The 249,440-nt window shown below is 47.2% G+C and overlaps 1 protein-coding gene across 12 annotated transcripts; it reads right to left on the minus strand.

Annotated features, from left to right (window-relative positions):
* Positions 1–4,632: 4,632 nt before the first annotated feature.
* plekha5 (pleckstrin homology domain containing, family A member 5) lies at positions 4,633–171,666 on the minus strand. 12 transcript variants are annotated; one of them, XM_061252978.1, is made up of 29 exons: positions 171,538–171,666; positions 171,355–171,431; positions 170,143–170,200; positions 67,710–67,793; positions 56,907–57,039; positions 56,181–56,285; positions 53,807–53,879; positions 48,685–48,785; positions 47,329–47,444; positions 44,739–45,266; positions 40,958–41,432; positions 39,576–39,659; positions 36,511–36,630; positions 35,076–35,129; positions 33,142–33,222; positions 28,853–28,915; positions 26,675–26,755; positions 25,723–25,872; positions 23,028–23,129; positions 20,605–20,716; positions 20,451–20,491; positions 18,579–18,696; positions 17,859–17,974; positions 14,682–14,891; positions 13,249–13,404; positions 9,274–9,407; positions 8,888–9,030; positions 7,485–7,578; positions 4,633–5,786 (listed from the first exon to the last, which is right to left on the minus strand). In XM_061252978.1, exons 1-28 carry the CDS (start codon positions 171,627–171,629, stop codon positions 7,493–7,495), a joined length of 3,693 nt encoding a protein of 1,230 aa, XP_061108962.1. In that variant the 5' UTR covers positions 171,630–171,666; the 3' UTR covers positions 4,633–5,786; positions 7,485–7,492. The 12 variants fall into 12 exon arrangements, with proteins under 12 accessions (XP_061108962.1, XP_061108961.1, XP_061108966.1 ...); XM_061252977.1 differs by having other exon boundaries at positions 39,576–39,662; XM_061252982.1 differs by lacking the exon at positions 33,142–33,222.
* Between the last annotated feature and the right edge of the window lie 77,774 nt (positions 171,667–249,440).

A 249,440-nucleotide genomic window follows, 5' to 3' on the forward strand; every position in this document is an offset into this window, starting at 1 on the left:
ACAATCATCGGAGACAATAACACAACCAATGTTTATACTCCTCAGCAATCATTTGGAATGCACCCAGGCAATTGGTGGGTTGAAAACCATTACAAAGTGTAATGAAATAGATTTCCCTTTTGGCAGCCGGATTGCTTCACTGAACAACAAGTATTAGCTCATTATTCCTGTAAGCCATAGCTCTCATATTAAACAAAGGCCTCAGAAAATACTGTGGTAGCATAGCAGCTTTCTTCCACAATCACAACAATGTGCCATGGTTGTATGTAGGATTCAGGATTATCCGTCCATTCATAAACCGTGGGACCGTTGTTAGCAAATGCAAACTCCACACAGAAAGGCCCTCAGTACCTTCTTGCTGTGAGGTGACTGAGTGCTGGCTCCATACATGATTATTTATAAGGTACATTATCTAATAAAATGTCTGATCCTGAGAAGACCCACCCCCCCCCCTCCCAGGGAAAAATCAAGAAATAAAAATGATGTTGTTGTCTACCCATCACATAATGTGACGGTTGCATCAGAGGGTGTGAGATTCTGCATACATGGGCTCATGTGGTAGCAGCAGAGAATGGGATGAGCCACTCAGATGAGTGAATCTGCACAGAACTTTGCAACAGAGCTTGACCTTGGCTGCAGGCCCTCGGCTCCATGGGAAACGTAGTGGAGGACCACAGAGCAGGTCAATGACATCCCAGATTTTCATCCTCATACTTTATCCATTGCACCAGAAACTGCCAATGTCAGAGCGAGCCCTATTTACACGAGCAAAGAAACAAGTCCACACTAATGGGCTTGTAACAGGAGGGTCAACTACGTCTTGAGGTCGAAGTACAGTTTACCCTAAATGATGGCCTGTTTCTGAATTTAATCAGGTAGTTCAGTGTCCAGTGTAAGCCTACAGTATGCAGTAAAGTTGAATGTCCTGCTCATTACAGTGAGATGTCCTCCTTCTCGCTCTCTTCCTCTTCCATCTCTGACTCCGACTATAGAGGCTTGATTCTTGCAACCTTCAAGGAGTCTCTCCTTGCCCCCCACTCACTTCCCAACCCATTCAAACACAGGCTTTTACTCACAGCACTGAGCGGGGCGGGGAAAAAAAAACCAAAACGTAAATTCGGAAATGGCACCTTGACAAATATCCCAGCTGCCTCACGATGTGCGATGCCCAGGGCAAGCTTCACAGCCAGTCGCTGCGCTGAGCTGACACCCTCGTGACTCTGCAGGCTGTGTTATCAGAGCGTGTTGGAACTTCATCATCTCTGAGATCCCTCTGCTCTGATGCTCAGTCAGATGCACACAGAACAGGGGCGGGCCCCATCGCCCTCTGAGCGCACGATCATACGAGCACTGCGGAGGACCAGGGGCAATTCCGTTCTCACAGAAAACGTCATACTACAAACATAGATATTAAGTGTGCTTTCACTGTTGGCAACAGGGCTTCCATTCGCAACTATCCATCCATGTTTGCATATTGATTACTGAACGCAAACAAAAATAAAATGGCAGTCTGTACACATGCTTGTGTGTATATACGGTACAATTGTGTGCGCGTATGCACTGTGTATATATTATGGATGTATACTATCTTAATCCCCACATATATACAGATTCATTAATAGCAATAAACATCTCAGGTTCTAAACAGTTAATCATCATCTGTAGCACGCTGTATATGGTAGGTAGGCTCTTACTGTACATACTGTATGCAAACCCAGGTTATAATGAAGCAGGAAATTATGCCTGAAAAATGAAAGCCATGACAGCCCTGAGGAAGAGGGAAAATACCCATTGGGATGCTAATATTAATACCCAGGGTCTCCAGAGTCGGGTTAACATCATTCCCACTGCAGCTGTTATCACATGGATTCTGTGTGCCAGTGTCTCACAGATATAAATTAATGTTTATATCTATATACATGAACATGGGAGTGCTGTACTTTCAATCAGCTCCTCAGAAGTCCGGGGGCAGGAACACACTGAAAGAGATACAGTATAGGGAGAGATGAACATGCATTGGATGTGTTTTTAGAGTGACAGATCCGTTGCCATGTACACAGCATCTCCGTTCCCCTCCTGTGGTTCTGTCCCAGAAAGTGGACCCAGGAGGGGTTCTGATTGGGTGCAGGGGTCATACCATGTCGGGCTGAAGGGGAAGAGGTGGTGGGCTGAGAGTTTATGCACCCGACAGATGAAAACAAGGCAAACTCATCAGAGCAGAAGAAAAAAAGTGGAATGACTGATGTTATTTCCCCTCATTGCAGTTCAATAAACAGCTGGCACTGGCTAAAATGGGCTCATTAAAAACCGCTATGAAAACGAGCTTGTTACGCGACACTCCTCAGAACTCCCCGGGAGTATTTTACTCAGGCTTCCAAGAGAGGCGGACACTGTTTAGAGAACAAAAGATCAAGCTGGAGGGCCAAACTGCAGTCACCCGCTCCATTCCTCCGATTGCCCTCTTCGGTCCTCAGTGACTGCCTCTCCACACACCGTGATATCGATCCCTATTCTCTCGGCTTTCAGCAAAAGGCCGAGTATTGATGAGAAGGCACTTGAATCAAGGGGTCTTGGATCCTGAGTACCTCCGGGGCTCTGAGGCCAGACTTGGGTCCTTACCACTGGATCAGATAATCACAGATCTGACACGAGGGGATCAATGAGACTGCTCACCTGAGAGAACCGGGTAACTGTTGCTGGGAACACAAGGGACCAGCCTTTATCCTTCAGTAGCACTGTTCCATGTATACACTTGTGCAAGAGTTTGGCAATGAACCAATCAGTCACCGCAGAGATTATAAAGTGACAGTATATACATACGTATGTATACACCACATACACAGTATGTAACATCCTTACGGGATATTAAAACACTTTTAGTAAAAACGCTGATGCGTAGGCTATGCCCCCCTCCTTACTTTAAATGAGTTGACTTCTTCAGAGAATGTTTTTTCTTAATTATGGCTTTGATTCCGCTGCCGGTTCCCTGGAGTGCAGTTTGTCAGCCGCTGCCTCCATCCCACTCCAGCTGCGGAGAGAAATGCCTCTACAGGGAAACTAGCACAGCCAAGAAACAGCACACCACTAAGGTGAGCCGCACGGCTACCGACACACTCAGCAGTGCTGAGGGAAATCACACAGCTACAGACGCTCAACAGCACTGCAGAGAGAAACCACAGTGCTACAGACACACTCAACAATACTGCGGAGAGAAACCACTGCTACTGACACTAAACAATACTGCAGAGAAACCACACTACTACAGACGCTCAACAGCAGTGCAGAGAAACCACACTGCTACTGACGCTCAACAGCACTGCAGAGAGAAACCACACTGCTACAGAACTCAACAATACTGCGGAGAGAAACCACTGCTACTGACACTAAACAATACTGCAGAGAAACCACACTACTACAGACGCTCAACAGCAGTGCAGAGAAACCACACTGCTACTGACACACTCAGCAGTGCTGAGAAACCACACTGCTACTGACGCTCAACAGCACTGCAGAGAAACCACACTGTTACTGACACTCAACAGCACTGCAGAGAGAAACCACACTGCTACTGACACACTCCACAGCCCTGCAGAGAAGCAACACTGCTACTGACACACTCAACAGACACACTCAATTGCCATTTATGTAACACAGTGCAATTACCACACCTCTGCTAAAGTAAGCATCACTGCAAAACATTTTTGGTCTTCCCTTTTTTTCCTCAAGTAGAAGAGCCTGTTCCAAGTTGCTGTTTGCTTGACAAGTAAAATGTTCTTATTCCACTGGCAGTCTTACCTCATTGGCAATATTTTGTCTTGTTTAGCAAAAAAGTAAAAGAAATAGGATTTTAAGTGTCAATACAAGTACTGAAAGACGTAAGATTTCTGGGTTTTTGCACGGCACAGTGGCTTTGCTGCAGTCTAATGCCATTTGGCAGACTGGCTCCCTGTGCATATTATCTCCTTGAAGAGTAGTTTTTTAGGAAAAACTAAAACTTACACCTTAAAGGGTATGACTATCGGGCCATCCCGATAAACTGAAAGAAACTGGGAAACCAGCTCAATTAGAGAAACCATGCTACTATGGAGAAAAAGTGCTCAGGGAAACCAGGCCATTATGGAGATAACTGTGGGAGCCTGTCCAGTGTGTATCAGTGCTCCATATCGCCATTCCCTCCCCCCCACCCAATTAGTGCATCCTGCTTTTTATCAAGTGCAAGGACAATTCTCCATCGCCTACGCACACAAACAGCACCTGTGTAGCTGTCGGTTGGGAAAGCGTGCTGAGAAACTTTAATAAAAGGACACACAGTACAACCCCTCACAAGATCAGACATAAAAACATAGTTTTTCGCCCACATAGTGTGTATGCAAGGTGCACTGTTGTCATGTCACCTTGGCATATCTATTTTCCTTCATAGTAGTTTGCGTTGGGATGTGAAGGAACAGCACGGCAGTTCAAATCTCAGTCTTCCAAAGGCTACGGTAAAGACAGATACTGTGGTCTCAGCGGGCTTGACCTCAGCCAAAGGACAGGGGACAACCAGACACAACAAGAGGAGAGATAAACACAAACATTGACTGTATGTGACCTTAAGCTCTTGGACACAAAAATAACTTCACAACAGCAGAGTAAGAACATCAACATTTATTTAACATGATATAAAACAGATGAGATATGAACATTTTGCATATTAACTCTAATAAGTAGCATCTTATAGTTATATCAGCTCTGCTCATTGTATGGTATACAGTATATACACAATGAACTCTTTGTAATTACATTTGTACACTAAACCACAGTCCTGGATTAACAAAACCTGCTTATTGCTTTATACATGTGCTACTCTTCTCCAAGCCTCCAAACCAGCCAACAAACAGAACCAAACCTTATCTTCTCTTTTTAAATAGATCTCAGCAATAGAAAACAAAATATAGAAGCAGATTTAAAGCCAGAACATTCATGTGTGTGTCGGCAACAGTGCGGCAGGAACTGCAGACGACCCGACGTATAAATAATTACAACCCAAAAAATATTACAAATCTGTCCATCTGCAGCAATAAAGTGGCACCTTATTGAATTAGAAATCAACTATATATTTATATTTTTTTCATATAAAAACAAATATGGTTTGTACACTGAATTGCTAAAAACGAGAAGTGTAATGTAAAAGGTGAGCAGTAAAATCAGAACGAAAATTTATTTGTTTAAAAAAAAAAAAAGAAGGAAAACACTGACTGAACTAAAATAAGCAGCAAGACTAAGAAATCCCAGGCAGAATATCTGTGCTCCTGAATGGTTACTATAAAACTGCTTGTGTCTCTCTGCGTACGCATGTGGGTGGGTGTGTGTTTTTGGGTGCCTCAAAGGTCTCCGCGGGGGGTGAAGGTCCACTCTGGTGCTTGTATGTACACCTGTACAGCCTTCATTCTTCACAAGCGTGTTAAACTCACGGGCACCTGAGGCTTCTCACCAAGGCCCACGTCCAAAGAATGAAAGAAACTAATAATAATAATAATAATATCATCATCAATTGTGATAACAATTTCAATAATATGAAGAAATAACTAGTGTCCTCTGTTGTCTCATGGCGTGGAGGAAGTGATGTCACAGTTTGAGGCATGAGGGTGGCGGAGCTTGGGTCCAGAGTGTGTATCCCACAGTGCACCGCTGCGCGCTCGCCGTCTGCGCAGCCAGTCCCGGGCGCCTGCGCAGGAGACCCGCGTCATGCGTCTCCGTCCCCACCCCTCCTCAGGTGTAGGTCTTCACCGAGGCCAGGGCTTGGGCTGCGGGTGTGGAGCAGACGGCAACAATGTGAGCGCAGGGGTCGGGTAGGGTCATGTTTACGGTTAGGGGCGGACAACGTTTGAGGAGAGCCACGAGGTCGGCTGGTTTTTGTTTGCCCCATAAACATCAACAACCATTTACCCAAATGGACCCAAGAAACTTGGCAAAAGGTTATTTAACTGTGGAATCAACTGATGTATAAGTGCTGACATGAAAACTAACAGACCCTATGGCTCTCAGAGACCAGGGTTAGTCACCCAGCATTGCCTCAGTACATGAAGAATATCTGAGCATAATCTCAGAATGATGCCCTGAAACATCTTTCTAGATCCTTCTGCTGGGTCTTTGACATCAGATGCACATAAATGTGTTACACTGAAAGCCAGTAATCAGATGCAGCAATCAGATTTGAAATATCAAAGATCGTCCTCCTAAAACAGGCAAAAAACATTTGGAAATATAACACTTTTAACAGAACTATCAGAGAGAAAACTAGTATAAAACCATAGCATAAACTTGCCATTGACTGATATTGATGAGTGCGTTTAGAGAGTTTAAGTTAGCTGCAGCTTTAAGCTTCCAGCGAACTCCAGCAGTGAGGCAGTGGAAATGCATCTCTGCTGCTCAACAGGAGTTATGATCTATGCTCACAGCCCCACTGTGTGATAAATGCAGATCCCAGCAAATAAAGAGATCAAAAACCCAGAGAGAAGGATATACTATAGACTCAGGGAGGTTTGTAGTTAAAAGTTAAGGGGGCGGGCTTGTAACCAGGAGGTTGCAGGTTTGACTCCTTGACCGTTGTGTGTTGAAAGACGGATTAAAGTTCTGGATGATCATCTCTGTTTGCCAAATAAAGCATCACCTTTTGCCAAATAAATAGGGGGTGTCCTCTCCTGTAGCCTAGTGGCTAATGCACATGACTGGGACCTGGAAGGTTGGTGGTTCGAGCCCCAGTGTCGCCACAATGAAATCAGTGCTGCTGTTGGGCTCCTGACCCCACATTGCTCCAGGGGGGAATATCCCCTGCTTAGTCTAATCAACTGTAAGTCGCTTTGGATAAAAACGTCAGCTAAATAACTGAAATGTAATAAAGTGCTCCTTCCAGTCTGTAGTTGGTACCCACCACAGTGGTGGAACGGTGAAATGGCAGGCTCGTTAGCCACGTGTCGCTGTGCATAAGTGAGAAAGCCATTTCCCACTGGAGCGTGCTGGTGGGTGATGTTCTGCGGAGGCAGCAGAAGAGGCGTATTGATTGTAAATCCTCCTTAAAAGCCTTCAGAGGCGCTGGAATGTAGCTATTCCATTTAGAAATGCGCCCGCGGTTAAACGGCTCAATGCTGCACTGCAGATGTGCTAAGAGGCGAAATGTAACAAAAGGCGATAATGTGATCTCCACTACTATGCTTCTGCTCAGCACTAAAAACCTAACACCTTACATTGGTTTAGCAGAAGCGCTTCTCTAAGCTGGCTTCCATAGCCTACAGTTCACACAACTGGATTTTCACTGAAACTGACGAGGTTGAAGCACGCCATTTTGGGAATTTGAACCTGCAACCTCAGGTTAAGAGTCCAGTCCCTTAACGGGCACAACCTGACATGGCCACCTGGTGCATGTTTGAGGCTGGTCTGACGTGTGCAGCAGGCCTATTCGGGAGACGACAGGGCGAAGAGTGGAGTTTAAGAGAGGCTCTTACTCTGGCCACTACACACACATGAAGTGAGATCCGTCTGCGAGCTGTGGGGGTGGAGATGGGGAGGTCGGGGACTGAGGTGGAGTGGACAGGTTCACTGCAAACAACAGCGCAACACAAACAAACACACACACACACACACAAACATGAATAAATCAATACAATTCCAGAAGCAGCAACAAACAAGACAGAGAAATGGTACGGCAGAGCAGGGCAGGGGGCGGGACTGTGGAGCACTCTGTGGACCCGATTGGCCTGAAACGGAACTGAGTGGAACGGAGGCGCGATTAGGGGCGGGGCTCTGCGACATCACTTTTCTCAAAGCACAGAAGAAAAAAATCTAACGATAAATCAGTTTAGTGAGAGATTCACACCCACGCTTTAAGATCAGGTTAATGCTAGCAAATTAGCCATTACCACAATTACCTTACACTTAAAAAAGAAACATATAAAAACGGATTGGATTGACTCTTGGAAGTTACTGAAGGGCAGGTTTTCTGATGTATGCAGCAGACAGAATGTTCGGCGGCAGATGGCTGAGTGAGGGAAATCGGTGGTCCGTGTCTGAACTCTCCAGAATCACACAGGGCTCGCATAACATCGCACATCATCTACACTGCTGCCTTGGCAGCAGATCGCACGCCAAACATGCAGGCAGGCTGGCACAGGTTTTCAGGGGCAGAATTCCTGCCCTATTCACTCTCTCCGAGGGAGAGAAGGGAGCTCTTTCCACATTAGCTATCCGGATAAAAAAAACATGAATGGGTATTAGGTGAACTTCGGGGTGTTCAGGGGATTTTGAGGGTGTCGGGAGGGGGTTCCAGATAGAGAGCAAAGTGGGCTTGCCCAAGTGTTCAGAGAAGATGGGATTTATTGGGATAAAAGAGCGGAAATTAAATCTGTAAAGCCAAATGAATCTTAGCCTGGTTAATGACGCATTCATGTGGGGGAGCTTATGCCAATTTCTCTGCTTTTTTATGGAAGAAAATCTTCTAAATCTTACACAGGAAGCCAAAATGCTTTCTGATCACAGCAGGTAAGAATGGAATATATTAGTTTGCTATTAAGCAGAAATTTCATCCTAGTTATCCAAATAAGCCTCTTTTCTAAAGCAAGAAATACAGAATACATACATACAACAATAAACAGATTTTCTCTTATTACCAATCCATTAGAAATAAACACCCCTAAGTACCACAGCACCACAGCACAGACTATAGAGAGACTCCAGTCTGAATGCTGTACTCCCTGCTGATGTAGCTCTCTGTTTCGTTCTCCCCTCCTCCCCTTCTCTCACTCTCTCCCTCCCTCCCTCTCCCTCTCTCTCCCTCCCTCTCTCTCTCCCTCTCCCTCCCTCCCTCTCTCCCTCCCTCCCTCCCTCCCTCGCCTTCTCTCGCCCTTCTTACCCGCCACCAGCTTGCTGCGTTTGGACGCCTCGGCCGCCAGCTCGTAGGAGATGTTGATGATCTTCTCCTGCGGGGCGACCGGGCTCTCCTCTTCTGCGTCCCCCTGTGGGCTCAGAGCCGCTGTGGGGACCACGCTCTGCATGCTGGGACACACGGTGCACGTGCTCAGAACATACATTCATACATGTACACCGACGCACATGTACATATACATGCACACGCACTCTCACACGCATACTCTCACACGCCCTCGTACACATGCCCTCACACACGTACGCACACACGTACGCACACACATGTACGCACACACATGTACACACAGGGCGAGTCTGTGGATTTTGGTAAATCAGGGCTGTGATTTGTTCAGACCAGCTGGGTGAGTTTACCTGTTTTTGGCAATCAGAGCTTTGATTCGATCCACTTTCTTCTGCTTGTCAGCCTCCTCCTCCGGGCTCAGAGCCTCCTCTGGCTCCAACTCCACGTAGCGCTCTGGGATGACAACCTTCTCTGGCTTAGACAGCTGTCGGGAGAATGAAAGAGGAGCGCAAGCAGGTTTTGTGTGAAAAAAAAAAAAAAAGCTAGAGCGAGATGGTCAATAAGTGCATGAATGAGGAGAGCTCAAGTAGGTTTTTGGTGTGAAGGCGTGTATCTCGTCCTCTTCACCTCAGCTGATGTACGGTAAGCGTCTGACACAAAATGGCTGTCATGCATCACCCATGAGGGAGCTACACATTGGTGGAGGTTGAAGTGAGTTTCCCTCTCATCACTGTAAAGCGCTTTGAGTCGCCGGCCGGTGAGAAACAGAGGGAGACGGTGAACGAGTGAGAGAATGAGCCGGGTTCTGGTCTCCGACACAGACGCTCTTGCAGCAGAACCTGGCACAGCTGGATTACACTGTCATACCCGGGCACTGGGTACTGTGAGTAATGGCTTTACAGATGAAGGCCAGATCTGCTGGAGCCGAGCACCACTCCACTCCGACAGAGCCCACTCTCTAACAGACCATTAATTACATTTATATTTACATACTTAATCATAACTGTCTCAGGGAGCTTCAAAATGGCCATAAACACATCCTTAACATCAAATATAGATCAGGCTAACTGTATCAGAGAATGTGCTCCGTACAGGGGGAAAAAAAATCCATTTTGAAAAAAAGAAAGGAAAAATGAAAGAAAATTAATATATACGGAAATGCCACAGAAGATACATGTAGAGCCAAACCAGGGCAGTGACTCATACCGCTGCCCACCGACATGAGAAGAGCACATTTCTCGGTCAGCTTTAGCCAGTCTGGACTGCCTGCCAATAAAAGGTGCTGCAGAGGAACACGCTATGCTCAGAGAGACTCCCTGGAACAGATAGTCCTCAAATGGCTGCTTGACAAGTGCTAAAACTACACGGTTCCAACCGAACAGAATAAATTACTATAACAAAGACAAAAACATCAAGCATCAGTACAAAAGAAATAAAAAAAAGCACACAAGCAAATTAGAGTTATCAGTCCCTGGGCAGGAATTGTACTCTGGCACAATATTTTGCCAGAGGAAAGGATCCCTGATAAATGGACATCTTAAATGTCAGACAGCGCTGCATAGAACGAGCTGGATATCCACAGAGAACAGGCTGTGTACTCCTGTTAGCCAAGAGAAGTGGAACAATGGGTCGGTTCCAGTTTGGCCGCTCTGAATACGGCCAGATAAGGGACACATACTACCCTAAATTCTGAAGACTGGACCATCATTTCCACTACTGCCCGAGCCAAACCGCAAGAAACTTGGCTTGGCAACAGCGGATGACTTGGCCACGCTAGTACAGCCTATTTAGATCCTAAGTAAGAGTGTCTGAGTGCCTTGGGAGTTCAGGGGATAGAGCCCGAGGGAGCCTATGAGTGAGTGTGAAGTGCGCGGATTAAGATCAAGTTCCACACAAACACTATTTCATCTGTGTCAGCATGAATATTTAATAAAGCCCTAAAAACGCTTGAAGGCGGGAGGAAGCCATTCAGCCAAGCAAGGTTTCCCATTTTCCTGCATCTACCGCTATGTCGAATCAGTTCTTGAATAGTCCAACGGTTCTTGGCTACACACCTGTTAGATCCTGTAAAAGCTGATACCGGGTATCCATGAAATAATAGCATGAGGCTGTACCAATACAAAGGTGAACAGAACATCAATCACAGATAAATATTCGGGACAATTCCAAAAATAAGCCATACTGTATGCAACTAGCTCATCACTGTGAATGGATGGAAAACACAAGACGATAAACCCAGGGGAGAATGTCTGCCATCCTCACCCTCGTCATCCTCACTCATAGACTGCCTGGGTAAATGTCTCAGATCACCAATGAGAGTTATAAGGTCATATAAACAGGCAAAGACACCTTCAACTGTCAACTAGGGGGTGTCAACCTCAGGCTTCACCACTACAAGACACGATTTTGATTCTTGAGGCAATGGGTCAATATTTGGCAATATTGCAAATTGTACTATAACACGGTCAAAGACAATCCAATATAATAAGAACCAGTCAATATATGATCCAGCTAACACAATCCTGTAAAAATAACTTTTGATGTCACGTTTAGCAGAAGAAAAAAAGGGCACTAGCACAAGTGATATGGTCGAGTGATGTTGGCAGTCTTGCTAGAGAACAAACTGGCATAAGATTATGGACATTTAAATAATATCTCAGATTTCTTGCTCTGATTCAAACTGATACGGATAGATTCTTGCACGTTGTATTGACTGGAACGGATTGTTCCCGGTAACGCAGTGACAGTTAGTGACAGTTGGGGGTGTAATGACACATTGATCCAGATCATTGCTTTGTTAAAAACCCTTAACTGTCACTACATTACAAGCTGTGTGTGGGACAGGAGTCTAGTGCAGTCTGTAGGACAGCTGCCTCTCTGGCCTGACAGTATGGGAGTCCTCCCTTACATATGGAGGCTTCTGAGCTGCGATGCCTTCTCTATCTGTTATCCTCTCCGCTTTCCACCTGTCTGAATACAGCCGAAATCACAAAGGGAGGGCGGGCCCGCCTGCTCTCCTTTTCATAAGAAGAAGAATGAAAAAGAAAGAATGCAATCTGAATAATTTACCCACGGGAACAGCTAGTCTTTTTTACTTTTTTACAATAGCGTAAATCCCAAAGCTACAGTCGACTGTCGGTAATAGAATGTTTAATTGGAAATCAATGTGGTGACTCACTCTGAAATTTCAGCCGGAGTGAAAAGTCTATATTTGCACTCTCCTGCCCGTGCTAGCTTTATTTCGCTAACAGTCTCATTTCCCCGCGGCGGTGGCAGGCGGTAAGTCACAGGTAAGTACGGTGTGCCAGGGAGCACAGGCATGCGCAGGGTAATTACTGAGCACGGTCCGTGGCGCGATACTATGATTACATATCGATCTCCCGGCGTTCTCGCCGCCCTAACTTTAGCGCTGGCAGAGGATGTGGAGAGCGGTCGGGCAGCGCGCCACGCGGCCGTATATACCGCGGTACGAGGTTGTTATTACTCTGCTCTCGCCTCGCCCGTCACGGAGCCTGGGCAGGGGCAAGCACTGCCCCGAGCCCCTCTCCCCGGTCACAGACCCCAACACACCACGCTCACGTTCTTCTTCAAGAAACACTTTCTTCCACTTTCACATTTGTGCTTATGAAAGTGGTGTATTAAAGGGCGAGTTGGGGGGGGGGGGGGGAGAATGCGATGAGCTTTGCTAAATAGAGCATTAAGAGCAGTGAGAGGAGGGGCAGTGGGTTTACGCGCGGGACATGTTTCACAGCGTTTAATCGCGGAATAAAAGCCGCTCGACTGCAGGGAGCTGCCGGAGACATCGCCCCGTACACAGAGGTAGAGGGGAGGGGGAAAGTTCTTACAGACTAAAAACTGACAAATTCATGAAGTACAAGATGTCCAAGCAGACATGCAACAGATTTCTACATTACTTTAAGTACATAGAAACAAAGGACACCCAAATTGTCCTCTATTTAGGTTTCATCAAGCATCTTTTAAGAACGGTTAACTTTAGGTGTAGACTGGGCTCCATGACTCCATGAGAATGTGCACAGTATGTCAGTTCAAGTAAATCATGTTTGCAATGTAGTGTGTGAGGTGTGTTCAGCGTGTAAGTTATGTTTGTAATGTGTGTAACGAGTTTAGTGTGCAAGTCATGTTCGTAATGTATGTGTAGTGTGCGAGTATGAGTCAAATAGTATTTCAGTATACATACTGTGAAGAACAGTGTGTATGTATGTGTACTGTGTGCAGTACAGTGTATGTGTAGTGTGTAATATTGAGTATGTGCAGCGTGCACTGTGCAAGTATGCTGCTGTATTTGCAGTGTGCTCCTTTTGCACCTCTCTCTCCATGCTGTAGCTCTCCTGCTGCGCAACCTCCTTCAGCCGGGCGATCTCCTCCGCGGGGGTCTCCTGCTCCTTCACCAGGTCCTGCTCGCGCAGAGAGGCCTCCAGCTCCTGGATGTCACTGGAGAGCACCTCCTCCCGCTTCCGGCCCTGCTGGAACAGCCAGCGCACGCATCACCGCCAATGTGCACCCTCGCTACCGCTGACTGTAGTCATTCAGCTGAAACTTTCATCCAAAGCCACTTAGGAGTTGATTGGACTAAGCAGGAGGCAATCACCCCCCCTGGGGCAGTGTGGGGTTAAGGGCTAGGCCCAACAGGGCCCAACAGCTCTGCAGAATGGGGTCAAGTCAAAAGCCCCCTTTGATAGAGACAGCAGCATCAAATAGGAACTGCTGTACAGTCCATATTTTGGCCCATATTTTTGTGAGAGTTAATGTGCCTCTTCTTAGTCAAACTAAACGGCTTGAATACTTTTTTCCAAGGAGCACACACGCCCCGAAGTTGAAAAATTCAGGAGCACACGAACGCCTCCCAATTAGGAGAGGTGCCTCTAAATTGTGTTTCCAGTTCGCTTAGCACACATTAAATTTCATGGGCAAATGCTCCTGAAATGAGAGCACAGTAGAGCCCCGACTCTAAAGCAGAGAAGGACTCTTCCCACTCGCGTTCACCCCTTTCCGCTCCACCTCTTTAGACTGTGGGCTGAGTCGGCATGCTGGGACGCACATGCAAGGTTGAGCGGGCCACGTGACAAAGGCTCTGAGTCAGTGCTGACGCAGGTTTCGCAGGCTTGCAGGATACGCGCAGGGGAGCGTTTTTAAACAGGGCTCTGAATCACCCGCGCCCCAGTATCGGACCGTCAGACGCGTGAAGGTGAAAACGGTAATGAAATGATTTAACGCTCGGGGTACGCTCCGCTGTGCCACGGACCCCCAGCTCACGGGGGGGCTGCTGAGGCTGGAATGAACTCTCCACTTTCCACGGCACCGCGGACCAGACGATAAAAGATGATACAAACAGGAAATACGTGATATATTCTTTTTATGAGCCCAGAGCACAGCTCCTGTCCCAGGTTGAAAAGGTAAAGGCACGCTTCCGAGTTGAATGCAAAAAAAACTACAGGTAAAAGGAAAAAGAAACATTTGTTTTGACAATAAAAAATGTAGGGAGCAAACCTAGAGCAGGCTTCACTGAAGTACTCCTACCATGCCTGAGGCTATGAGCACAGAAGCCAAGGCCAAGATGCAGGAGACTACACCTGCAGTATTAACACAGTGCCCATAGAGGGCAGCAGCCTGCAGTATTAACACAGTGCCCATAGAGGGCAGCAGCCTGCAGTATTAACACAGTGCCCATAGAGGGCAGCGCGAGGTGTGAGGTGAGGGGCGTGAGGCACGAGATGAGGGGTCCCCCCCCAGGACAGACCTGCGCAGTGCGGAAGGGGTTCTCCTTAGAGAAGGAGGGGGTGCGGGAGGGCGAGTTCTCCTGGGCCCCCAGCACGTTGAGGCCCTTCTTCCTCTCGCGCAGCGAGGCCTGCTGGTGCCGGCGGATCCGCTCCAGCTGCTCCTCCACGCTCATCCTGGGCCGCCCCGCGTCCGGCTGGCACAGCTGATCCACCGCGCTGCGCGGACGGTCCTGCAGGGGGCGCACAGGAGACGCGTTACTGCAGGAACAGGCCAGGGGCCAACAGACACACACACGCACACACACACACGCACACACACACACACACACACACACACACACACAGACACGCACGCACACACACAGACACAGACACAGACACAGACACAGACACACACACAGACACACACACACACACACAGACACAGACACAGACACAGACACAGACACAGACACAGACACAGACACAGACACAGACACACACACACACAGACACAGACACAGACACAGACACAGACACAGACACACACACACACACACACACACACACACACACACACACAGATACACACACACACAGATACACACACACACAGATACACACACACACAGATACACACACACACACACACACACACACACACACACAGATACACACACACACAGATACACACACACACAGATACACACACACACACAGATACACACACACACACACACACACACACACACACACACACACAGACATAGACAGACAGACAGAGAGACAGACAGAGAGACAGAGAGACAGAGAGACAGAGAGACAGAGAGACAGACAGACTGACCGACCGACCGACCGACCAACTGACCGACCGACAGACAGACAGACAGACAGACAGATAGACACACACACAGACTGACTGACTGACAAGTGTCAATTACAGACAAGGCAGATGTGGAGAGGTGTATCCACAGTTTGATGATTTATACATCATGCGTTTCAAATAAATACAAAAATTATGCACTCGTGTCGCCTTGCTCAAGCATCCTTCCGGAGCCTACTAGCTCCCTCACAGTCTTTAACGAGCTGGAATGCCCTTAAAGATGGCCAGCCTTGATCTAGTTAGAGGTCAGGTGAGGACCGAGGAAACAAGGACGGATGAAATGAGTGGTTGGAATGAGCCCAGAGAGACGCATGCATAGAAGCAGAAACAAGAAGTGGAACACTCCCTGAAGAGGATATTAACTCCCTAGAGACCAAACCACAGTACAACCAGAGACAACTGCTGTTGGTAATAGCAGTTCGTTTCTTATGTGAAGTATTTGCCTACAATGCAAATTTGTTCTTAGTCAATCCCTTATAAATGCAAATTGGACGAATGCATATAGTGCTCAGTACTATCATAGTACTCCAGCTGCAATCTCATTTTACACATTTCTGCAGCGCGTGTATTCTTGTCGAGTGCGAAAGTGCAAAGCACATCATAGCTCAGAAACCATGAGGTATTTGTGAAATTGCGAAATGTGCCTTTTCTTATTTGAAGCTCGTTGCGTACCTTCTCAGACCACAAACCACCAGGACGGAGAGCGTGAGCGGTCCTATTGACGTCTTTTTGGACACGTTACACGCTGTGGTCTTCTGTCCACATGCATTATGAGGGAGGTTAGAAGCAGTTCAGCGTGTTTAAAAGTCCCATGCTGTGTATTTTCCGGTGTTTTATTTTAGGTTCTGATATCCATAAGGAACTGTTTGTGTGGTTTTAAGTACCAAAAACGATCAGGCTGAAACGATAACTACAAACAAACACTAAAGAACAGGCTGTTTTAGTGACTGTGTCTTTAAGGCTCATTGACATCAAAGAACCTTGGTTCTGTTTGGCTGGCTAACTGCGGCAGCCTGTAGCATAGTGGTTAAGGTAAATGACTGGGACCCGCAAGGACCCGCAAGGTCGGTGGTTCTAATCCCAGTGTAGCCACAATAAGATCCGCACAGCCGTTGGGCCCTTGAGCAAGGCCCTTAACCCTGCATTGCTCCAGGGGAGGATTGTCTCCTGCTTAGTCTAATCAACTGTACGTCGCTCTGGATAAGAACGTCTGCCAAATGCCAATAATGTAATGTAATGTAACTGAACGTTGTCTGTGCCGACTGCTTGGATTTCCAGCTACAAAGCGGGCTGTGCTGAAGCAAATGAGCGTAAGGTTGTGATGTCATAACTTCACGGAATTCCAAACAGCTTGTTTAAATGCACATTTTCTTCATACGGATTGTGTGGATTTACTTGGTTGCCGTGCGTTTTTATAATTTCAAAGTGTTTTTATAACACCTTCAACTCCATTATAATCCACATGGCAAGGGAAATATCATTTTCCACAATATGGGAACTGAAAGCTATAATTCACTATGGGCTATAGCGCATTGACGATGTGACGTTAATGTATCGTAGCACGGTATGAAGACGCTTAGACTGCTTTATGTGCAGTTTGCTTAATGTAGTGTAATTGGGAAGGCGTATGTCCCTCACTGAGCTGCCAGCCTTGCTCTAACATGGCCGCCAGCGCCCGCAGGCATCGGGCAGGAAGCCGCGCCGGGCCGCACCGCATACAGAACGCCTCTCCCGGACTCTGGAAAGTGGCACGCGGCGCGACCCAAATTACACGCTTGTGAAGTTTTAAATTGGAGAGGCACTTCTGTGCTTTGCGGACTGCTTTTAATTTTCCGCCGTTCTGGAGAATGTGAGTCACAAACCCAGCCACTTCATTATCGCAGGCATTTTTATTTCAGGCCGTGTAAACAGCAACGGGGAAACATGCTGGGACCAAGCACCCAAATAAACGCCCATAAATATCTACCTCTTTGGCCGAAGCGCGCCAAGTGTGTGGTGATGGCCACTACAGAAAGCAGGTCCAATTGGTTATGTTACGTAATTGCTTGGTAGACGCCCATAACCAGATTGACTCATATTTTATAACAACTCATGTTTTAAACACAGTTCCCTTTTTTGCTCCAGGAGTTAATATCCAGCCGTATAAAGGTTATTTGCCTCCTCTAGTAGGCGCAGGTCAGTGCATCCTCACGGTTAACAAGCTAATCTCTTTAACCGAGAAACCCTACGATCGACCCCCACTCTCAGGCACACGACAGCCAAACCAGCAGAACCCAAAGCAGGAACCGTGCTAACGTGCTAACGGATTGGAGTGTAGAAAGAATCGAATGCTTACCGTCCTGGGCTCTGGCTTCTTGGTCTTCCTCAGCGTGACGTAGGAAGCGATGGTGGACGACTCTGGCATGGGAGACTTTGTTCTTGGGGGCACAATCCCAACAGGATACGACATGCCTGCACACAACAGGAAAACAGCAACACTCTGCCTAACTTGGAAGCTGATTGTTTTGGCTGCCAGTGCCGACTGATATTGCAATATGTAAAATAAATAATAAAACAAAAAAATATCAAGCAACGCATTTTATAGGGGGAAAAAAAACATGAAAGTGCTGCCTGGGTCCAGTACTAAATCAGGTCCTACAGCATGACCCAAACGGCCTACGGTTAGCAGGGCGTTAATGAAGGAAGACGACACTACTCAAATACAGAACGTTTATTTACAAAACATTTCTTTGAGTTTGTTTGATGTTACTAGAGAGGAACTGTGGTTACAAAATGAGCTCTCAAGCGTTCGCAGCTTTCTGAGAGTCTTACTCGAGCCAGCAGGACGGTTAATAATGAAACACAGGCCGCGGGTGTTATCAGCTCTGCCCGCTCTGTGTGTGTGTGTAACTCCCTGACCTGGACAGCTGCGGGCAACACAGCACCTCTTCATTAACACGGCTGCGAACCCAGGCTAAGTGCCTCACCCTCAGGAGCACAAACAGAGCCGCAACTGGGGATCCGACCCCGTGACCTCGCGGCTATGAGTGCAGCCGTCGGGGGGGTGTGGGTGTACCTTTGCCGGAGGGATCCTTCTCGCTGGCTGGCTCTGACTTATCCTCTCCGTTGGTCTCGTCCACCTCGGCCACGGTGGTGAGCTCAGGTTCGCTCTTGTACAGCCTGTAGTCCGGCCCCTGTGGGTGCAGAGAGCATTTAACGTAATGGGAAAGGACCAAGGGCATATCAGACGCTCACTCACACTCACTGAACCACACTCGCTCACTCACTCAATCGCCCACCCATGCTAACTTGCATGCTAACATCACTCACTCACACACTCACTCGATCCCTCACTTGCTCACAACCCGAGTGAGTCCCAGCACACACTCATGCGCATGTGGGGAGCAGGTGGTAATGTTGCAGAGAAATCACAGGACACTTGTGGGAGCTCTCTGAATTGGGCATTTAACAGATCTGCACAAAGCAGAGAAAGCCCAATTCTCAGCCTGACAAGGATACTAGGGCACACCGGATAGCATCAAGTGATTTCTTCATGTAGATGGGAAAATGGAAAGAAAAATTCAAAAGATAGAACCAATCACAGCACTTCAATCCACTGAATAGAGGTAAATGAATGGAATGATGGTGCATTAAGCTGAAACTGAAAATACGGGAAAAAAGAAGCAGATCCAAGAAAAGTCCATCAAAAACGAAATGAAAAAAGGAAACTGGAGATGACGATGATGGCGTGTCACTCAAACTCCAAACTTCCAGGGGGGGAGGGGACAAGCAGGTGGAAAAGCGGCTCTTACGAATGAGGAACGGGGGTGGGGGGGGGGGGAATGGAACGGGAATGTAAATATTTTTTCAAATGAAGAAATCGGAAGATGAATTAAAGAAATGGGGGAAACCGTAGCCGGAGCTGGTGATGGCGTCAGGAGTCACACACAGGGGTCAGGGCGGGCTTACGCTGTGCGCGCCGTTCCTCTGACCCGACTTCCTGTCCTCGGGCCGGTGCGGGGGCGGGCGGCCCGCGTGCGTTTGGGCGCCGCCGGGGGAGGGCAGCGGGGGCACGGCCGGGGGCCGCTCGCCGACGTCGTAAGAGTGGGGGAGGGGGGGCCGCGGGGGCACGGGGCCCTCTTCCTACGGATTCACAGACAGGGTGAAGGCCACGCGCTACGGACACAACCCCACAGCTGGCCCATGACTCGCCGCGCCGTTTCCAGGAAGGTAGAAGGGCAGGGAGATTAACGGCTGGAGAGCGAGGCTCTAACTGTATCTAAGACCGGCTGCGAGGCGGGATTCATCAGGGCAGGACGCTGCCAGCTCACTCGTTAGCGATGCTGTACAGTGGGAGCGGAGAGACCGAATAAGCGCTCGCGTCGTGCCAGAAATCGATTTAGGAAAGCAGGGAATTATCCATCCACAGTTAAGGAATTGTGCTAGCTTCTCACAAACAAATATGGTGTCTGGTAAAACCTTGGGCGATCTGGCTCAGGTTGCTCATTCATAAAAGCTTTCTGTGGAAGGCCACAGACACACACAGACTCTGAGAGATACCCAGTGCTAAACATGCTACAGGTGTGTGTGTGTATAATACTGCACAATACTGACATCTAAGATGGACACACTGAGGAGACCTACCGATTTTCTTGTGACTAAGAGTGTGTGCGTGCGTGCATGCGTGTGCACAAGTGGAATGTTGATTTAGCTCTTTGAATATAAAACCTGGTTTTTCATGCCTTGTGGAGACAATGAGAAATCCATAACGCACAATCAACATGGCATGCCAAATCCTTGCTGTGTTCACAGTATCACACTTCTTTGTAAGTGTGTGGGTATGTGTGTCAGTGAGACAGACCTGGAGAAAACTGAGTGGGAATTAGAGTGCAAATATTTTAAGTGCGTGCAGCATCACACTTCATTTACTACAGAAAGAACCACTCACCTCACTCTTATTTTTGTTTGAAATAGGATTGCCCAAGAAACCTGAAATAAAAAAGCTTGGTTAAAACATTTTCTGTAGAAGCATTCAAAAAGATTAGGCGTGAAACCATTAACACGGCAAACGAATGCGCATGAAGGTGCCTGCGCCCACTCACCCATGTTGTCAGTGCTTCGCTGGGGCTTGTTCTTGCTCAGGGCCTCCATCACATCCTGTATTCTCCACAGCTCCTTCTGGATCTGCACATGCTGCTGACTGGGGGGCTCCGTCTGCATACACACACAGACACAGACACAGACACAGACACACAGACACACAGACACACAGACACACAGACACGCAGACACACCAGCATGCAGACAAACACACAAACACAGAGATACAGACGCACAGAGAGGCACACACACACACACACACACACACACACACACACACACACACACACAAACACGGAGATACAGACGCACAGAGAGACACACACACACACACACACACACACACACAAACACGGAGATACAGATGCACAGAGAGAGACACACACACACACAAACACGGAGATACAGACACACAGAGAGAGACACACACACCGTTGAGTCCTTTAGTTCATACACAGTGATTCATTACTCATAGTTGTGGGCCCCAGGGACCACGTGTGCTTTCAGGAGTCCCCGTTTGGGGGATATTACTGTTTGCACACAGCCCACCCTGCTGTCTCAGGTCAGGAGGCCCGGTGTCACTCGTCTGTGCACGCAGCTACAGACCAGCTGTGGTCCCCATTCTGCTGCCAGACACAGGTAGGACGAGCAGGTCATCATGATACTCATTCCTCATTCCTCCTGCTTTCTCACCTTTCTTATCTTAATGAGGGCCAAGGACAGGGCTAAATTCCAGCTAAAACCTGAAGAGCTAAGTCTGCCTGCTTGTCTTGCCCACTCTGCTGGAGGGTGGGTGTGGTTAAAAGGCAGGGTCATTATTGATAATGTTTTTTCTGAGATTCAGCCCAACAGTGTGTGTTTTTTGGCGTAAGACACAAATCAAATGTTAGACAGCGGATTAAGAGGCTGTTCTTGCAGTAGCAACAAGATCATGGAAATCAAGCAGGAGTGCGAAATATGAATATATTTCAATTAAGTGGTGTGAATGTTGAATAACAAATCTGGCCCAATGATGGCAAAGTGGCAGCGGTTCCAACATGCCTCAGACAGTGGCAATGATGGATTTTATAATACACAATATGTGTATGGTACTTTTTCACAAAGGGGTTTCAGGCTACGTAGATGAAGCTGGAGGCTAGCCGCAGAATCCACAAATACTTGAGTACGGACTCATTCCTGCAGGAACCACGGAAGGAAAGGTCACAGCTCTGACCTCCGTGGCCTGCGGTTCTGTCCCCCCCGCAGCAGAGCTAGGGACCGGGTCAGGCCCACGACGGCCCCCAGAACCTCCGCCTCCACTGCTCCACAGCCAGGGTGACTCCAGGTAAGGATACGCCCGGGGGAAGGAAGGGGCACGTCTACCGCGTTCTCCAATTAAGCCCCCTCCCTCTGAACCGCCCCACTCTTATCAAGCTCACTGTGGAGGACTAAGGAGGCAGGCAGAAATTTAAGAGCCAGCACTCCCCCCCCCCCGCTTTTTAATTATCAGCGCTGGTGAAGAGAAAAATCCCAAAGAAATGGATGGCCAAGAGAGAGCGAGAGTAATTGACTCATTCAGGTGTGAAGTCAGGAGCTGTGTGCTTTAAAATTCTACCTCTCGGAGCTTATTACTACAGCCAGGCCTTTTAATGGTGGACACCATTATAGGAGAGGGGCCCTCAGGTGGGGAGAGGTAATTGCCTCCCTCTTCCTTGATGACAACCGTGTCTTTTGTGCAGGCCGCAGAGGGCCGAGGCGCTCTTCAAACCCGAAGACCCTGACAAAGGTGAGAGCGACTCCTATCTCGGCCAAAAGGTCCGGCAGGAATATTCTAGAAAGTTGCCTCAAAGAAAAAGAGCTTCTCATTAAGACCTGCCCCCTCTAATTAACCGCATTCGCCGTCTTTTCTCCCGACTTTAATAAGCGCTAAAAGGTTATTAACCACCTGCGGGACATGACTTCACATGCTGAATTTGCATTATTTGCAAGGGCACGCATACTGTAACTGTGTGTAACCCCACAAACTTTGGGTTTCATTCGGGCCATGGAGGCTCCAGGATTAAACGGTCTTTATGCTCCTTCTGGCCCCTTTAGTTAGTCTCAGAGGTAATTCTGCACTGCATTCTTCACTGAGATACACTGAGGTTCTCCTGCTCCTGGGCCCTGTTCGTGGGGATGAGCAGAACCACACACTGGGCTGAAGCAGAGCGAGAGACAGCCCACTCAGGGCTCCGCACATACTGCTGCCGCATACTGTGTGCTCACTGAACCACAGCCAATTCATGGGCCATGAGCAGCTACTGTACTTCAGTCAGGTGGAGGTAGATGTGAGTGGTGAGTGAGTGGTAGCTGTTGGTGGGAGGGGGAACAGGTTCCTGAGGGGGGTGGTAGGTATTGGAGTGAGGGGGGTGTGGTGGGCATTTGAGTGACAGACGGGGGGAGGTACCTGAGGGCTGCCTAGTGCCTCCAGCTGCTCCAGGAGATTGTTCTTCGCCAAAGTGACATCAGTCTCCAGCCGATCATACTCCCTCCAGGACCGGTCCAGCTCCTGAGGACAGAGGGGGGAAAAAATGGATGGGAAGAGGGCTCCAGGAAGAGAGAGAGAATGAAGAAAGACGGTGGGAGCGAGAGCACAGAAGAGAAATGGCAAGCGGGTGTCCAGGCAAGTGTTATCCAAAAGCCACCAGGATTCACATGCTGGTCACGATCGCCGTGGATGTAGAAGAATAACACAGCCGGCTCTGCCATGGGGTTGCACAGCGTTCACAGAGAGATAAACACACACACAAGCTTGTAGTGCCCACCGAACGGATTTCAGTAATGCAATAAGACAAGGGAGGCATCTGCATATGCTACAGCACATGCAGCCAGTGTTTACCGATGCTGGGGGGAAATGCAGTCTGAGACTCCATATGGTCAAATTAAGCTCGTTCAGAGCACTTGACACACGGGAAGAGTTCGGTATTAAACGAACAGAAAGTGCGGCAGCATCAGGTGTCTGAATTAGACGGATGCCGACTGTGGGCGCAGTGGCAGCCCACAGCATTTAACCCCAGGCCACACGCGGGGACGCATTAATTCACAGGATTAGCCTCCGTTCGAGAGGGGCTCAAACTGGTACATTGGCTCCCGAGGCCAGCGAGAACAAATACAACGGGTTCATTTTCAAACGCTCTTCAGCTCGGCGCCTGTAATCTCACAGAATAATGAAAGTGAGAAGTGTTGAAAATCAGTTTTCAGGCCCAGGTACGCGCTAAGATTTCCTGAGAAAATACTGCTTCCTCCATTTTGTGATGTTGAGTGTGCGGAGCTGCTGCCACGGCTTTAGAGCTTCACATTAACAGCACTGCTCTGCCTCTGGGCCGGCGTACACTCACCGCAAATGCCAGCAGCCATGTGAGGAAGGAAGTTCATCTCGGGTGTCAAGTGAGAGGAATTAGCATTTCTGAGAATGTGTGTGTGTGTGTGTGTGAGAGAGAGAGAGATTGTAAGTTATTGTGAGCGTGTGGATGCGTGTGTGTGCTTGTGTCTGTTATGCATGTGCGTGTTCATTGGTGGTGTTTCACAGAGGAGGATTACTTTAGCTGCCGTTGGCTGGATAATGCGGTGAGTAAAACCCTGAACCGCTAATTTTTACTTCAGTGGATGTTCCAGATTTGTGAGGGTTCTGGGTTTTACTCGGTAGAGTTATCCATCTAACTTGTGAAACAGGGCCCAGGTGTTCTGAGGTAACTCCCGTTGTTGCATATGTTATGTACACGTGTGTTCAGGTGTCTGGGTGTGAGGTCACTCCCGTTGTTGTGTATGTTATGTACATGCGTGTTCAGGTGTCTGGGTGTGAGGTCACTCACGTTGTTGCGTATGTTACGTACATGGGTGTTCAGGTGTCTGGGTGTGAGGTCACTCACGTTGTTGTGTATGTTACGTACAGTATGCGCGTAGACAGGTGTCCAAGTCTGAGAAACTTGCGTTACATGCTCGTGCTTGCATACGTTATGTACCTTCGTTATGTAACTCACGTTGTTGTGTAGGTTATGTGTGTGTGTGTGTGTGTGTGTGTGTGCGTGTATGGATGCGTTATGTCCGTGCGTTATTTACGTGCGTTGTGTAACTCACGTTGTTGTGTGGGTTATGTATGTGCTTGTATGGATGCTTTATGTACGTGCGTTATGTACATGTATTGTGTGACTCACGTTGTTGTGTAGGTTATGTGTGCGTGTGTGTGTGTGTGTATGGATGCGTTATGTACGTGTGTTGTGTACGTGCGTTGTGTGACTCACGTTGTTGTGTAGGGTGTGTGTGTGTGTGTGTGTGTGTGTGTGTGTGTGTGTGTGTGTGTGTGTGTGGGTGGGTGCGTGTATGGATGCGTTATGTACGTGTGTTGTGTACGTGCGTTGTGTGACTCACGTTGTTGTGTAGGGTGTGTGTGTGTGTGGGTGGGTGCGTGTATGGATGCGTTGTGTACGTGTGTTGTGTACGTGCGTTGTGTACGTGTGTTGTGTACGTGCGTTGTGTGACTCACGTTGTTGTGTAGGGTGTGTGTGTGTGTGTGGGTGCATGTATGGATGCGTTATGTACGTGTGTTGTGTACGTGCGTTGTGTGACTCACGTTGTTGTGTAGGGTGTGTGTGTGTGTGGGTGGGTGCGTGTATGGATGCGTTGTGTACGTGTGTTGTGTACGTGCGTTGTGTACGTGTGTTGTGTACGCGTGTTGTGTACGTGCGTTGTGTACGTGCGTTGTGTACGTGCGTTGTGTACGTGCGTTGTGTGACTCACGTTGTTGTGTAGGGTGTGTGTGTGTGTGTGTGTCTGTGTGTGTGTGTGTGGGTGGGTGCGTGTATGGATGCGTTGTGTACGTGCGTTGTGTACGTGCGTTGTGTACGTGTGTTGTGTACGCGTGTTGTGTACGTGCGTTGTGTACGTGCGTTGTGTACATGCGTTGTGTACGTGCGTTGTGTGACTCACGTTGTTGTGTAGGGTGTGTGTGTGTGTGTGTGTCTGTGTGTGTGTGTGTGGGTGGGTGCGTGTATGGATGCGTTGTGTACGTGCGTTGTTTACGTGCGTTGTGTACGTGCGTTATGTACGTGCGTTGTGTACGTGCGTTATGTACGTGCCTTGTGTACATGCGTTGTGTGACTCACGTTGTTGACGCGGGACAGCTCTCTGCACGTGCTCAGTAGGCCGCTCTGCAGCACGTCTCTCTGCTGCACCACGCACTGCACGGCCGCGGGGTTATCGGCGCTCAGCTCGATCTCCTGGCTGGCCGAGAGCAGGGCCGTCTCCAGGGTGTGCTGCGGACACACCGACACCTTTAGGGCCGCGCCAACACCCCCGTGTGCGCGCACACACTTTTACAGTAGAGCCGTCTCAGCCACACAGTACATTAACACCATCACAAGCACATCAACACCAACACCAACACCAACACACCTATGGCAGTGTCTCAGCCAAGGCCATGAGGCTCAGACACAGCTTCTACCTCCACTACTCCGTATTGCTATTCGGAAAATGTAACAATCGCCATACTATGCTGCTTCATCCAACATCCCAAAACAAATAACCCAGGTAAACTTTACTACACTGGAACAGCCATACTGGGGTCAGTTCTACAGAATTCTGACAGGCAGTACTGATAACTGATATAACTTCAGGAAAAACAAAGCAAGGAAAAACAAAGCCAAATGGCTCCCGAGGAAAACGGGACAGTGGCCTAGACAAATTACATGTTCTGCCAGAAACGTAAGTGCTATTAGTACCCAGTCTAAGGATGACAGGTCATCACAAGTCCACAGGAACTCTGATACATCAAGAATAAGGCACCAAGAATCTTGAATCCTTCCTTAATAAGGGTTTAGGACCACGATTTATCTGCTGTAAATAACAGATTAATTGAGTGCTAATCACTGACTATGAAAGCCCTGTGGAAAAAGCTGGTATTCTGAGGAAAAATGGTGAACCCACACAAACAACCCACCGCCAATTCCCTTTCTAATGCGAAGACAGAGGAGAACACTGCAGATAGTCCTACATTGGAAACACCGTGCCCTTGAAGACCCGCAGAGTTTGTGTAGGGTAACAGCGAGGGCCGGATACCTTCTCTCTGTGGAGCTGCTGCAGCTTGTCCTCCTGTGTCCGGACCACCTTGTCCTGCTCACAGAGCCTGCTCAGCTTCGCCTGGGGACCGAGGTCAGAGGTCAATGTCTCCACACGATTAAGGGTAAGACTACCGCTTAGACATTCACCCATTACCACCTTGTCCTGCTCACAGAGCCTGCTCAGCTTCGCCTGGGGACCGAGGTCACAGGTCAATGTCTCCACACAATTAAGGGTAAGACTACTGCTTAGACATTCACCCATTACGCTCTGTGCCTTGTGATTGGACAGCCAAAGAAGATGTTTTAACAAGTTCAGCCGCAACAAAACAATCAGACTGTTTTGTGCTTGCATGTTTTTTTTTTGGCCTGCAATAATTTTTTATTTTAGTCATTGCATCACAGATTGAAGTTCTCAGCTAGTTATTTGATTGGTAGCATTGATTGCTTCCCTGCTATCTCAGTATTGTAGCTAGCTGACTAGGCTATAGTGAATGAGCCAGCAAGTAAATAAACCAGCAACGTATTGCGAAAACATGCCATTAAGTTAGCAGGTCATAAAGTGCGCTCTGTGCTGTGTTTGCAAGTAAGGTCACTGTTAAACTGAATACTCAAGCAAAGCAACAATAGCTCTGCACAATCTCAGCTGTCAAGCTGTTATTGGTGTCCTGTTCCCTGCGGAAAGGGGCTGTCTTTGGAAAGCATAATTGGTAAGCCGCAGAAATGTCCACTGTCCCATGTGGTCACAGAACTGTCAAATCGTCCGAACTGGACCAACGTGACCTCTCTCTCTATATCTGTTCCCGGAATTAATTTTGCTTCATTCCTCTTGGACAGAAAATGGCACATAAACTTTAAAGATGCACTCTGAGAAACAGACTCAATTTCACTCAATTTTCAGGACAGGAAGTTCAACCTTTTTATCCCCCTCACCTGATACAAAATGTGTCTACAGGCCATTTATGGCAAACACAGTTATTTTAAAGTGTTTTACAGCCAGCCAGTTAAAGATACGCATTTCATCAAGCAGGAAGTTCATTTTCTTCCTTTTGTCTTTTTCCACGTTTTTATTCAGTGGTCACGGATCCTGCCAAAACACAGGAAAAATATACTGCATTCTATAAATGTTCCAAGGTCTCTTTTAAATGCTTACATGGCCATGGCCCAGACCTGAACAACAACAACAAAATAATCACTCCTGTTTCTTTGAGCCAATCGTCTTTCAGTGTCTGACATTTGTGTTGCTTATTGATCGTATTTAGACAGCCGTTGGTGGCATATTCAGTGATTCAAAGAGAAAGCGCTTAATTTGAATGAATAGTCGAAAATGAGATGTCATGCTCTAGCTAGCTCAACATGAGTAAATGAACGCCAAAATTGCTCCTGGGGTTGTTTAATATTATTAGCCGGTGTGGCAAAAAATTTGTTTCGATCAGTACGCCAAAACATTATCTGCAGCTTATTTCCAGCTCCTTCCCTCTTCTTTTACAAGTGCCATAATACAATTTACTGTGTTTTTATTATATTTTATTTTATAAATCTGTGAGTGCAACCACTGCTAAACTCTCCTACACCCTGCTTGCTGAACCTTTTTTGTAAAAAGAAAAAAAAAAAAAGAAAAAGAAAAAAGGTTGATCAGCAATCAACCATGTTTTCCCCAGACTCTACATGCAGCGGAGAAGAAAAGAGGTCTGGAGCTCTGTTTGGGGCCTCTTCGCTCTCGATTAGATCTCTTACACATGACGTGACCGCTGGAGTCAGAACGACCACGACCGCACAAATCACAAGTCAACAGGGATGCTACTGTCATATTCAATATTGCATAAATGCCTTCTCAATCCTCACGCTGTAAGAAATCTGAGAATCCAAGAAGAGATGCAATGACACGTACAAAGTTAGTTCAGCTTTAGGAAAACTGCAAAGTATAATTTCTGCAGACAAATTGTAGAAAAATGTCCTTTAATTTCAGGAACAATGTTTAGACTGTAAAAATGCATTTATTTACTGAGGCAGGGAGATCAAAACCTACTGTAAATAAAAGTATCAAATTAAATTGACCAAAACCAGATTGTATAAACGTCTAAATTTAACCCAATGATTTTGTACAGAGAACCAAATCCCTTTGAACATAATAACAAAGTGAGAAGGCAGATGCTTGCTTTCACCTGCGTGCACTTACATCAATGTCCAGCTCCTCCGGTCTGTAAATATAGGAGTTATCTCTGTAGTCGTCTGGGGTCACCTACAAGAATGAGTGAAAATGAGTCATTTACAACAGCAATGCACCAGGAGAAAAGCCGAGACTCTTTTTAAATCCAATGCAGCGCTATGAAGAAGCTCTATGTTCAAGGGCATCCGTCACTGAAAACCTGTCAAACGTCGTTTCAGAGCAACAGATTCTCTACAGAAATGTAATGTAGGGCTTTAGGCCTGACTCGGTACTTGTGACTTTCCCGAGTGCCACACCTGTCCCTGCCAACGGCTCTTAAAAGGACATTTTATCATAAAATGTATAGCGAATGCTGTTCCTTACTTTTACAACAGCAGGCATCCAGGTTGAAAAGCGCCTCATTCATTTTAACAGCTAAAAGTGTAAGAGGTTGTGTTGTGACAAACCACGGTGTTTGCTAACAGAGCTGCTACAACTGTTCCATCTTTCCTGCCTACCCAAGTCAGCCATTACCATGGCGACGGGTGGGATGGTAGGTGATTGCATGGGGAGAAAATAATTATTATTTACATATTTTGCGATAAAGAGCCTATTTTGGAATTTAAGATACCTGTGGGCTTAAAGGCAAAAATAGACTATTCACATTCTCAGCGAGGGATAGACAGCGGTAAACTGATTGTGCGTGTGTGTGTGTGTGTGTGTGTGTACCAGAGTTCACTTGTTTTGCTGCAAAAAGACACGCATACGGGATTAATACGAGTATTATTTTAAAACGATGCTCAAAGGTGCATTCGAAAGGGCACTTCTGAGCCCCGTTTTAGCACCGATGTGACAGAATAATTACAATGTTCGTACGTCTGGATTGAGCAGGTATTTCTGCCACAAAACAAGCGATTTCTATTGGCCCACGCACCTGCCTACTCAGAACTGAAGATGCGGGCGAGTTCAGCCATTTCACGAGAGAGAGAGCTGCCTTCTCATCTCCGTGGGAGTAGCTAAAGACAGGCTACAGCAGTCGAGGGGCATTTAAGCCCAGAACAATGCGGAGTAAATAAAGCTCTTAGTCTGTCTGTGGGCTGACACTGTTCCAGTTTTAGAGGCAGGAACAGCACAGCTCAGTCCTCTCTGGGCCAGTAAAGTGCCTTCATAACTCCTTAAAAATGAGTCCTTTAGGCTAAGACAGGCTGACATTCAATACATTATATAAAAGCTCATTTTGTGCCTGCACTTACACTTTTGTGATTCTATTTTATTTTATAGAGGATTTGGGAGGGCTCTTGGGTGCAAGTTCAGAGGTACCTTCCTCACTCCTACAAAAGTGTCCTTTCCCCTCTTTCAGACTGACCTTCCCTGAGTACTAAAGCCAAACAGCAGCTTCATGGAAACTCTTCTCACTCTGTGACTGCTTGTCCAAGTATATATATAGTATGTTAAAGCCATCAGTAGCTCGCCCGCCCCCCTCTTAAACATTTCCATAAACCGACCTCCTAAAACCTCCCCGTTTGTCCTTGAAACGCGCGGGTGCATGAACCCGTTAGCCCAACAAAGACAAATTCAATTCAACTGCATTTGATTCAAGGTTTAGTCAGATTACGGCATAATATGCATATCAGTAATCCGAGATATGCATTGGCACGCACGCACACAGACACACGTGCGAGTGCACGCACACACACACACACACATATATATATATTTTCCCCACAGTGCAGTAAACTCCCACAGCACAGACAGGAGGACCGTTGGCCGAGCATGTTGGAGGCATTCCACAGTGAGCATGCAGACTGCACGCGGGTCACAGGGTTCGGGCGCGGCGAGGCGGGGCGGGGTGTGAGGAACACAGACACACTTCGTTCAGCCCCACAGGTGCGGATGGAGATGTGGCCAGCGCCTGGCCGATGCCGGGGGGGAACGGTATGAGGGCGAACTGCAGCACTTTTACACCCGCGGTTACAAAAGTGGCAAGGAGGTGATGTCGTACAGTGACACAAGCTGGGGTCTTTTATCGCCTCTGCACGCGACGAGAGCACGAGACGGAGAGAGAGAAACAGAGAGAGAGAGAGAGAAACAGAGAGAGAGCGAGAGAAAGAGACAGCAAGAGAGCGAAAGAGAGACAGAGAAAGAAGAGAAGTGAGAGACAGTCTGGTGAAAGGGTGAACGCGTGAAAAAAGGAGTGAGGTAGAAGAGAAAGGGAGAGAGAGAAGCACGACTCACCAGACGGCCGGTGTTACTGTCGTACTCCACAGTAGCGTGCTCTGTACATCTATCTGCACACGCTACCAGAGTGAAAATGCGCTCAGATTTAATAACCCTGCTTCACTGCGGGTCACTGTGAAAGGACAGGGCACCTCGACGTGGGATCCAGACTGGTGACATCCTGTCGATGTACCATTAACGTACAAAACGTACAACCTGATTAAATTATCACCCTTTGCTGACAACAATAAATGATCCAAAAAAAGAAAAAGAAAAAAAAAAAGGAAAAAAAAAAAGAAAAGCTAATTCAATTATCATTTTCATTATCCCTGGAGATTCGGTCCACTGGGCTACGGGAGAACAGTCAGTCTGCGGTCTCATTTAAAAATACATACTGGACTGCTATAAAGGTCCACAAAGACGCATGTATATTATCCTTAAAGCACTTCCAGGAGATTCAGCGGTTTACGAGTCTACATCAGCTTTTTTGATGTGAAAATTGTCCACCGAGAAGAGTGTTCAAAATTCACAATGCCTCCTACGAGGCCTTGATTAGGATTTAATAGGAGAAATAACTGCTATCTTTACGCAGAAACCAGGGCAGGTCTGAACAGCTGTGATGTAAAACCCTGCAGACTCAGTTATGCAGTGTCAGAGGCATTTAAAAGGCAGTCAGGGTGAGGATTGACCCAGGAACCTGGATGAGGTTTTAACGGTAGAGTTTATAGTGCTTCTGTACAAAAAACACTAAAACAGTCACAAAGCAATAAAAGTCAGGAACAAACGGCTCCTTAATGTTTGATGACAGAGAATTGGGCGGGGGTGGAGGCAAATTGACATTTCACCAGTGAGATATATTATAGTTTACAGCCAGTCTGTCTGATCCCTGCACAGGAGGAGGCAGGTTGGTCTTTAACAGTCTTTTCATAATGTGATTGTTCATTCACTGCTCTAATTACAGACTGTGTGATGGGGAGAGGGGGCAGGGGCTGCCAGATATTTCGGAGCTACGGTTACATTAGAAATGACCACTGCTGGCCATCCACAGCTGTGTCACGCTGATTACAGTCCCCGGGCAGCGTGTGCCACCACTGGAGCCAGTGTGACTAATGAGAGCCGCTGATGGACCCACATCCACATTTGGCCGTCTCAGGTTCAGAATAGGACAGGAAATGAAAATGGGGACACGGAATAAAACCTCCTCTCAGCGAGGGGGGGGGGGGGGGGGGGCAGGGGACATATTTATCCCCCGAAGCTGACGACAGCAGGTCAATCTGCCTCGCGTTACGCTTTAGGGGAAAGGAGGTGGGCCGTCCCGGCTATGTAGAGGCAACCGGCCCTGATGGACTGCCGGACAACTGATCCGTTCAGGGATAAAGACTTCAATTACCGCCCCGTCCCTTTAATTTAATCCCATCCAATTTAACGGGGCACTTAATGTTCCGGTGACAATCCTTCAATGAGAACAACGGGGGGGGGGGGTTTTCCCTGAGCCGGCACTGAGGAGCAATTAGCCCAGATTGAGGGCCGGCTCCTGCAGCGCCTTTTAAATACCTGTGACGGACAGCCTTTTCCGCTCGGAAGGAGCCGGCGGCCTACGACTCAGGGCTGGCCCTGGCGGTTAACGGACGGACGGACGGACTGACGGAATGGCGGTCGGAGAGGGGCGGTGACCGTTGGCTGTGAATGAGCCCACACCCGCAGAGTCGGCAGAGGAGACGTAAAAGCTGACCCAGCACAGTAACACTAAACATGGAGCTCATCCATACCCATTCTACAGCCATGGTGGGACAGCTGGAGAGTGCACCACATACCAGAAGCCATGCCCCACATCGCCCGGGCCCTCACACAGAGAGAGGGAGGGGCCCGGGGCGATAAAGCAATGGATGAGGCACATGTGCTCCAGTACGGATACGTGTAAAAATGTCATGAGAGGCCGGGAGGAAATATTTATTTAAAAAAAAACCCCACAAACAATATCAACGACAAAACATAATTCAGGAACTTTTTTTTTGGGTGGGTACGTGGGGAGGGTGATGACATAAAAAGTAAAAACACAATAAAAATGTGGAAGCAAAGCCGTTTGTTTTCCAAGACCTTACTTGCTGGTACAGTTGCGGCCTTGGCGCCGAGTTCTCAATCATTGTGTGACTCATGATGATTAAGGGCTCGTTTTCCTTCATCTAGCGCGGACGGCGGGGTGAGAGGAGCACACACACACACACACACACACACACACACACACACACAGCGTCAGTTTGCAGCACAGCTGGATTCCCGCAGACAGCCGTCACAGTTACAGTTAGTCTGTCTCTCAGCAGTAAATCTCAGTGTGTGACTAACCGCAAGCACACCTCCGCAGATTCTGCTCGTCAGACAGGTGGACCGTGTCCAATATCAAAGCTGAACGGAAACACATGTACACCTTCGTTAAATCCGAATACGTGTACGAAGGCATTCGCTTTGCTGTCCTGAGGCAACCGGTGCGATGCGATCTATCGGAGGGAATTAGTCCCACACTGACTGAACAACTTTTGTTGAGCACCGACATCATCAAAAGTCCTTCAGAAGCAGAAGGAGAAGAAGTGAAGCAAAGTTTTATGTGAAACGTCACCAATGATTTTCACAAACAGAGGCCTATTTAGAGGCCTAAATAACATCTCACATCTGCCCCAAATGTAAAGGCTTTCCCCCCCAGAAAATACAGAATTTCCCCAAAAAAGGCAGCCGTGACTATATACGAAAAAGGAGCTTCAGTTTGTCAGTCAAAATTCTGAAACCTGATGCAGGAAGCTTGAATTCTTCTTGCCATGTTAAAAATAAAGGCTTTTAACTTCACAATTAAGAGCGCACTGGACTCCCACTTGTTTTCCATGTCTACCCTTTCATTATCTTGAGTGACAAACTGAACCTGTTTTTGATATATATATATAAGGGAGAAAAAGGGTTTTTGAAGGGGGGGTAAATGTCCTCATTTGCCCTGGAGTGAGCTGGCGTCTGGAAACTGTGTGGTTGTGACGTGGCTGAAGCTGATGTGTCCAATCAGTGACCCCCTCTCCCCCCCTCCCCGCTCTGCGGGAGAGTAATAACAGGGGGAGACGCGGGCCAGCTTCCACACGCCTCCCTCCTGCTCTCCGCAACGCCACAACGGTCTATCCAGACGCCTCGCCCTGTGGCGCACACCTCTCCAGCTCCGTCTGCATTCTAACCCCACGGCGAAGGCCCGGCCCCTGCAATATTGATGTGACAAGCGGGCGGGAGGCGGGGGGTCTTATTTTTAATGCTCTATAAAAGGATAAATCCGCATTTTAATAACCGGTGAGTTTAATGAAGGGAAAAAATGACAATACCTCAAGGTTTTGTACCACTTTAAAAATGTATGACATACCAGAGTCTGCTCTCTTGTCTGAAATGGGTTATTAATATCTGCAGAAACTGAAACGCACAAGAGTGGGTCTACCAGCCAGCCTTCCTGTTGTTTGGTTACTGCGCATAATTGCTTGTTCAAGGCAGGCTTCTGAAATGAATAAAGGAAGGCCGTAATTATTTCCGCCAATACCGCCGCTGCAGTCGTTTCGATAAAGTGAAAGGCTTTGTTATTGGAAAACCATGCATAACTGGCATCTGCCTCACTATAACGCCGTTGCTGGGATATACGACTGTAATTCCACTTCATAGGAGACTCTGTGATGGAGAAATTATTTATAATGGAGGGCGTCGGGAGCCAGAGGCTCCTGGCCACACAAAATGGCAGAGCTTTAGCGTTAGTGCTCGGGATCAGCAGTTAGAGCAGCAGTTCGGATGAGGTTTGGACAGAAAGGGAAAATGATAAAAGTATTAACAGGATGCCATTAAAACCCAGCTGAAGCAATCTGGCCCAGTTCTGGGTCCGGCCTAGTCCGGTTGGGTCAGGTCCCTCCAGGCGCTCTCTCATTGGACCAGGGCAGAAGATTGACATTAAAGAGCTCCAATGAGCCTCAGCCAGGACAGGGTCTGACATGCGCTAAAGCAAAGAGACTGTCGAGTGTTCCCCCACCTGGCTGTCCAAATACATGAGGTTCCTTTGGAGGTGATGGGACAGAATCTCGTTCTAGCGTCCGCAGCAGTGGGGAAGAGGAGAGGAGGAGGTAAAAAGAGAGACAGACACACAGACCAAAACATACAGACACACACACACACACACAGTCAGAGAACAAGAGTTGAATCAGTTCAGATAGTAGGAAAGAATACAGTATATTGAAATTCTTTTGAAACAAAGTCAAATGCCCGATGATCAGCTATATCAGTATAGCTATGGAAAAGTGCATATCCTCATACACTGGTGGCATGTTGGATGCCTGCTACTGTTCACATCACACAGAAAGTGTTCAACATCCAGTGGAACAGGCCTCATCAAGGGTTAACACACCCGGCGTCAAGTGAACAAGATTACAGCCGTCACCATGCAACTGTATTCCGTGTACTTTCAACCAGCTGACTGACTCAAAGTGAATTTCACGGACAAACGCAAACCCACATGCCCCAATGCGTAATGCTTGTGCACAGCTTCAAGCATCAGCCCAAAAATCTTATGAGAAATCAATATCAACATAGGCTGCATCGATAAGGATAAGGAGCACAAAAATACACTTCAAATATAACACAACAAAATTGCATGACAAAAAAAAAAACACGTTGCCAAATTGCCAAAGCAAAGCGTCTTTCACAAGCACAGAGCCAAAAGGATGCGTTTAGACTGTACACATTGCTTTCATGAGGGAACAGGATACAGCAAATGACATTCAGCAAGAAAAGCCCCCAGTTGGGGCATGCGTACAGGCCCCACATGCACCAACACCATTAACCCTTGAACACCAGGCACTCGCTGTAATGTGCCTTCCATGTCTGATACTTGCACCAGACATTCACAATCGAATACAAAGCAATGCAAGCAAAACAATGAATCCTTCTATAATCTCCACAGTCAATCTCTTCATGACCTTTTAGGCTTAACAAGAGATAAAACTGCAGCATTAATTGCTTTACAAATGGCCATATTCACAAATTTTGCAGTTTCTGCTAAAGAAAACCCTTCATAACTATACCATTTGATTTCACACCACCTGGTAATTGTTTTCACAACAGATAATTATTTTATGAATATGGCCACAGTTTTTCTGTTCTTCAAGGGTTAATGGTCATTCATAAATAATATTCGGAAAGTCGATGCATTAAGTTTTATCACAGCAAAAACGCAAAAACAGAAGATGCAAAAAAAAAAATCAAAAATAAAGAAAAACACCCAACACAGAAACCGTAAAATAAAACAAACCGGTTAACACGGAAAAGAGCTGGCTCTTCCCCCCACGATGCAACAGAGAAGCGACCCAACCCGACCACCACAAGCTCCCGGGCCCCCGCCCGGCCCCCCAGCTGCGAGCCCGTTGGCTGAGGGGCCGGGGGCGGGTGGCGAAGGCCGGGGCGGGGCTGACCTTTGGGTTGCCGGTGTCGAGGTTGAGCTGCATTAGCTGCGTTAGCGTGTGCTCGCGGACGCTGTTGAGCTCCGCCTGCTGTCGCCGGAGTTTGATCAGCAGCAGCGTCAGCTCCTCGGGCTGCGGAGGGGACAACAGGTTAGGGCGGGGCCTGGCGCCTCCTCCCACGCCCCTCAGCCCTCCCCTCTCTCCTCGGTGGGGGGGCAGAGGGGACTGCAGACGGGGTTGCTCTCTCAGGATAGTGATGAGGTTCGTCTTATCAGGTGAGTCCTGTGATAGGTGGTAGCCTGTCTGTGTACGAGGAAGCTCCAGGTCCCAGATGAGGCGCTTCCATTGGGCGTCCTGTTCCACTGCAGTTCTCGCACTCAGCCACCCGCACACCCCATAACCGGGACAGTAGACTCAGGCCTGAGACAGCCTTGTGTAGCAGTACTGACACTGCAGAGACTCCTGTTATTTCCCTTCTGTGACAACTCGGTCACCGCCATCCATGCTTACAGTCGACAACAGCACATTCAGTCAGTCAGGGATTACTCAGATATTTCCCCTTGTTTTGTGCTTTTTTTAATACTTCCTTGCATTGGCCTTTGTTAAAGAAGCCTAGTTTTTTCTGTCACTGTGAACACGACGGAATAAGCCTGCCACCCCTGATCTTCCCCTGCTTTTGGGAAGACTGACACATGTCTGGCAGAGGCTCTCAAAGCTTGTCAGATAGAATATCATACGCTCCACTCTGGACCACACAGCCTTATGGTGCAGAGTTAGGGGGCGATGACGGATCTCTATTATAGCACCAGCTGTGTGTGTGTCTCTGTGTGTGTGGAGTGGGTGTGTGTGCCTGTGCTGTGTGCGTACGTGTGTGTGTGTGTGACTGCATCGGTATGAAAACTATGAAGGCGTACGCTTGTCTCCACTTGTGTGAAAGCACTCCATAGTACATGTGTGGGTGTATTGAAATGAAAGCGGGAGAGTGAAAGTGCGTGCTTGCACGCATGAACGCGTGCACGTTGACAATTAGAGTAAGCCCAGTGAAGTTCTAACTGCATTAGGCATAATCTTAATTACCCATCTTCTCTTTAATTAGGGACAGTCAAACAGACCATTTGTTTGTCTGCCGGGGAAGCACTTTGAATCCTGTCCAACTGTCCCCAGACTCCCACAGTTTGAGTGAGCCCATTCTCAGGCCCAGACACTGGTTTAGGCATAGTTTCCTCAGTTTTCCTAAACGCAGTCTATCAGGGGAAAGACATCACCGTTAATCAAACTCTCTTTCGTTAAACCATTACACGCATATATTCACATCAGCAAACATGTGATCACATATACTGAAGCACAGAAATAAAAATGACAGATTAAAAAATGATCAAAGTTAAGTCTTACAAAAGGAATGTTAAACAAAAAAAAAAAAAAAAAAAAAGATGTTTTCTGTTTCTTGGGATAAGAAGGCCCAGATGATGTCAGGAATATCTCTACATCAGAGAAGTCTCTGGCAGCCATGGAGATGAATGAGCTTATTCCTCCACTGCCTCAGATAGACTGACAGCGAGCGGCTACAAAGCACACTGCATCCTGAATATTCAACAAAGCACCAGCACCTTTCCACATCCCTATAGAGACAGTGAAAGGCACGTGGGAATTGTAGTTATTCTGTAACCAGTAGCCAGTCTAAATGCTGCAGCAGAACCAATAACACGTGGGGGAGGTGTATAAAAAGTCCTGTAATTTCTACAATCAAATAAATAGCGGGAAAGTGCACTTTAAACACGTGAACCATTTGATTACAAATCAAAAAAATTGTGGAGTACAGAGCCAAATCAAGAAAAAAAAGAAAAAGGTTTTTGTCCCAAACATTATGGAGCTCTGTGCTCTGCAGTCACGTACGGGTTAGAGAGCTGCATTAAGCCACGTCTATGACATCAGCGCAATACATCAGAGCTCCCGGCTTAGGCGGAAAGGGCACACGCCGTAGATGAAGTAGCACAATTCTTACACATTACGAAGAAACGTAACGATCCAATTTATGTTCATCATTGTTTGGCGACAGGAATAGAAAATACTCTAATGCAAATGGGGCCATTAACTGCCTTTGTTTAAGAAATACCACGCTTCACTCCAGCTCAATAACTTCTATTCATTATCATTGAACTCACTGGGTAATGCGCTCAGAGACTTATCAATCCACACAGCCAATCAATGCTACCTACAATTCCACTCAAAATTAATTGACACATTTTCCAAATTGACAATTTTTTCACCTATTAAAACAATATGAATTATGACAAATGATGAAGGGGGAAAAGAAAGGAAAACCTGGCTTAATATGCAGCTCACAGACACCGTGTTTTGCGCGCTCTGGAAATGGGCGAACATGTGTTTTCAGGCACGTACACACCCGTGGCATTTCCCTGCTTTCCTTTAGAGTCGCATTTATATTCCTGTCACATAAAAACCATACCCCTGCAGAATCTGCCTCTAATGGCTTCCACCAACAACTTCTTACGGCAGAGGAACAGAAGGAGGGAGGCGGAAAGCCAGAGAGAGAGATAGAGAGAGAGAGAGAGAGGGGGATTATAAACACTGTTCATTTTCAGTTGGAAGCCTGCTCAAAGCCACAAAGAAAGTCTGGCTTCAGCCGAACCTTGAAATTACAGGGCTGGTGTACGAGATGGATGTGTGTCCGACTCCAAGGACAGGGCCCTGGCGAGGGGGGGGGACAGTTTGAGGTAAAGGGGTTTGAGGTAAGAGGAGGGGGTAGGTGGGTTTGAGGGAAAGGGAGGAGGGGGGTTTGAGGAGCGGAGAGGAGAGGGGGGTTTGAGGTAAGAGGAGGGGGTAGGTGGGTTTGAGGGGAGGAGAGGGGGTAGGAGGGTTTGAGGGGAGGAGAGGGGGTAGGGGGGTTTGAGGGGAGGAGAGGAGGTAGGAGGGTTTGAGGGCAGACGGGGCGTAGGGGGGTTTGAGGTGAGGGGAGGAGAGGGGGTAGGTGGGTTTGAGGGGAGGAGAGGGGGTAGGAGGGTTTGAGGTGAGGAGAGGGGGTAGGAGGGTTTGAGGGCAGACGGGGCGACTCTTACCGTCTTGCCCTGCAGGGCCTGAGGGGTGATGGTTGGCGCTGGGATCCCGGCGGGCATGGACCTCCGGTCGGGCGGGTAGGCGTACTGCTGGAGGGGTAAATGAGAGAGGGTATGAGACCCCGTCATTTCCGCGGTCAGGAGAGGAGCCTGTCCCATTTCTCTGGGCCAATTAAACGAGCGGCTGGATAAATGGAGCGGATGATGGAATGAAAAGAGAGAGCGGCAGAGAGCAGATGTGCTCCTTCAGCGAGATCGCTTTTCCTGCTCCTCCAATCAGCAGCTGCTTCACTGAGGAGGACGGGGCTCGAGGGGGGGGGGGGGGGGGGTGACCTGTAATTACCCGAATAGCACACAGCACTCACGCCCCCCTTCCCCATCATGTACCATAAAGCCAGAGCCACTCTTATTATACAATCCATGTTTCATTGATTTCACATCATAAAATATGTGTTGTGCGCGTGGGGTAGAGAAAAAGTTACTTACTTAGGGGCTCCAAGGCACACAAACAAAAGAACATGGATTAAAAATGGCTTGCTATACATCACCTACACGCTACTGTACAAAGTCAATTTCAGTCCCATTAGCCGAAGAAGGTACTGGGTGTCTCGCGTAGGAGACAGGTGAGAGTTAAAATGTATCTTGCATGCACTGCACAGGCTGCAGAAACCCGTCTTTCAGCAGGAGCCCATTTCTATTGCGCTTTAAAATTCAATAAAAATAAAAAAGAGTTGCTATATATATGGTTTTCCTAAATTAATATCCAGGACCATTACAGTAAATAGGATGTCAGAGCTTGACTATTGAACACCGAAGCAATTTTCTATAATGTTACGCTTGGGAGCAATGGATTTATACCCAAATCATCAATAATACTCAAAAGGGGACTGAATTGAAATTTGAGAAGAGCATATTTGTATTTTTATAATATTCTATTATAAATCCGGGCTCCAGGGAGTGAACATCAGTCACTACGTAATTGAAAAAATATAGTTATTACGGTTTATCAGTTATATTTCGTGAGTATTCAATGACCTCATTTAGACATTACTGGAACGGTAAATTAGTTCTTTAGCAGTACACCGGGAGCTTAAACAGTAACTCCACATTCATACACTGCAGAATACATCTGCCTTTATGAGTGTTAAAATCCTATTCTATTTCTCTGAAACTAGAAAATATTAGCTTTTTGTGACTGTTAGCTTGACAAGAGTACATTTCTTAGCCGGTTGGCAAATGCTGAAATTAGCCAAGCTGGCTCACATCATTGGAGATATTAAGAGTAAATAAGTTGTTGTTTTGGGTCAGGTAGGAATGAACCATCCGAGAAGAAGAGCTTTGAGTAAGGCCGGGGGCGAGGGGCGGGTGTGGGAAGCCGGCCCTACCTTGGGGATGTGCGGCCGGTGGCGGCGGTCGATGGAGACGTCCCCTCTGAAGACGGGCGAGGACACCTCGGAGCGGGTGCTCATGTTGGAGTAGGAGCGCAGGGGCGAGTAGCCCTGGTAGTGGGCCAGGGAGCCGTGGGAGGGAGAGGGGGGGATGGAGTGGGCCACGTGCTCCGACAGGTTGACCATGGTCTTGGGGCTGGGCAGGGTGCCGTAGCCCAGCGGCGGGCCCTGCTTGGTGTAGGCCTGCCGCTGCTGCCACTCGAACAGCTGCCACATGGTGTCGTCGCGCATGGACCTCCGCTTGTCCGCCTGGGGCCCCAGGGCCCGGTCGTACACCGACGGGGACATGCTGCAGATGCTGTCGGGCCGCAGCATGTTCCGGGGGAGCGTGCGGTACCCCTCGGGGTACAGGGGCACCACCTGCGCCCGGTGACTGGGCATGTTCCGCGGGAGGGTCTGGTAGGAGGTGATGCTGAAAGACACCGGGAGAGAAGCAGAGTCAACAGAAGGATTCTTGAATAACACGTCCGGAACAGCCCCGCTGTATTTAAATCTTCCCCCTTAATGTGACATTTAGCAAAGACCACATTTTTTATCTCGCGGATAGTCAATAATTTAATTATGGTAATACATTCCTGTGATATTGCAGTTTTGCCTCCGGGGTTGTGAATATAAAAAGCCTTCATCCCGTCGTAAAGACGCTGTGTCGTTAACGTTCTCCCGAAGCGGGGGCCTGGAAAAGGCCCATTTTCGCAGCGGGACCGGGGCTATTTTTACAATGACCTTGTTGGGATCCTGTGGCAGAGGGAGCGATTAGGCGGCACTAATTAGCTTCATTTGTTGGCCGCCACTAGCGCCAAAGAGAGTAAAAAAGAAACGGTTATGAAGCCGTTTTCCGAGACTCGGACACGGCGACTCCACCCAGGACCAAGAGGGTTATTCCTGCGCCCCTCCCGGAAGTTCACCACCGTCCCCGTCCCCCCTCCACCAAACTGAGGGAGGGACACCGAACCGCGACAAAGGGGACCTTCTGCTTCCGGCTGTTTCTGGGCTCTGCTCGTGCAGCTCCGAGTGACGTGCGGCGTCATGGCGACGAGCACATCCAGCAGGCTGCAGAGGTGTGCGGTATCGCTGTGAAGCGGACAAGGAGCCCGTGAGAACCCAGGCACTTCAGCAGGGCGACGGCTCACAGCACGTGTGAGGTCACACAGACCAGACCGCCAACGCAGGGCTCCAGGGGGCCACCATTTTACTCGCTCACTTGAGCCATTAAGCATTTTCATTGGTCGCACTAGTGCAATTGGAATCTAGCTGGCCTAATCAACATCTGACTTGTGTCTCTCCTCTCTGTGCGTAAGCAGGTCTGCTCTCCCGGCCTTAAGGTGTTGGGAGTGACGCACACAGAGATAACATTCTCTGCGCGGAAATTAGGACTAGACTGAGCACAATGGGCGCTGTAGGTTAATTGTGATGACACCATCACTGCCAGTAGCTGAAACTACGTAAAATGAAGCGTACAATAATAAACGCTTTATCCAGGAGGAAATCTACAGACGTCAGTCCTATGGTGTCTGCTCTACCTCCCAAGACTCCAGTGATGAACTTTAACAGTTATTCCTGCTCTAATTATTCGCATTTGCTGTGATTAAAGTTGGATGTGATAAGGAAAAAAGGGAAGTGTTAAATACCCTTTTCGTGTGAAGCCGTGATAAATTATTGGGTGCGACCAAATTTAGTGCCGGTACTTGAAGAAGTTACTGGTACCAGTGCCAGCAATTTAAAAAAAGTTTGTCTGGAGCATTGCAATATAATAAAGCCATCCCTTTATTTAAAGATCCTCAGGGGGTATCATTGACCCCTGAAAATCAATACATGGGGCAAGGATGATGAAGTAATTTCATAGAACAGAGGCACACAGGACACAGTGATTAAGTTGTCCTTCCCTTAGTTCTACAACAGCACGCCATGTAATACACAAAAATGAGACCATTCCAAAGGCACAGTGCATACAGTACTGTATCACACATACCATCAGATCTCCCTGAGGATGCAGCATATATCCATAATTAATATTTAGCTAACAGCTGTGGCGCGGATCTTATTGTGGCTGCACACAGGCTTGAACCATCAACCCTTCCGGGTCCTAGTCATGTACCTCGGCCACTAGGCTACAGGCTGCCCATACTGGGCCTAAAAGATACAGGTTACCAAAATCAAACCTGACTAAAGAGGAAAGAGTGTACAAAATAGCCTGTACAGCAAATAGGAAAGTGCAAAAAACAAAAACCCATGTACCTCTTGTTAAGCCTCCCCTTCCCACAATCCCTGGCAGGCAGCGGAGCCAGATGCTTGTAGGCTGGACGATGCCTGGGAACTTACGCAACCCATAAATATAAAAGCCGCATCAATCGCAGAGCGCAAACGCGGCTTCCATTTTGAGGAGGCCATTTGTTGTGACATTAACTCAACTGTATCAGATGCAAAGTGACACACGCTCTCTGACCGATGTTCCGCCCACCCCCCCCACCTCCCTCCCTCCCTCCCTCCCTCCCTCCTCTCGCCCCCCAAAAAATCTTTTCATTTCCCCAGCACACTGGCGGACGGCCTTATCTCCCTCCAGAGCCGTTCTGGATTGGCCGCGGCGGGGCTGAAATTACACGGGAGGGGGGGGGCAGTGCAGATACGGCGGTCGGGCGCGGTAATGACACGCAAGGCTCGCCGGAGTACGATCGGAGCCGATTTTGGCGGGCGAAAAACAAGGGCAATGATAGAGCGGAGCCCGGTAGCTTTACTGCCCTCAATAAACCTGCCCTTAATGGATACAACCGCCAGGAAATGGCCGATTTGGCTTACGGAACAACGCTATCTTGTCGACGGCAAAACTAATAACCCTGCGGTCGCCCACCTTCAGTAAGCCGGGCTGACCCGGGCCCAGTTACTCTCTGTCTGAACTCACCTTCCTTTAACTCTCAGACATACACAGTCCCCTACGTAAATATAAACAGAAAGTCAAAACAAACAATAGATACAATGGTTCCTCGAACTGAATCTTTAAGTGACCCTTCGGTGAACCACAGCCAGTGGATTCAAGATGGCTGTGGTTTTCTCTATGCTAAGTTTAAGAAGTGAACACTGTAACGCTTGACTGGCAGCAGACTTGTGGCTGGCCAATGTTGCAATATGAATACAACTTACATGGCAAAAAAAATAAAAAAGCCATCATGTACATCTTGAAAAAAACGATTTGACGGTACCATTGGAAGCAAAGCACCACAGGGTCAAGGTTTACGACAGCTTGGTGCAGACTGAGGAGGAAGCCGGTGGTAGGTTTGTTTTGAGCGCATCAGCAGAGCGCTTCCCTGTCTAAAACAGCAGGCCGCCCTTTGGGTCTCCAGCATGAACCAGCATTCATTAGCAACAACACATATGGGCTGAGCGAGCTCCCCTTCATTAAGCACATTACTTATTCATGCGAGCGAACACAGAGAGAGAGAGATACCAAATTCTGCTGGACTAATGCAGCCTGGAAAAAAATATAAAAGCTGGACTCTGAAAAGATGCACAGGTTTTAGAAGGTTCCAGTGTGTCTGTGTGCCTGCAGGACCAGAATTAATTGTCTCTGCAGAATGGATAGTGATTTCTTCTCATTATTTTTTGTGGTTTCATTGCTGTGCCATTCAGTGTTTGACGGAGAACCGACATGTTGATCAGAACTCAGCTGCCCCCGTAGAAGCACACAACATAACTTTAAACACCAGCAGTGCACCCCCCCCCTCACCTGCGCGTCTCTTCCTCCTGGCCGCGGCCTCTCTGCACCCGGACCCACTGCTCCAGCTGCTGCATGGAGTTGGTCCTCTGCAGCGTCCTCTCGGGCTCTGGGGCCGGGGCCGGGGCGGGGGCCGGGGCCTGGGAGGGGGCCCTGGGGGGCAGGGCGTTGCCCACCTCCCCCGGGGTGCGGTCCCCGGACCCGTTGACCTGCGGGGGCTTGTAGAGGGCGGGCGGGGCGGTGCCGGCGCTGTTGGCCTGCTGGCGTGAGGAGTTGACGGCGGCGGCGATGGCGGCCGCCTGGGCCGGCTGCAGCTTGACGCTGTTGATCTTGGTGAGCGGCCGCTCCACGCCGTCCTGCTGGAAGCCGTACTTCTCCGCGTCCTTCTGCTTCCTCTCCTCCGGCGGCAGGGCCAGGGGCGGAGGCGCCGCCTCGCGGTTGCGCTCGTTGTTCTGCGCCTCGGGCCGGGTCAGGACCCGGTGGTTCATCACGTTGTTCACCTCCTGGGGCAGGCGGTGCTCCACCTTCAGCCTGTCCATCCTGAGGGGGAGAGAGAGAGTGGGAGAGAGTGAGAGAGGGGGAGAGGGAGCCAGCGAGCACGAGAGAGAGAAGGGAGGAGTGAGAGGGGAGAGTGAGAAAGAGAAAGAGAAAGAGGAAGGGAAATAAAGGCTGGAATGAGAGCTGAATGAGATGCTCTGCACCACTGGTGCCTGACATCAGATCAGAGAGTGGGGAAAGCCACCTGTCCAGCTTCACCACAGAGAGGGACAGGACTAACCGGTCCTGCCAGAGGACTGCTTTCTGAGGGGGCCAGCTGGATGAGGAAACAACTGACGCTGTACCCAGAAGGCCAGAGATCGATTCCCAGGTGTGGCACTGGTGTTTTTTTCACCTGAAGTCCTTTATAGTAGGGACTATGCATAAAAACAACTTGCATTCCTACGGTACATGGTTCACCCAATATGGATACAAATACCCTCAACTTAAACCACATTCACGTCATATACATATTTTAAATCCAGCGTCTTGAAGTACAGAGGCAAAAAAAATGGCAATATATTTAACTGATGCAAAATATATTAATATTTTCCAAGGCCGACATATTTGCCACATACTGTAGCGCATTTCTTTTGTAAGAGTACCGCACGTCACCCTGGATGAAGAACACATGCAGAGGGAAGTGTGAAGGGGATTCCAGTCACTGGCGGTTCTGAGATCCGCTCAGATTACGAGCCCTAATTAAACTGTCAGGCCGGCAGCACAGGGATCGAAGCGCTTTTAATGCCGCGTACGGGGAATGTTTGAGAAATCAGCGGAGTAAGGAAATAAGGAAAACTAATCATTCTCCGGTTACACGGAGAGGAAGGCTCCTCCCCCCCCCCCCCCCCCAACAGCTAAAACTGAAACTGGTGAAAGGGCAACGCGCCCACCCCTCCCCTTCCATCTCGGACCTGAGATGAAGTAACAGAAAATCTAATGAAATGTGATTATCCTACAAAGGAAGGAGGGGCGGCCCAACCGATGCACTGGTGCCTTGGAGGGACTAGAAAGTGGAAATTAGAGATTTCCAATAAGACGCTGTCTGCAGACAGGTCCCACTGGTGTCTGAGTGTTCGCCCTCTCTCTCCAGGTGTGTTGGAGACGGCAGCTTTACTGTGGCGGTGAGGAGCGCTCCAGATCGGCCTTTACACCGTCTGGCTCGCTCCACATCCTTTCCCCAGGCTGGGATTACGTTCCCCAGGCTGGGATTACGTTCCCGAGGCTGGGATTACGCTGCCGAGGCTGGGATTACGCTCCCGAGGCTGGGATTACGTTCCCCCCGCTGGGAGGGGGACTGGGCGGAAGGCTTCTCCGGTTTCAGGGAGCAGGCCGTGGAACCCGGGTTCTGTTAACGTGCGTGGCAGCCCTCTGTTCCTCCTCCAGGCCAATAAAACGCATATTAGCGCTCATAAACCCGCGTGTGCCATTACCTCATGTGTGTTTTGGGGGCGCTTACGTAACCCGGTCGCCAAACGTGATATTTTTAGCTGAGAGCTAAACCATTGTGGCGTACGAGTGTCAACAATGTTTTCCATCTGAAGGGGAAAAATAAACCAGCCAAAAAAACACCCAAAACCCCATAATGCGCATCAGGGCTCAATGAGCAAAAACAACAGAGAAAGGCCAGCCATAGTGAGGCTGGGCCTGCTTTTACTTTCTGCAATTAACTTGACACCGTTTCACCAATTATTCCTCCGCCTGGCTCGTCGGGGCGAGTGAGTCGCTAACGGAAGCGGAGTGTTCGGAGGAAGTGCAGCGCTGGCCAACCTCCAGCGCGCAGACGGCTTAATTCCCAGCTATTCAGATTGACAATCACCGCGGTTACGTAACCGATAAGCTCGGTTTTACACTCCAGAGGAGAGGCTAATATACGCCGAAGTCGACAAGACACGCCAAACTCCCAAGTCTCTCTCCGTGCTCCGAGCAGAAACGTGCTTTGAAAACCGCAAACCAAAAAGAATGGTAAAACCTGAGCCCGTTCGTTCCTTTTCTATTAAAGATCACGAAGGCGGGATTGAGAGCTAAATGTGAATGAATGACAAAGGGACTTTGGCACACCCACCTCTTCACCGGGTCTGTGTGCACCAAGGCTGCGTCCGTCATCACCTTCATCCAGGACTCCATCTCTTTGGCCGTGTCCGTGCAGAAGTAGTACGTCCGCATGTTCGGATGCGTCGCCTGGTTAAAAGAGGACAGGGTCACAGCTGTGGGAACCTGAAAAAGAGAGAGAGAATGGGGTTAGGCTACGTTGAAAAATAATCCAGTCGCTCCTCCCTAACAAATCGGTTTAATATGGCCCAACGCTTTTTCCAATAGAGCCTTGGAGAATGCGGTAAAGCACGTTGCCTTTCCGCGTGAGATCTTATTCAGGATTGTCGTCAGTAATGAGGAGACTAACAGGGTGCCAGTGCTGATTGCGGTGCACTGTTCCAGGCCATTTCCCACAGACCTGTGATGTCACTGCCATGTCTCTCACTGTCACACACTCTGTATCATACTGGACCTTTTTAATGAGCTGCAAATATAGCCTTTTCCATTCGAGTGTGAATCACAGAATCACGCGAGGGCCCTATGGCGAACAGAAGGGGATAAATGCCTACAATGTGGCAGGACTTACCCAACTGCTATGACGATGATCCCAGTCAACATGCTAACTGCCTTCCCTCCGTCAGCCTCACCCAATACAAACAGGGGCCATTTGGGGGAATGAGAGGGAGAGAGAATGGAACATTCAATGAGTTAAACAGTGTCCAGTTTATCCCAGCCTGTGAAAAACAAACCCAGAACAGATCCTTGTCTCATTGTTGAATTTCCACAGCCTATGCAGACAAACAAACACAGGCACAAGGGCACTTGTCACGCCACACACCTCCCCCCACACAAGCACAACGGCCCAGCAGCACACTGTTTGTGTGGGACTGACTCCAAGTGAACTTATACGAGCTTCTTCCTCTTTTCAGAAATATGAGCTCTTTTACTGCGGGTATAACTCTGAAGCATGCGAGTGGCTCCGAGCCTCCCATACTGCTCCCCCCCCCCCCCCCAGGCCTGCCACAGCGGCCCCCGCCATCCCTGACCTCCCCCAGACTGCAGGGCGTCACGACACCATGGGGCTCGGCAGTGTGGAGTGGGGGGTGGCTGGGTGCAGCTAGTACTTTTTCTAAGACTGAAAAGAGTCAACGTACACTGCCATAAATTCAACCACTGCCGGACTTGAGACCTCCTCACTGCAGAGGCCGGCCCATTTACCACCATTCACCCCCCCAGCCTTGGCCAAGCACATATTCCCTGCCTTCACAGAAATTTCTTTCAACACCTTCACTCACTGTTTTGGTTCCCCCCGGACATTCAGACGGTGTTAACCAGCAGAAAGCCGTGCAAATTCAAACAGCAACAAACAAAGGGATGAGTCACAGACCTTGAAGGCGTATTTCCTGTTGATGTGGTCGTCCACAGAAAGCATGGATACATGAAAGCTGGGCAGGAGGATGCTTCCAAGGATGCCTTCTTCTTTCTCGTCTGTGGGGAGGACATTTGCATTATAAGACGGCGGAGTTCAAGAGCTGTTTATCTTCATCCGGGCTCGAGCGACGATGCCCACGTAAAGTCGCAGTTGTCGCTTCCTCGTGTGGAAGCCGAAATAATTTCAGACTAAATTTATCGGAGAGCGGCAGAGGGGTTTATGACGGGCGGGACTCCCGCACCCTCCCATGAAAATTTAATCCTGCCGTCCTCACGCTGGGCTGTGTGCGGTAGCCAGGCAGAGGCACCGTCGGGGAAAGTAAAACACGAAACGATAGCCATGATTCCTGAACACTTCCACAGAGATGGGGGAGGAGAGAGATGTTGCCATGGAATCCCTGAACATTGGCACAAGTAAGCAAGAAATTAAACTATAACCAACCATGCTATTTAGATTTGGAACGCAGGAAGACTGGCTGCTAGGAGCTCGCAGGTTCAATGTGAGGGCATGGCTATGTGTCCTGGAGCAAGGTACTAATCCTGAGCTATTTCAGTTAAATACCCATAGGTATGAATGTATAATAATCCAGTTGGCAGGTTCATTGGATAAGGGTATTTGCTAAGCATATAAATCAGTTTAAATCAGTGATTTTCTGGATTGTAGAAGCAGTTCATAATTTCTGGGTGCCTATAAATGTTAAAAATATCACCCTTATTCTTGCAGAACTGTACCACACTAAACCCAATATACTTCCCAGAAGCAGGGAAGAAAATGGCAAAAGAAATAACCTGATACGCTTGTGGAGAACGGGTGACCTTTATAGGGAAGGCAAAGCACCTGTAAACATACAAGCCTTCCATGAACCTCAAGCTGAAGCGCAGTGTGACGGCTCTCGTGTGGCATTCAAACAGAAGGCTGGAACAGACAGGCTTCAAATGCTCGGTTCAGCACGGCGGCTTAGCCTTGTTCAAAGATTTGCACAGAAAATGTTTTAATCTCCAGTTTTGATACAAGCCATCTGTTTGCTGAATCCAAAAACCCTCCCCCCCCCACCAAATCCACCCAGGCAAGACCCCCCATGATCCATTGGCAGTGTTCATTTTCACTGGGCTGCTACTGCCAGCTCTCTGTCTTACAACCTTGAGGACTTCATCACAATGCTAAATTATTTATCGTACCATGGGAATTCAATTCTTCTAACGAAACAAAAACAAACAGGCCTACCCCATGTGTGATGATCTCCAGGGGATCAGAGGCTTAAACTGTGAATATGAGGTGCCCCATGCTGGTAATGTCACTGAGACCCCTTCCAGCGTTCGTTACAGAAGCTGAGCACCTGCTGGCCTCTGGCACCAGGGAAATGGCTGCCGTCCTGGTTGTAGGACCGATCCGGGCGTTCCATCGCTCAGGCGACTGGGATATATCTGTGATTTATTCTTCGCTTTGGAATATGCATGTATACTCACTCAAAGCCAGAATGAACAAGACTCAACTGACGGGGGGAAAAAGGGCCATGGAGGAGAAGGACAGGGAAGAAGAGCCCCGTGGGAGGTGGGGGGAGGGGGTGAGTGTGGAGTTGGTAACCACAGTTACAGAGGGCAGGACTAATTCGGTGAGACTCCCCTGTCCCTGTCTGGCCACGCTCCTCTTTTGTTGGGCCACCTTGCTGTGCTGCCAGAGAAGGCGATAGAAGCTGGCTGCCCCTAATAACACCCTTATCTGGCCCGGCGATAGCAAACAGCACGCCAATAAGGGCTATCAGGCCCGGCAGCCAGCCAGCCCAAATGAAGGCCTAGCATCTCCTCCACCCCGCTCATTAATAACCTGTTACATCTCTGGGCTCTGAGCAGCCACATCAATGTTTAATATCACCTGCAGATTGAGAGAGGAGGAAGGGGAGAGAGGGAGAAAGAACTGGAGAATGAGAGAGAGAGAGAGAGAGAAAGAGAGAGCCGCTTAGTCATCAGCACCTCCCAAACATGTCTCTCCCTTCCTTTCATGATATCTTCACTGGACACACTCCTCCCATCTGGGGTCCAACATGTCTGACGGAGGTCTGATTATGGGCTGGGAGCCCAATATAACTTTCCGTGGAAAGGGAAAAACTTCAACCCAAGCAGACGTAGAACTGGAGAGTGGACTGCCTCACTATCAGCTACTGCACCTGTGGGCTATGGTAGTCCAACAGCCTTCGGTCCAACAGTGATGTCACTTGTCTTCAAAAAAGGAAGAATATCAGCACTGTGCTTATGGAGTGACTGTGAGCATCAGTACAGGGAAAGGTCCAAATAAACGGGCAGACACGCATGCAGTATTGCAGTCGTAGGAAGGAGCAGCAACGTGGATGTGATGAAGGACCTGGGCTAGTAACCGGAAGGTCACACGTTCATAACTCCAGTGATTGATGGGCGGAATGTTGTAGCTGAGAAAATTACTTGAATGACGTTAAATAAAATATTAAACAGGGTAAATGGAGGAGGGGAAAATGTGTCCCATGAAGGTTGCCCTTCACAAGGCTCGTCAGGCTCATAAGTAATGGACTCGTAGGGGGAAGGCTTACTCTTCAGCTAATCTATAGACACCGGACCAGACCATCCAATCCAGTACTGACACTGGTCAGCCTCGTCCAATCTAGTAAAGGCACTGGAAAAGGTTGTCTGATCGAGTACATGCACTGGAAAGGGTAGCTTAATCCAGTACAGGCACTGGAAATGGTGGCCCAATCCAGTCCAGGCACTGGAAAAGGTAGCCCAATCCAGTCCAGGCACTGGAAAAGGTAGCCCAATCTAGTACAGGCACAGGAAAAGGTGGTCCAATCTAGTACGGGCACTGGAAAAGGGTAACCCAATCCAGTACAGGTACTGGAAAAGGTAGCCCAATCCAGTACAGGCACTGGAAAAGGTGTCCCAATCCAGTACATGCACTGGAAAAGGTGGCCCAATCCAGTACAAGCACTGGAGAGTCCAGGTCTAAGCACACTGAATGTAAGAATACTCCAGATTTACAGATGAAAATCGTTCACATTAAAATTCCGATGTAGTACACATTAAATAATGAAGAATTCAGTTTCTATGAATCATCTTGCCTCAGACAAAACATTAAATATCCACAGAATGCACAATCAATTGATGTCATAAAATAACTTATTTTTCCTTTTCCTTTCAGAACGATCAATGAGCTCATAAAAGATTCATTCAAGGCTTCATTTAAATTTGTGTAACCACTTGCAGTGCCTACCCATTATTTCACAGCCTTATGTGAATTGCGCAGGCAAACAAGATCACATAAAATAATAAGTGTCTGTTCTTCAATAAGGCAGCTAGAAGAAAGGTTGTTTCCGCCTATGAAAAACACTGGGACCAGACTATGCGAAATGAGGGAGACTGAAAAATGAACGTGAACTAGCGAGGCTAATCTTCACCAAATAAAACTGAAGGAATTGCGATGCACGGGGATGTCTGCACCACTGGCTGACCATCAGTTATTACTGTCATTAAAGTGTGAAATTACATTCGAAGGAAGAGGCTTATCTTTTATATCATTATTAATTTAATTCCAGGGGCATTTCAACTTTGATTTAGTTGGAAAATAATAAAGGCCACATCATTTCCAATATCCTGGCTCCGCAGTCGACAAAAGGAACCGCGGCCACTGAAATACAGATTAATTTACGGAAAGAGCTCAGAGCTGCTCTTTCATGCTTAGCTTCACGATAGATTTGCTTTGGTCTTAAGTGATATGGTCAAAATGTAATCCATTCGGGATATCATCTTATGATGATGAAAAACTTTACTGAGTTTTAAGTACACAAAATGAGAAAAGGCCACATCAGGGGAAAAGAGATGTTGTGTTAAAATGGGAAATTTTATTCTCCAGATTAAACACCAGACGCAGATGAGCGATTTGTTAAAAAAGTATTTAACATGGCTCTTGAGGCATCTTAAGGCTCTCATCCGGGCAGTAGAGATTGGTTGTTTCTAGGTTTCTACTACTAGCTTCTTGAAATGCAGCTGAAGGCTTCATCACCAGTCAGAAAGGAGAGCATTATTTCCAATAATATGCGTGTACTTCCCTTGCTGCAACAAAGGAATAATCCATCGCCTTGCCGGCAGTTGCAGGTCATGTGGGCCTGTTGCTAACCATGCCACCAAACAAACACTAAGTAGAGCTTTTTTTCGTGACTGGTGTACACGGTCCTAAAGACCTTCCACTTCAAGCTGCCTTGCACCAAGTGGCGACTTGCCAACGTGCTAACGTGCTATCGCTGAGGCGCCGCGAGAACTCGGCTTGTAATTGACACTTCAAATTGAGCTTCCCGTCCTCCTCTCGGGTCTACACACACAGGCTGGCCACTCCACCAGGCCTGTAGCGGAAACACACCTCCGCTGGACTCGGACAGCGGGGAATCTGTGTTGATCAGAGCACCGTGGGTAGCACAGTATTAGCGCTAATGGATGTTACTATTCTCGTAACCAAGAGCAAAGAGGAAACAGCCGGCGTGTTAATGGCGAACTTGCACCTTTTGTTAAAAAAAGGAAAGGACTAAGCACGCAGTTTGCATTATATATAACTGACTCTCTCTTAGTGTCTTTCTAAACCCGGGTCTCCAATGAAGAGAGGATATTCAGTCTTACACCACGGTCACCAAACCAACGCTTTTCATTTCCATGCCATTTTGAAAAAGGGAGTAAACAAAAAGGACTTTGACGATAGTTGGATGCATTTGCCTGAATGCTAACTCCAAAGGAGCCTGTTGTTGTATCTCCACACAGCTTGAAAACAAAACCGCTTTCAACCAGACCTGGGTGAAAATTTAGATTTAAGTACCAGCTATTCTTTAGATTCTGTGTACTCATTTAAGATCCCTTTGAATTTTCAACAACACTACCTAACCAACCAACATGCTCTATCATATGAAAGACAGATGTCTGAGACTGGTGAAAACATATTTAACTGGTATCTACAGAGTGAAAGCATGTGTACTGTAAGTCTATATGTCCGGTACGTGTGTCTGGTCTTACGGGATGCGGTCCCGTTTGAAGGCGAAGGTGGAGCTGGGTCCAGCGGGAAGGCTCACCTCTATAGTAGAACAGGCACATGTCACACAGCACGAACCATCGCTTCTTCCACAGCTTCATCCCTGTGCTGTCCTGCAGGAGAGGAGAGACAGAGAGCCAGGGTCAGGGTCGGTCATCCTGCAGGGATTCACCCAGCTCACACAGGGTCTATCTGCAGCCACGTCAATCCAAAGCCTCCGTCTCTACAGACTCTAACAAAGCGGCCTTCTACATCTCCCAACGGCTCAGAAACTATTTTGTGAGTCTGGTTGCGTTTTCTCTTGAAGATTACGGCATTATCCAGCCTTAAGTTTACATCAGTTGCTGCCATTTGCCTGACTTTTGATGTTATTTTTATTCTCCCAGCGGCACCCCCCCCCCCCCCCCAAACACACTTCAGTCCGCGTTCAGTATCTTGGGGACGGAAAGACTCGATGCCACAAAGAAAATGACACATTCCCACCGGATGCTGGCAAAGCCGTGCGATTGCAAAGCCACACAATCGATTCCTCTGAGAGACGGCCTTGATCAGAGGGGCTGAAGAGGGAAAAAAGACACAAGATTTCAAGTGTTTCTCCATCATCAATTGATGCGGCTTTCAAAAGGGATTGTCAAGAGCAAATAAACAAAGAGACAAATAAATAAAAAGGTGAAGGAGAGGTCGCCGGCAGCTTTTCCCTTCCTCTTGAGCATGGCTCTTGATTCCGACTCTGCTTTGGCGAGAGACGGCATTCAGGAAGGAACGGGTGTTTGAGGGGAGGCATGTCGGCCGAGATGAAGGACAAAGAAAATTACTGAACACATGGGCTTTGTGTTCAGGCTGCTGGAGTCCTCAAGCAATCTGTCAATCAGACGCTGGAAAAGTCTACCTCTTCAACGCGCTGTGTCTATAGAGGGGGGGCGGGAGCAGCATGTCGTACTGAGGCAGCGCGACCTCTTCACGAGGGGGGAATGGCCACAACTTACGCAGCACTGTACCTGTCCATATTTCAGGTAATGTCCCCGTCTTGCCGTTTAGTAAATAGCATCCCCTCGATACACCAAACAGCGGAAGTATCTGGGAGGGAACGTGGGTTGTCTCACCTTGACTACTGGAACAGGATTAATTTAGTGTTATGTCATTTATCTGACTCCAAGATGTTCTAACCTTTCCTCTATGCTAACAATTATACATAGGAGACTGCAAATGAGGGACTATAACTGTCTGTCTTCCAGCAGTATACGGATTGCCATCCATCTCGGAAGTGCCTCCAGCCTACAGTGATACAGTTGTGCTCATCACTGAAATTATTATGATTCCAGTTGCTTGCACCATCTCAATACCTCTCAAGCCAAAAAACGAGCATTTAATTAGGTCGCAGAACTAAAATGAACGGTCTGCTTACCTAAATACAACAAAGTGTGGAAAGAAGTCTCCACTCTACTCAATCTGGAGACCTACATTTAGGCAGATGCATTACGGTCCCATGACAGTGAACTTGACTATGAAGTTTTCATCCCCCTGAACGGTCTGTCGGTCGGAAACAAAACAAAAATTCAACATTGCCTCTCTTCAGAGCAGTACATTGCTTCCTGCCCTCAGGAGCGGTTCCTCCCCACAAATAATATCACACTGCATTAGTCACAAAATGGCCGCCCTGCAGGCAGCAGGAGAGTGGGCCGCTGTGTGTCCATTACTGCGGCCGTAATTAAAGCGAAATTAGGGAGGTCCCTCCCGGCGCGGGTGAACAGACACCTGCTGAGCTCAGCCGGGCTCGGGAGGGGCCCCAGAGTGGCTCTACGCCGGGACAACGGGGAAAAGCAGTGAAAGGCCGCTCTTTCACCGGGCCCAGTGTAAGCTCACAGAGCACCGACCGTTTGTGGAGAAACTGAAAAGGGGCCCATTCAGGCAGCCCTCTGCTTCTTTTGTGTGAGCCCTTTTTATTTTTTAGACAGGAACTCAGACGGGTGCAAGGACATGAGCTCTGCATTGTGCCAAGTGTAAAAGCTACACAAAACAAAGTAAGGCTGAAAAAAAGCTTACATTTGCATTTGCTTTGTGTTTCAGTTCTACAAGTACAACAGAAGCGGCAGAGGAGGCGAGAAAGGATTTTTAAAATCTTCCTAACATGCGTGGCATTTAATTATCCAGACCCTGGGTTTTCAAATGGGTTCTGTAGGGGGGTCTGCGATGTTAACCCCCCCCCCCCCCCCCCGCGCTCCTCCCCGCCGATACAGTCCGCGATCACAATCGGAAATCGCTAAAAACTTTCTGTACTCTCAAGACTTATTTTTATTTTAAAGAAAGCGGCCTGGCAGGACTTCCCTTTCAAAGTGCTTACAAAAATAAGTGACATGTACAGTATGACTTCTACTGGCCTCAAGAGAGTCTGCAGCTTAAATAAAACGATTTACCTGCTTGTAGAGCCAGTTGCTCTTAACAACTGGTGCATTGGGGTTTCTCTTTATGGAATTGGATCTCTTCCCAAAATTGTGAATTTTTTTGGAAGATCTTGAAGCCTGAAATACAAACAAACAAACAAAAAAGCTGACATTTGACACCAACTTGGCACATACTAGACTATGTTCTGTCAGCAAAGTATGTGTCAAACACCATTGATACGTAACCACTGCAGAGGGGTATGTGTAAAACACCATAGATACGTAACCACCACAGAGGGGTATGTGTAATATACCATAGATATGTAGCCACCACAGTGGGGTATGTGTAAAACACCATAGATACGTAACGACCACAGAGGGGTATGTGTAATATACCATAGATATGTAGCCACCACAGTGGGGTATGTGTAAAACACCATAGATACGTAACCACCACAGAGGGGTATGTGTAATATACCATAGATATGTAGCCACCACAGTGGGGTATGTGTAAAACACCATAGATACGTAACCACCACAGAGGGGTATGTGTAATATACCATAGATATGTAGCCACCACAGTGGGGTATGTGTAAAACACCATAGATACGTAACCACTACAGAGGGGTGTGTGTAAAACACCATAGATATGTAACCACCACAGTGGGGTATGTGTAAAACACCATAGATATGTGACCACCACAGTGGGGTATGTGTAAAACACCATAGATATGTATGTTACAGAGGAGCGATACTCACTCTGCCTGCTGGGCTGACGGGGTGGGTGGCGTAGTCAGACCCTCCGGTGTAATTGGAAGCTTCACTCATGGTGCTCACTGGTCGTTCTTTCTTCTCATTCGCTGGTACGGGCGTTGGTGTTTTTGGGGCAGTTCTGAAGAGGACAAAAGGAGAGAAGGAGATAAATTAGTTTGCAAAAAAAAAAGAGACATAAAGTCCCCACACACACACACACACACACACACACACACAATTGAGGCTTCAATTACGCTAAATCAATGGGCGAGTTCCACACGTGTGAGTGTGCCGAGTGATTGCTCTGAGAGGCAGGGCGGAGTGGCTGCTCTCCAGGGCGGCCTGACTGTGCCGAGTACAGCACAATGCGCTCGTTCAGCCGGCGTGCTGCAGCTTAAACTCCAGTTTTAATAAGACCGCAGCTCGGCATCGTACATTATCCCCAACAGAAGAGGGGGAAAACAGGCCACATGAATCAAAGCAATTACTCATTCCAAGCTGATATACTCCTCTTCATCTAACCACTTTAAATCCTTCACCAACTTTGGCTGACAAATTGAAGAACATTAAAATTTATACCCTAGTCGAGCTGAAGGTTGAGCAAGAGTGTGAAAGGGAAAACAACTGAAAGCACAAGAAACTTAGTTGGGCGAAACTAAAGAGTTCTTCATCTATTGAACAGCGATGGCCAAAAACTCCAAAGAATATACACTGTTCCCTGTTTGTGTCCTAATGATGAATGATGAAACCTAGAATACGATCTAAAAGTTTTCAACCCCTGGCGGTGCCCTACATTCTTAAAGTTAAGGGAAGGGAACAGTGGTATCTGGAACGAACGTGCAGAAAGTTAAAAGAGGTCTTCCCTTGCAGCCTTTGGTTTGGTACAGTGGGTTTGAGGTCACTTCACAGGAGTAGCTAATGTGTCTCCCTAAACCCTGTGTTTGCAGCTTCTTTTGCAGTTTAAGTGTAGGCAGCCCCCGCCCCCATCCCTCCAGCCCCAAACCACCCACCCCCACCCAGGCACAGACATCACACCAGCTCTGACCAATCAGATAACTGCATGCGTCACACATGGCTGGTTTGGACAGCAGGTTTCGTACTAACACACAACGACAGGTATGCAACACACACGAGCATTAGTCACCGAACACAGAAACCTGAGAGATAAGAGTCACAGAGCGAGCAGAGTCACAGACGCTATCATTCACGTGCAAGACACCGACGCAAGGCGAGAACGGGCCGTGAGCGGCATACCAGCTCGTCATCGGCCATAACTCAACAAGGACAATACACAAACACAGAGCAAACGCATCATCACATCACGCCTTCTTTCCAACCCAAACACGCATTCACTGCACCATGGTGCCACGGCAAGCTGAGGACCTGTGACCTTCCAGAACAAACAACTTACAAAAATAAACGATCCCTTCCGGATATAAAACATAGTATTTTCAGCTCGGTTTGGCACAGCCCATCGGTCGCCCGCATTGTGCCAGGAGCACCGGAGGTTTAAAATCGATAAACAGTTCCTCTGTGGACTCACACCCTGCGATGATGACATTTCATATCGTTGACACGGCTGCTTCTCTGTGATTAGAACCGTGTGTGCGATTGTGATCGAGATGGACGTCGGTCCTACAGCGCACCGGTAGTTAAATGCCATCTGATGGGAGAGACGCCCCCTGAACCTGAATTAGCTTGGCAGACACACCGTGCGAGGCTATCAGAACATACAGGCGTTTTATCTGGTCTACTCTGCGCAAGACGTCCAATCGGCAACGGACCTTGTGAGGATGATTCCTGTTTGACAAGCTAAATATACAGCCCAAAATTTGGTCCAAATACAGGATTGTAGATTCTGGATGCTTTTTAACAGAAGCCTGCAAGTCTCGAATAAACGCAGTGGTACACAATTAATGCAATGGACCATTTTAATTGAACTGCCTTGCTTAATAGAACTTGACCTTGCTACAGTGTTTTTCTCCCCAAACGCACACAGTGAGCAACATTAGATGCGATTAAGTTAATCAACAGTCATTTGCGTGTGCAAATCAGGCACAGGGGATGAAAACAATAAGGGAGAGAGGGCATCAGAGCAACTCATTAGAAGTGAGAAGATCCCTCAACTATTCCCGGCCCATTAGGCCAATGGCCTGGCGGGTAATCGAACGAGGCCAAACAGTGGCCTTCCTGGGGCCAAAAGGCTGCACAGATCTCCATCTAGGGGAGGAGAGGACACTAAAGTGCTACCTGTGACCAGGTCTGACAGAGAACGAGAGCCACACAGGGCGTAGAAACAAATCTCCCCTGCTGCTGTACATGCGACGCATGCCAAAGTGCGGAGTCACCGCTAAAGAACAGACCCTCATTACCGCAACAATGACTCCCCGTGGCTGCTTTCGTCTGCAGAGATTTTTCCACACTGTCTGGAGGATACTCCGCTACAGCAGATCAGAAGAGGAGAGAGAGGCTCAGGTTTGAGGGGCTGTCTGAGGGGTGGAGATTAAACCTCTGGTTCAGTGACTCCCTTTTACCTCTGTGCTTTTCGGTTTTCTATATTCGCAAGCCTTTGAGACTATCAATCTCTCCCATTTCATTTCTGTCACTCATCTGTTCTTTCCCATTGGCTTACTGTGATGTTACAGAAAAACCAATGTGGTAAGCTTTACTTCTCTAAAGATAAAGCCGTATGTCCCTGCTTTCCAACTTAATATTAGCCCAAGGTGAGTTCAGATTCACTCCCCTACTTCGGCATCCAGAACAGTGCAAAAGCAGCAGGGTCTAAATGTTTACTGCATGACTTCAGACAGCCAGGGTCCTGTATTCACATCCAAATCCTGTGTCAAAGGAAAAGGGAACGGGTCCAGTGAAGTCACACCGAGAGCCTGGCAGCAACATCTGAGGCTCTAATTGGCCAGTGGACAAAATATTTAAATGAGAAATCCATGAACTTGCTTTGCCAAGTGGTGAGTATTTTGCATTTTTAAAAAATGCGTTTGACTTTCTTTTTAGAGAGTGGAGTGGATTGTTTTCTATTGGGGACACACGTTCAGCATTTGTTGCCTTTTCCTTTAAAGCGGTTCATGCGGTGCAGATATAAAATGGTAGATACGTGGCTTTGCTGGGTGTTGGCAGAGCAGCAGGAGTGCCCCGTCTTGCCCCTGTGACCGGGGAACATGGCTGGCGTCCCATGCCAGGCTGCTGTCACTCCCGTGGGGGTTTCGAGGCGGCCCGTTTTTTGGGCCGCCAGTCCCCCTTTGATCCCAGCGGGAGGGGCCCCGTGCTGGGGCAGGGGGCTGGCGGTCGACCCTTTGAACAGCGGTCTGAGCTCAGCGATACCGGCTGCTACAAGGGTGTCCCATCCCCAGCGGCGCGGCTTTGATGGCGTGGCACTGCGGGCGGTGTGCGAGTGCGTGCCCTGTAAGTACACTGGGCAATCGGGCACTGAAGTTATCAAACCACCTAGCAAATACCGAGACTTTTTCAAATGCCAGAAGTTTTATGCTTTTAACGTCTCTGAATTACTTCGAAACAATCTAATGTCTACCTCTAGTGTTCCACCAATATGCATGCTTACTCAAACCCTAAAAACTATAGCCCGGGACATGCTGCTGCTCAGTACACTGGCTGGCTTGAGTAGACAGGTGACATCATCACACTGGGGAAGCAGAGTACTGGGGGAATCTTAAAAGGCCCAAAAATCACAGCAACATTATTGGAAATGACGCAAAACTCAAACATAGAAAAACATAATGCTCCTATGTATCCGTGTGTCCAGTGAGATCTGTACTTTTGTACTGAGGGACATGTTAGGACAACAAGCTGTGGCAGACAAGTAGCCTATACTGCAGGTTAAGTTATACACATTTTATCAGTCCTAACCTTGTCATTCAACTGAAGTGTGAGCTGAGAGGCAATCCCTCCCCCATCTCTCCTCAGCTCAGGAGGATATACGCACACTCACACACCATAGTCGTGTTGCGTGCATTTCAATGCCTGACTGCACAGAACAGGACAGGACAGGAGTAATGGACCACTGAGGGCCTGGCAGGGACAGGTGGGAGGAGGTAAACTTCTGCAGGAAATATAGCTGGCTATAGTAGCTATTATGGAGGGGTGTTTCTGTGTGAACACAAGCAAGGAGGAGGGTTCTGAACCTGACCCTCAATATGGAGCAATCCGTGTGTGCGTGTGTGTGTGTGTGTGTGTGTGTGTGTGTGTGTGTGGGTGTGTACGCATGTTTGTGTGTGTGTGTGTGTGTGTGTGCGTGTGTGCGCACGCATGTTTGTATGTGTGTGTGTGTATGCGTGTTGTTGTGTGGGTGTGTGTGTGTGTGCGCACGCATGTTTGTTTGTGTGTGTGTGTGTGTGTGTGTGTACAAGGGCATGTGCAAATACGAGTAGTATAAGTATCTGCGAAAATGACGAGGACTGTGCATTTCTGTAATGCATGTAACGCAAGACAAAATTCAATTTTAAGGTTGGTGGTTTACAGTCAACTAAAAATGTATCTGGTGAAAAGTGTGTGGGTATTTTCGCTGAAAAGAAACTCTTGCCGGTACCATCATTGCTGCTTATGCAAAACACACAGAGGCAAGCAGGCAAACCAGAGATACCATGTACAGACACGAGTACTCACACACGTATACATACACAGATATACACAAAGTATTAAAAACCATGTCAGACTCTGTACAGTGCAAACACTCAAACTGCCGATTATCAGGCATGGATACAAAACAGTAGGATTCTTACCTGCGAGATCTGTGGTTATTACAAAACAAAAAAAAGCAAACTAAGTACACGGCACCAGAACACATTCATCTCACGTTTCACATGTCATGCTTTTTAGACGTGGTCACCACAACTTCATGCCAAATGCTCATGTTAAGGTGCTCAGGATTAGGCTGCTAAAAATCCCACCCTTTACACAGTTTAAACTACTGTAGCCACGTTAACTCCAAAGTGGGTCCAGTGAAAACAGAGCCAAGAGACCCTCACATTTCTAATGGAAAGTCATGAACCGAATCAAGAGCTTCCTTCCTCGGCTGGGCTGAGTTTCCAAGGAAGGAGTGTTTCCAAAGCTCCCCCCCAAGAACCAGCAAGGCCCATCAGCAGGAAACTACACACTGTAATACAGGCCAGTGAGCCCAGCTTCTGCTTCAGGGAGAAGCAGGTCGATCACTCGGCTGGATGGAAAACCCAACCCGGCATGGATTGGCATTGCTGCAGTATGGCACTGTCACAGTGTGATACACTGTGCTACACTTTCATTACAGCCGTCTGTACACCACTCGTATGTCCACAGAGCTCCATATATGTTACAATGAGGCCAGATAGTGGGGTGCACAACTCCGGTCCTGCAGGGCTGATCTACGTGCTGGTTTTTGTTCCAACCTATTACCTTAATTTTAGCTTTCTGAGAGCTCGATAAACTACATTGGTACACTTGAGATGGCACAAAATCCTGAAACGGATCGGCCCTGCTGTTATTGTGCACCCCGACTCTTTAGGAAGAGCCGTCTGGCCAGCTGCGGGCATTAGACTACAGAGCTGATCCTTATCTGTTCTATCAGCAGATAGTTTTAGTAATGGGAGGTTAATAATTTGTTAAGAAATGCATGTGACACATTGTGCGGAACATCAGGTGACTGAAAAGAACTGCTGCCCTTGTGTTAGTGTTAGGAGTTGGACCAATGGGACGAAACGACAGAACAAGCAGAAAGATGAATGAATGCTATTCTTCATGAGACAAATGGAGCTTAGTACGAGGTATGACACAGCAGTCACTGAAACCTAGCAGCGCATTTATTACCTGTTTAACATAGGGTGAACCAGTTTCCCACAATTCAAGCTAAAAACAGAAAGGGGGGGGGGAAACATGAATGTCTATACATTCAAATAAACTTTAAAATAGATAAATGAATCTTAACAACAACATACATATATGCTCAATGATAAGCTTTAGTCACAGAGGCGTATAGTATCTGAAAGACAGAAGAGTAAGTATTCAGGTATAGCTCATTTCTGAGATGTTGGTGAGTTGGCCCTGGCGGTAGTTTGAGTCGCAGCGCCCTTCGACAGCACCGTTCAGCCAGCAGCCACAGAGCGGAGCTCCCTGAGGATTCAGCCTCCTCACTGGGAGGATGTAATGCCTGCTGACAGCTGGTCTCTGTTACACAGTGCCCCCTGCAGGATGTTCCCCATTCGCTCCCCTCCCACCAGGACCCCCGTGAGCTGGGGGGGGGGGGGGCGGTCGTGTGAGCTCAAACGGACAGGAGACAGAACTGAGGGGCGCTGGTGGCGAGGCAATCTGTTCCCAGGTTCATCAATTTTACATGGGAGCGTCCGCTCGGATCGGGAAGGCTGGGAACGAATCGCATTTCAGGCCCATTTTCCCAGCGGGAGGAGTGGGGCCAGCTCCACCTGACCGTGGGGGGAGAGAGGTCAGCCCGGGGAGGGACAAACGCTGCACGAATGACCGAGCGCTCTTCTACATCACACACGCTACATAAACACAAAAGTGCAAAAACGGCACTGACGGAGTTACTGCGCAGTGCGATTTCACTGTTCATTCCCTGACATTTACAATGGCTCAGGGAAGTGAACACCGACCTCCAGCGAGAGGAAAAATGTGTTTGCCCGCTGCTACAAGATTACAGAGAGATCTTCTGTTCCTCAATGTCACCTGAATAAATGTCGTTTTTGCTGTGCTTTTGCACTCGGCCGTTATGCGGTGAAGTAAACGAGGTGCTGTAGGCAGGTTTGTCCTTGGCGGTTGATTAAAGATACGCTTCAGTCTTAATCTGCGTCAGAGAAGTGAGCCGGGGCTGCCATTTTGCAAGGGGTGGGCGGAAAGATCCGGTGACAAGAATTTAAAAAGCACCCATTTGAGCCTCTGGAAGATACTGACATAAAGGACCTGAAGAAGCAATGCATTAGAGACATTTCAATACGCGAACATGACTAATGTATCACACGATGAGCTATTCCTTTTCAGACAGCTGAGAAAAGAAATGGCAAACAGGAAACCACAAAAAAAATCATTCAATGATTCAAGGCAGCTAAGGAGAGTTCCGATGAAACTTTTTTTTTTTCAGGTCATGATATTGCTCACATTTCACGGCCGTTTCCTCAAACGAAACAAAAAGAAGAAAAAAGACATTTCTTGGATGGGAAATAAAGCTGCATAATCTTGTGGAGGGCCAGGTAGATTAAAGGAGACTTGTGGAGTGCAAGGCTCATAAAGAGCAGGGAGGGTGCGTGGTAACACGAGACGGGGGCATTAATCTTACTGCGAGAGGAGACTGCAGTTTGGGCATGGTAACCCCATTATCCACCACAGGCCTGCTGCTGTACTGCGTGCAATACCTCCCCACTCACCCCACGTCCCCCCTTTCATTTCCCATTCTCCATTTTGGCAAAAGGAGAAGTAGTACATACATATATACTTTATTGAAATGTTATTACACTCCTACAGGGCTGTTGGGACAGATGGCTTAATTATTTGGCGGACGCGGCCACCTTCCCCTCCATCTCAGCAGACAAAACAACCGGCCTGCCCGCAATCTACTGCCCGCTAGACAGGCCGTTTAAATAGTCTATTTCCATAAAAAAAATTCATGTTTCAAAGCTTCGTATTAAAGTCAGCTAATGTGCTTTATCAAAGACTGCTAAGGAAAGTCTTTGTTATTTAATGGCTGATTTTTTTTGTACAGATGTCATGTTGTACTACTTTAGAGGGAACTGTGTGGGTTGGCTTGCGAAACTCTATTACTAAATGGTAGCTGTTCACAAAACCGAACCTTACTGGAACAGACTTTTAAAAGGTCCACCTCCAGCAACATGATGAAGCAGTGCTGTCCAGACAAAACAGAAGCAAGAATAAAGAATATCCTTAATGACTGGGGGGAAAAATGCATTAAAAAACTATTTGCGCATTTATTTTTCAATCAATATCTTAGTTTTTGTTATTTCCATTCCCTGGCTGATTCATAGATGAAGTCTAATTACATTTACACTTTGCGTTCTCTCTCATTTCATTAGAAAGGATGCTAAATGAGCCAACCGGATCACACTACACTTTCAAGTATGGGTTTGATAAACATGTCCTAAATAAGGGAAAGCATTTACTTCTATTTACTGTGTGCGCATGTGTGTGAGTGCGATAGAGAGTGAGACAGGGACACAGAGAAAGAGACAGAGATCAAGATCGAGAGTCAGCGACAGAGAGCAAGAAAGACTGAGAGCATATGAGAGAGAGAGAGAGGATTTACCCATCTGCTCACAGAAACAGGAACATATCTACAGCACTATTGGCGGCATGTCCTTTAAGGTTTTGCAGCATGGTGCTTACAGTACGTACAACAGGTGAGGACCACGTACGTATGTATATATGTCCCAACGCCAGCCAGGCTAATCTAATACACCGCTCCTGCTGGTCCCTTCAGAGTTACAAGGCCACTACAGGGTTAATCTGCTGTTCTACCCTTGAGCAAGGCGCTGGTCTGGGGACAGACAGGCTCATTACGGGGCCCTGTCGCTCCGGGCCCCCTCTGTCAGGGCGGGTCTGACAGGCCCCCTCTCTCCTGTCCCGCCCCTGGAGGTTTGGGGATGTGCTCAGAGACGGGACATTCATCACCAGGCCCGACCAGGCCTGGCAGGAAAGGTGAAGAACAGAGTCTATCTCTCGACTGTGTGTCTCTGTTTCTGTTTCTGTTTCTTTCTCTCAATCTCTCTCACTCTCTCCACCTCTGTCTCACTCTCTCTACCTCTGTCTCTCTCTCTCGCTCTCTCTCTCTCACTGTTGTTCCTGTACAGTATTGGCAGTACCAAAGCATATTACAATATAATACATAATAACCAAGCTAATTTCACAGTGAGAACAAAATGGACTGCCCACTTACATAGATGTGCACAATGTATGTACATTACTTGGCAGGCATTCCCATCAATCACTGCCATCTTGTAATAAACATGTTTAAATTTACCTCACAATTCCAGAAAATATCCAAAACAGTAGATACTACCATCAAAAACACATTCTTGTCCCTCACATTCTAATCAAGTTGCAAACCAATCATTTGCCGTCACTCATGCAACTTAGTATTAAGATTAAATTTTATCGCGGGACAAGATGGTCTCCCATAACGTTTATATGATGGATAGCTAACGAGCCATCTAATCCACTTCAAAACTGCAGATAAACTGTTGTAGCAAAACCGCAACGAAGCGTTAAGCTAAGACAATCAATGTAAAACAAGCGCTGCTACGCACTACAGCTGCACCATCTGAAGCTTCAAATGGTCTACATTCAGTATGGCTTCAACATAGTAACTACAAGCTTTTTTACAGTCATTTATTTGCCATTTTGAGTATTCTGTTGAACTTAATCTGCACAGACTGAAAAGATTTGAGTTATTACGTCCTATGTTAGTCCTGTTTGTGTCCTTCCTTTAGACATTTTAACTCTGGAACTGCTCTTTCTGGCAGTTTATGGCTCTTTTGCATTTGATTGATGGCACAGGAATGCACATTAAAACCTGAAGACCATGCAATTTGTTTTATATTGCTTCATCTAAAACTTCTGTGAAACTGACACCACTTAAAATGCAGAGAATACAGTATATGATTTTTCCTGTTTCTATTTCCAGTTTTTATATTTAGCTTTTGTTGGGTTCTTTTCATTTCACAGATATTGTGATGCATTGTAGTCAATATTGAATACTGAAAATAAAAGTGTTTTGTCATGTCATTTCTCTTTCAAATTAAAATAGTTTTATTGGCATGACAAGAGAAATCTTGTTAATCTAGTTAAATAAAAAATGTAAAGACATAATATACACTGAGTGCGCAATTTATTAGGTAGACCTGTATACCAGCTTGTCAATGCAAATATTTAATCAGAAAATCATGTGGTAGCCAATCAAGAAGTTCAGCTGTTGTCCAAGCCAAATGTCAGAATGGGGAAGAAATGTCATCTAAGTGACTTTGACCGTGGAATGATTGTTCGTGCCAGACAGTGTTGAGTATCTCAGAAACTGCTGATCTCCTGTGATTTTCACACACACTCTCTAGATTTTGCAGAGAATGATGTGAAAAACAAAAAAATATCCAATGAGCAGCAGTTCTGAGGGAAAAAATGCGAGAGAAGTCAGAGGAGAAGGGCCAGACTGGTTGAAGGGGGGTGACAGTAACACAAATAACCACACATTACAACAGTGGTATGCAGAAGAGCATCTCTGAACACACAATGAGTCAAACCTCTTAAGTGGATAGGCTACAGCAGCAGAAGACCAATAAGTCTAAAATGAACTAACTGTGCTGTACTGATTAGATAAAATTACAGTAATTAACTAATAACACTGCTGAAAAAAGATGAATAAATTTTTCCTACAGTGGAACTGTACCGCAGTTCATTGGCATAAGGCAACACATTTTGTTTGTCAAATTTTTTCCCCCAATAAAATGGATTGTTGTTGCTTTAGTTGCCCTGAGTTAAAAAGGCAGTGTTTCTCCTGCCTTTTCTCCTTGGGCGAGAGCCAGAGACCCCCCATCACACTGCTCCTAAGTGCGTTATGCACCCAAGTGATTGACAGGTTCAGTAAAGTGAGAGAATGTTCCAGAATCTCCATGTATCACTTGGTTTTTCATTTCAAGCTCTGTTCTGAATAGTTAAACCATACCCAAATCCTGGAAAAAAAATAGCATTAGTCATGAGGTTAAAAAGAGGTAGAGTTCATTTGTGTGTCCCAAACAAAGCCTTTCTAAAACACAGCCTTCCCCAAACCCTGAAAATGAAGTGACTTACTGTTCGTTGACGACAAAGATGCAGTTGTCTTGCGAGGGTAAGCCTGATACAGGGTGCTTACAGGTCACCTTCCGCTCATTGTGACTGGAGAGAGGGAGAGAGAGAGAGAGAGAGAGGGAGGGAGAGAGAGAGGGAAGGAGGGAGAGAGAGAGAGAGAAGGAGAGAGGGAGAGAGAGAGATCAGTAACATTCATCTGCAATGTACTTCTCGCAAGACTGCTTAAGAGCTCATGGAAATTAAAGACCGTCAAATTCCACGAGGTTCCCGACCTTTGACAAAACCCCTGACATACTTTTTCAGTGAATTCTCCAGGGAAAAGAATATGAAAACAGTTGATTATGACAACTGGGATGGAGGATGAGTTTCCTGACCGTAGAGGCAGGTTTTAGAGACGCAGAGGCACTTTTTTGAACTTCTTTTAAGCAGCTGCAGAGGGGTCCCAGCCCAGTCCTATTCCACAAAGCCTGCATCCTTCTATAACCTCTGCACCAGCAGCACAGCTTCTACTGAAATATTCATGACAAAACAAAACCCAAAACACTACCTGTTCTTACTCAACTACAAATCAAACTGAAATTGGAAAGGGAAAAAAGCATAAAAACAACCCTGAGGGGATGTTGGATTTTCCACCAAAGTCATCTATAAAGACATAAAATAGTATAGTATAAAAATTATCATTTCAGACCCAGCATTCATTAAAAAAGTTAAAACAGTGATGAAAGTAGATGGCGAAATGAATAAATATGTGCAGAGGCCCAAGCACCACAAGGTCTCTCCTCCCCTCTCTGAGCAGCAGAAGAGCAGGAGTGTGATGAGAACATCTCCGGCAGAGAACAGCACCATTAGAGCAGGAGAGACCACCCTCAGGACTCCTAACCGCAGACCGGCGTAAACACAAACATCGCTTCAACCGCCATCTTCTCCGCGGCCCCCGCGCCCCCAAAGCCGTACCCCAGAGAACCGGAGAGGAAACGGGTCCGACGGACGCCTACGCACCTGGAGCGGTGGGTGGTGCTGAACTTCAACATGACGAACACAAACCCCCGCTCAGCGGGAGAGTCCAATGCAGCACTGCTGGCTTGTTTCTCTCTCTCTCTCTCTTGCTTTTCCTGAGCGGAGTTAGAACGGTCCAACCTGGCCCTGTTGCTGTGGTCGACTGCCGCTGCTAGTCATGCCCCGATCACAAGAGCGGAGAGACAGCCCTAGCCCCCACACCCCACCCCTTCTGCGTCCAAATGAAAGCCCCATTCATGGCGGTAATTTATTAATTCATCTATAAATACGATTTCTGTTCCCGCAACAGACAACGCACTGTACGGAGCCGCGAGCAGCCCTCGGTAGGATGGGAGAGGGAAGAGCCGTCACGGAGGAAACGTTCGGCTTCTCTGGCTTCAGCAGGCAGCAGCTGGGCGCTGGAGAAGTCAGCACGCGGGGTCTGCGTAACTCTAGCAGAACGGGAAGGGGTTGTTTACAAACAGAGATGAGCAGTCTAACACCATAATGAGACCACTCCAAAGGCAGAGGACAAGCTTTGTAGCTGCAGAGGGGATGAGTTCCCCCACTGAGGGAGGGAACTGAACGGACCTACAAGGCCCCGCCCTAACAGTAATAATGTAATAATGGTGAGTTTCTGTGGGACAGGGGTGTGGTTACAGCCTGGCCTAAACCCTGGGCGCAGGCTGTGACTGATGTGGGCACCGCCGCCAGACTGCGCTCCTGTGGGAGAGGGGGCAGACATTCGGCACCACCCCTCCCTGGCGCTGGGGCCTCGTTCTCGGGCGGGCCGGGAGCGCTTGGACCAGCGTTTCGGGACGCGGCAGGGGCGAAGCGAGTCTCCGTCATCCGGCCAAAATAACAATCATCATCACATTAAATGAAAAAGCCCAGACAACATCATGAGCACAGCAGCGCATGGAAACGCCTCCAGCCTGAGGCCAGACCGCAGCAGAAAGCGGTTCCTGTGAACCAGGAGCGACTGCCTTTTGACCCTGCGTGTGTGCCGCTTGTAGACACACGGTGACACAGCGTTTCTGAGAGCATTTCCACACCTCCAAAACACTCCACAAAACGAGTGATGTGCATTTCCATTAATTTTATATTCCAATATTTTATAGCTTTTAAGAAAATATTAGAAAACTCGTAAATCAGTTTTTTTTTTCTTTCTCCCCTAAGCGCTCTCCAAAATTCCGGTTCTTTCCGTGTGAACAAGAGCCTCCTGAAAAGAGACATTTACTCACACACTGAGACACTGAGGCAGTAAGGCTTAAGTGACATCTGTGCAGTCTTCTAGCAGAGGCCTGGCTCAGGCTAGCAGACAGGGGTACTGGACTCATAAAGGGAGCCATGCTAAAATACAGGCAGCATTACTGTGGGATGAGCAGCTTTGTGAAAGCAGTATATTATCTTCTATCGAAAGCCTCGCTAACACTTATATTAAGCTACTGACCTTCGGCTATCCATCAGGCATGCGAGCTTCCCTCGCGATAAATCAATACAGCCCGCTACACAGCACCCGGGAGTGTTTATAGACCGGACTGGAGAATAACATACTGAAAGTAAGTAAAGTAAGTAAGGGGCGACATGGCTCAGGCAGTAAGAGCAGTCGTCTGGCAGTCGGAGGGTTGCCGGTTCGATTCCCCGCCCGGGCTGCACCCTTCCTGGCCTCTAAAACTGATGGCATAAGCCGGAGTATCGTTCGACATCATGACAGACACCTCAGCACCACTCTGTCACGAAGCCCTGGGGAAAGGCTGCCACACTTTTTCACAAGGTGACGCACCTTGGAATCCTGAACGCATCCTTATGCATCCCAATGAGGAACCGCTCAGTGAGAGAGTTTAGGGTATAATTGCCTACAGCACTAAGCTACACTGCTGATTCTAAAGGTAAATACATGGTGAGGGCGTAATACCATGTAACAGCGATTACACTGGTCTGGGTTCAGCAGCCTCTCAAAGGAAAACAGGCCAGTGAACGCAGGGCGAATGCCCTGGCTTAGGACAGATGCCTGTCAGGCACAACACACACTCTGCCATTGACCCCCTGCCATCAGTGACCTCTCCCCTGGGCGGACACACAGCTGGCCGTTTGCTGACCCAAGCTGCCGGAGTCAGGGGACAGGAGTGGCTGTTTGCCGAAGCTCTGTCTCACGCCGGCAGACGGGCGGCCTGGCGCGGGCTCCGTTACGTAACCGCCACACCCGTTAGCGCTCAGCGGCGCGTTACACGGGTCAGTCGCAACAAACCCCGCCGTGAATCGCACATTACCCACGGGGCACTGCTCTGACCCTGGGCCCCGCCCCTCTTTTTCACGGCGAATCGGATGGCCCTTGCGAACCGCGGACCCCACTCGTAGAAGGCAGACCCAGGTCACGCACGGACAGAGGGGCTCTGCTTTTAGAGCGATCCATAGGCCCGGCCAGGCAAGCGGGACCAAGGACAAAGCCACGGGCCTGCTGCATTATTGAGCGCTCTGCTCTCTGTGCCTGTCACAAACCATCGGAAATCAAACAAGAGCGTGACGGGGACATTTATTCACGACGGAGTCGGTCTGAAGGGCTGCTGAGCCACTGCACTAACGCATGAGCCCTGGGACTGACATTTCTCTAATGGAGGCGGAAAAACGACATACTACTGAAAAGAACAAACAGAAAACCGACTGAACGTAGACAAGAGAAGAAACCACTGCACACCCTATTTTACAGCTTGAAAATGGGAAGAGTTTCCCCCCTGGTCCCACAAAGAGTTTGCCCGCTTCCAGATCTGATGACATCGCATCTTAGAAATAGCATCTCTCCGGCAGCAATAAAAGGCTTTTCATCAAGTTTCGGTGAACGCAATAGTTTTACGGTAAACCTCCGCATTGCCTCCTCCTCTGAAGACGGATTAAGCATTTCCACAGCAAATATAAAAAGCAGAAATAATAGAAGTGCCGTTTGAGGCGCGGGGGCCAAGCGGAGAGAGAGCGAAGCTCCAATCTGAGATGTGCCCAGTTAGCTCCTACTCACGCGGCTAAACGGCTGGAAGACCCCTCGCAGAAATGCAGGCACTGTGATTATTCCAACCCAACGTCCTACCTAAAATGACTCTGTAAGAATTCCCCGCTGACTGCTGAACGTAGGGAAAACCAAGAGACTCACACTGGAGCTGTGGTAAACCTAAATTAGTAGCATATGGGGCAAACGCTAAAATAAGTGCTGTTTAAGGCCAAGGTGGGGCATCAAGGATACAGCATGCTCCAATGAGTCCAACACAGCACATGTCTCCTCCCCTCCCCCAGACCAACGGAGCAGAAAAGTGCAGGGTTAGAGCTGAAGAAAAATGTAAAATGACAACATTTTTCCCCGAACCCCTTCCCAGTTTAACTCTTAAACACCGTAATGCGTGCTTCGATGCTGGGTAGGATGTGGTCTCTGGCCTTGGATCCTGGACTGCCCTGTTAAAGCCACACACAGGGGCAGAAATACTTAAGACAGTAAAGGGACCTCTCCCAAAGGCCTGACAATCTCAGCCTTAGTAGTCAGGAGGAAACTAATAACTAGAATGTTTATATTTACCACGGAGGGTAGTTTTGAAGTTCATTAAAAATGTTGTTACACTAATATGGGTAAGCCATCACATTAAGGCCCTCGCAGGCTAGAACAGTACAAAAAAAAAAACTGTGAATAAAATAAAAACTGTAAAATAAATTATCCAGCCATTCAAAAAAATGATATTCTATAGCAATGAAGCAAATTATCAGTGCGATTTTAGACCCAATGCACAATTAGCTCAAACCATGCTCCTGTAATGCACCAATAAGACGTTTTGTCAAGAAATGACAGAACAACGTACAATAAGAACACTGTAGGCCAACAATAACACACTGGATTAATGGCAATGTACACTAAATACAGAGTAGCCTACATGCTAAGGTACAAAGGAAACATTTCTCAATATGCCAATGCAAAGCAGTCTAAAACGGTAACTGCTTAAACAAACACCAAATACGTTTTGTGCCTGCAGCTTAAATTTCAAAGTAGTGTTTAAGGCTGCCCAGAAAACCATAGAGTGACCAGCCTTACAGTTCTCAATACTCTGACCATGCTTGAGTTTAAATGGATTAAGCGAGCTCTAGTTTCCCTGGCATAGAGTAGCAGAAGGTATGCAATGAGTCTAAGGCAATTAGCGTGATAAGTAGTAATTAAGAATTGTGAATGAACACATTTATCAGAAAAGCAGGAAGCCACACGCTGTCAGATAAGGACGACCCCTCGCGGTTCTCCCTGGCCTGAGCCGGTTGTGCTACAATCATAAAAAATAAACGACATATTTCAGAAACCTGGAAAACACATTCAGCGTTTGCTCACCTCCACCCTGAACAGCTGTCCTGCAGAGGCCGACTACCGTTGGCTAGACTGAATAAATGGTTATTTTTCTTGGAAAATATTTTTTAGCTTACTTAACATTTACTTTGCTCCGATTCCGTACTTTTAGTGCATTCCCGTTTTTTTCCTGGGTAAAACCATTTATTCACAATATGGTTAGAGGCAGAAAAATGAAAGACTGTTATTAGGTGATGAATTGGGGACAAGACGTACGATGCTGAATGGCATACCATTTTATCATAATTAGTTTCCCAGTTCTGCTGGGCCATACGCTCATTTATAACCGCGCTAAACTGAAATAATCATTTTAAAGAGAATAAGCAGACTGGGGACACGAAGACAAATCATTACCTTGTTTATTAGAAACTTCCGCAAATGGAACACCAACAATCGCTTCCCTGCCCTCCTTTAATCCAAATGCATTCTGACAGCAAACACAAGGAAAATTACATCCCAAACGGCGCTGGTACACACAATTTATCAGGCGGTAGCCACAGGGTGTGTGTGTGTGTGTGTGTGTGTGTGTGCGCATGTGCGTCTGTGTGTGCATGTGTGTCTGTGTGTAGGGGGGGGGGGGGGGGGTGGAAATCACACTGGAGAAGACGAGAGGATGAGAAGGAAGTGGAGATATGTGTTGGGGAAACGACTCGCTGCTGGGGGATGTAAAAGTGGATCTCATCCCCAGCCACTCCGCAGGGAGCAAAACTTTATATTCAAAATGGCAGCTGTGAATAGGCCGGAAGTACAAGTGATAGGGCCCCACTGAGAACCACATCCAAGTTATAACCTTGCAGGAGCCCTGCTTTTTAAGCCTGCTAACCAGCTAACAGCTACGCCTGAGAGGGAATTAAAAGAACCGGTCGTTCGCTGCACGTAAAACTGCTTTTTTCAGTAAAACACATTGTTTTCCAACACCTTTTCTTAAAGCGTAAGCTAAAAGTTCTGAAAGATGACGAGGGGGGGGAGGGGGGGAGGCAGATACTATCTGCTCCAGTGCTAAATGCAGAACGGCTTCCCCTTTCTGCAAGGCGTAAGCCTGAGGAAACAATAGGCTAATTCATATTCCGCCACTGGTTCCCCTTTCAGATGGAAAACGCTCGTGGAGAGTCAACAATGAGCAGCACCTCCCTGCAGAGGCCCTGCCATTCAGCCGCGTCCCAAGTCCCATCAGCGCTAACCTTTTCCGAAAGGCCAGGACCTGCCCGAGTCCTCCACCCTCTCTCAGAGCGCTGAGCCCAGGGTCCAGTCCAGCCAGACAGCCAGTCTGCCGGCCTTCGCCCGGTCCGGCCTGAACATCTCACACCTGGGATTACATTACATGACACGTTATTTAGCTGACGCTTTCATCCAAAGCGACGTACAGTTGATTAGACTAAGCGGGGGACAATCCCTCCCTGGAGCAATGTGGGGTTAAGGGCCTTGCTCAAAGGCCAAACAGCTGTGCGGATCTTATTGTAGCTACACCGGGGATTGAACCGCCGACCAGGTACCTGAGCCACTAGGCTACAGGCTGCCCGGGGATGCAGAAATGTATAGAAAAAAAACTTTAAAAAGCAACTATTGCAAATGCAAGACAAGAGCTTCCGATAACCGTTTATGTGGGCTCCCCAGAAAAGGAAAGGCAGCGAGTAAAAAAGCAGGGTGATTTGAAATTTTCTGTGAGAAGATGATGCTCCTTATTACAGTGTGGATGGTTTATTGCTATTCAATTACAGAGGGCCCTCAGGTTTTTGAGTTTATGAGACAGCTGTCGCCGAATCTGATTTGCAGCTTGCGTTCCGCAGTGGGGACGTCTGGGAGAATCACTGCATTCAGCTTCATCAAATGCCAACCGCCATCAACCGCCATCAACCGCCATCAACCACCAGCGCGGACAGAGACGACTTCATCCCAACAAGCCCTCATTGTGCCGCGCCAATCTCCCCAACCCGCCTTTCACAAGAACGGCCGAATTTCTTTCGGCTTAAATATGAATAAATAAACAGCGGCATTCCATTTGTAAATTACGTCTTCCACGCCTCTGCACTTGCCGTACGACTCTCTCTCTTCATGCCCAGTGCGCTGAAATCCTGTTGTCCCCCTCAATGATTTACTCCCTGCCAGCGAAGGAATCCTTCAGCGGTCTTCCAGGGTGAGCCCATGGTGCCACCCCCCAAATATCCGCGCTATGCGGTTGTGGTGCATGAACCCCAGTGTTACAATGGCGGCTTTCATGGACGAGTGCCGCGGGGCGGACCCTGGTTTTGGGGAGACAGCTGGGAGACAGTCCAGAGATCCATACCCTGCCCGGGCGCTCGGTCTGCTCTGCTGCTGCACAACACACACGGGGGCCTGGGAGGAGGGGGGAGAGAGGAGAGGCCCTCCGGTCAGGGCCACAGTGCACTGCAGTGGGCTACAGGCCAGCTCATCTGCCCACGGACATGCCCACCAGACGGAGGGGATGAGGGGGATGGGACGGGCCGCAGGGGTGGCACCTGCTCCAGGTAAGGGAAGCATGGAGTCTAATGCAGTCCAGCAAAAGAGAAACAACAGTCACACACAGACACACACAGTCACACACACGCACACACACAGACACACACACAGTCACACACACAGTCACACACACAGACACACACAGACACACACAGACACACAGACACACACAGACACACGTCACTCATGCCCTTTTCAACAAATCTCAAAGATGCAGAGCGATGTTTATATTCACAGACACATGTGCATGTACAAAAATAAAACACAAATGGGAACATTCACTCTACCTTCTGCTACGTTGAATAACAAAGCAAAGGTTACAAAGCAAAGCAAAGGTTGCAAAGCAAAGCAACTTACGCTATTCCCATTCATTTCAGTGACCGTGAAACCACAATGAACTAAAAACAAATTAAAAAGGCCAAACCCACAGCTTCAGAGTAGGCAGAGGGAACGAATGCCGTGGCTATATGGGGCAGAGTCCAGCGTCCACAGCGATGGCTGAAAGGCTGTATGGCTCTACGAGACGCGCTCCAGCAGGCACATACATACACGGGCTCCTATAGAAACAGCTGTGTGCAGACGGGGAAACGAGGCGGACCGGTTTCCACATGGACAGGCAGTAACTCTCAGAGCGCTAAGTGTGTGCAGCTTTCCCCACCCATCTGCTCGGCCGCTATCAGACACCACATCTGAAGGCACTTCAGCAGGCCCTGAGCCTGCCTCTCTCCCTCCCTCTCTCCCCGCCGACCCCAGTCCATAATCCCCCCTAAGCAGCTCTATAAATAAACGCATTAAATTCAATTTTATCATTTTTTCATTTAACGCCTTTCAAGCGGATTTTCGCTTCTAATGAAGCCTTCCCGGCTCAGCCTCGCTGCAGGGCCCTCCGTTCGGCCGATGACCTCGTGAGCGGGCGAACCCCCGGTCCATGTGACACTCTCCGCCTGCCCAAACACCCCAGAGTTAATAAGACCACTCTTTACAACGCTCGGGATAGGATTTGATCTTGGTGTAAAGTCAGTAATTTAAGTAGATGTGTCCACTGAGTTCAGGTGCACAAGCTTGTTTTTCGAAATTCCTCAAGATCAAGACTCATACGTGGAATGCTCATTAAATAGGTTTGGCAAAATGAGGAATGAAGACTGAACTATAGGCCAGAAGGTGTAAACTCACAAATAACACCTACAATACAATCTCAATTAAATGTTTTGTGATCTATAAACACGTAAGGTGGTAAAATTAGGTTGTTTGGAGCTTCATGGTTAACCAAAAACACTGCACTGATGTGAGAGGGAAGAATAATTACAGCAGCATGTTCAATAGCTGTTCCATCAGAATCAGGAAAAACCACTTACACGGGCAAAGGAGTTCACTCGCAAACGCTCAGCTAGTTTGTAATGCAAAGCTACTCAAATCCCACAGCCCAAAAATGGACAAACGCCAAAACGGTGCTCAGGTTCTCACACTGCACACAGGACGTGTTGATAAAGAACTTCACACCGCGTGTCTGGCCAATATAGAAAGGCTACTTTTCCCCCAGGGGGTAAAATAAACAAAATAAACAACAACAAAAAAACATTTTTGCTTCATTGCTCATTGAAATGGAGAAGTAATGGTGGTGTCAGAACACACACATTCCTAAATCGGGCAGAGAGAAGCTGGGCTCTGAGCAGTGGTGAGGGTCTGACGGGGCTGGAGCAGCACCCAGGGCCCTCCGTGTTTAAAGACCGCTCAGGTGCCACACGCCGCGGGGTGAGGGAAGGCCGGGCGTGGGGGTAGCACGTCTCACGGGGTCCAACAAGCTCCCCAGGGGCCACTGGGCACTGGTTAACGCGGCCCTCGGGCCCCGCGGTTTGCTGAACAGGCGGTATACGCAGAGCCTGAAGGCTGCGGAGACAGGTAAAGGCTTGCTGGGGGAGAGAGGGGGAGAGAACATCGGGGAGCGGGTGCCTTTCGTGAAAAGCACAAGCCTCATTCAGACGAGAATGAGAATGGCTTGTTTTGACAAGCGTATTTCGGAGCCCAATATTACAGCTGGAGGTTAGACATCCTGCGTGGCAGGGTTTTTTCTCGTTAAGAGTTTATAACGTGAAATAAAATGTCAGCCACCCCGCCGTGCGGCTGGATTTACCAGACAGCTGCAAGTGTGAATGCTCGCAAAATGATGCGCTGGCAACGAAAGGCTTGCATCCTGCAGAAATGCTCATCATTCTGAGCCGATCTCTCCAAGCTCAGGGGCAAAACAGTTCCTCCAGAGGGGAAACTAGACAGATGTTCCTCACTGGTTTGGAGCCAAGATGGAGCCTGAAAACAGTGTGTTAATTAAACGGAGAACTGGAAATGTAATTGCAGGGGGGGGTGGAACAAATGAGCAGCAATAATCCCCAAATCTTTTCAGCTCAGCAAACTTTGCACTGCTGGCCCTACGCGAAGAATACAGAACAATTGCAATCCCCCCTGCTAACGGCTATGCTAATGCGACTGTGGGGCTTGCAAGCACACCTGGAGCAGCTCAGCCACCGACACTTACCCGCCCAGTTTCCCGCTAACGCCCAGCGGAGCGCCACTGAAATCTGCCTCCGCCCCGCTCCGATTCAATCAGCAGCGGAACGAAGCGGGCGAGAGCATCCATTCCTTCTGCTAATTAGATTGTTTTTGTAGAGATTCAATCAGCGCGTGTGTGCATTACGGTCCGGGCCGCGCGTGAAGGTCGCACGACTACCGACTGCGCCTTCGGAACAGCGTGTTCCGCCGCCGTGGCAACAGCCCTCCGGAAGAACACAGCCCATGACCGCATTCCCCGGGACGCAGGGAACAAGGCCCTGTGCGCCGGGACACTTCAGCACACAAAACATCATATTATACAGATACAGCACAGAGAGAGGAGAGAGACCAGCACACAAAACATCATATTATACACAGATACAGCACAGAGAGGGGGAGAGGGGGAGAGAGACCAGCACACAAAACATCATATTATACACAGATACAGCACGGAGAGGAGGGGGAGAGAGGAGACAGAGAGAGGAGGGAGATGGAAACAGAGATAAAGAGAGGAGAGAGACAGAGACAGAGGGAGAGAGAGAAAAATTGAAATTGAAAAATTGCTAATTGTATTGTTATCGTTTATTATTTGCATTAGTCTAATAATGATTAGTTTATGTATTTACATGCGCTTGTTATTTGTTTATATGACATGACGTTGTGTCATTCATTGTACCTTATGAACATTGAAATGTCTTTTTTTTGTCATGTCTGGCAACATGTATGGTATATGGAAATATGACATGCCAATAAAACATCTTTGAATTGAAAACAAATTGAGAAAGAGAGAGCAAAGGGGATAGAGCGAAAGATAGGGAGTGAAAGAGAGGGAGATTGGAGAGAGATAGATAAAATAAGAAACAGCAAGAGGAGGCAAGAACATGAGCTCTATCTACACTGTACCACAGCAAAGTCAATACTGTGATTAATTACATTATCAAATCGGATTTCATTATTGGGCAACATTAGATTAAGCAATATTAAATTATTAGATCTGTCTCTGCATACAAAGGATAATGACTTTCACTCTGCTTGAGACAAAGTATCATAAGCCATTTATTCCCTGGAGATTACTGTGAGAACCAAGTGATATTAGCCGTGTGATTTCCTCCTGTTTAAGCAAACAAGACTGAGTCTCATTCACACTGTACAACCAATACAGTATATTACTGCCAATCAGAAAACTGCAACCACAGCAAAAAGCCAACTTAAACAAGCCTATATCTGTCCATCTGGCTAATTCCACAATCTGGCCGAAGCCATTCCCAAAAATAAATAAATACTAAAAAAAGAAAAGAAATGTTGCTCTACCAAACCAGTCAGCTAACCACAAATCTCCACTGGCAATCCACAGCTGCAATTACAACCCTCTAACCCTCTCCGTTTAATGGCTTTGTGTCCAATTCCAGGGCGATGTCAGAGAGAAACGGCACGTCTGCACTCGGTACTGCTTTTGGAAGCCGCGCGGTGGAAACTGGAGTGGAGCGCAGGCTGACAGAGGGCCTCTAACATCAGCGCTTTCAGTGAGGATCACCACTGACGCACAGCATCTCAACGCAACATCGCAACTTTCAACGGCTGTGTGCGCTACGGAAAAGCTGATGGGGGATTTGCAAAAATTACTCTTTAAAAGTGCAGTGTACAGCTCAAAACAGTAAGCCCTGCATCACAAACTACAGCACCTATACCTGGATAATACCAATCCTTTCACAATGTTTTTTAAGATAGATTAATCCTATTTTACATCGCTTTCATCGAATCTAGGTATTTTCTGGCTAAATGGGTCATGCATAAAATACCGGTTACCGTACGTTCTCTCTAATGCAACAGGGCTAGCACCAAACGGTATCGCATGAATGCCTTCATATTCTTAAACATTGGTTACTGGGGCTTTTTTAACCAATAGCATGACAGTTACCAAGAGTAACGCACATTGCCGTCAATGTTCCGTACAAACAATTGGGACAGGATTTATTTTCTCTCTGAAGTCAAAACACTTTTGAGTCCTAATGGTTCACTAGTCTAATAACCTGCAGTGAGACGTGTAATAGCCTGGGATATTTTAAAGTTAAATTATTTTTATTGAGCCCTAGTGTACTGTACAGCTCCTGTAGCATAGGAGCTCATAGTGAGAGGGGCTACATTAGCCTACATTGGCCTACATTGGACTGTGCATTGGCCGACGAGGACTATGCACTCTTCTTACTGTCTGGATTCATTCGGCCAGTGCTGTACTACCCACGACCGGAGCGTGCTCTCCCTTCAGCCAGGATTTCTCCCGGTACAGCGAGCAAAGAAGAGCTTCTGACACGGGACGTAGCGCGAGAGGGAACGGCACTGGACTCCCGCCGCTGTACCTCTCACACACGGACGCGCAACCACGGCAGCCAAACGGTCGAACGCGCTCGGTCCCCGGCGCCTGGTTTCGGCTTCCCGCCGAGAGGAACGCAGCCGTCACCGGAAAGTGACACCGGTAAGAGCGGCGAAACAAAGCGGAGACGTGGGCTTCACTCGCGCGGGACACCGCTGACCTTCTCCGACGCGCGGGGCTTCCAATTTCAAAGCCGCCTGCTGTGACAGCCTTCCGAGTCAGACGGCGTTACGGAGGGGCGGACCGTCCGCCTCCGTTTCCGATTTTCAGTCGGAAAAGAGGAGCGCGAGCGAAAAAAGTAAGCAAAAACTTAGTTGCGGCGGATTGTGAAGGTTATACAAGTGCAGGCTCCCAAGGGAGCCGTGAGATACCGTGCGGGTTGGCTGAATACATTCTTTGACTTATTGCCAGGCAATATAAGTTTCAGAAAAGCCATTTTACTGCGAGGTATAAAAGGAGAGGAGAGGGGAGTAAAGAAAAGGCCCGTTCCCAAGGCAGGCTGCACAAACAACGGCGCCGTCTCTCGGGCAACAGGGGTGCGCTTTGGTCACAGTTTCAATTTCAATGGAGACAGGAGAACCAGTCCGTCTCCCGACATCCTTAAATAAAAATACTTTCACGCGGAGCCTAAAAATCATCCCGCTCTTATGTCTGAAAAGTGCCTCTACCTCACGGCACTCGGCTCCACACTGACTCCGCATCCTGTACTGTACACGCCATCTTTTCAAGGGTGTGTTTGGAAGAGGCGCTGCAGTAACGGCAGGGAAATCGGCCCATTTCCCGGCGGTCAGCAGTGCCCTCTCCAGCCCTGCTGCCCGCTGGCTGCCTCCTCTCTGCTGTTGTTCGGACGACGCTGCGCTGGGGCCCTAAGAATCCACCTGCTGCTTAAAAACAGGAGGACCAATTATCCCAGCGTACTAATGGGCTAAAGAGAAAGGAGAGGCTCTGCTGGGGAGGCGTCGTGCTGGCAGCACACAGGGGTCACCCGGGGCGCCCAGCTAAGGGCGACACAAAAGCACAGAAGAAGAGTGACAGGAGTAATCACGTCAGCAGCGCACCGAACATATAAACTGTGTCAGAGCGGCGTTCTCAGGGAGGAACATGCACACTGAACTCACTCACAAATTGTACACACACACACACACACACACACACACACATACAGGCGCACGCATATACACACACACATGCACACACACACACACACACACACACACACACATACAGGCGCACGTATACACACACGCACATACACACACACATACACACACGCACACATGTACACACACACACACACCTGCTTTGCTGTACGCTCTGTTCCGCAGGCGAGCGTGCTGAAACATTAAAAATGTACCGCCACACACTGCCACTATGCTCACCATTAATGTCACTCAAAACAAATTGCCTCCCTTTCGGTCTGAATTAGTGGTTGAGGGAAAGGGGACCATCTGTTTGAATCATAAAATATTAATGGAGGCGGTTATTTAAAACAACACAGGTGACGGCTACTGGCAAAGGATCACACTGCGGGAAGTTCCAGGGTACAAAAGTACAGGTCCCATTTGGCCACACCAGAAAAATCGGCTGTGAATATTTTCTCCCAAAATTCCATGTACTCAAGATATGCATGGCAGGGGTCAACAGAAGGGTCAAAACAAACTGTTCTGGGATTAAAAAAAGAAACGTCAAAGCCCTTTTCAAAGTTAAGATTAAAAATATTCACCTCACCACAATACCTTAATCTTCTACTGTGCAGTGCTGCGCCTTTTAAGCCCCAAGGCAGGGGTCCTCAATCTTATCCAGAAATGGCTGTGGTAGGTGGAGGCTTTTGTTCCAACCAAGCAGTTACACACCTGATTCTACTAAGAACTAGAGCCCGTGCTAAGGACCTTGATAAGTAGAAACACAATGTTTTACTGGACGGATGGACGGACGGAGAGGGAAGGGTGTATGCCCTTTACATCCTCTTTTCGGTGCTTTGTCAACAAGAGACGTAAGTATTTTAAACGCATTTTGAAATGAAAAAAGGAAGACAGCGCTCAGACAGCCCTCAGACTGTGCTCAGACCACCAAACCGGGAAAAGTACAGCGCAGCCTCCCACCCTGGGGGCACATTCAATTACTGCAGCTAAATTTCCTTTGCTCTTCGGGCCTAATGAAGCAGGGAAATAAATAAATCGCAATAAAGGGAGAGGGGCCTCGGCTCATGACCGCCGTATCGCTCCGGGAGCAGAGGCAGCGGAGAGCTTTTCAGAAAGGCGTCTGGAAGCAGGCGGCGCGGCTCAGCCCCCCGTGGCTGCTCCCCGTGGCTGCTCTCTGGGAACGCACGACTCCCGCTCCTCAGCCGGGCGCGACCGCTCGGACTCCGTTATCCTGTTTTTGTTTGCGCTGCGAATGACACGGCTCGGTGTGCGGCTCCGCGAGGATAAAAACGTTCTCCGAGCGGCAGCGGTGGAGAAAGTGCCGGATGGCGTTCCCGCAGGCCGCAGGAATGAGGAGCTCTCCTGGTCAGCCATCCTCTCGGGGGCCCTGCGGGTCCAAACCAGGACAGCGCCGGAGTGCCAGAGCGTTGCCAAGCCCGCAGTCTCCAAACAGCCCGGGCCGCTCCGACTCTGACCTCTCTTTTCCACACTCCCCGCTGATACATACAGAGCGCTCAAACAAAGAGGGATGGGGGGGGGGGGGAGCGGAGCTGAGCGGTGCAGTGGAGCGGAGCGGGGCTGTCCTCCCTCCCGCTTCACCGCAGAGCGCCGGGCGCATGTTTGCTCACTGACTCATTACAGAGGAGCTGCTGCTTCCTCCAGCCAGAGCCCCTGCTGCTCCACCACTGCTACTGCTGCTGCTACTCTTACTGCTGCTGCTACTACTCTTACTGCTACTGCTACTTTTGCTGCTACTGCTCTTACAGCTGCTGCTACTCTTACTGTTGTTGCTACTGTTACTCTTACTGCTGCTGCTGCTGCTACTCTTACTGCTGCAACTCTTACTGCTGCTGCTACTCTTACTGCTGCTGCTGCTACTCTTACTGTTGTTGCTACTCTTTCTGTTGCTGCTACTGTTACTGCTGCTGCTATTCTTACAGCTGTCGCTACTCTTACTGTAGTTACTACTGTTACTCTTACTGTTGCTGCAACTGTTACTACTGCTGCTGCTACTCTTACTATTGCTACTACTCTTTCTGTTGCTGCTACTGTTACTGCTGCTGCTATTCTTACAGTTGTTGCTACTCTTACTGTTGCTGCTACTGCGGTTACTGATTTAGGCTTCAGGCAGAAGGGCCAGACACTGGAAAAGGCTCTACAGTGAGATGGCAAATTCAAGCCAAGGAAGGGGCACTACTTGTGGCAGGTTGATTTGGCACAAACTACGACTCATGAATTACTGTCAAACTTGACAGGGTAATTACAAACTGGTGGAAAGATAAACAAAACAAAAGGCTTTAGTCCAGCACAAATATTTTAGATGCTCTAAGCCTGCAATATCACTGTATTTCTAACAAAAACAAGAAAATTAAGATAAAAACACTGACATTTTAGAAATAACCGCTAACATATTGCGATAATGACTACAGTGGATGACAGTGGACCACCCACAAAGCGCCTGTGGAATTAAAACATCTAAAACGGGTGGGAAATGTCCCTCTGGTCGACTGCAGTTCCCCAAAAACATTTTCATCTCTGAAAATAGAAAAGCCCACACACACCTGGAGGAGGGTGAAACTATAGGCACTGGGCAGGGATGGAGGGGAGAGAAGAAGGAGGAGGAGGAGGAGGAGGAGGAGGAGGAGGGTGAAAGGCAGCGGTGGGCGAAGCTCTGAATGCCTCTCCTCGCCAACAGTGAGCCGACACGCTGGAGACCCTCTGTGGTTACAGCTCCATCTGCAGAACTATGCTGTGCGCTGGACCAGAGGCTGCCGCGGGTCACTGCACTGAATTACACAGAGCTCCCTACAGCACCGCCACAATTCCCAACAAGTGGACTGTGAGTAACGGCAAACAACTGAGACGGACAGCCTGCCCTCATTGCCAGTCGCAAGGAAAAGAGGCTTTGAAAGTTGCAGTGTTCCTTTTCCGTAAGCAGCGTGTGTGCTTTTACATACATGTAAGGATGAACGCATCGTTACTGCACGTAGAAGATTAGCTGGGCAACCGATGACGCTCAATATTATGGCACCACAGCCTGCACTTATTTACAAAATAAACTCAAAGAAAAAGGAAAGAAACAGCAACTCTGCACAGTACAGCATCAACAGAATCTCTGGGCTGCCATCCAATTAAGAGATACATTAGACAGATATAAGATGTATACTTTATTGAACTCTGTGGGATAGCATGTCCTCTTGATTTGACCCATCCTAGTTACTTAGGAGCAGTGGGCAGCCACAGTGCAGTGCCTGGAGACCAACTCCAGTTCTGAGGCCAGTGCCTTGGTCAAGGGCAAGGGCAGGAGTATATCTAACCTGATATGCACAAGTCTTTCGATCCGAATAACAGTAGGTACAACCCAGCTGAATAGCATTTGGTAGTCTTGGGTATTAATAACACAAAATGGCTGACCTCACACATGTTCTGTGGTGCAACCCAAAGCTCAGCGAAGCTTTATGTTTAGCTTTTTGTTTTTACTCAAATGCGGGCTGTGTCATGGATCCTGACTGGTGGTTGCGGAGTTATTGTTGGGGATTTCTCCGAGCAGGATGTGAGAATGTCTAAATAACTGTTGTCAGCACCAGCAGAAGCTGAAATATCAACAGAGGAAGGAGGCGACAACAAACTGGAATTAGGAGCTGAACAAAACCATTAAGTCTGGCTTCTTTCTAACTGTGGCCCACAACAACCTTTTTCCGTGTCAAAGTACACGGTGCTCGACAACAATCCAGTGAGCACTTTAGAGAGTGCCAAGAGTTCACAGCAGCGCAGGTAAAAGCAGAGTCCATATCCATGGGTAAAGCTGCATTTTGACCCAAAAGGTGGGCCTCAGCTTACAGACTGGGACCAAGTTTACCTAAACGCAATGGAACGAGAAGGGTTAGGAATCCCGAAAGGAAAGTACGTAATGCCTGGTGAATCAGAGGCGGCCCAGTGCACTAGAGTGCTAATGTTATAAACACGCGTCTGTACTCAGTTTCAAGGGAGTCCTAGAAGCAGCGATGGAGAGTCGGTAAGCACTCTGACTGGACTTTTCTGGGCACGGAGTGTTCAAGCTCAGTCTTCAGCAGATTTATGCCTTTTCAAAAAAAAAGAAAACACACAGCTTTGCTGTCAAACAAATTAGAGTTCCTTCTGAACCGGCACTTTCACCACTCAACGACTCACGCGTGGGTGCTGGGGGAGGCTTTAAAAGAAATTAAATTCCACCCCAGATGGAACTATCTACATGCACAACAAATGACTTAATTGAGATAAAATCCAGAGATCTGCTGCCAAGTGAACTTACCCAGTAAGCTAAACGGAAATAGACCAAGTCTTACAAAGCACTTTGCAGCATAAACAGCACACTGAATCATACTTTTATTTGGGCTCCTGAAATTATACACATTTCATGAGAACAAGTGTTTTTTGCAACCAGACACGAAAAGCTGTGTGGACAAAAACATTGTATTCTGAAACATTACATTTAAGTACAGTTTGGAGTTCTCAAGATTGTAACAAAATCCACTAAACTCCTCAAACCTGCATTTTAACCAAGCGGAACAAACACTCTTTCTGATAATTTGCCAACTAAAATTAGTAATACAATAATTAAAAGTCCAAAAAATACATTCAAAACACAAATATAAATTCTGAAATACAATTTAAAAAATACCACCGCATTTTAACAGGTGGCGGTTTAAAACTATTTTTCCTACATTTGCCTGGGGAATGCAAACATGTTGCCTCTGCCCTAAGGTGCATGACCTGAGAAGCCCAGAGGATTTGCCTAACAGTATTTCACTCATCTAAGTCCCCTGACACACCCGCTACACCTCTAATGGGCCAGGATTACACACCACAAAGCTAACAGGGTGTGGAAAACAGAATTTAACCCAACTCACTTCAGGACTCAACTCTACCTGCTACACACACTGAAAGAACATCAGCTCAGCAAGATGTACTGGAAACTCTCTCTCCCTCTCTCACTCACACACACACACACACACACATATATATATATATATACACACATCTCCAATGAAAACACCACAGACAGTAATGTTTTATTCGTTAAGCCTCCAAAGGTCAAAGAAGGTTAATTGGACAACAGCGAGGGGGAAATCTGCATGATAAGTTGACGGGTCGTAATAAAACAATAGCTCCGGGATAAACTGTGTGTCCAGCCAGCCAGCAATAAGCCCAAAGAGGCAGAGCTGGCTAAAGGAATATAACATACAGCAATAATATGACTTTCCCATTAAACCATATTAAGCTGCTGCTGCATTCTCATCATTTCCCCCAACACAGCCAATTAAACCGGCTGAGCACAGCCAAAACAAAAACAATTTCCCGATGAACATTTGATCCAACTAGGCTATATTTACAGTAGCCTATCTCATAAAAAAAACAACAAGGGAAAAAATCCGAAGAGAACAGATTAGGAAAACATGCGTATTCCATCTATTTTTAGCCGAGACTTTGTTTCCAACGGAAGAGAAAAAAATGAACGTATAAACTAATCACGTAAAATACACTCATAATACAAAATACAAGCGTTGATGACTCATAATCAGCAATAACAGGATCTGAACAACAAACGGTAACATCAGCAACGGTCTATCGGCTACCCAAACAATGAAATATGAACTCAAAGCCGCTTTTAAATAGCCGTTAATAAATAACGTCGCATCTTCAAACAGCACTCCGGCAAAGTCAGACAACGTGAAAAGACAGAAAAACTGCAATGATGGGCGACTTACCATAAAAATATTAGCAAAAGCGAGGAGTAAAAATGCTATTCAGGGATGCACTGAATAACTTAGCGGGGAAGAATTCAAATCGTCATCCAGCTGTCGAACATCACCGTGAGGCTGCGCGCTCGTCAGCCTTGGGATGGATACGCGCTGCCTGCGAGCAGTTTCCCAGGAGTGTGCTCTGATAGCGGAGCTCCAGAGGAAAAGCCTCGCTCCCAGCTGTCAGCCTCCCCGTGTGGTAATGCGTGTGCCCGCGTTTGTAGTAAGCTGAAACCTGAAACCCGCGTGATGTCACGTTTCAGCTCTCACTAAAAAGTGGCTTCGATTGTTTTCTCTCTACACTCAAAGATCGGTGGATGGAAGACAACAAAAATGGGGGGGGGGGCTGGGATGAAGCGAAATAATAAACAATAACAGTCAGGGGAAAGCCGGGCGCAATAACCCCTCTTTATGTGTCTAAAGCCTGGTAAAAAGACAATGCAAACACTGCACTCTCCATTCCGGCGCTTCTCGGAAACGAGGTTGGCCAGCCTGTCAAAATTGCGGGTGCTCGCAGCAGCCGAGGCGGCCAACCGAAACGTGGGTCAATGCTAGTAAAGGAACAGCTCCCACACGGCCTTCACCCTAATTTACATCTCCACCAAAGCCCGCGAAAAGGAAAGAAAACCTGCGTTCGGAAACCTTGTAAGCCACGATAGCCGGGAAATATCAAGTTCTCTGAATTGCTTATCCCTGCCATCTGTCGTCTGCGAACCATAATATCAATACAGTACAGTACCGCGGCTAGTTCACAGCTCCGGAGACAGACAGTCTCCCGAGACACACATGCGCACACTGTATATAGACTATACTTTTTAAACAAAGGAACAAAGGATGTCGAAAAGGCTAATATTACTTGACTGTATTCCCAGTTTTGAACCAAAGCAACGGATGTGAGAAAGGTGGGGAGGTCTTGCCCCTTGGAGAAGCTGCATTAAAATGGTGCACTCATCGAACTCCATGTAGGTCATTTGCCTATGGTGTCCCACCTTACCGGCTACTGCCGTTTATAACTGCGGATCACAAGAATGTCTTAATTTTTCTTGAGCTTATCAATGTAGACAACTTGAATTATGTCCTCATTACACATTACTAATTTCGGCCCTGACTCAGATGACACAAAGTGACAGGTTTTTTTTTGGATAGATTATCAACTATTAAAGCTAATCTAATGAGCAATAACTGTGCACACATTATAATGTAATATAATTTTAGGCATGTATTGCACAGATGACAGATTAGCTTGTCCGGGGTCATTGACAATGAAGGCAATATATTCGGATTGCTTAACACCATATTTCAGACGAGAAAAAAGGAAATTAACAGTTTAACCACAAAAAATCCTAAGGCTTTGGTGTTAATGTAATAAACCCATCTGTCCACTGGGGCATCTTCCTCGAACTCAATTATGAATTTCAGATTCATGAAGAGTAGAATGCCTTACAGAAATGTATAGCATTAGACATTTCTGATTAACCTGTGGCTGTGAACGAATGGAATAGTGGGGTAACTAGGGTAAAGTAGTGACTGAGATGTGCTGAGGCTTTGGGGGGAAACATCTACAGGGATTTAATGAGCTATAAAACAGGAGGAAGAGAGAATGTGATGAGTAATGATGATAAGAGTGAGAGTTGCTAAAGGAATCCGTGGCGAATGAGGGCTTAGTTTGGGTGGAGATGGGGGAGGGTCAGGGGAAAGTATGATCTCTGGGTTCCATCCAACAACTTAAGCCAGGTCAGGGGTTCCTAAACAGAGGGTCGTGACCCCATGTTGGGTCACCTGATTTGAGGAAAGGGTCACCTGACAATTTTGGGAAACAAAGTAAAAAAAAAAAAAAAAATTCAAAAAAGTTGGGAATCCCAACTTAAACTTAAACAAAGTCTACAAAACGGTGTTAACCAACTCCACGGCAAGGCAGGACACTACATTCTTTGAAGAGGTTTTGGGGTCAGTCAGTTGTGCTGGAAACCTGATATTGTTGGGGGAGGATGGGTGGAGTTGGGAGAGCGGCTCTGATCTTTCTTCTGATGTGGCGGTTGGACTTGTTTGGGGGGATGGGGGTCGCTGAAGCCCCCTGGGAGTCGCGTCCCAAAAGAGTCTGGGAAATCCAAAAACACATCTGTCGCATGTCCCAGCAGAAGTGCTCCCAGTTCACGTGCCCCTATTCCAGACAGAAACGTTCTTATTCCCACAGACTTAATTCAGGTTTGAGGCATCAGGCAGCGGCGTGTGTTTGGTTTTGGTCGGAGCGGTAATTGGCTTGCCCACTTCTTTGTGATTAATGAGGCTTAAAAGGGCAGCCTGCGTCACGCGCCCCCATCTTTTCCGTGACGGAGAGCAAAGGACAAAGATCCATCATCTGCCGGAGTGCCGGGGACCGCAGAGATTAGAGGAAACGTCTCGTAGGGCACAGCCAGGAAGAGCGGTCACGGTTTCCAAAGTGCAGCTCGGTCATAATGCATATAGAACAGGAGCAGCCCGAGTCAAAGGAGACCAACATGGACATGATGGCTGTCATAAATACTACAGGCTGACAGAAAGGAGAGAAGATGGCCACACAATCATCCTAAACCTGTATCTAACAGAGACAAGAGAAGTGACTTATTATACACTAGGCTCCGTAAGTCTTGGGACAGACTTTTTAAAATTTCTTCTTGATTTTACAGTACACAATTTTAGGCTTGTATTATTGGAATGCGGTTAAAGAGGAGATTTTCAGTTTTTATTAAGAGTATTTTTTATAAATTCACAGTGTGTTTCACTTTTAATACAACCCCCCCCCCCCCCATTTCAGGGGGCCATAATATTTGGGACAAAACCCCCAGAGGTGTCTAAGATTAGTCCGCTGTGTTCAATCAATTTCTTAGTGAAGGTATAAAAAAGCTTTCAGTATCTAGTCTTGATTCTAGGCTTTTGATTGCCTTTGGAGTGTGCTACTGGCATTTGTTAACATGAGGACCAGAGCTGTGCCAATGAAAGTTAAGAAATCCATTATGAGGCTGGGAAATGAGAAATAAGAAAAGAACAGTAAGAGAGACATAGGCCAAACAATAGGTTTACCAAAATAAACTAGAACATCATTAAGAAGCGAGTGGGTTTGTGGGTTCTTCTTTTGCACACTGACGTCGTGAAGACGAGGGCAGACAGGGGTCATTCTTTTCCTGAGAAAAATCAGGAGGGATGCTCTGCTAGAGCAATTGCCTCCAACCACAGCCCTACTGTCAAAAAGAGTAAAACTATTCTGAGATTCAGGATCCGGCACTGTGATCAATCATTCATGAGAAGCATATCCAGTTATGAGCTCAGGAACTAGGAGGGAAGAAAGCCCAGACAGCTTCATGCAACCGTGTACAAGCAGGCCTGACTGTGGCAGATGATGCAAATATGCCTGCAGTCCAGCATAACTCCTGAAGATTAAATATTGATATGAGACTTAACATTTGTTGTGTGGAACACTCGTACCGGTGTGAAGCAATCAGGGTGTTTTGCAAGGGAAAGCTAAGTCTGTGACAGTTAACCCGTTGTGTGGTTCATGAAGTCTCCCTCACCAATCACCAGTCACTATACGTAACCATGTCTAGAAATAGATTCATTCCTCAATAAAAGAAACAACCATCTGCTCTGGGACTCTCCCTCCCTCACTCGCTCGCTCAGACACACGTACCAACACTTTCTGTCTGACTGCCGTTTGGAGTGACAGGAGGGCCACAGCAGGGGGGAACCCCACCGCCCTCTGCGATCCTAATAGTGACGGAGCGGCATTTCTGAGAGTCTGCGCCGTGCGACGGGGCGGAGGGGTCGCGCCGAGCACACAGCCGCGCCCAGGCGCTGGGAGCGCCGCCGCCGACGGCCTCACTACCGCGAAGAGCCCCGGCCACTGCGCTCCCGCTCCGTGTCTGCTGCACCTAGCACAGGGAGAACAGGCAGGTAGGGCTGGGTATGGGTGGGAAAGGGTGGCTTGGGGGGGGTTTGGATATGGATGGGTAGAGGTGGGTAGCGGTGGAGTGGGACGGGGTGGGTTGGCTAGGGGGAGGGAACTTGGTGTACTTGGGGTAGACTCACTGAGGTGAAAGATACTGAGTGGACTCACCCTTCTCAGTGCAGGGTTCAACAGCACCCAAGGGGATGCCACTGGAAGACATGATGAAGATGACCAATTTACTTTGCCGGTTATGCTTTTAATCACAGATTGGTTTGTCTCAGTCATCACTTATCTCCTGCAGTGCCTAGTCAGCTCAGAAGCTTAGGCCCAGTATTTACACAATTTGCTCTGCTCAGAGTCAATTCCCATGATAATGTTTGATCTTTCAAGATAAGGTTATGCCCTTACTGTACATGTGCAAAGTTTTATAGAGAAGAACTTCAAGGACAGCATTACAGCAGAAGGTATACAAGCTCCCAGCTAAAAACCTGAAGGGATTTAGCTTTGTAACCCCAAAATAGTTCAAAATAGTCCAATTTCACATTTGGAACAGAAAATGTAGGTTTCTCATTTTTAGATCAGAAGATGGAGTGTGCAAAGAAGCAAGAAAGTTTCCTAAGTAATTGTCAACTTACTTAAAATACCACACACATCACTGGACTGCTTATGGTGAGCCATAGAATTCCTTGATAAGCTGGAATACTTTGTGGCCAACATATTTACGGTCAAAAACGATTATGGGTTAATGGCAAGGTCAGTAAATTTGCCGACTTAAGTGGGATTCTTGAATGCCATTCCAAGAGAATGTCATCTGACCTAAGGAACCTTTGAGGTTAATCAGCCCCAAGGTCACTGAGAGAAGCGTACCCCATGTCTAAACACCACGGCCTAATGCCTTGGCAGGAACTAAACAACTGTCCTGGTGATCAAACGCAGCCAGCCCTCGGAGGTAAACACCATTAATTGTGACTTGCGATAGGGGGCGGGGGGAGATACAGCCTTCTCTGTTATTTGAAGAGAGCACGGGGCAGGCTGGACACCGGCAAACCTGTTTTCCAGGCGCAGTGTTTGCCGAGAGATACGCTCCGAACACTGGACCCTCGTTGCCAGGACAACAGGTGAGCGAGCCTCGTCAGCCGTGATATTTACACTGCCCTTTAGCACACAGAGGAAGAAACAGATGGACAGAAAGAGAGGGGAGCGCAAAACAAGAGGAGAGAGAGAGAGATAGAGCGAGAGCAAGAAGAAGAAAGAGAGCAATCGAGAACAAGCTCAGGTGAGATGTTCCGCACCACTGCGGCTTGACGTCAAATTGCCGTGTGGGAGTTCGGCGGAGGTCCGGAACCCAGCGTCGGCACAGCAACGGGACCATGCCAACCGGCCATCCGAAGACCACCCGCTTCGGTCATTAGCGATAAACACTGCTCACACAAACAGCCCTGGTCCCGTCACCTATGTGCCGATTACTTAAAAACAAGTCCACTGACAGCAGAAGAGGGGCCACTCTGGGCATCCAGCCCTCCATTACTGATGCCAGTCCAGGGCGCTACAATGCTCCCATTTTAGGGCCAGTTGCGCCTGGAAACTGATGCGTGCTAACGGGAAAAATAATGTAGGCGCCGCATATCTACGAATTGGGATGCGTCAGTGTACTCTCCTTGGAAAAAACTGTGACAGTAGAACCCTACAGTCTGAATGCCCCACACTAAGGACAATGCTTTAATGCAATCAAGCAGTAGAGCTGACCTACAGTAGGAATAAGCTCATTTCAGGTAAGTGCAGGGACCATTTATGAAGACCCTCAGTGAAAATACAGAGGCAATAAAAAGCTTTATAATGGCTGTAATAATGTGGCAGACAGCCTGTTGCGTGGCTGCCATTAAAAATCCTGGACCGCCAGACATTAGCAGGAGCTTGCATCTCAGGGAGAACGCATTCAGTTGACCAAATGTTACCCTTTTCACCCACGTACTGTACAGTAAGCTACTCAACAGGACAAAATGCAAGAAGGAGAAAGAAAATTTCTGTCCGTAGAATTCATCTGAGGGAGTACACCATTACCGTTTAAGAAGACACTGAGACTAAAAGCTTCTGGAAGCTACAATCCGGAGTTCCACAAAGTGAGAACTAACAGGAGAAGAGTACCGTTCCATCTCTTCCACCAGTCACACTAAATTATTAATTCAGCCATCTTCTCTAGAATCCTTCATTCAAAATAACACTGGTAAGAACAGCAACGTCAGCACAACCCCCCACCTGCAAACCCCCCCCCTCAAGAGGCACAACAAAATCAACCATGAATATTTAATTGTCCAGTTCACATGGTACACATATTTAATGGTAGTGGGATTAGGGAAATGGCATTGCAGTAAAACCCGTAATATTTATGTTTGTTCCGGAGCGGCCTTAAGCTCTGTACAGTATGTGCTGTACAGACAGACCCCATTGTGGTCTCTCTCAGAGGGAGGGGGGTGTAGGTTGTTGTGTTGGATGAGTCAAGCGGGGTAGGGGTATAACCTGCAAGATTCGCCCACGTTCATTCATTCCTCCCCGGCACACACACGGCTGTGTCAAAGTAGGCTGAAAATTGTTACGCAACAAGCCAATCGACAGACACTTGAACTACGGCACTGAAGCGAGCGTACACTGTGCTGATGGTGCTCTACCGCTGAGGAGAGCGGTGGGGCGTCAACCTCGGAATGTCCGCCATTTTACAGCGGAAGCTTTATCCTCCCGTTTCCGCGACAACGCGCGGTAAATAAATGCCCGCGTCTGACCGAAAGACTGTGACGTTACGAGCAGAAGCCAGGCAGCGGGGGGGGAGAAGGCCGGGCAGGTGAGGCTTTTGAATAAGTGCCCCGCTGATCTGAGATCGTTGAGTGATGCCTGCAGCCCAGCCGATAGCCGGGGCTGGAGATGGAGTGGAGCGGAGAGCGGTGCATGCGGGGAAGGGGCCGCCTCATCCTTATCTCTCCCACGCAAAACTCACACCCCCTTCCATCCGGCACAAACGGAGCCGCGCGTTTCCATGACAGCTCTGCCGCCGCGGAGAGGTAAAGCGGCCCGATATCTGTAATTACGCCAGACAATGTGCGCGCGGGACACGCGTGTGTTTACCGACGAACCTGCTGCTCAAACCACCCCAGGTGTTCACTTACAGCTTTTAACACAAGCCCACTCCAATGATGGTGTGTGTGTGGGTGTGTGTGTGTATATATGCATGTATGTATGTGTGTGCGTGTATGTCTGTATGCGTGTGTGCGTTTGCGTGCGTGTGTGTGCGTGTTTGAGCTAGTATGTGTGCATGAATGCGTTTATGCATGTGCGTGTATGTGTGAACATGTGCGTTTGCATGTATGTCTGTGTGCGTGTGTGCATGAGTGTGTTAGTGTGTGTGGGCGGAGGAAGGGGAGGAACAGCTCTTTGCCATGACATCATCGATAACAGGAGCACAGCACACAGGAGCCCGGCATGCTTCAATCAACAGCATCTCAGCACTGAATTAATCAGCCCAGGATTACATAAGACAACTCTCTGTGACACCATCTGATTAAAACTTAAACATGTCTGCTCACTGGGTTTTGTGAATTATGCATGCATGGAATGTGCGTGTGTGAGTGTGTAACTGATTTCCACCACTTAAGAAATCAAATAACAGAGCTTGTCAAAAAAACATTGTTCTGTAACATAACCACACGGTTCCCCACTACAGTTTTGCCGTACAAAGCGCATGCAATATCAAACAGGGCAGCGTTCATTCGGCAATACTAATAGCCCCAGTTAGTTTTTATCGCAGCTCCAGTCTGGCTGCAAGAAGCTTTGGGTCTCACTTTTGTCTTGAACAGTAATGTGATAGTCCCTCCGATAACTTTGACTGAAAGAGACGTTTCTCTGGAGTCAGGAAGAAGCCAGCACACATAGCTAACCCAAGCACTTAATCAGGCTGACCGCAGATGCCTCAGATTCCTGCACTGTGCACACATGCTGAATGCACAACACTTGGGCTCTGAAGCGCATGTGCTTCCCTCTTTATCTCCTCATTAACAGGGCAGTGGTCAGCAGGTCAGCTGGAAAACGCCTTGATCCCCTACAAACTGCCATTACACACACACAAGACCCCCCACTCGCCCACGCACACACACCACCAGAGTGGCCATGTCAGAGATGTAAGAGCCGCTAATTGGGTTGGTCGAGACCCAATTACACAGACACGCAACGAACCCAGCGTGGAGATCCCCGCGGTGTCCTCGTTCACCTTGACGCGGTCAAACGCGTTTCGCCTGAGGGCTTTTTCCAGACGCTTCCGGCGTACAGCGGCACGCCCGCCCTCGCCAGCTCATATCCAACCAGCAGCCCATTAACGCAGCAGGGATCGCTGAACCACAGGCTGCTGACGCTCTTCCACTCTCCCTTTACCTGGGAGTCAGGTGCGAAGACAGTCTGGCCAATCAGCAGCACTAATTACCAGGGAGGAAAGAAAACCAGGGCTGGATTTGGATTTGAGGGCCGGAGTTGATGATCCCAGCATTAGAGAAAAAGGACCAGGAGCACTTTGGGTGTGAAGCACTTTTTTTTGGTTTTTTTTTAAAGATATTTTTTAGGCCTTTTTCAGCTTTATTGGACAGTATATAGAGACAGGAAGAATGGGGGGGAGAGAGAGGGGAAGACATGCGACAAATTGTCAGACGGTCGGATTCGAACCGTTGACGTCGTGGCTCACAATGAGCATGCGGTCAGTGCTCTGCAGGCTGCGCCACTGAGTCACCCTGGTGTGAAGCACTTTTAACAGTACTGTCAGGGAGAACCTTGGAGCTCCTCTCCCCAGAGCGGTAGAGGATTTAACACAGCGCTGCTCTCGCTATGGCGGAAGACCGATCCAGAGGCCATTACTGTCACGGCTACACCTGCACCTGCAGAGAGCCAGGGGCGGGGCTCCTACGTCCCGGAGACCAGCGAGGAGCGAGCTTCTTTTCATAAAAAGTCCGATAATTAACACCCACTTGCAGTAAATCGTGATGTAGCGTGATGCACCCGTCTCCGGAATGAGCTTTTGAATGTGTCTGAGGCTTCCGACAGACTGCAGGCCAAACGGGCACAAATCCGTCGTCTCGACTTCCCGAACTGCCATGTGAATGCTGTAGGCGTGTGAAACGCGTCCTTGTTACTCTGACTAACACAGGGCAGGAAATAGGGCTGTGAAAGGATAGCATGGCAGCTATTGGGCTGGATGGATCTCAGGGAAATATTTACCTTAGAGAGACGGTAAAGACAGGTGTTCATGCTGACGGATATGAGGGGGATTTAGGCAATGCGGGGACATTTTCTCAATGACATCCTAAGATTCGGCAGACAATATGGGCTTTGAGAACTTGAACACAGAAGTCACATCACAGCATGCTTCTCTTACCGAATTCTCCAGCGTCTACGATTGCGTTTATGAATATTGATGATGCCGTAAATTAATTTCAGCGATGAACTGCTTCAACTGATTGACTCATGATTTATGGAGACAAAGATTTGTTCCAGTTGCAAAGAGCTCATACACACACCATTACTGTAAAGTCCTCAGAGCCTGAGATGAAAGGACTATGTAAATACAATCCATTATCATTATTATAAGCACATTAAGAAGCAATGCCTTATGGACAAAGTGCCTGTTGTTCTTCATTAAGGTGTGGTCTGTCTACAAGTGGATTTTCAGAGACCCATACTAAATAAAAGCAAATAGCAAAACTGACTAGAAGAAAGGGTAGGGTGGCTGGATGCACAACTTCAGGTAAATGCAATGCAGTGCAGTAGAGCAAACATACAACACACTACATTTTTATGAGTTTTTATACTGCCTACTGGAGTATTAGATATATGGCTTGGTATTACTTATTTGGAGACCAGGTTTATTGCATAACTAATCTTCCATTTTATATTTAAGCAATCAGCAGTGAAATCATTTTGTGGGCAGCCAAAAATAATATCCAGAATATCCAGGGCATACAAGCGGTCTCAGATATCCAGCTTAATAAAGCTAATTTTCAGGTTAACTTACATTTTATTGAAATCTGAAAATTAGATTACACATTTCGTACTCTTTAAATGCAAGAATAGATAGTACAGGGTTTTTCTTTTTTTTTTATTAAGTTTTTTATGGAAAAATCAAAGGGCTATTGCTTTACAGTTTGAGTACAGACATACCTGCTTATTCAACAAGTCATTTGGTCTAATTGAGCTGGATCTCATTTGTCTTCACACACACGAAGGACTGTACTGAGGTTGTGAGGAGCGTGTTCCCAGTGGGGACCGTTATTCATCCTCGCAGATCCTCCAGGTGAGGGGAGCCCCCGCAGAGCCCAGAGCGTTTTCCCCGCGCAGTCCCACCCAGAGGATCGATGCGCGCTTCGAAGGGGGCTAATCCGTCCCTGCGGCCGACTCGGGCAGGGTAAGCGTGGGGTCCTCGCTGGCTCACGTGTGGCTGCTTGCCCCCAAAATCCCCCACCTCTTCCCGTCTCCTAGGCCCCATCCTGTTCTCCAAGCCCCCCGCCCGCCCCGTTCCTGCCGTCCACCAATCCTCACATGCAGGCCAAGCTACCAACAGGCCTCTCTATGCGAGGACCTACTGTATGCATTACTGACAGGCAGTTTATTACGAGGCTTACTATGGTGACAGAGGGGGAAAAAATGCACACCAAAAAACAAGGTGCTGGGTCACAGGAACATATAAGAACAAAAGAAAAGACTTGTACACTGCAGCATCAAGTGAGTCTGCAAACCTTGTTTTTTGAGGCCTACTACGCCTGTGCATTTGGGATGGATGTGCCCAAAGTCCATTGGCAGGCCCTTGTCTACACCTGCCAGCGTAGAGACTGATGCACTGAACCCGTGACGGGCTGGTGCAATGCCAAGGGATGTCTGCCCGGTCAAGACCCCTCACGCCCCGCCAGGCTCCAGGCCCCAGCATCCCACAGGGTACGTCTCCAGCGTTCATTTGTCAAACGCCTGCTGCCCCATTATCCCGCCATTAATCACTTCCCCTCGTCCGTCGGCCTTTTCACGAGGGGGAACTGGAGCAGCAGCTCGCCGACACGTTCGCACCTCCCGTCAGTCAGCAGAGGGCACACGTCGGGGTATGAGATTAGGGGCTGGGAGGTGCGGAAGGGAACAGCGCTGAACAGCGGGAGGGGGGCGGGGGGGGGGTGAGGCTGCCGTCGTCTCGGCTGTAATAAATAAACGACCCTGAGAAAAACATCAGGGTGACGGGAGCGCGGTGTTCTCGCAAGTGCCAGCGATTTGCACGCTGTAACGGAGCTGAAGGCTGAGAGAACGTCTGTCTGGAATAAACCAGGTCGACGGCAGGGTCCACAGTGAGCACGCAGCCCCCCAAGAGCATGCACAGTGCACATACGCACTACTACATGCACCCAGCTAACACCAGTGCTCACACACACACACACAGACGCACACACGCTGTACCCATGATACAGACACACAGGCACAGACACACACACACAGCCCTCTGAGCGACGTTTAATGAATGGATATCCTTTTTTGAGAAATGAAGCTGCACAGCTGAAAGACCACTTGTATTCCAGCAGACTGAAGCTGAGCAAAATGTTCCTAAATTGCCAAGGCTGTGAGAAGTGAGGTCAAAGCTGGGTATGAATGCATTGGTGTGCGTGTGTGTGTGTGTCTGTGTTAATTTCTATGAGATCCACTTCAGGACGAGAGGAGCCACAGAACAGATGACATCAGCGCATAATTTGTGTCCCTATCTTGAGGTCGGTAAGTGCTAGAAATCAATTCTTCTGTAACCAGAGGAGGCAAAACGCCAATGAAAAGAGAAGTAATTTGTCTCAAAGGAGAATAGAAATTATGAACTGGAAGTATTCAATGATAAAATATATTGTATGAAAAATCGTAAATGGTAAAAATATTATGCCACTACTACGGAGTAGGTCCACCGTGACCGTCCAAGAGGGAGCGACCTGAGGTATGTGTGGCTGGGAGCTGTCTTTCTGTCATTAGCACAGATGTGATTAACCGAGTGGTTTTTCCCAAGGGTCTACACTTAGAGGGAGAGAGAAAGAGAGCAGTAGTGATAGAGATTCACAGGGAAAAGGGGGGGAGGGGGGGGAGAGAGAGAGAGAGAGAGAGAGAGAGAAGTGGTGATAGAGATTCACAGAGAGAGGGAGAGAGAGAGAGAGAGAGAGAGAGAGAGTGAGAGAGAGAGAGAGAGAAAGAGAGAGAGAGTGAGAGAGAGAGAGAGAGAGAGAGAGAGAGAAAGAGAGAAGTGGTGATAGAGATTCACAGAGAGGGAGAGAGAGAGCAGTGGTGATAGGGATTCACAGAGGGAGAGAGAAAAAGAGAAGTGGTGATAGGGATTCACAGATAGAGGAGAGGGTTTTCACAGACTCAAAAAAAGAGTGTGTACAAATATTTTCTTGAAGCAATAAGAATATTCTTGCATCTTTCCGGTAAAATCATGTTGGTCATAATTTCCTGGTTAAATACATTTTACAGCAGGAAAGGTCGGCAACTAAAATGAAATTATTATGGTGACAAAGCTGTGCTACGACTAGCCTGTCAGAGCACTGCTAAACGGACGCCCTAATTCAAGCGGGTAGGCGGATTCAGAACGCCGCGCTCAAATGAAGGTCCTGACCTAATCAGTGTCGAACGCTAACTATACAACCAACCTGCACGCGCTACCAACCAACTCCGGGGCGAACGCAGTCTGATCGGCTGATCGCTAAAACAGCAATTAATCCTTTGACCTCCCACCCACCTTAGATAGAGAAAAGAAAAAGAAAAAAAAACCTAAATGCTAATTTCATTAAATGGAAAAAAAACGGTGGTGAGGAAGTGTGATGAATCTATGCTCATTTAATCAGTTCCCTTCGCTAACGCCGTGACTCTGCATCGTCTTCACCAAGTCCATCTGCGTTTTTTTTTCCCCCGAGCCACCAGCTCGGCAAGCTAAGCAGATTTTCCCATAATTTCAGAGGAGCTCATAACGAGTGAACTGCTGCGCGGGGGGAGTTATTTTGGGCTCCGTAATTAAGGCAGTGTTGATGGGATTACATTGTGGTGCAAATTGGGATGTTACCCTGACGATGAAAACAAAGTTAAATTCCTCGCTAAGAACCCGGCCCCGTCATTTAACCGCCGTCAGAAACGCGTGGGAGGGGCGGACCCAACCTGCTGCACAACTTGACGGCCTTCAATGAGAACAGTCCAATATCCGTGCAGTCAACATGTTTTCAAACTCTGAAAGGACGCAATGTACGGTAAAACGCTGAAGACAAAGTCAATGCCAAAGGAAAAAAAACCTCAGTGAAAGAACGATGCTGTAACATCATGCCAATGACTGCATCAGTACCACCTCCTAAATAATACAAAACAAAACTCAAACAGGTCAACACTGCAGTAGAAATTGGTAACAGGGGCCGTTCGCTGGAGAAAGCTAAAATAAACCAAAGTGTCCAGAAATGCTCTCCTGAGCAACACATTTAATGATATCTTTGGCCACGCAACCTGCAGGTATGCTCCATAACAGTCAGCCATGTACTATAGCAATAATGTAATAAAATTGTGGGCAAAACCAAAAAACAAAAAAGCACCAGTCAAGTACAGACTGCTTCAGGTGTTACATGTACCAGCAATCTGCCCACACAGGCCAGGACAGTTCTGCAGTACAGCAAGTGTGGTAGCTCAAACAATAAGACTGGAGTATGAAAGGAAGTTCCATGATTGGGTCATGCCCAAGCAGCTGGATGTGTTTTTTGTACCACTTGCATTTTGTGACTATATCTGTATGGATAGCACACAGAGCTAACCATTTTGCCCGAAGCGGTCAGGAAGTTCAACCCAGACAAATTTTCAGACAGTTATGCACCAACGGTCATAATCAAAGTTTGGGGCCAAAAATTTGGGCCGGTACTAATTAGACATTGAAAATCAATAACCAGCATCTGAACTTTGTTTAATGCTAGAGTAGGCAGAGTAATTGGTGGCACAGTTCTGGGTATCCAAACCTCCAGGTTATAACTGGAAGGGCAACTGAAGGAGAGAAGCCCAGAAGGGGCTGGAACAGTGAGGATCGAAGCACAGCGATCCAGCACACAGCCGTGAATAACACCAGCCCTCAGAAAGCTCTGCATGGGAACAAAGGCAGGCTGGATCTGGATCTGGTGGGCTTAAAAAAAAGAAAAAAAAAGAGAAAAAAAAACCCTACAGTCAGCGGTTACGATTGAAATTCCAGTGTTTGCAAGTCAAAACACCAGTCATCAATGGTGAAGCATTCTTGTGTGAAACAATCCACCCCCCCCCCACTCCAAACAGCACCCAGACCCCCCCCCCATCCCTTCATCTGGTTCACAGAGCTCCAGCGAGTTGGGGGTGGGGGGTATTCGTGTGATGTGCGTGTGATGACAGCCGGCTCCTCGCCGTCTCTGGTCACGTGACCGTCAGCTCCTGCGGGCCCGGGATTACGTAACTATGGTGATACGGCGCTGCCGATAGGCGGAGGATCCCTCTGTCACGGGAGAACGTGCGGCTCAGCTAACACCCTCCCCCCCCCTGTCCCCGCATCTCCAGGGGCATCGATAAGGCAGCAGAGGCACCGCATCTTTCCCCCGCCTCCGGAAAGCCTATCAAGTCCAGCTAATCGGATTCCGTTCCCTCCCTGGGCCCGCCCCGCCACCACGCACCGCTGGAACTGCGCGGGTCTGACAGCCGTAACAGAGACTTCCTCTCCCCCCCAGCTCGTGAATATGGAACGAGGCCGCTCTGCATACATTACTACACTAATGAGCTGATTAAAGGGGATTTCATGTGCACGCCGCCCAAGTTAACCCAGACCTGCTTTCCTCATGCAGAACCGCAAGCATCAATCAAATCTTTTCCAACAACAAATTTCCATCTTCAGGAAACTCCGTGCCAACCGACTCGCCGTCAGCTTTTGCAGTATGCAAGCAGCATTAGCAATGTCCGATTAGCATACCCAGACATTCGATTCAAACCGACGCACGCAAACGCATGACTTTGTATATGACCCCAGAGCTCACCCCGCTCAAAAAGCGCACGCGAGACAGCTCCCGTTAAGCCCAAAACAGCTCCTATAAACAGCCAGCGAACTTTGCAGTCAGCTCTTTCTCGCAGGTAAAAGAGCGCTCCCCCAGCCTCGCTGTAAAATCATCAAAAGGGCTTGTGGGAGTGCGCTCTGCAGCCAAGCTGATGAACGGCCTCAGCCCAACCCCAAACCCCCCACCCCTGGCTCTCCCTCTGTGAGCTCAGCGGGGGCTTTGAAGTGTGGAGCTTTGAGCTGACCGGGCTGCTCGGAGGCAAGCGTCTCCCTTTTACACTCTTACACACAAGAGCGCAGGAATGAAAGCGGGGGCATGCCGCGCAGGTACATCCCAGCGGGGAGGAAGAGGAGGAGAGTTGAAGGCTCATTTGAATCGCCCACTGCCTTCAGCCCCGGGCGCCCACACCAGGGAGCACCCAGAGAATTTCCAAAAGTTGTTAACATAAAAAAAACTAAAAGCGTAGAAGAGGAACTTCAGGCAAAAACCGGAGATGAGAAAAAAGCCCTTCTTACTTTCTTCCAGCAAAGCGGTTCCTCGCAGAGGAAAACTTTACAAGCCCCAATGACCACATGAGAAAACATTCAAATTAAACTGGGCTACTTGGGGGAATAAGCCCTGCTCATCAGTGAAAACTGTATTCCGATTTTCTTTGGTGCTGGAGTTTAGAGAAATGAAACGGAGGAGAGGGTGAAAGTGCGTTCCCTCTGCGGAACGATGCCCCCTACAGGCGAAGCAGTGTAAGCAGTGAGGGATCTACCAGGCGTGGCTCTGGATCCCACGTCTGTCTGATCACAGCTGTACAGGAAAGCTCATTAAAACAGAATCACTCAATGCAAATAGGGTGGATCCGTGGGTCGCTCAATAAGTGCAGATATTCGCCCCTCCCAAGCTCTTGGACAGAAATGAAGCCGGGGGTAACAGGCAGAAAGAGGGAAAGAGTCGAATATAATACTGACTGCTAATGGAATGCAGCATTCATTCATTCATTTATTCAGCTGCGCTGGCAGCACTGGGTGCTCGAGGCAGGAAGTGATGTAATAGCGCAGGAAGAGGCAGTGCAGTAGGGATGGGAGAGCCGACTCAGAGGGATCAGAGGGATTGGCTTTCCTCCAGCCCTGCACACGCTCACAAAGGAAGGTCAGAGGTCGCAGGAATGGAGGGCTATGTTGTGCATGCCACAACTTACTTTACTACTGCCTGAGCTCACACAAACATCTACATACACACACACACACACACACACACACACACACACACATCTAAACTCACACACATTTAATCAAGCCCACTCACACATAAACATCATTTATACACACATATTTCACACATAAACATCTAGTCACGCAGTCATACACCTGTCTACAGACATACATTTAATCATGTGCACTCATAGAGCACAGAGCCTTAAGCAAACACAACCATGAGCCAAAAACGGTGGTCTGGGTTGCTGAAAATGCATTAGCAAGAGAATTAAGGTTTTCATTAATTTATTATGTTGTGCAAGAAAATTGTCAAATTTATACGTAATATATCGTACCATATATGATATAATAAACTATGCATTCATACAAATATACACATCCACTCTGGTGTGCAGTATACAAGTGGCTGGGGAGCCAAGATTAATATTAGATTAACATTCAGTATTCTGGGGCTATTTTCAAAATCTAATACATAAATTCCACTACAGCCTCTTAAAGCGTGCAAGCGGACTAAATTATAGACTGAAGTAGAGATATACATCTGCTCACCTCAGCACACTGAATATCAGCCATTTTATCATTCTATAAGTTAATTTTCTTCCGTTGGTGGCACTTTTCTCTTCAGTCCATTCCTGCTCCATTAGACACCAGCTAGTGCAAGTATTTATACAGTCTTTCTCCACGTACTCAAACGTACATCGTACAATTCACGTGTGAGGAAATAACATGAATGCACAAGGCTTGTTTCAACGGCTGGCTGTTCATACTCTCTTTCTAAGAAACTATGCTCCATCCATCATTGATTGGCTGGCTGTTTTTATGTATCGACAGACAGCTGTATTTAGCTCCACTAAAAAGAAACTGCCCCGTGACAGACAGAGAGAGAAGGCTTCAATAAAAACCCTGTCCCTCTTTGAAGGTGAACACGAGACCTTCTTCCTGGCCTCGTACCACCCCCGAAAGCGTGGAGCATCCCGCCCGGTCTCTCCCCGCCCCGGCAGAAACCCGACACCAGTTTATCACCGGGCTCCGGAGCTCTGCGACGGGTGACCGCGATGTCTGAAGCCGTCCACACGCGGAGGGGACGGGCTTCTGTTACATCCGCAACGCAAATCTCCAAACGGCCACAGAACTGTCTGCTACCAGGACCAACGCTGACGAAACTGCTCACACAGACTCCCAAGGGTTCTAAAGGGGGCTAAACGCATTCCTGTTTAGTGTTTAGTTTAGTTTAGTTTAGTTTAGTTTAGTTTAGTTTAATCATCCCAGGGGGATGATTTCAGGAAAAGAAGACGACATGGATTAGCTACTTCTCTGCCAGCTCAGGATAAGGCAGACGCTGCTGTGATAGGCTATTTACACGCAGGAAGACATGAACAAAAATCAGCCCCTGACAATACCCAACTTGGAAGGTGGTTAATGAGAAGTGAGAGGATTAAAAAGGAGGCTGTCAGGCTCTGCGTTTCCTCAGTCTCCCTTACGTGTGCATCTAGAAAGTTCCAGGTCATTTTCTGTACTGTGTGTGCTGCTCTTCCTCCTATAGGTGTTCTCTTTTCAGCTTTATATGGAGCTTTCGTACAACTCCTACATTCTCACATTCAACGTCAGAAACACATTTTTTCTCAAGTGTTAATTAAACCGCTTTTCTGTAACGATTTAATTAGCTGAATGTCAGCCATGCGATTTGGATGTCACACATGCAGGTACATGCGCATACGTACACACAGACAGACACAGACACAGACACAGACACACACAGACACACGCACACAAACACATTTCTGCAACCCGTGATAAGAGAAATAATCAGGCTGCGAATCCCACTTCACTTTCCTGAAATTGTTTTAACTTTCAAATCGATTACAAGGACAAGCTGGAGACAAGGTTTTGTTTTTTAATTGCTCGCATCTGTTCTACACAGACGGCTAGAGAGAGAAAAGGAGAGATGGGGAGAGATGGAGAGCAGCGGAGGGAGAGAGAGGGGACGAGACAGACAGGGACAAAAAGATGAGGCCAGCAAAAATTTAAATACCTGGCCGGCCGGATCTGACAGGGCGTGGGTTCAGAATGTGGTACATAAGCTCCGTTATGTAATATTTTTCGCTGAAATTTGTTGTCCCCAAGGATGGTACAGAAAGCCCTGTCAGTTCCCCTCCAGCTAATAAGCATCAACAGCGGCATCAGGCACAGAGCACGAATGCGCTTTCAAGGAGACAGCACCGACAAAATGTAAAACAGCACATCCCCACCTTCAAAATAAGCGAGCGTGAATGCTAACATTCATGAAGGCGCTAGCTAATGCAACCGCCTTTCATGAAATAAATACTGTGGGCTTCAGAAATATCCAGTCTGCATTCAAACATAACTGAAAAAATATAACTCAAAGCGAAACTATTTCCTATTTTGTGAGGCGCTAAGAACTGGCAGATGCCACCAAGCTACAGCACAACATTACTATAATCCGAACTCATTCGAGATTTCCTCTCAGCACATTCAAACAAATCCCTACAGGGTGCATTTCCCACTGCAGGAGACCTTGAGCAAAGGCACGAATTACCAGGAGCAGCTAGCCGAGCATAAAAATATCACAGACCCGAAAGCGATCCACACACCTGCCCCCAGCAGGGAGGCCAGCGCACCTGTCGAAGGGGGGGCGAGACGGGTTACACAGCAGGATATTTCCACAGCGAGTGTACAAACCAGCCTGCTTTTAGCTGAGCACCACCACAGCACATCAATATGGGTTCAATTAAAATCTCTCATGATCAATGGAGTCACAGGGAACCGAGTGAGCGTGTGACATCTGAGCGGCTGCTCCCATGAGGCTGCTAGAATAGCAGCAGCCCTGAACCACCTGAACACTGTGCTGCGAGAGGAAAGCGCACAGTAACCCCGCGGACAAATCGGACACAGAAATAACAGACTCGCGGGTGTGTACATATGCACGCGCACGCACACACACACACACACACACACACACACACACACACACACACACACACAGTGCACTGAGCTGTGCAAAACCTAGAGAGGACAAGGGTTTATTACAACCCAGAGAACATGTCAACTGTGTGCAACACACGCACACACACACACACACACACACACAGGTGCACACCCATGAACATACACAAACACAGGTATACACGCAGATACACATACACTCACCAGCATGCACACACATACACAGTTAAACAAAAACACACACAAACAGGTATGCACATACATACAGTTACAAACACACATATACCTCCACATGCATACACAAAGGCACACCGACACGCAGAACCTCAGACCCACACAGGGGCACGGTGCTCACCAGTGGAGAAGCCTGCGCTGTAGCCCGGTCTCAGAGCGAGGTCTCTTCTGAAGCAGCGCCCCTCTCTACACCCCTGCTGCTCCCAGCAACCATCACATAAAGCACAGACACTCAGAGCTGTCCTCCTGCCCCTGAACAGTAGGATGGCACCGCACAGAGTGAGAGAGAGAGAGAGAGATAGAGAGAGAGAGAGAGCGCGAGGGAGCGAGAGAGAGACTGAGCTGCTGATGCCTCACACAAGCCTAGGTGAGGAGCATGCTCAGTAGGCAATTAAGAGCGGCGACAGCTTCGGCTCTACCGGAGCTATGGCCTAGTTCTGTGAATCCGATCGGGCCCTGCATGTGCGCTGGGTGGAGGGGGGGGGGGGGGGGGTCCAATCTGAAAGCACCAACTGTGCGATGAATCCACAGCACCAGGGATGGGTATTGATCTAAAGGCAGGGGGCAGGGACAGAGACACTCCCCACCCCCCCTATTCAATTTCCTCCAGACCCCCGGGTGGCGGCCGGAGCCCCACAGCTCTGAATGTGGAGCTGAACCAATATCAGCCAGGGGGGGGGGTTGCGGGTTAGACCCAGGGAACACTAACTGGGTCACGGCTACACGGAGAAACAAGCGCAGGCGAAACTGCCTGAGGTGAGGGACGGATCGAACGAACCCGCGCGCGCACACGCACGAGTGCGCGCACACACACACACACATACACACACATACACACACATACACACACACACACACACATACACACACATACACACACATACACACACACCACAGCAAGGCTTAAGACTGCGAGCACCCCAGCACACACTAACCCCCCTCCCCTGTTAAGGACAGCAGCTCAGGAGGCAGAACGAGCGTCTGGCAACACGAGAGTCACCATTTCGATCGCAGGCCCTCTGGGCAAAAAGCGTGTCCTTGAGTAAGAAACCTAACCCCTAATTCATCCCGATGAGCTGGTTGGGGTGTGTGAGTGTGAATGGTTAAGCCATAGTCGCCATATAAATGCAGTCCGTTTACCATTCTGTTCCTCTGGCAGCTCCTCGGCAGAAAGTAGGGCTGGTACTTCCGAGACTGTATCAACAGAACATATTCACTAACAACATACCCACACTCTTCCTCTCCAGCGTGCTAGCGATACCCACACTCTCCCTCACAGCACGCTAGCGATACCCACACTCTTCCTCACAGCGTGCTAGCGATACCCACACTCTCCCTCACAGCACGCTAGCGAAACCCACACTCTTCCTCACAGCGTGCTAGCGATACCCACACTCTTCCTCACAGCGTGCTAGCGCACGCCCACTGGCGGTCACACTCCAGCGGTGGTGTGACCTTCATAATGTGACTTCATTCCACTTTTCTCATTCGGGAAAATTCAGAAGGAAAAATGGCATGTGGTAATACTATAATGAGCCACAGGTGCCTTCTGGGGCTTTCGGTTTAATATGTAGTGCATTTCTCCAACACCACCCATAGCCCAGTCACAATACACAATGCACAATGAATATGAGATTAAAGAGGAGTCTGTCAACTTTATTTTGCAGGTATTTATACTGTACATCCACGATTGTGTGAACCATGTAGGAATCGCAGCCCTTTTTATCCAGTATCAATGTCCAAATTCTTATGGACTGCACTGTAAATGTTAACATTTACAGTAAGAAGTACTGTAATAATGATATTACAGAAAGGCTAGCAGGAGCTGGGGTTTTGCCATGGCCGGCAAGTATGGCCTCATAACAGAGAAACAGCGCCTCCTGTGGCCACTCTAGCCGCCTGACTCTCTACGCGCCGGAGAATCTCTCCTGCATCGTCCCAAATAAATCAATCAAATGTTAATTTGCACACACTGTGCTTTTTTCCGCTTGGTTTCATTAGCGTGGTTACGAGGCTCTCTGGCACTCGCAGATAAACATGCACGGGGCGTCCACTGGCAGACGCTCGAGCTGGCAGTGCGGAGGGGGTGGCAGGATGAGGCGCCAGCCTGTAGGCCCACGGCGATCCAGAACCTTCCACGCCCGCCGGCCCCGCCACTCTCCCATCCTAACGGGCGATTCGGACTTTCGGTTTAAAAGCTGCTCTCGTTGCGGCGAGCCCATTGGCCGTGCAGCTCCACGCTCCAGTTAGCCCGAGCGCCAGCTGTCACCCAACAGATAGCCAATCCTGCGGAGCGCCGAACCAGGTCACATGACCAGCGGACCAGCTGCAGGGTCCTGCAGGACGTTTGATGTGGGGGGCCGGGGAGAAGGCTCGCTGCTCCTGCCTGTGTTTTAGGGGGTGTAAAAGGACCCCTCACACTCCCCAAACCCCTGGAGGGGTATCTGGGAACAATGGCGCCAGGCTCAGATGAAAGGGAGAAGCAGATCAAGGGAGAGAGAGATGTAGCGGGAGACAGAGGGCGCGAGTGTTCGGTCGCCATGAGCAACGCTACCTCGGGGCTGTCCTTTTTGGAGAGAGAGAGAGAGAGAGAGAGAGAGCGAGAGAGAGGCGAACTGGCCCCCGCCGACGTTGCCATGGCGACCGTTCTCCAACACAACCCTTTTGTAGCGTGTAAAACTTAAAAAGAAAAAGGGAAAGAAAAAATATGTGGTTTGACTTGGTGAAGGGAGTAAGGGACTGGCGGAGCTAGCGAGACTAATCCATCCCTGGGTGACAACACAGACGCCAACACGTCCCCTTTGACTGCGCTGGAGGCTAGCTTCAGCTCCTGAGCGCACACGACCACCCGCTGCCAGCCCTGACACACGCATGTAGGGACAGGGAGAACATAAGGAACGCTTTAGTCATGCCCTGCCTCGAACACCGCACATGGGGGCACAGGGAGGCAGGCAACAGCTGCCCCGAACCAGGAGAGGACGTGGGTTTATTTACAGCCCAGAGAACACGGCGGTCTGCTGTCTGCAACACAGAAACAGACGTACACGAGCACGCATGCACACACACGCAGACACATACAGACAGGTGCGCAGGCACACACACACACACACACACACACACACACGCACACACACACACACACAGGCACACACACACGCATACAGACGTTCGCGCCAGAATAGCACACTTGAAAGAACCTCTGGAAAAGCAGATGTTTATCAATATGCTGTTTAAGTGCTTTCATCACCATCTGATCACCTTTCCTGTAGTTATGAAAGCAGCAACCGATCATTTAGCTCCACACTGAAACAAAGGGGTACTTCCCGTGAATTAGACTAAGTAGCTAGCACAGCATTAACAGCCTTGTCCTTAATATCACAATATAAAAAAAACTTCTGCTTCCTCATACACCAAACCCAGCGTAAATCCAGCATCATATGAGTCGCAGTATCACAAAATATGACCACGGTTTTGACAGCAGCATAGGAGGTGCTACAATTCCCATGTCATGTCAACTGAAGACACCGTTTGTGATTAAATTAATGGAAATAACAAGACGGCGTTCCTAGAGAGCGTGCAGGCGAGTGCGGGGTACATCATGTTCCTCTGCCGGAGCGCAGACGCAACATATTGTGCGTTCATCCGCCATGACGGCGTCCTGCTGAACAAACGTAGCAGCATCCCGCTAATCCACATCTGAGCAAAACCACCCCCCGCGGGGAGGGAATCAATGCAGGGACTCAGCGTGGGGACAGAACACAGTGTGTGTGTGTGTGTGTGTGGGTGGGGGGGGGAGGGGGGCATCACTGTGAAGCAACACAACCAGAACACAAGAAAATCCCATTAGACACCAGCTCTATGTTTCAACAAGCCAGGTTTGTCTGGGCAGGCACGATCCAGGCCAGCCCTAAATAAGATGCCACCCTGGACAAGTAGCCCTAAATTGGGCCACATTTATCCCGTCTAAAGCAAAGTCAGAAACTGCCTGCGGCTACGCCCGCTCTCCAAGGAGAAAGATCAGCCGCGTTTCGCACACGCGAGGAGCAGGATCACTCGCTCAAAGCTTGGGTAGCGCACCGAATCCCTCTGACCGTATCCACACTGCAGCAGGTTCAGCCACACTGCGCCGGGTCTGGGTCAAGTGTAATTCTCCTGCGGCGCTCGCAAGCTCTCGACCCGGCCGCCGCGGACACGGCCGCCGCGGCTAACGACTGCGTCAGCGGAGGTGACGGGGCCTCCCTCCGCGGTCAGGGGTCGTGTCAGGAGTTCAAACGGAAACACCCGGAACACCTGGCCCGCCGCCTCCCTCCCTGAGAGCTGACCCCCGGCGACTCCCGTTCCCGCTAACCGCTAACAGGCCACGGCTGGAGCGGGGCGCATTTTTAACGACGTGACGGAGGTGGGTCCCGCAGGCTCCCGCAGGCCGAGGCCCGGTCTCTCGCGGTTCAGGCCGGCAGCCGCGGGAGAGCCGAGGGGGACGCCCCCGCGCTCACAGGAGGACAGAGCTGCTTTACGGCGTAAACGCCCTCTAAGAAACACAAGCCGTACATCACAGTCACTACCCTTCAGCCGCAGCGCTCCTCTAATCCCCCGGCCCCGGCGCTCCCGACAGGCATGCGTGTGGATTACCCGTGACACGACGCAGGCTCGCCGGTATTAAAACCCCAGCGCACGAGAGCTCGGCTTTGCGGAAAAACCCCGCGCCGTGACGGGCGCTGCCGGTCAGAAAGACCGTCTTAAAGGCGCCGCTCCACCTCAGACGGGTAGCGACATCGTCTCGCGAACCGCCGCATCAACCCGCCGCGCACTCCATTGCTCAAACAAAATTTTAAAATCCCACGACAGCCAGCTTAGTGACAGTAGCACAACTTACCTGTGAGAGGAGCAGGGGCGGCACAGCAGGACATGGGGGGGAAAAAAAAAAGAGAAAGACATAGGTTAGAATTTTACTGGATGTCTCAATGTCCTCTTTTGTCTATACTGAGAAATGACAAATACAGACAGGTGCCGTAGACACAGCTCGGGGAAAGTGCACAAACCCTTCAGCTCTCTGTCACAGTGCATTGTATTGAACAATAAAGCTGTCAGAGAGCACCTGCTAAATTCCTTTCTGCTGTACTATATGCATGTTCTTCCAATACAGCCCGTGCCTCTGCGGATATGTGCTCGTCTCCGTCACCGAGTGGCTGACATTCATTGTCATCTGTATGAAAGCATTACACCCTCAGCGCAGCTGACGATGGGACCAGCCCGCCTCATGTCCTCCATCTGAGTTTGTCTGGCACAAAATGGCTGCCGTATATCAGCGAGTTGGTTCTTAAGTATAGCCGTAAAAGACTCAAAAGGTTTTATTCGAATTATTCTCATCATCCATCAGGTTGATCGCCTTCCCGGTGTTTACTGCGGCTAGTCTCTCCTCGCACAGCTTGTGAAGCACAAAGTTAACCAGCAGTAACAGGCTGCTGCTGTACGCTGAACTGAAAGGTCAAAGCCACCTGAGGGATCATGCAACGGGGAGAACAGTGACAGCAGGGCGAGGTACCAAAGTGCAAAATGCCAAAATATTTTAATCAAAAGTTAATTATTCCATTCCAAAGTATTATTACTATTCCTATTATTATTAATCCCACTAAATTTCACTGTTGACATGACAAAGAAAGGTCAAGCCCCATCGAGGCAGCCCCGCAGTGGTGAGAGTAACAGAGCTCTCCACTGAAGGATAGAGTGCATACACTATGCATCTACAAACTTCCCAGCACAGAACAGAAGTCAGGGCACAGCAGCGTAACTCAACACTGCCCCCTGCTGGCGATTCAGGAGCAGCACACCTCCCTCAGGTCCGGAGACCCTTTCAGAAGGCTGCTCCCGATTACTGCCTGCTAAGGGCCAGGGTACCTCAGGCCTCACACTTACTGATAATCCATAAGTATGGTAACAAGGACCAGTCCACCCCTCTTTTCTGGGTGAACGCTGAAAATAAGGCACAAAGACGTTCATTTGTAGTATCTGCTTGTGTGTGGTCACCTATCCAAGCCTTACTACGGGTGTGAGGAAGAGACCAATCATTTGCAGCCTTTTGTACTCCTTAACCTGAGGACAAAGCTACCGTTTGCATTTAAAATCCCTCCACACAACGGCAGTATGAATAGGCCTGATACCCACACACTACTGTTGATCCATAATGTATCGACCACTCTGGTCTGCATTGGGTGTGCCCCGGTCCCTCTAGGTCTGCCAGTGCAGTTCAAATGAGGTCACTTTATACTGTTCAATTGTGAGAACAACTGCAATGCGTGGGCATTATTCCTCTTCGCTGGTTACCGAATCGCGAGAGAATTCAGATAATCACACCGAGCAGATGCTCATGACTACTGGCTTCTCTTCAAGCAAATCAAGCAACTCATTGCTGAGAAATTAAATTATATAGTGCTGTGAATCTTCTGAAACGAAGCGTTGGCAGCAAAACACATGCGGCGTGCAGAAATGCCCAAGAAAGAATCCATAAACTTTATTATAAAAAATGTATGGTATTGTTTTTGGACTGGTATTGCAACACCTGGCCCCCCTCTTCCCTAAGGAGAGGAACCCACAGCCAATTCCAGTTAAAATGAGAACCATCCAAAGACTGTAAATGCAGTGGCTGCCTCCCAACATATCTAATGGCAATATCGCAGTCATTCCGGCAACGCCGGCTGATTACAGCTCAATTACGAAAAACACCTACAGGCCCCATAACTGATCTGCATCCAGGGGCAGTCACCAAGCCTATCTTCTTCACAAAGAGAACTCCATTACAGTTGACACAGTGCACACACATGGGCTGGATTCGGTGCCACTTTCACACAATCCCATCCCTTGCGGGCTTCTCTCGAGGCAGCCATTTTGTGACGAAATTTCACGCGCAACAAGCAAACTCAGCAGGTGATCAGCAAGGGAGGATGAACGAGAAGCAAACTAAACGGAGCAGAATATACAGGCAGTGCTACCCCATAGTACCCTCTGCTCCGTATGCAGGCTATGGAAGGTTCATTAATAATTCATAACAAACATCCTAGCTTATTTTGAGTCATAATGAAAACAACAGCTGGCCTTCTACCGGACTTTGTGTTCCTTTAGTGAGGATTTAATAAAGCCTCACTCAAAAACACAAACATTAAGGGTTAAAGCAAGTTAAATAGTCAGTTCTTAATCCCCCCTCCCATCCCTCAGCATGCACTATGCACTCATGAATAACACACCGAACCCCACTTGGTGCGGCTGCCATATTTTACCCTGGCATTTCGGGGATTCCTCTGTTGAAGCAAGGGAATGTCAGGGGGAAAGTATAATACGCCAAATCCAGCCATGGGCTTCTTAAACGAAATAAACCGTGGCGTCAAACTCAGTTGTAAACGTATGGCAGAACTGATATTCTAATTTGTGCCAATTTATGTCTACATATCCTATTACATTTAGTAGACAATTTAGCAGACTGGGTTTCATACACTCAGCATACGAGTGTATGAAACAGCTTAGGTCATTTTTACATACAATCCATTCACACAGATGGAGGCTTGTTGAAGCCATGCTGGTACCCTGGCCCACCCCGCCACGGTAATCATACGGGACGCAGCTGAAATGGCTCCGGCCGACGTACCGACTGCACGGCCTTGTGGGAAAGGAGCGCAGGGCCGCTGAACCCCGCTCCCAGATTGATGGAGCGCCGCGGCGTTCGATTGGCCGACGACGTCAGCAGAAACTCGGTCCGTTTTTCTGTTTGAGGCGCACATAAATACAGCTCACACAGAGCAGTTCAGAAGGCTCGGTAATTGGCCTGCTGGTCAGTAAGCAGGACGAATGAACATTTTTCACTTTAATGAAAAATGATTGGCTCAAAGCTGGGCCGGGGAGACTGGAGATCGTGCAGACCGCTGGGGCCCTCTGCTGACTGAATGACGGCATTACAGCCTGGTGAAAAATACAGCAGGGTACTGCAGGGTATGACTGCTGCCAACTGCTAAATAAATAGCCTAGCAGCTGATAACGCACACGAGTACGGTTTTACAAATGTTTCCCACATGTACTACGCATTCATCACATGCAAAGAGTTTCCAGTGCATCATCCCAGTGCATCTTGAACATCACTGCACACGCCTGTAGGTGCTGCTCATACAGCATGTTGTGCAACCGTGTGTCTCTTTCCCCCCCCCACCCCCGATACCTAACCACCTGCCCGGTCAGGCGAAACGGACGGGTTCCTTTGTTTACCTGTAGGTGTGAAACGCGAGTCAGCTTTAAATAAATCTACGGGAATCACAGGTGCTGGGAACATAAAGTGGAGCTGTGATGCGATGATTAAAAAGTGAAATGGCAGGTCCTGTGCCTGGAGAAACACATTAATTAGAGGTTGAGATGAGAAAGCTGCGGATTGTGTGAACGGGGTACGATGAGCTCGCGTTCACACAAAAGGCCTTTTCCCCGCTTCAAACGGAGCAATCGGCAGACCCCTGGTGCTACGGCAGGCGGAACGGGACGAGCGAACACAAAGGAAGAGACGACATTAAAAATAACCGGCCGCAGTTCGGAGAGCTGACAGAAAACCGTTGATTTTGAGTTGGGTTTTTCTTTTTAATCTTGGATTTGCAAACTTGTTGTGTTTGCGCCGCTGCATTTTCTCAGCCGCCCGACGGTGTTTTACATGCGTATCCGGGGACTTGCGACGTGCGACAGTGGCGGATTAATCGGTTTTGAAAGTAAAAGGCGCGCATTGGCCAGCCCTTGCAGTTCGGCTGCGGGCTAATCCAGCGAGCGTTATCCGCACAGCCCTTTTCACAGGTTCATCCACCTGAAACTCATCAGTGAACCCTTTCCTAACCCCCGCAGCTGTTAGGGGCCATGCAGAGAAACCACACACCCACACAATAGTCCAGAAATAACACGACGCGCCTCTAATGAACCGCAGGAGCAGAAACGGAACGAAATGAAGAAAATGGCAGAAAAGGAAACGAAAGCAATTTAGACCCTTGAGGGAAAACAAGAATGTAAAAATGAGAGTGGTGGAGAATCCCTGAGCCCGGGGAGGAGCTCGTGCACTGTGGAGGGAGGGGAGGGGAAATGGAGGTGATTACAACAGAGAGCTGTGAGGTCCCTGTCACACACTGCCCTATCAACTGTGCCACGCGCACAGACACAGACACAGACCCGCACACACACACGCACGCGCGCACGCGCACACGCGCACACACGCACACACGCACACACGCACACACGCACACACGCACACACGCACACACGCACACACGCACACACGCACACACGCACACACAGACACACAGACACACAGACACACACAGACACACACACCGCTCAGTGACTCACACAAACTCTTTCACGCATCACCGCAGCTTGTCCTGACATTGTAAGGACAAGAAGGCGGGAACACGGTCACAGGAATCACGTTATGGTATGCTGTCGACATACACACACAAGAGTGCTGTGCTGTGCCGCTAAATTGACATTTTAAAGCGGAGACGTCTTCACAGCACACAGCAATTTCCATACAGTATACCCTCAACGTATACGTGCATGTCCCTCAATTCCTCAATGTCCTGGAATAGTACATGTACTGAACACTGTCTGGGGTGTGTGTCTGTCTGTCTGCATGAGTGTATGAAACAGCTTAGGTCTGTGAAAGTAGCATTATCCACAGTGGTAGAGATTAAGCGGTCTACTCCAGTCTAAATACTTGAGTGCTTGCAGGCCACTCATGAGCAGAGAGGTCCTTTCAGTGCTCCATTACCCAGAATGCATAAACTCAGTCTCTTCTCTCCCTTCCCTGATTAATGAAACTTGTATAAAGACGGCTGGGTGTCAGACATATTTTTCCCTTTGATAAATTACCCCACAGGTAAAAACCAGTTGTAGCAGTAAAGTTAAATTACCCTGCGATATTGCTTTCGGTCCATATTCCACATTAATCCAATAGGCACGGTTACAGGCTTTGGCAGGGGGAAATGCAACACAGTGTCTGACTGCAGAGGGAATCGACACAACATCCTGACCTGGCAGCAGTGTACAGAGCAAACCGTGTTTTAGTTTAGCGGCAATGTAGCGTGACTTCGCACCGAAATATCTCTCCGACAAGCGCGAAGGAGAAGGGTCAGAGCACATCGTGTGTGTACAGCTACGCTATGCCCACGGCAGCCATGTTTGCAAGTGCTCCGTAAGTCACTCATCTGTATGTCACTTGTGAAGACCTCCTTCCCACAGGGTGTACACTGATGAGCAGGAAGCAGACATCCTGTCCCACAATTCCACACTGCGCACACAGCCAGGATTTTCCCACGCTGCAGCCAGCCCAAGCCAGAGGCCATGGGAACGGTCGTCAGAGAGAGGGAGTCATTGCCAGAAAAAGAGATGGAGTGCAAGAGTCATAGCAGCACTGCAGGGGAGTGACCAACCGGAAACGGGGAGGCGGGTGGAGTCCCTGCACGACAGTGACGGAGCAACGGCGATGAGAAGGAGTCAATGCCGGTTAGTTCGGGAGTCACAGCCAGAGATTGAGGGAGTCACAACCAGAGATTAAAGGAGAGTCCTAGCAGAAGAGAGGTCCAGTCCAGGCCTGCGAAGCCTCACTGTGGCACATAGTGCAAGTCATAGAGACATGTGAGGAACAGCATGTGCATGCAGGCATGTGGGCACAGACGGCCATGTAAGAAATGACCCACTATTAGCAGGGGGCCTACAGACACATGGCCACACTGCAAAAACACACCCACTCGCATGTCACAGAGGAATGATGTCACACCAGCGAACTGTGGAGCTGAATGGACCTGCCAATCAGGACGCAGAACACCCACGCCGCTCAGCCCTATTGAAGCCACTGTATGGCTGGGCGAGGACCAGCAACACCTCTCCCACGCCGCTGCAACAGATCTCCATTTACGACCACATACCGATGCTGACAGTTAAAATGAAGATCAAAACAAGAAAGAAAATAAATAAAAAATACTACTAAATATGGAAATTTAACCAATGAATTCTTCAATCGTGCGGTAAAGTGTATTGGAAAGGGGCGGGCGGAGTGCGGTATCTGCATCAGAACGCTCTGAAAGTCCCTGTGATCAGTGAACGCCTCATTTAGCCGCGGAGACAGGTGCGGCGCTGAAAGGGGCTTTCGCATCCGCCGGTGTCGACGGTGTCACCGGAGGAGCGACACCGGTTAGAGGAGGAGGGAGGACCCAGGCTTCTCCCAGAGCCTCAGCCTCCGCAGGGCCTGCTGGGTATTCAGCACTTCCGCTGGGACATGCCTAACGAGACTGTCGGGCTGAGCTCCTGCGCAGGAACGTGCCGGACTATCGTAGCGAGGAGGCGGGAGGTAAGATCACGCGACCTCGAAGCATCGCGCCACCTCGTCGGCCCCGACTCCGACAGACCGGGTATTTTTAGCCTCCGGCGCTCCGACGACCGTGACTACGCGGCCAGATTTGTGCAGCGAGGGGGCGATTCGCTCCCACTCACCGCAAAAAAATCATTCCAGCCAGAGGGACTTGTGAATGCTGCCTCTCCAATCAGCACAGAGATCACTCTCTCAAGAGCCAGAGAGACTGATACGGTGGAGCCGTGCTCCATTACCCGGCCAGCTGGCTGTTCATCCACCATGATCCAAACACAGGCTAAACCAACAAAGATGTCTGCCTCAGTAGAGCCAGCACTACTTTTTCTGGAAAAATTGCTTATTGAAAAGCCTGAGAGGGAATGGGTGACTTTGAAAACTCAAACCCGAATTCTGAACACCGAGTCTCCTTCTGGGCAACAATATCAGTATGGTTACTGTTGCATCAATTCAACTGCAACCACACTTGGCCGGGCCCTGGAGCTGTATTGCTTGCACCGTACCATTGTAGCCCTCAGGTTGTTAAAGCCATTAGGAGCCATTTCCCCTCCATATATCACAGCTACACGCTGCAGGCTCCGAGACCACAGCCTGAAGCCCCGAGGAACTAATGAGGGAACCTGCCGAAATGATAACAGGAAAAAGTGTGCCACTGTGGTGCGGGTTCAACCGCACCAAACTAAGAAAAAATAAATAACTGAACAGGAACTGCACCTCTTCTCCATACATATTGCAAATAAGTTTCAGGAAAAAAACAAGGTAGCATTTACAAAATAAAGTGACTAAAAATGAATACTCATACAAGGTCAAAATTGAGTTCACTGGGCAGTTAGTGGCAATGATTACACTGACATATGCCAAGTGTTGCCATTAGCACTAATGTGTTCATGATGGATGTGTCCAGTGCGCGGGAGATCAGAGCAGTGTGTGAGTCCATGCAGAAACATGGGGCATGATTAAACGGTGACATCACCTCCATCTGTCCGGATATCAACCTCTACAAAACAACCACCATATCCCCCCCGTGGCCACATTAGTCATGAGATCCTGAATCACTCATAAACACACAAACACACGTGCGTGGGCCCACATGCACACACGTGGGCACACACTCAAGACACGTGCACATACACGCACGCACACACCGATTCCGATGTGCCGATTCACAATAAAGAAAAGGTGTGTTTTCGTCTGACGAGAGTCTAGAAGAAGAGTAGGAGGTAGAGTAGGGTCCTACTCCTGGAGTGTGTGATGTTATCTGGTGTGTGAGGTAACTCCAGGACAGAGGCCTTCCCTGAGATACCCCACCTGACGTCTCTCACCTCATTACTCCACACTCACAGCCAAACCTGACTCTGCATATTAATGAGCACAGCTTCATCAGCCTGATTCATGCTGCGGTTCTCCACTCAAAACTCTTCACTTTCCATGCAGAGCATGAAGGGAATTTGGATGCAGGAGATTACCATAAGAACTCATTGAAGACTGTATCTATTCCCCTTCTTTTTTTTTTTTCTTCTTCCCCTTCAACTCCTTAATTTTCCACTGATGTCAAAGTGGATCTTTGAAGTCTGAAATCTTCTCTTACTGCCTCTGCATTTTAAGTGGAATCTAATTTTGAACAGGGTGAATGGCGGTCAGTTCGGGATAAACCCGGGCCGGTCTGCTGTAGTGTTTTATAAGCAGTCGGCTGGAAGTTTTAAGCCTCTTCCATCTTCACCGAAATGGGTTCCACCGCAGGGGTGCCACGCACCCCTCAGATAAACAATCACACCCTAACCCCCGAAAACCATCCATCCACCAAAAACGCTTTCTTCCAAAACCGTCCGTGTTTCCTGCAAAAACAGTAGAATTGTAATATAAAAGCACATTTGAGCAGCCATGATAGATGAGAGGCGCTCGTGTCTGAGCACATATCTCTGCATATGGATCATAAGATGGCTGCACTGTTGAGCAGCAGCAAGTGCTCCCGGGTTTCCCCCAGGTATTAATAGCGGAGGCACTGCACCGCCGCAAACAGAGAAAAATCAATAAATCCTCTCGGCTGAGATCCCCACGGAGAGGGGGGGGGGAAAAAGGCACGGTGACGCCGTTTAATTAAATTCACATGGTGCAGTCACGTTTTCACCAGGTTAAGTGCAGGCTGTCATGAGAATACCACAGCTCACCGCTCCACACCTGTGAGGCACTTCCCGTTTTCCGGGGGGAAACCCCGTCTGGCACGGTTCAATTAAAACCGCGGAAGTCTACTCCGTACAGGAACACACCCGTCTGGACACACAAACTCCCGTCATCTGGGCATTAACTTTTTAACAAGTTTGAAAAACACTCTTTGAACGAGAAACAGTTTCCCCCAAAATGGCGGCAGCAGCCCTTGAGCTCGACGCTGAGGGGAAGTAGACGGGTGTGAGAAGCCTGGCGCAGAGCTTCACAGAGACGGCGCTGGCAGCCGCGGTATCTGAACAGTAACAGCGGGGGAAAGCTCCACACACACCACCGCTTCAGAGCGAGCGCTCTCAGCCCTCGCACACCAGAGCCGCAATCAACCGCAGAAAAACGTTTGCTCATTACTCGGCGGCAATAAACGGGAGAAAAACTGCCTGACGCTACGCTAACGCGCGCGAACCGGTTCCATCTGTTGAATATCTTTCGGGAGGGATGTCAAGAGTTACGGCGCGGCTTTTCCCCAGACGCCGCAGCGAGCTAACACACCCACGTCTGTCAGGGAGAATGCGTGTGTCCCGCCCGCCCGTGAGCGAGGCGCGCTTCCCGCAGGGTTCGGCCTCCCTGCCCTGCGCGAGAGGGCCCAACGCCAGAGGGGCTGTGTCCTGGGATGCCGGAGCCTCAGCGGTGATGTCAGATTGAGGCCGAGCCGTGGTCTTCGCTCCCAGCTCTGGGCGGAACCGTGTGGAGACGCCGGGAAACGGCCTCCCCGGCTGCCCGAGAATCGGCACGCTTGAGGAAAACACGCGGCCCGCAATTTACAGCCAAAGCACAGTTTCAGTCGGCCACCATTTCCAGCGTCTTTATTAACGGGCAAGGAGATGAGGGGCAGGAAAGGAGGGAGGGAGGGAGGGAGGGCGAGAAAGAAGGAGGGAGAGAGAGGGAGAAGGAAGGAAGGAGAAAGGGAGAGAGAGGAGGGAGGGAAAGAAAGAAAAAGGTAAGGAGTTAGGCAGGGGGAGAAAGAGGGAAGGACGGAGTGAGGGAGGAAGGGAACACAGAGTGCCCTTGCTGTGGACGGGAAGACTGTTTAACCCAAATTATTCACTCCTGACATCCAGGCCAGAGAAAAGGCAAGGCTTAAACAGCGTCTCCGCATCCCCCTCTGAACGCACAGGCTATTTTTAACCTTTCTGGATCGAGGCTCAGGGACTCAATGCTCATAATCCTTACTGAAATACAGGGAAATGAAAAATAGAAGCCTAATCTTCTTCAGGACGATAACTGAACTTCCTACCGCCTCAACGCCTCGAGAACAATCCTAAGTACGCGAGTGCACAAAGACCCATTCACAGCACTCAACACGAGACGATCACACCAACAGCAGGGCTGAGAGGGAGGCTCGACACATTATCATTATCATTTACTCTCTAATCCGAGGGGGTTTATGCAGATTACGCTTTACACCATACCCATTTACAAATCTGGATGTTGCACAAAGGCAATTTGGGGCATGTTCGTTGGCACCGTCGTCCTGGGGACTGAGCGTGGTTACGGGCATCGGGAGAGCCCACCTCCTCTAGGCGATAGGCCAGGGGGAGTTTGACTGACAGGGGCAGGCTCCACCTCTCCTTCACTCATAACAGCAGACAGACACAAACACCTGATTTCACAGACCCAATCCCATCCATTGGGGGGGAATGTTGAGTGATGTAAATCCGTAAAGCTCATGTCGAAAGCATCCTGGCTATCCCGGAACATTACATAGCTGAGAGAACAAACCTGATCATACGACCCAGATCAAATTGAGATGGGAATAATAAACAGGCATGGGAAATGGGAATGGTGAAGTACCTTGCTTTCACAGATACCCACAGCAATCCAATTTGCACTAGGAGCAGGAATCCTAGGGGCAGTGCAGGAAATGAGCCAATCATAGGCCTTCCCAGAGGAGGTCCATTTGCAAATAGGTTCTGTACCAGAGACCGGACAGGGAGCACCCTGCTTCGCTCTTACACAGAAAATCAATTAACAAGAAGATAAAATGCACACATCTAGTGTACTTAAAGCTGCTGTTTTAATATACATCAAACAAACGGTTCATTTAATCAATGTTAAGCATTTACACCGTCAATGGAATATCACTTAAACCCTTGCATTATTTACGACGGCACTGATTAACTGTTAAATTTGCAATGCTACATCATCTCCACACTGGCACATTGCCTAGCAAAGAACCCAGTCACCGTATCCAATTCTCCAATAAGTAAGCGGAGTTACCATGACGATTTAAGCGCTCAACTTTCTGCATTATCATCAGCAATAGTAGTTGGTAATAGGACAATGTATTTGGCACAAACACTATTGCTACGATGGCTGTTAATTATCAAAAACAATAATTAACAGCTTAATTATTCTTCAAACTGAGAGGAAGCTGCTCTGATCGCTGCTCATACAAAGCCTATTAACAACAGAGGACAAAAGGTTTCAACGGACTGCCAAATGTGAAAATACCCTGAAGTCTCCAAAAGTCCGTCTAGGTTATAATCATCATGTAGTACAGAAAGAAAGCGATTCACACATTCATCAGTCTTGTCAGAAGTCAAACCCACTTAGTGGTGCACAGTTCAACACAGAGTTCTTTCAGCACTGGAGCCTCCACCACGACCTCATATCAATCAACATTTACATAATATAGTGCTACAGCATATTAAAGGAACGGTCAAAGTGTTAATGGCAGAGGAGCAGCGGGTTGGACTAAGAACTACAACACCAATTACAATAAAGAGGAGCAAAGGCCCACAGCTCAGAGGGAAGAGCAATAGTGCAACAGGTGAAAACAGGCAATACAAAACTGGTCCCATTAGCAGACTAATGTTCATTCTCATGGAGGAGAGATTCGTTAAAGATATTGGCCCTTACGATGGGTTCAATTCCCAGGCAAATATGGAATGTAAAACTATTTGCACCACAACCACGTTCGTGGTGCAAATACAACCATGTTTTAATAAAGCCCACTGCCAATTCTGGAGACTGTAGAACAGGGGTCGGCAACCCTGGTCCTGGAGAGCCGCAGGGTGTGCTGGCTTTCGTTGTTGCTTGGCATTAATTGATCAATGAAAGCCGTTGATTACACAGTTAACTCACCTCACTTATTTTAAGGTGGAGACGAAAGCCAGCACACCCTGCGGCTGTCCAGGACCAGGGTTGCCGACCCCTGCTGTAGAACCTTCCAGTACCTGGGGCAAGGCAAGCGGCAGCATTATGCGTCACCCTACAGACCTACCGGCCAATCGGAGCTGGCCCGGCCCGAATCAGATCTGAGACCATGAGGCTCAGCCATGCAGCACAGCACGGTGCTGTAACTGACTGAGCCACCAGGCAGCACAGGGAGATTCTTTTAAAGAAAATGAAATGAAGCTATGCCAAATACTTATAAATGCACCATTTATAAAACAGCGCAAGGATAATACTGTTCATGTAAAAACAAAAAAGCTATTTATTGTTCCTGCACTTGGAAGAGGTATGCTGGCACTGCGCATAGACATTATTCAGAATTGTTTATGCGTTTTATTAGTCCACAACTTTTAAATTTTCTTCTCAATGGCCAAAAGGTGAAGATTAAGTCCGTCTGACTGCATTTGACCCGCAGGCAATACGCACAACAGCCCTGGCCCTGAGGAGGACAACACTACCGCGGGTAAATGAGGCAGCAGCGAGATTTTATATCAGTTTTATATAATGAAGGTAAGTTAAACTCCCAGGTTGCTTCTGCAAGTCGTAAATCCACAGTGGCATCTGGACGTTGAGCTACTGTTAGGATGAAGTTCTCATCTGAAACGGATTGCATTAACAGAAGAATCCCATCGATGGACAGGAATTAGTGTGACGTGGGACATAGACCCCTTATGCACTGTTGGCTTGTGAAGGGCTATACATATGGAATTATTGATCGTGCGCCTACATTAAGAGAAGCCTTCCTCCACAGCATGCAAAGCCAATAATCCTAATGGAAGCGCAGAGGCGTGGAAAATGTTCTCCCCGTTTCCGCTGGTTGATCATCACGTGTATCTCAGGGTTAGAAGACATGATGGACTGCACTGGAAGCAGGAGAAGCTGCAGGCCTGTCACCTGAATAAAGTACAGGGATAGGCTGTAGCACGAGTATGCTCGTTCAGAGCTTAAACAGCGTATTTGGCTTGTCACCTTTTTTCAGCTGGGTGAATTACCCCCACGAGCGCTAGTGAGAGAGAGAGAGAGAGAGAGAGAAAGAGAGAGAGAGAGAGAGAGAGACCTCAACCTCGCCTCCATCATCACACCCTGCCCATGGTACCTTATAGCACAACAGGACTGCAGGCAGCTGGCCAGGTGAGTACCCCAGAGCTGCAGGCCCTACTGCCTCACAGTTATGAGGGCCACGTGCGTGTGCCTGTGGAACAAAGGCTAGGGGTATAGACATGACCCCCCCAGGCTGAGGGCTCGACCCTAGATGAGCAACTGCTGTCGCTGCCCTGACCTATGAACTTCACATAACATTACAGGCATTTGGCAGACATTCATCCACAGCGACGTACAACAAAGTGCATGACTATAACCAGGGACAGGTGTGCTGAGGGACCCAAGAGGGAAGCACAGGTCCAAGTGCTAAGAATGTCCACAAAGATAAGAACTTGGGCCTTGGAGATGAACCTGAAACGTGAAAGTATCTAGCTGAAGAAAGTGGGACATGAGTGAACGGAAGGTTATGCGAACAGCCCTGGACAGCGTCTGCTTTGCAAGTACAGGAAAGGAAATGAAATGGAAATCTGGTTTCTGGAACGTGAGAGAGAAAATTAAAATTTAGCTCCTCACCACCCACATTTCGCTAACCATAAGAACGCTCTGAGTATGTAGACAAAAGAGGAATCGCCTGGAACAGCACACAGTCCGACGGTTCAGAACGTGTGGGATGCGGTTCAGAATGGGTCAGATGCGTGCTGGAGGTACATGTTCCTTCTGTGAACCGCAAAACGTTTCCGCAAACGAGGTCGGAGGAGTCCTGGGCCTCGTGAGGCCGAAACCCCCAGTGTGTGCGTGCCTGTGCGCGATTCAAATGAGAGCTGTTACATTAATGTACTAGTCTGTGTGAGACTCTCTCCCCGAACACTGCATTTTACAAGCCTAATACCAATCCAGGCTGGATCATTAGCCCTCAGGGGCGCACTGCTTATGAAATACAGCAGGCTGACGCCGTGCAGACACCTCAGAGAGAGAATTGGGAGCGAGGGGGACCACAGACCCGGGAGAGAGAGGTGGAAGGAGCAGCGGATAGTTTATGGGCTGGGTTTGCATTTCTTAAGAGCCGTTTTAGCCACCGTGCAGACTCGCTCACAATGTCCAGAGGTGTGTCTCAGAGGTGCTGAGTGGGTCTCGGGTTGACCTAAAAAAAAAGCACTGCCGTGGTGCTGATGGCAATATGCACACTCCAGCCTTTATATGTGGGATTTCTGATTTTTTTATTGAATTTTATTCAGCAGAAACTAAAGCTCTGATGCATGCAACTGTGTCCAATTACAGCATTTCGCCACTAGAGGCACCAGAGGGCAAGGCACCATTAAAAGGGTGAAGTGGGCCCGTTCACTTCCGGCTTCACCTCAGGCGGCAGCCGTGGATGAGAGGAACCTGTTGAACCGGGTACACTGAATGAGTCCTCAGAGGTAAGGGCAGTTCAGTGCAGCACACACGGGTTTGGCTGCACATTAAACACAGGGACCGAGTTACTGTTACTACCCAAGCACCTGGTCGCACCCTGAGAAGTAACATTACTTTTCCAAATGTGAGACTCAGGAGCTCTCTACTGAGAGAGGGGCGGCAACACGCACCACAGCACTTGGGGAATAACCCGCGTACTTAAACCTGAGGCATGACAACACTGTGGTAACTTTTCTACTCTTAATAAATATCCAGCAATGTAACTGGGTAGTACTGTATATAACGGGAATCTTGAGGGCTCTTCACCAGCTATAGCTATGTTTACATCCTTGGCATGCAGAGTGCCCAGGATCTCACGCTCCGGCCACAGTGTCAGACTCGCCCTGAATGGGTCTGCCTGCTGTGTGTGTGTGTGTGTGTGTGTGTGAATGCTCAGAATGCCAGGCAGTCTGACCTCTGAATCAACTCCACACCTGAGAAGGCTGATCACAAAACCGCGCTGTGCTAATCTATCCGACGCTACACTCTCCCCCAGTGCTAATCTGGCCCTTATGACAGGTCCTTACGGTTACAACCTCATCGTTGCTCAGGCCGGGTGCTCCAGTCAAAGGGACCCTCTGCCATTCAGAAGTAATGCAGGAGACACAACCAGGGAGATGCGCTTCCCGGCCAGTCATAGTGCCCAACACCAGAGCAGAGTTTCATGGATCCCCGTTTTAGGAAAAGGAAAGAGTGAGCAGGTTTCCACAGGACTGAAAGAACTACATTAAGACCTCTTAACCTCTTCAAAACATCTTTAAGAGTGGCAATTTTACACAATTCAACCTCTCGGAGGGGTCTTGCATTTAGACCATTCAACCGCTCCAAAACATCTCTAAGAGCACTGAAGTGACCACGCATCGCCTCTAAGCGAATGAAAGCTGCACTTAGGCCCATTCAGACTCTCCAAGAAAGTAGAGACCACTCAATCTGAAGCTCTTAACCTCTCCAAATCACATCTAAGGGTAGTGCATTTAAACTTCAACCGCTCTAAGAGTTAGGAGAGAGCTGCAATCAGATCTCGCGAAACCCGACTGCTGTGAATCAAACTGTTTCAACATTAAAAAGCTTTCTGATGCGAGCAGAAGGAATACGGAGCCAAACGTGTGAGTTTGCAGCTCGCTCGCATTTTTAAAGCATCACACAGACGAGGCACATACACATTATATGAAGGGGTTATGATGCAGCAGGCCACAGACAGAACATTCCCCCAGACTCCAACAGCAGACACATATTTATGGGGAAAAACATATTTAAAACCCAAGGAAAATTCGCTGTGCAGAGAGGAAATGGATGGAAATGGAGTGAGGTCACAGTGTCTGCCGCATTAGTACATCAACTTTATGGTAAAAACACAAGTCTGGCAGATTCAAGGGACAAGACAGAGTTAACATTTGGCCTTTAGCCGTGACCCCGGAGTTGGACTCTCCACAACAGCTGCGTTAGGAGGAATCTCACCTCCAAAAAAAACAGGACAGCCGCCCCCCCCCCCGCCCCCCATCCCGAGGGTCTGCAAACGCTCCCCGAGAGGGAATGCTGGGAAGAGGGGGAGGGCGGGGCTCCAGTGACTCCCCTGGACCAGTCTCCGATGCTGAGATCTGTTCAGACCCATTCACTACACACAGTAAAAATAGCACGTGCCACAGCTGCTGTTTGTGTTGTGTGGAGAGACCTGGGAGAGAATGTATATTTCATTCCGCCTAAAAGCCAACAAAACAGGCTCCGTATTCACATACCCCCGCTTTCCTGGGGACTGGCAGCCCTTCAACCGATGGCACTTTGCATCTTATCAGACAGAGCCAAGAATATTAAAGTTTATGCCTCAGTTTCTAACTGCCGCTACAGGATATTTCAGATATTAGTGCCGGGCAGAGTTAGCACCGCTGGCTTCGAGCGGTACTATACACCACAGAAAAACAAAATGATAGACACACAGAAAGATAATTACCATTCATATTTTTATTACCGTTTGATCAATACTGTTAATGTTGTTTTTTGTTTATAAAATATGAGTGTACATTTTCATTGTATATACATATAAAAGGCATTCACTTGATTTAATTTAATTAAACTACAGTGTGTGCTGTATGCACACATAATGCCTATTACTCTACATACAATGTGTAGCTATGAATCCATGTACAGAAGGTAGATAAGGAGACTAAAGACATACAATAATCGAAATCACCTGTTCTATGATGCACGATATTCAACTATGCTTTGGCAATACAAATACTTTTGTTTTCGTCATGCCAAAAAAGGTCCAGTAACTAAAAAGGAAATGGAGAGAGACAAAGAGAGGGACAGTCAAAGAGACAGACAGAGAGGCACATTTTGATTCCTGTACTCAAGCAAGCTTGGGAACAATTTCTGTTTCTCGGAGGAAGGACAGCCTGACTTGTGGTAATATCAGGAGCGTGTCAGACAGTGTGGCGTATCGGACAGTGTGGCGTATCGGACAGTGTGGCGTATGGGGCAGTGTGGCGTATGGGGCAGTGTGGCGTATCGGACAGTGTGGCGTATCGGACAGTGTGGCGTATCGGACAGTGTGGCGTATGGGGCAGTGTGGCGTATGGGGCAGTGTGGCGTATGGGGCAGTGTGGCGTATGGGGCAGTGTGGCGTATGGGGCAGTGTGGCGTATCAGACAGTGTGGCGTATCGGGCAGTGCGGCGTATCAGACAGTGTGGCGTATGGGGCAGTGTGGCGTATGGGGCAGTGTGGCGTATGGGGCAGTGTGGCGTATCAGACAGTGTGGCGTATCAGACAGTGTGGCGTATCAGACAGTGTGGCGTATGGGGCAGTGTGGCGTATCAGACAGTGTGGCGTATCAGACAGTGTGGCGTATCAGACAGTGTGGCGTATGGGGCAGTGTGGCGTATCAGACAGTGTGGCGTATGGGGCAGTATGGCGTATCAGACAGTGTGGCGTATGGGGCAGTGTGGCGTATGGGGCAGTGTGGCGTATGGGGCAGTGTGGCGTATGGGGCAGTGTGGCGTATCAGACAGTGTGGCGTATGGGGCAGTGTGGCGTATCGGGCAGTGTGGCGTATGGGGCAGTGTGGCGTATCAGACAGTGTGGCGTATGGGGCAGTGTGGCGTATCAGACAGTGTGGCGTATGGGGCAGTGTGGCGTATCGGACAGTGTGGCGTATCGGGCAGTGTGGCGTATGGGGCAGTGTGGCGTATGGGGCAGTGTGGCGTATGGGGCAGTGTGGCGTATCAGACAGTGTGGCGTATGGGACAGTGTGGCGTATCAGACAGTGTGGCGTATGGGGCAGTGTGGCTTATCGGGCAGTGCGGCGTATCGGACAGTGCGGCGTATCGGACAGTGTGGCGTATGGGGCAGTGTGGCGTATGGGGCAGTGTGGCGTATGGGGCAGTGTGGCGTATCGGACAGTGTGGCGTATCGGACAGTGTGGCGTATGGGGCAGTGTGGCGTATCAGACAGTGTGGCGTATGGGGCAGTGTGGCGTATCGGACAGTGTGGCGTATGGGGCAGTGTGGCGTATCAGACAGTGTGGCGTATGGGGCAGTGTGGCGTATCAGACAGTGTGGCGTATGGGGCAGTGTGGCGTATCGGACAGTGTGGCGTATGGGGCAGTGTGGCGTATCAGACAGTGTGGCGTATGGGGCAGTGTGGCGTATCAGACAGTGTGGCGTATGGGGCAGTGTGGCGTATGGGGCAGTGTGGCGTATCGGACAGTGCGGCGTATCAGACAGTGCGGCGTATCAGACAGTGCGGCGTATCGGACAGTGCGGCGTATCGGACAGTGCGGCGTATCGGACAGTGCGGCGTATCGGACAGTGTGGCATATGGGGCAGCGTAGAGTAAAGGGTAAACACACCGCATAGGACCACAGGGACAGCTGAACAGACAGCACCCCACAGCACGCTTCAGGGACCCAGACTCTCCCGTAAGAAGCCTTGTGAATGAGCAATGAGCCGGCTGCCTCTTAAGATACGCACGGGGAAAGTGAATGCTCTGTGCTGCAGCCCCGTGCCCACTCAGAAAGGGCCGGACTCCCCACCCAGCTCACACTGCCCTGCACTATCTGTCTGCTGTCCCCCTGGGGGGTCGGCTCTGGCAGAGACCCCCCCACCGCTGCACAGCTGCCAGGGCTGCAGCAGACCCCCCCCCCCCCCCCCCCGATTCGCTTTCACAAAATACCAGCTCCGTCTCGCACCCGTGTGTGGCCTTACAATGCTGACATTCCCCCCGGGACTGAACTGCACACTTGGACGGGGAAGAAGGGCTTGGCAAATATGTGTTTTTCAGTCCTGGATGGAGGCTAATTAGGGACTGTGAAACACCCACGTGGCCAGATTACAGCCCGCGGCGCCCAGACCTCAGCTCCGCGGCATTACGGAATGGGACCGGGGCGGACCGGTGACTCCCAGCCAGGCCACGGGACCTCCCCCTGTCTGACCGCATCGCACCGCTGCTGTCAGCCACGGGCCTGTTTACTGTCCTACACCAGGAGCTGTAAGGCTGGGGCTTTCACAGGCCACTCTTCACCAGAGTGCTTCACACTCAGCAGGCCTCTCGGGTCTGCCGCCCAGGGGATTTGGACAAGGGGCGATCTGGCTTGGAGGCCCTCCTGAACTCTACTGCCGAGCTGGCAGATAAGGGTCGGTCTCCACCCGCAGGCTGGAGAGAGGTGGAGTGCATGGCTGGCACACTGAGAGGTAGGGGTCTTCCAAACACCTGGTCCTGGGTGGAACGGGGTTCTGTTAAACCTTCCAAACAACCAGCTGGTCCCGCAGGTCTCTGCTCCGGCTCCCCAGCCTGGGCCCTCCCAGCTCACAGAGAGCTCCAATCCGCACACCTGCTGCGGCACAAACAGCAACAACAACAACAGTAACAACAACAACAGCTACAGCAACGGCCCACAGGGGGAGAGGAATGCAGGCGGAACGCAGCCCGAGCACACGGAGCCATCGACCGCAGGGGGACAACGCACAGAGCGAGAGGCCCCGTTAGGAACGCTTAAAAACTGCTGATATGCAAAGCAGTGTTATGCAAATACTAAGACAGGAGATACAGGGCGCAAGTCCGGCTCATGTGATGTTGTAAAACCAGAGAGCAGAGCGATGGCAGCTGAGGAACTCGATATAAGACTGACCAGCAGAGGGCGTAGTGGGAAAAACCTCAAGACAACAAGGAGAACAGAAGCTTTTTTTGGACCATTCCACACTTCAGGTAAAACATTCAAGTTCTAGTCAATAAGAAAAATCATAATTTATGTTCCCAACATGTTTTGTTTTTGGTTTTTTTTACACAATGTAAAAAAAGTGGAGAATATGAATTATTCAGGCTACTTTGTTCTTTCAAAATAATACAAAATTTTTTGGGGTCGATACCACAAAAAAAAAAAGTTTTGTGCAACTCCTCTGGCGAGACTCAAACCCTGCTGTGAACAAAGCAAACCTTTATTCAATGAAAATAATGCACAGTTCAGCCTACTGGAGCCATAAATAACACTGTTTCACCGCAAACAGGCGCGCAAGATGTGAGGAGCGATGATTCACTCCGCTTTAAAAAACACAATTCCAGGGATGGAAAAACATCAATCCTTCTGTAAATGAAAAAAACACTACGTGAGCAAAATCCTCCAATTAAGTCTCTGAAACCCAGGAAAGCATACATACAGAAAAACTGGCGAAAATGATCATTTCCTTGTTAGCAGCGACACCGGTGTGAAGCGCGTAGCTTCTCGGCGAGATAGCGGGTTGTTGTTCCTGTAGGTGTACGGCGGAGCTGGGTGTCCCTCCTGTTCCAGCTGCTATCGGGTTTCCGAGCAGCTGGGAGCGAGGGAAAGCCGTGGCCGGTGCTTGAGGATGGGCGGGAGGGCTGAATTTAACCTGCGGTGGAGTAGAGTCTATATTTAAACCCCGGCCTCTCGTATTTCTGGGACATTCCGCCTCCCGCTAAAGAAAGGTGGGCGGGGCCGGCGGCGCACAATCAGAACGTGCCGTCGAGGTGTCGGGAGTCCTGGGCGGCGGGCCGGGGGCCCTCCTCATCCCCACGCGCCGGGAACACCGCCGCCATCTCAGGCGCCCCGCGAAACCCCTCCATAAGCCGTCTCCATGACTCCACCTTACCCTCCCCTCCCATCCTTAGACCTTTCCTTTTCCTTTTTTAATTATTTTCATTCGCAATTCAAAGTTCATCTATTTTAGCTGTTATTATTAATTTATTTGCAAGGGACCATGTATAAGATTAAAAATAAACGTTGCCCTTTGATGTATTGCACCAGAGTTAGCTGAAGCTAATTTTCCCTCTGAAGTCCCTGTAGGGCTAGACCTTTACCATGCACGGGTAAGCACTACAGGAATGATGTGTTACTGTTGTTTGTGCTGAGCTAGACCACCATGGGATAAACATACTTTCTATGAACACAATCTCACTGCTGGTCAGATCAGGACTCAAAATGGCCACAGTGTGCTCACTAAAAACTTGAATGGGTAATCTTGAAAGGCAATGAAACATTAACATTTTTATAGTTAAAAAAACAAAAACCATTGTTATAAACCATAAGTGTCACTGTATAATCCAGGGGTCGGCAACCCTGGTCCTGGAGAGCCGCAGGGTGTGCTGGCTTTCGTTGTTACTTGGCATTAATTGATCAGTGAAAGCCGTTGATTACACAGTTAACTCACCTCACCTGGTTTCTTGGGTCTGAATCGGTTGCTTATTTTAAGGTGGAGACGAAAGCCAGCACACCCTGCGGCTCTCCAGGACCAGGGTTGCCGACCCCTGGTATAATCCATCGCAGCATATATACAGTGTGGTACACGGCGGCGTATTGGTAGGCGTTTCATCTGTAATCTGCTGATGGTGAGAGGGAATGCTGTCACTGAATGCCTGAATAGCTCTGAATGTGTGTGCATGAACAGGCTCGCACACAATACAGAAACACCCACACTCAGAGATGGCTCGCACCCTGAGATGTGGATCAGAACACCCAGTGATGCTATAACACATGAATGTTACATGAATACCGCGCCTATCATCTCATGATCTCAACAACCTTGCACTGAGTCAGGGCCTTAGTTTATCGTACCCACTAACGGAAAGAATCTCCAGAGTTCTCCATTACTGCACTGAGAATTTTTTCTGCTTGGTGAAGGAGGTCCACTCCATGTAACAGGGGGTGGTGTTGGTACATTGTCTGCTAGAGTTGGGGACTAAAACCAGGTACAACAATGGCACCAGATCCCATGGGACCGATTAAACTGTCGAAACGCTAAAAAAAGGCTAACAGTATAAAATAAAAGAATGAAGTACAATAAAAAATAAAAAAAATTTAATAAATGTAAAATGTTTTGGTTTCTTTGTTTCTTTGTAATTGATGAAGATACTGCATCAGTTTAGGCACGGGCACTGGTATCATTATAGCGCCAGTATCGGCAAAATCCAGACGATATTCATTCTGACTGATATTCATACACAGATACAGTACTCCACAGTAATCCACAGCCTCAGTCTCCAGCCACAGGACAGTCCTGCAGCTGTGGATCAGAGCAGGGACAGTGAATGAAAGAGAGCGCTGACTCTGCAGTGTCCGGGCACTGCTGAATGGACAACAGACACACAGAACCAGACGCCGTGATCCAGGCGGTACGATCAAAGCCTGCCCGGCAGCCTGTACACACACAGTGCAGACGCCGAAAACACAAACACACAGCGGCAGTGTGTGAGACACACGCACGCACGCACGCACGCACGCACGCACGCACGCACGCACGCACGCACGCACGCACGCACGCACGCACGCACGCACGCACGCACGCACGCACGCACGCACGCACGCACGCACGCACGCACGCACAAACCCAGCAGCAGTGTGCGAAACACACACAGCACAAACCCAGCAGCAGTGTGCGAAACACACACAGCACAAACCCAGCAGCAGTGTGCGAAACACACACAGCACAAACCCAGCAGCAGTGTGCGAAACACACACAGCACAAACCCAGCAGCAGTGTGCGAAACACACACAGCACAAACCCAGCAGCAGTGTGCGAAACACACACAGCACAAACCCAGCAGCAGTGTGCGAAACACACACAGCACAAACCCAGCAGCAGTGTGCGAAACACACACAGCACAAACCCAGCAGCAGTGTGTGAGACACACACAGCACAAACCCAGCAGCAGTGTGCGAAACACACACACCACAAACCCAGCAGCAGTGTGTGAAACACACACAGCACAAACCCAGCAGCAGGAGACTGTGAGAATACTGAGATCAGCTTAAACCGAATCGGCGTAATCGGCACCAATGCGGCAAGCCGATCCAAACGACATCCAGCGTACAGAGCTGCACAAATCTGCAGGTAGGCTAATTCCTCGGACGTCCCATTGAGCCGTTCAGCCTCACGATGTCGGACACCGTGCGTGACAGGACGCGGGACGAGGAGCGCTGCTTCTTGGGCCAGCAGAACGGCCCTCTGGGAGCACTCTGGAACTGGGCACGTTAAGCGCTCTCGTGTCACCAGGAGAGCGAGGCTCCATAAATACACTTCCTGCTCCATAACTCGCACCGGCTGGGGTCACTGAAAACCCATATGCTACACTAACAGGTCGCCAGGTATGGGAGATGTATTTATTAAGCTCGCCTCAAACGTTACCACGGCCAACAAAGCATTCACGGTTGAACATTCACTACCAGCCAGGAGTGCTGGGGCTGCAACCCAGCGAAAACGTGGAAAAAGTCAAACTCCTAAAGAACAAGACCCAGGGACAAAACACCCTACAGGCACTGAAGCACATGAAGAGTATCCCAACAGTGCACTGCAAGAGGAACCTCCCCTCCCCAAACCTGTTTCTGTGAGTAATTTGGTCAATAATATAGTATGAAGGTAACAATTATAACTTTTCCACGTATGCGTCTCCCATGCTGAAAAACTGTGGCCAAGGGTCAGGTCTCAGATCATCACTCTCAAGAGCTAATTAATGGCAAAAAGCAACAACAGCTTAATTTAATTTAGCCTCCTAACCAGGACTGGGTACCCCGGGCAGGGACAGCAGCTCTAAACAAGCAGGGTTGAGTGGACCTGCAGGCACTGAAGTCTAGGAAGGCCAAGGTTGAGTGGACCTGCAGGCAATGAGCAGAATTAAGTGGTCACGTTAGCCCTTTAAAACACAGACACACAAGCCCTTAAAGAACAGGGTTGAGTGGCCATTCAGTCACTGTGGTCTAGGAAGACCAGGGTTGAGTGGCCCAGAAAGCACTGTCACCCTTAAAGACCAGGGTTGACCAGCCCCTTTGGGCACTCCAGCCCTTTATCAACCAGAACTGGGAGTCTCCACAGACACAGCAGCCCTTAATGACCAGGATTGAGCGCCCCCCCTAAGGGCACCTTAACCCTTTATAAACCAGAACTAGGACTCAGACACAGTAGCCCTTAAAGGTCCCGGACTGAGTGGCCCTGTAAGGACCAGGAGCCATACCCAGTAGAGGCCTGTCCAGCCAGCTCAGAGGTGCAGGAAGGCCGACCCCGGGCTGGTTCAAAGCCGTCTTCCATTACGGCTCAGCCACGTCTGGGAGCGTTTCCTTCTTTTAGATTCACAGCGCGTCTGGCGATGGGGCTCCCTCCTTGGCTGCGGTGATGATACCCAGATAAGAACATGTGGACGGGCTGATAAGATTAGGCCGCTGGGTGAGCGGTTTCGAGCGATGCGCGCAGCGGTGGGGAGGAGGCAGGGGGTGGGATTGAAGAGGTTCAGCGGCTCTTATAAGGTTAGAGAAACTCAAACAGCGCTGTCTGAGCCCGGGGCGCAATTGGCCCGGAATTGAGTTTTAACAAGTTCGACATGTTTCCAAAAGAAATGAAAAAGAGACGACACGCTCCATCACACTGGAGCTGAGGCACCACCAGGGTCTGGAGCCCTCTGTACAGCAGAGAGAAGCACAGAGGAGACAGGCTGGCCAATCAGGTAGACACAGGAGACAGGCTGGCCAATCAGGTAGACACAGGGAAGAGGCTGGCCAATCAGGTAGAAACAGGGAAGAGGCTGGCCAATCAGGTAGAAACAGGGAAGAGGCTGGCCAATCAGGTAGAAACAGGGAAGAGGCTGGCCAATCAGGTAGACACAGGGAAGAGGCTGGCTAATCAGGTAGACACAGGGAAGAGGCTGGCCAATCAGGTAGACACAGGGAAGAGGCTGGCCAATCAGGTAGAAACAGGGAAGAGGCTGGCCAATCAGGTATACACAGGGAAGAGGCTGGCCAATCAGGTAGACACAGGGAAGAGACTGAACAATCAGGAAAACACAGGGAACAGTCCAGCTAATCAAGAAGTTGATCAGCTTACTTGCCCTCTATTGCGTATACAAGTGGCATACAAACATAGAGCAAAGCCTAGCCAATTAGGAAACACACAGAGCAGCCTGAATAATCACACATTCAAGGAACAGCCTGAGCAATCAGGAAAACACAGGGAACAGCCTGGCGAACAGCTGAAACACAGAGAGGGAGTACCCTGACCCGAGACAGTCACACAAATGTACCACACGATGTATATATATAAGACATATTGCACAACGCCTCTGTAAATAAATCTGTATCTTATAATCTGGCCTTGTTTATGCCCCCGGTCTCTGAGCTACGTGGGAACATGGACCAGGGGGACCATCGCTCAGTTCCCACAATTCACCTTCCGGAAAGCCTCATTCTGCCCATGAGAATAACGGCTGTTTCTGCATTCAACAACAACCTCAGACGCATAGCAAATCAATTGAGTTGAGCTTTATAGGGCCGGGGAGGGCTAATCAGAATCGATGAGCTGAATATTTAAAATGGTTTGAAGCCGAACATCTTCACAGATTTGTGCCTCTTAATTTTTCCTTTTTTGGAGGTGGTACATTTAAATCTTCGAGCGGCAGGAAGTGCTAAGTGTTTCCCTTAGAAAGGAGCTGTACCAGTAATAAAGCAGTCTGTTATCTCGAGGGACACGATTTTGACTAGCTGGCCGTTACCCAGAATGCAAAGCCTTTCATGTCTCTTCTTCTCTTCCCTGGTGCCTTGATCCTCCCAGTCTGACTGGTCCTTGGTGCCATTGTTGCTCTGTCATTGTGCTTGTTTCCTTCTATATATCGCCCAACAAGAGACTGTCAGCCGCCCACACACAGCACCTACTACACTCTACTGTACTGGTGCAGTGACACGCTAAGGGCTGAGTGGGTGGTTGGACGCGTGCGTGTGTGTCTTTGTTATGTATGCCTGTGTAAGGAGTAAATGTGCGCCTGTGTGTGTGTGTGTGTGTGTGTGTGTGTGTGTGTGTGTGTGTGTGTGTGTGTGTAAATATAGCGCTGTAATGGAGTGTTTGGGGAGCTGAAGTTGAATGTCACAGGTTCATATTCAGGCCCCAGCTCTGACTCTGCAGCTGAACCCTTGAGTGAGGCAGAAGTGCTTAGCCATAACCCTTGAGTAAATTCCCAGGGGTATTAATGGATAATACTACACAGAGGGAAAGCGAAAGCCAGCCCTGCCAGCGGTATGGGCCTCAGCTAATCAAACATGCAACACAAATGTGTGTGTGTGTGTGTGTGTGTGTGTGTGTGTGTGTGTGTGTGTGTGTGTGTGAAGGTAAACACATCCCTAGTGTGCTGGCTCCTGTGTGAGCGTGTGTGCCAAGTACCTCGGTGTGCATGCACCTGCGTGTGTGTGTCTGGGTGTGAGCGAAGGTCACAGATTAACCTCCTGGCCAGAGAGCTGTGGTTAAACCACGTTTCATGGTCTGAACCAGCTGACCACACCGACACCCACACATACCTGTACACTCAACACACATACACACATCCGTACACATGTATTCACTTTCAAATGCTCGCACACACAAATGTGTCCACACACACGGCTGCAAGCACACGTACACAGAAACATGCACGCACACACACACATGCATGCCGGCCTAAAACAGAGATTTCAGACAGGTTCTAAAGGAGCTCCACATTCACTTAAGGAAAGCCGAAACAGGCTCCAGCCATCACCAGGCTCCCATTAACAGCAGGGGGGTTGTGAACAACACTACAGAGCCCTCCACCAGCATAACCACACACCCAGTGTCTAGTGCCTTGTATTTCTAACCACATCATATTCAAATATGAAATAGTTTCCAAGATCAAAAATGGAGATAACCAAACAATATTGCCAGCCACAATCTTGCAAGCAATGTACTGAACTCCAACACTTTCTATGAAAATAATAAATACAACCACTGGAAAGAGATTTACTCACATGTACAAATGGCACTGATAACAACTACTATCACTGCAATTCTTACGCTGGGCTCGGTGTAATAATCATTCCCATATGGTGACTGCAACCAAACACTGCAAATCTTACCACCATAATTCTACCATTTTGTCTTGGCTGGGATAGGGGAAAAAAAATATGATTCTTACCCTCTCACTTGTAAGTACTGATGAGAAAAAATGAAACAATTGTTTACATAATAAGAGTGTGGGCTTTGTGATGGTAATCTTTAACGGGTGTGGCCTTGCTCTCATCCGGGCACGGGCCAGTCCAGCATATGGAGGACTGGGAGGGAGATCAAAGCCTGGCACGTAACCGTGGTTATCGTCATGGCAGCGGAGCTGGCCAATCAGCCACGCCCAAGCACCTCAGAGACAGACACATTCAGGGTTTGTAACTGATCGTGTAGGACTCAGGAAAGCTGTTTAGAAGTGTTAGTCATGTAAGTGCAAATGCAAGTTTCCAAGCTCAATGATTTACTCCCTCCCTGTCCCACACAAAATTATGGGCTATCGCCATGGCACCAGTGCTCGGGCACGATGCTTGCGTGTGCGTCAGGTGACCGGGGAACAGACGGCGTGAGCTTCGGGGAGCGGGACGCGGGGGTAGAGGGTAAGGAGAGGCGCTATTTTTGGGAATCCGTGACGCGCACCAGCTTTGACAGAACCGACGTCGATAAAGCTGTCCGTGTAAAACCGCCATGTTCAGCACCATTAACCTTGCCGAGGCATCATACAAAAGCCTCAAAGTCTAATGTGATGAACTGGCACTTCCGCTGAGCACACGAAATGACACGCTGATTGGCCGCGCTAATTAAACTGCAGATGAGCTAGCCGCAGCCCGCTAATGCTGATTGAATTCCCCTATAGAAGTTCAGGGTGTCACGGCCTGCCAATAAAGACAGAGAGAGGCGGGGCAGCCGTTCGGAACCTGCCACTCATAGGCCCCTGCCACCACATAAGAGCGGGAGCTGCAGCCAGGCTTTGTTTGTGGTGCATTGTGGGATAGTGATTTGCATCGAATGTGGAGGGCATTAATCCTCTCTTCGCCTTTGAAGCTCCGCAGTGGGTTCCAGCTCCACACTCGCACTCCCAGCCAGGTTCTGCTCTCCCTGCCATGGCCCGACGGCTGCCAAAGAGGAGAGGCCCGGCCAAGTACCGCCCGCACCCACACGCGCACACACACACACACACGCACGCACGCACACACACACACACCCACACACACACCCACACGCACACACACACACACACACACACACACACACACACACACACACACACACACACACACCACACTGTGTTACACACCTACACACAGTTTATAGTCTCTCACGCACGCACATAAACACACACCTCAGTAACAGCTCACACTTCATATAAAACAGTGATGCCAGTCTCTCTCCCTTTCTCTCCTACACACACACACACACACACACACACACACACAGACACACACACAGACACACACACACTGTGTTACACACCTACACACTGTTTATAGTCTCTCACGCACGCAGTACCAGCTCACTCTTCACACAAAACAGTGATGCCAGTCTCTCTCCCTTTCCCTCCTACACACACACACACACACACACACACACACACACACACATAAAATATGCCTTCTCTGATTACTTATGACGCAGCAGAAATAGCATCAATCTAAATGACCTTTAAGTTTTCATGTGAGACGGAGCCCTGCAGGCAGGAGTGGGTCAGTAAAACGCATTAATAAAGCTGAGCTGCGCTAAACAAACCCCCCACCCCAGAGGTTCAGGCAGGTCACATGACCCTGCACTGCCACGCAAAGGGGGAGCGCCGTCAGAGACTATGTTCTCGCGTGGTAACCGACTGACCGCATCAGGGGACGGACTGTTATCTCGCTAAAATCCCAAGCGGGGAGAATTTTATGCGACAAACACTACCGGGATCAGTCATCCGTCCAGGACGCGGACAAAGAAAGTGTGGAGTGGAGATCTGGGTGGGACTGGGAGCAGGGGGCACAGAGCCGGCCTTGCGCTAATTGGGCTGAAAGACCGAGTGACCCCAATTTGCTGCCCCTCTCCCTCATTTTCTGGCACGCCGCTTTGACGGCTCCTTCAGAACAGATAGCCATTAGAGGAGGCTCATTACCGCCGGCGCTGACTGTGCAAGCAGAAATGGCGGTTAAATGAGCAACGGTCGCTCATACAGAACGGTCAGACATGACGGTTAAAGAAACAGCGGTCACCCAGAATGGTCAGAAATGGCGGTTAAAAGGAACAGCAGTCGCTCATACGGAGCGGTCAGAAATGGCGGTTAAAAGGAACAGCGGTCACACAGAATGGTCAGAAATGGCAGTTAAAAGGAACAGCGGTCGCCCATACGGAGCGGTCAGAAACGGCGGTTAAAAGGAACAGCGGTCGCTCACACAGAGCGGTCAGAAATGGCAGTTAAAAGGAACAGCGGTCGCTCACACGGAGCGGTCAGAAACGGCGGTTAAAAGGAACAGCGGTCGCTCATACAGAGCAGGTAAACTGCAGGGAGGACGGTCGACACCCCATGTGACCGCCTCACTCCTGCCTGATCACATCGAGGGCTGTCACGGGTTGGGAAACTCCCTCCAAATATGCCTAATTAGCTCATAACTGCAGTCCTCTGAAGGGTCGCTTAGCAATTCCACAACATTTCAGCGGAAAAAAGAACATTCACCAAAAATATATGATTCGGTTTTTATTTTATTTTATTCAAAGCCCCATTCATAATAAAGATTGTTCCAAAGCATTCGAAAGTAGTCGCTCTCCGGAGATGAGAAGAGAGAAGAAACATGCTGGCCAAAATGGCAAATAACGGAGAACGGTTCCCAAAAGCCCGTCTTAAAAACAAGAGCTGAAGTCCTGGAAATAACACTGCACCACAGCTAACTGCTGAAAATGGCAACACATTAAGCGCTTTAACACAAGAAATGGATTCAAGTAAAACTTCTACAAGCACGACTGAATCAAAGACAATATTGGCTCATTAAACACATTTAAGCAATGCTTTTCCATTAACAACTGTGCAGTTTATGGAAGGCAAAGTGAGCCAATCATTTTGGATTTAGAACAGAATGTATCCTAAGCTTTCATTACAACAGCACAAGTTTGTGCAGTAAACCATCCATAAGCACCAGAGCAGGGGTTGGCAGAGGGATAATTATTAAGTGATCATGACATCATTCCTTCCACGTTTGGGAAAAGTATACGGAACGTGCATTCAGCAATCCCTCATTAAATACTGCACGTGTCCCATGAATGATTTGTAAAGACATTACTGCATGCCATCTTAATGCAAACGCTCCACACACTTCATGAAGGTTCAGGGATACTTTGTGTTAAGAGTGACCAAGAAATTGGACGTGCGGTAGACATTCAGATAAACCGGTCTCGGCCTTTCCGGATCGTACGGTCAGAACCGAGAGACCGTCTGCGGTCTGCGGACGGCAGTGTTCTCCTCGCACACGAATATCGTGACCTGGCCTCAGCCGCGACGCAGGCCGGCCAATCGAAAGGGAGAACGCAAACGCTCGCACACCCCAAGCCTGAAACCGCTGCAGCAGCCAATCCGATTAGAGCAAGGCTCCGGTCCACGGCTTCTTTCTGACTGCAGGTGCACGCGTTGGCTCCCGCCCCCGATTTGCACCTAGCCGCGCCGTCAGGTAATTAAACACCCGGGAGCCGAGCAGGGAGCCCAGACAACCACACGGAGCGACATGCCTCCACAGCCCGTTTACACCGCGGGGACAAATGCCCTCTGTGGGCTACGAGCAGCAGACCAGGCCAACGGACCGCTGCTGCGGAACTGCCCTGACGAAGATCCACTACGGGTCGAAACGTTGTTCGATACTGATAAAGAATTATACTGAGTTTGGCATCTTTATATTAGTTTACCACAGTGTTGCTCGCAGCAGCCAACACAAACCCAAATTCACACTGTACTGGACTAAAAATCAGTTCATAAACTGCAATTTAATAATGAGTCGTGCACATTTCTCACAGTGTAGGCTTTGCAGCCCCCGTGGCAGGAAAAGGTAAGCTAATCAGCATCTCGTGAGAATTCTTCAAACGGCACGCTGCCGATAAGTTGTTGCCGCTTGCAGTAAATTTTTATTCGTTATTTCTCTCGGATCAGACGCGAGAAGCCCTGCCTTACTCCAAAGCGGGAACATGAAAGCCTGGTGTTGATGGTCCTGTTTTGGGTCTGCAGGCAGGAAGCGAGTAATTTCGTTCAAAGGAAAAGCATACGCTAAACAGAGAGCAGCTACCCCGAGGCGTGTCCGGCAGAAAATCCGCAGCTCAAAGACAAAAACTAAACGTGATGAAGAAACAAACCAGCGACTCTCTTTTGGGAGCCCCACAAAATATCATCTTGTGACTTCTGGGAGGATTCGAGCGTTCCTGCTATGCCGACCCTGTGACATCGCTGGACTGAGATGACATCAGCTGTGTGGAATAGGAATGTTTCACAGCACTGCATTTTGTACTCCGGGTTTGTTCCTCTGTGCAGATGTCAGTTAGAAGAGCCAGCACAGCCAAGTAATAAAGCAAAAGAAACTTCTCCAAACAACAAATGAACAATAGAAAAAAAGAACAGTGGCTTTGCAGCCTGTTTTTATGACCAAGGCTTATCTACTGAAGATTATCAAGCGACTCTCCCCTGACTCTATTTTGTCTAGTATTTTCTTGCCTTGCACGCTTGCAACACTACCATTTTCTAGAGCCAATATTGCAAGGGATGTAAGCGTGGTATTCAACTTGCATCACTAAAATGAGAGCCATGAACTGTCAGGTCACAGTTTATCTGACGTTATCCTGGCCTCCCAGCAAAACAAAGACTAAAAACAAAATCACAACCCCTGATAGCATAAACACCAGCATAAACAGGAAGGAGTCGTTTGGGTAAAACAGAATCGCAGACAACCGGCTAGAGGACACATCACCCCTTTCAGGAGGAGGTCACTCTGGAAGCACACGTCCTTTCATTTGCCTTTTTCACATTCTGCCAGACGAGACCAAAATCTGAAAAATGCTCCATCTGTACTGCAGTGACTCCCCCCACGACAGGAATGGTACAGTCTGCTCACAGGCAGAGTGGAGGCCACCTGGACCGACCACTGTGGATGAGAGGGGGGTGGGGAGCCCAGGGAGCAAAGCTTGGGTGAATTTGGAAAGTTCAATCATGGGGGGGGGGAACCCACAGGTCCTGTACAATCACGTTTTTTTTAAAAAGCTAGTCCAAAACAGCGAAGACGGTGAGGGGGAGGGGTCAACGCAATTACAGTAAGCACAGCTACAGGCAGGACTCACCTTTCTACCCCTACCTAACGGGGGAGGGCTAAGTGACTCCCTGTGGTCCCAACCGCTACCAGGTTCTTTCAAGCCGATAAGGAAGAAAACCTCATAAAGACTATTAAATTAACCTGGAAGTCACCCGCCCGCCCCTACGCCTCCACAGCCTCCTGGGGGTGTCACGGTAAAGGGAGAGAAAGAGAATTTCGGCAGAGAGGCCATGGCTTCCTGGCGTTCTGGGAGGAGTGGGATCCATGGTTCCTGACCTCATCTGTAGGGGGGGACACGCTACACACACTTCTAGATTTGCACCACAGTGCAGGGGAGAAACACAGAGAGACTGCCGCCTCACATCATCCGGCCTGCACAGCACAGCTCGCCGATACACGCCGTTCTTCCTCATTTTACAGCATCTCTGCTGGGGATGAATAACTTCCTTGCAGGGGGTTAAACAGTGACGTGGGCTCACGTGAATGAACAGCCTGTTTTATGGGTTTACGGCGGTTGGACTGTCCTGGCTCAGGCACGCAGTCAGGCTTGCCTCCTTCAGGTCTGTGAAACGTGGGGGCCGCAGCAATCCCAGCGTTTACACTAATCGTTTTTCCGGTAATTACCACGCTGACCTCTTGCCAGAAGTCAGCAGACATGCAGAGGCAGGAGTGGGCTGTTTTTTCGGGGCGGCCCTGCAGGGCTGTGTCTGAGCTGTGCAGACACCCGGCCCAGGGCTTAGTGACTAAGCGGCACAGAGCATTAGAGACACACAGGGACTCAACATGTGCCGCTGGAGTCTGCTCCGGTCCTGTGCTTACAGACAGCAGTGGGAACGCACGCGCACACACTTCCACACACACACGTACGCACGTAGGTACACAAACTCCGAGGTGCACACACGCACAGACACGTATGGATGGAGACACCCAAACACGCATGCTGACGTGCACACAGACATACACGCACACACGCATGGACGCACGCACGCACAAACAGTGCAGTGTTTATTGCACTGTGCTGAGCAGCCCAACTGAGTTCCTCCCGAAACAGTGATATAAGGATCACACAAGCAATAACTTCCCTGCTGCTAATGTGTGTGAGTCAGTGAATCAGGGCTGGAGCCGTGGCATTTCTCAAACCATTAACGCATCACGCAAGAGATTCCATCAAAACGGTCTTCTGTGCGACCTCAAAACGTGGCGTTCGGTTTACAACCAACAACCTACTACTTAATGATATTACATTAGAATTGGACAGTACAGTGTGTTCTTCTCAAATATTAAATAGAAATTCAGCAATTATTATACATTTCGGCGTTAAATTACAAATTGCGTGACTCTCGCTACAGTAGCTAAGTGAATTAAAGCAGTTCCTGCCAGCTGGCCTTCTGCATACAGGATATTAACCTTTTCAAACCAAAACTTTTTACAGCTTCATAAATGTAATGTTGTGTTTCCAATTATTGAAATCATCCGTGACCTTCCCATTTCCTCTCCACCCTGTTTGTTCAGTTTGATTTTCAGAGCTACCAAATGTACACATTTCTCCAATATTACTTTTCACTCGCAGATTAAGCCATTAAAGACCTGTATAGACTAGTCAGCCATTTCAAGGCCTAAATAGGCCGTGTATTAAACTAAAATGACAAAACAGTCATGATTCTTGTAGCATTGTGCAAGGTGCAGATGCACCATTTTGTTTTCCCATGGTGTTAAACCATCTGGCCGAACAAAAGCTCTGCAATAAATAAAGTTTACATTTCCTCCGCTGTTCGTTTTTGCAGCTGATAGCATTTGACCTGGTCTAATCAGACTAGCTGCGTAAGCAGATTCAAATGCCGACTTCATGGCCGAAGCCCCAGTGATCCAGCACCTGTAATTTGGGCCTGTGTGCCCCCCCCCCCCCCCCGCCCCGTCTAGGAGGGGTAGACGGGCTCGTAATCTCTAATGGCTGCTCTACACAAAGCCGTTATTTGTGCTCTCAGCTCCGGGGTGAGGGGAGGGAGTTTCGCGTACGGTGAAACTGCACTCAAACCTGCTCCAGTGAAATATTAGCCAACGGCAGTCAGAGTGGGTAACAGGTGGGCAGTGTGCCCGGGGCAGTTTGAGAACTTCACCCTGTAACCGTAAGGTTTCTGGTTCTAACCTAAGCAGGCGAGAATGACTTCAGCCTTTGAGGGAGACAGCGTTCAGAAAAGCCCCGGCTCAGCTGCATGCCTGTAACGTGAGCCCAGTCCGAGGTTTGCTCCAGGGATTCCCCAAAGTGTCGGTTGCGACTCCAGCAGCGGTCGCCTGATTTCAGGATGGGGTCACAGCGGTGTGTTTGTGCACAGGACTGCAGAACGGCAGACAGGGAGCACTGGAAACTAAACCCTCTGCCAGCTGACAAAAGGAAAGGCTGACAGTGACCAGCGCATCAGCAGGATGGCGTGTTTGAAAAAGACGCAGAAACACCACCGCTGGAGCAGATACCATCCTCAGTCCCAGCACCCATTCGTCGTGCTGCACGCGCCCATAACTGTCTCTCGTATTTACCCCGACTTTACTAACGAAAACAACAGCTGTTCAGCGGACACCTTCTCTTCTCCGCGTAGCTAGGAATTTCCCAAGGCGACTTGTTTTGCCGATGGCTTTCCGTGAAAAAGAAGTAAGGCAGAGCCCCTGAAATTTTAGGAAGCACTGCCCTGTTCCCCTCCCAGCGCTGGGCGCCTGCTCCACGATCTCCCAGCTGCGGCGGAATTAAACAGGGCCCCCCTCCCAGAGGCTGAGTCATGGGCCATATGGAGTCCGACCGGACCGCCACTGGACCGGGTCGCATGCGGCTCCTCGATGACCTCACAGCCCTCTCCCTCCCTCCACACGGCCAGCCCAGTGCGCACCCACAGCCCGGGATTGAGAATCGCCTCCCCTCCACAACACTGCGGCAAGAGGCTTAATTAACCACAACCGCGCTCCTTTGTGCTGTGACAGGCAGACGCCATGCAGATCTCGTGTGTCCTGTTGTGCTGGCCTGCGTGTGAAGGCTTGTCCCTTGTGTGCGCTGATGAGCCCCGTGAAATCGATACGGGAGGCGTTAGCCGTACCACCCGCCCGCTACGGAGGGACGGCGGTGTCAGAGGTTCCGCTGCGCGCTGGAAAAGCAGGGCGGGGGTGGGACGGGGAGGCTGACGCGGGCCGGGTTACAGGGGGCACGGGGGTCAGGTCCCCGGGGGGTGCGACAGGGCAGGTGCGCGGGCGCTGCCGTTGTTTTGCTCCGGCGGTGAGGTCATTTCCTGCCCAGCCTGTCTGGTGTGATGCCTCCAGGAACGTCACAGCTGCTGGGAACAGGGACAGAGGGGAACCCGGAGATGCTTCGGCAGTGGGAACCGGAGAGGAATCGGGTGTGTCTCGCATCCAGAGCGATACCAGTACCAATAGACAGACACACACAGACAGACAGACGCACGCGCACACAGACGCACACACCCCCCTGCCCTCATTCAGCCCTGCTCCAGTCAAGCCCATTTTCATTAGCCTCACTCTGCTGCACACGTTGCGTAACGGCTGCACCGAGACCGGCCCGGCGTAAGGACACAGACCCATTTCACACCAGAACAAGGAGGCTTCAGGGTCTGCTGGGGGAGTGAGAGCGCTGAACACTGAGCTGCAGAGAGTCAGCGACAGGTCAGCAGCTCCTTACACACCTGACCCCAATATGGGCCAATCCTTCCTTTTATAGGACAGCATAACTAACAGCATAACCAGCACATTATATGACTGACTAACTTACTTGCAGACATACTGTCTGGCTGACTGTGACTGACATACTACATGTGAAAAGCACTTTAGAGGGCCTGGAAAAGTCAATACATTCCAGGAAATACAGCTACCTGAAAGTGGCCCTGTAGCAGGGATTGGAACTATACTGTGGCCAAGGGCTGACCCCTAATCATCAAAAAACTAAAAAAGAAATGTTTTTATTCATTTAATTCATTTCTGTTTGTTTTCGATCTATTTCGACTTAATGTGTGTCTTACACCGTAGATGGACCTCCAAAGGAATCTCAGTTTATCATTCATTTTCTTTCATTCAGTATTTGCATATCCCCACTTGTTGTTTGACATCCGTGGAAAAAGAAACCAGCTATATATACATACAGCACAGCCAATATTTACCCAGCAGGGGAGATGAAGAATGGGCTTCCCACGAGACGGGTCGTCTCCTCTGCGTCTCCGCGCTGCTCCCTTACACGGGGACAGGCGGCTGAGCATGCCGCGCGCGGTTAATGTTTCACCAGCTCTGGCCCCGAGAGCTCTCCGGCTCTGTCAAACATTGACCGGGCCAGACACGGCTACGAGGGCGAGAGGCACAGCCCCCCGGTTATGGGGCCAAACTGGGCCCGTGGGGCACACCCGCTGTCTCAGGAGTTATTTGTGAAAAAGAGGAAACCTCCACTGGGGTGGGGTGACGTATCCAAAGGAGTACGGCTCCTTTGATTTCAAAACTGCAAGAGACATGCCTGGCTTACACACACACACACACACACACACACACACACACACACACACACACACACACACACACACACACACACACACACACACACACACACACACACACACACACACACACACACACACACACACACACACACACACACACACACACACGAACCATTCCCAAAAGTGAATGCTGACACCCAATCGCAGCGCTGCCGGAAAAGGAACACCACTTTATATGTGAAAAGGTGCACTCATGCGCAAACACACATGAACACAGTAATTACTACCTGCTTAAGCCACACAATACAGTGGGCACAATACAAGTCCCCTCACTGCTATCCTCAGTGTTATCAGCCTGGGTGGATTAAACCCCTCTCTGAGATCACTGCCAGAGCTCACAGGACACATTTTCGCCAACACAAAACCCTTCAGTGCTGAATCACACAGACAGCCAATTTGCGGGCGTTTTTATAGACCAGCAATTATCCGCCATTATAGCGGGGTGGCGGGGAACTGCATAGCCATGCGTTTCGGGTCCATTAAGAGCCCTGTCCAATCCAGCCGTCTGCGCCGGGGGGAGGATGTGCCTCCGGGCCCCTGAGGCAGAGAGAGGAGTCCCGGAGGAACCCGGAGAGGTGCTGGGCTGCCCTTTGCCAATTTTAAACACCCCTTCGCATTCCTCCAGCCATGCTCCAGGAACGGTCGAGCCTCTGGCCGCCGGCCATGTAAGGCTGTGAGACCGAGAGCAGGGCGCTCTGAGTGTGAGGAGCTGCAGAACACCCACAGCAGGGACGCCCGCCTACACGCCTCCCTCTTCTCTCTCTCTCCCCCTCTTCTTCTCTTTCTCCCCCTCTCTCCCCCTCCCTCTCTATCCCTGCCTCCCTTTTTCTCACTATGCAACTCTCTCTCCCTCAATCTCCCTCTCTCTCTCTCTATGCAACTCTCTCTCCATGTCTCTCTCCCCCCTCTCCTTCAATCCCTCTCTCCCTCCCTCTCTCTAAATGAATAATAAATACAGAGGGCTGGTTGCTGGTGGGGGCCTTCCTAAAAAACAGGCACAGCACACAGACCGTCCATCACACTGTACTCAGATTCTGGAAGGGGGGGGTTAAGTAATGCAACAAAAGGGGGGTAGCAACCTGAAAACTATGGTCCTGTGTCCTTAACTGTAAGGGCATTCAACATTTCAGAAAAATACTTTTTTTTTTTAAAGCGCACAGCGTTTGGGTGATTCTCAAACATCGTTGTTCAGTAAGCCTGCCAGCAGAATAAACAAAGTACACTGCTGAACTGTGTCAATAAATGAAATGAGTGTAAAAGAAAGTGCCGGTGCCAGTCTGGCACGAGCCCTGTGCGCTGGAGGGAGGGCTGAACGCAGCTGTGCGGGGCTCCCAGCACGCTCCCGTGTCCCCGTCAGCAGGGCCGCCCTTCCCCATCGCTTTACAAACACACCGGCTGCAGACAAACACAAATCCACCCGGCCAGATACCGTCAGCTGAGCGCAACACTAAATGACACCCCACCTGCGATGTGTGACATCGCCTGGTGAAATACCCACAATGCACAGAGGCACTGCCGCAGAAGCAGGGCATGCAGGAGAAGGCAGGGGAGATTCGACGTGTGAGCAGTGTTTGTTCACTCATCAGTAATATAGTGACGCAACGTTAGCCTATTTTCTATTGTAGCACAGCTGTACTTTGAGGCATCGGGCGATTCCTCTTCAGCTACATTGACCGTCATTATAATAGATCTGTGGCCGATGCCCTCACACTGTTTATCTGTCTGGGCATTGGAAGTTGCGGCTTGTTCACACTCTATGGGAGGCAACAACACAAGCTGGTAGGTGCAACTACGCCAATGGATTAACCCGTAAACCGGAGGAGTTTAAGTTGTGAAGCTGAGTATATGGATTGCAAACATACGAGTGGTTGTGAAGTTAAGAACATTGAAGTTGTGCTTATTTGTCCAGGGCACCTCTGCTCTCTCCCACATACAGAGCAGATGGCAGCTTTTATAAAGTGAGCACCTGACACAATAAGTGCACCTCATTTCCACCATACTGTACAACAGATGCAAACAGCAGAGAAGTTGTGAATACAACCTCTTGTCTCTCCCTGAACTGAACATGAATTGACTGTGGTAATATTGTGACCAGTTGTAGGTATGACCATACAAAGTCTCTTCATCATATGCAGAACATGCCTTTCCGTGTTGCAAAGTTTTGAAACATTTGTAAAGCTGTGTGCAGCTGTAAAGTTCTGATGATGAGTGCAGAGCATGTCTTCTCCAACCCAATCACACACAGAGCATGTTTTGACTGCTATAGAACTGCAGCAGCCACTGTAAGACCTGTGCAGCTGTGTTCAGTGGTAACACAGCGAGTCCACCGTGTGAACACCGCACATTACCTCTTGTTGTCTCACATAAACCTTGACCCAGGACTAGACGGCACTGAGGACCCAGCGCGGCCACAAACGGATGAGAAACAAAATAAAAACACAAGCTAGGCCGCGTCCTCCCCGTACCGCTGGCATGTCAGGCATTTTAACAGCTCCGGCCAGATTCTTCAGCTCGGAGTGAAGCAATCAGCGTCGTCACTGCGTGGGAGAAGAAATAACACAGCCACCGCCGCGGATGTGATCCCCGCCCCCACACAACACACACTGATCACAACAGCCACACACACCTCTGCCCCCACACAACACACACTGATCACAACAGCCACACACACCTCTGAGAGACAGAGTGCACCTCAGGGTGCCGGGACCAGCCCAAACAGAAGAAGCGGTCATACGACCTGAAGCGCAACCTCTTTGAAGTTTTACGCAACTGTCAAGCAAGGCCCATCGGGGAGACTTTACGCGGGTTTACGGTCGCCCCTCTCGTGAGGGCAGGCTCCATGTGGACCGCCAAGCCCCGGAACAGAGAGCGGCGCTGTGGAGAGGTGCAGCGGCCAATGGACAAAGGGTCTGCTGTGGGAGGAGCAGTCTGCTGTGGGAGGGGCCAGAGTTCACCGACACTGTCTGCATCCTCTCAGGAAAGAGCCTGGCAAAGCCTCCAGGATGACAGGAGAGGTCCCGTCCGCACTTCCCCTCAGCTCCGGCCGTAAGGGAGACTTACGGGGGCTTTCACCACCTGCAGGACCACGGTGGGGGGCTTCCAGGCTGAGCGAGAACATTAGCGCTCTGCCTCGCCGCCCCTGTACACAGGGGGAGGGTTTACTGGGCTTCAGCGGAGGCTACTCGCGGAGACGGCCTTTAATCTGCTGGTCCAGCCAGGCGAGCCATGCGGGGATTTCCCAAACCACCCCTCAGACCGGAGAGTTCGACTCGGGCACGCCCGTGACCCGTCAGCACGGAACGAGAGCCGTACGGACTGCCTAGCCCCACTCCGGACCGCTCAGAGCTCGGCTGGAGCAGAGCCGTGGCTGTAAAGGCTGCTGAACGGCCTCCGCGCGTACCTCCGCTCCCCCCAAAATCCCTCCTCCACAAATATCAAAACAAGCCGCCCCCCCTCCCTCCCCCGGATCCCCGGCACGCTCCTCTTCCCCCGCGGCTGCTCCGCTCAGGGGTCACGTGGGGTACAGGGGGGCCCCGCTCCCTTTCCTAAAACTCCATCGCTGTTCCCCCATCGCTCTGAAAATGAAAATGTGAGATGAATGCGAAAGTTCTGCGCCCGCTTTGGAATCCGTGACATCCTATTCTGCAGATCTCAGATAAGAAGCTTTTCATTTTACAGCTGGAAAATGAACCAAAAATACATGAGAGAGAAAGAGGCACAGAGAAGGAGTGAGAGAGAGAGATGGAAAGACAGATATAGAGTATAGAGTATCTATTATAAGAGCATTTGTTCATATGTTAGTGTTCTAAAGCTTTTTTTAAATAAGGGTGAGAAATACTTGGGTGTTACAATAAGCATCTTGTAATTTCAAGTTTTTACGTGGTATTGCGACACAATTCAGTTCATTTTCGGTGTCACACCAAAACTGAATTAAATTTGGAGAAACACACAAACACGCACACACCCAAAAACACTTTTAGCCACAAACTCAGCACATTACTATTGGTCAGAGAATCGTACATGCATTCTGCTGATGCAAGCCTTCAACTTGCAAGCCTGCCTTTTATCACACACAACAACACTCCCAAGCTCCAGCTAAACACAGTGTGTATAGAACTTGCTAAATCAATAAATGCATCAAAAGCTGGGAGAGACTTTTATTAGCACAGTGGAAGGGCGTGGCAGGAAGGCAAGCTCGCCCTTAACTGTCATTTTCAAAACAGCACAGAGCTGGGAAGCATTGTCATTTATTTTATCGAGTTGATGCCACTTATATTCCACCACTGCAGGTTACATCCCACTGCAGCATAAAGTAGTGCGAACTGCAGAAGAATGAACAGAGTACCGATTCAAGGATGGCACTCAGAACTTGAGCAAGTCAGCACATTAGTAGAAAAGAGTCCAAACAATGGTTCTCCTGTTCTCTATTGATCGAGTGCTCAACTGAAAAGCCGTGGTGTACTGCTTGCACGCTCAGGAACTCGCTCTGTTTGCTGTGAAGCTACACACATGGTAACACTAGCAGTTAATCAATGCAGGCTTCCGAAGCAATAACAAACCAGCATTTCCGTTTGCACAACATTCATTATTCAGCACAAACATTGCCCAAGTTAATGAAACTGGTGACGGACGCTTCCCAAATATTTACCCTCCCTACCCGCTGCATTGCTACAGACACACTCGAGTCGCTTGGAATTGAGTGTCGGGTGGAAGTGGCGTCACTGTGGCGAAGTCGGCAGGGCGTGACTCGTGTGCAAACAGCCCGGGCAGGTTGTGCAGCACAATCACAGGGCAGGTCGTGCAGCGCGTTCACAGGGCAGGCTGCGTTCACAGGGCAGGCTGCGTTCACAGGGCAGGCTGCGTTCACAGGGCAGGCTGCGTTCACAGGGCAGGCTGTATTCACAGGGCAGGTCGTGCAGCACAATCACAGGGCAGGCTGCGTTCACAGGGCAGGTCGTGCAGCACAATCACAGGGCAGGCTGCGTTCACAGGGCAGGTCGTGCAGCACAATCACAGGGCAGGCTGCGTTCACAGGGCAGGTCGTGCAGCGCGTTCACAGGGCAGGCTGTATTCACAGGGCAGGTCGTGCAGCACAATCACAGGGCTGGCTGCGTTCACAGGGCAGGCTGTGTTCACAGGGCAGGCTGTATTCACAGGGCAGGTCGTGCAGCACAATCACAGGGCTGGCTGCGTTCACAGGGCAGGTCGTGCAGCGCGTTCACAGGGCAGGCTGTGTTCACAGGGCAGGCTGTGTTCACAGGGCAGGCTGTGTTCACAGGGCAGGCTGTGTTCACAGGGCAGGCTGTGCAGCACAATCACAGGGCAGGCTGTGTTCACAGGGCAGGTTGTGCGACAAGCTCACAGGACCTCCATACAGCAGAGTGCTGTCAGACCAGCTCCCAGAGGGGGCAGCCACCTCAAAGGTTGGAGTCATACCAGGATATATGCACACCTCCTCGGCAGTATATTCACGCCTTCCTGGCTATAGCCACGCCTTACTGAATAAAGCCACACCGCCCTGGCTATACATAATTCCACAAACCCAGCTTGCTAATTAATGAAGGCAGAGATGCACCCCTTCCAAAAACTTACAAATTAATCAAAGAAAACATTGGAAGCTATCACTTTTACTTGAATTTAAGCCTCACAGTATAATTGCCACACCAACTACAGACTGCTTATATCAAAGCAAAAAGACATGGAGCTTTAGAGGGAAGGTCGGAGAGAGAGAGAGAGAGAGAGAGAGAGAGAGAGAGAGAGAGAGAGAGAGAGAGAGAGGGGGGGGCAGGTGGACATTTCATGGCTGTAAATCACACCCCTCGTTATTACAAACAGCACTGCGGTGATGTGAAATTCAGCCGCTGATGAGGGTCGTAATTGAAGGATCTCATTAGGCCATTTTAAGAGCACATCCATAACACCTCGGGACTACATTAACCAAATGTCAGCTCCCTGTTTTCTTTCACTCTGACTTTGGGGTCACATTCAAATTCTTTAAAGGTTATTCACCACCCACAGACGCTCCTTGGCTCCAACCTAACACTGATTTAGATTACCGTAACATTTACTTTCGGGCTCTGTAGAAATAATGCAGATTTAGCTTTGCTCTGGAGGAGCGGTTGAGAAAGCAAATGTAAAAATAATGCAGATTTAGCTTTGCTCTGGAGGAGCGGTTGAGAAAGCAAATGTAAAAATAATTCAGATTTAGCTCTGCTCTGGAGGAGCGGTTGAGAAAGCAAATATAAAAATAATGCAGCTTTAGCTCTGCTCTGGAGGAGCGGTTGAGAAAGCAAATATAAAAATAATGCAGCTTTAGCTCTGCTCTGGAGGAGCGGTTGAGAAAGCAAATATAAAAATAATGCAGCTTTAGCTCTGCTCTGGAGGAGCGGTTGAGAAAGCAAATATAAAAATAATGCAGCTTTAGCTCTGCTCTGGAGGAGCGGTTGAGAAAGCAAATATAAAAATAATGCAGCTTTAGCTCTGCTCTGGAGGAGCGGTTGAGAAAGCAAATATAAAAATAATGCAGCTTTAGCTCTGCTCTGGAGGAGCGGTTGAGAAAGCAAATATAAAAATAATGCAGCTTTAGCTCTGCTCTGGAGGAGCGGTTGAGAAAGCGGATGTAGTTTTAGCTCTGCTCTGGAGGGGCGGTTGGGAAATGTAAAAATGTAAAAATATGCAGGAGAGCCGAGCCCTGCCGGCTCCAGATGCACCAGCAGCTGCCATGCGAGGGGGAGGGGCTTAGCGCGTGACCCCCGCCATCCCACTGAAAACACGATCAAACGCACACGCTCCGACAGCACAGAAAAACACAACTTACCAACACATCTGCTTCATATCAGCAAGAGGTCCTGTCACTAGGGCTCCTTCAGATTCACTGCCGTCAAAAACGCCGCTACGCTAACACGTCCCCCCTCCTCCCGCCCGTCTTTAGCCTCAGACAAAGCGGATTATCCGATGGATTATCTGTGAGGGAGATTAATGGCGAGGGGGATTAAAAATCTGACAGATTACACGATGTTCCTCGGCAGACCGCCGGGGGTGACTGACGGGGCGGGCGTTTCCGGGAGGCCCTGCCGTTTTTCGGCCGCCGTGGTGTTCCGGCCGTGATTCCGCCGGTTTATTACGTGAACACGCCTCGCTCTCCAGGGCTCTGAAACTCACCCGTGAGAAACTGACAGAGGAACCGTGAAAGCTGACCTTCACCAGGTTAGGGGGGGGGGCACTAAAGTTTCGCTGCAGACTCCGCAAACTCAAAACTCAACATATACCCCTGTGGATTCTCTCGCTGCATTTCAAATGCACATAAATTACGAGGCGCTTTATGTGCAGGTAGGACCCTAACAGCCATTATGCAATCTCCATGTCTGCTGATTTATTAGTAAATATCATCCTTTCATCTGGATTACATTCTGAATTGATTACGTTGTCGCTTCCAGAGACAGACAGAATTTAAAACCCTGAACATGCCCTTTCGAAACAGAACGGGAAGACGCCAGCGCACAGTAGCTGTCCACTTACTCCCACAAGCAGCCCCCATCTTATCTCAGAGAACAGCGCGTCAAAGAAAGGCCTCAGTAGTGCTGAAATCATGGCCTTTGGAATTAATATGGAACATGGAGATTCATACCACAGTCTTTTTAATAGTGTTGGGGTTGTTTTGTTTCAGGGATGGAGGTTAAGGATATCTGGTTTTAATTTGTTGTTGTTTGCGTTGGTTGAAAGTGCATTCCCCAATAGGCAAGGGAAGGATATTAAAAGTAATAGGGTTAGGGTGCCCACAAATCGCCCACTGAAAATGAGTCCACGCCCTCCAGGACAGACCCCCGCTCCCCATCCGTCCAGCTCGTTACAGAGACCACACGGGACAGCAGATCGATCCCCCCCCCCCCCCTTTCTCCAGGTGCAACCAGAGAGCAACACGGCCGAGGTGAACATGATTAAGACTGCTGCCGATTGGCTGAAATCTGCATTGCTCCCGTTAGACCGCGCCGTCACAACCCAAACGATAAAACACCGGGCTGGGAGTCGCGGGAGACGTCCTCCACAGCCTCAGCCTGCCGAGCCCGGGGTTCGCTTCGCGCACCGGCTGCAGAGGATTCTGGGATAGAGCCCTGGCACGACGGTCCTCCCTCAGCGTGCGGGGCTCCCTCTCAATTAACATTCACGCTCAAATCAGATTCATGTTTTCTGAGACTTAATTAACATTTAAAGCACAAGTAGCACAATCTTCCAGCATTTTTTTTTTCTTCTATTTTTAAGACATGTTTCTTTCAAAACACATTGCAGATGCTCTCATGCAATGCCCTTGGCAGCAAACACTAGTCATTAGTGACTTTAAGTAGTGGGCCTAATAGGAAAGCCAGGGAGATGGCCAATTCCTTAGCAATATAAACACACTGACACAGCTAAATCTGGCCGTAATGGCATCAAGCTAGTCGGGTAATGGGAAATATGGACACAGTCCTTGGCAGAAGAGAAAATGCTATACTACCTCCCATTACTTTGGCTTAATATGCTTTAGCATTTTTCATGACTATGAAATTAAGATGAAATGATCATTAAAATGAAATTATTTTCAAAGAGTTTCAAGGACTGTGGGAAGCCGGGCTAGAAGACACTTTCCACCTGACCGCAGTAGAGATGCGGGGGAAGTCACTGGATGTGATTACCAATACTTACAACTGCAAAGCTTAATAGAACGCAACCCAGCTGAATATATTTATAAATATTTCCTTTTATCCCCATACAAACGCTCCAGAGTGTGTGTCTATGAGTGTGTGTCTATGTGTGTGTGTGTGTGTGTGTGTGTGTGTGTGTGTGTGTGTGTCCGTTGCATGTTTGTGTCTGTGTGTGTGTGTGTGTGTGTGTGTGTGTGTGTAGGTTTGTGTGTAAGCTGCAGTGTTGTAGAGCTGGAATCCACTAATGAGCCCATATCTTTCACACTTCTCTTCTTCTCTGCTTTTGGGCTGAAGGACAAGGCCTCCGGGGCCGTGAGAGGGGGAAAAGGCCAGATGACCTCATCGGTCCACTGTTATACTCATCCCGTAAAGCGCCCGGACGACTGCCCGCAGCCCGAAGGCCGCCTGACCACCACAGGCTCCGGAGGAGCAGGCAAGCTGTCGGACAGACTGCCCCAGCCACACGGGCCAGGTCTGGGGTTCAGGCTCGCCTTCCCTCCCCAATGCGGTCTGCTCGCGGCCGACAGACGAGGAAAATCCGGTATTACTGCAATTAAAGCCCCACAGAGACCCGGGTTTCCTTCCCTCCGTCAAAACAACGGCCCCGGAGAAGAAAGATTAAGGGCCGCGGAGTTTAGGCAGGCAGTCACACGGTATATCTTCAATGCTTGGACATTTTAAGAATTGTACATTATCAGGTTGCTAACAGCCACCGGCTGGGCTATCCGTTCCCGAGCAGCTCATATGACAGGCTCGTTACAGCCACGGAATGAGAATTTCCAGCCCTACAAAACGGATCACATCGACACCCGCAAATGAAAGTCAATTACCTTTACACCTGCATCATCTGATGTCTTTCGACCTGGTTGAATTTAATTCTGTTCCCCGTCATATATACTTATATATTATTTATTTACTTCTTCATTCGTTCATATCTCCAAGACAAGTAACATTTCAAAATGGAGTGCGCGTGCTCTACAAGTAGATAACAAGAGATCACCTGTAGATATCGACGAAGATCAGAGTTAATGATGGATAATCCCACAGTGGATGCCAAGTCGCTTAGCACTACTGCCATTTAACAAGCTTAATTATAATGAACTAAATACCCCTCAAAATTCTTGGGTTAATTACAACTGATCTGCAGATACAAGACTTAAAAATAAAAAAAAACATTCATTTCAGAGGAGAGGAGATTCAGCTCAGTTCAGATGAATACTGTTCATTGCTCCTGGCAGCAGCATCTTTTATATCCCAGAAATTGAGCCAAAACCCAAACATTTTTACAGAGAAACCAGATGGCAGCCTGCCTGCTCTAACACGTTGCAATAAATTATGCAAAAGGCTGATTGACTGAACAAAGCTGAAAAAACAAACAGGCTTCTTTTTAAATGTGAAATTCATATAGTGGTTTTCAATCCCAACACTTTCCGCAAAGCAGTCAGCTGTTATTCAGGGTTTAGGGAAATGGAAAGGGAACACGTGTGAATAAAACAATATTTTGGCTGCGTACAGCCTCGCGATGCTGGGGCCGATATTTATAGACCCAGCTGACCATGAAGCTGCACCAGTTTCTCAAGGTAACCGCCGGCGCTCCGAAATCTAAATTTGGCCCCCGTGTGAAGCAGCCGAGCTCCCGTGTCAGAGGGGTAAACAGGGTGGACTCTCTCTCGGAGAGGGGTAACAGGGGGGACTCTCACTCTCGGATAGGTCCCGGTCACAGACATCCCATCCTTCACTTTCACCTGTCGTGTAGATTGCTGATCTGCAGGAGATTTGAGGGAGCGGGTGAAATTCCGGGAGACTCTCAGACCGTCTGGGAGAGGTGGAATGCCTGCGATCGACCGGTTTCAGACACAGGGCTAAAGAGCGAGAGACAATGTGAGCACACAGTTCTGGAGAGGAGTTATGATTGACCAGTGGTGGTCAATGGGCCACTCCGATGGGAAATGCCTTCCCTCCAGCTCCCGGGCCTGCTCCATCTGCTACAGTCAATAATCAGCCAGGTCCTCCTGGCAACACTTCCATATCTAACTGAGACTGGGGACCTGTCTGCCTGCCAACTGTACCTCAGACGGGAAACGGATCCATTTTGCAGGGTGACTGATGCGGGGTACATGCATCTTGAATGCCATTTTTTGTAGCTTCAACAAAAAACAATGGACTTGGACAATGGAGTATTGGAATACTGAAGGAACACCAAGGGCAAGACCACACTAACGGGTCCGGACATCTCGTATCAAAAATCAGCAATTATGTGATGCGGCCGGCAAAGTCCTTGGATTGGTTTACGCTAGTCACTGACAGTACATCCACCCATAATGGGGACCATTAAGCATTCCTCGGTCAGTCCTGTCGAGCAAATTCGATCTCCCAGGCCCACAAATCCTCAATGTCAGAGGGGAAATGGTGCACAGTGCCAGGACCTGGGCACATGCTTGCCAACATGCCACTATATCCCCACGTTAGCAAGCTAAAGCCCGTTAGCGCAGCGGTAGCCCGTTAGCCCAGCGGTAGCCTGGCACTGCCTTTCCTCCAGTGTACCCCCTCCCCCTCTCTCTTTCTGTCTCCAATCCATCACTCCCTTTTCCTTGGGCTGCAAATCTTTGCTAAGCCTCAAGTGGCCCTGGGCCCAACCACTGCAAGGGTCTACCGAGGCAACCGTTATCCCATAAACCAGCATACTTATAAAAGGTGGAAAGAAATGCAGTCAGAACATTTAATATTAAACATTTTAATATAAAAAAAAAAAAAAACATTTCACATTTAAATCTAGAGAATTGTATGCAACTGTAGCACTCTGCAGAGTGCATCTGTTCAGTGCTGTTGCAACTGCCACTTGCAGCGTTCAGATAAGCTTATCATTTTTCTTCGTTTCGCAGCAGTTGTTTCTGCTAAATTGAACATAGTTGTCTGTAGCCACTCTAACTGTGATTTATGCTTACCGTGTGAACGTGACTTGATGTTCATGGGTATGGATAAATGAACTGTACCTTATCTGACCAGTGTTCTGCGCTTGTTCCAACGACCTTCAGTATTCACTTACTATATGTGGCTTTGGATAAAAGCTTCGGCCAAATAAAACGCAATAGATTATAATACATTTCATTTTGAAGGACAAGTATAAAACAAAAACAACATCGTTTGGCATTTTTCAGTCCAAAAAGAATAACCTGGAGACAGAATGAATCATTATGGAGGGGCCTATCTGCCTCGGGATGATCTTTACAGAAAGTGTGAGTACCCGCAGGGCCCATCCGCAGGGAAATGAAGTATGAGCCCGGCCCGAGTTTAAGAGTGGTCTTCTCCAGCTCTGCTGTCCCCCAGCCCAAGTTTAAGCGTGGTCTTTCCCAGCTCTGCTGTCCCCCGGCCCGAGTTTAAGCGTGGTCTTCTCCAGCTCTGCTGTCCCCCGGCCCGAGATTAAGAGTGGTCTTCTCCAGCTCTGCTGTCCCCCGGCCCGAGTTTAAGCGTGGTCTTCTCCAGCTCTGCTGTCCCCCAGCCCGAGTTTAAGCGCGGTCTTCTCCAGCTCTGCTGTCCCCCGGCCCGAGATTAAGCGTGGTCTTCTCCAGCTCTGCTGTCCCCCGGCCCGAGTTTAAGCGTGGTCTCCTCCAGCTCTGCTGTCCCCCAGCCCGAGTTTAAGCGCGGTCTTCTCAAGCTCCGCTGTCCCCCGGCCCGAGTTTAAGCGTGGTCTTCTCCAGCTCTGCTGTCCCCCGGCCCGAGTTTAAGCGTGGTCTTCTCCAGCTCTGCTGTCCCCCGGCCCGAGTTTAAGCGTGGTCTTCTCCAGCTCCGCAGTCCCCCGGCCCGAGTTTAAGCGTGGTCTCCTCCAGCTCTGCTGTCCCCCGGCCCGAGTTTAAGCGTGGTGTTCTCCAGCTCTGCTGTCCCCCGGCGTGCGGCAGCGCCTCCGCACCAGACAGATCAATCCTGCTGTTCTGCGTGTGCGGGTCGATGCGGCCCGCTCCGCGCGCCCCGGCGGCGGGCCTGATCGATGGCTCGTTAGGGGAGCAGAGGTGCCCCGCGGCGGCGGCAGGGCCCAGGAATCTCAGGCCCTCCTGGAGCGCCGCCTGTTAAAGCCCGCCAACGCCGCCTCTGTTCGGCCGGGCCTCGCCGTAATTACGCTGCTCGCCGTATCTCCAATCTGCCGCATCAAACCAGAGGCGTCGCCGCAGAACGACAAAACCGGGTTCTGTTCAAAGGCCTTTAAAAACACTATTTTAGCCCAGACCGCCAAACGACCTTGGCAGCCAGCAGGATGTGACTGTTTTCCGTTCGTTACAGCAGATCGAGCAGAGCGAGGCTACATTAACCCATGAAATGAGCTGCGCCATCTCCCATCGTCCACAACTCAGCCACCTATACCGATTATCAATATACCAATCACAGCCTTTCTCCATGTACGGCATGACCCAGCGGGGAGCGGCATGGCGCAGCACAGAGCAGCACAGTGTGGCATGGCGCCCAGTCCTACCCACCCTACAAAGCTGAAGACACCTGACAGGAGCCCACAGGTGAGATACGGAGTGTAACACTGCAGCCTTGTTTCTCAGTCTCACTCGGTGAGAGCTGGATCCAGCCCCCGCCAACGCCCCCGCTCGGGCTCACAGCAGCACCTCCGCACCCAGCCACGGTCCTTCCTCTCCGCACCCAGCCACGGTCCTTCCTCTCCGCACCCAGCCACGGTCCTTCCTCTCCGCACCCTGCCACGGCCCTTCCTCTCCGCACCCTGTCCTTCCTCTCCGCCCCCTGCCACGGCCCTTCCTCTCCGCCCCCTGCCACGGCCCTTCCTCTCCGCACCCTGTCCTTCCTCTCCGCCCCCTGCCACGGCCCTTCCTCTCCGCCCCCTGCCACGGCCCTTCCTCTCCGCCCCCTGCCATGGCCCTTCCTCTCCGCACCCTGTCCTTCCTCTCCGCACCCTGCCACGGCCCTTCCTCTCCGCACCGCCGTCTCCACTCCAGCCCCGGCTCCCGCGCACCGCGGCTCGTTAACCAGGCGGCTGTGCTCACGCGTTTACCCGCCGCCAATCGGACCAGGACGCCACAGAACAGGGCAGGGGCACCTGTAGCACTGCCCATGTACACACACAGGTCCACCTCATCAGAAAGGCGACTGGCTCTTTAAGAACGAGACGTGTGTTTGGGGAGCGCTGGCCTCATAAGCGGCTTTCTGTATGCGACATGGCGGAGAGCGTGCTCATGTGTGTTTAATTAATGTTTGCCTCACTCCTCCAGCGCAGACCGGCTCACTGCAAACGGTGTGTACCAGCTCGGCGAGAGAGCGCTAACCGAGGCAAACCGCAATCCAAGCACCTTCACTGGAGCTGGAGATCAGGAATAACGTTAAAGTTATTCCTGTTAAAGTTAAAGTTAAAGTTATGTTAACGGCCCGATTCCTCATCTACTTTTTGGCACTGTAAACAAAATGTATCAGGTTTTATCCTGTTTTTGTTTACCGTGTTTTTAATAGCAGCCAGTTAATTACTGCCTGTCACCTGGAAAAAATGATAAAATATTAATTGCCTCCGTTTTCCAGTGCGACTCTGTCACACTCTTCTGCTACGGGTAGTATCTCTTGGAACAGCCAGTAATCATAACTTCAAATCCCAAAAAAGTGCATTCTGCCTCTGCTTCACAAACATGAACAATTCAACCATAAAAGACCTAAATGTTGAAGTGAGGAAAGTAGAGTCCACAAATGTGCATGCTCAGGGATATTGTTCCAGGTTGAACATGGTCTAAGTAAGACGCTATCAATTTCCATGCAAAAAGTTTTAATATCCTGCACAGCTGGTCGACTAGCCGGCAAGATATCTTAAGCTGTCGCTGCAGGTAAGCAGTGAGCTTAATGTGATTTGCAAGGTACCAAGTTAATATACAGTTCCACACCCATAATTCCACAGGCCTTCATCCCTTCTGTCCATCCTCCAGTCAAAGCAACAGAGCCCGCGAAGAGGAGGGTAGCTGCCAAAAAGCTGTCCGGCTGGCTGTAGACATACAGATTCGTCCAAACTGGCAGACCTAACCCAAGTCATTTTGTCCGTGGACGCCACTACCCCTGACCTAATAGATATGCCCAACTGTTAAGAGAGTCTGCAGAAACCAGCCATAGAAGGTAACATCTGTGAGTAGGATTGTTTGGACACAGTTGCGTTTGCGGACAGATTGGCCACCCGTGCCTGCTGCCAGTGTCTACTGGTTCACGGCGCTAAACGGCGAGAGAGCGTTAAGCGCGGCCTCATTTTTAATTAGCGGGGCAGCCTGCCGGTAGCTGGGAGCAGAGCGCAATCCCAGCCTGCCCTGCACTGGGCCAGGCGCGGTGCAGAGACCGAGCGGCCTTGTGTTTATGCGATCCTCACAGCCCCCGAGCACGCACCTTTCACTGAGCGAGGAGCCGGCCGGCTGCCAGACTGCACAGGCCTGATTAATAACAATGCGCTCTGGGGTGGGATTCAGATCCTCTACAACAGCCACCTGGTCTTCAAGAGCCCTGAAGAGGCACAGGGACTACTGCCCTTTTTCCCCTTTTCACCTTAAAATGAGCACCCAATTCACACCCGAGAATCAAGGTCAGGTGAGGAGTCAAGAGCCTTCGCTGATAGATGAAGCACTGAGCAGCAAACAATAACGCAGAGCCCCTGACTCAGGGGCGACAATCCAACACTTTTATTACCGCCATTTTTTTAACCTGTGGCACTGTTCCCCCCATTCACGCTTCTCTTCACAATCATCCTCACGGCTGGCTCACTGCAACAGAACAATGAAGGAGAAGGTCCACAATTTGTGACACAGGGAGGGGGGGGGGTGGTGCCCCGAAATCCGGCACGTCCCAGTCAGAGCACTGAGCTGAACGAGATTCGATTAATGTCGCAGCGACCTTCTCTCATTGCAGCCCACGAGCCAGAAATGAACCAATTCACCCTACGTACCCTCTTTATCAAGAACCACCCCACCCCCCACTCTCCATCAATGCAACCTGCATCAGCACTTATCCTCACAAGTCTGGAGAGAGGAGAACAGCATTGATCTCCATTCACTCTGCTCTGCGACACAATGTCGTCCCCCACCTGGGTCCGTGCAGAAGTGGCCGCGTTAGATCACCAGACGATGACCCTTCTTAAATACCGGGTCAGCTACACATGGGACAAGCCAGAGGCACTCTCAGGCCGGAGTTCTGGAGAGTGAAATGGAAGGTGTGTTTAGGCTGAGTGAAACACCACTGAAGTCTCACACACACACACACACACACACACACACACACACACACACACACACACACACACACACACACACACACACACACACACACACACACACACACACACACACACACACACACACACACACACACACACACACTCTTGCTGGGGGAAAAGCTCTCGTTCACACACCATCACCATCAAACATTAAACACCAGAAAATAAATAACAATTTTACCTCCTGGGCTGTACACTGTCGATCTGCAAATAGCCAGAACAATCCCCTGCTATTTCTTTGGTGCAGTGTCTTCAAAACAAGATTACCGACACAAGGCATCTTCCCACCTCCGATATTAGATAGCAAACAACCACATTTATTTGGCAAGCAGTCTCACTTACTCATTCACAAACAAAAAACAAACAATAGAGCAAAGGAAGCAGCAGAAAAGTTCAGCGCAATGTTCTGAGGGGTGCAGCTGTTAATTAGTGAGTTAGGCTCCGTCGGGTTTTAATGCAGTCGCCCACTCAGGGCCACCTAAGAACTACACACAAACAGCTAAAGTGTGTTAGTGCAAATTGAGTTAGAGCCTAGTTCAAGTACAGGAAGACAGTTTGCTCAGAAAGCAAGAATTAAAAAGGCCTTTGGTGTGAACAGATGCAATTCATACAAGCATGATTGACACTTTCCGAACAAAATGAGGAAAATACTTCAACTATGAATGTTACTTTAAAGTTACATAAAGCTGCAGTTCTTGAACGTAACTTTCTAGAACATTCCAAGAAGATGTACACTTTTGCCCAACTAAGAACTGTCCAAATCTGTTCAATTTCAGAGAGGTGCTGCCATTTACTTTTTGCCGTTTACAAAAACAATTTTCAGTTCAAGAGGACTGGGACTTAAAAGTTTGGGAAGTCCATTTCAGATAACCGTGTTGTTGTTTTTTTTACGAGGATCGTCACTCAGAGACAGGGCAGCAGGATCTGGCAGTTATCCAGTGGGAATTTCAGAGCCCGTACAGAGACCAAGTGCACACACCGATAAAGTGGACGCCTCTTTCAAACCCATTTTCCGCTAGACAACCTCTGAGCCCTCTGACACCCCTCCCCTTTGAGGAACAACAACAACAGGTGATGCGGAATGTCAACAAATGTCTCGTCTATTTCCTCAACCGCCTGCCAGGTGCTCAAAGGGGCATTGGGAAAGAATGCATCAGAGGCCGTCTCTGTTTTGCGCTGCTGAATGACAGCAGGCTGTCATCGCCGCATTGAGCGTCAAAACAAGAGACGGCTCTCACCCTCTACTCTCCCTCACCCTCACCCCATTCACCCTCTACTCTCCCTCACCCTCACCCCATTCACCCTCTACTCTCCCTCACTCTCACCCCATTCACCCTCTACTCTCCCTCACTCTCACCCCATTCACCCTCTACTCTCCCTCACTCTCACCCCATTCACCCTCTACTCTCCCTCACCCTCACCCCATTCACCCTCTACTCTCCCTCACTCTCACCCCATTCACCCTCTACTCTCCCTCACTCTCACCCCATTCACCCTCTACTCTCCCTCACTCTCACCCCATTCACCCTCTACTCTCCCTCACTCTCACCCCATTCACCCTCTACTCTCCCTCACTCTCACCCCATTCACCCTCTACTCTCCCTCACTCTCACCCCATTCACCCTCTACTCTCCCTCACTCTCACCCCATTCACCCTCTACTCTCCCTCACTCTCACCCCATTCACCCTCTACTCTCCCTCACTCTCACCCCATTCACCCTCTACTCTCCCTCACTCTCACCCCATTCACCCTCTACTCTCCCTCACTCTCACCCCATTCACCCTCTACTCTCCCTCACTCTCACCCCATTCACCCTCTACTCTAACCCCATTCACCCTCTCACCCCTCTACTCTAACCCCATTCACCCTCTACTCTCCCTCACTCTCACCTCACTCTCACACCATTCACCCTCTACTCTCCCTCACTCTCACACCATTCACCCTCTACTCTCCCTCACTCTCACCCCATTCACCCTCTACTCTCTCTCACTCTCACCCCATTCACCCTCTACTCTCTCTCACTCTCACCCCATTCACCCTCTACTCTAACCCCATTCACCCTCTCACCCCTCTACTCTAACCCCATTCACCCTCTCATCCCTCTACTCTAACCCCATTCACCCCATACCCCTCTACTCTAACCCCATTCACCCTCTCACCCCTCTACTCTCCATCACTGACACCATTCATGCTCTAGGGTTAAGGATCACAATGAAACTGTGTACAGCTCTTGCACCCTTACAAACAAAAGCCGCCCCAGGGAGCGGCCTCTGTGTGTGTCACAGTGGTCTGAAGGACAGAAAGCGCTCTCTCGTTCCGGAGTGAAATGGAGTAGAACACCTGCAGAGGGATTAAAAGCCGGCTGTGTTTATTTGTTTTCTGGCACCTCTACAGTCAACCTCTATTGTCTCTCTCTACATTCTCGCTTGTCTGTCGGTTTGTTTTCCACCCCTGCCTGCCCCGCACCCCCTCCCCCTCAGCTCTCCATTGTCTAACTTAGATGAGGTTGCCGAATCTGGCTTGCCCCTCTCAACAGAGCCCACCTCGACAGAACGAATGACCTTTCAAGCCTTTTCTCATTTCGTTTTAAATGCGGGGTCGTTTTTATTAACTTAGACGTACAGTACATCTCTCTCTCCCCCTCCGAAACCCCCTGCCCCACCACCCCCTCACCGAAGACCCACTGCTCAAACGCTCATTTTCAATGCAGAGAGGTCGTTTCACCCTGCGCAATTACAATGAAAATCCCGTATAATTGCTATGCAGCTCATGGACACTCCTTGCAGTGACACTTGTCACCAGTGCAGTCGTTGCGAGGGAGAGATGCCCGGGCAGAGGCGGGGGTGGGAACAGAAGAGGGAGCCAAGGGCAGGGACAAAGATCAATCCCTCTGCCCTGCCCTGCCCGTCACTGCACAGTAACGCCGGCAGCAGGCTCCCGCACCCATAGGAGCGCAGCAGGGGGGAGCGGGTAGGGCTTCATAAACAGTTTATTCTGTGGCATTCCCCAGACACTCCACAGCTGCCAAACTAAGCCGGAGGAAAAAAGCAGCGCACTTCAAACACTGATGCTCTGCTACCGGGGGTAGGGGGGGGGCTGTGAGTGTGTGTGTGTGTGTGTGTGTGTGTGTGTGTGTGTGTGTGTGTGTGTGCCAACCCCTCTCCCCAAACCCGCTTTAAGTCTCTGTGTCAGTTACAGTTCACGTCCTCAGCGGCTTTCTTCCTCCGGCCCCCGCCCACCCAGTCCAATCTTCCACTACTCTTCTTTCAAAAAGCAGAAAAAAAAAAAAAAAAAAAAGAAAGAAATGGCTGAAAATTCAAAGTCCCTGCTGGGCTCCCGAGTCTGACGCAATGCTGTCCAGCTCCGCAACCCGGCCTCGCTGCTGCAGCTGTAACGATTTTATCAAGGCCTTGATTTTCCCCCATTTTTTTGTGTTTGACTTTTTATTTTTATTTTTTATTTTTTACGGACTTTGTTATTTTCCGGGGGAAGGCTTTTGTGTGTGGCCGGCTTTTCCGGGAGCGCTCTTCCCCGTTCCATCAAATGCACGATTATTCGGCGGCAGAGAAAAGCGGGAAGGGGGGTGGTCGGAGCGGTCACTGAGTTACGAACGGTGGGAGACTCGACCTCAGCTCAGTAAATAAGACGGCCTGTCTAAGACGTAGCCCTCGTGCACAGGAATAATACATAAATCCCTATCACGGCCGATCTCTGGCAGCCTGCCATTGGCTGTTGATGGAATATGAAGCGAACTATGACCTGAAAGAAATAAAAATGAAACAAAGAAAAAAACAACAACAAGACGCACTATTTGCATAGGGATACCCGCACATCCTGCGACGCCACACCTTCAAAACACAGATTGGCCGCAACCGTTCGCAAGAACCACAACATCTGTGGCGTTTAAACGGCTGAATTGAGGGGTCTGGAAGCACTGCAACATGGAGGGGGGCCAGTTGAGGGCCCGCAAGGCCACGGAAGAGCCTACCCCGACCCTGACATACCCCCCCCGTCTTATTACAGTCTGCTGAGGAGCCAGGGCAACAGAGCGCCCGGCCGCAGCCCACAGCGGGCTCGGCTCCCGCTCCGCACCGCTGAGCGCGGGGGTTAGGGCGGGTGGGAAGGAGGTGGTCACCGGGGAAATGAGCCGTCTCTCCAGTGCCCGACACGGCAAGAAACATCCGAGTGCGGTCAGCCTGACCCCCCCCCAGCCCCTGACCACCCACACAACACTGCCCTGTCCTCGCTTCACTCCATCACACTCAGAGAGAGAGAGAGAGACAGGAGGAGAGAGGTGTGGGGGAAACAGGGTGGAAGCACTTCGGAAACATCCCTCAACTCTCACACTCACACTCACACTCACACTCACACTCACACTCACACTCACACTCACACTCACACTCACTCACTCACTCACTCACTCACTCACTCACTCACTCACACTCACTCTCACACACACACACACACACACACACACTCACTCACTCACACACTCACACTCACACTCACACTCACACTCACACTCACACTCACACTCACACTCACACTCACACTCACACTCACACATGCGCACACACGTACATACACATACAAGCACGCGCACAAGCACGCATAAATGCGCGCACGCACAAACATGCACACACATAAGCATGCAAACACACACACACACACACACAATATAACAAAGTCTTGCATGTACTCAATAAAACCTGACTTTTCAACCACTGCACCACAGAAGCCCGTCAGGTTAAATAGGTTTTCGCACATTAACTGCAGCTCTTACAGCCACACTCACTTGAGCAAAATACGTCTGCGATACAGGGAAAGATCTCCCAGGTAGATACGAAAAGAGGCCGCGACAGACTTAAGAGCCACACCAGCAAGCTTCAGCCTGGACAGCACGTCTAAACAAAATCCAATACTGGTCAGGAGCAACACAAACACTGTATTAAAGACTATGAGCGATTCTGAAGGCACACCAGCCCGTCACACAGACAGCCACTGCAGAGAAGCCGGAAGGCACCAGACTGTGCACTCTGGCAACTCTCTCTCCCTCTCCATCGACTAACAGTCAATGAGAGAATAAATGAAGTGCACGTCTTATTTCAGCCATTCCCCAAGTTGCAGTGTCAGTTTTCCTTTGTGCTGCTTTTACGGCCAAATACTACATAAATTCTGCACGCCGAGGCAGAGACTCCTTAAATAGGAACAACAAACAACCAACGGCATTGACACTGGAATAAATGCAGTATACTTTATATCCCTCCGTCAACCCATTTGAACAAAAACACAGTAAGCAATCAGCTGAGCAATAATTAACCCGCCTGATATCTTATGCAAATAGCGGAGTAAAGGTTCCCGGTTTACAAGCTGTCTGGATGGGAAGGAACCTCATTCTCAGCCGTTTCCCTCCAGTTCTTGTACAGAGATTACATACTAAGGAAGGATGACTGACTCTGATGGTACAAAGTAAAGAGATATGAATACGTTGCTCTTTGTCTTGTATGTATGTCACAAACTGTCATAGAAAATATGATACTACAGAACGTGGTCTAGAGCTACGACTAATCAAAATAACATGTCAGTGACTTATCAAGCACAACGGTAGAGAAACTTATATTGTAACTTGAGTGAAATTGACGTGAAACTAGGAAATATCTGTTAATCTCCAATCTTCCTGAAAAAAAAAAAAATGAACATGTGGAAACTAGAACTAATCTTGGACGACTAACGACGTTATGTCCCTAGGGAGACAACGAGTATAGCCTGTTTAGCCAACCGAGCTCTGACTCACTCACACTCGCTTGTCAAACTCCACGTTATTCTGATGGTTTAGTAACACGATCTGTTCTGAGGGGCGAGCCCAGTCGCTTTGTGTACTTTTTAGCGTGACTGGAAACGCGGTATTCCAACAAAATACATTCCACAGGAGGAGCAACGCAGGAAAGGGGCTGCGAAACGACACAACTCCGCCGCTGTCAAAGCCAGAGTCGAGGGGGAAGGGGTGGTAAACAAAACAAAATGGGACTGCTTCACAGCGCGGTAGTGTCATAATCCAGACTCACTTTATGAAGCACCGGGCTCCCTCGAACGTGTAGCCTTCCTCCCATCCAGTTGGCAAATCTGTAAGGGGGGGGGGGGGGGAGAAACACGTAAACAAACGCGTATAAATAAACTGTTACGTGAATCGTAGCAACAGTGGAGCTAGGGCACATACGTGTGTGATATGTTAATGATGTAAGCTGAGAACAAGCGTGCCCACAGCTGCAGAGGGGAGATCGCATGGCACGCCTGTGTGATCTGCAGTGCCATCCCATATGCGAGCTGGGGACTGGTCGTTTCCCCCGCCAGCCGTGCAGCTCCGTATCCTACTACAGAGTCTGTAGATAATAACCAGAAAGCTAGCTAACTGGCTATCACCCTCTCAGCATTTCTTCCAAACTGTAGATCGCGGCACCGTGTTACGTTGCTATCGTTACCCAATTTCGTATCCATTGCCTCAGTATAATTGTAGTTATTATGAGCCATTTTATAGTATTGAATTGCGCTGTTGACGAATACATCGAATTTCCACTTGAATGAATACTGTATCAAACGTTGCCCATTTTATAATCGGTGCGTAACTGTGCTAAACAAGTGTCTGTAGCCCCGAATATCACAACATGTCGATGCAATCCCGATATCCAATTATCGTGCGATCCATTATGAATGCGTGCAACCAATCCAACACATCGCTTCATAGTTGACTCGTGTTAGTTTCTGTGGCTCCAGATGCGCGCAGTTGGCAAGACATGGGGGTAAAATCAACGACATTTAAGGTTATTTCGCTGACCAGCTATCTAACTGACAGGATGGTGTTAGTTACAAGAAAGCTAGTTAGGCTAGCTAGCTTGCAAACACCATTCTACTCGTCTCTGTTAGCAACAATACCCCAGTGCTTGTCTCACAGATAGCTATCGATGATTACTGCGTTTATCTGACATCGATAAACTTTAAACAATGTGATAAAACTGTAATAGAATGGAACTTTAGGCAACTCAATCATATATTACTGTGTTCTCACTCTGGAGTTTACCTGTGTGGTGGTGCTGTTGGTGCAAAACGGCTGTTGCTGCAGCCACCAATTCAAATTGCGAGCACTCAAAACTCAAAACAGCGCAAAGAAACAAACAAAAAACGGCGGTTTTGTAAAAGTATTGCTATATTGCGGACGAGTAGTCATAACAAAATGCATGCGGTTTCCAACAATACAACTTGTAAACAGTGAAAACATTTACCTGGAGTTTTTCTATGGCCAGTAATTACGGCCTCGCCAGTGACTGGATGCAACCAGGTTGTGCTCTTCGCTTCTTCACTGTTGGGAAGAAATGGGAGAAGGTAAAACATATAAATGTGTCGAGTTGAATATTTGAGTCGAAACAAAGAAAAACCACCCAGCCCAGTATCCAGACGATATTTACTTGATAAAGAAGACGCGCCCGTCCCTGGTTACCCCATAACTCCAAGAAGACGGGAGGCAAGAGAGCCACTCCGGGTTCAGATCCGCCGCCATGTCTGGCAATCTACCGAGATTGAAGTGCGCGTCTCCGCTCAAGTCGCGCGTACACGGAAACCCTGGCAACCGGGTGTGAGAGCGAGCGGAGCGTGCCGAACCTCTGGGGGGCGGGAGCGTGCTTGCGAAATTTAGGATTTTCCTGTAGTTACAACACGGCGAGCAAAGGGAATACGGATATCAGAAGTGTGTTCATTCATAATGGGTATTATAGAGCGACTGCGAGATAAATGCTACATACAATTATTATTCGACATGAAAGTACACAGAAGTGTGTTGGAGATCAAACTTATTTTTTGGTTACCTGTAGTCAATGTTGATGCCTAGGACTTAAGGTTGGTAGTTAAGAGAGACACTGTTATTATTTTTTTAATTTTATTATTATAGTTTCTGTCATTGATGTCATTCTGCATCTTTGATGCAATAGATTTCTTCCCCTCTTATATGTATTGTTTGCATTTTGATTCATGCCATGTTTGCAAATGCAACCTTTATGACAACACTAGGCTGGCGAGGTTACATAATACAAAGACATAAAAATAGAATATTTTCTTTGTAGATGAACGCATCTGCAAGTCTAGTAGATATTAATTCTAACATGCACCGTTTCGTTGCTTTTTGAATAGCCTAATGGATACATTGTATAAATTAAACATTCATCTGTCGTAACAACGGAGTTCATTACTAGCATGACAAACATTGTAAAATACTTTTCTGTGTAGTTCAAAACTAAGCTTTATGTATAGGTGATGCATCTCAAAATATACATATACATAAGCTGTAATAATCAAACTGAGGGCGTGTTGTGAAATTGATGATGTCAGGTGGCAGATTTCAACAGAAGCATCGCATCACTGCTGAGGTCCAACTCCCCGTGCACACTCTGTGAAATGTTCAGCAGAATTTATGTGTCACGTCACAGCTGCCACAACATGTAAGTGAACATGAAAACACCATTACAATAAATGAATGGCACTACGTGGCCATAAATGAGACTGTTTAAAAATATGTTTATGGCAGTGGTTCCCAACCCTGTTCCAGGAGAGGTTCCTGTAGGTTCTCATTTCAACCCTAATTTGACACACCTGATTCTACAAATTAGCAATACACTGAGATCTCGAGCTGTCGAATGAGGCATAGTCTATGGCTGGAGTGAAAACCTACGAGACAGTAGATCTCTTGGAACAGCTTTGGGAACTGCTTTATGGTTTATGGAATAGAGGGGTGCACAGCCAGGGCCGATCCGCTTCAGGATTTTGTGCCAACGTCTTCTGCTCTTAATTATTTAATTAGCTAAATAATGTCTTGATCTTACATTTCTATATGCACCAGCAAGAGCTGCAGACTGCAAGTGATTCCTAAAGATTCTACTCTGCTCAAGTACAGGAGTGAACCAGTATCATTTCTCAAGCTGTCAGAAAAATACATTGAGGTAATTGGTTGGAACAAAAACCAGCTCGCAGACCGGCCCTCCAGGACCGGAGTTGTGTACCCCTGAAGCAGGTGCTTAAGTGTACAATCCAGCCGAGAGAGTAGAAGCGTGTTATTTAATTATTGTTCAGTATTGGTTCGGTTGAATTCCCTATTTCTGTTTCAACAGTGATGACTCTCTTTTTTTTTAAGATATTTTTTAGGCCTTTTTCAGCTTTATTGGACAGTGTAGTATAGAGAGACAGGAAGAATGGGAGGGAAAGACATGCGACAAATGTCAGACGGTCGGATTCGAACAGCCGACGTCGCGGCTCGCAATGAGCATGCGGTCAGTGCTCTACAGGCCGCGCCACCGAGACACCCCTGATGACTCTCTTTTTGCAGTGAACCATACTGAGTGTATGTCATTCTGCACATGGCTGTTTTACAACTGACCAAAAATAAGGTGTTGTAAGACATTTTCTTAATGCATATTGGGAAAACAAATGTACTGTAGATATAGCAGTTGGTAGTTTTATAAATACATGTGTCACACGGTGACTCAATCATAATAAAATACTGATATATATTTGCCAGATGGTTCACAAATGAGAGCAGGCATCAATAAACTGCCTTTACATGTCAATCATAAATGTTATATTTATGTATTCGGAATTTCCTGTTCCTTATTATTTTTGCCATATGAGGTGTTAATTCTCAAATTGGTTTTAATGACTGTTTTAATAAATTCAACTAATCTTAATGATCTCATTTACACATCATATGGCAAATACTTCAGTGATAAATAGTGTGTAAACTTATTCCAAAGCAGGTAACCTGAGAAATTTGTATTTGAGTGTTGCTATTGATTTTTGGGCTATTACCTAGATTTTCTAAATGGATTTATATCTTGGTTTGGTTGAAAATGTCAGTGAAGTAATATTAAGCATTCAAACCAAAGTGTGGGATCACTTAAACAGATAATGGGGCCAATGTGAATGACATTGTTAAGCATAATGAGGAGTGACATTATTTTTATTTTGGTAACCCAGCGAAAAGTGTCTAAGATGTGAAATGCATGTTAATTAAGTTTTTATGGGGCATACCTGGTTCTACCCTCCTAACACACACAGATACACACACATACACAAACCCGTACACACACACAAACATCCTCTCTCACGAAATCCACCAAATCAATAATCCACTCGGTAGAGGGTCTTTAGCAGATTAGCCTGTGTGTTAGTGGGGACTGTTAAAAGCCCCTCTTCTGCTTTGGGAGAGTAAGGAAGCCATTAAATAAAGGTTATGTTTTCCATGGTCCATATTTCAACGAAAAAACATGAGCAGATTCAGTGTTTTCAATAAAAGGTCTTTTTTATTCTCTTTTATAGATCAACAATAATGGAATCTGTCTGTTAGGGGACTGTGGGAAAAGAGAAACTTTTAGCCACAGAATGGTCAATCTATTCAACTTGTGCAATATGAATGTTTGTGTGTTTTTATGTTATTTTGGTATGCCACTAATGCCCATGTTGACAATTGTTTCTTCCATGAAAATGAATGACTTACTCTCGTGTCAATCAAGGCTGATAAGTATTTCTGTTTATAGGAAAACATTAAAACGATGAGAGGTGCTTTGCTGCTATTGGTCTGCTGTTTCAACTCCAGGCACAACTCCTTCTGATATCATCGGCAGGCAGCTTCACAGGTGGTAACCAGAGAGAGAGAGAGAGAGAGAGAGAGAGAGAGAGAGAGAGAGAGAGAGAGAGAGAGAGAGAGAGAGAGAGAGAGAGAGAGAGAGAGAGAGAGAGAGAGAGAGAGAGAGAGAGAGAGAGAGAGAGAGAGAGAGAGAGAGAGAGAGAGAGAGAGAGAGAGAGAGAGAGAGAGAGAGAGAGAGAGAGAGAGAGAGAGAGAGAGAGAGAGAGAGAGAGAGAGAGAGAGAGAGAGAGACTCAAGTTTATATTTCACTTCTGCTGGGGGGGCAAGTCCACCTGTTGTCTCTACGTCACTGCTCCTGCCCTGCACGTAAGGAGAGACGCTGGCCGTATTTGCATGCCCGGGCTCCAGCCCTCACTGTGCCCACAGCGCCAGGGCGTCATGTTTCCCTCAACAGAGCTGTCAGTGTGCCAGTCTGGGCTCTGTCAAAGGCTCTGAGCTGGTATTGTAGAGTGAGTTTCAACTTCGCTGGGCGTGTGTTTAAAACAAGAGCACAGAAACAAATCCATTATCTGCAGTACACATTACCGTTCAAGCACGGGCAGTAAAAGCCGACTGAAAAATGGAAGTAAATACTCGTGCTTGGGATTTGAGCCTGCGTGAACCAGAAAGTGGAACTGCCACCTGCTGTCAATCATAGACACATATAGTGCCAAGCATAAGACTTCCCATAGCAATGCTCTCTGGTTAACACTGCAGCAAAAAGCCCATTTGGTCCTATTCTTTTTGACCTATAGGTTCCCCCATCCAAATGTATTGGGTGACAAAAACATGTTGGAGTGAAAGTATTTTCAAAATATATATTTTTTGACATTTTAATTGAATTTCCCTTATATTTAGGGAAACACTGTATAGAGCTCAGCAAAGCCAAACTGTAATGTTATCGTTTGAGGAGGCAGGTCTCGGGAGGTTAAATGTACTATTTTGAAAGTGAAATTTTGATACTTTTATTTTAAAAAGACAGGAGGCGTTGATTAAGCTCAGCCAATGAGGCGTCTCGGACGGTGACGGATGTCTGCCGCAGCTAGGCCGAAAAAGCAATTAATGCACACGCATATTCTCAAGGCTTTTCAGACAGAATATTTCACTTACAGAAAGTGCCCCACATGGAGGACATCGGGCCTGACCGCTTGCCTGTCGGGCAGACATGATGTGACCGACGTTCACTCCAGCCGTCTCCATTATCCTGACAGACGTCATTATCTAAGACAGCTTACATAGGTCGCATATGACACACTATCCATCCACATCGCTGGATATTTTCTGACATAATTCAGGTTAAGTGCAGTACAGTGCCTTCCAGGAGGGCACAATGCCAGGTTCTTTCCATGCTCACCACAGCGATGCCCCGCATGGGGCCCAGCGCTGACACAAGATTCCCAGCGTTCCCAGCTGCTGGAACATTCCGCCTGTGACGCTGGTCGGAAGGCTGAACAGACGGAGGGGTGAACAGACGCCCCCCGGACGTGACGCGGCGGGGGAGGAGGGACTGTGGAGGGCAGGGAGCTCAGGAGCAGCGCAGGTAAGCCCCGGGGGGGGACTGCTGTGGAGCGGGACGAGGAGAACGCGGGCGCGGTGAACCGCACCTCTCATTTTCAGCCTGACCTCTCCATCGGCCCGTCATCGATCCAGGGACCGAGGGGAACAAACACCACTGCGCACAAACGCTGGGAAGAGAAGCACGGTAAATTGGAACTTGGACAGTTCCAATGCGCTCGAGCTTTGGTTCCTTCCCGCCCCCTCCAACCCTTAAATCGCTCAGGATGATTGCCTGCCTTTCCACTGACAAAAACTGTTATAGAAACTGTTCAACAAGCTTACATAAGCACTCTATGAAGGAGAGGCATACAATGCATCTTGACTGCGTTCACACCACAATATAATATATGAATTACAGTGTATGGATTGTGTGCTCTCCTGAATTGGCAGTGGGGCTTGCAGCATGAATGCGGCACCATTGAAGACAACTGGCCCTCTCAAATTGGGGTGAGAATTGAAGATGGTGGGTGCCAAATGTTTATTTTTTGAATGTGCAATTTTTAAAAGAAATGCAAAAGAAGTACAGTTTTCTGATGAAGTATCTAGAGGTGATGCAGTGGAAGGTCTGTAAGCCTGCTTATATTGAAATTTAGCATTGAAATATAAACAGTACTAACACTGATTGTAATTGATATCAGTGATATCATATATTTGTGGTGGTATTCATAAAGTCTATGCCCTGGGCCAGAGTGTGACAGTTACTTCACATTTATACATGTGTGTTACTAGCTGCGTCAGAGATAAAATCACACACCCACAGTTACTATGATGCCTACATCTATGGTGCCCTTTTAAGGGGTGGCATTTTGCCAAGAGAAAAAGGTCAAAGCACAGTAATAAATGTTTAATAAGAAACATCTTTTAAAATGTGTTCACTCCCCACTTGTCTTTGGTCATGTTTACAAAGATTACATAACAGGCTGACAAAGGAATTTTATTAGGAGCCAATTATAAGTCTATGGAGTGACTTTAAGCCTCCGTTTTCAGGACTCTCCCATTAAAGTCTCCCTGAAGCCTGAAAGCTTTGTTGTTCTTCTCAAAGCAAATTTTGATTTGATTGCATATTTTGTCAAATGTGGCACGAATAAATCAAGTAATGCTGGCACTCTCAGTCCAAGTGGCCATAAATCAGCGTAGGGAACGGCATCAATAGTCAGAAAATCAGCTGCTTAACGGCATAAACAGAGCAGGCAATTTGGCTTATCCTGCACTTAAAAGTGGGTTTGTGCACTATGCTGCCTAAATGCCTGATAAAGGCGTCTGACTGGTTTGCGATGATTTACAGAAAAACAAATGCAAATAATGGTGTTGTACAGTATGAGTCTGTCTGCCCGGGAGTTAAACAGGACCACACCTCTGCCGGCTGTAGGTGCGCACCACAGACAAGGTGTTTCATTCCTGTGGCATGGGTGGCGACAGGCTGTGGTTTATCATGTTTGTGTCTTTCTCTATATTGAAAGAGTCTTGTCTACAATTTTAACAAATATAGAGAGACACAAAGACATGACGAAACCACATCGAAGTCTCAAATTTTGTTAAAATTGGAGGCTAGAATATGTTTTTTAAAACATACTGTGATGTAATGTGACAATGCAGAGCTGGTGATTTAGCAAATTGTCAGGACTCAAAATTGCATTGGACAATATATTACAGGATACATATGCGTGAGTGTTTATCCTCTTCAAAGAATGTAAGTATATAAAACAACTCTCCTGGAGGTCATAATACACATTTCCAAAATGTATATTTATTTCATTGAATGTCCCTTGTAGTGAAGGTTTCAACAAAGCAGAATATATGTTTCTTGAGACAAAGAAAGTGAGAGTGAAGTCCCCTACAGAGGACAAGAACATTTGATGTTATATAGCGTAGTATTTCTTACTTTTAATCACACATTGCCTCACAGGACAAACATTGAACACGAGACAATGCCTTCACTATCTAATCCTCTTCCGTTTCCGCATGAACAGCATCTGTCTCCTCACACATGTTGCTGCACTTTTTGCCAGCAGGCTCCGTTTATTTAAAGGATACTCAGACTCAGAGAACCAATAATGCTTGTGTGCCAAAAGCAGTTAAGTAGATCATATCAATCAAGCTAATGGGTCTAAGTACCCTAGTGGGCAGAGAACTGGGTCTGTCCAAGCTGGCCCTGGGAAGCTCCACACACTAACAGGACAAATGACCAAAGTTTGGCTGCCTCAGCGCTCACCATTTCATGCCTTTGTTCCTGTTAATCCCCGGCCTTCTTGGAGTAAGCAAGGTCAGTTCGCAAACTAATGGCGGGATCAAAACTGTACCAAGAATGGCATGTCTCTCTCTGTCTCCCTCTTTCTCACCTCTCTTTCATAATCTCCCACTCTCTCTCTCACTCTTTCACTCCCCATCTCTCTCTTTCTCTCTCTTTTACTCCCTGTCTTTCACTCTCTTTCACTCCCTCTCTCTCTCAGTCACTCCCTCTCCCTCACTCTTTCACTCCCTCTCTCACTCTCTCACTCTCTTTCACTCCCTCTCTTTCCCTTTTTCTCTTGTATTCAGGGATGAAGAAATGGTTGGACACTGAGAGCTTTCCCTTTTTTTCACTGTAAACTTAATTGACCTTTTCCTATGAGAGCGTCAATGTGTGGTTTGTGCGCAGTGGCAATTTCATTGTTTCAAAAGTGAATGAAAAACAAGGCTTGTTCTTTCAACAGCAGTCCTCCATTGGCAGGATTTGTGAGTGCCATCCCGAGTCTTTTGTCATTGTTGTTTTTTGTAAGCAGTTTTTTGTCTGACAGTGAAATCACTGTCTGCATATTGTACATTGATACTCTCATACAAAGGACTTTCTGTCATATTCTTGATGATCCAATACATATTCAGTTTTCTTTTAAAATGAGAAAAAATATAATGAAATGAAACGACTGGTTCCACTTGAACCATTAGTGCCAACCTGCATAGAAATGGAGGATTTAACTTTGACCTTGGCTGAATATATAAACTACATTCATTGTCCCTAAAGATGATATTATTTACATATGATACATTCATATAAATGCACAAAAGAAAAAATCCCACAAAACAATCAGCATTGTCTTGGTACTACATTCATTCACCTCTGCCTGGGAGTTTTAAAACAAGGTAGCAAGCGAAAGCACAAGTCAAGAGATGGGACCAGGATAGTATTTGAGAAGAAATTAGATCACCAATGTCACCTCTGCCAAAACAATCCAAAAAGGACTGTGTGGCTTTGTGCAGCACATGAAAGAAAACAGACTAATCTCACTCCATTCTAAACCTAAGGCTTTCCATTTTCCTTAGTGACACTGAACAAATCTGTTGATTAAGCTGAAGCTTGCATTCTTGGCTGTGTTCAGCCTGCTTGTGTTGGGGGGGAGGAAGGTGTGGTGCATGTATTTCTTTTGAACCGTCTAGATATTGGCATAAAGGAAAGGTCAGTGCAAAGGCAGCGTTAATTTCCCTTTGCTTTCAGGACGAAGGGCATTTCTGCGGTCCGATCAGTGGTTGCTTGGTTCCCTCCTCTATCTACAGCCAGAGTAAATGTGTTTCACTGTGCACATACCGTCCTGACCCCCCCCCCCCTGCTGGAGAAGACCCAGGTCAGGAGGGTGGGGGAGTGACAGCAGGGGAGGCTCCCATATTTGCTTAAACTCTTCCTGCCCCATTTCCTTCAGCCAGAGGAAACCCCGGGATCAAACTTTCCCCAGCCTCTCCTCCAAACATCTTCGCATCGGCAGAACGGATTTTATTTCCTGTCCAAGCCATGGCATGTACCACCTGACACCAGCAAGAGCAAGAGGCACTACAGGCATTACTGGCTATTGATTAAGAGTGTTTTATAGTCACATTTATTACATGAAGATTCATTAGAATTATACTCCTTAAAAGCAGGGCAAACTTACAGCAGCACTTGATGAAAAAGTGCAAACAACCGAAATTTCCTCAGTCACAGTTTGCAACCAATAGAGGAAGATTGATGTCAGACATATTATTAATTTCGTTCACACACTTATCCACAGAGTCCATAACACAGACACTTAACGTAGGCCACATTTATTTTATATTATCGATTTTGCTTGGCTGGATATTTACCAAAGTACCTTGCTTAAGGGTGCAACTGCAGTGTTCCACCTGTAAAGTGAATGAAATGGCAACCTTTGGATTCCAGACTGGACCATTACACCCACACAGTCTGCACACCAGACTGGCATTAAGGAGGGAGGTGGCGGGTGGCTGGTAGTGACACAGCCAGGAGAGAAGGGCTCCCAGTTGTTTGCAGAACTCGGTCCGTTGTTGTGACGGTTGTGCAGATCCCCGTGTATTAATGCGAGTGGAATAATACCAGCCTGCTGCAGTTTGTGTGAGAGCCTCCGTTTGACTGTTTTTCAAATTCCACTGAGACTGATACACTCACATGTACATTAAATCTTACACTGATAACAGCTGAATCTTGACAGGATCATTCTTCTGTGGTCAGATAAAAAAAAAAAAGGGAAAAAAAGCAGAATAACATGATATTCATCAATAATATGTAGTCAATGGGGAAGAAATCACCAACAAGAATATAGACCAAAAGCTTGAGTGGACAACACACACATTTATTTTATTCTTTTTCCAACAAAGAAATAACCAGAACAAGATCCCCAGCATCAAATGAGACAGCAGGCCGGAGTTAAACATGCCCTCTTTCAATACTGGAGTGAAAGCATATTTTTCATTCTGCTAACGGGGGAGAAAGGAGGAACAAGAGTGCTGGAACACAAGCCCTGTCATCTGTGAATTCGACAGTCATGCACTTTCTTCTCTGGGGCTGAGAGAGCAGTAGAACAAACAAAATGAGCAAACAAACGTGGCATACGAGGTGAACAGAGCCCCCCGGCCCCTCTCCAGCTGTCTGTATCCTCAGAGGGCAGAAAGCGAGGCACGGCGCAGTGCGGAGAAGTGCAGCACAGCAGCACAGCCATTCAGCATAGCAATGCAGCACAGCCATTCAGCACAGCAATGCAGCACAGCAGCACAGCTGTTCATCACAGCAATGCAGCACAGCACAGCCATTCAGCACATCAATGCAGCACAGCACAGCAGCACAGCCATTCAGCACAGCAATGCAGCACAGCCATTCAGCATAGCAATGCAGCACAGCCATTCAGCACAGCATAGCAGCACAGCAGCACAGCCGTTCAGCGCAGCAATGGAGCACAGCCATTCAGCACAGCACAGCAGCACAGCCATTCAGCACAGCAATGCAATGCAGCACAGCAGCACAGCCATTCAGCGCAGGAACACAGCACAGCAATGTAGCATTGCAACATAGCACAGTGCAGCAAGGAAGCACAAGACTGCAGCACAGCAGCATGGCAACACAGCACAGTACAGTAACGCAGAACAGTAACACAGCACAGTACAGCAGTGCAGTAACACAGCACAGTAATGCAGCACAGTAACACAGCACAGCCCAGTACAGTAACGCAGAACAGTAACACTGCACAGTACAGTAATGCAGCACAGTAGCACAGCACAGTACAGTAACGCAGCACAGTAACACAGCACAGTACAATACAGCAGTGCAGTAACACAGCACAGTACAGTAGCACAGCACAGCACAGTAGCACAGTACAGTAACGCAGCACAGTAACACAGCACAGTACAGTAACACAGCACAGTACAGCACAGTAACACAGTACAGCACAGCACAGTAACATAGCACAGCACAGTACAGTAACGCAGCACAGCACAGTACAGTAACGCAGCACAGTAACACAGCACAGTACAGCAATGCAGTGCAGCTTGCTGCGTGGTCACAGGTCTTTATTCCCGACGCTCACATTCTGACTTGTTCTGAATGCACAAATAATTAACACCACGGGACTGTATTCATCTAACAGCTGTGGTGCTATATCCTAAACCCTTTCGGTTATGAATTTAAACAAGCAATATTTTTAACTCCGCCGCTTTTACATGGCATTTAATTTTTCATTAGTTTCAGGGAATAGTATGGCAGGCTGATGACACAACAAAGTAAATACAGCAGACTTTCTTAAAATATGAGCCTACTTTTATTGAATTTAAGCTACTGTATAAACTATTAAGACTAGAGTATTTGTGCTGTTCACTTTATATTTTGCTGTATAGGCGTAGTTTACAGAGAAACATTTGTCTCCATTTGTTTGAAAGATAATAATGGAGTTACAACACTACAAACTTAAAATAAAAGGATGTCAGCAGATTTATCCAAATACAGTAAATATATCGATCACTCCCACCAGCATAATTCCCAACACCTTAATTCATCATATCAATGGCATCTACCCATTTCAGCTCTTATCCATGTGATATTGCTAACTCAATATGTCTATCCCTACCTAATAGTGTACAGCCAAGAAGCAACACTAGCAACACCAATGGAATTGGGGAAAACACATCAGACGTTTACCTCCCTTCTGCTGTTACAGAGGTGGTTGTTGGTTAAACCATGGGCCTCATTAATACATCTGTACAGCTTCACTGCATTAATACAAACAGCAGGCTTGGAGGTGATGTAAAATTGTGAAAAACCCTCTTCAGTTGCCAGGGAACATTCTCAGGAACCTGGAGGACCACCAAATACTTTCTGCCAAAAAAAACCCCAAAAACATATCATCAATGTGCTCTTCCTGTCAAGAGAGAGACAGAGTGAGAGAGTTGTGATCATATTATCATAACATATACTTTGGAAATGCCCTTTCAAAAAGTTCATCCCTAAGTGCACGGTAGCCGCGGAATAACAGGCAGGCAGATAGATGAGGGTGAAGGATGATGAGAAACTGTGTGTCTGTGTGTGAGCGAGAGGCAGAGAAATGTTTTTTCTGTCAGGTCTCATTTCGATTCTTTCTGGTTAATACTGTACAAAATAAAATTACGTAACAGTGCTAGGGTTTCAAAAAAAATCTGTTTTCCTTTCTTCCTTTTTTGATCATGCCAGGCCAGACTTGAGGCATCAACACGTAATTAATAGATGCATATTATCAAACAGCTGTTGAAGCCCTTTGTTCTGGCTCCAGCACAACAGGGGCCTCTGGCTGCAGTGTACTGTATGAGAAATTTCTCCGTGTGGAGCTCACATGAGCTCGTCTGCTAGAATCAGGCAGCGCTACCAGGAAATGCGCGCAGCGTTTTAAACCGTGCTGCTCTGCCAACTGTTTACATGTTTTTGCCATTTTCTGTTGCTGTTGGTTTCAGGGCTTTAATTATAGTCCATACCCCTTTCCCCAGCGTGTTTATTTTCTCAATAGGCGATTTTTCTGATTTGAGAATGCGCTTTGTGTGTCAGCCTTTGTCCTCTTTTCAAGCATGCAGAGTAAAATTAGTGCTGTTTTCCTGATTAATCAGCTGCTGAGTGTCACATCACGCCTTCTGCATGGCGATGCCACCACTATGGCCTAACACCTGAGCATGAATTTCACCGTTCTCTCCTGGAGTGGATGCTGTCAAACTCCTTCTCCATCACCAGTTCATCTAGCACAAATATTTAAATAGTAAGGAAAAAAGAAACCCTAAAAGAAAAAATAAATAATTAACAAGAGCCTTAAATACCCACATCAGTTTCCACAGCAGATACCATTTTCAAAGCAGATAACAATTCTTTTATTCCTTTTAAGGAGAGCATTATGGGAATTTTTGGCGTGCCAGCTCGTTATAATTTTATTTATACGGTATTTGTTTCTTCGATGGAAACTTCATTTCTCCTCTGGGATGCAATTCTTAGCTAACGAGTCCAAAACAAGCAGCCTGAAATCACACTCACTCTGCCTGGGGCGTGTGGTGTTTGGAGAAGATTCTGATTTCGCCCTTCTCTTTCACACCATCTCGACAGGACATCGCGAGGTCCTCTCATTCTACTGACCCCGCCAGAGAGGCTCTCGCTGGCAAACGTGTAGCACGTCGCTCGTATTACGTAGTCTGCCATGTATCGTGTGTTTACTTTCCTTTTTTAATCACTATACTTTCAACAGAAAGCAGATTTTTATTTCATTTACTTGTATTTTTCCTGGACTCTTGGGTAACATTCTCAGTAACAGTTCCAGAAACGTGCTAAAGCTCAGCACTGTTTTATCAGCAAGTTTCAGCTTGAAAGATGGTCACAGAAATTCATGGCTCACGTTATTTAGTAAAATTTCATGCCTTCTAGCATGGCATTCATACCCTCCCGCTTCAGTGGCCTGGACTAGTGATGGGAAAGTGAGTCTTCATCTGCTGCTTGCTGATCTGAATGAATCACAATATTTATCCATGGAAACCAAAGTGTGACTGACAGCGTGTGGTAGCTCCAGCCATTGAGTTCCTCAACGCCTCTCAGTAGTCAGAGCCTCCTGAGAATTGTGGGTGGTACAGTATATCTTATATCAGCTGCTATACTCTTCAAAAAAGGTACCTTTACCCTTGTCCTGTTCTTCTGCTATAAACCCAGGGGGGGTGGTGATGAACACTGCCTGTTGACCTGGATATGTGGCATGAATACAGTAAATACATTTTACAAACTAGGTACTGAAACGATTGTAATACACTCTAAAGAGAAAGGGTTCCAAAATACTCCTCCGTGTCTCCATAGAGGTATCAAATCTAGTTGAAGGGTACTTTGTCAAGCAAAATTCAATCTGGGAGCTTTCACATATTTGCTCTTACTACAGAGGGTTCCATAAAGGAATAACAAGGGTTTCCCCATGGAGACAAGCCAAAGAACGCTTTATTTGTGCAAGTGTACATATCTATCGGGGTGGTTATATCAACACCACCCATTAGCAAGCAGAGCATATCCACTACTTACAAATGTATGCAGGGCATACCACTGCAGCTGGGAATGACCATCTAACACCAAGATCACACGCTACAGTCTAACAAGACGACATGATCTTACATCTGTGAGAACACAGTATTAGTGATTATCTGAAATCAAACTGCTGATTCATGTAAAAGGTCATGTTCACCGTGTTTCGCCCCTCCATCAGGCAAGTGGGCAAAACTGAGCTTCAGTTTGTCTGGTAAGAACATCATTTTCTGGTCATTTTCATTAACTGTTGTGCTAAATAAACATTTAATCATGTTGGAACGATTCGTAGATCATTTTTTATGCTAACATTTTTTTCTTTTTACATATTACATTTTAGCATTTTTTCCACAAGGACCTTAAAATGGTGAATTTCTCATTCAAGACTCAATAATTATATACTGCCTTCTGGGTCTGTAATTGAAATGGTTCCAGTAGTAATTTACAACTTAAAAACTGACTTACTCAAACTACAATTCTCAGACTGGTGGGTGAAAATCCCACCAGGCATGGTCGGTGTATAGAAAGCAATGCTTTAGCAATTTTTCTTTGAATGTCTATAATTAACACATAGCGTAATGGGCCTCCCAGCACATTTTAATTTCAGCACAAGTGAAAGGATTGTGTTCTCTGGGTTACAGAGAGCATGTGAAATTTTTACACTTGTTATCCCAAAGACAAGAACAGCAATCCTTGTTTCATTGCCATACGCCCACCTGGTCATAATGTCCACCCAGATAATCACAATTTCACAGAGCACAGTTTGTGCACTGCTGTGTGGCTGATTTTGGTCCAGCATGAATCTTTCTCCAGAATGTGATTAACCAGAAATACGGTTCTTTATCAGAAAAATACTATACTTTCCCCCGTTCTTCCCGGAAATATCTTTTCATGGCTTGTCATGTGTCATCTGGGCACAATGCAAAGCTTGTTAGCATTGGAAACCAGCCTGAATTCTGGGTGACTTGAGCAAGATCGGACCTGAAGCCGAAATAGAAATCCAGATGGACTAAAATCAATAGCCCCTGTCCTCCTTTCATGAGTCTGTTTTTGGAACTGCGGATTGAGGCAAGGCAAGGACTGAGAAGACTGTGAATTGTGGGAGTTGAGTTTTTCAGGAGTTTAATCCATTGGCCTGATGCTTCAGTGCCCATGAGTGACCAAACTAGAGTCCAGCAGGGGTTTCTGTGGACTGGCCTGCTTTTGGAGGGGAGGGGTTGTTGTGGGGGGCTGTGTGTGGGGGGGGGGGTTTAGAGGCTGACAGCCTGCCATGCCATGTGACTTTGTGGAACTTTCCGTGCCACAGACTGCTTACAGTGTTCATTCCCCTGCTCTGCCTGCGAGGCACACAGAGAGAGAGGGACGGCCGACTGCAAGGACTCAGTGGTGAAATGCAGCCAGGATATGCCGGGAATGCTGGGAATGATGGGAGGATTTACAGCGTGTTGTGATTCTGTGCACAACTCACCTGTTTGTGTTTGGGAACGCAGTGGGAACACATTTACTGAGGACCTTATTTTAAACGTTTCTTCGCCTTTTTTTGTATTTCATGACATTATTTTTTATTTTATTTTACATAAAATCAAAATGTAAAGGTAATGCAGCTCTAAATACGTCAACACTTTTTCTTCTTTTGCCTTTGAAAACTTAAATGTAAAACCCACCTTCAGTCTGTCAATTAGATTTTTTGAATCGGAATGAATATTAGTGCGAAAGATTACAAGAAGGGTTACAAACAGGATACATACTCCCATCCCAGATGGAGGGTTATGTAATCTGGTTGTCCGACCTCCTTAAGACATTGGCTAACATTTCTTGACATTGACTATCATTAACAATGAATTTTCATGTCAGATTCTTTTTAAATTATTCAGAGCCAGCTCAGGGCAGTAGATATGGTGCCGTGTTTGCATTCTGAATGCAGGCTGTGATTGGCGCCTGGCTCAAAGCAGACATTGCGCCCCCCCCCCTTAACCCTGGGAGGCACTGAGCCAAACTCCTGACCTCCCATGGTCAGCTCCCTCTTACTCCTACAGTGAGGTGCAAGAATTTTGACATCCCGGGTTTAAATGTCTGTTACAATGAATCCGTATGTGACTGAAAGCAAACCTGAGCTAAATGGTTAAACAAGAGACCTTTCTGCAAATTTTAAAGCAAGATTTTTATTTTTTATTTTCCCTGTTAATAAATCATAAAAAAGGGCCCTGTGCAAAGGTTTGGGAACCATTTTGGATTGTTTTTTGTTACTTTTTAAAAAGATGATTACTGAGCCTAGACCCAGGTGATTTACTCAGAGCATCAGGGCTGAACTCCATGCCTTCTAAAGTATCCAACTGCAGTGGCTGTTCTATCTGGCATTAACAACCATGGGTTCCTCTAAACAGCTGTCCGACAATTTTAGAATGAAGATGGTTCATTTCCAGGAGAAGGCTACAAAAACTACCTATTTTCACTGTCAGAAACATTGTTAGAAAATGGAAGATAAATGGAACAGTTAAAGTCAAGGCAAGGTCTGGAGGACCATGAAAAATTTGAATGGCCCAAGACCTGTTGAGAAGGGCTCAGAAGCACCCTCAATACAAAATTCAGAATATGAAGTATGTTAAGGTCAGTCCAGACATTGCAGTTGAAGAGAGGTCGGGTATACCAGCAAGACAATGATCCAAAGCATATCTAAAATCAACCATGAAGTACCTGCAGGAAAGGCGGATGAATGTTTTGGAATGGCCACCACAGTCCAGTTATGAAAATATATGTGGAGAGATCTCAAACATGCCATACATACAAGGAGGCCGAATAATATTTCTGAGTTAAAGGTGTTCTGCCTGGAAGAATGGGGAAAAAGTACTAACTGGCAGGGTTCCCAAACCTTTGCACAGGGCCTTTTTCCTTTAAAAAAAGTAAAATTTGAAGTTTAATGTTTAATGTTGTACCATTTAGAGATCAGATTCGCTTCTGTTTACTTCGATATTAATTGTAAGACGCTTTTTGTCCAGGGGTGCCCAAATTTCTGCACACTATTGTATAAGAGATGGAGCCAAAGTGCTCACCTCCAAAGGTCAGTTCGCCCCTTATCCAATAAGACACAGAGCCAAACTTCTCCCCTCTGACAGAGAGCAGTACTTTCCAGACTGCAGCACTGAATCAGAAATCAATGTTAATCAACGCCACCAATCTATTGGCAGACATTGAGTGAACTGTACTGGCTGAACCCAGCTTGAGAAAAATCTATTTCCACAGTAAATCAGCTGGATCGACATGAGCTTGACTGCACAAATGAAGTAAGTTCATACTGAATGCAGTGTATGTAATCCATGCAAGATCTTTCCAGACACAGGCTGTATGCAGTGAGTCTCATTAGCAAGTGATACTGTTTCTCAATGTTTTTCTATGTAAGAGTCTGTCACTTATGTAATTACTCTGTTATTAGCTCTAATCAAAAAGGCAAGCATTAAACATAATTGATTATAATAGGGCTGCTTTGACTATAAATAAAATGTTATTTTTCTAAGGACATTTCAGCTTCTTTGGAAATGCAAATATAAAATGAACCCATAAATAAAATAATTAATGCATGAAGTAGATTCAATTAAGAGTATCCCAGAGTTCAACTAAGAAATGGAGAAATGAAGAAAAATATATTTCCGTTGGGAATTCCCAGTTGGAAACATAAATCACAGCACATGCAGTATCTTCCTCAGACAGAAATGCTTTTGCATTACCATCCACATTCCCTCTCACTAGCTCTTATTTATTTCTGAAGCAGTATATGCAAAGCTAAGTCTGATCTGCCGTGGTGTTCTTACATAGGCAGTCATTTCCAGAAGTTTCTGTGACAGTTGAAGCCATGAGCACAAATATAGTGTTTCCATTATGAGCACATTGCAGCATTTGGTGATTAGTCCTGCACCTGTTCAATCCCACCTGTCTCCATTTCCCATATTTACAGGCTACGGGGCAAGGTCACATGCCTAAAACATTGACGGACAGAGGATTTTTAAAACAGTCTATTAAAATCAGCTATTGCCATACACAGTTTTTTTATGAGGGTTTGCACATTGATTTTTAGCTTCTCACTTTATGTTTTCTTGCCTGTATGATTCAGTAGCCTCGCAAATCAACCCCTGAACCTAATTCAACATCACGTATACTGTGGAAGCACTGAGTGTGAATCACTGCTATCATGCCAGGATTTCCACATGCAAACATTACTTTGGGAGACATGCCAGGACATGAGATTAAATAGTAAAAAAGTAACATCTGTGACACAAATCAAAGGATGTTTCCTGTGACTAATGCAGTTGAACTGTGAGAATGCAGTTTGGAGCCAGCCCCTCCCCTAAACAAATGAGTGTTGAGGTGTGTAAATGAATGAGTTTGTCTTCATTACTTAACTCTCTCAAATGTCGCCTGCTTGAATCAATACTATAGGTGTTGCCGCTAATGAGTGTGATATGGTTATGCTGTATAAATGTCAACTAAAAGGTACATAAGAACACACCTATTTAGCAAGCTATTTACGCTTTGCCAAAGTCCAGAAAAACAATGCCCTTTACTGCAATTCTTGGTCCCAACGTGTTATACAAATTTTCCTATTAATATATTTTTTAAATTAGATTTTGTCTGCTGCACATATTCATTCTAAAGAAGAGTATGTAGCCAAGACACGTCTCTGAACATCTCCGGACAGACCAATGTAGTCTGTTAGTTAGACACTGCACCGGGAAATAATGGCATAATCATGATAACGTTATTTCAACATTAGTCATTGCTCAGGAGAGTTGTTGTCTGGGTTTTGCAGCCCACCCGGCTATGACAGGTAATTTAGAGCTCCCCGTATGCTCTGCACCTATTGAATCACTACCCCTGTCTGCTGAGCATCCTTGTGCTCTTGTTATAGCAGAAGCTAAAGCAAATAACGTGCTGTTGAATTTCTCTCCACAACACACATCAGAAATTCCTGTTCGAGGCGCTTTTCCAGAGCATGGACCCGCCCCACAGTCTGGTGTTGTATCCGGACGATGCCAGTGCTAACGGGGGCCAGCATTCCGGCAGGGAGGGACACAGTTGGCTCCGGCATCGCCCAGGGAAGGGAGGGTTCTGGCAGGGAATGACAGTGTTGCATTGTGCACCATCAGTCCCCACCGCAACTCTGCCTGTTGAGTTGCACATAAAGTGACATCCTCCAACTCTCCAGTGAACATTTTTGTGGTGAAACGTCAGTGCAAGGCGTTCAGGTGCAAATCCGGCTCTATTTGGTTGAAAAGCGAATCTCTTCTAGCTGACTAAAATGTAGCCAGGCTATATCTCGTCATACCTGAGCTATATTGGGGTTAACCTAATTTGTTAATCTCTCAACCTAGATTTCCACCCTCCTAGATATCTAGATTGTGGCCTTTGGGCTTTTGCTCACTGGTTCATGTCCGTGTGAGCTCTGTCTGACACGAAGCTGACATCACATGCTTCAGAGGTCTACACATGCCTGTCTGAACCAGCTGCACTGCTGTGTGAGCGGGATTGGACATTTGAGAAAAGCAAGAGGAAAAAGCAGAAAGAATAAACTCACAACGTGATGTTCACTCGACTATATATGAGTCATAAATCTGCCCGTAACCCTGGTTTACCTGGCTGCTAGCCCACTGAGCACCGACGGACCTGCTTTTGAGCACCCTGGGCAGGGCTGGGATGAAACCAGGACCCCGGCTCTTCAGCTCGCTTTTATCCAAGGCCGTCTCCAGTAGCGACGAGGCTGGCGACCCGGGTAGCGTAACGATCCGCTGCCCGAGCCTGTGTCCCTCCGCTCTCTAGCTCCAGGCAGACACGGGGAGCGAAGCTGTGCCTGAACAAAGCCCACGCTTTGGCTCAAAGGCCTCTCTCTCCTCTCCCTGCTCCCGCTACCGCGGCTCTGAAAGAGCGGAGCGCCGAGGGAGAGGGCCTACCGTGCGCCGCCACAAAGAGACTCCGTAATCGCGGGGGAGAGTCCCGAAGGCGTGCGGGTTGTTTTATGTGGAGAGGTGGCGGGCGCCGGCGTTTGAGCCGGTTCCTCTGTTGAGGCCGAGTGCCAGGCACCCCACAGCAGTCTGCTCACACACAGGGGTGCTTCTGAGTGCTCCTGCATATGGATCCCAGGTGTAAAGTCCAGGGGTCAGAAAGTAGAAGACCCGCCAGTTTCTTCCACCCATGAACTTTACACCTCTGATGGGGATGAACCCCATATACCAGCTTTGCACCTGCTCCACATTGCCCCATTCCCCCTCCTCCCACACCTCAGACAAAGGAACTGGGACAGCCAAACACAGACAAAGTAACAGCCCAATAAGCAACTGTCAAAGCCATGAGTCCGGGTTACATCGACTCTGGTACCTTTCGACACCCCCATCGCTGGCCAGCTCTGTAGTGTAGCAGATTGGCCAATGTCAGCACAGTGTGCATGGGCCTTTGGGTAGGGACTGGGTGTGGAGGCAGATAAGAAAGCAATCAAATTCCACCATTGATTCCTGCTAGTGTCCAAGTACAGATCATCTGAGGACTAAGGTGAAAGGGAACTTTCCAGTTCTGAGGAACACGGGATTTCTCTCCAGAAACTCCAATGCTAGATTATTAAGGTCTCAGCCTCATTAATTAATCAATTATTTGCAGCTGTCAGACCTGAAAGCCATTATGTGGAGACAGTCTGAAGCCTCCCCAACAAACAAACAGAATCACCCTAATGACAAAAAAGAGAACAAACCAGTGAAAGTCAGCACATCACAACAACATACCCAAATATTTGCCACCCAATTGCCCTTCATGCACCGAGCACAAGTTGTCATTTATGCTTCAGCTAGTTTCAAAGTTCAGCAAACAATTTGCCAACAATTAATATGCAAGTTCTGTTCTGACTCTGAAATTAATCAAAGAACATTAGCTACATTGCCAAGTCTATCACACCAGTGAAATTTATATTGTTCTCCTATTACTCATGTGGACGGTGTGGCCCAGCACAATACAAAATGCGCAGAATTAATAGCCTTTTCATGCATCATTTACGCTAACTCAATGTCAATGAGCCCTGCTTGAGAAAATATCTACTGGCGTTGTGTGTGCGTAGACAAGCTTTCATCATCAGTAACTGCTCTGGCTGTGGCTTGCTGTGTTGTGCTTCTGGGACACAGTACAGTATGATTAAGAGGTAGTTATCCCCCGCCCCCTCCTTGCCTTACAGTACAGTTTCCAGATTAAAATTGCAACATAATCCTGGTGGGGGTGTGTTCCAAAGAGCGGATTTTGAAAAGCATTAAGGTGCTGTAAGTACTCATTCTAAAGGCATTCAGTTGTTTTTTTTTCTTTTTTTAAGGAATGAGTCTGGAGAAATGAGCTTCTCCCTACAAACGCCCACCAGAGCAGCCAGACAGGTTGCCATACCTGAGAGAAGAGAGGAATATGACAAAATGCCGGTGATTCTGCTCCACACGGTCCTCTGATCGGCTGATTCAGTGTTCGGGCCGGATAGGCCCTCCACTCAGGTGTAACTGCCAGAGCAGCTGCAGGATCACTCTTCTGTTCCTCCATCCTCGTTTTCTATCTTTTGTCTTTTTTATTCCTGCCCTTTTAGTTTGTGTAGTGTTTTTTCTCACATTACATTACGTTGCGCAGGTGAAAAGAAGCTGTGTATCGCCATTTTAACTGCCCTATCCATCAGGCATGCATCTCCCTGCTTTCTGCCCAAGGCTGATTGCTTCTCTTAATAAATGTGTTTGGTGTTAATTACAGCCATTGTGAAGACCGCGGCGATGCTCGCTGTAGCCGTTCCTCTGTGATGACTATTGGATCAAGCTGCAGCACTTTCATTCTTCTCAATATACTGCCTCTCCAGCTCATGCCACAGTACACACAGCTTGGTCATTTGGATTACAGTTGGCCTTCAGCTATTCTGAATGGAAAATATGAAGAAATATTATAATATCAACAATAAACATTTTCCCTACAGACACTACTGGAGAGTATCACACTTGTCTTGCATCACAAACCTTGGGAATGGAGTTATGGGTTTAAATCATTGTTGTCGGTTGAAGTAATACGCTTTCACACCCACTCAAACACCCACCTGTACAATCACCCTCACACATATCGCGACAGCCACCTTTACACACACCCAAACATTCACTTTTACAGACACCCATACAGTTACCCTTAGACCCACCCTTACACACACCACACCTACCCACTCTTATAGACACCATTCATCTGCCATTAGACTCACCCTTACACACACCACACCCATCCACTCTTATAGACACCGTTCACCCTCCATTAGACTCACCCTTACACACACCACACCCATCCACTCTTATAGACACCCATACAAGTACCCTGAGACCCATCTGAACTCCCACCCTTACACACGCCTCACCCACCCTCTCTCATAGACACCCGTTCACCTGCCATTAGACCCACCCAAACACCCACATCCACAGGCCTTGGTCACAAAGCCTTTCACAGGTGAATCTGCATCTCTTGTTTCATTTTGCACCAGCTTGCCTCTTCCTGCTTTCGTAAGGACGCAATTTGCCTTCATGTAATTGCAGGGTGAGCCACACGCCTGGGTTATTTTCTCATCCAGATGGCAATCATTGAGCATTCTTCTCTCTGCTTTTTTTCTAAATGAATGTGCCAACCTAATGAGCCGGCTCTACGGAAGGGTTTCATCACGTGCAATAATTAGCGCTGCGATTCTATGAATGATTCTCCTCTATTACCACATACCAACAAATGTCACAGAGTGCCAATAAGCCAGGGCAATATACACACTTAATGCAATAAGCTACGGAAGCGTGCTTACTTAAAGTAATGAGATATGGTTATAGTCACACTTAATTAAATGAGTCAGGGAAATGCATATGCCTAATTTAGCTATTTAGGGAGATATGCACACGGAAAACAGTCGTGACAATACAGACACCAAGCAATGTCATTTGCAATTACAGTTATTTAATTCAGTCTTTAATGTTTATGTAATGCTCCTTTCAAAAGTTTTTAATTGGCCGTTCATAATGTAAATTGCTACACCAATCAAAGGAAAAGCAGCTTGAGTTATGTGAGTGAGTCCTCCTTTTTGACAATGTGCGCTAATGAGAAAATGTAATTCGTTTTTAAGTACTGATTACCTGCTAAATACCTTGGAGCGCTGCTAATGCCGCTGAAGTAGAATACACTGTAGCGTAACAGATTCCTGGTCCAGGGGAACGTACACAGTTGTATAGTCTCATATTGTCAATCGACTGTATAGAAACAGTGACCTGCTTGTCACAAGCCTAGTCACTTCACTCTTCCGTGAACGTGTAGGTTTGATTCCAGGCTGGGGTTGCACCATGGTACAGCACCATTGTGTCAGACACTGAACCTGCATTGTTTCAGCAAACACCCAGCTACTTTATATGGATTATCTGCAAAACACTGAAATGTAATGGCACCAAACAAAATCATTCGGAGCCCGATTGTGGCCAAGACGATTTAAAGATTTCCCTGTGGTTATTCAGATTAAAATCTCTGAATCTGCCAGCCTTTTAATGGCATGACTAGATTAGTCATCATGAATCAACAATTAAAGAGCTACTTATTCTCCAACTGTTCCATTTGATTAAAAATAAAAAACTCTGAATACACAGTGGATCTCACACATTCACAGCCACGTCCATTTTCTCTCCCTGCTCATTCCATCCCCCCTCCCGCCCCCCCTCCCCGCAGACATCTCCAGGAGTCCAGGGGTTGAAGTGGAAAAATGGAAAGGAATACGCGTTCATTCTTGGAGAGTTTTATGGATATGTAAAGACTAGACAATCACATTGTCTGTTCTCTTTACTCTTCAGCTGCAGTGAAAACCGTGTTGTCAGGTGAGGCTGGAAACTGCTGTTCCATAATGAAACAGAGCAAAAAAAAATAAAGGTGGACAAATATAAACATGAAGAGAAAATTATCTGGGACACTCAGCTGAGCTGTTGAGAAGCACCAGGAGTAATTCATTTCAGTCTTTTTGCCCAGGTCTACTGACCACCCACAAAAGCGGTGAGCATTCTCTATCAGCATGTAAACGTTCCTTTTCAATTCATATTTCGTATAAATGTACTGCAAACATAAATAATTAGCTGTACTACTGGGCTAATCAAAGCTAGCTCTTCATTCACATACACTGGCAAAGGTAGAATGAGAGAAGTCTTGCACAGAAGTTTTTAAGAGCAACGGAAGTGATCAAAACACTTATATTAATTACAATGAGGATCACAGCATCATTGTTTCCTCCTGCTTATGCTTTTTGAGTATAGACAGATTTTGAATGGAAATGGAAATGGAGGGTTTCAAGCATCCGGTTGGGTTAAGTCCCATGCTAATTTTCTGTCATTTTTCCAACTATTTGAATCAATTGATCCATTTTTTTATTCTTAGAGTGATATCCTTTTCTGGATTGAAGCCATTGCATTTTCAAAATGCCAGACTTCACATTCCCCAACCCCACATATCATTGTTACAGTACTGTAAGCAATGAACATTTATATATTCATTCCGTGGCTTTCCTCGATTACCATTTTTTTCTCAGAAAAATGATCACATTTCAAAGATGATATGATCTCAGGCAAAATCTTACTACCCATCTGCTCCAATCATTCTAAAACATAATATTTGGAACCTGCACTCCAACCAACACAGCATTTACTGTAGCCCTTATCAGTATTATAACACAAACCGAAATACTCTCGAAATATCAAAGATTTGCCCAAGTAGATACATCCCAAATACATTTTTATTCTGTACTTAATGTTCCGCACCGTGCTAACCTCTTCCAAACAAATTACTGAGAATAAGAATGAGATCTGCACCTATTATGCTAAGATTTTATGCTAGACTGCTTTTATTTTTAGAGCCTAATTGAGCCCAACAGTTTAAATAAACACACAATTATTGTAACATAAATATATTGACACTTTGGTTGTCAATACCACACTGCAAAAAAAGAAAAATCAAAAGTCAATCTTAACAGTCTCAGTCATTAGATTTATCATTGTATTACTTTTTTTTTTTCTAAATAAGACAAAACATTTGCCATTGAGGTGAGACAGTCTTACTCACTTCAAGATTTGCCAAAGACAATTTCACTTAACAAGCAAAAGGTCACTTAAAACCAATTTCTACTTGAGATTTTAAGTCTCACTACAAAGACTAAAACTAAAATTATTTTTTGAAGGGTAACAGAACCACAAAATATAATTAGTGTTCTTCTTTCCACAGAATATTTATGAAAGAGCAACTTTATTTAATCTACCATAGGCATAGTTATCCTGGGCTTGCACCAAAATAATGTAACTCTCAGGCAGAGGGTTTCCATGTTTAGAGGCATCCACAGGCTGCCATTGTATGAGCTGTGAAAGCATGAAGCCGGGGAGTCACAGGCAGAAAGTTGGGAGCAAATGGAAATTTTAATAGACTTGAATTGTGCTGTCTCTTGCAGAAGGAGTCAGAGGCTACAGCTTTTTCACTAGCTTTGATACTCTTTTTGACGAAAGGAAATGGAAGGAGAGGCTTCCAGCTCCCAAATACTCAGAGGCCTTCAGTCAAATTCAGTCACCGGGAGCTCTGCGCCAGACAGATTGAATTCAGACTGTTGAGATATATTCGGTTTTTAGCACAAAACAAACCTTTTGAAAATACAAAGACCAAGTCACATTCTCAAGTGAGAGCTTTAATCACAATTGTATTCACTTAGTATAGATATTTCAGTGAATATTATATAGAACTCGTAGGCTTGCACCTTGGGCACTCTGACCTATACTTAGTTAATGGTAGGGTTAATAATATGGCCATATATTTTCACAAGTTATCTTTTCATTTGAGCTAATGCACTTTAGGGTATTTAGAGTTTCCACATGTACTGTATCACTCTGGAGAGAGCACTTTTTCTTTCCTCTCTGGCTCTTGTCGTCTGCTGAAATCATGGGAGGGAGAGGGCTGTTGACCCATGCTGAATTGGAGGCATTTTACTTCATAGAAAAAGAGTGATTTTTGACCCAAACATATGATTGAGCTTATTATAAGAATGATATATTTTGTATGTATTTCAGGAAAGAAGTACTAATGACAGTTCACACGTGTCATGAATGAACGCCATGAGCCAGGCCGGGCAGCTTCTCACAGACACAATGTTTTGTTTTGCAATTCCTGTGAGATGCTGCCATCAGATACCTGAGACATACTGAGTCATAAAGGTGTCAGGATGCTGTCTTTCAAGGTGAAGCATAGCTCTCTCTGAATGGCAAAGCTTCCCTTTCGGTCTCTCCAATGCATCCTGGTGTAGTGTGATTCTGGGGTGAGCTGTGTGTAGTCCTCCCCAATGAACCTCTAATGTACGATTTTCAACAAGTCTTCTGTCTCGACGACACCGAGGCCTGAAGCAATGTGTGCACCTCCAGGGCCTGTGACATCACTCCAGGCAGCTGCTGGCTAGCAGAGGAATCAGTGGAGTGACAAACCACAGGACAGTGTGCTGTACCAATCCCCACCCCCCCAAACTGACAGAGGATACTCCGTCGGGACTGTTCCAGTTAGCCACGAAAAATCTGTGGGGAACAAAAACTGTCATGTCCTGGCCCACTGACACATTTTTGGGGAGTTTAATGTGAATTTATATGAGTTATTCTATCTTTAAAAGGCAGGCGGGCACACCACAGACTACATTAGAAAAATGTTACATATTATCCCTATGTAAGTCGATGACTAATTACAGAGAAGAGCTGTTTGGTATCGATCAAAGTGCTAACTATATATACCGCCATAATCCCTTTTTTCGAAATGAGCCATTCAGACATAGAGTGTAGAGAAAAGCTTTCTGGATTACATATGGATTGTGATAATATCCAGATTAATGTTGCTGTGCAAACTGACCTTGGAGCTAAATGTCTACAATCTCTCCGTGCCTACAACAATTTGTTTATTTGTGTTTATTTATATTAAAGCTGAATTACTGGTCGCATCTTTGCTGAAAGCCTCTGTGTGCTTTGCACAAAATGGTGGTATCAACACTATAGCCGATGAAAGGATTACTCTCATTAGAGCGAAAGTGGATGAAAGGGTATTACGCGCATAAGTGCGCCCTGATAGCAAGGAGACAGCTGTGTAATTTGATTGAAGGACAATCGCTCTGATTCCCCTTCAGAAACCAGTGGCAGAGGATCTGGACACACTGGCCCATATTTATACAAGTGCCTCGGAGACTAAATGTAAGAGCACTGATCTAGGATCAGTGTAGCCTTGTAGCCCAGAATGGATAAGGTTATGATAAGGAAGAAGTAATCTGAATTTAGATCAGCACCTCCCAGTCTGAGACACTTTAGGGCAGTGTATTTAATTCCCACTCAAGGAAAGGTTGAAGAGCTGACCAGAATATTGTGGTAATAGGTTTCAGTTTAATAAAAAAACATTTGTTTTCTAGAGTGTAACAGCATTACTGAATATCCTCACCTCTACAGTGGTGCTATCTTTTCACAGGCCATTTTACGATGTACAGCATTTGATCATGCAAGATAATACCGATTTTGTTGTGTAAGTCTATTGATTGGATGCAAGAGGTCAGGTTTCAAAGCTTGTGGATCATAAAAATAAAATAAAAGAACAAATGCTGTGACCCTTTGTTGTGGGTTTTTGTCACTGCATATCCGTTGGCATATCTTTATCCTTTGGCTGAGTTCCCATAATTTGGACCGTGCAATGTGTGACTTCTTCCTCCTTATTTCATCAGCCACTGGCAGTGCTGCGCCCGTAGTCCTATCAGCGGGAAATGTGGCAGAGAGGCAGAGCGGACTGAGCTAGCATTCATAATCACTCTGTAATTATCTCCAAATTATGTTTGCTCAATGTTTTTTTTGGAAGCCACGTCCTGAAAAGAGTATATAGGTATCCCCAGATAACTGGCGGCTGGTTGCCACGGCAATCCTATGGATGTTGCTGTGGGGGTGTGGCGGGCTGTCTGTCTGGGGCAGGCTGGTGTAGTTGCATATGGCACTGTTTGCTCAGACTGGCTGCACGCGTGATGTGCTGGAGTTAAAACAGCACACACTGCTCCACAGGCCCTTTGAGACAAGCAACTACAAATCATCTGAGGGACAGCCAAACAACTTTCCCACACTCACCCCCCCCTTCTCTCTTTCTCTTCTCCTTCCCTCTCTTTGTCTCTCTCACACACAGACACACTCGTACATACACACACACACACACATGCACACACGAAGGCATGCACACATGCACGCACACACACATACACAGGCGAATACGCACACATACAAGCATGCATACAAACAGAGACACAAACGTCAACTCACACACATATTTCAATTTAAATGCTAGCTGGTTCAAAGAAAAATGTCAATAGTACGACCCTACTTTATAACATAAAAGAAATAAATGCACTATTACACAGCACTGAATCCAAAGAAAATGCTATTATACACAGTGTATAATTACACTGCATGTCTCTGATTGAAAAATTATACACAGGCTGTGAAAACGCTTATATCGAACCACCCTTTAAATGAAAGCCAACGTAAAAAATATTATAACTGCTCTCAAAAAGAAAATTTGAAAGAGCAGCTTAGGTGCTAGCAATTGATAGTGATGGAACTTCACTGAAAAGCACTTAAGGTTTTGAGATGAAAGGCACTATACAATGGTACAACACCAGTGATTCACCTGCAGTTTAAAACTATAACAGTCTTTACAAAAACACTTTCCAAACCTCCCTATGCTACCCGACAGAATCAGTGAGAGCTCTGCAGGTGTAGACACTGTCGTGAAGCATTATCAGTGTTTTGTGGAAAGAATGAGAGCCATCTCTTTCCAAGAGCACTCCATTTTGCCCTGATTGCGGCGTAATTGCATTTTCTCGCGCTTAATTAGGCTTAAATCCTCCACAATTATCAGCCCTATTCTCACGTCTTTAACATTCTTTGCTGGAAATTATTTTATAAAGCAACTGTCGGCAATAATAAGGCAATAATGTTAATCCATTCGGAATGGCGTCTCTGATGTGGTGTCGTGGTTTCCCCCCCGGCACAGCCCGATGGTGTGTCCTGGCCTAAAAGCTGTGGCTGTTTGGGCACGGGTACGGTCGGGGGTTTGTGCTGTATCTCGGCGAAACTTTAGAGCGCTCACCCTGCTGTGTACTGAAGCTCTGAAATACGGGGCGCATCCTCGTGGGAAAAAACTGGAAGGCCACGTGACGTCCACCAGACCAGACCCATCAGGGTCGCGTGGTTCCCATCGTCCCATGTAGGCCAGAGGTTCTTCTTCGGCCACAGATCCTCCCCCTCCTGCTGACTAGCTGCTCACGAGACTGTGTTCTGTTCAGAGACAGCGGTAGCTGAACCACCGCCATGTTTCTCCGCCTATTGCTGCTAGCAAATGGAATCTGAGAGAGCATGGAGATGTGACAACACTGCTCAATACAGAACTGGCGACCTTCACAAGGAGGGCACACACACACACGCACACACACACACACACACACACACACACAAATACACACACAGCCTTTGAATCATTTCGTCATTAATTCAAGCATGGGACTGATGGGGACCATTTAAAGCTCACTGTGACATTTCCTCTTTTTGTGGCACACAAACTTGGGTAAGATGTTAGGCTTCTTAATATATGTTCCTCCTGCCATTGTGACAGCTTGTTTAAGTCATGTGTATCCTTTGTCATTGTCTGGCAATGCGTCTCTGCTTGTTCTGCGCTTCGTGAGTAAGCCACATTCACCCAGATATTGCCGCTGCTGGAGCCATCGAACAGGTGATGCAAGTGAGTGAGTAACATGTCATTTTGCAAAGAGGAAGACGTGTTAAGAGATGATGTTTAGATCTGACAACCGAACAACCTCAAACAACCACTCACCGCTGCGGCTATTGCTCCACAGGCCAGTGACCGTATCGTGAGACGACGCAAGATCACGGTAAACTGTTTCAGCTCGGCCTACTTCAGAAAACCATGGCAACGCAGGGTGCTCTCTGAGTTTTTCAGAGGCATATTTCTCAGAGGCTGCTCGGTAACTTACGGAATAATTTATAGGAGGAGCTGGCTGAAAGAGCACAGGTAGCAGCACTCTGTATTGTGCTCCCCAGTGATTTATGAAGCTTAACTTCAGAGCGGCGACAATGTTTCAACCTTTCTGCCTTCTTTCATTTGCATGACACTGACTTTTTAAATTAACTCCCAGAGAATATAATGAAACTGTCCAACCTGAGGAAATTGAGTTATCTGCCCGTGTGGTTTATATTTACTCTTGCAACTAATCATTTAGCACATGCTTTTATACAGTGTGATTTATGATACACAGACCAACAGTTCGTAGGACGTAATAAACAACTGCCAAAATAAAAACGGCCACATTCAAGCACCATACAGTACCTAAGAGGACAAACTAAATGTAAATTTTACTAGAAAATGTTCCAGGTGTACAGTCGATACCAAAGCTCATAATAGTTTCTCAGAAACTTTTAAACATTTCACTACATACATCATTGCTTCTGAAGTACCTTGTCCCACTCAAAGTAATTGCATTGCTGCAGAGCTTGGGGAAAGTTATGAACTGGCTGGGGACTTGTTAATCTAAAATGGTTGACCGAAGACCAGGCCTGTCAATGCAGCTGCGTTCCCTCACACTCCTCCTCATCACCCAGATTAAACACCGGTTTGCATAGTGTAGTTTAGTATGTGTCTATCCCAGAAAAGACATTCAGACTCCCCGTTACAGGCTTAGCTAATCCAGGAAATATTGATGTCTGGAGCTCCTCGGGCTGACTTTAATGAAGTGGCTGATAAGAAAGTGAAGGAGGATTGGGAGCAAAGCAAGGCTGCAAAATCCCCCTGCCTAGAGTATACTCTTGGGGGATTAGAGACACTAGAATAAGGGAGGATCAGCTGGCCTTAACCTTTGGTCTCATCCTGATATGGATGAGTCCGATTTTTTGCGCTGTCATAGCAGTACCAGGGACCTGGACAGTAGGGTGGCATTTGTTAAGGTCTCAGCATCTTAAAGCCTAAGTTGCTACCACATATACTACCTGCGGTCATCACTGGAAAATCAGTCAAGTGAATTATATTTCGTGTTGTGACCGATAAGCAATGCTGCAGAGTGCTTTACAGGTTCAGAAGGGGATGAACAAAAACCTCAGGAAAACTTTTCCCACACACCTCTGAAAACTGAGATAAACAGCCGGAAAAGAAGTGTGGTAATTAAAACCGCTAATTAATTAACACACTGAACACGTCAACAGATATCAAGTCAGACTAAAAACCGTGAAGTCGATACTAGGAGCATGCTCTATGCAATGCAGAAAACATAGCAGTCTGTATTAGGTGTCTTTAGCTGGAATTCAAACTAGCAAGCAAACTAGACAGCAAGCTACGATTTACCCTGCCATACAAGTACATCGTTCTTCATCATCATTCAGCTAGCTAGTGAAATTGTAAACAAAACACTCAAAATGGTTAAATGTAAGCAAGTGGGGCTAAAGGGGTCAAAACTTTCAGAGGATTTGTTTCCTCAGGCTGTAAGAGAATAAGAAAAGCACCTATCCTTTGCCCGCAGATGTTCAGGGGACCCATCAATCACTCACCAGTGACAAACCCTCCTCGGAATTCAGTCAGTACGTTTCCTTTGAGTAATGCTTGCTGTAAACATTTTGATACATTTTTCTGTCCAATAACCTGCACCGAATGTATGAATTCTTATAAACCCATGCACCTGTACTGAAAAGTAATAAAAAGTGTGCTATTTGAATATAAAAATTTTGATCGAGGCTTGTGCATTTTTTCTGCTGGAGGCACCACTTAACTCAGACAGTACCACAGTAAGATATTAGAGACTTTGATGCAGCAGGGTGTCTTGCTGCCATAGATCAAGCATTGTTTGATCACATATCATTGCCTCATTCTGTCTTCTTTTATTGGCAAAACCTTCAGTTGAAGTTTTATCTCCTAAAACATGCACTCCTCCGACGGAATGTTCCCGATACCATTTCTGTTGCCAAGTCTCTCTCTCTCTCTCTCTCTCTCTCTCTCTCTCTCTCTCTCTCTCACACACATACACACAAAGCAGAACAAAATAGTTGACCAGTCAACTAAAGTACCCAAAGGTATTTGCACACTATGCATCTCCTTACTGCCACTGATGAAAAAAATATTGTTGCAATATTTATATTATGTACATTTCAGAGTGCCAAGCAACCTATAATATTAGTACACCTTGGAGGTACAACAGTTTGGGTGCTCAGACACCCAATTCCATATCACAGAATTCATATGCCTTAAAGATTGGCCCGGAAAAAGGACCAGCTTCCATCTTCATGATATTACATTACTTGGATCTTAACGTGAATCAATAGTAAATAATGCTCAAGAGTTGCTTTAACGGACAAGATGCAAACAATTTTGCAAAGAACAGAAGTGTGACTGGGCTATAAATGTGGGTGTAGACAGGTGTAGACAATTAGTTAGAGAGCAGCAAGGGAATGGAAAACAGGTGCGATGGATGACAAGTTAACAAGGTAATTAGTAATCGTTACTAATAAACCAATCCTGCCCTAGCATTACTAAATTAGTAAATGACATGCACGAGAAACGTAAGGTAACAAGAACACATGATTAGTATATTAGTATTACCCAATCCTGATCTGGCATTAGTAGATTTAGTAAATAGACAATAGAAACAATTAGGGTGTGAGTGACAGAAAGGGAGAGAGAGAAAGCCGGAAATGCAAGGTTTGCGGAAAGACATGTAAAAGTGTATGTTTAGACAATGACCAGTCTACGTAACAATAAACATAAATCAAAACATAAAACTAAACGAACTAAGACGATAACTACTCAACATAACAAGGTTAAATAATCGTAACGAAAACATAACTAGACATGACAAGACAATTAACCGTAACAAGAAATAAACTAAACAACATGACGAACCTAGACTAACATAATACATGATAAGACAACACGTGACTAAGACAAATGATTAAACATAAAACAAGGCATGACAGACCTGACAGGAAACGTGACAGGTGATTTACTGTAGCACGGGACAGGGCAGTATTATAGTCATCAAAGAGAGCTAGTTCTTTAAGAAACGCTAGTGTTTCACTTTTAACCTTTATTCCCAGCCTCTCTGAGTGGAGCTACTATGAAGGGTTGCTTTGGAGGAAACGGAGACAGTCCACAGTTGCTAATTAAAGTCATGTTGAAGAGAGTTAACACGTGTTTCTTCCAGTTGCAACAGGCAGCCTCCAGCAACTCTCTTTTGGGTACTTTCCTTTTTTCTTGTTTAATGTTGCTTGTTGTTGTCTAACGCATAGGCCACCAAACTAGGACAGAGCCAGGCCTCTGGAGAGTGCAGCCTGGTTTGCATTTATCGACAATCTGTTGGGCGGGAAGGCACTTGGTTGGGGGAACAGATACACGGCATTAAATGATTTTGTTTGCAGGAACACGTTTCGTCATCATGCAGAGGCCATCTCCAACCATTGATCAGTCTGTGGGCGCCTCAGGACCTCAACTAATCACGCCAACAAAGGGCTTTGTGCTTAAATTACAATATTGAGGCTCTTGTCCCATGTTAAATGGGACATTGTTGGATAGTGCATTTTATAGGTTGTTAATGGTAATTTCCCTGGGTGGTTGTGTGCTTGCTATGCCATTTTCAAGTGATCATTTTCTCCAATATCCAAAGCATTACTTACACTTAACATGAGTGTCGGCACAGATTTTTTTTTAAATATCTTTTTCCATGGTAAGTTCCCTCTCATGCTGCTATGCATCTTAAAATAGTGTTGAACAATCGGGATGTGACAGCTTGCACATCTGTGTCACTGCTCACCAAGCTTGCATAACCCTCTCCTTGAACCATCTTTAAACAAATGAATAATCCCTATATTCACACATCATCAGCTGCAGGCTCGCTCACTGCGTAAAGCATAATATCTGCAGAGTGGAACTTCCAGGGACTTGCTGGAGCACACAGCACTTATGACTTAGCACTTATTCAGGAGCCTGTATCTGGAGGAGGTTTGGGGGGTACTTAATGCATCTTGGTCGCAGCGCAGACTGAAGACCCATCTCTTCAGGCTACACCTTTCCCTCCCCAACTCACCACCATGATTAGCCTTAGCCTGTAATGGCACTTATGTATAGATTGTATAGATTGTATAGATATTGTTACTTGTATAGGTATTGTTATTTTTTTTTTTGTATTCTAGCTGCAATTGTGGTATGCTAGTCGGAAAGTTGATTGTACTCTTAAAGGGTTCTGATTTTCTGCATGTTTACACTAGGACTCGGAACTATACTGTCCTCTCAGGTCCTCTTTGCACTTGTTCTTGTGTTTAATTAGTACTTTGTTGTACGTCGCTCTGGATAAGAGCGTCTGCTAAATGCCATGTAATGTAATGTAATGTAATGGTCATTGTGACACCATCAACCAGCCAAGACAACACAAGCATTAGAGAGAAAGAGCGATCAGAGGACCTCACCTACTGGTTAAGTCGGCACACACACCTGGACGATGCTAGGAATGAGTTAAAAGTGTGCTCCACAATAGGGGCTGAGACCGGGGAGGCGCTGTCCAAGAGAGAGGTGATAGAGTTGAAAAGCTACAGTTGGTTTGATCTATTTTGCCTTCGTCATTTTGCCTTTATTATTTTTACCCGGAACCTGTGAGCGGGAAGGGCAAAGACTTTGTGTTTATTTTTCTAAGTTCTCGCTCTCTCTATCTCTCCCCACTCCGCAAACCTCGAAAATAAAATGCCGGTTCAATGCAGAATTTCTGTATCTCCCTGTGACCTGCTCTTCTGTCCTTCCAACGGTATGTCACAATGTGTGACAGAGAGAGAGAGAAAGAAATAAAGAAAGAAAGAGAGAATGAATGAGAGAGGAATGGCAGTACCAGGCTACGAGGGGCTTCCGCTTGCTACCACTTGACATTTGTGACAAAGACATCCATTCATAAACATAATCTACAGGAAATTATATAAAATAGTCAAAGGATGTGTTTTTTTACAGAACATGAAAAATGCCATGTTATGCAATAGGTTCCACGAAGCTATTTTTAAGCACATGCATAAACATGATGTAAACGCCCACTCTGTCATTCCCCAACATTCTTAGAGGATTCAGTATGTATGCACTGCAATGCTCCAGTTTAACGTGTCCAACACCAAAACAATCTTTTCATTTGGGGTCGTCAGGTGTGAGGGAATTTAAATTTAAATAATCTGTAATACCATAAAACACCTGTGACATTATACACAGCTCTGAACCAACCATGACCATACACACAATGGTACAACTCCCACTACAGCCTGACCTGAATATGATAAATTCCTATGTTACTGCACACAAACACACACAAACACACACTCATGCGACAGCAGCAGGGGTCATTTACTGCACATGCGATATATCAGTACCATGCTGGACATCTCATCAGTATTTACTCACGGTACACTCATGCAACACTATGATCACCGATTACATCATCTCTCTGTGGTCTACATGAACAAAAGCGTTATGTCTACAAGAAACGCAGCTTTTGCAGATTATTGTTATGCTCCACATGCACGTTTGTAATGCAATTATGTTGTGATTATGTCATCCCGTGATCTGCTGCGATGTATTGACTCTGCTATGCCATGTTAGCCTTTTCCATAATAGCAATGAGAAAGCAAAGCCTGACAAATAAATAGGTTAGAAATGGATGTAATGTAATCCACCTGCGGTTTCATTTTTCTTCACCCAGTGACGTGCCAGTTCTTGTGCCGCAATCGTGAGTGCGAGTCTTTTCAGCGGCAGAGAGACACCTCTCTGCTGATTGCTCCCTGCCTGGCCTACTAGTGTGAAGATGAAAAAATACAAGTAGGACACAAACGAGGTAGGATCATTCTTTGTTGTCTCGTCACAAACAAATCTAATTAACGCTTTCCCCTCTGCTGTTGGCGTTGGCGTTGCTGATTCCGAATGGGAAAAAAAGAAAGAAAAATAAAAAGATGAGGTAATTCTGCCAGGTGACAGCAGCGCCAGGGGCAACACAAGAGGACTATTATCTTACCGCCGTGGAACTAACACTAATGGAAGAACGTGATCATTCCAGCGCCCTTGACTTCTGCTTCAGAATCACTCTACTGCTATCACATTAAGGACCCTGACGCGCTAATCTCTTTAGTAAACATGCAGAACAGAATACGTTATGGACATCAATGAATAAGTAGCAGTAATTAGTGTACTTCTAACCAACAGAGAAAGGACACCAGTTCCATGCTCACCCACCCTCCAGGATCTCCGTGGCAACAAATGGGATTCTAACGGAGCCCAAAGGGTATGCGCTTAAACAGACCATAGTGTTCAGTTTTCACATGGTCAGAGGGTGCCACTTCTACCAGCCAATAGCCACTGGTTAAATCCAAGGTGCGGTCGTAGGTAGCTGTCAATGTCTCCTCAATGTGGGGGAGTGGGGGAGCATCCTTATGATTCACTGCATTAGCCTTGCAGTAATCCACGTAAAAGGTCAAACTACTGTTCTTCTCACAAGTGGGATTCTAACTAAAGGTTTCTAGTGGAATTGTAACGGTTAATCTGGGTAAGATTAGAGAAAACAGAAGAAGCATGTTAATTTAATGCTTGAAGCATCTGTTATAAAAGGCTATTGCAGGATGTTCTCAAAAAAAGTGGAAAGTTAGTTGAGAGGCAAAACAAATAAATAAAGGTGAAACAGGTTACACTGTAATCATAATGGTCCTGTAAGAGAAATTGGGTGATTCTGTTCAGTCAAGGAGATAATGAGGATTAGCTCACATTTCCACAATAACATAGCAGTGCAGCAGTAAGCCCACAGTTCCTAAGGGCATACCTGTATGATTGAGGTGACCTAAGAATGTAATGTGAATTAACTGTTACAGCTGAAAGGCCAAACCATAAGTTATTTGTGGTAAACGCCATGAGACAAGTTTTCCATTATTAGTTGAACACGAAACATAACAGATGCAATCTTTTGAGGGCAAAAAAGCATTTTTTAAATGTAGGATGTAAAGGATGTAGGATGTAAAGGCCAGCACTATTTAGGGTGGTGAGTGCAAATGGGCTCTCCTATCAGTGCAGGGAGCAGAGAGAGCAGAGGAGACAGACTTATCAGGCCTGGGCTATCTCTCTGTGGCCCGGCCTGTATCTTTACAGAACAGATCGAGCCGCACCAAACATGGTCTCAAGAAGTTGGGGACAAATGCCACCAGAGGAGTCCCCTTCACCTCCAGCATGAAGCAGATCATCACCCCCCCTCCTGCTCCGCCTCCCCCTCCCCTTCCTCCTCCGCTTTCCATCTCCGGTTAATCCACCTGCTCAGCAGGGAAGAGATTCTCCGAAGGAGTCCCTTTGAAGGGAATACACCAGTCTGAATGCCAAGTCTGCCCCCAGGAAGCACAAAGAGAACGTGCAGAGGCTTCAAGGTGAGCGACACACTTTATTTACACTTTTCAGTCACGTTGTACAATCAAATAGTGAAATAATTAAATATTGAAAATGACCTTATGGTTGACTGTCTAGGCTGGGTTTCTGAGAACAGAACAGCGGAATATGACTATAAAATCATCAAATGGACCCGAAGCACGTCTCATTGTTTGTCTCAGTGTTTTTATAAACGGAGACGCAGATTTGAACTGAAAGTTTAATTAGCTGCCGGCATTCGGGCGCCTTGAGAGAAAACGAGCCACAGGATGTGCGAATTTAAAACAGAGATTATACGTTTCCAACCATGGAAAATTATTACCATTAAAATTTTCATTTAAAAAGGTTATAGTTAAAATTCAGGTTGGGAGTTTTTCGATTTGATGCCAGTCAGTGTAAAACTCCTGCGGTCACGTTAACTTCCTCCACTGGATTAATTGTTCTAAGATGGCTGCTGTCTCCTCTGTCCCAGAGAGCACCGATTGAATCTGTTTCTGCGGTGGTTTCCAGAGTGGACACGGCTGTGAATGAAATCGAAGAATCCGGGCCAAGCTCCTGAGCGGAACTGGAAAAAAAAAATACAAAAAATAAAAAGAGATTGTTGCTTTCTACAAGAGTGAGAGCTGAGTTAATGGCTTCCGCTCCGGAGCGGGCTGGCAGCTGCTGACGCGGGGCAGACAGGCGTAATTGAAAGTAAAGCGTTTGATGACAGGTCTGCGGCGAGGCCCACGACCAACAGGTACTCGGCGTGACGTAGAGCTGGCAGGTCTGTTTGCACCTGCCAGAGCCCCGCCGCGGAGACGCGGACGGCGGGAAGCAGGCGCGGCTGCTGCCACCCCATCTGGAGGCGGGAGGCGGGGAGCGGAGGAAAATAACTCAACAAGGTGGCGGAGGTGGGAAAAGAAGCTGTCTCGCTTAAGTTTGTGTTTGTCGGACTAAAGCAGCGGTAAATTAATGCAAAGTGGCGCGCCGCAATTTCTCTGTGCTAAATCGGTGCACACAGATACCCGTGCCAATTTTGAAAAGATGGGAGCTCTTCCCCAGACTATATTCTCCATTTTGTTTTCAACGACAAGGACAGTTTCCATACCGGTCAGTATGGGCCCAGGACGCAGAATTGCTCCAGTTGACTGAGGTACTAAGAGAGATTTTAAGTTTTGTTTCATTTTACCCCCCCCCCCCCCCCTCCCCTGGGTTCTCAGATTTTGTATAATAACCTCTCAACATGGGGAAAAAACAAGTACTAGTGTGACCTTGGACCTGACCAAAATCAGGGGAACTACAGTGCTGTCTGTGTCTCTTTGTTTTGAAATTGATGGAATGAACGAGTCAGTAGTGAAGTAATAAGGGTAACACAAAAGTATTGGCCTGTGCCCTGTGGAAGTACCGGGTCAATGCTGCTGACACTACAATGCTGACCATTAAATAAATTGACTGCCCTACTTACACAAGGATACAAATTTTCTATACAATTGTATTGCAGAAAATATGAGAAAGTTCCTTCCCAAAACTAGCCCGATCCTGATAAGATGTAGCCAGGTCTATAATACTGTAATGTTCTTTGTGTCATGCTCACATTGTCGACTTTGAATATGTTCCTGGATATATGTCATGAGGTCAGAAGATCTGAAACGCAATCCTTTTGGTAGGTTTCCCAGTACCGAATCCATTCCCTTCTTTTTTATTGGAGAGATACGGCTTTTGTTTTTTTCTGAAATCTCTTTGTAGAATGTGTCCCACCCAATATCTAACTTGCGCCCATGCCCTTTGTCTATTTTTGCATGGATGACACCCTATCCATCTGAAATTCTAGGTGATATTCATAGCTGGTGATAAACTGAAGGTATTATCTATAGATATACACAAGTCTGTTAAATGAGTGTTCTGTTATCAGGAGAAATAAAGGCATCAGTCCACTGCTGTCTGCTGTACGCTGAAATGAAATAGCTCAAGTTTGGTATTTAACATTGTGTGTATACACTCTTAGAAATAAAGATATATGTGGTATAAGTTTCTGAAAAGGTACAAATGCTTGTCGCTGGGGCGGTACCCTATAGGTGCATAAAATGATTCCCATAGGCAGCAATATATAATTGATTTGTACCTTTTCTGCTTGAAAAATGTATTCATTTGTACCCATTACATTACATTACATTATTGGCATTTGGCAGACGCTCTTATCCAGAGCGACGTACAACAAAGTGCATACCCATAACCAGGGATAAGTTCGCTGAAAGACCCTAGAGGGAAGTACAATTTCAACTGCTACCTGTACAACAAAGATAAGGACAAGGGCCATTTTTATTTTTTTTTATTTTTTTTGAACAAACAAACAGAGCAAAAGTGACCAAAGTTAACTATCCAAACACTGCTTACCTAGCCAACTAAAAATACCGATACACAAAGCAAGTCACAGAGACAACAATTAAGGTTCACAGGGAGGTAGGGAGGGATGGGGAGAGGTTACTCTACTTTACTGTACATTACTGTACTTTCAGGGTACATTTTGGTACAATACTTTACAGCAGGGATCATAAAATCTGGCACTCAAATCCGAATCCAGCCCTGGTTTTCTTTTTTCCCCGGTAATTAACTGAACAATTATAGCTGCTGTGTGGCCAGACAGTCTTCTTGCCTGACCCCCAGGTAAAGGGAGGGTGGGAACCTTCGAGGACCATCATTTCATGATCCCCGCTGTACAGGTGGAGGGAAGCTCCGTCAGTACAAACAGCAGGATTGGTGATAGAATGGGTAACACTGGATCGTCAAAGCTATTTAAAGTCTCAGTGCTTCTTCTTTCCATCAGGCACATGAATAAAAATCAATTGTATGAATCGATTCCTAACAGCCTAAATCAGGCTTTTGAGCTTCCATATGTCAGCCTTGTTACCTTCCCTGTATCAATATGAATGAATGATTAGGCCCATTCCTATGTTGTAATGAGCTGACTGATACAGCCGGTATACAGGAGCTGATTCCCTGCAGGATTATCTCTGGTTGGTAAACCTATAAACGTCCTTTGTGGAAGTCCAAACCCATAACTGTCCAAATACGGAATGTCTTTAGTACACCTGTCAAGCCAGTTGAGCGGATCACACTTCTGTTTACTTTTTTCAAATCAGCCAATACACACTCACTCTGCACTTTTTAGTTTACACCTACTTATTCATGCAATTATCTAATTAGCCAATCATTTTGACAGCAGTGCAATGCATAAGATATGCATCAGGAGCTTCAACCATAAGAATAGGGAAAAAAAAAAACTTTGTGATTTCGACCATGGCATGTTGGTGCCTGACAGGCTGGTTTGAGTATTTATGTATCTGCTGATGTTCTGGGATTTTCATGCACAACAGTCTCTAGAGTTTACTCTAAAAAACATCCAGTGAGTGGTAGTTCTGCAGATGGAAATACCATGTTGATGAGAACGGTCAATGGAGAAGAGCCAGACTGGTCGAAGCTGACAGGAAGGTGACAGTAATGCAAATAACCACATATTACAACAGTGGTATGCAGAACAGCATCTGTGAACACACAACACGTCAAACCTCTAAGTGGATACGGTACAGCAGCAGAAGTCTAAAAAATAAGTCTAATAAATATCTAAAAAAAGTGCTTGCAGCGTGCATGAGGCTACAGTGTGGGGTTTTCTTTGTCACAAACCTCTGTGGTCATGTTTCTGAACATACTGTTTTTTGTCCTTCATCCAAATATGGGTTTGATCAGTAAAAACATGATTTTGTCTGGCTCACTGATTTGCAATAAAGCCTTCTGATGAAAGACTTGTTTTAAGCTACTGTAGCTCTTCATATCCTAGCAGTTTGAACAGTATACTGTACTGTGTTTACTCCTATTCCAGAGTCGCAGATCATGCCACCAAATGCAAGCTCTGTGGTTTCAATATTTTATAAGGATTTCAAGGCTGTTAGGGTTGCCAGATGTCCAGTTTTCGGCTAAGTGTTTATTGTTTCTGGTCATTGTACAGATCCCATCTGGTCACAGGGATCGATTAAGTCATGGCTAAAATTATTCTGTCCTCCGTAAAGAATGCAGAAACAAAATAGAAACATATTTCAGCTTAAACAAAAAGCAGATTTTTTTACCTCTCAGCTAAAGCAAATAATAACAAGTATTAGCATTATCATGACTATAGGATTATTATGTCTCTGTATGTACTTACAAATGACTTCATTCCTCTTTGTTATTGCATGACAACATGCAGCAGTTTTGCATAAATATGGCAGTATTTTTATACAATAGACAAATCCATTTGCTGCATGAACTCAGAGTTTAGCCAGCAGCCTGAGATGAATGGGTGGGTGGGGGGTGGAGTGGGCAGGGGGCGTAATTGAAAAGGCCTAAATGTGTGAAATGTAAACGGCTCTACTGGGACTATCCAGCTGTTCACACACTGAGGCAAGGAAGAGGGAACTTTTCACAACCATTTTGGACGTTTTACGTCCATTTCTCTTTTTTTTGTTTCAAATTTTTCCCATTTTCTCCCAATTTGGTAGACAATTGTACCCGATATATTCCAATTATTGCTGTTAGCTGAGGATACGCTGTCAACAACCCCGTCCCTGAGATTTAGCATGGATCTAGCAATCCCGAGTCTCCCCCGTGACCGTGAATCCGAGGCACCTGGGGTACTGTCCTACTAACCCCTGCCACGTGCCTCGCTCAGAGCGGTGACTCAATTATGCTACTCCACGAGAGCCGGCCTAACTCGGATTTGGCAGGACCGGGAATCGAACCGCGGTCCTCGGTGCGCAACTGTAACAAACTGATGCCCGCATCAAGGTCTGTTACTGTAGCAGGGCGCCACCGTGGCTCCCCTTACATGCATTTCTGATTGACCTCTAGGTATCCCTGACGCCTTCGCCAGAACACTACGGCGTAGAGTGTGAGCCTGGGAAGCAGTAGTGCTCTTGTGCAGTACTAAACCCCTCCCCTCCTACTACTTATCCTATTTATAGACCCTACCACCCACTGCAGCCCTCTGGCTCTGTGCTGGATATGTACTGTCAGCATGAGTGCTTATTGTAATAATAATGATCTAATACCTTACCTGTCCGTTTTAAAAGCCCATTTAGGGCCATAGTCCCATATAACAGAGTGGGTGGGTGGGTAGGGGCGGGGGTGTTCTGTAAGGTTTGGTGCACTTTTTAATTTTTAAATGCTGTACTCATGACCCATAACAGGTGTCAATTCGTGTACAAAGTTAAATATTCACTCTTTTATATTTTCCACTCTACATAGATATCGTAACTATTGAAGTTGACAGGTTCTCTGGTTAGAAAATGAGTGAATGCAGTTGATGAATGAAAGAGTGACTTCTGAAAGAGTTTCTGAAAAAAAAAAACTGCAGCTCACAATTTCAGTTCCTGCTGAAGTACAATAAAATGTGTGAAAAATTGTTCCTTTCTGAGGAACTTGAGCAACCAAAGGACTAGAGTATTTATTGTATCTCCTGAGATGGAGATTCATATGCGTCACAGTGTTTATGCATGAGGCTTGGATCTTATTTCCTTGCAGTAATACAGTAATAAGTATTTTTAAAGTAATTAATAAAATTATAATAATGGCTATCATTAACGATTGAGGTTTACAATGTCCTCTTTATCCCAAGTAACCTCTGGCTACCATACAATAAATGACATTTCAATACATTAGGTTGAAATAGATGCATTAATTTATCTCCACTACTTTAATTAACAAACTGGGTTTTCACAAAGAAATGTTTAAATGTTTTCCGTCGTGCTGGCAATCTCCAGGTCACCAGTGAGACAAGTGGAGTTAGAGTTCCCCGGGCCTTCCAAACTTAGTTTGGCCGAAGACACACGGACAGAGTGCTGGAACCCGCTCCTCCAACGCTATCCAGCAAACAGGTGCGTCGCCTGGAGCTCGAGGCAGCCACTTCCAGACTTCCAATTTCATCAATGGAGCTTCTTCTTAGGAGGGTAGCAGGGCCTTGAGGCAGAAGCAACTTGATTTGCTTCTAAGCTTCGTCGGTCAAATCCCAGGGGAAGCCGTTGTGGCCTTGAGCATGGTGCTCGACTTGAATATCGATGTCATCGACCAAAGTTTAAAATGTAACCTGCCAGAATAAGGGCATTTGCTTTGCAGATAGTGAATGTTATTCAGCTAAATTTATAGCACAAGCATTTCGCAATTAACATGGCTATCGATTCCACACCAAAACCACTTAATGATGACAACGACCCTGTGCAAGAGTGCTGGAGGCTAGCAGTGTCTACACTGTTAAATAAACACCCCTTATCTCTGGGTGCCATTTTGGCATAAAGTATTCTTTTTTCTGGGATACATCTGAAGTCAAGACTTTCTCCCCCTGTAACCACAGGAAAAATGGCCAATTACTGGGGATCTTCAGAGTGTCTCAGGCCATCTGGGCTACAGAGCCAGAAGTCATGATTGTGCTTCTGCTTCGAATAAATGGGTATCAGAACATTCCTGACACTGCCTCTGAATCACTGCCCGAGATGGCTCCAAACTGAACTACAATATGCTATGTATGAGCAGAATGGCTGTGTGTGTGCGTGTGAGTGTGTGTGTGTGTGTGTGTGCGTGTGTTTGTGTGTGCGCATGTGTGTGTGTGTGTGTGCAGCCTTTCTGAATGCAACACAGCGTCTCCATGACTGACTGGATCCCTGCCAGAGAAGAATCTGCTCCATTCAGCCCTGAAAGCCCCACACTGTACGTTTATTGTGAGCTTCTTATTTGAGAGGCATCGATCACGACACACAGAGAGCGACACACACATGCGGGAGCGCCCCAGAGGAGCGGATCTGGCAGTAAAAAATGAGCGCGTCTGTCGCCGATGAGAAATTCAAAGTTTAAAAAATGTACTTCTGCCAGTTTCCCTCTGCAGTAGGATTTTTCTTCTGTTTTCAGTTGATCAGCATCACCAGAGCTCAGCCAATGGCATCGTACATCTTAATAACATGACCCCTGGTTGAGGGAGGGGCTGAGGTGGGTACATGATACATGATAAAAATCACTTACTGCAGAATAATGTACTTCACATTGACATTCATACCAACGCAATGACACACGAGACAGTACTTGTTCAATGCAGCATATTAATGTGTCCTTCACGTACATCCTGTTAAAAATATTTATTAAATGTTTTTTTACTCCATGTTTGAACGTGTTTGCTGGAGAAAGTTTAGGAATCCCTGAGATTGATGAGGAACTTGAAGGATACAATAGAAATGAGTTCTTGTCTCCTGCTGATATGTTGAAATTGCAAATTACCCGTGTAATGGGAAAAGGGTAGACATTTGAAATAATGGATGACTAAACACAATTTGAAGCTGGTTAATATTTATTTAGCTTCAGAAAGATGAAAATGAAGTTCTCCTCAAAATACAAATACCTATCTTCCCTTTTCACATGGCAAGTGACTGTTGCCTTTTTTTTACAAGAACAAATAAATTAGCACTCCCACAAATTCATGAATATGTATATATATATATACATTTACATGGAAAACCCCATGAAACACACACACACACACACACACACACATGCACACAAATAGGCCACTGATTGTGTGTGACAGAAACCACAGTGGGCAATAACAGCTGCCTTGCTGAGAGCTATTTGTATTTATAGTGCTGGTGAAGGTCAACGAGAGGTTATAATGTAAAAGGCATCCTGGACCTAAGAGGGAATCTAAAAGGACCGAGGAGGGGGTGGGAAGGCTGTACTTTCATCAGATCTGATTATCCCAGAGACATACCCTTTATTTCACACCTGTGAGAGAGTCAGATGGAGGGCGAGGGGAGCCCCCAGGGGTTTTAGATTCAAGTCCAGTGTTAGACTCTAACTGAAAAGCCTTGGCCAGGTTGCCTAGGCAATATGCTCACATGCTCTACAGAATAGCTGTTGGCAGGCAGTTTGCCTCTTAGGCCTCAGAGTGTGGTCATGCATCACAGCCTGGAGGAGATTTCATCAACTCAACACACTCCAACATCACTAGTCAGATGTTTAACTGCTCATCTTGGATTGAGAAAGGCCAAGAGACCCACTGAATGTGCTTCGGTTAGGAGGAAGACATAATGACACAAGATTACCAGGCAGCTGGCAGAAAGTGAGTGTGTGGGTGTACGTGTGTGAGAGAGTGAGAAAGAATGAGAGAGGGAGCGAGAGAGGGACAGAGCAAGGGAAAGAGAAAGAGGGAGGAGAGAGACAGAAAGAGAAAGAGGGAGTGAGATGAAGAAAGACTAAGAAAAGGAGAGGAAAGAGAGTGTGAGAGAGAGAAGAGAGGGAGGGGAGAGTGAGAGAGAGAGAAGAGAGGGAGAGGAGAGAGTGTGAGAGAGAGAAGAGAGGGAGTGGAGAGAGAGTGAGAGAGAGAGAGAAGAGAGGGAGAGGGGAGAGAGTGTGAGAGAGAGAAGAGAGGGAGAGGAGAGAGAGTGAGAGAGAGAGAAGAGAGAAGAGAGGGAGAGGAGAGAGAGTGTGAGAGAGAAGAGAGGGAGAGGAGAGAGTGTGAGAGAGAGAAAAGAGAGGGAGTGAGAGAGATTGAGTGTGAGCTGCACGCCTGTATGGGTATTCTTAAACCTGACCCAGATCTTTCAGCATCCACTAAACCAGTCCATATATTCCCTGGAAGAGAACGCGTGAGCCGTGCGCAGTGGCGGAACACCGCGTCGTCATGCGGAGCGACTCACACGACTGCAGGTCACCCCAAGTGCAGCGCCAACGCCTCACACACCTTCTTACCACCTCTGCGTATATCGAGCTGCACAGCATCAATATGGGCCTCCTTAAATCCCATCATAACATATAATGAGTTCAGGACAGAAATCGTGCAGGCTACAGCAGCTGATGCATGGTTCACCTGGCTAAATTTGACACCCACGGCTTTAAATAATACATGCCAATGAAAGGTGAGCCACATTCACACTAGCTTTTGTCCTCCGTGCCGGTGTGACGCTCTGTGACATTGTTAGAGAGCCGTCTTCTGTTCCGCTCCCTTCTTCTCCCATTTGGAGCCATCATGAAGGACAGATCACAGTTTGAATTTGCAGGAGAATTTAAATGTTTTAATTTTCTGGTAAAGTTGAACAGTAATTTAAGCAGTTAGTAAGCTACCCAGAGGGGCCACATTATACTTTAAAAATTTTAATTAGAGCTAATACACTGTTCAAACCGTGTACTGTCATAATGCTGTGATATCCTGTAACCCAAATGCAGAAGCAGTTGTGCCACCATATAAATACACAACAATGGAGTCAGTCATCTTCCTTTATGGTTACACTGATGCGCATTTAAAGCTGAAGATGAAGGGCTGCAGATTCCTTACAAATTACCTCTCCATATTTTTATAAAAATGCACGGAAATGCAAGACAACAACATCTGAAGAACACATGGTTACATACGGTATGTAAAATTTAACACATAATTCAGTTTCTGAGAAGAACGAGAGATATATCTTGACAGGAATAATTTAAAGGAGACCGAGGACTGCTGTAAAATGGGTCACATGGTAAAACACTGAGATTCTGCTGCCAGCAATGAGCTGCACACCAAGCACCGTGGCTGTCCACTCTGCTAAAACACAGCTGCCGTTTTGCATACCGTAATTACTTGTTTAATTTTTCTGTAAGAATACTGATAGTTATTAATAATTTCAGAGCCATGGAGCAAAATGTGAAGACTGTTCTAGCGGTCCCAAGCCGCCTACTACTGGCAGTGATAAAGGAGTGAATTGCACAGCCAAGCACACTCTGGTCATCATGTGGCCTGAATGCAGATTAATACTGGGCTGGAGCAATACTAGGACAAGGACAGAACTGGGCTTTCAGCCACAGTATTACAAGTACGGTTCCCAAGGGGGAACACCGTGCTTGTACCCTTGAAAAGGGCATATAACCTGAATTACTTCAGCAAATACATACCCATATAAACGGAGGTGAGATAAAATGTAGGCTGTGTAAGACACCCTGTATGGGAGTCTGTGATAGTAGAGATAGCAGGGCCGTATTCGCCCTGACCCTGTACTGTAGCCCGCATTCAGTCAGCCTGTCGGAGGAATTTACTGCCGATCAGTGATGAAATCTCTTCGCCACCTGTACAGCAGGGCGGACAGCATGAGAAGAGCGTGTTTAAAATGTAACGGTGTTCAGACTCTTCTTTTAAAAGCAGAATTCTGCCCATTCTGTCTGAGATAGAGGGCCGGTCAATTCCGTGGCAGGTAAATGGATTGAATAAAGAAGAAAGCTTTTTACAAGTGACTGTAATCTTCTGCATGCATGGAAGGACACAGACACGTTAAAACTTTAATGGACTGCTTCCGTGTTCACTTTGAAGGTGATGAGTTTATCAAACATTGACAGAACTTTCATGCGTACATAGTGATGTCCACTGTACACATAAAAAAAAAAGAAGATTTTCACTTGATTTTAAAAAGTTTCTGTCATGTTACTTTTTACCCTATGCAGTAAAAACTGGTCAACATCATACACAATCCAACAGTGGTGGCTTTAGAAATAGCAGATTTAACACACTGTCTGACTGTCACTATTCGTTCTCTCTCTTATCTACATGGGGATTTATAAGCTAATAAATATGGATTAAAACTCTGAGATCAAGCAGTTTCACTGAAAACACATCAGGTTTGTTTTCAGTAAATGTACAGGCAGTAAAGGTAGCTGTGATGGATGGGTTATACTGTCCCATGCAGGGGAGGCAGAGCGGGCTGTCCCCCTGGCAGTTTCAGAAAATAGAGAGAATTGTTGTTCTTAATTATCAACTTTACGCCCAGGTATACTGGACCTACCCTTTCAATTTATGAGTGACCCTCAGGGGTATCTTCTTTAAGGCAAAAATCCATACGTTAAATAATCCACTCAAACAGACCTTTACAGGACCTCTGTAACAACACCCCGTTGGACACCACGCTTGATTGATTTTTAAGTAAAATATTTTGGAGTAATAAATCCAAGCCTCGTTATAAACGGAGGGACTTGTAATTTAATCTGTGATAAAACCGCACACACACGCAGACACACACGCACACACACACAAGCAGACACACACACATACGTATAGCCATACACACACACGCACACACACACAGAAAGTTCTGGAAGCTTCTTTCTCAGTCATGATTTCTCACCATCATTCTTCTCATGTAGGTGTAATTGAAGGAGAGGACTGTATGCTGTTCTGTGGTCAGTGCACATACTGCCAGAATGGAGGAGCCCTCCCACTGGTGTCAGAGCAGGCTGGGGCTCTGCGTGTGGCACAGGTGTTATAGAGCCCAGGGCACAGCCAGATTAACCTTTATTACCATAATTGGTATTTTCCCAGCTGCGCTGCCTCCCTCCTCAGCGTGAAGACTCAATGTTTCCCTTTCCCGGCAGGCCTTGTCTCAAGTGATCATCTGAAGGGGCTTCTCCCTGCTGCTATTCACTGAGGCAGTTTTTCTGGTAATATGGAGGGACATGGTGCGGCTAAAATGTAATTTCTCCATGGAAGAAGGCCCTGTCATGGCAACCAAACTGTGTGAAGGCTGTGGACCAAACAGGGCAATTTGTCTTTACCTTCTGCTTTGACAGCAAGTCTTTACGAGAGGTGGGTAATGGTGATGGTACAATATGTGAGAGCGCTGAAATGTAGCAATCCTATACTGTACAGACAGGGTACAGTCTCAGGATGGTTATTATGCCTTGAAATCTTGTGCTTGTAATCCATTCAGCCTGGGTAGACACAGTATGTGTGTGATGTGTGTATGTGTGTGTGTGTACGTCCTGACAGATCTCCTCATTAGCAAATCACAGATGTCATGAGCTTCAAGCAATTACCACCACAGAGATCCACCCGAGTTCAACTACCCTGCAACCAAAACAGCCCGGCCTGCACTGAATCACCGGCAGCCAGGCGTGACGACACCTCACAGGGACAGGCAGAACGGACCTCAGATAGCCAGTTTTTGGACAACCCAGTCCTCCCAACCAGGAGAATGCCAATACAACCATATTTGAACGCGATACCATCTCTATAAAGACTTCTTCTCCCCCGTTATATGGAAATGGAGGTCACAAGTGTATAATGATATCCTAAATGAATATTGTTCTCTCCTGCTGTTCCTAAAGGCTCATTATACATGACTGAACTCCTTAGAACCATCAGCCATTCCCCAGCGGATGGGGAGAAAGGACTGCAGACACAGCTTCAGCCCAAGGAATGACTCTGTCTCACAGCAGGTAGCCTCCACACAGACACACAGCGCGAGCAGCAGTGACTCAATGAGCTGACTACCAGCATCAGTATTCATCTTGTGTATTTTCCTATGAAGCTGCATTATCAATTTTTTAAGGGAGCATTCTCATATGATATTGTTGAACAGCAGTTGTAATGGAGCGCAACCCCCGTGGGGATATTTTCCTTGTACCTGACAGAAGGAATGGTCCTTGCTTTCAGAATAACGAAGCAGAAAATTTGAGTTATTTCATGGCGTCAGGCTACTGTCTTTTGTGCCTCAGTTTTTTTTATCGGTTTTTATAACACTCGCCCCCCCCCCACATCATGCTGGGAAAATTCTGATGGATAATCTTTCCTCGAATGATGCATGATTTTCTCAAGAAAACCTTTGTTTGAAACATTTCATTTTTAAACTTTCTCCCACACAGACACACACTCTTTCACACATTAGCAGAATCAAGCAGAGGACTACAGTATCTATTATTTTCTGAGCTTGGGCAAGATGTTTTGCTTGAAAATGCCAGGATTGTTCCTAATAAAGTGCTCAGTATGTGTATTGTGCCTTTATACAGATACAATTATTTTTCATTCTTCTTTCCCAGGAGAAAGTTTGTTCCATACAATAGCTGGCTTTGTTGTTGGAGGATGACTTCTGTAGTACGTAGCTGTTCATTTGTGGAGTTTTTTGGGACAGAGTTGTCTGTTTGACATTAACCTCCCAGCTTTCCTCAGAGTAGATATGATTGAATTAAGGATTATGCAAGAATGACTTTTTGTATTGCGGGGAAGTGGTGCTACAAACAGACAGTTAGAATTCCTGGGGTATTCATGAATTTTTATGGAAAGGCAGATATGCTGCCTTTTGAGTAGGAGAATGTGATGCGGTGTGATGTTTTTGTTTTGACATTTTATCCCCCCCCCCCCCACATCCTCCTGAAATGCTCTCTGATGCGTGTTCTGTTCTGTGGAGTACGGATCATTTCATTACAAAGTCATCCTTTTTCCACATCCTGCAGTTACCTTTGCAGTTGAGTCAAGCAATTTTATTTAAAAATGTTCTTGTGCTCAGAAGAGTAACCATGAATGTTCCACTGAGACTGTTTGCAGTTGATCTTTTCTTGGGACTGGACCCAATTAATATTAGCTGCACTGCTTTCTGTTTAAAGCTTTAACTATGGATTTTTACCTTTAAGATATTATAAAATAAAACAAGCTCGGTCATATGATGCACTGGCAATCACTGTCTTTGCGCAGATTTGCAGAATCCGCGCTCCTCTGCCCGTACTCTTCTTCAGGCCAGGATGTTTTTGGGCATGGTTCTCTTTTTGTATGTGTGTGTGGGAGAGAGAGTGGTGGCCTGTTGGGTGGGATCAAGTTACAGCACAGTGTTTGTAGTTAGCTAGATATTACTATAATAATAATAATAATAATAATAATAATAGTAATAATAATAATAATAATAATAATAATAATAATAATAATAAAGTATAGTATTATTATTATTATTATAATTATTATTGCAGCTACTGCTTAAAGTTTTTGCCCTGGGTTAAATTTATTTAGCTGATCAGACTCAGTGGCTTAACCTCAGTCTCACAGCAGTTAGAAATAAGTGGGATCCAGTTACATACAAAATAGGATGAATTTCAGAGTGAAGTGAAGTGGGAGAGTGACTCTATGATCCTGATAATAGTGGACAATTCAAGCACTCGACCGCAAAAGGGCCGAAAATGATTGCGAGCTAACCTTGGTGGGGCTGCAGCGATGGAGGGGGGCAGTTGGGGGGTCCAAGCGACCGCTCCCGGTTCGGAGCTGCACAGTGGCTAAGGTCAAGCGTCGCAGACATATGAAGGAGAGGGGGAGGGTCTGTGTGGGGGCTTTGTGATACGTGACAGGATGAATAGCTTACTCGATCCAGCACAGGGACTACAGAGACGCAATAACACATAACACAGTCATATACGTGACATAACCACTGTCACAAGATGGCATAACAGACAATGTCAAGGTTATGTCAAATGTCATAAAACTGTCATACTTCTAACGGTAAATGATGTATGACAGCCTTAACATTTACCGATAAAAGTATGACAATTTTATATAATTTGAGGTCAACTGACATCATCTGTTATGCCACAGTGTTATGTCAGCCTTATGGCCAGGGGTTCAAGTAAAGTGTTACCAGGGAAGCTATATAAAACCTGAATCCATCAACGGACCAGACGTACGGTTTCAGAGACAATGACACTTAATACATTTTGGCTTTACTATGACACAGCAGCCCCGCCCTGCTTCTCCGCTGAAGAAATCAGATAGAGGGGTCATTCCGCAAAGTACAAACAGGAGGCCTTCACAACTAACGGCGAGAGACAGCGGGCTAAAATTGGTTCAAGAGATGTGGCCGAATACAAATTATATAGAGGCGAGGAGGGAAGACAAGACAGGCAAGACAGGCAGCTGCTGTCTAGACTCAACATAAATATTTGGGTCCTCCTGCCAGGTAATGGACAGTTAGCGCACTCTGTAATTTCTGTTAAATGGATGATCAGAGTGGCCAGCACGCAGCCAGTGCACTGCAGGGCTGTGATTCTCACACACCATGCTGACGGCCGCTCAAACACCCCTGTCACGGCTCTGGCCTACTGGATCTCCAGTGGTCCGGGCTACTGAGCCTTGACAGTGCTATTAGCCTGGGTAATGTCATTAGATGACTATGAACAGGAGTCCAGTCACGCACCGGACACAGTTCACTTTGCTGTGGGATTAAGTTGATTTCAGACTTTTTTCTTGCTGCATCAGCACCCCTGGTTAATTAACAGCTACCTACAGTTCACCAGTTTGCCGTCAGTGGGAGTTGTTGTTGCTTCCAAACTGAATGCCGGCAACTCTGCCAGCAGGGCTCTCGCCCCAAATTCTGCGGATGCTGTCGTCTGCTCTCCCCCGCCTGGCTCCCGCCCCTCCCTTTCCGTCACCACCTGTCACTCCTAACCATCGCCGCCTGGCCCCGCCCACCATCTGAGATGCCTCCTTAGGACTGTCACCTGTCACCACGGCTAATTTCATTAGCGTGAATATTGACTAATTGACCGTGTCGGTCATAAAAACCCACACCCTGAGTCAGCTAGAGGAGGATGGGCTCCCCCCTTGAGTCTGGTTCCTCACAAAGTTTCTTCTTTGAATGGCTCATAATGTGGAATTCAGTCAGAGTTTGTCAGGGAAATGCACACTGTTCAGCTCCAGAGCTCCCTATCTCGATGTACCCAGACGTGCAGATAAGAGCCTTATAAGAGACAGTTAAGATAGCATCATCACTGTCATGTAAGACACTCCATGAGAGAGTTTTATTTTCCTTTTGATCGCACTGAAAAAAACCCCATTGGTTGTTTTAAACTTGAAGGTAACCTTGTTGAACATTTTACTATGCTCAATTATCAACCGGTACAACATTGCTTTTTTCCACACAATCACAATCATGTATGAAAATTTGACCTTCTAAATGTATCAGGAGCATCAACTGGCATGGAAACAGAATGATTATGTCACAAAAACCAGAAAAAGTTTACCAAGATGTACAGCCTGTGCATGGGGTAACCTTTACTGATCATTATCCACCATGGATGGGTCATAAGGGTTCACCATTGATGTTGGGCTGTTTTCCATTTCCTTACATGATTTCTAACTGTGGTCAGGACTCTGTATCCTGCAGTGCATAATAAAACCACAGTAAATTATACAGTGAGAAAAGTGTATTTATCCTTAAGGCAGTGCTGTGCGAGACATTCGCAAATGTTTTGTAGCTCATAGGATTTAGCACCATCTTTCACCATGTTGACCAGCAGCAGGTCCTATCCGTGAATGGCTTAATCAAAGTGGCTTCTTTTGAAAGCTCCATGCATGGATTTTGCCAGCTGCATTGATTGGAAGCTATTGTATTTTCTTTGTGAAACAGAATTGCTGTGATGTGGCCTGGGTGCTGGGAGTGCTGAGGGAAAATGAGAGGAGTGTGTGTAAAAATGTCTGATTTCCCCTGCTACTCCACAAGATTAAAAAGTGATAGGATTTTTTTTTTGGGGTGGGCAGGAGTGTTCATTAGAGCAGGGGTATAAAAATAAATTCCTGGGGGGGCTGCAGATTTTTGAGGTTTCCTTTCAGTAAGTCCTCCAGGACTAGACTTCCACAGCTATGCATTAGTGGATTGATGTGAAGGTAATGCACATGCATCGAGCAAAACAAAAGGATGGACTCGAGGCCAATTAAGAGACAAAGAAGAGAATGATGCATAAAGAATTTTTACATTTTCTCTATTGGATGCAATTTGGATGCACTCCAGCTGAAGGACATGTAAACCACCCGGACGTCCAGCTTTTCTTACTGATATGAAAAAGTACTGGATGACTTCCACCTTATAAAACTCATGTAACCATGTTTTATTGAGGTGGTTAACCCCATCATAGAGGGGGTGACATTGTAATCACACTGCACTTTTCCTAGTCAGAGACAGCAGCCTTCCAAATACCAACTAGGGCTGCTACCCAGTCTGTTAGAAATATACTGTAGCTGTTTAATTTATTAATTTATATATACACAAACACAAGTGCAAAAAGTACACTTCAGCATGACTCCCGATAGGGGGAATATCTTTGGAATTAAGTTATTCATTCCTGTGGTCCAATCCATTAACAATACAAGGGCAGTACACAACAAATGAGCCCATGCACCCTCCATTTCACTCAAGGGCATGAGACTACAAAAAAAAGTAGACTCTAGGCAGTGAAACTGCCCAGAAGCTTTTGGAACCCTTAATTCCTGAAAGTTAACCACTGAAAAATGGATAAGCTGTTTGCAAGTGAATGGCACAAGCTTTGCAGATCTCCAAACACTAGTTTGATATTTTGCTAAGTAAACAGTTTTCAAATGATCATTAGCAACTAGCTGAGCTCACACATTAGATAGACAGCAGTAATTTATGTTATAAATAATTGTCTGTATACCAACACGTAGCCTAGTATGAAGCCAGCTACATACTACTCTGTAAGTAGGGGAGTAGCAGGGGTATAGGAATCTGGTCCCTATGAAAATGCAGTCTCTGTGGGCCCCCTTGCCAAAGCATACATTTCAGTCCAGGCCTTTTGACAGCACCCTAGCTTTTTTAGCACTCCGGGTTCGCTTTGAGGACATTGACCGGATAGAGAATAAAAAAATATTAACAGTAAAACAGATTATATGCAATGGATAAGAACCAACTGAGACAGAGAGTTAAATTGTTATAAATATCCCTTCTTGTAGAATGCTCTTTAGACATAGCAAGGCAACAGAAATACCCAAACAAGAAAAACAATGGAGCAAAATATACAACGTTTTAAAAAGTGAGGGCTCACTGATCTTACGCAAATTACACATTTGCTTAAAAAAAAGAGACCTTGATGAAAAATATGGAGAAACAACCAAACCACAATTCACCATCTGCATCGCTCCCCTGCTATGTCAAGATCTATTTGTATCGTTCCAGTGCTATGTCAAGATCCATCTGTGCCTTCAGGTAAGGAGCATAAGTTTTACATCATAACACCTGCAGGCAATCAACGCAGTAATCAGAGCCTGGGCGCTAACATGCCCTTATCAGTTCGCAATTATTAAATTATCATGCCTCGCCATAACTGAGTGTAAATCAAACAGCAAACAAGATGATAAATAAGTCAAACATCACACACAAATTCAGAAATTAAAATGCACACATCAACACGTACATTAAGCCTACAGTATATAAAAATGCACCCAGTATAGAAAACGCACATCACTAGCAGTGCTGTTCCCTTTGAGCCCATTGTAGCCATGCACTGTCAAGTCTCACCCATATCTAGCATTTATTATATTCAATGGTGTTAATTGTACGTTGGCGGCCTTTAGCGTAGTAAATGACTGGGACCCGCAAGGTAGGTGGTTCTAATCCCGGTGTAGCCACAATAAGATCCACACAGCCGTTGGGCCCTTGAGCAAGGCCCTTAACCCTGCATCGCTCCAGGGGAGGATGGTCTCCTGCTTAGTCTAATCAACTGTACGTCGCTTTGGATAAGAGCATCTGCCAAATGCCAATAATGTAATGTAAGTTGAAATTTTCTTCTTTGCAAGATCATTAACTGGGCAAAATGATGGAATTTACCCTGAGTTTTACAATGACACATATGGGGTGCATTAAGAGAAAAGGGGGTGTTAACGGCATAGGAAAAGTGGAGGCTGTGGCAGCACCAGATGGGTGTTTTATTTCAGTGGGTGTGTCAACACACATGTTCATTCACAGCAACAGCCTGTAGCCAAACCTGCATGTCTTTGGATTGCGGAAGGAAACTGGAGTACCCAGAGGAAACCCACACAGGCACGGGGAGAACATGCGAACACAACAACAAAATCAGAATTCCAACCCAGGACCTTCATTGCTGTGAGCCGACAGTGCCATCCACTGCACCACTAATAGTTGAGAGGCATGCTAGCAGGAGTGTTAAAGCTGGAGTGTCTGAGAATCGACTGTAGAGTCTGAAAATGTACTCCTGCAAGTCCTACCTCTGGGGTAACATATTTCACCCTTACAATTACAAAAGGTGAAAACTTTAAAAGAACTGTGGGCACTTCTGCGATGCATTATTGCACAGGTCCTCTGCTTTCTTACCCACTATTACAACTGTGAGTAGCGCTGGGCTCTGTGAGAGACGGCTGATATACAGCAGTGAAGGAGCATAAAGATGTGAGGCTGACAAAATGGCTGAATAACTCAGGTTGTGATCAGTAGATGCCAGGGCACAATCTCAGTTAGGTCACTGGCTCGGCCTCTTTGTAACACCCTGGGAGGCGTCCAGCAGTATAAAGGAATAAACTTGCCATGAACATGAGCCAAGAGCGCGAATAAATAACCGGTATATGAGTATACGCATAAATGCACTGTACACGCATAAAATAACTTAACCATCACAAAACCTTGTTCCAGGATTTTGGCGGGCGGTTCCCATACACGCGTCTCCTCTGAGAGAAACCTCTTTCATCTGAGATCGGTTACACTTCAGACTGTTGGTGTGGTCTGATGTTTACCGAACTGGAAAGTGTGTGGGTGGCTTAACTCAAACTAGCGGTTGTAGCCACAGAAAGGCAGTAGTGAACAGTAGCCTTGGTTTGTCTGGGCCCCGCCATTAGCTGATTAGGACTCCAAGGTCAACAGCGCGACACAATTGGCTTTGTCCCTCTGGGGCACACTGTGCTTTAGCAGCTGTGGCTTAAGGGCCCTTTAACTAATCTACAGATGCACAGAGGTCATCAGCTATGGCCCTGAACTCTCCCCCCATTGGAGCCCACTTTCCAGTATTATGCTGTGTGGCTTGTAGCATGGAACATAGTAGTTTCTGGCTGTATGCTCTACAGCCCGAATTATTGAGCACCTGAATTTCCTCAGGAAATATGCCGCATAGTAACTGTTAACGCTACGGTCACCAACAGTCCTGTATTAGGTCATCTCCTATTTCAGGCAAAAGTGGTTTTCCCATTTGTCAAGTATTTAGGTCAATAACCAGCATTAAATAGTATAAAACAATTAACATTTCACCTAATCCAGCCACCTTTGTATTCATCACTGCACGGTGGACCATATTTTGGAAAGGAAATGTGGGCAGCCTTATGGAGTTAGCAGCCATATCTCATGTAGCACTGGCTTGGTATCTTTGATGATCCAAACTTTTCCAAATCAATAAGGCAGCAAATTTTCTGCTGCCTTATGTGTCAAAAGTAAGGTGTGCAAGACACCTGGACAAGGGCATCTACAGGACAAAATAACATTGAGGTAAAAATAAAACGATAATAATCTCAGTACATAACTTCTCCCGGGAAGAGCCTTGATCTCGCAAAAACAACACACAGTATGCTTTATATTGCTAATATCATTTATGCACTAAGCCCCAGTCCTTGTCCTTATGCGGGGTAAGCTCTTTCTGTAAATGCACACAGTCACTCATTTCCTGCAGCTGAGTGAATCAGGAGCTTTCTTTAGTCAGGGGAAGAGCACTGGAGCACTGTCCAGCTGGGATCCCAACCCATGACCACTGACCTCAGACATTTTAATCTGTTTCCTTTCTCCTCAGTCATACCTCACTCTCTCTTTCTCTCTCACACTGTCACTCTCTCCCCCTCCCTCTCTTTCTCTCTCACACTGTCACTCTCTCCCTCACTCTCTCTTTCTCTCTCACACTGTCACTCTCTCCCTCACTCTCTTTCTCTCTCACACTCACTCTCTCCCTCCCTCTCTCTCCTGTCTCTCCCTTTCTTTCCCTTTTACTCTCCCTCACTCTCTCTTACTCTCACTCTCTCTCTGTCACTCTCGCTCCCTCACTCTCTTCTGCCTCACGCTCACCCTTTCTCTCTGTCTCCACCCTCGCCAACTCCTTCCTCACACTCTCTCCCCTCTCTCCCTCACTCTCTTCCTCTCCCTATCTCACTGTCACTCTCTCCCCCTCCTCTCTTTCTCTCTCACACTGTCACTCTCTCCCTATCTCTTTCATCCTCACTCATACTCTCACTCTCTCTCTTTCTCCTTCTCTCTCACACTCTCTCACTCTCTCTCCACAGAGACTTTGAAGACCCCACAGGTCCGCCCCTCCTGCTGCGTTATCTCCCCAGATGGGCTGTGATTGGCTGCGTGTGGTGGAACTGTGCTGCCGGCTGTCCTCGGCTCACAGTCACTGCGGTTTGGGAGCAGCCCCCCCCACCCCCCCACCCCCCCTCAGCCTCTGAGGTCAGCAGTAAATCTGTTCTCTCTTCTTCCCGACAGTAACATTTTTTCCCATTGCAAACCGGGGCAGCCGGCAGAGGGAGGTCCTCCACCCTTACTGTAATGGGCAGTCGTCTGATTATGAACAAATTTCCCACAGAGTCAAAACAGTTCCCCTCAGCACAGTTCTAAAATCGACTTTTAATGACTAAAATATCAGCCTTCACTTAACAATTTGAACCGCAACAGGGCCTTTATATTTAAGGCACCAGCGATGAAAAATACGGGCAGTTACAATACAATAATGTTCCTTATTAAAAAGATATCAACAATAAGAAGCGCATATTGTGACCATTTCATCTTTTCCACTGCGTCGCTGCGTTACGGGGTGACTGTGGATATGGAGTTATGGGGAAAACTATTAAAGGATTATTGGCGCTTTGCGGACAAAGCGTTTTGAAGCTGCCGCTCCTCGGAGAGCTGGCACGGATGTCTGAACTTCCGCAGATAAAGCAGTCTCTGGCTCAGAGTCACTCGCTGCTCCCAGTGTAGAACAGTGAGTATTAACACTAAATTGATGGAGCAGCTACAAGCCAGCATTAATGAATCATTTCCTGCGCAGCTCAAATGTCGGATAGCAAAGTGCAGTCTGAATATTGCATGTGTAGAAAATGAAGCCATTACCCCGCCGCTTTCTTGGCTTGGATTTACATTTTTTCTTTCTTCTTTTCAGAGGGGTGGGTAATGACAGTTCTCATCCTAGCTTCCCGTAGGTAAAGAAACCGGGCAGACAACCAAAAGGTGGCAGGACACTTTTCCATTTAGATTACCCTTGAACCAGACATTTAACCCCAATTGCTTTGTAAATATTCCGCTGCGCAAATGAGCAGTACTTAAAAAATTGTACTGTGGGCTAAATAATTGGACCTAAGTTATGGAGTATGCTTGAACAAATGAAAGATAATATAGCACAGATGAGCACATCCAGTGTAAGTGAAACGAGGGTGCCAGAGAGTGATGAAAGGCCGGTGGAGATTCGCTGCATTAGCACAGCTGTTGGAATCGCATGTTTGCGGTATTAATCACAGGGGTCTCGGAACCCTCCAGATGGGCCTGTTAATGAGACACTTTCATTAACATTTGGCAACCCGACAGATACTGAGCCAGCGCTGCAGACTCATACAAACATGCAATTCTTTATAATTCATAAAATTTCCCATGAAAAGAACTGTACTGTAAAATGACATGCTGTATAAATACAGTTAACATCCATAATGACAATAACAACAACAAAAAACATTATTAAAAAATTATTATTATTATTATTATTATTATTATTATTATTATTATCATACACACAGACTCAAGTGCACATACAACCATATGCAAGAACACGTTAACAGCCTGCATACATATACACACTCACAGAATGCAAACAGGCACACGCACTCACATGCACCACACACAATAGAACACCTCATACCGCCCCAATCACCTTTAAAAAAAGATTACATAACTCACATATCACCCTGCACACATCTAAATATGGAGGCCACTGACATTTCATGAATTTCATGAATTCATAATGTCATCTAATGAGCATTAATGTTACATGATGGAACACAAGCACGCTGTATGTTTGCTTACAGGGCAGGGGTATGCAGTGAGCGTGTAATCAGTGGGCCTGTTGGCTCTCTCCAGGTTCATTTGGCACACAGTATAGTCCTGTGTCCTATATCATGTGCACATTGATCAGTTGTCAACTGCTATGAGTACAATTTCTGGAGCGATCTTTTATGTGAATTGTCCCTTTCACCTTGGCTCTTTTACCTCTGCACTGTCCCGAATAACCCTACTGAATGCCTCGCCTTGATTGGCCACAACTCAAGAGGCCAGACACAGACAGATAAAAATAAATGTGCAAATCCAGCAGAAATTTATGTTCTCCCGCCCCCACCCAGCCTCATGCTCTGCTTGAGTTGGGATTGAGGACAGAACTGTGGACCCACTTTGTGGAAACCTTGTTGCTCGCGTTGGAGTTGTGTTTAGGTGGGTCACGGTCTATTTCACGTTCTATTTCTATGTGTGCAGGCAGCTGGGCTGGCTCCAGATCTGCAAGCCCAGTGTCCTGACAGCCCAGTTCTGATCCTAATCAATGAGCATCGATTTACCACTTATCTCTGCTCCCTGCAAGGTCGATACAGTGGCGTATATATTTTGCGAGCAGAGCTGGGACTGCAGAATGGAGCGTTTGCCGGCCAGACCTGGGGCACTCTGGGGCTACGGTCCCTCTCACTCTGCATGGGCGATTACGTTATCTCCTGTGTCTAAATCAGAGAACGATAAAGATGCTCGCCAATCTGTGGCTCTCCAAACGGGCCGCAGAGGCAGATTGCATCGCAGTGCTATTCCGTTAATGAGCATAAAATTGTAGGTGTCTGGGTGTGTCTGTCTGCCTATCCCCCGCAATTAATTTTAGCGCAAATATTGCTGAACATATTGCCAAAGTTTAACTAGTAAGTAATTATGAGCAACAACAGATGGATGTAAAAATGTGAAGGGAATACATACAGTATATATACGCAGTGAATAATGAGCATTCAGAAGGGAAATAGAGACAATAATCTTTGCTTCTTTCCCCTCGTGGTCTCGGGTCACTGGCTTTTCTCTCACATCCTACTGTATTCTTGTTCATCTCCCACTCTCACTTTCTTTCATTCTTTCTCTCACTCACACACGCTCTGTCTCTCTCTCTCTCTCTCTCTCTCTGTCTCTCTCTCTCTCTCTCTCTCTGTCTCTCTCTCTCTCTCACTCACACACACACACTCACACACACGGCAGACAGGCGATTAATCAGCATTCCTCTGGCTCTCTGGCATGTATTCAATGCAGCTGCTGCGCTCAGCATAAAAGGTAAAAGCATGGAGTGATGTTGCAGCCGTATGAACCTGCAGCCAGATGGCAGGCCCCGTGAGGGATGGGCATGCTACGGAACGACTCTCCTCATTTACTGAGGGACAGTGCCAACGCATAGCATCACCCGCGACTTTGCAGCATACCGTAACGCTATTGCAATTACGTTAGGACCTAGCGTGCAACAGCAAGTCGTTACATAACCGTGACTTTACAGTGCTAATAGGGAACAGAAATGAGAATGCAATTAGACTTAAAGAAAGACTCGGCGCCGTTTCATATGAGTTTCTATGCTGCTGAATTTTACAGTGTGTCATTAATGCCACTATTTACTCGTTTTTTTTTTGCTAGAAGAACTTGTTTCCCCAAAGCGCTGGCTATAACTATATAACTATAGTTAACGAATTCAACACTTCGCCTTCTTCCAACAGTTATGACCAGGAGTCCTCAGCGGAAGAGTTTCAGCTGTCCCAGCTGTGTCTATGCAGAAGGAGTGTACACTCCTGTGGTAAACCCGACCTGCCATTGGCTCTCTCACAGCCTACAGGCCACTCACCACAAGGCAGGGCTTTGTTAGGAGCGATCAGGAAACAGTAACATGGCTGAGGCCTGGAACATTGCGCTGCAGATTAGATAGGAATAGACTGCAGGAGAGAAAGAAATATCGACTCACAGATAATCATATCACCTTGGCCAGACGGAAGAGAATCTTAGAATGTTATTAAGGCCCCATTGGGGGAAAATATCAATGATTAAATCTTCTATTGCTTATTAATGCATTTATTACTTGGATGTATTTACTTTGTGGCTGAGAATGAGAATCAGCAGTGGACCAGGAAAACCCATGTGTAAAACCATCTTGTAAAATCCGGGAGGGAGTGAGAAACTCAGCCACTGCTCAGATAACCACATGGTCACACTAGCCCATGGAATACTGCCTCTTCACAATGGAGGACATTTAAAAATCTGCCTTTCACACAAATTCACTTTCCAGTTATTTTTGCGATTCTGATTATTTTTGCGATAATAAATAATAGCTATGTAAGAAATAATGGTGTCAAAATGCTTTTGATCTTTTAAGAAGGGCCCTTATTTAAGAGCACTTCTTAATTTTCCAAGTGACCCAATCACTGAAGCAAGGACACAGGAGAATTATGGCAAGGTTTCTTCTGAAGTACAAATTCGTAGATTAACCCCTTAAGTCTCACCTGCCCAGGGCTGCATCACGGTAACAGGATATACCATTTGAAAGCGTTAAAACCCACAGTCATGTACCCTGCTCAGTGTTGTGAAGCACCAGGGTGGCTAACAAGAGACTCTCATTTATCACAGGCTTGGGAAAGATGGATCCCCAGTGTTCTCCCGTGTTGGATAAAAGGTGCGTTTCGTCCACTGGTTCTGGAGATGAAGCACATCATCAATGATTCAGTTCAGCGCTAGTTCCTACCTTCCCTCTTTTGAGAAAATGAGAAGTTTTGTCAGTTGCTGGTGTTGTTGGCTGTCAGATGGTTTATGCTGAGCCGGTGCCTAAGGCTGGGTTCACCTCACACGGCCATTCTTCATCTCCACTGCATCGGCTCTGACTTCATTTCAGGAATACTCTAACACAATCCTATTTCTTTTTTCATTATTAAAGCATTTGACTTTTCGGAAGATGAACAAAATAAATTGTGCCAGAAAAATGGGAAGATCTAAATGGATAACATAAATGATTTAGCTGACAGGGTGTTCCGTAGGCTCCCCTGGAGATGAACACAGTTCTGAGGTATCACATTTTTATTGTTTTTTTTTATCTGTCCTTAAAAGAGATCTTTGGTTTAAACTTAAATTGCTTGAAGCTACCACTGAGGATTTACTGCACGATTTGACTGTTTTACTCTTTTTAGTATTTTGTTTATTCTTTTATTCAATTATTTATATTATTTGGAAAAGCCTTATCTAATTACAGTCTAATTACAGCAAATGTTACAGCATCAGAGACAATACATAAAAGTATTACACATATTTATATACACTCAGTGAGAACTTTATTAGGTATTTTTTAGACTTATTTTTCAGACTTATTGGTCTTTTGCTGCTATAGCCTACCCACTAAGAGGTTTGAGGCATACCACTGTTGTAAGGTGTGGTTATTTGAGTTACTCTCACCTTCCTGTCAACGGACCAGTCTGGCCCTTCTCTTCTGACTGCTCTCATTAACAACGTGTTTTTTCCCACAGAACTGCTGCTCACTGAACGTTTTTTGTTTTTCGCAGCATTCTCTGCAAACTCTGGAGACTGCTGTGCATGAAAACCCAAGGGGATCAACAGTTTCTGAGATACTCAACCACCCTGACTGGCACCAACAATCATTCCATGGTCACTCATACTTACATTTAGTCTGAAAAACAGTTGAACCTCTTGACCACTTCTGCATGTTTTTATGCATTTAGCTGCAGCCACATGATTGGCTGATTAAATATTGGCATTAATAAGCTGGTGTACAGGTCTAACTAATAAAGTGGTCACTGAGTGTACATACAAGGAGACGTCCTGCTGTGAAATGTTTCTATCAAATACTATTTCACTTGAAAGAGATTTCACAAAGAAATTATGCAAATTCATTCATTAATGAGAAAATGTAAATGTAAGATATCCATCTATTTCCCTTAATGTCAACCAAATGAATTTGGGTTTTAGTATCAATCTGTCTTCTGTTCCAGTTCAGTTCCTCACCTTGGCTGCTGCGTCTCAGTCGCAGCAGCTTTGTCTCATAGATCGCTGCCGTGGCAATTAGCAAAACGCTGGCAAACCAACAGCTCAGCCAATGGCAGGCCTCTAGTGGGCAGCTGGTGGGAACTGCAGGCTGGGCTCCCAGGTGGAACAGAGCCAGCGCACCACAGAGCAGAGTGCACTCAGGCCTGCATGGCCTAAGTAAATATCCAGCCGTATAAATGAGTAATGCATGAGGCAGCCACCACTTTGGTCAAAAGCGTACACTCTTCAACATAAATAATGCTCATAATGGGCTGATATTATAAGCAGCCCGAAACTATTAGATTGATGGGTTAATTTTCTGCTTGAAGAACCTTGTTAGTGAATGGCTTTGGCACACGTTGTAACAAAAGGCCTGAATGATGTTGGGCATTACGCTCCCTGCACGCGCAACACCTTTGAGCTCCCAGGTGAGACGAACAGCACCCGGGCGGCAGCCCCTCTGAGACTGCGGCACACTGTAAGTTTATGGGGTGTTGCGTATGTAACACCCAGCTGGTGTTGCTTTCATTTTCTGCTTCGGGGGGAGGGAGGGCAGTGTTGGCAAAGGCCTGCCCCAGCTACACCTCTGGGGTACAAAGTGAATAATGGCTAACACTATTTCACATGTCCTGCAGATCAAAGAGCACATTAAAGGCGGAAGAAAATCCCTTGACTGAATGGTTCGGCTTTTTTTTTTTTTTTTTCTAATCTGAATGCAAATTGCTGACATGTCATGAATGTAAAGTATCCGGGATCTTGCTATTCCCCCCTGCTCTGCTCTCCGTACTCACACAGGGAGCTCTGGGCCTCCTCTGTGGAAGGACGCGGTTCGACTCTGATTCTGAGCCGTGGTTAGTGGCGAGGGTGCCATGTCGACACAGCTCTACTGCCCTGCAGTGAGTGAAGGGCAGTATGAAACAGCTTAAGTCCCGATGAACACTAATTATGATTAAGCGCTGAAATGCATGATTAATGCGGCACGGTGAAGTGGAACACATTAAAAATGATATAATTATGTGGGAAATTAATTGGACCAGAACAGCAGGTAACAATCTCTTCCATTATTATTATCATTGACCTTAATGGATGTTGGTTCAGCAGAAATCGTCTGTGCGTCTGATGTAAAAAAAAAAAGGGGGGGGGGGGGGGGGGGGGTAGGGTTCTACAGCATCCACCCCAGAAACCTGCTTTTACATCCATTAAAAATGAAAAAGACTTTCACTCAGTTCCTTAACCCTGCAAGGTGTTGTTTTCCTGCTGCTGACAGCTGTTAAAGGAGCGATGCATCTAGACCACAGCACCAGCATAAAAAACAGTTTCATTGGGGAATCCCAGGTTATACCCAGGTTATATTTGGATCAGTACTGCACTGGTCTTCTGGAGTACTTCTCATGCCAATCAAGAGTTCTGCTACATTTTAGGCAAGGACTGCTTTCCTGTCTGAGGACAAGTTCTCCTTTTAGTCAAACAAAAAGCCGTAACATTAACACACGCACAAATGTTTCAGAATGTTACGTTTGATTAAACCTGCCCGCGAGAGCATCTACAATTACAGGGCTCAAGCTTACGATCTGTGCAGAGAATTCAAATGAGAATTCATCAGCTGTAGATCTGAGGAGGGAACCATCTTGTATGATAGTAAAAAAAACTAAAAACAAAATTGAGTTTCATCATCTACCGGGGTAGAATCATGAGCCAGCATACAAATCGTACAGGGACCCAGGCCTAACCTCACTTGCTCACGAGTGTACTTGGAGAACTGTACCTCTTTTGTTTTTTCTTTATTTCCTTTTTTTCTTTGAAAAATACGGTGCCCAATGTAGGGCTCAGCTTTTGAAACACGAGTCATCACCACGTGTTTGTGCTTTGCCGTGTGAAGCTACTGGCCACAGCTGACACTAGCATGGTCTCACACTAGCTTGATGCAGTTTTCCATGCTGTGCATGCTTGCCAAGTTCCCTTTACCCCCCAAACCCCACCCCCAGTCTCAAAGTTAGACCTGATAGATCTGTACACAGGTGTAAAATCCAACTGTTTCCAGCTTAAAATTACCAGCTACCAGCTATTTCAAAACATCGCTTGAGCTGGTCAAATCATGTTACGTATGGAGCTGGCCTGAACTGGTCAACCAGCTGCCAGCTGTTTCAAAACCTAGCTTGAGCTGTTTTTTTTTTTTTTTTTTTTTTTTTTTTCACACAGTAAGTGTCCCACAACTGGAAACAGAAACATGCAGACAAACCGTTTTTTCCAACTTTTTCTTGGGAATCAGTATCTCAGAAATCGGTCCCAACAGCTTTGCTGGTCTGTGCTGGGAGAAGAGAAGGAAGGAACATAGCCACATTTGCTTAGGAATATGTACTTGTTTGATAACTTTCATGGTACTTGAAATAGGAATGGAACTTCAAACCTGAGGGCTGTGTGTATAGTTTGTGGGCGACGCTACTCTGCTGCAGATGAACTCCTAGTCCTTCATTACATTTTCTATTCTATTTCAGTTCTATTTCACCAGTATGACCATGAGGGCCCAAGGCAAGCAGGGTACATGAAATTGTATTGTTCATCAGCTGTAGCAAATCAGCTCTTAGGATGCAGTGCGATGAAGTGAGAGCCATTTTAGAACTTTAGGGATATGATACTGAGATTAATAGTAGTACTCTTTCCACAGTTGCTATGGAGCCTTTATCAGCAACTAAATTAATGTTTTAACTGATGTCAACCAGTACCTTAATTTGACATCTAATGTGGAAGATTGTGACTCCTGCAGTTTGGTGACATATCCCACTGAAACAAACAGTGGGATAAGACAGTCTCCTGACTGCCTCACTAACACCTCTTCCTTAAGCGACTTTGATTTCTCAGGAAATAATCCCATCTAAGTATTATATTTAACCACAGTTAGCTTCCATTAGACAGAAGAAGGCTATGGGGTTGATATGATTGCATCAGCACAGTAGTGGTGTGAATAGTCCTTAAAAACGCCTATGGCTAATTCACTTAAGGCAATCACATGTTAGCTGATTACAATGAGGAAATTAAACGATGTCTGAAAACTTGAGGTCACTTTTGAATTTGCAGTACATTACTGGCCAGAAGATGAGCATTGTAATTACTCCACTTACAGAAGGGTCATAATTGCTGTGGAACTCCATTAATCACTCCCTGATTCAATTAGTCTCTGTCGTGATTAGACATTTCCTTAAGGAGGCCTTATTATGCAGGAGGACTCAAGTTCTTCTCTTGTTGTGTCTTCATTTTGGCTCTTTTAATTATATTTTCTTTCTCTTTTTTCTTGGGCTCAGCTTAGAAGCAACTTAAAAGGAAATTACCCGTATAAAGTTGAATAAGAGAAAACACAGGGTAAGAGACGCCCAGTTTCCATTCAGAGATCATGCTGTCACATGCAGGTGTGACTCGGGTGTGCCGTGTCTTTGGTGAACCATGGCACGGCTGACAGATCTCCCGTGCAGCCCAGTTCTTCAAGTAAAAGGCGAAAGTCTATAAAACAGCACAGAGCACACATGCTATGCAAACACAATAGATAATGTTGTTCTGGCTTAACTGAAAAACACCATAAATAAATGAAATGACAATCCCATGAAACCCAGCATTCTTGGAATAAGCTTTCCCCAAACAAGGGGTGGGATCTCAGCGTTGAGACCTAGGTACTCCACAGACATTTTTCAGAATACTTGCGTCAACACAACACACACAACAACCTCCGTCACATTTTATGTGAATAGCTATCTGTAGGAGGAGGACTATCTGTAAACGCTGTTTGGCAGCATAAACAACACGAATTGAGCAACTGCAGGCCTCTGTAGCAGTACTAAACCTGCCTCGCTCTGCTCTGAAACATTATTTGACTGATTATTAACCCTCGTGACAGACTGGCCCGAAGTATTTTTATTATAAAAATTTTCATATGTTTTTTTACTTGCTCTGTTTGATTCCTGGTCGCACATTCAAGCTATTCTTGGGATGAAAAGCCAAATTTCAGAGCCAGGCTAGTGTAATCTATCACCCTGTAAAGCCGGAGAAGATGACGAATATGTGAGGCAGTGTTTAAACAGCGAAGGTAATTCAGTGCTTAGGTCTGAACATGGGCGAGATTCTTCCTCCGTGCTGCTTCAGTGCCGTTGAAGGAAAGAGCAAAATGTAAAGCAGCAGATCAGCATTCATTGGTACTGTAATTATTTATAGTCAGAATAATTTCTGACAGCAGTCCCATTATGGCAAACAATTATGGAGAGATTTTATAATCTGCCTCCTCCTCTTCAGTGCAGCTGTTGAGATTGTTTCCCTGTTAAATGTTTTTTTTTCTGCCAGATGTTGAAACATAACCGATTCATTATTGAACAGCCTCTGGAGTGAATGACAGAGTGGCGTGGAAAAGTTTTAAGTGAGGGAATTATGTGTGAAGAAACTATGTGCAAATGAATGGAAGAAGTGCAGCATGTGCCTTTAATCCCAGAGGGAGGAGTGACAGAGAGGGACGATGGCACACGGGTATTTGTATGAGGACTTCCCAGGGGGATGACGTAAGGATAAGTGGGCTTATGTCTTCGCCCCCACACTGCTACTAATTGCAATATTCTTTAGGCTTCGCATCAACCTTCTGACAACGGCTGCTACATTATAATTAGGTGCTCTTACCATGCGATTGTTGTTTTTCTCCTTCATTTCCTCCAAAGAAAGGCTTGGTGGATAAACAGGGCATACTTGCTCATTTTCATTTCTTTCTTTTTTTTGCGGTCTGAAGGGTAAAAATACATGTTTATATTTCATATAATTTCCTGCGGTTAATAAGGGTACGCTTATTCCATTTAGGCAAGTAACACAGCTGAAAAACTCATTACTATGACAAAGACCATAACTTGATATGCAATAAAAAAATGTATTGTTTATGCTTTTTTTGTATTGATTCTCTTCTGGACTGTTTGTGTAGAAGTTACTGAACCGTAAGCTCAGCCGTTCAACCAGAAATATGAATTTGGTGCCGCAATACCACAACCATTCGCTATACTACATATAATCATGAACAGCTAGTAAATCTGTTCATTCAACACATACTGTACATAGGCAAAGTAACAGACACCCGCTTGCACACAAAACCCTTCCAACATTCACACTTGTTGTTAGAACTTGGTCTTCTGTACTCACTGCTTAAGTCCCTTTCACCAAATAACTTTTTAAAAGAAAGTTCTGTTTCTACACTGAACCTGGTGCCAATTCTATTTAAGTTTGGAAGACTGTTCAGTAGGTACTCATCTTGAATGTAATTTAAATGTCAAAGGGACAGTCATGAAAAATAGGCAAATTAAAAAAACATTCATTAGGCTAAGTATTTGCAGTTGGGTGAAATCAAAAGGCTATTATCACTGTTTTAGCAGCTGATTGTGATGAATTTTGTCCAGACGTGAAGAGACAAAGCTCTGATAATTTTGGGAAAGTGTAAAACTGAAAATCCTGCTTTCCTTGCTACTAAAATTGGCATTTTATTTCAAGTGCATGTGTTAGTTTATAGAAATACATGAACATGGGGGTGAGGGAACCAGCATACAGTATGAACAGACAAGCGGACAGATTTTTTATGCCAGCAGCCGGCTCTGTGCATTGAACACATTTAGGCCCACATATTAATTTACTATATATATGAGAGTGTTATAATGTGGTTTGATTAACCAGTACTGCATGACCAACCATTCAGGAGCCAGGGGCTCTCCCACCATACCTTGGGATACAGATCAAAACACACTTCAAAAATACATGGAAAAGTATGGCTCTCTTTTTTTATGAAAGCTCACAAACAATGTTATCCACACTTTCAATACTTTTGGTTGGTTCAATGTACTCCTTTCGCCAATCAGACACCTTCAGGCCTGCAGTGCCTGCTGGGAAAGCAGCAGTCCTCCAGGGCAATGGCTGACTGGCTCAGAACCATACTATACAAAGATCATGCAACATGCAAATAAAAGAGAGAAGAGAAAGATTAAATTAGGGGATATAAATATATTACAGAAAGTAGGGAAGTGTAGTTAAGTCTATGAACCGAGAATAAAACCTTACACTTGTACACAGTCCGTATGAGGAGCATAGATGAACGATCAAGTTGAATAGCACGAGACGACGGAAGTGAGAGTGTGGGTAGGGATGGTGATGTCTCCCTAGAGCCAGAACAATCACACATTTGGTTCCCGTTAGCACAGCAAATCAATCACAGCGTTTGTTGGGCAGTGACAGCACTGATTTAAAACCTGCTGCTTCCCTACCAACCGTCACATGTGTGGAAAGTGGGGTGTAGATTAGCGAAAGTGCAGTATATTCACTGTTACAGAGCAGGTAAAGAGGCCAGTTAGTCATGTTGGAGAGTGGGTGTTTAAGGGGGGTCAGGGGACAGCTCAGCTTTTCACTATTTGTCCCATGGATAGTGACATCATAAAACAACATAAGCCAATGAGCCGACTTTTCAGTAGGGGTGAAATCCAGTGCAATACATCCAATATCCAGCCCAAATTTCAGAAATGAACTGAACTTCAACTGTTTCATTGAAAAATCCACATTGAAAATCATGTGCATTTTTCAGTTCATAAATGTAATTTAAATGCATTTGCCGAGCTGGCTGAATTGAAATGAGACCGACCCCATCCCTGCAGTAAAACACAAGCTTTGCATGCCCTTCAGGGGACTCATGTCTGCAAGTCTCGGTTTAAATGAACCACTTGTTTGTCCTATGAGAGGTATCAAATTGACACATAATAATTACTTGACTGCATATTAATTTACAGAGTAAAGTCTGCACTGATGGGTGGATCTGTGACAAATGAGTTTGTCACTCCGAATTTCAAAAAGAGGCTGGCGCTTCGCTTTTCATTTTTATCATTCTGAGAAATGAAACAAAGCAAATGAGCCTTTGAAATTGGATATGTGCCAACTTGATTGAGTCATTTCGATGCTCAGATATCTTTGTTATGCGTCTGTTGGTTAAACACTTCCCCACCCCAAATAAAAGAAATATAAATATAAAAAGGGCATCATTAGTGAGGGGAAGTAGATATTTCCGCAAATACTGTACATGGAAGAACAGATTTAACAGGGCACATTTGGCAGGAAGGCAGCACATGAATGTTCTCACATTTTGTCAGCAGTCCTCACACTCAGACCCATCATTCCTGTGAGATTTGGGGGGAGCAAGGTGGCCAATGAAAGCCCCTTACAGAACTGCTCTTTTATCGAAGAAAAGCATTAGCATGGTCCATGGAGAAGGATCTTTGCTCAGATAACTACAGGGACCAGTCTGAAACAAGCTCAGGAACATAACGCCTTTAATGAAGCAGGAAGGCTGACCTTTGACATTTTCTTCTCTTTTCCCCAGAGTGAAAATGCAAGGTGTTCATGCTATAACGAACATCGATTAAACCGAGAATTAGACCCATTACAATACATGAAAATATGCCTGTCATAGTTTCCACACTGCAATATCTTGATTTGTAATGAGAAAAATAAACAAATAGTATTATCAATTATAATAGAGAAGCATATAAAATAAACCGCCTAGGCCTATGGGGCTAGAGATAAAGCTGTAGACATTCACAAAAAACTCCAATGATGTAGAGGATGATTCAGTCCACTTGGTCAGCGCTGTTTTGAGCATGAATCAATATGACTCTGAACAGAGCTATTTATTATTAAAGTCACTGCCTCTGGGTGCTGCGCTGACCTTCTCAATACCCCAAAATCTGAGGCACAAGACAGACCCACGTTTGGCTTGCATAAGATGCTGCAGCCTTGAACGAACTATGCAGATGAGCACCATATTGGCACAGTACTGCTGCCATGTTTACAAACAGTAAAGGAAAACACCAACATTTGGGGAAATATACCTTTTTTCCCCAACTTACCCGGACTTAGACAAAATGCTTGATTTCATTTTCATTTTTGTGCATTCACTGCCTCAATTTCTATGTTAGCATAACATGTTAGCATAACATAAAGACTTGAAGCCTATAGTCAGTAGCCCACCTCTTTCAAAGCAAAGAAATCCACCTGACAGCAACTCCAAAGCTGTCTTATTTACACAGGTATCATGTGTAGGTGTATGTAATACACGTGCGGGAAATAATTGAAAGAAGCGACGTTGTTTTCAGAGAAGTTTAACCGAACTATAACCGCTGAACACACATGTATCTTCTTCCGTCTTCCTCTGGGTAAGTCGGAAAAAGGGAATATTTGAATGTTGGTGTTTTCCTTTAATGATCTCCTGCTTCAGACTCATTGATTCAAAACAATCATCAGACTTTGAACTGAAAAGAAAAGGGTTCCTGACAAGCCAAATAACCCTGAGAGTACAGCAATGTGCGGATGTCCACAAATGCCGTACAGGATGATAGCTCACAACAACCCGAGATGGCCGCCGTGGGGCATTCTTATTGAGAGTGAGGCTTAAGGAAACGCGTCCTCCGGGCCTTCAGGGAAACTGTGGCGGGAGCGGCCATCGGAGCAATGCGGCGCAGTGAGACAGAGCGACTGCCGGGGGGAGTAGTTTGGCTGTGAGCTGCAGAAGGCACGGCTCATCTCCTCCGGGCTCAGAGCCCGCTACGGTGGGCCGCACGCTCATACGCCATTATACAATGCTAATGGAGAGAGAGCTCGGACTCGAACACTGTGCGCCTTTAAGGGAGAGAAGACTGCTGCGGGTTTGAGCACTGGGCCTCTCCGGCTGTGCTGCACTAGAGACACAATAATCTCTCTGAGGTAAAAGCCAAAGGTTCCCAGCCAAGGAAATAATTACACTCTTACTGAAGCAGTCGGGGGAGATGCCATCTTCTGTAGCAGACCTCCTGCTCACTGACATCTCGGAACTCGCAATTCAACCTGGTTCACCCCCAAAAGAAATCTCAAACTCAACACCGAATAGGTCTGGGGTAATCTGTAGGTCAAATCGGGCCCTCAAATGGAAATCCGGCTCTGAGTGCATGGATCTCTGATGGCCAAGGTCAACACAGCTCTGGGTATGGGCCTACATACAGAGCCCCAGGGCAGGGAGGGAGGAAGACTGATAGTTTGACAGAAAGACAACAAAAAAGGAAAAGAGCCAGAGAGAGCAAGGTACAAAAAGTGCCTAAAAAGGGGTGGCAACCTATACTGTAGGTACACCTAGGCAGCATTATATAATTCATTTTTTTGCATGGAAAACATACTCATTTGTACCCAAAGTGAACATTACTGTACTTTCAGGGTACATTTTCACCCTTGAAGAACAAGAATGTACCTCTACTGCCACTTCTGAGAGTGAGGGAGGGATGGACACAACCGGAGATTCTTCTTCATCCTCCTCATCATCCTCTGGGGCTGTGACTCTGCTGACTCAGTGACAGGGCAATTATCCAGCAGTGCTCCACCCCTTCGTTAAAGCCTTAATGTTGGGCTTCGAGGAGGGGTGGTTATTTCCAGGACCGTACGCGTGGGCCTGTCTGCCAGCCATCCCTGCTAATCATTGCCTGTTACCGGCTGCCGTGTTCTGACAGGGCTGTTTATGTAACCACAGCAGAATTTAGCTGGGAGGATGAAGGCAGCATTTGTAGCCCATAAAGAGGCTAAATCTTCAGATTTGTATTCATTTATTCATGAATTTATTCATATTTTCATGTATTTATTTTTCCCATGTCAAGCAGGTTACACTTGGAATGACATCACTTTTGGCAGGCCCTCGGGCTGAAGGCTGGGTGATCACACGTGCCGTTTTGTCTACACTACTCTGCAGCTCTGCCATTTTATATGTGGGGGGATTACGTGACATAGTGGGGGCTATTGTCAGGGTGCGGAATGTGGTGTCAGATAAGTGCACTGTTTTTCAAAACATGTAGGAACAGCACCATAATAGAAAGTGTTAGCCCTGAGCCATGTTAATTGTGTTACACACAGTCTGACATACAGTATTCAATACCGGGAATTAACCAGACCACCCCCGTCCCTCACTTTCCAAACATCAGTCACATTCCCTGGTCTCCAGTTTCCACAGGGATAGGGACACTGGAGATGTCACTTGACTTATTGCTTTAAAAGGGCTTCTCTGTTTCCACTCCCCAGTCTTGCCCAGACAGGCAGGATCTTCTGCTTCCCCGGTTTTTTTCCTCTCTGTTTTCCCAGCTCATTTGAGTCATACTTGGCTTCACACATTAATTACTCTCATAGCACATTCCTTTTCAGCTGGCTCTATGTTCATGCCTTTTCTTTGGATTCCTCTTCATAAGGGTTTGAATTACAACTTTTTATTTATTATTGAATGCCAGTGGAACGCAGAGGGATAAATTGGCTGGTTCGCATTGTACCGCTCTTCTGAAATAAGGTGTTTTCTCCCGGCATGTTTGGATTGTGCTGACTGCTTGTCCTCCTTTGGCAGGAAGTGGAATTGTGGGTCTGGAGTCACAGATCAAGATCAATGGGATGGCAGAGCAGAGGAGAGCAGTCGGTCAATAATCCTGCTCCCAGAAGAATGTCCTCAATTTCTCCTTCCTGCAAACCAATCACCGCTGTTAAACTGTGCACAGGAATCCTTGCTTGTGAATTTAAAGTGCAAGATCGAGTGCATCATTCTGTCACCAATAGGAATGGCCTCGTCTAGATTTGTTATGGTTGGCTTTTTTCCTCTTTCCTTTTCATTTCTATACCATTTTCTCAGGACTCTCAGCCGGGTTAGGAAATGAAAGAGCCCTCGGAACATTCTGTGGAACATAACAAGCTCAATAACGGGTAAACGGAACGATCGCCTGCGCCGGAAGCCGCATCTGCGTCACGATCGCTCACGTCCGATGAACAAGCAAGCAGGGGGAGGGAAGAGCCACCGGGGGGAGGGAAGAGCGAGCAGGGGGAGGGAAGAGCCACCGGGGGGAGGGAAGAGCCACCGGGGGGAGAGAAGAGCCACTGGGGGGAGGGAAGAGCGGGCAGGGGGAGAGAAGAGCCACCGGGCAGAGGGAAGAGCGACCGGGGGGAGAGAAGAGCCACTGGGGGGAGGGAAGAGTGAGCAGGGGGAGAGAAGAGCCACTGGGGGGGGGGAAGAGCGAGCAGGGGGAGAGAAGAGCCACTGGGGGGAGGGAAGAACGAGCAGGGGGAGGGAAGAGATGCAGAGAGAACAGCCCATAGGCATCCGCAGCATCCCCTGAAGGCGTGGCCATGTGAGGTAAGTATGACATAAGCGCTACACAATTACAAGCCATTGTCTCTGTAGATGACACATTACATTACTGTTGCAGCAACCTGCTGAGACTGATCTTGCCAGCAGGCTGGTTAGTCAGGACATGGTTTGGCCTCTGACTGAACTCACCTGTAGGCTGGTTATTCGGGACATGGTTTGGCTTCTTACAGTTATGTATGAGAAGCGCCCAATGTACAGCAACAGCTCCTGCACCCACACCCCTGCCACGCGTCATTGGAAAAACAATATGACTTCCCTTCATGTGCCGGAAACTCATCTTACAAAAGATCGGAGATTGGGATAGCGATAGCAAGCAATGGGTTCTTGGAAGTGGTGAATTGTTTTCCCTTGGGAATTTAGCATGAAGGCATCCCAAGATAAAAAACTGCCATCCCCTCAGTTTCTCCAGCTGTGCCGTCTTATTTCTCTGGGGAGGTCAGGGAGTCTAGGACAGCCCTTCTCTCTGTAAGGCAGCCTGTCCTCCAGCCTGAGAGATTAACATAACCTCCTGAAGAGAACACTGTGAAAGGACTGCATCCCATAATAACACACTGGAGCATGACCCTTTCGACAAATGTGGTATGACAAAAATGATGAATTTTCAACTGAAAAATAGTGTTGCACAACATGTCTTTTCAGTGTGGAGTTCCTCTTGAATTGTGTTATGTCGGGGACAAAGTTATACTTTGTCTTGGACAGCCAGATGCAACACTGAAATGCACTGTCATGGATAGGCTATGGCACCAGCTGCCATGAGGGTAAACATCAGCGATTTAGCATTGAGACAACAGAACTCACCCTACAAGCCTTCACCGAGGTATAAGTGCAAAATGTTGTGCAAGACTTGTCAAAAGGGAACTGTTCTGGTGCAGGAACTCAACTGCTCCCATTGTGTTTGTGTGAACTGTACTGTACAGTATACCGGCCTACAATGTACATGTTTGTATTAATTTAGTAGACCAGATTAATCCAGACCATGAAAGGGCAGAACTCCAAGCTAAATTTGGCTGCCATGTTTACAGTGGATTTTGTGATGGGTATAGAACATCCAAGCTAAGCTCCATAGTCAATCCAACCACCATGGCACTTTGAACTTTTGAGATTTTAATTCCTGGACAAAGGCATTGTTTTTTTGTTTTTTTAAGGCTACAGACTTAAAAACGGTACAACAACAGACTGTGTTGTTGTACAGAATTTCATGTCACTCCTGCCCTGTCCCCGCCCAGGCCTGACAAGAGCGGGGCACTTTTACTGCGTGTGTGAATGATCTCATCTAACCGGTCAGACAGCTTGAGCACCTTCCCAGTCCCCAGAGTCACAGCTGATATAAAGGGACATTAAATCTGTTGGACTGTGACTCTTCAATGACCAGACCTATGCACCATTGATTTATAAAGGCCTATAGAGACAATGATGAAGAGACACCAGAGGGAAAACATTGACTCCCAGGGCCCTTGTGACTGTCTGCTTCATTGGGGAACACCCTTCGCAGTCAGCAAAGATTCATGAGGATGGATTTGCACAAGGTCACACCTTGCTGACCGGCTCCCTCTTGAGGTGAGCGCAAAGAATGCGCCATCACCTTCAGACACGGACGTCGTTCCCTCTGACTAAACAGATAAGAATCCGGCCGTTTCCCCTGTCAAGACTAAGAAAAATACTTTGACATGGAGTATTATGAGTTTGTCTACAAGGCTGTGTAAATGTAGTGACGAATTAATTTGCTTCTGTGGAAAGATTTGTGATAAAAATCAAACCAGACACCAGCTATCTGCTTGCAATTTTCCAGTTTGAAATTATAACAGCTTAATGTCAGTGTCATGTCATCCATTTATTCACTCTTAACGTAACACATTCTAGAAAGTTACAGTGAATCCCACAGAGAAGTAAGTGTCGCATTCCAGAGACAGAGACATAATTCTCTGGCTAAATTATCGATATCGCATTTTGTTAAGGCTGCTCACCTCACTTTTATTTATAAACGGGATGAGCACAGTGCGTATTACGGTGGTAGCAATAAAGCGGTGTTAAGGGCTTTGAAAACACCACCTCGGCGGTTACTCCACGAATGAAACGCCGTGTCACCGCGCTGCGCTGGCCCCGTGCGCAGACGGCGGGTCTCAGAGGAGGAGGAGCACGGGGACGAGCCCGCTCGGCGGCAGAATGCGCTTTCTCCTCGACGTAATTGTTCCGCGAGGAGCCGCCATTACACCTGACGTGTTTATCATTTAAGGAGCAGGTCCTGCCCATAAATCCTCACGGGTGGTGATGGATGTGGAGCAGGCAGTGTCCTTCCCCGCTCCTGCCCCCTCTCTCTCAGTATGACTGACTCCAGGTCCAGCAGGTACTAATTTACTGCTCCTCATATGGCTAATGTCTGTTGGGCCCTCCCTGGCACAGGGTGATTAATGCCAGGGGAGGCCCATTCGTCAGCAGGCTGAGGCTCACAGAAACTCCTCCTGTGAAAGGGGACATGTTTTCTCCTCAAATCTCTGAATGGCACCTATAAAACGTACGGTGCTACCATCAGGCTTGACAGCACTAAACCAATAGATTCTCTGCACCTGTGGTTCCTGTTTATGCTACTGAATCCGATATGAGAAACTGTTGGAACTAAACCATATGTGGAAAATGGAGAGTTCAAAGACAAATCTAATGACAAGCCAAACCCAAGTAAAAGGCAAAAGTAATAGAAGAACTTAAATATGTTTTCAACAACAATTGATCAACCGGTTATAGCCCAAAAAAAACAGCATACACAGTGGGTACCCAGGATCGAATCTGGAACCACAACTCATTCCTGTCCAAACCATTCGGCCCACACTTTTGTAGCGATACGGCTCACATATTTTAAATGTCAGTTTTAGAGTCATGTCTCAAACCTTCTCGGACTTAAATGTCAAAAGTCAATGAAATTAAGTTAAAAAAACGAAAACAAAAAAAAACAACATCTCATAAAATGGCCCAACTAATAGTCTCACCATTTTGACCGGACTGGTTAAACTGTGCAGCCACAATCT

This window comes from Conger conger, chromosome 8 (assembly GCF_963514075.1).
Source record: "Conger conger chromosome 8, fConCon1.1, whole genome shotgun sequence".
NCBI classification, from domain to species: domain Eukaryota; kingdom Metazoa; phylum Chordata; class Actinopteri; order Anguilliformes; family Congridae; genus Conger; species Conger conger.

Excerpts from the sequence above, each read along its gene's own strand:
- plekha5 (XM_061252977.1), bottom strand. The coding sequence starts at position 171,629 with ATGGCGGCGGATCTGAACCCGGAGTGGCTCTCTTGCCTCCCGTCTTCT. Across the intron at positions 47,445-48,684 it reads ACAGGAAATACGCCTTCAAG|GCGACGCATCCGAACATGCG; the intron begins GTCTGTGACTCA and ends TCTTTTAACCAG. Across the intron at positions 17,975-18,578 it reads GAAGGATCCCTCCGGCAAAG|GCATGTCGTATCCTGTTGGG; the intron begins GTACACCCACAC and ends TGTTGTGTGCAG.